The sequence below is a fragment of the Telopea speciosissima genome, chromosome 4 (genome assembly GCF_018873765.1).
Source record: "Telopea speciosissima isolate NSW1024214 ecotype Mountain lineage chromosome 4, Tspe_v1, whole genome shotgun sequence".
In the NCBI taxonomy this organism is placed as follows: domain Eukaryota; kingdom Viridiplantae; phylum Streptophyta; class Magnoliopsida; order Proteales; family Proteaceae; genus Telopea; species Telopea speciosissima.
In genome coordinates, this window is record NC_057919.1 from 1,162,589 (window position 1) to 1,376,379 (window position 213,791).

Sequence of the window (213,791 nt, forward strand, 5' to 3'; positions counted from 1 at the left end):
GGCATGTCCGGACCTACACTGCACTTGTGCTATCCAGTGAGGGTGTTGGAAAAATCACCAACACATTTCGGCACGCCCGGTAGGACCCTCATAGACTAAAGAGCCACAATGAGGCCAAAGAAAAAGACAACACGAGTCCAAAATAGGAAAGAATTTGTCGTAGAAGATGAGTTGGTAAACCCTATAGCATATGTGGATGGTCGTGAGACCGATGTGATCGATTTGTAAGACACCAACAATGGTGAGGAGTTGTCAAACCAGTTTGTGATGGCCATGCATGATGCCCTCACTCGTGTGTCTACTGACTTGAGGCATTTGGTAACTGCTATTAGGATGGTTGCTGAAGATTTATGCCACATGATCACATCAGTAAACTAGTCTACTGATAGCCAGCGAGCTCATTTTGACCAATTCCTTAGTAGCCAGCAGACCTGTTTTGAAGAGATCAGTATGGTCTTGACGGCCCAAAAGCAAATAGCCGTTATAGAGCCAGCATGGCCTGTAGGATTCATCCTCCCTGAGGCATCGACCTCTCGAACCAACACAAACAATATAGACACAAGCCATTCAAGCCATGTCAAACAGACTACCTTCCTAGAGAGCTCTAGTCAGCATTCGATCGTTGGTGACCGTCAGACTACCCACGGGAACCCTTTGTATTAGGCCACGGTTGGAGCACTCATCAATACAATGAGCAATCCTGATCAAACGACAAACCTCAAGCTTCTCTCTTGGTAAAGCTTTTGTCAACATATCGGAGCCATTGTGATCAGTTATTTTCTCAATCTCTAACAACTTGAAATTCAAGGCATCTCTTATCCAATGATATCTCACATCAATATGTTTTGATCTAGAGTGAAAAGTAGAATTCTTACTAAGATGAATAGCACTTTGACTATCACAGAACAACACATACCGCTCTTACTTGAAGCCAAGCTCCTGCACAAACTTCTTCATCCATAGCAACTCTTTACAAGCTTCTGTTGCTGCAATAAACTCTGCTTCGGTGGTAGAGAGAGCAACACATTTCTGTAATCTTGATTGCCAAGCTACAGCACCACCTGAGAAAGTGACCAAGTAGCCTGAAGTAGACTTATGAGAGTCAGCATCCCTAGCCATATCTGCATCTGTGTAACCAACAAACAAAGGTTTCTCACTTCCAAAACAAAGTCTCAAATTTGAAGTGCCACAAAGACATCTCATAATCCACTTGACTGCATTCCAATGCTCTCTTCCAGGATTTGAGAGAAAACGGCTAACTGTGCCAACTGGGTGAGCTACATCTGGCCTTGTGCAAACCATGGCATACATCAAGCTTCCCACTGTGGAGGCATATAAAACTCTTTCCATGTCTTTCTTTTCTTCAACAGTAGAAGGACTCTGCTTGGTGCTTAATCTAAAGTGAGTAGCAAGAGGAGTTTTCCATCTTGAATCTTTGAAGCACCTTTTTAATGTACTTCTCTTGTGATAACCACAACTTCTTAGCATTCCTATCCCGATTGATTCTTATGCTAAGAATCTGTTTTGCTAGCCCCAAGTCTTTCATGGCAAAAGACTTGCTCAACTGTTTCTTCAAACTGTCAATTCTTGAAGTATTCCTGCCAACAATCAACATGTCATCTACATATAATAAAAGAATAATAAAGTCATCATCAGATAATTTTTTAACAAAAACATAATGGTCGGAAGTAGTTTTCTTGTAGCCTTGCTCCCCCTTAATTGACTCAAACTTCTTATACCATTGTCTTGGTGCCTGTTTCAAGCCATAAAGACTTTTCTTCAATCTGTACACATAATCCTCTTTTCCTTTGACCTTGAAACCTTCTGGTTGCTCCATGTAAATCTCTTCCTCCAAATCACCATGAAGGAAAACAGTCTTCACATCCATCTGCTCAACCTCTAAGTCAAGGCTAGCTGTTAGACTAAGTACCACACTGATAGATGACATCTTAACAACTGGAGAGAATATCTCATCAAAATCAATGCCTTTCCTTTGATGGAATCCCTTGACAACCAATCTAGCTTGGTATCGTGGACATGAGGAGTGTTCTTCTTGCTTCACTTTGTACACCCACCTATTCTTCAAAGCTCTTTTGCCCTTAGGCAACTTCACCAACTCAAAGGTGTGATTCTCATGCAATGATTTCATCTCATCTTGCATGGCTTCAACCCACTCATTCTTGTGGTCATCTTCCATTGCTTCTTCAAAACACTCTGATTCTCCCCCATCAGTTAGTAATACATATTCATCAGTAGAATAACGTGTGGAAGGTTGTCTATCTCTGGTAGACCTTCTGATAGGAACATGTGGTGGAATTTCTGGTACTGACAACTGCTCATGAGAATCATCATTTGTCTCAACCTGTGTGGGAACCTCATCATCACCTGTATCTTGCTGATCATTATGAATTTTCTCTTCAACATGTTCTGGCACCGATGTTGGAGGAACTGGATCCAAGTCAATCAAATCATCACTATGTTGAGGCACTGCCTTCTCAACCTTATCAATATTTTGTATGGTCTGATCTTCCATAAATACAACATCTCAGCTTCTAATCATTTTCTTCCCAATCGGGTCATAGAACTTGTAGTCAAACTCATCCTGACTATACCCCACAAACACACATTATCGTGTCTTGTCATCAAGTTTAGACCTCTCATCTTTGTGAATGTGCACAAATGTTTTGCATCAAAAAACATGCAGATGATCATAAGAAACATCTTTACCTGTCCAAACTCTATTTGGCATATCAAATTATAATGGAACACAAGGTGACAAATTCAACAAATGTACAACTATACTCAATGCCTCACCCCAAAAAGATCTTGGCAGCCCTGCCTGTGAGAGTAAACATCTCACTCTCTCCACCAATGCTCTATTCATTCTCTCAGCTAAACCATTCAACTGAGAAGTCTTTAGAGGGGTCTTTTGATGTCGAATGCCCTATTCTCTACACTAATCATCAAATGGTCCTATGTACTCTCCCCCATTATTTGTGCGGATGCATTTCAACTTTTTTCCAGTTTGTCTCTCAACTAGAGCTTGAAATTACTTGAATACATCTAGTACCTGATCCTTTGTCTTCAAGGTGTAAGCCCATAACTTCATAGAGTGATTATCAATGAAGGTCACAAAATAAAGAGAACCACCAAGTGGCTTTGTCTTCATAGGACCACACACATCAGAGTGCACCAAATCAAGTACATCTGATTTCCTTTAAGAAGGTGAGCTTTTGAAGGAGACTCTGTTCTGCTTTCCTGCCAAGCAATGAACACACATTTTCAAATGTACATCTTTCATTCCAGATAGGAGTTTCTTCTTGGACAACAACATCATTCCCTTCTCACTCATGTGACCAATTCTCTTGTGCCACAACTCAGTTATACTTTCATTTTCAATTGCATTTACAATGCCCTTGGAAAGCTTTGCTTGCAACAAGTACAATGTTGAACACTTTTTGCCTCTTGCCATAACCATGACACCCTTGGTGAGCTTCCATTGGCCATTACTAAAAGTATTGCAAAAACCCTCATCATCAAGTCTACCCGTAGAAAATAAAATCAAACGAATGTCAGGAACATGCTTCACATCTTTAAGAACTAATCTTGTGCCAATATTAGTTTCCAAACAAACATCTCCAATGCCAACAACTTTAGCCAAACCATCATTGCCCATCCTTACAGCCCCAAAGTCACCAGGCGTGTAAGATGTAAAGTACTCCTTTTGAGATGTAGCATAGATGGAAGCATCACTATCAATCACCCAACTTATCTCATGACAAACAAGGTTAACAACATCACCATTATAAACAATGAGAAATCCTCATAAGTGGTGGCAACTCGATCATCTTTGCCTTCATCATCTTTCTTCTTTTCTTTACTCTTTTCCTTTTTATGTTCTCTCTTTAACTTCCTACAAAACTTCTTGGTATGTCCCTTTAGGCCATAGTGATAACACTTAACATTTGCAAACTTGTTGGACTTACCTCTACTCTTGTCTCTATTCTTCGGACCTCGGCTCTTACTCCTCCCCCTATTCTTGGTGAGCAAAGCATCTGACTATGAAGAGGAACCCTGTGACTTTCTTCTCATCTCTTCATTCAAGACACTACTCTTAGCCAAATCCATCGAGATTGTACCATCTAGGCCTGAGTTTGACAATGACATTCTATACGTCTCCCATGAGTCCAGTAATGTGCCAAGAAGCCATAACCCCTTTATTTCTTCATCAAACTTCATACCCATCGAGGACAACTGATTAACAATTCCTTGAAAGGAGTTCAAGTGATTTGTCATCGGGGTTCTATCTTGGTATCTTAGGGCCATTATCTGTTTGATCAAAAATAATTTATTATTTCCTGTATTTCGAACATACAATTGCTCAAGCTTAGTCCATAGAGTAAGTGCATGTGTCTCTCCACTAATATGGTTCAACACATTATCATCCACCCACTGTCTAATATACCCACACACTTGTCGATGAAATATATTCCACTCTTCATCAGTCATGTTTTCAGGTTTTTCACTAGCAAATACAGGTAGATAATAATCTTTCACATAAAGAAGATCCTCCATTTTTCCTTTCCAAACAAGATAGTTTGAACCATTCAAAGTAACCATTCTACTTGTATTCGTTTCCATTATTCAACCCAAGACAAATACTCCAAATAGCAACTAAGCTCTAATACTACTATAATGAAAAAAAATAATAAGGAAACCGATGTGTACCCGGTCAACAAACACAATCAATTTTTCCCTTCTTGAGTGAACCTATAATAGGAAGCAAATAAATAGAGTAATATGGAGCAATATATATTGAACACAATGAAGATAATAGTCAAGCACCCAAATCAGCAACTCAATGCATCACAAGCACACACATGAACACCATCAATTTTTAACGTGGAAAATCACCTCAATGAGAGGAGTAAAAACCACGGGACCGTAGTCCACCAAAATTTCACTATCTCCAAATAATGGGAATACACAAGAGTCTTCTCTAATAAAGATTAGAGGCATACAACCATTCCAAACATCAAGAACAATATATCCTTGACATCTATTGTTTGAGTTAAAAAATTACCACAAGCGTACGGGTCAATCATAGCTACGAGTCGAACACGAGGAGATATACGCCATTCTATTTAACTAACTTAAAAGTAAGGCAAAGTGAACTAGATTAAAGTGTTAAATTAAACTAATTAAACTAATGAAAATTAATGCATCCTAACTCATAAGCATCTAACAAAATTAAGGGATTAAATTGACGTCCTAACACATGAGCATCTAACCTATCAAACTAACACAAATTAGAACGAATTGGAAGGAATAAAAATAGAATGCAGCCACACTTCACAACCACATAAACAAAATAACCACATAAAGGAAAAAAAAATAAAAGAAATAGAGGGAGAATAAGAAGAATAGAGAGAGAGAGAGAGAGAGAGAGAGAGAGAATGAGATTGAGAGTTTAGAGAATGCAAACCTAGATGTGCTTGAACCGGATTAATTGAAGAAGCTTGAATGAATACTTGCATGAACTTACCATGGCCTCCTCTTCTAAATCTCCAAGTCTTGTCATCAACATGGGAGCTCAGACTAGGAAGCTTTAAACTAAAACTATTACAACCATATTGAAGACATTAAAGCATAAACTAATCCTATTACAACCATTAACTAATCTTATGAAAGCAAAATTAAGAACTTGAAAGAGCTAATCTTATGAAATCAAACTAAGAACTAAAGCCAAAAATAGGAGAAGAAGAGAAAATTTCACTAAGTGAATGAACTAAAAATTACAATAAAAAGTGAATTAAAATTGAACTAGAAACTAACTAAAAACTGAACTAAAAAACTAACTTGTTACAACCCAAAGGGCAAGGGGTATTTATAGGGGGAAGAGAGGAGAATAGATAAGAGGGAAGTGTAAGAGAAATATTTCCTAAGAAAAGAGAATATTCTCTTATCCTTCATCTTTTACAATGCCTTGAATCCTAAGAAAAAATAAAAAAATAGAAAGAAGAAGAAGAGAAGATTGTTTACATAGACATTCTATTTATAGAAAAGTAAACTTCCAATTCTAACAAGTGCTTCATTTTCTTTGTAGATATCTCCTCCAAGCAATAAAATTAAAGCATCTTTGACTTTTCAACTTTCCATAGGTGAGAGAATATCTTTCAAAATAAATATATCCCAAGTAGAATTCCAGAAGTGCCCTTGAGAAGTTGGAGGAGAGAGAGAGTAAGGGTGATGACTAGGATTCCTTCAAGAATAAATAAAATACTCATTCTGTCCTTCAGAAAACGTGGAGCATGGGATGCTTATATAGGCCTCATCATTGTGTTCCTTACGAAAAATCACCCAAAATAGACCCAAATTTCGTCCAATTTGGAGTTCGGGAGCCTAAGATATCTCAAGTTGAAGTTGGACTGTCCAGAGCCCTCCAAATTGAATCTTTCGGGTACAGGAAATGTAACTTTTGATTATTGTGTTAAGGCCCCTAGAATCATAACTTTTGCTTCACTTTGTCCCCGGCCGACTGTCAATAATTACAAATAAACTTCTGCAGACCATTTTCGTGCTTCGTTACGGAAACGGCCGTAACTTCTTCGTGTCAACTCGGAATCAAGTGTTGTTTGAACCGTTGCGAAACTGATTCAATGGGCTACACATCCATACTATTAACACCTCTAAAAAGCTTAAAAACATCTCCTTAGCATCATCTCCTCCATTTTCACAAGAATTCACCTAAACCCCGAAAAGCACAAGAAAACACCGAGTAACTTTGTCCAATGTGGTAAAATATATGCTTTATGCCCTAAGATTTCACACATAAATGTGCTCATCATCTATCATCAACAAGATGAACTCCAAAAGAGGAATGAAAGAAAAAAAGGAAGAGATCTCACCAAAATAGGGGCAACTATAACGTAGTTATCGGACTAAGTTAGAAGAATCAAATAAACAATCACACCGTTCAGAATAAAGATCTATGTCTTACGAATTTTTTGTCCAAACATCAGCTCAAATGGACCACGAATGACCATCCGATCGAGCTCTCAAAGTTGACTGCGCAGAGCCTCTAAAACCAGAAAAACTGTTCACCTCCCCCTTTCTTCTTCTCTTCTTTTCTCACACGACCAACCACTCTTTTCTGCCTCAATGAGACAAAAAATGAGGTAAAACCTCATTAAACAAATCACTGGACAAAAATGCCCTTCATATGGGCTTCACCAAAAAACCTTTGGGCCATCCTCTACATGGAGGGAAACCCAACCCAACAGAGGGTTTAGATAAATTGCTAATAATAAAGCCGAATTTTGTTCTTGCAACCATTTGCATAACATGTCTCCAAGAATAGTTCACAAAAAAAAAAAAAAAACATGTCTCCAAGAATAATAATTATCTTCGGTTAGAATTTGAGTGACAAGGACAATACTTAGACTATCAAGGGTAAAGATAATATGGAGGGTGGTAGCCTCCATCGTTGATTGATGAAGCAAAGGATCCACAATTGATGCCATATAAAATAAGGTAACTTGATGGATGAGTAAACTTGATTAGTGACACAGCCCTTTGTAACCATCCTAGGTGAGTATAAAAGATGAGAAGCCCATTCGATTTCGAAATTGAATTTACATTCACTCGCTCTTTAATGAGCACACGATTAATTTGATAGAAAAAAGTAGTAATTTCGTGTTAAAAATAAAACACCATCATTCTTCTTCTCCTGATGGTCTCACCACCACCACCACTGCCCCAACCCCTACTACCACCACCACCCTTTCACAAATAAATATAAAATCTATTCTCATAAATTGAACTACCAAATGGACTTCTTATCCTTAAAATATTTTAGATCTATGCAATCAAACAATTTCAATCTCTTGACCAAAAAAATCTCTTTGTTGACTATTTCATGAAAATCAATCCGAAATTGAAATAAAAATCATACCAAATCAGGCGCAAAAAAAAGAAACTCATCCTCAAGTATGATCATTGAAAAATAGACCGAGTTGAAGCAGTCCCTCTTATAGTTCCCCTCTCTAGTTTCATCGCCTACAATTCCTTTGTAGTAGTTCATCTGTATAGTTTTATTGCTTTGTGAGTGTGTGTTTCCCTTTGAGTGGTTTGTGTGTGGTATGAATGAGTGAGTGTTTTGTTTATTACCGTAATATTATTCCATCTTTTCGTGTGCATTAAGTACTAACACTCAAGAAGTATGAGGTATTTTGTATATTTATATGAAAATTGAAACCAAACCGAATCAGACTAACAACAAACTGATAAGAGCCCATTAACCCAACCTGATTCAAAACCAAAACAAAAACCGATCCTCACCTTATTAGACTAGCTTCAGTTTTGGCGACCCAAGGCTTGTTCCTCCTTCAGACCAAAATCGGACTGAACTGAGCGATTGACAGCCCTATACCATATTTAAAGTCATAATTGGTATCGGTCCTAACCAACGCTTGTCTTTCATCGTCACTTTTTTTCTTTTCAATAGTCATTTAAATCTACCTTGCAAACTATCGCTTGGTTTTGCTTAAAAAAACTAAAAAATAAAAACTATCCCTTGGTCGGTTGGTCAAGGCATTGATGAATAATTATCCCCTCCAATTCGTTGTCCGTTCCAATTCCTCTAATAGGGGGAGTGGATCCCATCTTGAATAGTGTGTTCAGGCAAGGGTTAGGATGATCATTTCCACCTCATATGTGAGGAATTGGAGGAATTGGAGTGGGCAGCGAATTAGAGGGGATAACAATTCAGCATCCTGATTTGCGTATTGTGCCCAAAAAAAAAAAAACCATACCCGTAGTTAGTCTTATTGCACAGTTAGATAGGATAGGGGAAAAAAAAATCCTAACCATTTACAAGTTTTCTTTGCACGAGTTGATCAAATCCAAAAACAATTTTTAAGTAGGGGGAATTGCCTAGATCTACTAGATTGTAAAAACAATTACAAAAACAGGAGGTACGAATTATGTTTTACCATCACAAGTTATAATATTGAAAAAATTTACCAAATCCCCATATGAGTAAAAGTTGCTAAATGAATAACCTAAAATACCCCCAACTTCTTTCTCTCTCCTTCCTTCTTCCTTCTACTCTTTCTTTTCAACCTCCTCCGAAGAACATCTATGCACTCCCTCCTCCCCCTCCCTCTTGTTGGACAAGTGTGTGTCCATCAAACCCGGTTCGGTCCGGTTCAACCCGGTTCACCTTTGTATTGAACATTTATACATTTTAGTTTAATATTGTCACATGCGATATAAACTTTTTGAGCATTATGTGTCCGTAAGTTATACTTAAAATGGTAGTCACAACTAGGGTTTGGGCTGGGCACCTTTATCATATGGTCATCGCATTGGGTATGCCTAGACATGTGATGTCAGGGTACGAATGCGAGTGCTCACATGTTTGATGTGTGCATTGGTAAAGAATCTACTTTGTCGATTCCCTCATGTATTACTGCCAGATGTAGGAAGGGATAGACATGTGTCACCGACACCCTGTACCTGAGGGAACCCTGTCACTGCAAAGTGTGATCACATTCTTTGGTTCATCAATGACTGAGACTCAAGCGAGTCAAAGTCGGTGTTCTGGGAATGCGTGAACACTTTGTGAGTGAAGGAGTTATCCAACACGGTCACCACTGTCCGATTGGGGAACACCAAGATAGAGACTGTCTGTGTATGGTAGGATCAGAATCTGGATCCAGTACCCTTTTGGAAATGGTTTTGCAAAATTTATTTTACATAAAATGATACATTATTTATAGTTATTTCAAATAAAGTGTTTTATCGAGTTTTGCGGGACCCGATCGGATGCACAGACGCTCTTATATGGACATGTACTATGGATTGGGGTTTGGCAGTACATGTGTACATGCCCTAGATTCCATAATGATGGTGTTGATTAGTGGGGGGTTGTATATGATAAATTGTTATCATATAGGGAGTTATTTGGAATTAGTTAATTTAATTGGCACTTTATTTAATTATTGGATTTGGTGCTAATTGTAATTATCCATTAATAATTAAATAAAGAATCTAATTAATACTTTCCCTATTAGATTCTGCTTCTTCACTTGTGTAGCACTTTGAGTTTAAACATAACTGCCAGACTGAGAGAGAGAGAGAGTCAGACTCTCACTAGGGCTCTATTAAATCTATCTAGGATTTAATTAAACCCTATTATTATAAATAGGGGATCAAAAAACGCAGAAGAGTAGCTCTCCACGTTTTGGAGCAGACACTCTCTCTCCCTCTTGTGATCTCTCTTCTTCTTCTTGCTTCTCTCACCTGTGTTTGAGAGTTAGGGTTTGTGAAACCCTAGATCTGTGCTGAGGAATTTGAGGGCATCTGGGATTGGCGTGTAGAACCTTGGTAGCACCATTGGAGGTTCAGATATGTTTGCTTGGAGCGCTCATTGGAGGAGGAACCACTGTCTATTGGAGGAGCAACACTTGAGGCTCACCAGGTTAGCAGTTCTTTATTAATTCATTCTGTTCATTGATTATTAATATTTATGGGATGCGAAAGAAACTTGAATCGATTAATTTCCGCTGCGCATTCGAGTATGGGATGGATCCCTCTTGCCATGTGATGGACTAGAGACGAATTTCTCCGTCCCTATTGTGATAATTAATTTTATGGAATGCAATAGGGAAGGAGTAACCCTAATAGGGATGCACCAGGGTTCCCATGGGCGACCATGGGAAACCCTAAAATTAAAATGGGGCACCCATGGGATACCATGGGCTAACCCAGGGAGTGTAAAACCCTAAAGATAAATATCTTGGTCTCCCTAGGGAACCATGGTTTGATCCCTGGACCGTTGTTTGGCCAACACCTCTCCCCGCAACACTGCCTCGCCTTCCTCCTTGCAAATCTGCCTGGAACCACCACCACCACCGCAACTGCCATCCACCCCTCTCTCCCTCTCCCTCCTCCCCTGCAAACCCGCCCCAGCATGCACCCATTCCTTAATAAACCATTCAATAAAAGAGAAAAAAAAACAAACTAGGAATAGAATAATTTAAGAAACCACAATCTCTCTCTGTCTCTCTATGGATTTAATTTCCCTCTCTAAAGAAGGTGCCTTTATTGAAATTATGGTTTCCATTTGTCAAATTTTAAAGTCCAATCCTTCTAAGACTATCTTTCCGGAGACTAAGGGATTTCTGTATTTTGAGTTCAAAATTTCGACCTTTGAAACCTACGGATCGCAGTGTTGTGATTAAGTTGTCGAAAATGATGGATTTCACAATCACAACTTCAAAGCCATCATACAAATCATCAGTAAGAGACAACCCCCATTACAGATAAAGTGGAAGACCTATGAACATCAAAATTTCATTATTATGGGCAACATGAATAGGGGAAATAGTTGATTTAAAGAATGTGCGGTTGTAGGGGAGGGATAGGGTGGGTGGCAGTGGTGGTGCAGGGCAGATTCGTAGAGAGGAAGGTGGGCGGGAGGGGGAAGAGGGAGTACAGAGATATTCCTTCGTCGGAGGAGGAAGTAAAAGAAAAAAAAGAACGAAGAAGGAGAGAGAAGGAAGTTCGGGGTATTTTTGATTATTCATTTAGCTATTTTTACTCATATGAGGATTTGGTAAATCTTTTTAACATTATCATTTATGATGGTAAAATAATTTATACCCACTATTTTTGTCTTTCTTTTTACAATCTAAGTAGATCTAGGAAATTCCCCCTTTCAAGTATTCAATCGATCGAAACTGTTGCATTAGCCTTCCAGGTCGCAAGACAGGATGGATCATCAAGGGTGAGTCCCGGATCAGCTACCCCCCTCCCAAACATCAGGCAATACTACGTTTAAGGTAAAGAGACCCATTCGATTTAAATAATAATAAAAAAACCCCTTTCACCGGTTGTCTTCGCCGGTGCCAATTTCCAAATGGTGCCGGTTTCCTTATACCTCAATCCCCGCAACGTGTCGCCTTTAAAAAGAGAGTTACCTATCGCGACTACATATGCTATTTCGGCCTAGCAGGCTAGCACCGCCGTTGGGATTCTTGGGAATTGTCTTTAAGAGTCGTGCTTTCACTATAATCTCGATTGCGATTCGCGAATTTGCATCCCGCTCAAGCCTTCCACTTCCTGGCTCCGTCTTGCGACATAGACTATTGCCCATACTACCATCCCAATGGATGACGCTCATGCGAGATCCGTCGCTGAGGTACTCTAATTGTTATTTGTTAATGATAGTCTCGCAAAATATGCTTTTAGCTGTGGAAGTTGAATAGTTTTCTCTTTACTTCCTACTACAATAGATAACTTTAAACTGCAATTCGCCTAAATCTTGATTTCTGTCTGAATGTTACCGCTTCGTTTGGTCAGGTTTTGGAATGTTTTGGAGTAGATCCTACTAAAGGTCTTACAGATTCTCAGGTATGATTTGTGACTTATTTGCATGAATTAGGTGAATGTGATTAACCTCCTAGTTTTGATATAAGATAATTCTGAGACAATGTGAGCTCTTTATTTGACTGAAAATCTGTTTTCTTCATTGCCTGCAGATTGCAGAAAATGCTAAAATTTACGGCAGAAACGGTAAGTTCGTTATTATTTCCCATTTTCGTCTTTTTTCTTGACAAATACCTTACATTTCATTTGACCTATGAATGATTTGTTTCCTAAAGTTGGAGATTGGGAAACCACATGGGACACATTAAAACTCTCTTATTCCACATGGCAAATTCAAATAAATTGAGTAGGACTGAGTTTCCCTTCCAACCACGGTGAAGGAGGAACTCCCTCACGATGGATATGGGTACTGTCGGATGGGCATGGGGAGGGGTAGTTCCGACCCTGTACAATAGGTGGTCGGAGTTAATGATTGCACAAGAGTTCAGTCACATGGTTGCATCACCTGTGGGTGAAAGAAAATTTGGTCCAGTTCAGTATACTTAGTATACTTGCTTCACAGTATTTTTAGCAAGTAGCCTAGCTTAGATTTCTGAAGTAGACTTCTCAAATCATAATCTTATATATTGTGGAGCTACTGTCCAGCCGATAACAACAACAACAAACTCGGCCTTGTCCCAACTGAATGGGGTCGGCTAAATGGATCCTTGCAAAACAAAGTAGGGAAAAATGACTGAAAGTAAGAGGAATGAAGAAATGAAGGTATAAGAGAAGAGAATTGCAAAATGAGAAATGAAAGTAAAAGATAAGAGGCACAACCCAGGAAGTCAGGAAAATCTCAGCTAGATGGGGTTGGCAACATGGATCCTTGCCCTCCAATAGGCTCTATCTGAGTTCATACTTGGTACAAGACCCAGACTACGCATGTCATTCCTCACAACCTCTCCTATGGTCATTTTAGGCCTCCCCCTAGCTCTTTTAGCTCTTTTAATTGGGATCAGATCACTCCTCTGCATTGGGACATCCTCAGACTGTCGTTGAACATGGCCCTACCACCTCAAACAACATTCTCGGAGCTTGTCATTGGTCGGGGCAACTCGCAAATCAGCTCTCATACGTTCATTCCTTACTTTATTTTTTCTAGTTTTTCCGCACATCCATCTTAACATCCTCATTTCTGCTATACATAGCTTCTCTATATGACACTTCGTAATTGCCCAACATTCCTCCCCATACATCATAGCTGGTCGGACAACAATCCTATAGAACTTTCCTTTAACCTTTAAAAGAATACATCGGTCACACAGTACTCTGGTTGCGCTTCTCCACTTCATCCATCCCACTTTAATTCCTTGTGAAACATCATCATCTATGTCACCTTCTTTATTTAGGCGAGAATTGGTATGATTTATATTTTAATTTCAGATTGATTTCATGAAATAGTCAACAAATAGATTTTTAGTCAAAAAATTGAAATTGTTTTGGTTGTACAACAACAACTCAACCTTATCCCAACTAAACGGGGTTGGCTACATGGATCCTTTCAAAACAAAGTAGGGAAAAGTAAGGTCCTTACAAAGGGAAAGGACAGTAAGAGGAATGAAGAATAGGAAAGAGGATAGCTCAGGAAAACAGGAAAATCTCAGCTACCTGGTGTCGACAACGTGGATCTTTGCCCTCTAATAGGTTTTATCTGAGGTCGTACTTGGCCCAAGACCCAGAACACACATGTCATTCTTCACAGCCTCTCCTATGGTCATTTTAGGCCTGACCCTAGCTCTTTTAGCTCCTTCAATCGGGATCAGATCACTCCTCCTTACTGGGGCGTCCCCAGGCCTCCATTGAACATGGCCATACCACCTCATACGACATTCTTGGAGCTTGTCGCTAATCGGGGCAACTCCCCCTCGGCTTTAATACATTCGTTCCTCACTTTATCCTTTCTAGTTTTGCCGCAGATCTATCTTGACATCCTTATCTCTGTAACACCCATAGTTATCAAGGCGTTGCCTAGGCGTCCAAGATCCTTGGTCGCCATGGCCGCCTTGGGGGCCTAGGCGGTCGCCTTGATTTTGGACCCTCTCCAACACCTTGGTCACCTTACCATCATAGTGTGACTAAAGTTACACCTCATATACTCCGTCTTTGATCTACTAATCTTAAAGCCTCTTGTTCCAGGGTTGATCTCCACATCTCTACCTTAGCGTTATTCCTTGCTTTTGTCTTGTCCACCAAAACTATATCATCGACAAAGAGCATACACCAGGGGACCTCGTCTTGAATGCTCTTGTTGATTCATCCATGATAAGCGCAAACAAATAAGGGGTTAGGGTTGATCCCTGATGTAACCCATTGTAATTGGGAATTCTTTGCCTTGGCCTCCCATAGATCTCACGCTAGTTACCACGCCTTCATACTTATCTTTAGCAACATCTATTTATTTACTCGACACCCCTCTCTTTACAAGAACATGTCGGATTAAGTCTCTAGGGGCTCTTGTCATAGGGTTTTTCCAGGTTAATAAAGACCAAATGGGGATCCTTCTTGCTAGTTCTACATCTTTCCATGAGCCTCCTCAGTAGGTAAATAACTTCTGTTGTGGATCTACCTAGCATAAGACCAAATTGGTTCTTTGAGATATGAGTCTCTTTTCTCAGACAGACTTCAATAACCTTCTCCTGTAGTTTTATGGTATGACTCATTAGTTTTATGCTTCTATAGTTATTGCAGCTCTGAATATCGCCTTTATTTTTGTAGATCGGAACTATAATGCTTCTCCTCCATTCATCTGGCATTTTCCTTGTGTTCATAATCTTGTTAAACAACTTGGTTAACCAATAAACCCCACATACTCCTAGGGCCTTCCACACTTCTATTGGGATCTCATCTGGGCCTGGTGTCCTACCTACTTTCATCTTTCTTAAGGCTTATTTAACTTCCGCCACACCAGCTTTTCGTACATATCTATTACGTGTGGCGTCTTGATGAATAATGCAATCATCCGGGTCTTTCTGATTTGAACTATCTCCATTTAGTAGTTCATAAATATACTTATCCCATCTCCTCACAATCTCATCATCCCTTACCAACACTCTTCCATTCTCACCTTTGATACATCTCACGAGGTCAAAATCTCTACTCTTCCTTTCTCTCATGTTAGCTATCTTATAAATAGCCTTTTCCCCTTCCTTTGTGTTTAGATTAACATAGAGGTCTTCGTATTCCTTGCCCTAGCCATCCCCACAATCTTCTTAGCCTCGTTTCTGGTCTCGTTGTACCTCTTTTTATCTTCTGTTTCTTTAGTTCATAGCCATGCCTTAAACACTCTTTCTTGGTCTTTATGGCTGCTTGAACCTCATCATCCCACCACCAAGTCTCCCAAGGGGCATGACGACTAACCTTCCCCTAGAACTTCTTTGGCAGCCTTCTTAATACAAGTCATCATCTCGTTCCACATCACATTGGTGTCTCCCTCAAAGTCCCATTTTCCTTGTTTGACCATATTATCAGTAAATGTGCCTAGGGACTCCCCTTTTAATCTCCACCACCTTATCTTAGGGTACATAGGTTCCCTCCTCCTATTCTTCTATGCACCGAGGCACATATCCAAGACCACCAGTCTATGTTGGGTGGCTAAACTTTCCCCCAGGAATAACCTTACAGTCCTTACACAACATCCAGCCGATATCTTGGTTAAATCAGCAGCTCTATAAGGAAACAATGAAGTAAGGCTGTAGGGCGAGGAAGGAGGATTAAAATGCCCATCGAGTCTACAGGTGAAAGGGAGGTGGTTTAGCTCAGGATGGGCTTGCGGGGAGATGCGAGGCGGAAGGGTAGATGGGTCAGTCCTGGAAGGTGGTTGGGTGGCTGGGTCAGGTGTAGAGGGATGGTGGGTGGGTGTGTCAGGCACTCAGGCTTAATGGAGGGCCCACAAGGAGAGACTTTCGAAGGCAGGTTTGAATCCAAAAATGGGCCAGGTGATGGGCCTCAAAAGAGAGAGTTAGAGGGGTGCGGAAAGACAGGTGTCAGTGTTGAATGGGGCGGTCGAACTAGGGGTTTAACTATCGAGAGGGATAAAAGGGGTGGGGGGGAGGGGCCAAACCTGGAGTAAAATAGGAGTTCCCCAGACGAACCTCATTTCACTTTGCATATATTGTAATACGATATGTTGGAGTTGAATAGGTTTGTCTTCTGTCATCAATGGCACTATCAGTTTTCTATGGATCTGGCAACATACACAGGGAAAGAAAATTATGATAGAAACTTGTTTTCATGAATGTTATTTTTATGAAATTGAATAGATATACTAGTTATTATATGCTTTTATTAGCTTTTGCTCAGTAGATCTTTTACCAATATATCAATAATTGAACCGAGTATTTATTTAAATTAAATTGTTTTCTGCTTAAATTGCTAACGTGGTTCTTTTCTCTCTCTTTGTTTGCGTGTTCCATTCATGATCTACAGTGCTGCCTGAAGAGGGAAGTAAGTACATGACATACATTCATATTTTTCCCCATGTCATCCATTTTTTGTTTATGCTGGGAGATGAATATTTTGCTGCTGTTCCCTATAAATTTACTTTCGAGAAATCTGGATGGAACTTCTTGTCAAATGCTTGTGTGCCACTTAGAAATGGATACTTTTATTCTATATGCATCTGGCTGGAACTCATATTGGAGGGCACATTCTTATACTCTGAAGTAATTATTTTTCTGCGTAGTTTCCAATCTCAATCTCTCTCTCTTTCGATCCATTGTATTTACCCACTCTGATGGTAAACATTGTAAAGCCGTAAAGATCTCTACTGGATAATCAAACGGCAAAAGTTAGAGAGTGGTTAACGGGAGCTTGCTTGAATGCTCATAGTGGAATATTAGGGAAGGCAATGGGCCCAGGTTAAATGGCTGGCATCCCTGTCTGTTGGGATTCTAACTAACACTGCTACAGAAATCAAATTCACATTGACAGAATCAGAGGGCTTCACAAACCAGCAGCTTGAACACTGAAATTACTCTCAAGTCCCAATATATGAGTCTGATCAGCTCCAAATTAACAGCAGTAATAGACCTCCCTAGGGCAGACCCAAGAGTTCTAGCCACTGGATGAACTTAAACTCACTGTCGAAGGGAGGCTGTGTTATGGACAGAAGAATATCAGAAGTTGGCCTTTGATTTGTGGACAGATGAGATGATATTATATCCTGAAGTTTTCTGCCGGAAAACCTCCAAACTTGGATGCCGCAGGATATGGATCAATTTTCAATCACAAGATCTCCGATGGTACTCGATAGAACAGACTTTTGCGCATCAACAGAATATCACACAGCATTCAAGGGTTGTCTTGATGTCCTCAAACAGTTGCACAGTTGCAGGATATAAAGTAAAATCTGAAGGAAGAAAGTAGAGAAAAAAAGGAAGAAGAAGAAGAAGTGGGGGAGGGAATGATCAAGGCCTCTCAACTATGGCCTTGGTCAGTCTCTCACTGAACTTGGTCTCTCACAATAGCTGAATCTCACAGCTACCAAAGCAAAAGCTTCTTTTTTCAGTACTTCAAATTGTGGTGTGTAGACAGCTCCTAATTTATTGATAACAGCAACATGGATCCCTCCTTGTATGGAAAGGAGATCTCCTTACAATATTGTAATTCTTTAATTAGAAACTAAATACAAAATAGAATCTAACTTGTAGCTAATTAACAAAGTAGAAACAGTCCTAAAATTAGCAACTACTATTACATAAAAGAAACCTATATCAAAATGGAAACTAATTAAAGTATCTAAAGTCCCCCACGCATGGACTGTCTGGCATACTAATGTGCCTCAATCTGGCCGACGAAAGTGGACAAATAGCTAGCCCGAAGGCCTTGGTTGGCTGGTTGGATAAGCCAGGCTCGATGGGCTGGTTGATGTGGCTGGGTCTTCCTCTTCAAGCTCCATTGACTTCCATCAGCTCTCCCCAGCTTAAGAAAAACTCAACCACGAGTTTCTGACGTTTGAGGGATGAGCTCGGTATGATGATTGTCTTGCTTAAGAGTTAAGACCATAACAAAACCCCAGCAGCTCTTTGAAGTTGGGAATGTAGTCTTGAAGGCAAGGAGTCCGCTTTTCGATGTACTCTGGTGGAATAACAAACTCTGAACTTCAAAATCAGATGTATAATTGAATGTAGTGCCCATAGAGTCCTCTTCAGTTGCATCCTTGCATTCTACTATATAAAAAATTCCACTGTAGTGCTGAGTTCTTTAGGTTCTTCATTTGTGTCATAGTCAGTCATCTCAGTTGACGGGACCAAGCACAAGACGTGCAATCCTTGAGCTTCCTCTTCATCATCTTCATTGGTATTAGTCGGTTGCACTTCAATTATATCCTCAGCAGGGACAATCATAATATTCCCTATCCATGTTGGGTTCAATGGTGGCTATGATGGAATTCTTTGGACGTTGAGGGCAAAATTTGGCAAAATGGCCACAGTTGTGAGTTGTGACAATGATAAGTTTATAACACTTGACCTCAATTCCTCCACTCATGGGAGCTTTCCCTTTTTCTGCGGCAGTGTGAGCTGTCTAACAGCAGTAGGACCATCCGAAACAACACTCCTAGGTGTCCTAGTATACTCCTCGGCTTGGAAATCAAGCGTCTACGCTGGTGGCTTCAACAATTCCTCAGCCCATAGAGCATCCTAAAGCAATCTGTCGGTCATAGATGTCAACCACGCCAAGCTCTTGTCGAATCTCTGGCCATAACCCTAACTTGAATCAAGACAGAAGATGTGTGTCATGTTCCTCAATCCCTGTGCGTGAAACAAGTGAGTCAAATTATTGCATGTACTCAGTGACTGAAAGTGTGCCTTGTCTCAAGGAATTTAATTGCTACAGTCGTGCCGGGAAAGTTTGTGGAAGGTACTTTGCCTTTCAATTATTCTTTCATCTCATCCAAGTAATGAGTGCTGTACCACGTATGTTTAACCTTCTTTCTTGATTATTCCACCAAATCCTTCCTGGCCTGGTAAGTTTTACACTCGCTTACTTTATCTTCATTCTGTCAGCTCATACCAGTCAAAATAGTCATCCAGAGCACAGTTGTCATGGCGTCTAGGTGACCCAAGTTCATTGGAGGAGGGCTAGATGCAAGGCGACCAGGGTGTCCAAGGCCCCTGGATGCAAAGGCGTTGCCTTGACAACTATGATCCACAGCATTCAACCAGTCATAGAAAATTTGTGGGTTGAAATTTCCACTGTATTTTTTCAAGTTTCAACTCAATTTGAAGTTTTGAACCCTTTGAGGATCATAAAAATGTCTATGTTGTCCATTGTTGCTGCCTTCAAATTTCGAAGTATGACCTCATATTTTGGTCAAAAGTAGGTTGAGGTGTGCGAATTCTCTGTGGCCCTCTACCCAAAAATTTCTGAGTGTTATTGGCTGTAGAATGAGTGGGCTGCCCCCTTACTACTCCTAGATTTTCAAAGCTGCCTTGTGTTGGGATAGGGGTACTGTTCCATGGCTGTCATCCTTTCAGAAAGTAGCTTCTGTTCTGCCGACATCTGTTGCATCATCTCCAATATCTGATTTAAAGGATCGTACTGCCATTTGCCATAGCTCTGAAACTAAATTGATGTGATTTTAACTAACACAACCACAAAAATCAGAATCCCATTGACAGAATCAGAGGGCTTCACAAATCAGCAGCTTGATCACCGAAATTACTTCTAATATATAAGTCTGATCAGCTCCAAATTCACAGCAGTAATAGATGTCCTTGGGTAGACCCAAGATATCTAGCCATTGGATGAGCTTAAACTCACTGTCAAAGGGAGGCCGTGTTATGGACAAAAGAATATCCGAAGGTGGCCTTTGATTGGTGGACAGATGAGAAGATATTGTATCCTGAAGTTTTCTGCCAGAGAACCTCCAAACTCGGATGCCGCAGGATATATATCAATCTTCAATCACCAGATCTCTGAGGGAACTCTTTGGAACGGACTTTGGAGCATCAACAGAACATCCCATCATAGCTGAAGCAAGAAAGTAGAGAAGAAAAAGGAAGAAGAAGAAAGGGGGGTATGACCAATACCTCTCACCTAAGGCCTTGGACAGTCTCCCACCATAGCTGAATCTCACAGCAACCCAGGCAAAAGCTTCTTTTGCAATATGTCAAATTGTGGGGTGTGTTTAGACAGCTCTTAATTTATTGATATCAGCATCATGAATCGCTCCTTCCATGGGAAAGGAGATCTCCTTAGAATATGGTAATTCTCTAATTAGAAATTAAATACAAAATAGAATCTAACGTGTAGCTAATTAAAAAAAATAGAAAGTGTCCTAAAATTAGCAACTACTATTACATAAAAGAATCCTATGTCAAAATAGAAACTAATTGAAGTAACTAAAGTCTGCACCACGCATGGACTGTCTAGCACACTAATGTGCTTCAATCTGGCATTCTGGCCCTCGAAAATGGACCAAAGGCCTTGGTTGGTTGGCTGGATAGGCCAGGCTCGATGGGCTGGCTGGTTCTTCGTTCTCTTCAAGCTCCATCGACTTGCATCACTGCCCCTGATAGGGTGGTTTAATAGTTAAGTTTCTGGTTGTATAATCAGGATAAATTCATCAATGGGCAAAATATCCAAAAAGAAGACAAAAATACAAATAAACTATAAAAATCAAAGACCTTAACATTGGGAAGCCACATGTCATTATGTCCTGCCCTCCCTACCCAGGTATAAGCTCTACACCATGCCACCACCCTGCTCCACCTCACCTCCTACCTGATTCAGTTTCAATGAGTTGTGGGTATCTTTCTGATTGGATTTGTTTAGCTGTAACCCATACTACTCGTGGTCCATTTCCATCCCGAAGGAAGATGTATATTCTGTTTTGTAATAACCCTAGAGCAGGATTTTAGATCCCTTCGATCTCAACCTTAAAAAAACAGATAATATAGGATTAAGTGTGCATAGGAAGATTGATGACCTTGTTTTTAAAAAACAACCAATTATGCAGTCAAATTTCCTTTACTTTTTGATAAATAATGGGTTTGTTTAGCTGTGCACAGGATTTTTTTCTTATTATTTTTGTCTTTACAAGGATCCATGTAGCCGACCCCATTTTGTTGGGATAAGGCTTAGATTTTGTTGTTGAATGGGAGAGTATTCTAAAAAGAAACAAAGAAGAGAATATTAGGATTCTTATTAAAAAAAGTATTTAGCTGAACGAGGCTCATTATTAAGAGCTTCCAAGGACGGTAAGATAGAATTCATCCGCCACAAATAAAACAAGGAGTTGAAATAACTAGGGAAATATACCTGAGACAGCACTAAGATTCTTAAAACTTGAGGATCTTGGGTTTTCACCTAGGGAACACCCAAGATAATTTTGTGACTGCTTTGCTACCCAGGATAATTTTGTCCTCAATATTGATGCCCTCCAGCTCTATGGGGTTCTAATGCAGTAGGGTGGATGGTCTTTCCTGTGGTGGCTTTGCAGGGGGTATAGTTTTATGAATGGATGCATTTCTGTGGGCTTTTTCTGTTTCAGTTATGGTGAGGTATATTTTTGTTACAAAGAGTAGGTGGTCTATGTTTCTATGGTCCTTGTTGGGAATGTGAGAGAAGGATGTTTTCGAGGAGTTAGAGAATATGAGATTCTAGAAGGCTGGTTGGTGGAATGTACGAGCGGAGCCTAATGTTGTTGAAAATCCACTGAAAAATGGGGTGGGCCTCTTGGTTGAATGGGATTTCTTACAAAAGAATTTGAAGGAATTACCAGCTGGAAGCTGTGCAAGATGGTGGAACATTCTGGTTCGAGTTTCACCGTTTCCAGATACAGTTTCCTTTGCCTTTTCATTCTGTACCCCTTTTTTCTTTCAACTTTTGTTGTATGATACTATATATGTTTTAACTCTCTGATGTTTTGTATTAATGAAACTTTTCCTTTTGCTGCTGATAAAGATAATTATCCCCCCCCCCCCCCCCAACAAAGAATTTCTTGGTAAATCACAATACAGATATCTTTTGAAAGCAATTCAAAAAATTTCTACAGTTCTGTACAATGTTAAACTTTGCTTCCCTCTTCCCTCCAAAAGAAATTGCATCATCAGCAATTTGTAGCTGCAAGACTCGAAGCTTAGGTTTCCACTGTTCATTCTGGAATAAAATAAGATTGTGCCACCCCCTTCCTCTCCCCTTCATCCCCCTCAATCGGACAAAGTTATCTGGCTTCCCTCCCGCAATGGTATCTTTACCTCCCACTCCACTTGGGATTTTGTCAGACCCCATAGCCCTACTGTTCCTTGGCTCAAGCTTGTCTGGTTCAAGGGTCACATCCTGAGACACTCCTTCACCGTTTAGGGATCCCTGACCTGCTGTCTCCCCACCCAATCCTTTCTCCTTCTCAGCCACATCCCAGCCTCCACCTCTTGTATCCTTTGCTGGAATGGAACCAAGGACGTTGACTACCTTTTCTTTTCTTGCCCCCTTACCTCTTCTATATGGAAAAAAGCTTTAGAGTCCATTTGGCCCCGTTGTAGGCGCCCCCTCCCCTTTGCTCGAGAGTGGCTTTGGGTGATCAGGTCCTTTTCTGGCAGCTCTATTTGTGATACCATTGGCAAGCTTGTGTTTGGGGCGGTTATATCTCATATTTGGATGAAGCAGAATCTTCGTAGATGGACCTCCAACTCTCGGTCCCTTGATCTGATTTGGAAAGCCATCTTCTTCGATGTCAGCTCTAGACTTCTCTCGCTCCCTCATGGCTTCCTTACAGATTCCCCAAGGAACAGGCTCATTTTTGTTACCTAGGGTTTAGAATCTTTTATCTTTCGCCCCCCTAGTTAGGCCATCTTGGCCTTGGGCTTGTATAGTTCTCCCCCCCTCTCTCTCCCTCTTCCCTTTGAATATTCCCCCCCTCCTTTCACCTCCCTTCAGGGTTTTGGTAATGAAATTTTTATTCACCAAAAAATAAAGAAAAAGATTGTGCTAAAATGTTCCTAACTTTTTTTTACCCTAATGATATAGTAGCTGAGTGACCAATTCTTAGTTTGCATAAAATTATCACTCAATATAAAAACAACAATTATTCAGTAATGGTTATTTCATGTGTGTGCATGAAATGGCATTGACATTACAAAATACCAAACTAGCTAGAGGAGTCTGGATGATAAGTCTATTACAAGAACATTTTTTTTTAAAACTCAGAGAAAGTTGGTATCATGCATCATCACTAAGTTATTTGATGTTTTAGTGAACTAACCGCTTGCAATGGAAGTCTTGTCTCCTTGTGAGGATTATTTACAGTCTAATATTTAATTTTCACTGCAGGTACTCCATTTTGGAAATTAGTTTTGAAGCAATTTGATGATTTACTTGTTAAGATATTGATTGGGGCTGCTTTAGTTTCTTTCCTTTTGGCTTTGATTAATGGAGAGACCGGCGTAACAGCATTTTTGGAACCTTCTGTAAGATGTCAAAGATGCTTTTATAGTTATTGGGTCTCATTTATTTGTGTATTTTGTGAGGTTGGTTGGGAAAAAAAGTCTTCGTATTTATGTTGTTGTTACAACAGTGAACTTGAAATGATCTTTATCAGAAATGAATTATGCTGCAATCTCATATGTTGCTTTCACACACACACACACACATGTGACAAGATCAAAGGCATGAAACCAGTACCTGAGTAGAGAAGAAGGGAAGAAAGAAAGAAAGAAAGAAAGAAAGAAAGAAAGAAAGAAAGAAAGAAGAGATGAGAAAGGCAGAGGAGATTAGAGAAGATCAGAGGCTCACAGTCTAGACTGTTTTCGAACTGTGAACATTACAAAGAAGGATAGGACTTTTGTGTAACACATAAGCCTTGATAGCAAATAAAGAATTTTTAAGACCCCCTGCAGTAACTTTATCACTCCTCAAGGTGACGCATAAATATCACTCATGCCCATCTTGGAACAACCTTGAAAAAACTTTTAAACAATTCTTTGGTGAAAAAATAACCAAGTTGTTGAGAAGAACTGACAAATGGATTCAAACATAGGAAGAGAAGATAAAGATATACAACAAAAGTGGATACTTAAGTAGACGAGCCATCAACAAGTATGACTTTAGTAGGGCGATTAATCTTCTGAAGTGAAGAGAATACATGGGACTTACCAGTCATATGAGAAGTGGCAGTAGAGACGTAGAGTCAATGACCCATGGTATGGAAGAAGAAGAGGCATGAAGTGTGCCAGTGTCTGAATGAGCAATGGTAGTAGTGGATGTATAGGGGCAGATGTCTTAATCTGTTGAATATGCTTTAGTAATTGATGGAGCTCATCATGTAACATAGAAATGGACTACCTTCAGAGTTAGAAACCTGATTGGTGTTGGAGGATGATGCCACAGTGAGTTCTGATTGGATGTAAAGGGGTGCAAGTTTGGCCCTGTGGGCCCGAACCCACCCTGGCCCGCCCTGAGCCCGAACAGGGCCTGGGCTGAGATATCTGGCCCTGAGGGTGGGTCAGGGCTGGAAATTTCTGGCCCTGAGTCAGGGTCGGGTTGGGCTAGGGTTGAGGCCTCGGGTTGAGCCCGGCCCAGCTCAGCCCGACCCTGCTTTAAGTTATAGTATAAAATATATTTATATTTTTTGGGTGAATAAGAATTTCATTACCAAAAGAGAGGAGGAAGAAGAATTACAAAGGGCCCCAAAGGGGGCAAGCCAAACCAGCCAGCCTAAACATTAGAAGGAGAGGCCGGAGCTAGTAAAGAAACATTAGAGAGACCCCAGGATTGAACAATGAATCTGTTCCTAGGGGTGTCAATACAAGAAGAGGGGGGGACACAGGATAACTTTGCTTTAATTTCAAAGGAAATGGAATCCCAAATGGCTTCATCCAAATATGATTGAGAGTAGCACAAAACGCCAGCCTCCCAACCGCATCACAAGTAGAGGAGCCAGCAAAAATCATATCAATCCAAATCCATTCTCTAGAGAAGGGAAGGATACGTCTGCGAACAGGCCAGCATTTGAGGAGAACACCCGACCAGATTGAGCTGCAGTAGGACACTCAAAGAAAAGGTGGTTCAAGTCTTCATCAGTGTTCCAACAAAGGCAGCAAGCACAGGAGACAGAGATCTGATGGCTGCGCAGAAAAGCTTGAGTTGGGAGACAGTTGTTGAAAACTCTCCAAGCTGTGAAGCAGTGCCTTGGAATGTGATGCTTGAACCAAAGAAGCCTTCGCCATGGAACCAAAGGGCCTTTCAGGCGAACAAAATTCCAAGCAGCCTTGGAAGAAAAGGAGCAAGAGTTGTTTGAAGACCAAGAAACACAATCACCCCTTGAAGCAGGCCTTCTAGTGACCGAGAGGAGCTCATTCCAGATAGGAGTGAGAGAAGGACCGGAGGGGGGACGAGCCCAGCCATTGGGATCTAAAATATCAGCCACCAAGGAAAGCCTATGAAAGCCAGAGGAGTAAATGGATCTAGGGGTAATCCGATGCAGGAGAATTCCCATAGGATGCCAGTTGTCCAGCTAGAGAAAAGTAGAGCAACCATCACCTATGCTGGAGTGAATGACCTAGAGGACCAAGGGACGGCTAGCTAGGATCTTCCTCCAAACCCAGGAGGCATCGGAAGAAGTGGTGACCGACCAAATGGAGTCTTGGCGCAGGGGTCCCGAATAAATCCAATCAACCCAAATGCTCTTTTTCTTTGAGGCAATTTTCCAAAGAAGCTTGATGGTACCAGCAGTGTTCACCTCTTTGATTCTTCTAATGCCTAATCCCCCTTCCTTCCTGGGAAGACACACAACAACCCAACTCAAAGGCTGAAGGAACCTTGAGGAGTTAGAGCCCTTCCAGAGAAAGGAAGCCATAAGAGCTTCAATGGATTTAATAGTGGCTTGAGGAAGCCCATATATACCCGACCAGTAGATATAGGAAGCTTCCAGGACTGATCTAATAAGGACCAATCTGCCAGCATAAGAAAGGAGCTTGCTTTTCCAGAGCTAAAGTCTCTTCCGGATCAGGTCCAACATGGGAGTGCAGTGGTGGGTAGAAAGCCTAGCCGGGATCAAGGGAAGCCCCAAGTATTTGACAGGCAACTAACCTTCAAGGAATCCTGAAGTGGCAAGGAAGGCTGCTTTGTCGATCTCTGAAACTCCTGCAAAGAAGATAAGGGACTTGGAGGGGTTGATGCGAAGACCCGAGAGCTCTTTGAAGAACTGGAGATAGAGCAAGATAGACTCTAAGGAGGCAACCGAAGCCTTGGAGAAGATCATCAAATCATAGGCGAAAGCCAAGTGAGTGAGCTTGAGGGCTTTACACTTGGGCATAGGAGTGATGAGCTGCTGATCAGTACAAAGCTGAAGCTGTCTGGAGAGAACTTCCATGGCTATAGTGAACAAGTATGGGGAGAGAGGGCATCCTTGCCGGATCCCCACAGTAGCTCCAAAGTACCCTGCTGGGCTGCCATTGACCAAACTGAGAACTTTGGGGAAGAGATACAAGGGCTGATCCAGTGAACAAAAGCCAAAGGAAATCCCATCTGAGTCATCACTTGAGCAATGTAATCCCACCTTAGAGAATCAAAGGCTTTGTGAATGTCGATCTTTAGAAGCAGCGACGGAGAGTGATTCTTCCTATCAAAGCCTCTGACAATATCATTGCACAGAAGAATGTTATCAGAAATGTTCCTGCCCGGGATGAAAGCCGTTTGGTTATCACTAACCAAGGAGTCCACAACATTCTTGAGCCTACGAGCAAGGATTTTAGCAATAAACTTGTAGAGCAAATTACAAAGGGCTATGGGTCTGTAATCATTCATAGTAATAGCACCTTCCTTTTTGGGGATGAGACAGAGGAAAGTGTGGTTGATCCCTTTGATTTGATTAGGGTTGAGGAAAAAGCTCACAATGGCAGCAATGAGGTCAGCTTTGATGATATCCCAAGCAGCTAAGAAGAATCCCATACTAAAGCCATCCGGACCTGGAGCTCCATTGACTTTGAGAGAGTGAATGGCTTTCACTATTTCATCTTCTGAAGGGATAGAGCTTAAGGAATCCACTAACTCTGGAGCAATAAACTTGTTTAGCAGGTGGCTAGGTATAGGATCGTGATCCTGTTGGGGACCTGAGAAAATGCCTATGAAGTGCTCGACAGCCAAGTCTTTGATATCCTTAACAGTGCTAGCAATAGAGCCATCAGTACGAGAGTGCTGAACAATAGAGTTAGCATTAACCCTAGCTTTCACAGACCGGTGGAAATAAGCTGAATTGGAATCACCCAAATCTAACCACTTGATTCTTGAATTTTGCTTGAGAAAGCTTTCTTCCCTAGCAAGCAGGGAGGAGAGCTGAGAGGAGGTCTCTTTTTCTTCGTCAGCCAAAGAAACATTGTGCATATCAGACTGCAGCCTAGCTTGGATGGAAGCAAGCTTTTCTTTGCACTCCTTCACTAGGAGAGTAATATTACCAAAGGTGTTTAGGTTCTAGTCCTTGAGGGCAGCCTTGACATTTTTGAATCTTTTGGAGAAGGCAATGAGAGGAGTGGAGAAGGTAAAGACAGGCTTGTTCCAAGCTTCAAGCACAACTGGGAGGAAAGTTGGATGCGTGGTCCACATGTCAAAGAACTTGAAGGGTTTAGGGCCAAAGGAAGTAAAGGGCTGGATGGCAAGGGAAATGGGGGAATGATCTGAGATGTCCGGGTTCTCAAAGACAGCATGGGAGGAAGGGAAAGAGGCTAACCACTCTTCATTCATAAGAACTCTGTCTAATTTGCAGGCAATGCGGCTGTTTCCAGCCCTTTTGTTGCTCCAGGTAAGGGGGAAGCCAGTCCACCTGAGGTCATTTGCAGCAATATCCTCTATACAGTCATTAAAATCATTTATAGCTTCCAAGTCACAGTGATCACCCCCCTATTTTTCATGACTGTATCTGATAATATTGAAGTCACCTCCCAAGCCTCAAGGCTTAGAACCAATTTGGTTGGCAATAGATCTGAGGTCAGTCCACAAGGGAGACCTTTGGGCAGGAGAATTATCAGCATAAACCACCGTAAAGAAAAAGGAGAAGTGCCCCAAGGAGTCCGAGAAAATTGTGTGCATGAATTGAGAGGAGGAAGCAGAGAGGGAGATGGAAATCCTGGCAGGGTCCTAAATAAGCCATATGCGACCATTGGCATGGTGGGAGTAATTGCAGAGAAGAGTCCAGCCAGGGGCAATGGAGACTAGGATTTTGGAGGAGTTGGGCTCTTTAATATGAGTTTCAAGGAGGCAGTAAAAGCTGGAGCAAGAGGCTTTAAGACGCAGGCGAACAGCAGGAGAGTTTAGCCCGCGAGTGTTCCAGATGGAGCCGTGGATCATTGGGGCAGAGAAGGGAGGGGCAACGAAGGCTCTAAAAGCTTGGATAGCACAGCCCGAGGCCTGGAATCGCTGCTTTGGCACCGACGATAAGAGCTCCTGGAAGGGGCCTTATGGGGAGAGTGCAGAACAGAGGAAGGAAGGGAGTCGGGTGGGGAAGACAATGGGCTCAGCAGGTTTGGGCCAGGTCCCAATAGGGAGGAAACACTCGCTCGATGCAAATGAATGGCAGAATTTGGGCAACCCGACCCGCCAGATGAAGTAGGTAAAATTTCAAAGGACTGGCTATTAAGTGAACCCGGTTCAAGGGGGAGAGAAGATAGGGTGGCATTCGAAGGGAAGAGGACAACAGGGAGGGGCCCCACCAGAGCCAAGTCAGCGGGGATAGGTGGCTCAGGGTTCGATAAAGCAGAGGAAGGCAAAGGGGATGATACGCCTAAAGCAAGCAAGGTCGAAGTGCAACAACCAGGAACCTGGGGAACAGTAGGGCTTCTCAGCGAAGAAGAAGGCGTCTGCGAAACCAGAGCACCTGAGTCGCCCAAGGCAGAGCAAGGAAGCGTACTCTCGTCAGCAGGCGACCTCGAAACCTGAGCAGCAGGATCGTCTGAGCCAGAGCTAAGAATGGAACCCTCGACAGCAAGATCCTCTGCCATGCGCGATCTGCTCCGAGGAAGGACCTCAAAAAGAGGTTTTTCGGGGCACGAGAGAGGCTCAGCTTCATCAGACTCTGCCAGGGGGCTGAAGCAATTTCGTCCAACTGACCAGGGCTGCAGCAGAGATTGTGACAGGGCGTTGGAGCTTTCCGGTATACTCTTCTTTTTCCGGCGCCAGAATCTGTTTCTTGAATGGCCACGAGAGACGGAGCGAGCAACCTTAGAGTGAATGTCTTGGGTTTCACCTCCACCAGTTGGCAAAAGGGCAGGCCCCTCCAGAGCAACACTAGCAGGTACGGGAGTTCCAACAACAGCCGAAGGGAGGGAGGAGCAGTAGGGGTCAGGTTTACCAGCATCCACAGGCTTGGCAAGAGGAACACAGTGCTGGGAGTCGTGACCGAAAGATTTGCATACCAAGCACTGGGGGGGAAGCCAGTCGTAGTGAATCTCTTGCTCAAAGGAGAACTCATCGCCCTTGTTGACAGAGATAAACGCAGGGAGTGGCTTCTCCGCAGTGACGTCAACAGAGATTCTCGCAAAAGCAAGACGATCCTTCTTGCGAGTGCGAACATCAGAGAACAGAGGCCTACCCAAGGCAGAGCCAATAAGACTGAGACCATCCGTGCACCAGAAATGCAAAGGCAGCCTAGGCAGAGTAATCCACAGCGGAATGGAGGAAAGGTCCAGGCGCCTGAGTTGAATTTGCCTGTTCCATTGCCGCAAGAAGATAGGCTTCTTCCCCACCAGCCAAGGGCCACCCTCGAGGGCACGAGTCTTGTCAAGGGAAGAGGAGAATTTGAAAATGAAAAAGCCATTGTCAAGCGTGAAGGTATCAAGAGTTCCTTGCGGACGCCACTGCTTGGACAGGGACATCTTGACAATAGGGAAGGGTGGTCTAGGGCCTAGGAAATTTCCTACTAAGTAGTCTTCCCAGAGTTTTGCTTCAGTGGATAGCAGATTAGCAGGTCCGTAGGGCAAAAAACCACCTTCGAGGAGCTAGCAGTAGCAGGTGGGACAAAGTGGAGAGGCAAGCCATCGGAATGAGGAGAAGAGCCAGCAGCAAGAATGGAGCTCCAAGTGGGAGGCAGGGATGAAGAGGATGGAAGAGGGGGAGCAGGAACAGGGGTGGGAGGCCATACAGGAGGAAGCAAAGGAAGGGAGGAATCAGGAGGCCTGCCGGAGGGTCCGACAGGGGGGGAAGAACCAGGGAGCCTCAGACATTTTCAACTCTTAATAAAATAAAAAATATATATATTGATATGCTATATATACTATAAACTTTAAATGTCACACATTTTTTTTATACAATATATTATATATGAAAATAGTAAGTGATACAATATTTTATTATATCTATTATTTTATGTAAAATTGATAATTTTCTTCCCGACCCAGCCTAACTCAGTCCAGTCCATGCATCTCTCCCTTCCCCCACTCCATGATCAGGGCCAATCAGGGTCAGCCTGGCCCGAACCTGAGGGCGAGTCATGGCTGGGTTTTCAAGGCCCTAAGTCATGGTCGGGTTGGGCTTGGGCCCAACTAAGGGGACTCAGGGTTGGCTAAGGTTTTAAAAAGCCCGACCCAACCCGACCCTGTTGCAGCCCTAGATGTAATAGTAGTAGCACACAGTTGTTGAGCCTACTCTGGTTTAGTTGAGAAGAGAAATCCTAGAGAATGATTTGGCTTGTCAGATATGACAGAGGCCACTCTTATTTATATGAGAACAATGATTACAAATAAGGCATGCTTAGATAGGGTTGACTCAGAGGCCTAATCCAACATGCAGATACATTGAACTTGGACATCACATATAGAACTAAACCAACTAAGAGAACCAATGAGTAAACCGGTTAAAGAACCGGACCAATCCTTCAACACTCCCCCTCAAGTTGGTGCATGGATGTCGTGCATGCCCAACTTGGAAACAATAGGATGGAAGGTCTTAACGGATAAACCCTTAGTAAAAACATCTGCCAATTGGTTCTCTGTGGTAACATAATAACAAATGGAGTGCATATCAGACCGTCTTCAATTTTCCCCTTGATGAAATGTCAGTCAATTTCAACTAGCTTGGTCTTGTCATGTTGAACTGGATTATGAGCTATACTGATTGCAGCTTTATTGTCGCAGTAGAGCCTCTCCCTAAGGGGCTACCTTTGGGTCACTGAGAAGCATTTTCAACTAATTGAGTTCACATACTCCTTGTGCCATTGCCCTGTATTCAGCCTCTGCATTGGATCTGGAAACTACGAACTGTTTTTTGCTTTGCTAGGTAACAAGATTCCCTCCAAGGAATGTACAGCCAACGGTGGAGCGGCGGTCATCAATGGAACCAGCTCAGTCAGCATCACTAAAGGATTCTAACTTTAGACTTCCATTGTTTAAGAATAGGATACCCTTTACAGGAGCTGACTTCAAATACCGAAGAATTCTATACACTGCCTCATGGTGAGCAGTCTTCGGGTCATGTAGGAAGTGACTAACAGCACCAACAGCATAGGCAATGTCCGGGCTATCCGGCCTGGTGTGAGATAGGTATATGAGCCTTCCTATGAGACGTTGATATCGCTCTTTATCCACAGAATCACTACCAGTGCTGCTGAGTTGGTGGTTAACTTCTATGGGAGATTCAACGGGTTTACAACTGAGCATCTTAGTTTCTTCAAGAAGATCTAGAATATACTTTCTTTAGGAAATGAAGATCCCTTTACTGGATCGGACTACTTAAATCTCCAAGAAGTACTTGAGATGTCCTAGGTCCTTAGTCTCAAACTTGACTGCCAGTCGAGTCTTTAGAAGAGAGATTTCTGCCTCATCATCACCTTTGATCACTATATAATCCACATAAACAATAAGTGCTGTGATCTTGTCCACCCTGTGTTTGTTAAACAAGGTATGATCGACGTTACTCTGCTTGAAACCAAACTTTTGCGTAGCCCTTTTGAAACCTACCAATCCAGGCACAAGGAGACTGTTTCAACCCGTAGAGTGATTTCTGGAGTCTGCATACTTTGCCAGCTGTAGCAGATGAGTCAAAACTAGGAGGAATGTCTGTGTAGACTTCTTCCTCAAGATCACCATTAAGAAAGGCATTCTTTACGTCCAACTGCTGAAGATTCCATCCCAAATTTGCGGCACATGATAATAGAGCTTGAATAGAATTCATGTTTGCAACTGGGCCAAAAAGTTTCCTGGTAATCGATGCTATATGTCTGAGTGAATCCCTTGGCAACTAATCTGGCCTTATACCGAGCAATGGTCCCATCTGCATTCTGTTTCATTGTGAACACTCACTTGCATCCAATAAGTTTCTTTCCTTTAGGACAAGGTACAAACTCCCAAGTATCATTTTTCTTCAAAACCTGCATTTCCTCTACTATAGCGTTCTTCCATTTTGGATCTGTGATAGCTTCTTTCCATTCTTGTGGAATAGACACTGAAGACAACAAAGAAACAATGGCACAGATAGGAGGGATATAATGATTCATAGGAGATAAAGTTAGAGATAGGATGTTTGGTGCTGGCCTTGACTCCTTTTCTAAGGGCAATTGGGCGACCATCATGATCAAGGGAAGGTTCGTTACCTGGTGCTTGGATTGGTTGAACCAGCTCATGGAGCGTAGATGGACATGGTATGTCAGGGATAGTCTTGTCCTTACGCCAAGGATGGGTGATGAGATCCGTTTGTTTTGTAGCAACATCAATCTCATCTGCTTGCTCCCCCTGAAGATGAATAGTATCTATGACGAAAGGGGATGAAGGATTCTCTTCTTCTAGAGTCTTCCCCTGAAGAGAAGACTGATAATAAAGTTCATCCCCATGAGAAGTCACGTCCATGGTAATAAAGAGCTTGCGAGAGGGAGGATGGTAGCACTTATAACCTTTCTGAGAAGTAGAATACCCAAGAAAGATACATTTGAAGGCCCGCGGGTTAAGTTTCGACCAAAAGGGGATGAGTTGTGAGCGAAATAGACACATCCAAATACATAGGGAGGAAGATGAGAGGCAATAGTGGGATCATTTAGCTGACTTACTGGTGTTTGGAAGTCAAGAACATTAGAAGGAACTTGATTGATAAGAAAGGCAGCAGTAAGTACAACATCACTAGGAGGATCAAGATGTGATCTCCGCCATGTCTGATATCCCTTCGGTGGCCCTTCCTGCTGGTTCCCCCCTCTCCCTTCCCCCCCTCCACACCTCTCCTCCATCTTCTCTGCAGACCTCCTTACCACCAGCGTTAAGACATGGAACTCCCTCTTCAGGTCTGCTCTCTCCTTGGCTAGGGAAGGACACTCTCTTCACTTTGTTCCTCCTTCCCTTGTTGGTGACCAATATGCTGGCCTCTGTCTATCAGGGCTTCTTGACTTTGAAATCTCCAAATGGTCGAACTGCTTGGTAGGTCATTTCCTTGGGAGTAGACCTTTCTTCAACATTGTCAAGTCTTCTCTTTCTAAGCAATGGTTATCCCTTGGGAGGATACCTTCCTTCTTGACAATGGTGTTTTTATTTTCAATTTCTCTGAAGAAGACGATAAACTAAAAGTCCTTGAGGGTGGCCCTTGGCATGTGGGGGAAAGATCCCATCTTCCTTCGTCAATGGGATCATCATCTGCAACTAAACAAGGTTGATTTCCACTCCATCTCTCTTTGGATCACGATGCTTGGTCTTCCTCTCCACTTTTGGTGCGAAAAGGGTCTTAGCATCATCGGGTCCGTCGTCGGCAAACCCCTTTACTCTGATAAAGAACCAAAAAGATGGATAGGTTGTTGTTCGCTTGGATTTGTGTGCTTGTCTCTGCTGATGCTCTCCCTCCATCCTCAGTCACTTTCTTAGATGATGAAGGCTTCTCTTTCCAACAGAAGATTCTCTTCGAAAGACTCCTGCCCCAGTGTGTTGTTTGCAAGGGTTTCGGTCACCCCACCAAAGCTTGCAATCCCAAGACCCTTGCTACCGCTGGGTATGATGTAGGCTCTTCTTGCAAGTATCTTGAAGCTCTTGTGTGTGAAGTCGACCGAAGAAGTTCTCTTACCGTGGTCGAAGAAGAAGTTCCCACTAGTTCCCTTGCTGCGATGAATGGCTCCTCTATCCACCGTCCGCTTCCTCCTTTTCCGGTAGCCATTACTCATCGTGATCCTAGCAGCGGTCAGAGAAGAAGCTGCTATCAAAGATCTCGGGCAAGGAGCTCCTGGCATCAGGCTCTCCGCGTCGCCATCCTCCCTTAGGTCCGTTGGTCCCCTTCCACCTACCGCTGGTCCAAACTGTTTCGCTATCCTCTAGTTTGCCGACCTTTGTGATGATGAAGCTTCTCCTTCCCCTGAGGAGCTGACCTCTAATCCTACTCTCCCTAGCCATTTGACCTATCACCATCGTCCCCTAGACTCCTCTGATCCTCTGCATGCTGTTCTGTCCCCCTCTCCCCCTGTGCCGTCCTCTCCAAAGTCTCTCCCCTCGAACCTGGGTATTACCTGTTTTCTCAAAAGGCAAACTAAATCTTTTTTATCCCCTCGTCTTTCCTCCTCTACGATTTTACTTACTGCCCCTGGGGGCCCCTCTTTGGCCTATTCTCCTTTGTCCATTCCTTCTCTGGCCCGACCCTCCACCCTTCCCTCTTTCGCTGACCCAACTGGGTCTAATGGGCTAGTTCATTCTTGCCTCTCGGCCCATTTGGATCTTAACTCGAATTGTGGGTTGAACCCCCATGCAAACCAGCCTATTGCCCCCGTTGTCTCTTCTTGTTTTTCGACGTCGTAATCCCAGCTCCCCTCCTTTCCCTAAGAAATGTCCCTACATTACCTATTCCATGCCCGGCCCGGAGGAGAATTTGCCTCTCAACTTGGATATCAAAGATCTTGCTCCTTGTAGCAAGGCTAACTCGAGATAGAAAGCCTTTGTTGAGTCTGGCTTAGTTGTATTTGGATAGCCATGTTTTTTTTCCCTTTTAGTGAGCTATTTTTGTTTGGACTCTTGCCCTTCCCTTTTGGTAGGGCTTAGTGTTGCCTCGTACTTGTTTGTTTCCTCCACCACCCCCTTTTCTTCCTTTGGTAATGAAATTATTTTTTCATCCAAGAAAATACAACATCACCACATAGTTGTTAAGGCATCGCCTAGGCGGCGCCTAGGCCTCCAGGTGCCTTGGTCGACTTGGGCGCCTTGTACGCCTAGTTGGTGTTGCCTTGGATTTTGGCCCTCTCCACCGCCTTGGGTTGCCTAACCGCCGTGACAACTATGCATCACCATAGTAGTACTTTTGGACTTGAGTGGTAAACATCAGAGACCGAGTGACCTCCAAGTTCTTATGCTTTGGGATACTGTTTTGCTCAGTTGTATGGACATGTGAGGTCTGAGAGAGAATGCCTTGTGAATCAAGATACTAAAGGAACGGGTCATCAAGGTACTCTTTCCCATTGTCGCTGCGGAGAACCTCAACTTGAGCATTGAACTGGGTTTGGATCATTTTGTGGAAAGACTGGAAACAGGAGAAAGCTTCGGATTTGGTCCAAAGAAGATATACTCATATACCTAGGTTAGTCTAGTATAGTTATCAATCAAAGTGATAAACCATTTAAACCCACCCCGTGCAATTGTACTAGAAGGACCCCCATAAGTCCGAGTGAATAACAGATAATGGAATCAAACTTTTATTTTCACTGGGAAAATACGAGGACCATGTGTGCTTAGCAAGTTCACAAATATCACAATTAAATGGTCCTAGTTACACTGTTTAACCAAAGAAAGAAAAAAACGACACAAAATATAAAGGGAAGGGTGACCGAGACGACGATGCCAATGAAGCAGCTGACGGAGAGCACTGTTTTCTCGAGTAATATGAGCAGAAACTGGCGAGGGAGTGGCAGTGAGAGCTGGATCTAAATAGTAAGGACTATCCCGTACTCTACCTTATCCAATCGTTGCCCCCGTCGCTAGGTCCTGAAAGACACAATGAGAAGAAAAGAAGTGAACAGAACAATTAAGGTCAGTGGTAAGACGATCAATAAAAAGCAAGTTGGCACAAAGACATGCAAGACAGAGGACAAAGAAATAGTGGGAGTGCATGAGATAGATCCTTTACCGGAAATGGCAAAGAGGGAACCATCAGCTATTCAGACCTTGTCCTTACCTGAACAAGGGTTATAAGATTGAAACAAGCCCGAGGAGCTGGTCATGTGATTCGAGGCTCTAGAATCAAGAAGCCACGAAGAGCCAGTATGAGAGGAATCAAGAAATATACCTGATTGGACTAGGTGGAAAGTAGGTGAAGTGGAAGATGCATGGTAGGAGCTGCAGTACCAAGCTGTGTCATCATACGCTGGAGGGCAACCAATTGTTCGGAAGACAAAGGAGCAACAGTGGTGCTATGAGTGGTCTCTGAGAGATGAGCCTGGGGCCGAGAGGAGTTCTGTTTCCATGAAGCTTCCAACATGTCTCTCTGGTATGGCAAGGATGCCATGATAGTCACACTTAACCGGGTCCTTGGTAGATGAACCAGGTTTAGTGGAGGAACCAGTAGAATCTGAAGCAAGGGGAAGCTTGAGGATTGGTAACCAGGGCAAAACGAGGAGGGGCAGCAGGCGGCATCATAAGAGAACGATGGTGGTCTTCATGCTTAACAATATTATAAGCTTGGAAACGGGAGGGAAAAGTATCTCTGCTGAACACCTGGACACGAATCTGATCATATTCAGGATTGAGACCAGTGAGGAAGTCATAAATGCGTTTCATTTCATGTTCCTTCCTGAATGTTTCAGCATCAGAAGTGTAAACCATGGGAGCAGGATGACATAAGTCCAGCTGCTGCCACAAAGTGTTAAGGGCGCCGTAATAAGTAGAGAGACAATTCCTTCTGCGTAGCTTCACGAACCTGTTGCCGAAGCTTATAAATCTGGGCATAGTTGCTAGTCTGCCTGTATGTGTGCTTAACTACATCCCACAAATCCTTTCCAGAATTCAATAGAACAAAGCTCTGACTGATATTTGGTTCCATAAAATTCAATAAAAAGGACATAATTAAGGCATCATTTGCTAGCCAATTCTTCTTGGTAGAGGTCTCAACGGGCATAGGGGTGTCACCAGTGAGGTACCCCGAAAAATGATTACCATGTATAGTAAGAAGACAAGCATGTGACCATACAAGATAGTTAAGGCCATTCAACTTGGTGGGTTCTGGCCCACTCCTAGTACCAACTACCAAGGGAAGTAACAGAGTCTTCTGTCATAGAGCCAGAAAAAGTATCACAAGAAGTCGAAGGAGATGTAACTCACAAAGTCAAACTAAAAGGCCAAGCTACGCTGTGGTAGCAGGCATAAATACCAAGCACACCGCAGCACAAGTACCAGCTGTGCAGGTAAAGGCGGAAGAGAGGAAGACTGAGCTTAGGCAGGGCGACAGTGGTGCAGATGGGTCCAGGCAGGGCCACAGATGGGCCTGCAGGGTCCAGGCAAGGTTATGACCAGCCAGGAAACCGAGATTTCCCAGATTTCGACCGAAGCCAGGTCAAAACCTGGTATTTTCTGGGCAAAACTTGATATGTCATGTGCTGTCAAAACTGGTTGAAACTAGTCGAAACTGGTTGAAACTAGGCTGGTCAAAACTGGTCAAAATTGGTTGAAACTTAGTATTTTTTGGTTGAAACTACTTAAATGTGAAAAATATGGTCGAAACCTGACTTGTACCAAGTTTTATCTCGGTCGAAACCAGTGTTCTTGAACCATGCACATACCTTGATCTGGTGGCTGACCTTTGCCTGACCACCACCACGATCTCGACCTCCCCATGAACTGCGACCTCGTCCATTAAAACCAATACCACGGCTACAACCCCTATTATTTGAAATAAGAGCTGAATTATCTTAAAAGGAGGTTGAGTCAGATTTGTTAAAGAGGGATGTGTGATACGTTGAATCCGACAAAATGTCTCATTCATGGATGGTATTTTCTTGCTTGCAAGAATTTGGCTTTTCACGGGTTGAAGTTCAGAGTCTAATCCAGATAAAAATTTACCACTAGGAATTCAACACATTGAGATTTAAGGACTTCAATATCAGTAGAGAGAGTGATGCAGATCCAAGCAAGAAGAAGAAGCCGCCCTAAGATTAGGGCCTAGTATTTGGAGCCGTAGTTTATTACTTAGTTTATTTCAGCTTTAGTTTTTCCCATACTTAGTTTATTTTTCATCCTTTGCCAGGAAATTGTTCGAGGCTTTGACCGCGAGTCCCACTCTCCTGCCGCTCTCTTAAAGATCGACATCCACAAGGCTTTTGACTCCATCCGTTGGGATTTCATCTCCCAAGTCCTCCTCAGGATGTCCTTCCCCCCCATTTTTGTCCATTGGGATCCACTCCTGCATCTCCACTCCTCGCTTCTCTGTTCTCCTGAATGGCAGTCCTGCTGGTTTTTTCCCCTCCTCAGTTGGTATTCGCCAAGGTTGCCCCCTCTCTCCTTTTCTCTTTTGCCTGTCCCTTGAGGTTCTCTCTCGAAGTATCCAGTCTAAAACTGACCTCCACCTCATCTCCCCTATCCCTAAGTGTAAGCCTACCAACTTGACCCACCTTGCCTTCGCTGATGATCTCATGATCTTCTCTAAGGCTGACCCTCTCTCCATTGCTTCCATCATGTCCTCCCTCAACCTTTTTCAGGGCCTCTCAGGTCTCCGCATTAACCTTTTAAAGTCCCAGATTTTCCTGGCCGGAGTCTCGGACACCACCAAAGCCTCCCTCTCCTCCCTCACCGGCTTTACCATTGGCACCCTCCCTGTCCGCTACCTAGGTCTCCCCCTCATCCCTGCCAGGCTTTCATCCCACCATTGCTCCCCCATCCTGGATCTTCTTCGCAAGAGGTTGCAGCTTTGGAAAGCCAAGCTTTTATCTTATGTAGGTCGCCTCGAGCTTATCAGATCGGTGCTCCAGTCTTGCTACATTTATTGGAGTGGAGTTTTTGGCCTCTCAAAGGCTACCATCAAGGTGGCTGAATCTATTATGTGTGCCTTCCTTTGGAAAGGTGTGGACTCTGCCAGATTCCTTCATCCTTTGAGCTGGGCCTCTCTTTGTGTTCCCAAATCTGAAGGAGGCCTGGGGCTAAGGAGAATAAAAGATGTCAACATTGTTGGGTCCATTAAACTTATTTGGAAGATCCTCACCAACAAAACCTCCATCTGGACTTCTTGGTTGTATGCTGGGCCCCTCCGTAGAGATTCCATCTGGACCGTTAGTCCGAGGGCTGACTCCTCTTGGGTTTGGCGCAAAATTCTGCAGATGAGACATTTAGCCAGGGACGCCATTTCGTGCTCAATAGATGATGGTACGTCCACCTTTCTTTGGCTGGACAAGTGGCACCCTTCTGGTGTACTCTCTTCTATTGTGAGCCCCAGAGATATCTACTCCTCTGGATTGGACAGATTTGCCCATGTTGCTGCTATCATCTCCAGAGGCTCTTGGTCCCCTCCCAACTCCCCTCCCCCTCTCGCTGACCTTTGGAGATCCCTTCCCCCCATCCCCCCAGGGCATCGAGGTAGAGGTGACACCATCTTATGGCTCCCCTCCCAATCGGGCAGATTCAGCTCTTACTCCGCTTGGGATTTGGTGAGACACAGAGGGACCCCTTGTCCTTGGTATAGAGTTGTTTGGTTCCGTGGTCACATACCTCGTCATAGCTTCACCGCTTGGCGCGCCCTTGCTAGCTGCCTTCCTACACAAGCCTTCCTTATTTATCGACATATTCAGGTCCCTCCCAACTGCTGTCTCTGTTGGAATGGGACTGAAGATGTCGATCACCTTTTCTTTTCTTGCCCCTTTGCTGTCTCCATTTGGACCCGTGTTCTCCGCCATTGTTGGCCCGGTCGTCACACTCCTCTTCCTCTCAGTAGGGAATGGATTTGGATTGACATGACATTCGGAGGGAAGTCGATCTGCGACTCGGTTGGCAAGATTGCCTTTTGTGCCACTATCTCTCACATTTGGATGGAGCGCAACCTTAGAAGATGGACATCCAACTCCCGCTCTTTCGACATGATTTGGAAGGCCATCTTTTTTGATGTTTCATCTAAAGCTAGATCCCTCCCCCTCCGTGATGTGAAGGATTCTCCAAGGAACAGGCTCATTGTTGTCTCCTGGGGCCTCACTACATCCATTTTGCGCCCTAACTAGCCCCTAGTTTCGGCTTGCTGCCCTTGGGCTTGTATATTCCCTCTTTTTCTTCGTAATTAAATTTTTATTGATCCAAAAAAAAAAAAAAATTGAACCGGTTCAGCCTTGGTTCAATTTAAGTGAATTAATCCTATTGGCTGTAGCTTCTTATTTCCTATTGGTAGTTAGGGAATCTTTTGTTTAAAGTGTTTTAATTCCATCCCTCCATGATTTTTAGAGGGAGAGCTTTTTAAATTTGTAATAGGATTGGGCCTTAGGCCATATTACAAATAATAAAATTGTGGGAGGCTCCCCCACAATTCAGACTTTAAAAATTTCGTTTATGCTTGCTGCCATCGTTACTGCTGCCTTGCTCCTTTGAGAGTGACCTTGTGAGTAATATCAAGGTGAAGGGGATTGGTGGATCTCCAATCGACTCCTTGCGTCTTGTAGACCGGGAGGATCTTCTTCCCAACTCCTTGCATCTTGTGGATCGGGAGACATTATCTTCTTCAAGCTGCTGCCATTGAAGTTCTTCAATTCCAGTAAGTACTTTGCCGTTTTCAGCATTAAACCTTCTTCTTCTAATCCTCTAAACCTAGTCCATCAATTCCCAATCTTATCCCCTCCATTAATCCCAATCGATCCATACAAACCCTAACCTCCATAATTCTGTCCAGCCCAATTCCACCACCCAAACTCATTTAAACTTCAACCACAACTTCCCCATATTAACCCTTGCACTCGATCCAGCTTACAATCCCATCCCACCATCAAAACCCTAATCCCCCTCCTCTCTATTAAAACCCCAAAAACCCTAAAATCTGTCTAGACCTATCCAACCATCCAAATCCCCCCAAATTACAACCGAACCACCCTTCTACTGCCTCTAACACTCGGCTAGAAGCCCATCCCTGAAATCCACCTCTAAACCCTAAAACTCATCACTCTCTCCTTTCCCAAAACCCGAAACCCTAACCCTAATTTTCTGAATTTTAATTTTTTAATTAAACATCATTCAAACCTTCACTGTTAGCTTCCCCTAGGCCTGCCTAACTTTACTAAATAAAACCCAACCGCATTACCCTAAATCTAACCCAAATTCTGACCTAATTTCCCAATTCTGCCCCAATCAGCCAGCAGATTTGAAAGATACTGATTACCTGGCTCCTAGTAGACCCTTGTCTATCTAGGACTACATTGGAGAGATTGGTACACGTTAAATCCTCCCACATGCCTTTCAATGAGCTGTAGTGGTCATCAACGGATCTTCTATTCTGCTTAAAAGAGAAGAACTTTTCATATAAGTCATATTTTTATCTTGAGAATAGCTATTTTTAAGATCATCTCGGTCCCCCCTAGCTGTGGTATGAAATATCACATTGACAGCCACAGAAGGCTCCATACTATTCTACAACCAACAAAGTGCCGGGCATTCTCAGTTATCCACTCCTTATACTCCTCCAAAGTTGTAGCAGGTGGTGGCAGAGTTAGATAATCCTTTCCTTACTTAACTAGGAAGGATAAAGTAAGGAATGACCATATTAGAGCTGACTTGGGAGTAGCTCCGATACATGATAAGCTTCGAGACAGTTGTTTGAGGTGGCATGGCCATGTTCAATGGAGGTCTTGGGATGCTCCTGTTTAGAGGATTGGATTTCATTCGGATTGAAGGAACTAAAAGAGCCAGGGGTGGGCCTAAAATAACCCTAAGTGAAGTGAGGAAAGACTTGCATACCTTAGGTCTCGTATCTTGTATGACTTCGAATGGAGCTGATTGGAGAGTAATGATGCATGTAGCCGACCCCATTTAGTTGGGATAAGGCTATGTTGTTGTTGTTGTATAAACCTAACAGCTTGTGCCCATAATAAATAATTTGAAGCACCATGAAGTTTGTCAAAAGTAATTGGACGTCAACAGAGTCCATTGGGGTTTTGAATCACCCATTATAGATGAATGGTACCAAATATATTAAACAAAATAACTAGCAGCCAATAGATAACCACAGTGATAGAGATATCGATAGCACCTGTAAGGGGCAACTCTGGGCAGCAAACGACAATAACTAAAAGTCTAGAATAACCTTTTCCTGTGTATTCTTCCTCCCCCTCTCTTTTCCCCTCTGGGTTTTGGTAATGAATTATTTATTCACCAAAATTAAAATATTCAGGAGTAATATAAAGAAGTTTTGAGACACCCTATCTACCTGGGATAAGGCTTTCTTGAGTCAGGTCTAGTCAAAGTAACATAAGTTTGTTAGATTTTGAATGTCGTCTCCCTTGACCTCCCTTCCCTGCCGGTTTCACTAGCAGGCCTGATCTTCCCTGTTCTGTCTTCTGGTGGCTGGGAAATGTCGTCTCCCCCACCCACTGCTCCACTTCCTTCCCCTCCAGCTCCCTTTGCTTCCCCCTCCCTTCTTCTCCCCCTGCTGACTCTCGGCCTGCATCCTGGAGCTCTCGGCTTGCTGCAGGTCTCTCCCCTTGCGCCGATGGTTTGCCACTACACTTCGTCCCCCCTACTACTGTCGGCTCCTCCAAATTTGCTGTTTGTCCTGCTGACCTCCTGGAATTTGAAGCAAAACTGTGGGAGGACTGCCTTGTTGGCAATTTCCTGGGGCCCAGACCTCCTTTCCACATCGTCAAGTTATCACTCTCCAAATAATGGCGTCCTCAGGGCTCTTTGGATACCTTCTTGATGGACAATGGATTCTTCATCTTTAAGTTCTCCTCCTCTCTTGATAAGACCCGTGCCCTTGAGGGTGGCCCTTGGATGGTGGGTAAGAAACCAATCTTTCTCCGGCAATGGCACACCAAGCTCCAGCTCCGACGCGTGGACCTTTCCTCGATCCCCCTGTGGATTACTTTTCCTGGCTTGCCTCTACATTACTAGTGCTCGGTTGGCCTCAGCTCCATCGGTTCTGTCCTAGGAAAGCTGTTGTTCTCTGATGTCCGCACCATGCGCAAGGATCGTCTGGCCTTCGCAAGGATTTGCGTCGAGGTTTCTGCAGAGGATACTCTTCCTTCCTTCATCACCGTCAATGAAGGCGAGGACTATTCGTTTGAGCAGGAGGGGCACTACGATTGGAAACCACCGCACTGCCTGGTTTGCAAAGTCTTTGGCCACGACTCCTACCTGTGCTCTTCGAAGACTCAGATCACCTCGTTTGAGGTGCTGTCTCCTGGCGAGATGGTGTTGACGGTCAGGCTTCTGTTGTGGCTACGGTGGGTGATGCCTTGCCTCCTTCTCGCGTTGTGATGGAGACTGCTCTTCCCTGTCCTCTTGCCGGCAGACCTGCGTCTTGTGGGAGGTCTCATACTAGACCCCGGCGTCGGAATCAGAGAGAGTGGAAGAAACCGCAGGTTTCCCCTAAGGACCTGTCACTATCGAAGCTCCCTGTTTGGACCGATGGTCAAAACCGGTTCAGTCTCCTGTCGACTGACGAAGACACTGATCCCCTCTCCTGCCCTGAAACTCTCCAGTTTGATGCTCTCCCTCGTAGCAGATCTCGCATGACAGCTTCTCCCTCGGCAGATCTTTCCATTCCCAGCTCCGGTGTTGCTCCCAATACTCTGTCGTTGAAGGATCAGAGAAGCCTGGGTGAGGTAGCAGCTTTACCTTCGGTTTCCAACGCTCTGCCCCCCCTTGCGTCTCCATCGTTGCTTTTAAGGAGTCCTGCTGGTGCTGAGTCATCCGTTGTGGCTCCCACTCCCTTACCCCTGGTGGGTCCCCCCCTTCTCCCCCTCTTCCTTTGGGCGTGATTGAAGGGCCCCTTTTGAACCTGCCCACTACTTGTCCCTGTTTGTCTGGGCCTGGCCCTGGCCCTGGCCCATTAGCTACTTTAAATGGCTGTGGTCTTGGGTCGGGTCTTCCACACCCGACAGAAACCCAAATGGACCCGTCTTCTACACCCGACAAGTCTGTTTCATCCTGCTCTCTGGCTCCCAGTAGTATTCCTCCCCCTTCGCCTGCTCCCCACGCCGGTAGCTCCTACAGGCGCCGTCACCACAGTGAAACTCGATCCCAAGTTGCTTTGACTCGATTCCTTGAGTCTTCGTTGCCCCTTCTCCCCCTACCCAAATGATCCGTGGCTTTATTTGGAACACCCGAGGGCTTAACTCTGCCTCGAAGCATTCTGCTGTGCGCTCTCGCATTCGCTCTTCCCATGCCAGTTTTTGTTGCTTGTTGGAAACCCATATCAAAGAGCCCAACTCTCAAAAAATTAGTTCTTCCATTGCCCCGGGCTGGTCTCTCCTTTCCAACTACCCCCATCACTCCAATGGCCGCATTTGGATCCTTTGGGACCTGAAAAAAATTTCTATAGCCCTCTCTTCCTCCTCCTCTCAGTTTATGCACTCTAGTTTCTCGGACAGCTTGGGGCATTTTTCTTTCCACCTCACTGTGGTCTATGCTCTGAACTGTCCCCTTCAGAGGAATTCTCTTTGGTCTGACCTCAGGTCCTTGGCCCTGCAAGTTGGATCCCATCCATTGGGGCTTGGTGGTGACTTCAACAGCATTAGATACATCTATTAGAAACAGGGAGGCGAGCAGCCTGACTTGGAAGCTTTGAATTCTTTTAATGAATGCCTGGAAGATATAGGTGCCAATGATCTCAGGTGGTCTGGTTTCCCTCTTACTTGGAGCAATAAAAGGGCAGGTTCTAACTGTATTGCTTGCAAGCTGGATAGAGTTCTTGTCAATGAAGAATGGCTAACCTCATTCCCCACCTCTCATGCTATATTTGACAATCTAGACATCTCAGATCATTCCCCCATCTCTCTTGAGATTCAGCCCTTCACCTCCTTTGGCCCCAAACCTTTCGGGTACTTTGATATGTGGTCCTCTCATGAAACCTTTTTGCCTCTTGTCCAAGAGGCTTGGAATAAGCCTGTTTTTTCTTTCTCCTCTCCTCTTTTAGCCTTCTCCAAGAAGCTTAAGAATGTCAAGGCTGCCCTCAAAGTTTGGATCACCACCACCTTTGGCAACATTTCTATTCAAGTCTCTGAGTGTAAAGAAAATCTTGCTTCAATTCAGGTTCGGCTGCAATCTGATTCTCTAAATGATCTTCTTGCTGAGGAAGAGAAAGAGGTCTCCAGGCATCTGTCCTCTTTGCTGGCTAGAGAAGAAAGCTTCCTCAAACAAAAATCTAAAATCAAGTGGCTTGATTTGGGGGACTCTAATACAGCCTATTTCCACAGGTTGGTGAAAGCTAGAGTCAATGCTAATTCCATTGTGCAGCTAACTCTTCCGGATGGCTCTACTGTCAACACTGTCAGAGATATTAAAGACCTGGCTGTTCAGCACTTCAAATCCATCTTCTCCGGATCTCAAGAGGACGCAGAGCCCATCCCTAACCACGTGATCAACAAGGTCATAGACCCGGCTTGCTATGCTTCTTTGAGCTCCATTCCTAACGAAGAGGAAATTGTCGAAGCTATTCACTCCCTCAAAGCCAATGGAGCCCCGGGGCCAGACGGCTTTAGTATGGGATTCTTCACAGCTGCCTGGGACATAATCAAGCATGACCTCATTGCAGCCATTAAAAGCTTCTTCTACAATCCAGCTCAAATCAAAGGGGCCAATCACACCTTTTTATGCCTCATCCCTAAAAAAGAAGGTGCTACTGCCATGTCCGACTTCAGGCCTATTGCTCTCTGCAACCTGCTCTACAAGTTTATTGCCAAGATCCTTGCTCGTAGGCTCAAAAATGTTGTTGACCTTCTGGTGAGTGACAACCAAACAGCCTTCATTCCTGGCAGGAACATCTCTGACAACATTCTGCTTTGTCATGACATTGTTCGAGGGTTTGATAGGAAAAATCACTCTCTAGCTCTCCTCCTGAAGATTGACATCCACAAGGCTTTCGATTCTCTAAGGTGGGACTTCATTTCTCAGGTCATGTCTAAGATGGGTTTTCCTGCGATCTTCACCAACTGGATTACTGCCTGTATCTCCTCTCCAAAATTCTCAGTTTTGGTGAATGGCAGCCCAGCCGGCTACTTTGGAGCTTCTGGGGGGATCAGACAAGGCTGCCCTCTCTCCCCCTACTTGTGCACCTTAGCCTTGGAAATCCTCTCCAGAGAGATTCAGATTAATACTGATCAGCAGCTTATTGCCCCTATGCCCAAGTGTAAAGCTCTCAAGCTTACTCATCTGGCCTTTGCTGATGATCTGATGATTTTCTCTAAGGCTTTCATCTCCTCCCTGGAGTCTATCCTCTTATGCCTGCAGCACTTTAAAGAGCTCTCAGGTCTCCGTATCAACCCCACTAAGTCTTTGATCTTTTTTGCTGGGGTTCCCGACTCTGAAAAAGCTGCCTTCCTTGGTCTTGCTGGCTTCTCTGAGGGTAGGCTGCCGGTCAAGTACTTAGGGCTCCCCCTCATTCCGGCTAGGCTCACTTTCCATCACTGCAGCCCCATGTTAGATCTGATCTGGAAAAGGCTTCAACTTTGGAAAGGCAAGCTTCTCTCCTATGTTGGAAAATTGGTTCTTATTAGATCAGTTTTGGAGGCTTCCCACATCTACTGGTCGGGTTCTTTCGCCCTTCCCCACTCCATTATCAAGTCCTTAGAAGCTCTCATGGCTTCATTTCTCTGGAAGGGTATAGATTCCTCTCGGTTCCTTCATCCTCTCAGCTGGGCTGCAGTGTGCCTTCCAAAGAAAGAAGGAGGTTTAGGCATTAGAAGAATCAAAGAAGTTAATATAGCAGGCATCATTAAGCTTCTCTGGAAGGTTGCCTCAAAGAAGAAAAGTATTTGGGTAGATTGGATCTACTCCGGGCCTCTGCGCCAGAACTCCATTTGGACTGCCTCTCTTTCTTCTGAAGCCTCGTGGGTCTGGCGCAAAATTCTCTCCTGCCGCCATCTGGTTCACTAGGCCATCCGCTTTCAGATTGGAGATGGAAGCTCTACATTCCTTTGGCTGGATAATTGGCACCCTAAGGGTATCCTCCTTCACTTGGTCACCCCGAGAACCATTTACGCCTCAGGTCTCCATAGACTCTCCTTGGTGGCAGACATCCTTGATTCTGATGGCTGGACTCCCACCCCCATCCCTGCTCCTGCTCCTTATTGGAATGATCTCTCATCTATTCCCAGAAGGCAGAGGACTAGTGGAGATTGTGTTACTTGGTCAACAGACAAGCCCTATGTGTTCTCCTCCAAAGTGGCCTGGAACTATATTCGCCTAGATGCCCGGGCGGTCCCTTGGTACAAGCTTATTTGGTTCAAACACCACATCCCCCGGCACAGCTTCACTGCTTGGAGAATTTTCAACAACTGCCTCCCTACTCAGGCCTTTCTTCGCAGCCGGCAGATTTTTGTGTCTCCTACTTGTTGCCTCTGCTGGAACAATGATGAAGATTTGAATCACCTCTTCTTCGAGTGCCCTACCACCAAATCTATCTGGAAAGGCATCCTCCTCATGTGCTGGCCTACCCAGAGACGCATCCGCCCTTTTCCCAGAGAATGGCAGTGGATTGCCAAGCACTTTGCAAGCTCCTCTCTATGTGATTGCGTGGGAAAACTGGCGTTTTGTGCAACTCTCAATCATATTTGGATGGAGCGTAATGTTAGGAAATGGACCTCCAACTCTAGATCTTACCGGCAGATTTGGGATTCTATTTCCTTTGAGATCAGCAAAGTTATCCTCTGCACCTCCTTCCCAGTGCTTAGATACCCCAAGGAACAGGCTTATTGTTGATTCCTAGGGCCTTCTTAATGTTTCTTTTGTTGTTTTGGATCACTCCAGCTAAGCTGGGGTTGGCTCTATTTTTCTTTCTTTCCCTCCCTTGGGGCCTCCTGTTCTTTCTTTCTTCTTCCTTTGGTAATGAATTTTTTATGCACCCAAAAAAAAAAAAATATAATGAAGTTTTGAAATTACAAAACCAGAATTGTGGTGATTTCAGATATCACTGTTATCGTGAATTGTATGAGCTTGGTATTAGCGTCGATAGCTAATACTAAGAGAGGGGTGAGGAGAGTAGATTAGTAATTTAGTTTATTTCTTTTATTTTATCTGTTTTCCTATTTTGCCCTTAAGTGGCTATATATTGAAGTTTAGAGGGAGGGTTACACATATTGTGTAACTCCCAAGTTGCACATCTCTTCTCCTCTTCTCCCTCTCGGTTTTTCTCTTTCTTTTTCCTCTTTTTCTTCATTAATTTACATGGTATTAGAGCTGTAAGGACTGCTTCAAATTTCGTAGATCACTACTTCTCTTATCTACAGCATCCAATTGAAGATTTAAGAAGTATTTGAAGACTTGAAGACCTTGCGGTTTCTCCTATTTTCTGTTTGAAGGCGGTGCAACACCCTATGCTGTATTTTGGGATTGTTTAGAGACTAGTTCATGATATAAATTAAGAACTAGGTCTCCTTTTTGGTTTGTGGATATATTTGAAGGAGTTTCGTGGGACACAGTTGATGCTCGAATCTTGGGACAGATGTTGAATTCCATGGAGAACCAAATGGTGGATTTAGTAACACATTGATACAGTGAAAGAGTTGTGGGAGTATCTTAATGTTTTGTATTCTGGACAAAACAACCTTTCCCGCATTTATGACTTGGGACACAGATGCAAAGTCAGCGGGAACAACTTGCTGTTATGGGATTTTTGGGAGGCCTTGGGAAAGAATTTGACTCTGTTCGTTCCCAAATTCTTGGTGGTGACAAGGTAGCCACTTTGTCTGAAACTTTTTCCAGGGTTCTTTGTGTTTCTCGAGAGCATACTACTGATAGTGATACTTCAGCTCTGGCTTCTTTCCCATCCAACCGTGGGCCCAACAGTGGTGGTGGTGGTGGTGGTAATGTCAGCTCTGGTGGTGGTTGTGGTCGTGGGGCTGGTTTTCTAGTAAGGCACCTACTTCAGGTACTCAAAGTAACTCTGATATTTCTGGTGGTTCAGTGCGAACTTGTCATCATTGTGGTCGTCCGGGACATATCCAACGTTTCCGTTGGAAACTTCATGGCAAACCAAATCAGCAACAGTTTGCCAACTCTGCTACTACTGAGTCTCCTGTATCTCCACAGCTTGAAGGTAAGACTGTGAAGATGTCTGATGATGAATGTGCCCGTTATACACAGTTCCAGATTTCTCAGTCAGCCCAGCCTCCAACTACGACCTTTGTTCAGACAGGTAATGCCACTGCATGCCTTTTGACTATCTCTTCCCGTCCCTGGATCATTGATTCAGGGGCCTCCGAACATATGACTGGCGTTTTAGGTATACTGCTTTTCACAAATCTTCTTCGAGTGTCACTTTAGCTAATGGTTCCTTGGCTAAAGTGACTGGTACTGGTATTGCCCATATTACTCCTCTTTCTTTGTCTTCTGTTCTTTATGTACCTGATTTTACTTTTAACCTTTTATCTGTTAGTCGGTTTATTAAAACCCATAATTGTTCTGTAACATTTTCTTCTGATTCTTGTGTATTTCAGGATCTTTCGTCGAAGAGGATGATTGGTAGAGGTCGTGCATCGGGGGGACTTTACATACTTGAGGACACTTCATATATGGCATGTAACAGTGTGGCGTCACCCCATCAGATTCATTGTCGTTTGGGTCATCCTTCGTTGGAGAGTTTGAAGCTTCTTGATAGTCGTTTTCGGTCACTTTCTAGTTTAAATTGTGAGTCGTGTCAGTTTGGGAAACTCCACCTTGTGAGTTATCCTCCTAGAGTCAATAAACGGTCTGACCAACCTCTTTCTTTAGTTCATTCAGATGTCTGGGGTCCATGTCCTGTCGTTTCTACTTTGGGTTTTCGTTACTTTGTAACTTTTGTTGATGATTATTCCAGGGTTACCTGGATCTACTTAATGAAACATCGTTCTGAGTTATTTTCTATCTTCTGTGCATTTGTGAATGAAATAAGTAATCAATTTTCGCATCCTTTGCGTGTTCTTCGTAGTGATAATGCTAAGGAATATTTTTCTGCTCCTTTTGCTGAATTTATGACTCAACGTGGTATTATTCATCAGTCCTCTTGTGCTTACACCCCCCCAGCAAAATGGTGTAGTTGAGAGGAAAAATAGACATTTGATGGAGGTTACTTGTTGTCTCTTGTTTGAAATGAAGGTAGTTGAATCCTTTTGGGCAGATGCTGATTTAATTTTGTGTTATCTCATTAATTGTATGCCTTCTTCCGTTTTACATGGTGGTATTCCCTTTTCTTTGTTTTTTCCTTCTGCGCCACTGTTTGTTTTGCCACCCCGTGTGTTTGGTAGTGTTTGCTTTATTCGTGATCATCGTCCTGGTGTTTCCAAGTTGGATCTCAAGGCTCTTAAGTGTCTGTTTTTGGTTATTCTCGTACTCAAAAGGGTTATCGTTGTTATTTTTTTGAGTTGCAAAAATATATTGTTACAACTGATGTCTCTTTCTTTGAGTCTACACCATTTGATAATTCTTTTAGTAATGTGTCTGACTTGGATGATGATCTTCCCGTTTCTATTGTTCAGTCTACTGTTCACCATGCTCCACAGGCTGCCTCATCACCGACACCTCAACCTAGTGTGTTTCAACGTCACCAATGGAAAGTATGTGCTTGGACCCCCGCTACATCGACTTCTACACCATCTCCTTTGCCGACAGATCCTGCAATAGGTAATGGTCCTCCTCTTTTGGAACCTTATTCTGATCTTGATGTTCCTATTGCTCGTCGTAAAGGGGTTAGGGCTTGTACCAAACACCCCATTTCTAACTTTGTTTCCTATGATGGTTTGTCTTCTACTTTTCATTATTGTTTACATACTGTTGAAAATCATCCTGTTCCTAAGTCTGTTGCAGAGGCATTGTCTAGTCCTGGTTGGAGGGCTGCTATAAATGAGGAATTGTTGGCATTGGAAGAAAATCAGACTAGGGATCTTGTTCCCTTATCTTCAGGGAAATCAGCTATTGGTTGTCGATGGGTGTATGTGGTGAAAGTGAACCTTGATGGGTCCTTGGCTTGCTTGGAAGCCCGCTTGGTTGCCAAAGGTTATGCTCAAGTATATGGTGTGGATTACTTAAATACAGTTTCTCCTGTGGCCAAGCTTACTTCTGTTCGTATTTTGATATCCCTTGCTGCCACTTACCATTGGCCCTTATATCAGCTTGATGTCAAGAATGCATTCTTTTATGGTGATTTGAATGAAGAGGTTTATATGGAGCAACCTCCTGGGTTTGTTGCTTAGGGGGAGTCTGGTTTGGTATGTAAATTGAAGAAGTCTCTGTATGGGCTGAAACAGTCCCCTAGAGCTTGGTTCGGCAGATTCACTGAAGTTGTGTTAGAGTTTGGGCTAACACGGTGTGATAGTGATCATTCTGTATTTTTCCGCTGTTCTGAAGTTGGAAAATTATTCCTTGTGGTTTATGTTGATGATATAGTCATCACAGGCGATGATGTTTTTGGTATTGAAGGTTTGAAGACACACTTGCAGCAGAAATTTCAGACCAAGGATCTGGGAATGTTGAAATATTTTTTGGGTGTGGAAGTTGCTCAGTCAAAGAAAGGAATTTCGCTCTCACAGCGAAAATATATTCTTGATCTTCTGTCAGAAATAAGAATGCTAGATTCTAAACCTCTAGATACTCCTATGGATCCTAATTTAAAGCTTGTTGCAGATGATGGGGAGGTCTTAGTTGTTCCAGAGAAGTATTGGAGGCTTGTTGGAAAATTGAATTATCTAACAGTGACTAGGCCTGATATAGCTTTTCCTGTTAGTGTGGTGAGCCAATTTTTATCTGCTCCTAGACATCTCATTGGGAGGCTGTTATACATATCTTACGCTATCTAAAATAGGCTCCTGGACATGGTCTTCTCTACAGTGATCATGGCCATGGGCGGATAGTAGGTTTTTCAGATGCTGACTTGGCAGGCTTTCCGGTTGATAGGAGATCTACTACAGGTTACTGTGTGTTTGTTGGTGGAAATTTGGTGTCCTGGAAGAGTAAGAAACAGACAGTCGTTGCTCTTTCCAGTGCAGAGTCAGAGTACAAGGCTATGACACATGTTACCTGTGAGTTGATGTGGGTGAAACAATTAATGGCTGAACTTGGCTTTGTTGATGGTTCTCCAATGAAACTGTGGTGCGACAATCAAGCTGCTGTCCATATTGCTTCAAATCCGGTGTTTCATGAAAGGACGAAACACATTGAGGCTGACTGTCAATTCGTTCGAGAAAAGTTACGACAAGGTTTAATTTCTCCTGGTCATGTCCGTACAGGAGAACAACTTGCAGATGTGTTCACAAAGTCTTTGGGAAGTGCAAGAGTGGATTATATTTGTAACAAGCTGGGCATGATTAACATCTATGCTCCAGCTTGAGGGGGAGTGTTAACGTGAATTGTGTGAGCTTGGTATTAGCATTGATAGCTAATACCGAGAGAGGGTGAGGAGGGTAGATTAGTAATTTAGTTTATTTATTTATTTATTTTTTTGGTGAATAAATAAATATATTACCAAAGCCTGAGAGGGGCGAGAGGGAGAAAGCAGGAGGTGAATGTACAAAAGAGGGGGAGAAAGGAGAGAGAGGGGGGGGAGCCCCGTGCCCCGCTAAAGGGTGGGGCTAGGGCGTAACAGAGCTCTATCTAGACCCTAAGATACAACAATGTACCTGTTCCTTGGGGTATCCCTAATGGCCTTGTGAGGCAAAAGACTAAGCTTAGAGGAGACATCCCAAGAGATGGCTTTCCAAATCAAGTCAAAAGAACGAGATTTGGAAGTCCATCTCCTAAGGTTCCTCTCCATCCAAATGTGATAAATAGTAGCGCCGAGCACAAGCTTGCCAATGGTGTCACAGGTGTTGCATCCAGGAAAAGTCAAGGCCATCCAAGGGCACTCTCGAGCGAAAGGAAGAATACTCCTGCTGAGAGGCCAGATGAACGACAGGGCTTTTTTCCAGATGGTGGAAGAAAAAGGGCAGGCGAAAAAGAGATGGTCAATGTCTTCAGAGCCATTTCAGCAGAGAATGCAAGAGGTTGGGACAGGGATTCTTCGGTGGGCGAGGAAGGCTTGGGTTGGGAGGCAGTGGTTTAGGGTTCTCCAGACAAGGAAGCTGTGGCGGGGGATGTGTCCTTTAAAGCAGACTAGCTTGGGCCAAAGGACAGAGGGAGCTTGAGGTCTAACTAGGTTCCAGGCAGATTTGAAGCTACAGAGGCCATTGTTGGGGGGAAGCCAACAGACCTTGTCCGCAAGACCAGGGGGGGAAGGGGGGAAGGGGGGGAGGGAGGCCCATATTAGGGAGAGGGGGGGTGAGGGGGGAGGGGAGGGACCCATTGCCATTAGATATGATGGAAGAAAGGGGGGCAGATTTTGGAATCCTGGAAGAGTAAATTTTCCTAGGACCAAAGAAGTTATAGAGAACTCCAAATGGATGCCAAGGGTCGAGCCATAAGGAAGTGGAGAACCCATCAGAAATGGAGGAGGGAACCCAGAGGGAAACCAGTGAGATGGAGGAGGGAATCCTTCTCAAGATCCGAGACACCAGAGAGGAAGAGTTTGGGTTTAAGGAGGTTAATACGGAGGCCAGAAAGACTCTCGAAGAGGTTAAGGGAGGCCATAATGGCAGAGATGGAGGAGGGAGAGGCTTTGGAGAAGATCATAAGATCATCCGCAAAGGCCAGGTGGGTGAGATTGAGCTGCTTGCATTTGGGGAGGGGGGAGATAAGATGGAGGTCAGTTTTGCCTTGGATGCTCCTAGAGAGGACTTCCAAGGCTAAGGAAAAGAGGAAGGTGAAGAGAGGGCATCCCTGACGAATTCCGGCTTTAGAGTGAAAGAAACCAGCGGGGGAGCCATTGACAACAGCCGAGAAGGAGGGGGTGGAGATGCAAGCAAAGATGCAACGGATGAAAGGATGGGGAAAGCCCATCTGAGAGAGCACATTGCAGATGAAGTCCCATATGAGGGAGTCAAAAGCTTTATGGAGATCAATTTTCATAAGGGCAGCGGGGGGGTAGGATTTGCGGTCAAAGCCACGTACAATTTCAAGGCATAGGATAATGTTATCCGCAATGCTCCTGCCAGAGATGAAAGCAGATTGATTGGGGCTGACTAAGGAAGGAATGACAAGCTGGATTCTGTTGGCCAGAATTTTGGCAATGAACTTGTAAAGGAGGTTGCAGAGGGAGATAGGTCTAAAATCAGAGAGAGAGGATGCTCCATCTTTTTTAGGGATGAGGCAGAGGAAAGTCTGTTTGACCTGGGTAAGCTGGCTGGGATTAAAGAAAAAGCTACGGATGGCTTTGATGAGGTCGCCCTTGATGTGATCCTAGTAGCTAAGGAAGAACCTCATGCTGAATCCGTCAGGGCCAGGGTCCTTATTGGTCTTGTGGGACAAGATAGCCTTAGTAATCTCATCATCAGAGGGGATGGTCAGAAGAAAGTTAGACATGGAAGAGGGGACAAATTTATTGATGAGGCCAGGAGAGATGGGAGAGGGAGGGGGGAGAGGGGGATTGAAGAGGGATGAGAAAAAGGAAGCCGCCTCAGCCTTAATGGCAGAGACGGTGGTCAGAGGGGAGCAGCGGTGGAAGAAAGCAGAGTTGGAGTCACCAAGCTCAAGCTACTTGATGTGGGCTTTCTGGCGAAGGAAGCTTTCTTCCAGAGAGGACAGGGAGAAGAGCTCATCGGTAAGCTTTCTTTCGTCCTCAGCCAGCGAGGGGTTGATAGGATCCAACTGGAGCCAGGATTGCACCGAGTCCAGATTTGAGCGGCAGGAGGAGACTCTGGAGGGGAGGTTGCCAAAGGTGGCAGAGCTCTAGGATTTGAGCTCAGATTTGGTGAGTCGGAGTTTACGAGCAAAAGCAATGAGGGGGAGGGAGTGGCAATGGACAGGGGAGTTCCAAGCATTAAGAATGGTAGGGAGAAAGAGAGGGTGGGAGGTCCACATGTCAAAGAATTTAAAAGGTTTCGGCCCGAGAGAGGTGTACTGCTGGATGAGGAGATGACATGGACTATGGTCAGAAAGCCCCTGGAGAAGGAAGTTGGCATTGGATTGGGGAAAAGAGGTGAGCCAGGCTTCGTTGGTGAGAACCCGGTCAAGCTTGCAAGCAATACGGTCAGAGCCCCCCCTGCGGTAGTGCCAGGTGAGGGGGAACTAGACCATCTGAGGTCATCAATACCAATGTCTTCAAGACAGTCATTGAAGGCCTGGACGGAATGTAAGTCAATAGGGCGACCACCAACTTTCTCAGATTGGGATCTGACAACATTGAAATCACCCCCCACTCCCTAGGGAAGAGGGCCAATCCTATCTTTAATATGAGACAGGTCATCCCAAAGGGAAGAGCGATCCACGACCCTGTTGGGGGCATAGACAATTATGAGGTAGAAAGAAATGGTGGAGTTGGGGAGGGAGAGAAGGTGGATAAGCTGGGTAGAGGAGTGAGAGATGGAGATGGTAATTTTGGAAGGGTCCCAAAGGATCCAAATACGACCATTTGGAGAATGGTTGTAGTTGGAGTGGAAGGACCACGAAGGGGCGATGGAAGCGGCAATGCGAGAGGCATTGTCATGAAGAACACGAGTCTCCAGGAGGGCGCAGAAGGAGGAATGGGAGGACTTAATATGATCTCTGATGTCTTGGTACTTGGCCAGGGAGTTGAGACCCCTAACATTCCAGAAGAAACCAGCAGACATGGAAACTAAAGGGAGGGGGGCAGCGAAAATCTAGGGGGTACACTTCTGTACCTCCTACGAGAGTAGGCTAAAGTGGGACGATACTTGGCAATAATGTAGTCTGCAAGAGGGTAATCAGAACCACGCAAAGGGGGGGGGGGGAGGGGGGAAGATCGTGACCAAGGGGGGGAGGGAATGGCCGAGGCCAATGCGGGGGAGGGGAGGGAGAAGTCTGCGGACAAGGGGAGAGAGAGGGGGGAAAAGGAATTATGACACGGGAGAGGGTTAGGGGTAGATTCGGTAAGAAAAGAGGAGGTGGAGGGTAGGGGGGGCTTCAAGGGTAAGGGTGTCAGTGAAGGGGGGGAAGGAATGGTTTGGAGAGGAGGGTCGGGAGGGTCGGGTTTGGTGTGATGAGGTGGAGGGACTAGGTACACAGGGGTTAGAGGTAATTAAATGAGGAGGTGGGGGTAAAATGGGTAGATTGTAAGTAAATAGGGAAGGGAAGTGGTTTAAAGAGGATGGTTTGGAAGGAGGTTGGGCCGGTTTGGATAAGAGGGGGGTACGGTTAGCGGAAGGTAAGATTTGGTTGGTGAAAAGGTTATGGTTGGGGCCAGGGGTGTTAGGTAAGAGGGGGGGAAGTATCGAGGTGGGGGGCGACAAAAGGGGAAGGGAAGACGAGGCAGGGGGAAAGCAGTCGCTCAAGAACCCTCTTCGCAACGAAGCACAACCAGCGAGAGGTCTACCTTGGATGTTCTGATCTCTGGACAGACTGTTGACAGAGCTGGCTAGAGAGTGCAGGCTGCTACGTCTTGAGGCAATCTTGGGGGGAGGAGACCCGGCGAAGTGAACAGGGGCCAAATTGGTGTAACCTTCTCTGGAAGCTCTGGACTGCTGAGAACGCAGGAGGTTTGAAGCATTGGCAGTCAACGTACAAACTTCAGAGGGACCAATGGGGAGCAATCTCGATCGATGGAGCCAGCCTGATTGGATCAGAGGTCAAAGCGTCTTCCAGGATGGCAGGCAGCAGTGAGTTGTCGGAGATAGGCACAGCAACCGAGGCGTCTTCCTTGTGAGCCGGGGAGGCGGAGGAGGGGAGAGCACGGCGGCGACGTCTTTTGCGGTGGCGAACTTTGATCCTACCTCTGCTAGGAGATCTGGAGGGGCTTGAGGGCAGAGGGGGAGGTGGGTTGCTAGCAGAGCCAGGCTTGTGGCCAGAGTAGCCGGCGGCAGGAGCCAGAAGGGCTGTGTGAGCATCAGCAAGGTCTTCAGGAGCAACAACAAGGCTTTCTGGAACTCTGAAAGGATGAACAGCCGTAGTTGTAGCGATGGCGTCATGGAGTGAAGGGGCCTGGGAGTCCACAGCAGCGACAACAGGGGCTTTACCGGAGCAGTCCTTGGAGTGGTGCCCAAAGACTTTACAGTAAGAGCAGTGAGGGGGAATCCATTCGAATTTTACAGGCTGCTCGAAGTTGAAGCCATCTTCTTCGATGATTGTGACGGAGGAAGGTAGAGGGCTATCTGCAGAGATGTTGATGCAGATCCTTGCGAAAGATAATTTGTCCATCTTGCGGGTGCGAGCGTCGGAGTAGAGTGGAGAGCCCAAAACAGAGCCAATTTTACTAAGGCTGTCTTGGCTCCAAAACTGGAAGGGGAGACCAGGCAGGGCAACCCACAAGGGAAGTGAGTTGAAGTCGACCTTGTGGAACAGAGTGTAAGGGTCCCACTGGCGGACGAAAATGGGTTGGGGTCCAACCAGCGATGGGACACCATCTAAGGCTCTAGCCTTAGCAGAAATGGAGAAGAACTTGAACACAAATACTCCACTGTCAAGCAGGAAGATGTCTAGAGAACCCTGGGCTCTCCATTGTTTGGTGAGGGAGGCCTTGGTAGTGTTGAAGGAGGGTCTCGAACCAAGGAAATGTCCTATGAGGCATGATTGCCACTTGGAGATTTCAGGGGAAAGAGAGGAGGAGGGGCAGAGGGCGAAGGAAGCACCTTCATTAGAAGCAGGTTTGATGTAGTGGAGAGAAAGACCAGAGCTCGAGGATGAGGGGGGGAGGGAAGCCTCCGAAGACCAAGAAGGTGGTGTAGGGCCTAAAATGGAGGTGGTGGAGGTGGTATGGATGATGGTTGAAGGGGGGGTGGGGATGGAGGTGGTTTTGGTGGGAGGGGTGATGGTGACAGAAGAGGGAGAAGTGGTGGAGGTTGAAGAAAGGTTGATGGAGGTGGAGGTGAGGTTGGTGGTGGGGGTGGAGGAGAAGGAGTTGGTGCCATGGGAGGTGGTGATGGTGGCGGCGGAGGTGGGCAGGGGAGAAGGGAGGTCAGGAGAGCTCTTGAGTTTATTTCTTTTATTTTATCTGTTTTCCTATTTTGCCCTTGAGTGGCTATATATTGAAGTTTAGAGGGAGGGTTACACATATTGTGTAACTCCCAAGTTGCACATCTCTTCTCCTCTTCTCCCTCTCGGTTTCCCTCCTTCTTCTTCATCTTTTTCTTAATTAATTTACAATCACAAAATCAAGATGTCAGATGGACATTAAATCATCGAGGGGGCCTTTCAGAAGGGCCAATAATGCCCTAAAATATCAGACAGATCTGATGGACAGTCTCTAGTAATTACAGAATTGATGTTGTCCAGAAAAAATAGGGTACCGCTAGCTTCAGGGAGATTTTTGATTACATCAAATCAGACGCTGGGATCAGCCTCAAACTTTGGTTAAAGGACCTATCCAGGGGGCCTTCAATGCCCTAAAATATCAGTTGGATCTAATGGACAGATCTAGATTAATTGCAGATACCAAATCTACCCAGAAAACTCCCAAAATAGGGTACCTCCAGGCATATGAAATCATTTTTTTTTGTTTTTATTTTTGCAGGAAACTCAAATCTGATTAAGGGAAAGTATCAAGGGCTTATTACTGTACATAATAATCTTCAAATTAATGGGAAAAGTGAGGTAGATCCATCTTCCGTGGTGCTCCAAGCTAGGAGGAAATAGTTGGGAGTATATGTAGGGCATTTCATTGGTAGCCGCCCCCCTTTTCCGATTGTCAAATCCTCTCTTTCCAATAAATGGAAGCTCATGGGTTCAGTAGAGACTTTTTTGGTTGGAAATGGCCTCATCTTCAAATTTTCTGACGACATGGATAAATCTCGTGTGCTTGAGGGTGGTCCTTGGAATGTTGGTAGGAAACCTATCCTCCTCAGACAATGGGATAGGCACTTGTAGCTTAACAAGCTTGACCTTAGCTCTATCTCTCTATGGGTTTCTCTGCCGGGGCTTCCGCTCCATTTTTGGTGTGAGGATGGTCTCAGTGTGGCGGGCTCTGTTCTTGGAAAAGCCTCTCTTCTCAGATGGAAGAACAAAGAAAAAAGATCGTCTTGCCTTTGCACGAATCTGTGTGGAAGTCACCGTTGTGCTCCCCTTCCGTAAATCATAGTCTCTGACAATGAAGGGTTTTCCTTCCAGCAGCCTGTGAGCTTCGACTGGACTCCCCGTTTGTGCTTCCTGTCGAGTGTTCGGTCACTCCCAGGGTAAATGCCATCTCTGGCAAAATCCATCTCCTTTTCCCACCTCTTCTAGAACCCTCCTGCATCCCCCTTGATCCCCCTGTTCTCACCGTCCCTCCTCCCATCAATCCAGTGATTTTCCCCCTATTTTACCCTCTTTCGATCCCGTCCTTTCCTCTCACTCCCTATGCCCTCCTCCTAACGCCTCCCGTCGTGGTGGTGATGGTGAACCCTCTCCTCCATCTTGTGGTCGCTGGCGGCGGCGATCTAAATCTGTTCGTGGCCTCCCCTTACCTCCTCGTCTGGTGGTCTCCGACGGTCTTCAGACTGCTGGTCCTAACCGTTTCCTCCCTTTTGAATCGCTGCCTGACTCCTTTTCTGCTACCCTTGCCACTCTTACCTCTTCTATGCCTCTGGCGATGTCCCCTTCCTCTGTTGAAGAGCCCCTTTCCTCTTCCGTTGTCGAGTCGATTGCTCCCTCTGTCGCCTTGACTTCTCCTTCTATCCCTCTCATTTCCTCCCCTTTTTGTTTCGGGATTTTTAGCTATCTCAACAGCATTAAATATCCCTTTCTGTCCTCTTCACGTGGTCCCCCTCTAGTGGGCCCCGAGGTGAACCCTTCTCCTTTTTCTTCCCATTCCATTCCTCGGCACATCTCCCCCTCCCTCCCCTCTTCCTTTGTTTCGGCTGGGCCTTTTAAACCAGCTGGGCCCAACAGTCCAATTACTCCTATTTCACCCCTTTGCTATAACCCCGGTTTGTTGGCCCACTCTTATTTGGGCCTTAGTTCTTCTGTTGCTCCCTCCTATGAGCCCTAGCCTAATGCTCCCCCGCCTCTTCGTGTTTTCCGCCGTTGTAACCCCAACTCCCCTCTTTTCCCTAAGATGCGCCCCTACATTGCCTACTCCCTTCCCTGCACTGAGAAGATCTTGCTTCCGAGTTCGGTTACTAGAGATCATGTTTTCTACCGCGAGATTGTGGACCCATGCTAGAGGTCTTGTTTCTCTGAGGCTGCCTTCGGATTGCCTTGTTGGTCCTTTATTTTGGTTTGTTTAGTGAGTAGTTTGTGTGGGATCTTGCCTTTGATTTTGCTTGCCCTTACTGTTTTGGTGGGAGTTGTATTTGGTTCGCGCTTGTTCCCTTCCCCCTCTTTCTTTCCTTTGGTAATGAAATTATTTATTCATCCAAAAAAAAAAAAAAAAAAAACTCTTAGTAGGAAACCTACTAATAGTCTAAGTCTAACTACAATAGAGGTGAATAACTAAAATGAATAACAAACTAATTACAACTCAACAACTCAACATTATCCCACGGTACTCTCCCAGGTCTGCGCCTCTCTCCCCCCTCCCCCCCATCCCTTCATCATCAGATATAGTCTCCTGGGTCCCCTCCTCTTTAGGCCTTTTTAGCTCCCGCTCGGCTTGGGACTTCGTTAGACTTCGAGCCCCCACCGTCCCTTGGCACAACCTTGTGTGGTAAGGTCATATCGCCTGCTATAGTTTTACTGTTTGGAGAGCCTTTATCCACTGCCTCCGCACCCAATCCTTGCTCTTCAACTGGCAGCTCCTTGTTTCTCTCTCCTGAATCCTCTGTTGGAACGGTCTTGAGGACATCGATCACCTTTTCTTCTATTGTTCCTTTGCCTCTTCTATTTGGAAAAAAGCCCTTGAATCCTGTTGGCCCCGTAGAAGAAGACGCTTACCCTTCTCAAGGGAGTGGCTTTGGTTGGGTATGTCCTTCTCTGGCAATATTATTTGTGATATTGCAAGCAAGCTTGTGTTTGGTGCTGTTATCTCCCACATTTGGATGGAGTGGAATCTTCGTAGATGGACCTCCAACTCCCGTTTTCTTGATATGATTTGGAAAGCCATATATTTTGATATCAGCTCCAAGCTCCACATGTTACCCCATAGTTCTCTTATTGATTCTCCAAGGAACAGGAGTATTGTTGTCTCCTGGGGCTTATCTCTCTTTTTCAGTCGCCTGTCCCTTCTCCCTAGGGCTTGCGTCTTTGTATCTTCCTCCCCTCTTTTTCCCCCTGTGTATTCCCCCCCTTCTCCCCCCGTTTTTGGGGGTTTTGGTAATGAATTATTCATTTTCCACCCCCCCAAAAACAAGGTTGTGTTTTAAGTTATGGGAGGAGAACTCGTGAGATCTCGACGAGTTTCTCGCTATTTGAAATGGTCGAGACAAGATGTCTGATGATACGAAAAAATACCCCATCTCGGGCGATCTCGTGGTTTTGGTCATCCCAATACCATTTATTACCCCATCTCGGCGAGATCTCGTGGTTTTGGTCATCTCGGTGGGAAATCTTGGTATACCGATACCTATTTATGCAAACCTTGGTATACAGACACTTATTTATGCTAGAAACCAAGACAAATACTTATTTATGCCTAATATCATTTGAGTAAATGAAATACATGTCCTTAAGATATTATTCATAAATAAGCAAAAACCCTCCTATTTGAATCCAATAAAAATAGTTAAAAAATCAAATTGCAAAAGGATAAAAAGTCAACCTCCCAGTTCAAGAACAAAAACTGGATTTTCGGCGGTAGCCAGGAGGTGCAATTTTCAACTTTTTAATGCTGGGTTTTTTCTCAAATCTAAACCATATATCTTAATATGGTAAAACATTGCTAAAAACCAAAAGTGCAGTAAAATATTCTTTTGTTTTGATGTTCAAAAAAATATTTTCATTCAAAGCATAATTATCAAGGCGAGAAAGCGACCATGGCGTTTTAGAGGGGCAAAATTCAAGGCGACACTGCCATGGCGGGAAAGTGCCCGCCATGGCGCCCAAGGCGTCCAAGGCGACCAAGGAGCCTGGATGCCATGGCGACGCCTTGATAACTATGATTCAAAGCGATTTTGACAGCATTCGAGCACACCAAATTAAGTTTGACTGGTGCATAACTCCTTCAATATAAATCAGACTGAACTTCAGTTTGATTTATATTGAAGGAGTTATGCACCGGTTAAACTGAATTTAGTGTGCGCGAATGCTGTCAAAATCGCTCTGAATGAATTTACCGCAATTTTGGTTTTTAGCAATGTTTTACCATATTAAGATATATGGAATTTTTATATTTGAGAAAAGCCTCAGCATTAAAAAATTGAAAATTGCACCTACCGCCGAAAATCCAGTTTTTGTTCTTGAACTAGGGGGTTGATTTTTTAAACTATTTTTATTGGATTCAAATAGTTTTTTTTTGGCTTATTTATGAATAATATCTTAAGTAAATGAAATACAAATACAAATACAAAAACATTTACTTAAATGATATTAGGGAAAAAAAAAGGGTGTACCTAGTGCACAAGGCTCCCGCCATTGCGGGGTCTAGGGAGGGTCATAATGTACGCAGCCTTACCCCTGCTTTCGTAGAGAGGCTGTTTCCAGACTCGAACCTGTGACCACTTGGTCACAATGGAGCAACTTTTACGTTGCCCGCATTCGCCCTCGATATTAGGGATAAATAAGTGTAATTAAGTGTCTGTCTGGGTTTCCCACTAATTGAAACTCCTATTTGAACTTTGATTTTTCAAACTTTTTTTTTTGGATGAATGAATATATTACCATACCCAAGGAGGGGGCAGGGAGAAAAAGGGGGGGTATAAACAAGAGAGAGAAGAGAGAGGGAAGGGGGGAAGGGAAGGCGACCAGCCCAGCCTACGCAGAGGAGGGGGTCCTCAAAAGAGACAAATCAAATCCCCAGGAAACAACAATATGCCTGTTCCTTGGGGAGTCCAAAGAACGACGAATGCGACCACAGTTGACTTTAGAAGAGATGTCGAAGGAGATGGCCTTCCAAATCAGATCAAAAGATCGAGAGTTGGAAGTCCATCTCCTAAGGTTTCGCTCCATCCAAATATGATAGATAGCAACTCAGAAACCAGCTTGCCAATAGTGTCACAGACAGACTTCCTTGAGAAAGCTTTCACCAACCTGTGCCATTCCTGATCAAAATCCAACGGTCTTCTATTTCGGGGCCAAATGAGGGAAAGGGCCTTTTTCCAGATGGTGGAGGAGAAGGGACAGGAAAAGAAAAGGTGGGCTATATCCTCATGACCACTCCAACAAAAGATGCAAGAAGGGGAGACAGAGATGTTACGGTGCAGCAGGAGTTAGATTTTAGGTTTAGAAGGTAAGAAGAGAGAAGGAAGAAGTTGGAGGAGGAAGAAGATAGCAAGAGAAGAGAGAAGAGAGAAGAGAATATTTGGTTGTAATCGATTGTGATGGAGAGGCTTCTCCATACACCCTATATTCATTCAATCATAACTAATAGAGAATTACATCCACCTCCCTAGGGAGGTAAAAGGGAAATAAAGAAGAAAAGATAGAATTACATAATAAGGCAACTTAGTAATATAACTAGTTCCTAAACTACCCCTATTACGTGACTTCTAACACTCCCCCTCAAGTTGGAGAATATATATCATGCATTCCCAGCTTGCTTAGAAAAGAACTAAACTGAGGAGAGCCAAGAGCTTTGGTGAAGATATCTGCCAACTGATCACCAGTCTTCACAAAAGGAGTACAAATACAGCCAGAGTCTATCTTCTCCTTGATGAAATGCCTATCAACCTCAATGTGCTTAGTCCAATCATGTTGCACCTTGGGTTGTCAGGCACATCGATGGCAGCCTTGTTGTCAAGGTACAGTCTCATGGGTCCTTCAGTGTCAAATACCAGTTCTTGAAGAAGTCTTTTCAGCCAGATGAGCTCACACACTCCGTGTGCCATAGCTGTAAATTCTGCCTCGCCACTAGATCTGGCCACAACATGCTGTTTCTCGCTCCTCCATGTGACTAAGTTACCTCCCACAAAGGTACAATAGTCGGAGGTAGATCTCCTGTCTGTAATGGAACCAGCCCAATCGGCATCTGTGAAACCTTCCACTCTTAAGTGGTTGTGCCTTGCATACAACAGTCCTTTCCCTGGAGAGGACTTCAAATACCTTAGAATGCGATACACAACATCCAAATGGCCACTCTTGGGAGCATGCATGAATTGGCTGACAACTCTCATTGCATAAGAGATATCTGGCCGAGTCATAGAGAGATAGATAAGCTTCCCCACTAGCCTTTGATACTTCCCCGCATCAACAAGAGAAGGACCACAATCCTCTCCTAGTTTGTGGTTCTGCTCAATAGGAGAGTTTGCTGGTTTACAGCCTAACATCCCTGTCTCTGTCAACATGTCAAGAATAAACCTCCTTTGACATATGTTGATTCCTCTCTTGGTCCTTGATACTTCTATTTCTAAGAAGTACTTCAAGGGACCCAGATCTTTGATCTCAAACTGTTGTGCCAAGTAGCTCTTCAATTTACCTATCTCAGCTGTATCATCTCCCGTGACCACAATATCATCAACATAGACAATGAGAGTTGTGATAGTACCATTACTCCGCTTGGTAAAGAGAGTATGATCAGCTTGGCTCTGGGAGTATCCATTCTTCAGAATAGCCTATCGGAAGCGCTCAAACTATGCCTTTGGTTACTGTTTGAGACCATATAGAGCCTTCTTAAGGAGGCACACTTTCCCTTCAGCTGAAGGCATCTTGAAGCCTGGTGGAGTTCGCATGTACACTTCCTCTTCCAAGTCACCATGAAGGAAGGCATTCTTCACATCCAGCTGATATAAATGCCAATCTTTATTGGCAGCCAAAGATAAAAGAACTCTTATTGAGTTATGCTTGGCTACAGGGGCAAATGTCTCCTGGTAGTCAATTCCATAGACTTGACTGTACCCTTTGGCCACCAACCTTGATTTGTATCTCTCAATACTGCCATCAGATTTGTACTTGATTTGTAGACCCATTTGCATCCAACTGGGACACGTCCCTTGGGAAGGTCAACAAGTTGCCAAGTACCATTCTTTTCAAGTGCCATCATCTCCTCAGATATGGCTTGTCTCCACTTTGGGTCAGACATAGCATCAATGACATTCTTGGGAATGGAAGCAGTAGAGAGAGCAGTAATAAAGGCAAGGCCTGTAGGAGAAATTGCATCATAGGAAACGGACTGGGATATAGGATTAGTACAAGTTCTTTTCCCTTTCCTAATAGCAATAGGAAGGTCCAAATCAGATGGAGGAGAAGAAATGTCACCTGATTGAGAAGGATGAATCTCAGGATGTGGATCTGGATCTGAAGAGGACTCTTGGTAGGTCTTCTTTCTTGTATTATGCAAGCCTTCACCTTTTTTGTATGTAATGTGGTAATCCTTCTCCTTATCAGAACCACTTTGAACAGCCAAATCTGTATTCCCCCCTGATCAACCTCAACCACATCTACAGTCCTGTGTTTTCCAATGTCAAGCATAAAAGGAGATGTAGGTAGAGGAGAAAGGAAGAAATCCTCAGTAGCCTGTTCACTCCCACAATTCTCCCCCTGAAGAGGATGCTGAGAAGGGACAAAGAAGGGGACTCACTCAAGAAAAGTAACATCCTTGGAAATGATACATCGGCGGGAAGAAGGATGATAACCATAGTTCGAGAACTTGCTTGCGAGATCTCGTCGAGTTTCTCGGTTTTTGGAAAAGCCGAGATGAAATTGCCTACGAGTCTCAAAAGTGCAATATCTCGGCGAGATCTCGGATCTCGGTTGGATCTTTGTTTTGACCCATTATTTTAACCCACCTACCACTTAAATACCTTACCTAATTGGACAAAACTCGACATATCTCGGCGAGATCTCGGATCTTGGGTCCAGATCTTGGGTTGACCCAAAGTTGAGGCTTCGAGTTGAAAAAAAAAAAATGCACCAACTCGGCGAGATCTCGACTCGTCTCGGTTTTTCCAAGAGTCGAGTTGATACTGAGACCCGAGTTTTAGTACCTTGATGATAACACTTGTACCCCTTGGTAGTAGAAGAGTACCTAAAGAAGAGACACTTTAGAGCTTTGGGGTCAAGTTTAGTGCGAGCAGATTTGTTAACATGCACATAACAAACACAGCCAAAGACTCGAGGAGGAAAAGAAAAAGCAGAGGCCTTGGGGAGATAAGATGTCCGAGGGAGATTTGAAATGAAGAAGCTTGGAGGGCATACGATTGATGAGAAAGGAGGCAGTGAGAAGAGCAGCGGACCAGAAGGTCTTGGGGACATGTATGCCAAACAATAGACTACGGGTGACCTCCAGAAGATGGCGATTTTTCCTCTCAGCAACCCCATTTTGTTGGGGCGTGTCAACACACGCTAGCTGATGGATAATGCCATGAGTAGTAAAGAAGGTTTGAAGACCACCAAACATGTACTCTCCCCCTTTATCAGATCGCACAATTTTGATGCGGGTCTCAAATTGAGTAAGGATCATTTGGTAAAAATTCTGAAAGGCATCGCAAACATCACTCTTATGTTTCAAAAGTACAGTCCATGTGACACGGGAAAAATCATCAACAAATGACACAAAGTAACGAAAGCCAAATAAAGAAGTAGTAGGAGAAGGACCCCAAACATCAGTATGCACAATATGAAAAGGAGCAACAGTTCTATTACCATGATAAGGATATGAAGACCGACAATGTTTGGCAAGCATACATGGTTCACATTGAAAAACATGAGAAGAGGCAATAGATGAAAATAAGTGAGGCAATTGTTTCCCCATTACTACAAAAGATGGATGGCCAAGACGGCGATGCCATAACATAATAGAATCCACATAACTACTATCATTTCGACCACACACATAGGAATGAGCTGTGGGCAAAAGCGGATCAAAAAAGTAGAGGTCTTAATCCTCAAGTCCACTACCAATAATCTTCTTCGTCACCAAATCCTGAAAAAGACAGTGAGAAGGAAAAAAAAGTAACACAACAGTTGAGAGATTTAGTCAAATGACTCACAGATAAAAGATTCAGTGTAAGGTTAGGGACATGAAGAACAGAAGAGAGGGAAATAGATGATGTCACAGGGATATTACCCTTACCAGATATGGAGGAAAGGGAGCCATCAGCTACCCTAACCTTGTCCTTACCAGAGCAAATGGTATAGGAATCATAATAATGAGACGTACCAGTCATATGGTCCATGGCACCCGAGTCAATGACCTAAGACTGGGCAGCAGTGGAAGCTGAGGTGGAGACCTGCAAAGCTGAGGATGATGAGGATCCAGCCATACTAGATGTAGAAGATGTGCTCAACTGTGACACAACCCTGCGAACCACTGCATCCATAAATGTGGAGTCATCCTGTGGGGCATCAGCATCAGTCGCCGCTGCGGAATGAGCTCGAGCTCCCCCTCTACGGCCACCACGACCACGCATACCAGGAGGACGACCATGGAGAGACCAACACTTATCCTTGGTGTGTCCAGTGCGTCCACAATGATCACATTTAAATCTGTCTCGCCCAACCCCACTGGCACCAACTGTCTCCACAGTACTGGCTTCCTCACGGTTAGGCCCTGGGCCTCTACCACCTTCATGGGTGTCTCGAACAGAACTAGAATTGAGGGCTGACCTCTCAGATGATGCTGGTGGTGGTGCCATAGTAAGTCGCCTGGTCTCTTCACTCTGTAAGTAACTACAGACTTCACTAAGAGAGGGAAGGGGAGACCGGCCTAACAGCTGGAGTCTAACTGGCTCATAGTCAGAGTTCAGACCACCAAGCAAAGAGAATACACGTTCCTTTTCAAGAGTCAGATACACCTTGGCTTCATCCTCTGGGTTGGTCAAATGAAGGTCTCTGTAGTGATCATACTCTTCCACAAGACTAAGGAACACACTGTAGTACTCAGAAATAGTGCTGTAACCCTGTTTCAATGAGTGGATTCTTTGATGGAGCTGATAGACCTTGGCAGTGTCACCTACCCTGTCAAAGGCCACAGAGACACTATCCCAAATAGCTTTGGCTGTTTCCTTCCTTATAAACCTTCTCCCAATCTCAGGCTTCATGGAGAAGATCAACCATGTCATAACTGTAGAATTTTCAGTCTCCCATTTATCAAAAGTAGGTGAACCAGCTGTGGGAGCCTTGATAGCACCTGTGATATATCCAAGTTTGCCCTTACTCCTACGAGAAAGTCTCACAGAATGTGACCAATCTAGGTAATTAGTACCATCAAGCTTCACAAAAGAAATCTGTTGGTGAGTACTCTCATAAGCCAACGGAGGGACAACAGTATGGGGCTGTGAATCAGCAGTACCAAGTATAGATGCATCTGAAGCAGCCATTCTTTACCAAAGACAATAAACAAGAACACCAAAGATAAGTGGGGAGTACACACTCAACCCAAACAAGCAAAAAATTCAATAAGCAGTCTAGGATAGCGCACTGCCGAAGCAGTCCTAGCAGCAAATCTCTAAGAGGACTTAAATCAAGCACTTCTAGTGCATAACAACAGCAGTCCAGCAGGCAGTCCCTAAGAAGAGGCCTCACAAAGGCTTGCAAGGTGTAGTAATAACTTCAAACAAGTAAAACAGCCTTACAAAGGCTATGCATACACATCCCTCAACCAAGGGAGCAGCAAACTGCTGCTCGAAGCAAGAAAAAAGAAGTAAACACTCTCGAGTTTACCTGGGCAGAACAGAGGATCCCACACAAGAACTCTATCTGCTCATATGGCTTCTACAATCAGCAAGGGAGATCATAACAACTCTCACAAGTGTCCTTGGGCGATCCAAATAAGCCAGACCAAGACACAAAAGGAATCCGAGAAGAGCAGCAGCTGCAACCTGAACTTGAACTTGGCGGAACTTGTAGCAGCCTTTGTATGAGATCCAAACTATCAAGAGAGCTTCAAAATAGCTCAGGTATATCCTTCAATCATCAAAAGAGGCTAAAATAAGCCTATTCCATACTCTTTAAGCAAAGCTGTACACAGAAATCTCCTCTTTGGAATCCTTAGACACAAAGGATTTCAAAGAGAAGAGAAAGAATGAAAACAGGGACTGAACACGACTCTCAAACCTTGAGCCTGCTCTGATACCAAGTTAGATTTTAGGTTTAGAAGGTAAGAAGAGAGAAGGAAGAAGTTGGAGGAGGAAGAAGATAGCAAGAGAAGAGAGAAGAGAGAAGAGAATATTTGGTTGTAATCGATTGTGATGGAGAGGCTTCTCCATACACCCTATATTCATTCAATCATAACTAATAGAGAATTACATCCACCTCCCTAAGGAGGTAAAAGGAAAATAAAGAAGAAAAGACCGAATTACATAATAAGGCAACTAGTAATGTAACTAGTTCCTAAACTACCCCTATTACATGACTTCTAACAGTAGGAAGGCTTGTGTAGGGAGGCAAAGTCTAAGGGATCTCTAGGCTATAAAGCTATGGCGAGGGATGTGGCCCTTGAACCAAATAAGGGTGTGCCAGGGGACGGATGGGCTGGGATCACGCACAAAGTTCTAGGCTGACCTAGAGGAGAAGGAGCCAGAGGAGGAAGGAAGCCAAATTATTCTATCAACAAGGGTGGGAGAAGGGGAGGGACTGCCAGAATAAGGACAAGGTAGATGGGGTAAGGGAGGGAGGGGGAGTCCAAGATCCAGAGACGATGAGGCTGGAAAGGGGAGAGGCTTTTGGGAGACCTGAAGAATAGATCGTCCTGGGGCCCAGAAGATTATAGAGGATACCAAGCGGGTGCCAAGGATCAAGCCAGAGAGAGATGGCGGAACCATCAGCAATAGAGGTAGAGGTGCCTCGGAGAGCTAGAGGCCTGAGGAGGAGGATTTTACGCCAAATCCAAGAGCAATCCGAGGGAGTCTTGGCAGTCCAAATGGAGTCCGATTTGAGAAGATAGGAGTAGACCCAAGTGACCTAAATGGAATCCTGACTGGAAGAGATCTTCCAAATCAGCTTGAGGATACCCGCAGTGTTGGAGTCGCAAATGCGAAGGATACCCAAGCCACCTTTGGATTTGGGAAGGCAAATGGATTTCCAGCTAGAGGGATGGAGGAATTTGGAGGAGTTGGACCCTTTCCAGAGAAAAGCGCAAAAGAGGCGCTCCATAGCCTTGATAGTGGCTTTAGGGATACTAAAGATGCCAGTCCAATAGATGTAGGAGGCTTGGAGGACAGACTTGACACATTCCAACCTGCCAGCATAGGAGAGGAGTTTGCCTTTCCAAAGTTGGAGTCTCTTGTGGATGTTGTCAAGCATGGGAGCACAATGGTGGCTGGATAGCCTAGCAGGAATGAGGGGAAGGCCGAGATACTTAACAGGGAGGGGAACCAATGGAGAACCCTGTTAGATCCAAGAGGGAGGCTTTGACTGAATCAGGGATGCCAGTGAGGAAGATTTTGGATTTGAGGAGGTTAATGCGGAGACTGGAAAGGGATTCAAAGAGGTGGAGAGAGTCCATGATGGCAGAGATAGAGGAGGTGGAGGCCTTAGAGAAGATCATCAGATCATCTGCAAAGGCCAGATGAGTGAGGTTGATGTGCTTGCATTTGGGGATAGGGGAGATGAGATGGAGATCGGTTTTGGATTGGAGGCTTCTAGAAAGGACTTCTAGAGCCAGGGAGAAAAGGAAGGGGGATAAGGGGCATCCTTGACGAATGCCCACTTTGGAATGGAAGAAACCAGCAGGGGAGCCGTTGACAAGGATAGAGAAGGAGGGGGAGGAGATGCAAGCATAGATCCAGCAGACGAAAGCAGGGGGAAGCCCATTTGGGCAAGCACATCATAGATGAAGTCCCAACAAAGGGAGTCAAACGCCTTATGAAGGTCGATTTTCATGAGGGCCGCCGGGCTGTGAGCTTTGCGGTCAAAAACCTCTCACAATCTCAGAGCAAAGAATGATGTTGTCAGCAATGCTTCTGCCCGAAATGAAGGCCATTGTGTTTAAATGACCCAAAATAGGTTGTATACCAGCTCTCATGACCAAACTAGGTCTAAAACCCATCGAAACCAGCCATCGAGTTGAAAAAAAAAAAAATACCCCAACTCGTCGAGATCTTGACCCAACTCGCTATTTTGGCTGGCATAGTTTGAAATCTCGCGATATCTCGGTATCTTGGGCTGGTCGAGATATCCAAAATATCCGAAATATACCGAAATTTCGCCGAAATGTGGTATTTTTTCTGCCATATCTCCGTACTCCATCTTGGTGGGTTTTTGGCCATATTAAGGCCTGATACTTCATGTACACCCTTATTTAAGCTAAATAAACACATTTAAATCTTCATATTGCAAAAAAACTTAAAGTGGTGTTTTGGGTTTGCATCCTTGATTGACAGTATATGGTCGGACCCTGATGTATAAAATAGTTAAATACATATTGTTTAAGTACTAAAAGACATCATAAGAAATTTAAACAAAGTAAAGAAACAAAAATAAAGTCAAATGTGGCCTTTAGTTTAAACTCATAAAGTCATAAGTGTATAAGTCATCACTCATAAACTTATTAATAGTCAATAGTTCAATACTCAATACATAAAGTATTTCTACGAAATTTACTGAAATATACCGAAATATACTGCTCAATACACAGTATTTCTACGAAATATACCAAAATTTCTACGAAATTTGAACTTTTTTTCATTTCGGAAGCCCATCTCGTCTCGGTAGTGTCGAAATTACCGAAATTTACCGAAATTTCGACAATATATCGCGAAATTTTGAATCATGTTGGCTGGTCGAAACATGTACTCAAGGCGAGTTCGTATTCTATGGTTTAGGTTGAGGCAATCTTGAGATGACCCGACACAACATGTTTTCTGCTCTAGTTAGAGCTCCATCCCTCCATCATGCATATTGTTAACTGCATCCTTATATCTATTCTGAGACTTTTTGTTGTTCTTCCCTTGCCCCCAAGAAAAAGAAAACCATCTTTTAATCCAAAAATCTTCTTTTGGATTTTATAATGAGTAGATTATTTTTTGATTAGTTGCTACCTACGTACATTGACTGGATAAGTTATCCGTTTTTTTATCTTCTGGAACCTCAGCATTGAAGTTTATATGCAACTATGAGTAATGAAATTTCTTAACTAGGTTTCTGGTTTTGTTAAGTGCTCTTAAGTATATTCTTGTACTAACTACGCTTTTTATTTTGGCTAACTATGTGGAATTATGAATCAAGGCTCATGAATGGTCTTTCATTACTAGTGTTTTATTCTTTTATTTTAATTTTGGTTCATTTACAGGTCATCCTTTTGATCCTGGCCGCAAATGCTGCTGTAGGAGTGATCACAGAAACAAATGCTGAAAAGGCTCTTGAGGTAATTTCTGCTTTTCCTTGTTTTCTGTGCAGCTTGGTTTGTACAGCTCTTCCTTCTATTGCTCCTCGTACGTTTTAGGAGGTCTACTTCCTTGCCTCTTTTGATAAAATTAGTTTTTCTTATTATCAGGGAAAGAATCTTCATGTTGTAGTGCTTGTTTCCCACATAACTTTGATGTAGTAGAACATCATAGTTCTCTGATCTTGTTCATATTTTCTCACCAAAAAAAAAAAAAAAAATCTAATCCATGTGTACACAGTTGTTAGCTTTTGCAGGTCGTCAACCCCTGATCAGTTGATGTTTTTGAAATTAGTTCTAAAACTCGACAGGGCAGTGAGCAGAAAGGGGTCATATTTCTGGTCTACCTGGTTTAACTGGCCATTCATATGAGTGGGAATCAAATGTGAAACCTGGTTTGACTTCGAAAAATTTATAAGGGGAAAGTCCTACATATCATGGACTTGACATGTAGGGTTTGGGATGGGTGGTGTCTTTCTTCTTTCTGATGTTGTCTTGTGTTGGGTGTTTACTGTGTCCTTTGTTTATTCTTCTCTTTCCTCTTAATTAATGAAATTCTCTTTCTGTTGTTTCCGTGCAAAATGAAAAAAAATTAAAAGCAGCCAATGGGTGGCTACATAGACTGGATAAGGGCAATGATGAAATTTGTCATGTGCTTGGTAGAAAATTGAATTAGGATGTGCTATGAAAACAAAACTGTGTAAGTACTACTGAGCCTTCTGCTTATTTTTACTGATTTCATTCTTTGATGTCTCCATGTAGGAGCTACGAGCATACCAAGCTGATGTTGCGACTGTGTTGCGGAATGGTATGCGATCCTTTGAAAATTTTACGATATTGTCACTTACGAGGAGAAACATTATGATCTGCTTGTTGGATCTCAGATATGTTGTTATTTGTTGGGATACTTGGCCTAGTAGCTGAAGCGTCTTCCTCTACATGTTTAAATTCTTGAATTTCAGCATGTTTACCTATTGCTAAAGTGTGATGAGACTGAACTCTGGTTAATGGTCATGTTGTTGAGTGATAGAGTGAGGCAGGTGAACTTGTTTCTGTTTGGCCCTAAGATCTAAATCATAGATGTCAAGGCGGCAAAGCAATCCAAGGCGTTGGAGGGGTGTCTAAGCGCTTAGGCGACAAGGTGCCCGGCAAGGCATCACTTACGCGACCAAGGCGCCCCAAGTGTTATTTTTTATTTTCCCTTTTTCTAACATTATTTAGTATGCTACAATATTTTAGTATGGTACAATATATACCTTATATCATCAAAAATCAACATTAAGCCTCCTCAAGTCCTCAAAAATCAACATTAAGCCACATTAAGTCACATCATGTTTATATTGGAGTGGTGTTTTTGGTCTCCCCAAGGCAACTATCAAGGCTGCCGAATCCATTATGTGTGCTTTCCTCTGGAAAGGTGTGGACTCTGCCAGGTTCCTCCACCCTAAGAGCTGGTCCTCTATTTGCCTCCCCAGAGCTGAAGGAGGTCTGGGTCTCAGAAGGATTAAAGATGTCAATCTAGCGGGCTCTATCAAGCTGGTTTGGAAGCTTCTCTCCAACAAGTCTAGTATTTGGACTTCCTGGGTGTATGCGGGGCCTCTGCGTAGAGACTCTATTTGGACTGTCAGCTCTAGCTCAGACTCTTCCTGGATTTGGGGCAGAAGTCTTCAAGTGAGGCACATTGCCACGGCTGCCATTTCTTGCAGGATTGACGATGGGTTGCAGACCTATCTTTGGCTCGATAATTGGCATCCTTCAGGTGTCCTGGCCTCTATAGTCAGCCCCCGTGCCATCTATGATTCCGGCTTGGACAGACTTGCCCCAGTGGCTTCCATCATTACCAATGGCTCATGGTCCCCTCCCACATCTCCCCCCCCTTGCCGACCTCTGGAGTTCCCTCCCCCCTATTCCTCCCGGTCATAGAGGCAGAGGGGACACCACCGTTTGGCTTCCCTCCTCCACAGGCACATTCAGCGCCCACTCCGCTTGGGACATGGTTAGACATAGAGGGACCCCTTGTCCTTGGCAAAAAGTGGTTTGGTACAAAGGCCACATCCCTAGGCAGAGTTTCACTGCTTGGCGTGCCCTAGCAAATTGCCTCCCAACTCAGGCTTTTCTCCTCCACCGCCACATGCAAGTCTCCCCCAGATGCTGTCTTTGTTGGAATGGTTATGAAGACATAGACCATCTTTTCTTCACTTGCCCATTTGCTGCCTCCATCTGGAATCGGGTTCTCCGCCATTGCTGGCCTGCTCGTAGAAGACCTCTTCCGCTTTCTCGGGAATGGGTTTGGATTCATATGACTTTTGGTGGGAACTCGCTTTGTGACACGGTTGGAAAGCTTGCCTTTTGTGCTACTATTTCCCACATTTGGATGGAGCGTAAACTTAGACGATGGACGTCCAACTCCCACTCTATGGACAAGATTTGGAAGGCCTTCTTCTTTGACGTATCATCTAAAGCTATCTCCCTCCCCTTGACTAGTGTGACTGATTCCCCAAGGAACAGACTTATTGTTGTCTCCTGGGGTCTCCCATCCACTATTTTGCGCCCTACTTAGTTTTGGGCCTCTTGGCCTTCGGGCTTGTATATCCCTTCCCCCCCTTTTCTTTGCAATTAAATTTTTATTCATCCAAAAAAAAAAAAAAGTCACATCATGTCATCAAAAATCAATATTGAGCCACATCAAGTCATAAAAAATCAACATAGAACTAGAAGACAACAGAACCGAAGAAGCAAGCTATTGGAAGTTTGAAACAATCAAACATACATTTGGTTTATCCTAGTCTCACATTTGGTTTATACTGTTCTTTAAAATATGATCTTATCTATGAGTAATTAATTGTTCTCGATTTAGAGAAATATTCTTGTTCTCTAAGAAGTTTGACTAGTCAGATGATTTTATTTTTATATGAGACTTTTAGTATTGGGTAGAGCACAAAACCAGCTTTCCAAGAAATCCAAAATTGCTTAAATCTGATTTATATTGAAGAAGTTATGTTCCGGTCAAACCTTATTTGGTATGCCGAATGCTGTCAAAATCGCTCTGAATGAATTTTTTTTTTTAGATATCAAAACAACTAAATATTTTACCGCACCAAGAATACCCAGGGAAAGATATAAGTGAATGAGCTACTACTTCCATGATATACAACTAATGTAAGACTAGATTAGGGTTAACCTAGCCGTAAGAATACCCACAACACAAAATTAGAAACAAAGTCAGAATTAGAAGATAGAAGGAGGTATGGGGATGGGCTCTCTCAGCCTTGGGTCGCTCACGCACAGCTATCCTAGCTGTTGAACCAATCTCCCGTAATCGAGTGCAACAGTTATGCCTAAAAAATTCTTTCATTAATTCTCACCAAGTCAAATATGGGGCTGTGACACTGTTCATGTGAACAGTGTTTTGGCCTCTTCTTCATGTTTTGGTCTACAGCAACTCTTCCCCTCTTAGAAAAAATTCGACCTCGAATTTTGAAGAGAGTAGGAATAAGCTTGGTGTGGTGCATGTCAAGTGTCTGTCCGAACAAATATTCTTGCAGCTCCTTGAAAATACGAAGGTAATCCAGAATGTATGGAGTTTGTTCTTCAAAAGTTCAAAGTACCTTGGTGGAATAACAAATTCCACGTGTTCAACTTCCACATCATCAATCGTGTCCGTGGGGTTGTCCACGAATGTTTCTTTGACCTTCTCTGCTTCAAACTCAAGCTCTCTAAGTTCTTCCTTGTCATTCATAGTCTCCTCAAGGGTTTCTTCTTGTTGAGGGACCATAACATAGTTGTCAAGGCGTCGCCTAGGCGGGCACCTTGGACATCTTGGTTGCCTAATTGGTGTCACCTTTATTTTGGACCCTCTCCAGTGCCTTGGGTCGCCTAGCCGCCGTGACAACTGTGGACCATAATCACCTTGCTGTCTCTTCAGTATCATAATTCAAGAGGTTATCATCATTGTCACCATCAAGGGCTGCAATGACTGCCCAATCATCATCGAACTGAAGCTTGCAAATCTGTACATCGGGGTTAGCTTCCATACCTGTAATGACTGAATTTAGCATTTCCGGTACCTTTACGGCTTCGACATAGACCTTCTTGGTAGGACCATTGAGTTGTTGGTCTAACATCTGCAAAATTTCTTCTAGTGTCATAGTAGCATTCATAGGAGGTGGACGGTAGCCAGGACAAAAATCAGCTTTAAGCTCTTGGACTTCTCTTCAAAGAAACAACTCCTTCAACCAACTACCGTATAGCTAATATGAGATCATCACTAGCATTTAACGAAGCATGGTTAGGGTTGTTAGAACCATAGTTCGAGAACTCGCGAGATCTCGCCGAGTTTCTCGGTTTTTTGAGAAACTTAGACGAGATGGGATACGATACAAAATAATACAAGATCTCGCCGAGATCTCGGGTTGACCCATGGAAATGACCCATCTACTATGTATTTACTTACCTAACTCGACAGAACTCTTATATGCTTGCTGTGGAGCACTATATGCAACTTTACAGCAACACTATGTCATGGGAAGACTATGTGACACTCGCGGGGACTGAATACTTGATTCAAAGTCATTTTAATGTGATGATAGTTGTAACAATGTTAAACAGTTTGATGTATCACTTTAACATTTCTAATTCTTATTTAAGTTGTTTAGCTATTAATTGAATGTTTTGCTTGCTTTCTATTACTAAGTTATGTGTAGAGTAGGGTATTTTAGTACGTCATCGCCTACCAACCTATGGTCCGAATTTAAACTCATATTTGGACTTTGTTTTTGCAAAATCTGATAGTGCCATTGTGTTTAAATGGCCTAAAATAGGCTGAATACCATGTTTCAGACCCAAACTAGGTCTAAAACCCACCGAGTTGAGGCTTCGAGTGGGGGAAAAAAAATGCACCAACTCGGTGAGATCTCAACTCGACTCGGTTTTTCCAAGGGCCGAGTTGGTACCGAGACCCAAGTTTTAGTACCTTGGTTAGAACTCCTCTCTTCCATGGCTCTGATACCAAATAATGTAAAACTAGATTAGGGTTAACCTAGCCCCAAGAATTCTCACGTCACAAAATTAGAAACAAAGTCAGAATTAGAAGATAGAAGAAGGTGGGGGTAGGGGGATGGGCTCTCTCAGCCCCGGGTTTCTCACCCACAGCTATCCCAGCTGTTGAACCAAGGATGTTCTCCTATAATCGAGTGCAACAGTTTGCTTCTAAAGTTCTTTCATTGATTCTCACCAAGTCAAATATGGAGCTGTGACACTGTTCACGTGAACAGTATTTTGGCTTCTTCTCCCTCATGTTTTGGTCTACATCAACAACCTGTTGCTCCAAAGAACCCGTATAGTGCGTTACAATTTCCATAATACACATAGCAGTTCAGTTCTTTAATAATAGCTTTCAGATACTTGTTGCCACTGGAAATGTTTTCCTCTTGATCAAGCTTTTGGATTGTTTATGTTGACCAGAAACTAGTATTGGCTCTTTGAAATAGTAATACAGATCACTCATATTGTCACACTAACATGTGAAACTTTCAGGTTGCTTCTCAATACTACCTGCAACAGACCTTGTTCCTGGTGATATTGTCGAAGTAGGAGGTGCGTTGGTAACTAGTAATTTAAGGAATTATGATTTTTAGTTGATTCCGAATCTGCTCTATGTTGATTACATTGCATTGGAGAGAACGTGAAATTGCCTTTCATTTTGCCTCCCCGTGGAATAGTTGGATGCAAAATTCCTGCAGATATGAGAATGATTGAGATGCTAAGTATGCAACTACGTGTTGACCAGGCAATTCTTACAGGTATAACCTCTCTTTCTCTCTGATGCCTCTTTTTTGTAGATATAATATATTTTTGGGTTGCTAACTCAACGGTAGAGTACTCGGATTTTAAGTGAGGTTAGGATCTTTTAGACTTTTACTCATTTGGATGAAGCAAGGGATTTGTCCATACAATTGGTAAAATTTGTAAGACCACGACTGATTCTGAAAGGTAATGAATGGAAAAAGCAGCATGTTGTATCAATGGAGAACTCTGAGAATACTTCATCCTTACTGGATCAGTACAAAATTTGTTTGAATTCTTGGAACGGGGCAAAATAAAATCAATTCAAAGTTGGTACGGCTTAAAATGCTAGTCAGTTGTTACTCTAAGTCATTCTTCTAAAAGAAGTTACAGGACAGGGAAACATCAAAATGGAAACATGCCAAAGGATGGTATGGCATATCTATTTCTTCAATATATGTGATTCATAAAGGGGTGGGTTTTTCTGGAGTGGTTATATGTTCAATTTATGTCACTAATAGGGGATTGCTCATCAGAGCCTTGGTGCAACGGTTAAGTTGTGTCATTGTAACCATTGGGTTGTGGGTTTGAAACATGGAAACAGCCTCTTCGTGAAGCAAGGCTAAGACTGCGTACATTTGCCCATCCCAGACCCTGCAGTAGCGGGAGCCTCATGCACTAGGACACTCTTTTAATAGGGGGCTGCTCAGCATACCCAATTGTAACGGAACATGATTGATTGTTTCGAGGATTGGATTAGTTTGAGTTTGAGTAAGCAATTGTTTAAGTCCCAGACTCATAAGTGTTACCTGGTTAAAACCATATCTCTGTGTCTCTTTCTTTCTGCTCCTTTTCTTCTTTCCTTCTTTTCCCTTAAGCTACTATGCACAGACCTCTACAGTCCACTGTCTTTTTTTCTTTGGTTCTAAACCATTCATATCCATCATTGTTACAGATATTAATCTGTAATCAGGTTTTTATCTGTTTATGAAACATGAGTTTTTTTTTGGGTGAATAAATAATGCATCACCAAAGCCCGAAAATGAGGAGGAAGAAGAAGGGGTGGGGAATACACAGGGAAAAGGAGGGGGGGACTATACAAAACCTCGATCCCTAGGAAGGGTCGGGAGGCTGAAGAAGAGATACATGTAATCCCCAGGAGACAACAATACGCCTGTTCCTTGGGGAGTCAACAATAGATCTGTGAGGTAACATGTGAAGCTTGGAGCTAACATCGAAGAAGATGGCCTTCCAAATCATGTCAAGAGAGTGGGAGTTGGAAGTCCATCTTTGAAGATTCTGCTCCATCCATATGTGAGAGATATGACACTGAACACAAGCTTCCCAGCAATATCACAAATAGAGCTACTGGAGAACGACATATCCATCTAAAACCACTCCCTAGAGAAGGGTAAAGGTCTCCTACTACAGGGCCAACAGGAGTCTTGGGCTTTTTTCCAGATTGAGCAGACGAAGGGACAGGAGAAGAAAAGGTGGTTGATGTCCTCAGTACCATTCCAACAAAGGATAGATACAAGAGGGGGACACAGAAAGGTGGCGGTGGAGTCAGAAAGATTGGATGGGGAGGCATTGGTTTAAAACTCTCCAAACGGTGAAACAGTGGCGGGGGATATGACCTTTGAACCACACAAGGTTATGCCAAGGGACAAAGGGGACACGACGTCTAACAAAATTCCAAGCGGACCGGGAGCTAAAAAAGCCATTATTGGAGGGGAGCCATAGGATCTTATCGGAAGGAGAGGCTTGGTGGGATGGCCAGGGGGGAAAGGGGGGGGGGGGAGAGACCCATACTGAGGAGAGGTTTGGGACGGAGTAGAGAGTGGAGGACCAAGAAACATGGCTGATGATGGAGGAATCCGGGGCAAATTTAGAGATACCAGATTAGTACACCGAGTAGGCTCCCACTATAGAGAAGAGGACACCTAAGGGATGCCAGTGATCAAGCTAGAGGTAGGTAGATGTCTCATCAGGGATCATAAAGATGGTAGCTCTAAGAGCTAGAGGTCGAAGGAGGAGGATTTTGTGCCAGACCCAACAGGAGTCAACAAGATAGGGAATTGTCCAAATGGGAATGTTTTTGAGGAGGTAGGAATGGACCCATTTGACCCAGATAGAGTTGTGCAGAGATTTTCCAAAGCAACTTGAGAATTCCTGCAATATTGGAATCACAGATTCTACGAAGGCTGAGACCACCCTACCTTTTAGGGAGACAAGTAGCAGCCCAACTTGAGGGGTGGAGAAATTTTGTTGTATTCTTTTCCTTTCCAGAGGAAAGCACAAAATAGGGATTCCATGGCTTTGATGGTAGATTGAGGAAGCCCATAAATGCTACACTAGTAGATGTAACAGGATTGGAGAACTAATCTAATCAACTCAACCTTCTCGGCATAGGAAAAAAGTTTTCCTTTCCAGAGTTGAAGCCTTTTACGGATAAGGTCAAGCATAGGGGTGTAGTGATGACCAGTCAGCCTAGCGGGGATCAAGGGAAGACCAAGGTACTTAACTGGAAGAGTACCAAGGTAGAAACCCATAAGGCGGAGGAGGGTAGCCTTATCAGCATCTGAGACCCCTAAGAGAAAGATGTGGGATTTCAGAAGTTTGATTCAAAGGCCCGAGAGGCATTCAAATTGGTGCAAGGAGGACATAATGGACGAGATAGAAGAGGGGGAGGCCTTGGAGAAGATCATGAGATCATCAGTAAAGGTAAGATGGTGAGATTGAGGGTTTTACATTTGGGAATGGGGGAAATAAGGAGTTGATCAGTTTTGGACTGAATACTTCTAGAAAGAACCTCAAGGGCGAGGGGGAAGAGGAAAGGGGATAGTGGGAAACCTTGACGGATACCATAGTTATCAAGGCGGGAAGGCGACCATGGCGTTTTAGAAGGTAAAAAATCAAGGCGACACCGCCATGGCGGCAAGGCGCGGCGTCGCCATGGCGACGTCTTGATAACTATGACGGATACCGACTTTAGAGGAGTAAAACCCCGCGGGGATCAATTGATAAGGACCGAGAACTGGGGGGAGGAGATACAAGCGTGTATCCAGCGGACAAAGGAGGGGGAAAAGCCATCTAAGTCTAGACATAACAATTGAAATCCCAACGGAGGGAGTCAAATGCTTTATGGATGTCAATTTTCATGAGGGCAGCCGGGGAATGGGATTTATGGTCAAAGCCCCGGACAATTTCGGAGCAGAGAAGGATGTTGTCCGAAATGAAAAGCCGATTGGTTAGGGCTAATAAGGGAGGGAACAACCAACTGTAGGCAGTTAGCAAAAATTTTGGCAATGAATTTGTAGAGGAGGTTGCAAGGGGAGATTGGTCTAAATCAGACATAGGGGAAGCCTCGTCTTTTTTAGGGATGAGGTAGAGAAAAGTATTGTTGACCCGAAAGATCTGGCTGGGATTGAAGAATAAACTGTGGATAGCTTTGATCAAGTCTTCTTTAATGATATCCATCCTAGTAGAGAAGAAACCCTTACTGAATCCATCAGGGCCAGGGACATGATTGGGTTTGTGAGAACCGCTGTGAGGATTTGATCCTCGGAGGGAATAGATTGGAGCGGTTCAAGGAGAGAATCAAACATGCATTTTAGTAGAAAAGGATTACTTTAAGTTTAAGCTGTTGAGAATGAGAGAATGGCTTGCGACATCATGATCACAGTCCCACTTATTTATAATGAGTTTAAGAATATTCTAGAATAGGTACAAGGACTGAATTACCCCTATGACAAAAATACCTTTGAACCCATATTACAATACTCCCCCTAAAGTTGGTGCATAAATATCAACCATGCCCAACTTGCTAACTATAGAACAAAAACTTTTCCTACTAATTCCCTTAGTGAGAATATCAGCTAACTGCTCACTAGACTGGATAAACGGAACATAGATGACTCCTTGTTCTAGCTTCTCCTTGATGAAGTGACGATAAATCTCAACATGCTCAGTGCGATCATGTTGAACTGGATTATGTGCAGTACTTATTGCTGATTTACTGCTACAAAGGCGCATAGGCAGATCAACCGCAACACATAAGTCTTGAAGAAGCCCTTAGAGCTAGAGGAGTTCACATCTCCCATAGGCCATAGCCCGAAACTCAGCTTCAACACTTGATCGAGCAACAACAGCTTGCTTCTTGCTTCGCCAAGTAACCAAGTTACCTCCAACAAAAGAGCAATAGCCTGATGTAGACCTTCTGTCATCCGGACACCCTGCCTAGTCAGCATTAGTGAAGGCCTCAACTTGAAGATGATTGTGAGGAGAGGAAAGTATACCCTTTCCAGGAGAAGACTTTAAATACCACAAAATCCTATATGTTGCCTCAAGATGAGTAGAATAAGGATCATGCATATATTGGCTAACTGCACTCATTGCAAAAGCTATATCTGGTCGCGTATGGGATAGGTATATCAGACGCCCAACCAATATTTGATTGCTGCCCTTATCCATTGGCTCTCCATCCTTACTCTTTAAATGACTATTTGGTTCCAATGGTGTATCAGCAGGTTTATACCCCGACATGCCAGCGTTAGATAAAAGATCAAGTATATACTTTCTCTAAGGGAGAGAGATACCTTGCGTAGAATGAGAAACTTCAATTCCTATAAAATATCGAAGCCTCCCAAGGTGTTTTACTTTAATTCGGTCCCCAAATAGGCCTTTAGTTTGCCTATTTCAACACTATCACTCCTAGTGATGACTATGTTATCCACATAAACAATCAAGACTGTAATGTGCTGGCCTATCTTCTTGATAAACAGAGTATGGTCAGCATTGCTCTGTTTATACCCAATGAACACCATAGTTTTATGAAACCGACTGAACCATGCTCTAGGGGACTGTTTCAGACCATATAGGGCTTTCTTCAAACGACATTACTTTCCTTGTGTTTTTGGGGCAGCAAAGCCAGGAGAAATTTCCATGTGGGCCTCTTCTTCTTCTAGCTCCCCGTGAAGAAATGCATTCTTTACATCAACTTGTTGAAGATCCCATCCTTGGTTAACAACATAGGAAATGATTACCCTGACAGTGTTCATCTTGGTAACTGGGGCAAACGTTTCCTAATAATCGATCCCATAGGTTTGGGTAAAGCCTCTGGCCACTAGCTGTCAAGGTTCAAGATCTCGGGTTTCGATCTGGTTTCGACATGGCTGAAACCGAGATATGGTCGAAACCTACCGAAACCAGGTCAAAACATGGTACTTTTTCCCAGCCAACTCGAGACAGTGGTTTCGAGGCCCAAAAAAGGTTTTTTAGGTCTGATTTTTTGTATGGAGCCTATTTTTGACATTTTAAACACAATGCATGAACTATCTTCACAAAAACTAAAACACTAAAAATGGTACTTGTGGTTTTTGACCCAAGTTTACTAGTGTACGGACAGTGTACTGAGAATCATAGTTGTCAAGACAGACACTTATTTATGCCAAAAATCATTTAAGTAAATGTTATTTACTTAAGATATAATTCATAAATAAGCAAATACCCCCTATTAAAAATAGTTAAAAATAAATTCCAAAAGGATAAAAAGTCAACCCTCCAGTTCAAGAACAAAAACAGGATTTTCGGTGGTAGGTGAAATTTTCAACTTTTTAATGCTGGGGTTTTTCTCAAATCTATAAATTCTATAAATCTTAATATGATAAAACATTGCTAAAAACCAAAAGTGCGGTAAAATATTCATTTGTTTTGATGTCTAAAAAATTATTTTCATTCAAAGCCATTTGACAGCATTCACGTACACCAAATTAACTTTGACCGGAACATAACTCCTTCAATATAAATCAGATTTAAGCAATCTTGGATTTTTTAGAAAGCTTTGAAGCTTTAAGTAAATGAAATACAAATACAAAAACATTTGCTTAAACGATATTTGGCATAAATAAGTGCCTGTCATGGTTTCTGGAATACATAGGTAGCTGTACTGCTTTCGAGCCAGGTTTCCCCCAGTTTCGATGGGCATAAGTGTTGAAACTTACGAAATTACCAACATCTCGGTCGAAACTAGTCGAAACTATGCATTTTTTCAAGTACCTGGCCAACTCGTCTCGGAAACCTGCAAAACCGAGATTTAGTTCTATGCTAGTTGTGCCTTGTATCTTTCCACAGATCCATCAGCCTTCTGTTTTACAACAAAGACCCATTTGCAGCCAACAGGTTTCTTTCCTGGAGGAAGAGGCACTAAATCCCAGGTGTCATTCTTTTTTAGGGCACTCATCTCTTCATTCATTGCTTCTTTCCACCTCAAGTTAGCTAATGCCTCCTGCTAGGTGTTAGGACTTAGGAATAGGAATAGAGGACAAGAAAGAAACAAAGGCATGGAAAGAAGGAGCAAGAAAATTATATGAAACAAAGTTAGAAATATGATGTTTAGTATAGGTTCTCTGTGGCTTACGGATAGCAATTGGTAAGTCAAGAGTAGGATCAGGATCAGACTTATCAGTAGGAGAACTTGGAACAGGGTTTGCCGATTGAGTGGGAGCAGTAGTGGTGGTTCTTTTATGCCATGTTCCTCGAGAAAAGGTCTTCAAGGTATTGGGCTCCCTAGACTCCCCTTGAAGTAAAGGCTGCTCCTGCTCCAGTTATACCATCGTTAAGTTCTATGAATGTGTCTTCAACTGTGGGCACAAAAGCATCCACCAATGGCTCAATGAGATGCACCTATTCACTTATAGACTCCCCCTAAAGAGATTCATGGGTCGAAAATTAGGCCTCAAATTCCTGAAAAACTACATCCATGGTTACTAGTAATTTTCGGTTAAGTGGATGATAGCACTTATACCCCTTCCGAGTAGCAAAATAACCCAAAAAATGCAGCGAAGTCCCATGGGATCTAATTTCCCACTAATATGATGATTTTGGCAAAAACAACGCATCCAAACAGCTTCGGTGGCACAAGAAAGGAAGAAGATCCCAATAATACCTCAAGAGGGAATCGAGCTGCAAGTACTCGTGAAGGCAGCCGATTAATAAGGTAAGCAGCAGAAAGAATTGCTTCACCCCAAAATCGAGGAGGAACCACCATGGTGAACATAAGCAATCTGGTTACATCCAAGAGATGCCGATTCTTTCGTTCTGCGATACCATTCTGGGCTGGTGTGTCCATACTAGATGTCTGGTGTATTATCCCATGAGTGGATAGATAATTCTGAAATGACCCCTCCACGTACTCTTTCCCATTATCTGTCCTCAAAATTTTCACTTTGGCATCAAAATGTTTCTGAACCATTTTGTGAAATAACTAAAAGCCGGATGAACCATCATTCTTCTGATGCATAAGATAAACCCACGTAGTATGACTAAAGCAATTGATAAAAGTAACAAACCACCGGAAATCAGAAGTAGAAACACAACGGGTGGGGCCCCACACATCAGAATGAATCAAACCAAATGGTATTTAATTTCTACTATCTGAAACCGGATAAATAGCTCGAGTATGTTTTGCAAATTTGCAAGCATCACACGAGAAATTATTTGGATTACAATTTTAACTAAAATGGGAAATAGTTTAGATAAAACTCCTAGAGGGGGGTGGCCTAAACGTCGATGCCACCTATGTAGTTCGGCCAAGGCTGAAGTAGATGAGTCAGAACGAGAAACCAAAGCTGATGGGACCGATGGAGGACTGTCCAGCATGTAGAAACCATAGTTGTCAAGGTGTCGGCGACACCTAGGTGTCAAGGTGTGGGTGCCTTGGATGCCTTGGTCGCCTAATTGGTGTCGCTTGATTTTGGCCCCTCTCCAACGCCTAGGGCCGCCTAGACACCGTGACAACTATGGTAGAGACCACCAACCACCTTACCACTGCCAATCGTACAACCCGTTCTCAAGTCCTGGAAAACACAATGTGTAGGAAAGAAAGTTACTTTGCAATGCAAATCTTGAGTCAGACTACTAATAGACAGTAAATTGGTAGAAAATTTGGGGACATGTAGAACAAAAGAAAGAGAAAGAGAGAGGAGTGCACTTAATAGTGCCCTTCCCAGAACCAGGGGAAGGGGAACCATCAGCCACACGGACTTTACTGTTACTGGACAATGGGAAGTATTGAAAGAATTGAGAAGGAGAACTTGTCATGTGGTCAGTGGCTCCCGAGTCAATTATCCAAGAGGTGGACATGACTGAGGCACATTGGCCACCTAAGGAGTAAGGAAATACCTGATGGGGTAAATGAAGATGGAGCTGACATCCCTAGCAAGGATATAGCAGAGGCTGCAGAAGGTGTTGATGAGGAAGTGGGTTTCCAAACGAGTCATGAGATAACGGAAATGCTGAAATTCCTCCTGGGAAAGAGGCTGATCTGATGTGGTGTCTTCAGATTAACTCTGACAAGCTTTGGCTGTAGAAGGACGACCTTGTCTACGTTCTTGGGTATTATTGGGACGCCCATGTAACTTCCAACATTTGTCTTTAGTATGTCGTTCGTTGCCACAAAAATCACACTTCACTAGTGGACGATCAAGAGTGGAACGATCAGCAGTACCATGAGAGAGACCCCCACGATGGATGCTATGGGCTGGTGAAGAGAGCGGAACACTCCTGGGTGACTGGGTGAACCATAGCAGTACGAAGGCTTTCCTATGATTGCCCCATAGCATATGCCCGTTCAAGAGTCGGGAATGGATCACGGTTTAGGATATGAGCCCAAATCTGATCATACTCAATATTCAGTCCAGCAAGAAAATAAAAAACACGAAGACATTCTTCCCACTTCTTGAAGGCAATAGCATCAACATCACAAATAGCAGTGAAGGGCCCATAAAAGTCCAATTGTTGCCACATGCTTCGCAGCTTAGAGTAATATTGGGAAAGAGACAACTCTTGTTTCTTTCTAGCATGTATTTTCTGGTGGAGCTCATAGCATTGGGCAGCGTTATCGACTTGGTAGTTAGTGTCTTTGGCTGTCTTCCATATTTTGGCAGCAGTATCAAGAAGGAGATAGCCACTAGCAATTTCAGGATCCATGGAGTTGATGAGATAGTACATCACGATAAAATTGGATGTCATCCATTTATCTTTGGTAGGACTAGCATCAATAGGCATAACAGATGTCACTGTGATGTACCCTGAACGACCACGGGAACCAGTTGCTAGAAAGCAAGACTGCGACCACATCAAATAATTGCTCCCATTTAGTTTAATGGAGCTGGCAGGGAACGGAGGGAAATCACGCTGTTTTGTTTCTTTGTGTCCAGTAGATGGGGTGGAGATCTCAGAATCAGTCATAGTTGTTGGTCTGAAAAGAACTCGATCAACAAAACCCAAAAACACTTTAAACCATTGCAGGGATAAGTTCCCTTGGTGGGAGATAACTCACCACCGAGGGTGAGAAAGAAGAGGCGGAAGGGTGAAGAGAAGAAGTCGCAAGAGAGGCGAAAGAGAGTGGTGTTGGTGCTTGGAGAAACCGAAAGAGAGAGAGAGGGTGGCGGCGGTGCTGTAGGTGCAAAAAACGAGAAAGAGTTCTAGGGAAGAAAGAGTTCTAGGGTTTCGGGATGGTTGGCATTAGGGTTAGGATCCCATGTAGATCCTAGCTCTGATACCATGTTGAGAATGAGAGAATGGCTTGTGACATTATGATCACATCTACACTTTATTTATAGTGAGTTTAGGAATATTCTAGAATAGGTACAAGGACCGAAATACCCCTATGACAAAAATACCCTTGAATCCATATTACAACAAAGCCCATGCTGCATCTGCATGAATTGTGTACTGCTTGAGTATGTTGAAGTCAAGAAGCAGAGATTTTATTGGCTTGTTTCACAATGTCGTTATGTGGTAAATTTCTTGTTTACTGGATATCATTTTTATAGATTCATCAAAATGTACTTTTCATTGTGTTCTGGATTGGAGGGTGTTTCTTGTTTGATTTGAACTTGGGTTTTTGCTTGCTTTGGAGTACTTATATGTGCATTTTTGTTTGAAGGCTGTTCTTTGGGAACATATGGTCGATTATTCATCTCCTCGTTCATGCATTATGTGGGAGCATCTCATATCATGTAAAATGGGTTGGATTTAGCCTTCTATTTTATTTAATCAAGGAGTTGAGATGGAATTTAGGGTTGAATTTACTCGTTAGTTTTAGTAACTTTGGGTTTTGCTATCTATAGTAAATCATGGATTACTAATCGTAACAAATACAGGTTTTATTATTTCTAATAAAAATGAAAGCTGATATTTATACTGATTATGATTATACATTTCTAAAATTAAATTCGGTTGTTTTTGAAACTTCTTTTTGCAGTGTATATCTCAGTCATAGTCAGATTAATTAACTAGAATATTAAAGAAAGGTAAAAGGAAAGTGCTATCCCAGCTTATTGCATTTTTAAGTCTGTTGTGGTTCGTATCTCACACTTAGGTTTAATACATATCTTGACCCTAACAAATACCTATCTACCAGATTCCCTGTAAAAATGAAGAAAAGGAAAGAAAACAATGCTGGAACTTGAAGACTGTGTCAGGGAAAACAAGAATATCTGACAATGAAGTTGGAAAAGGCCAGCCCGTATATCACAACATTGCTTGAGAAATGGGGCCAAAAAGCTGTATTCCCAATAGTGCATTGGATGTCCACATGCACTTTAACATTTTAAGACTTTGGCTTCTCAATTTTCCAATAGGTCCTCTTGGGTTGTATGTTTTCCTGGCTTTGAGTTGTGTAAGGATAAAAATCCAAAAGCATTGTGTAAGATGTAAGGTTGGTTACAAAGAAACTGCTGTCCTTGAGTTATGATGGGTAAACATCAATATTTAACCACAGCCTTTGTCCTATTTGGGTACGCATCTGGTAACTGCAGGTCTAATTGGTGTACTCTTTGACCATAAATTGAGTTCTTAACACTTAACAGTATGGGATGTCCAGTTCTAATCATAATTTCAAGGTGGCAAGGCGGTCATGGCGTTGGCAAGAGTCTAAAATCAAGGCGAAACCAACAAGGTGGCAAGGCGCTCAAGGTGTCCAAGGCGACCGGGCGCCTAGGCGAGGCCTTCATAACTATGGTTCTAATGAACCTTCCTGAAGCCTGATCTAAACGTTAGATTCTGCGTAGTTATAGAATGCCCTAAGACCTTTTCAATGATGGAATTTGAACTGGTTGTGCATCTGGAAATGGAGATAAGCTTGAATGAGAGGCTCTTTTCTGCAAATCCTTCTTGTGTGAACCGTATTGCTCCTTTGTTTTATTTGAACCCGTTGATTGTGTTCTGGAGTATTAGACCTACTCTTAAGAAATTTAATGTGCTTCTGTATGCTTGTGTGTATGTTTATTTTCTTGTTTGCATCTGGCACCTTGATTAAGTGTTTATTATTTAATTTCCTGAAATATTCGACCTTCATTGTTCTTATCATTGATTGCCCTTTTCCAGTTCTACATTTCTGACAATTAAGCTTGTTAGCTGGTTTCTGCTCTTCTGGTTGATGAGGCTGTAATTTCTAGAAATTTTGTCATGATTTAGTTAGTGACAGAAGTTTTGTTTGATGATGACAAGGTGAGAGCTGCTCCGTCGAGAAAGAGCTTGAATCCACTGTAGCAGCAAATGCTGTGTATCAAGACAAGACAAACATTCTTTTCTCGGTAAATATTTAACATTTGTCTTTAGAATATAATTGATAAACCATGGGTTGTCAGGTACTTCTTATATTCTATAAAGATCTCAAATGTGGATGCTGTTGATCATGTTACGATTGTGTGTTGCGGACATCTTACCCATTTGAATTATCCTTTCTGAATTCTTGTTTCTTGTCTGTAAGTTCTTTTTTTCTTTACTCTGGGATTTCTCAACCGGTGGCTGAGGTTTTCCCTTCCTTATCCTCCTCTTTTTTTGTTAGATTCCTATTTTTTTATTCTAAAAAGGGTTCTGTTGGAAAAAGTAATTTTCATCATGTGTATTTGCCAATATCTTGATAATTTTTGTTGAAAACCTCAACACTGACTATTTCTGAGTGTAAACATGTATTCTTCTATAGGTATGATCAGCAATTTCATTTTTGTTTTAACAAATAAACAGGAAATATATTTTACAAAAACTGAGGGGGGTGAATGATGCAGTAGTGCTACCTTGGGCTGTTACGAACCCGTTTGGAGGCCAATATCAAGATGAATCGGGTCCTACTATGGTTGGTTGGTTCAGTAGGATATTTAGGAAATTTTATTTATTTGGGAAAGATATTATATAATCTTTTACTTAGATTATAGTTCTATTCCAATGTTGGTTTTAGAGTTTGATTTCTAGTTCTGTTACCATTTTAGAGTCCAGTTAGGAGTCTTAGTCTTACAACTTTAAATATGGGTATGCTTGTAACTGGTGGACAGATTAGAAGAATTAATTGAGTTTTTCACTGAAGCCTGTGTGGCTGGTTGTGTGTTTCCCCCCCCCCCCCCTTTCTTCTTGCGATCTCTTTCTCTTCTTCTTCCTATCTGTCGTTTGTTTAGTGTTCCTTCTCTGTTTCAGGCAGTAACCGCAGGCCCTCTCATTGGGCCTTCGTTGTCTCACTTCCTCTCTTTTCTCCCTGAGATAGGGTCGAAGGAACCCCTTCCCTGGTTGATTCAAACAGGAGATTCCCCTTTCCATTTTACCTTCTTGCTGTGAGTTTCATAGCAATACTACTTACAAGCATTGTTCGAGAACTCGTTTCGTTTCGGTATTTCGAGCTGACCGAAATATTCGAAATTTCGGATATTTCGGTCGAAATATTGTATTTTTCCTGGTATATTTCGGTAGGTCATTTCGGTGGGTTTTAGGTCAAGTTAAGGCCTGAAACTTCATGGAAACCCTATTTTAGGCTATATAAACACATTTAAATGTTCAAATTGCAAAAATAGTCACCCAAAATGGTGTTTTGGATGTGCACCATTGATTGGCAACGTACGGTCGAATCCTAATGTATAAGTATAACTTAGAGTCTTAGACTACTTAGTTAATCGCACATTTACACATACACAATGTACATTAAACAAGTAAATTGACTTGGAACTAAGTTGGAAACATAATGACTCATAAGTTAAGTCATAACTCATAAATCATAATATTAAGTACATATTACATAAGACATCAAGTCAATAACAAGTTAACAAATAACAACTTAAGAGTTAAGATTTAAGAAGATGATATCAAACATTCCAAATCACAATATCCCCAATTGTCCCCTACAAGTCAAGTAGTCATCATTCATCTCAAATGTTTACAAATTTGCTAATAATAACTACTCCGCCGTCCAGGATCAACCCCACTCATGGTCCGCTGGAGCCGACGTGTATTGCTCTCCGACTGTAGGACAAATGCATGCCATGTCATAGTCTAGGAGAAGAAGCGAGTGTAGTCATCCACAGTGGCCAAGTAAACTGCATCATCAACATGCTGAAGGTAACCTATTTTAGGATATAGGTCACCAAACTGTGAAGAAGTACTACCCACTGATCCACTATGATATGAGTCATATGACGGTTCTGGGAGCATGTACGGGTACGGGTTGTACGGCTGCGGCTGGTGGGTTGGGTAGGAAAAGAAGTCATCCACAAAAGACGATCCACTATATCTCTGTGAGTGGGAGTCATACTCAAAACTGGGAATGGATGGAGAAGATATAGGCTGCTGCCTCCAAGGGTACTGCCCAGACTGCCCTCCGCCATATGGATGTGAATGAGATGAACTATGCTCTGATTATGCTGGAGATGGACTGCTGTCTACATGAAAAGATGGGGCACGGAAATGCCCACTTGATCTACTGTCTCTATCGCCAATACTCAGTCCACCAACAGAGCCAGATAGGGCATCAATCTCCATAAGCTCAGCCTGCCTACTAGTACCACTACCACGACCACCAGGATTGGACTGGCCACGCTGCTTTCTCGAGTAGGTCGAGGTGGACGATGTGGGCCGTGTGGCCGGTGTGGGGGCACGGATTACCTCTTGCTGCTCTTGTACCACAAACGGGACTTGAGTTCCCTCATATGCTTGACCACCGTCACCATCATCATCATGCCCATCATTACTTCTACCACCACCACCACCATCTCCACCATCACCGCCACCAGAGGACATAGACCAATCTTCATCCTCCTCATCAACACCACCAGTAGGCTGGAACGGTATGGGTGACGCGTCCCGTGCGTGTACCTCACCCTCTGTAGCCATGAAGTCATCCGCATCAGCTTCTATGTGTTCGGCTATCATGGGGTCAGGCCTACCTCCAGGCTGATATAACACTGGCTCACCTCTATCCCTCACCCAATCAACAATAGGATCTTCATCATCTGACTCCACCTGAAAAATGTCGGCGAGATCGATATTTTCCCTGATACCCTCTTATCCCATGCGTATGTGTTGCATTTTCAACCTCAAATTATAATGCACATACACTAAGTCAGAGAGACGTTCAGAACCCAATCTATTTCTCCTCTTGGAGTGGATGAGAGAAAATGTACTCCAATTCCGTTCACAGCCAGATGCTGAACATGTCTAGGAGAGAACCTTGATTGCTATTTTTCTTAAATTGTCTGCCGAACCTCCATACAACACCCACCATTCAGCTGCATTACAACAAAAGAGACATGTCACCTTCATTTCAAAAGAATAAGATATTGAATTGAGTAATGACTAATGAAGTAATGAGTACTGGCATTACCGCGTGTCCGGCCTTGCTCTGCAGCATCGGTTCCAAAACTTCCCAATGCATCCCTAAAAGTCTTCAACTATAATCATTTGGAAAATATTTAAAATTAGTAATGACTCATTACTATTTAGTATTGAATTGAGTAATTCCAAATGAATTATAACTTATAAGACTCACCTCATTGTTGCATATCGCCTGTAATTTACTATTCGGCTCCAACTTGGCAACTACTTCTTTGACTGTGTCAATAAGACTACTATTCAACCCAAGCCTATGACTGTATGGGTACTTGGGGTTCAAATAATATGCTGAAATTGACATTACATATTAACTAGTTAGTAATATATCCTTCAAATTAACTTTAAAAGATGTAATTCCATAAAAAACAAAGAGTGTACACTCACCAGCCTTATGCAGTGGATGTATAAGTTGATTTTCTCAGCGCTCCTTGATAATTTTGAGAAAGTGTTTGCTACCTCGTGGATTTGCATTGTAAATACCTTCATTCATCAAGTCTATGGCAGCATATAGATGTGGCATGGTTGGTCCTTGAGAGCAGAATCAACTATATGCAAAACCTTGACCACTGGGTCCGAAGTTGTACCACTTTATGCAACTTTGACCAAAAGTCATCTCGATGAAATGGTAGCTTGTGCTTCCCTACCACCATGGGTATTGGACCCATTCCGGTTGAACCAGTCTTGAAGCAAACATTGATCTCAGACTCACATTTGGTCTCTATACTCTTGAGTGCAATGTAGTTGGTGGCGAATCTAGTTATGCCTGGCCTCACTAAGTCACCCCCACACTTCTCCCTCAAGAGGTTTTGTGCAAACCCATGGTTGTAGACAAAGTTGGTCATTTGCCTTGCCTTTTCCACAACATGTTGTACCAATTTGATCTTTCCCATGTCCTTCAACATGAGGTCTATATAATGGGCAGCACATGGAGTCCAAAACAACTGGTACTTACTGTTTTGCATCAACCTCTCACCGGCACTCTTGTAGTTGCTTCCGTTGTCCGTTACAATTTGGACAACGTTCCCCACTCCTACATCTTCTACCACTTCCTTTAGCAATTTGTAGATATACTTTGCATCCTTTTTCTCCTTGGATGCATCAACAGACTTCAGAAAGATTGTTCTCCCATCATAATACACCATAAAGTTGATGATGGACTTTCTTGTAGGACCAGTCCAACCATCACACATTATGGTCACCCCATAGTTCTCCCACAGCCCCCTCATTTCATTGATGTAGTCTTCAAGCTCTTTCTTTTGCTGGGGCAAGTACACATTCATAATCTCATATGGGGTGGGCCCCTTATACCCTGGGCCAGCCTCAGCAATGGAATCTATCATAGTCTGATAAAAGGGGCCTTGTGCTGTGTTTGCTGGGATGGTATTGTATAAGTATAACATCCACTTAGCTATAGATTCCTTCACTATCCCCTTCAGATTTTTCCATACTCCCTTGATTTTTGGTTGTTTGTTGCCTTTCTTTCTATAAACACCAGGTGCTTGGTGAAGTGCTGGGTCATCTCGTGGTGGTGGAGGCGGAGGCGGAGGCGGAGCTGCCCTCGTACTCTGTGATTTCCTAAAGGGATATTAGGCAACCCACCTCCTCCACTACCACTAGCACCAGCTCTAGAGGTACCAGCTCCTCCACTACCACCAACTCTCTGTCTCTCCTGATCCTCATGATAACTGGCTCTGCTCATCATCTGTGCTCGTCTCCAATCCCTAGCCTCTCGCTCAGTCTCTATATCATCATCATGAACATAGACATCATCATCATCACGATGGCTTGATTGGCCTCCCGTTGTACACCTTACTGCTTCCTCAAGTTCTACTCTTGCCTTCTCCCTCTGAGCCTTCCTCTTACTCGCTTCCTTCATGTAATTAATGACAGCCTTAGATACCTCCACAGGGACCATATGACATGCGACCACTTCAGGAGAATTCCCAGCTAGATGTTGTTCGAGTTTAGTGGCACCACCTCCCAAAAATTGCCTGTGACAATAGTTGCATTGGGATGTTCTTTTATCCCCATCAATTGGAGTGCCATGCAACCATGCAATGTTACCCCTAGTGCGCCCGGGTGTGCTCCCCTCCCCCTGGGTCCGGGCCGGCTGCCTCTGCCCCTCTTGCCTCTGGCTCTGTCGTTTACCACGATCTGCCATAATCGGACTAGTTTACTGTTGCATGAATAAAAGGCAATTCATTAATCAATAATCACTGAAGCACATCAATTCTTTTAGTTTAAATGTTTAAGAATTAAGATTTAAGAGCACTAACACAAGTATATAAATATATAACTATTTAGTATTTTTCCCCTAACCCTCATATTTTTCTCATATTTAAAACAATTTTTAAAAATATTTTTCAAATAAATATTGGCCTAGCACAACAAAACCAAAATTTTATGCAAATGGGCAGCAATAAAACAACATGTAGAATTTACTTATAGCTATTTTGTATTTTTCCCCTAACCCTCATATTTTTCTCATATTTAAAAATAATTTTTTTAAATATTTTTCAAATAATTATTGGCCTAGCACAACAAAATCGAAAAGATATGTAAATGGGCAGCAATTAAGAAGTATGTACAATTTACTTTTATATTTTTCAGTAATTTTAAAACAAAAACCTCATATTTTTTCTTATTTTTTGCTATTTTTTTGAATTTTTAAAATATTTTTATAATTTTCGAAAATTAAAATAATTAATTATTGGCATAAAAATATTTTTGACACCGTGAGGCCGTAGATCGGCCAATGGTGCCTAACATATATTTAATTCAGCACCATACAATATACATAACCCCTATTATTTTTTTATTTTTGTTGTAAATAAGTCCAATTTTTGAAGCAGAAAAATAAAAAAATAATATATATACCAAAAAAAAATTTCGACACCGTGAAGTCGTAGATCGGCTTCCCTAAAAAAAATCAATTTTGAGAATATGGTTTTACGTGGAATAGTGGAAAGGCTTCACAGATGTGCTAAGAAGTTTGAATCTTGTGTTCTCCAAGTGGTTCCGGCGTAGATGCGGCAAGGATTCAAATGGGAAGTGGAAGAATGGAGAAGAAATGAGCAAAAACCAAGCAAATATAAAAAACCAAGCGAAACCAGAGCTGTTTCGACCGAGACTGACGAAATATGCTCTTTTATATAAAGCAGTTTGTCGAGAAATTCGAAATCTCGCGATATTTTGGAAATATCTCAAGATATCACGAAATGTCAAGAATTTCACTCGAGTTTTTGTACTTTTTCGATTCGAAGTGGCATTTCGTTTCGAGCAGCTCGAAATATCCGAAATTTCCGAAATCTCGATCGAGATTTCGCGGGATTTTGAACAATGCTTACAAGTTATAGGACCCTGACCTACAAGGTGTGTAAGGGGGGGGGGGAGGAGGCCCCAAGCATCAATAATCAACCTATTTCTAAGGGTGTCCGCACAACGAACAGGGGGAGTAGCAAACTTAGCTCTAACATCAAAGATAATGGAGTCCTAGATCTGCTGAAAGGACCTAGACTTGGTGGACCATCTCCGGAGATTATGCTCAAACCAGATGTGATGAATGGCAGCTCCAAAAGTTAGCTTCCCCACCATGTCACAGCAGGATTTGCCCACGATGGTCATATCCACCCAAATCCATTCTCTTTCAAAGGTCAAGATCTGTCTTCTACGAGGCAGCATTTGGCCAGAAAACCAGACTAAACTTTGGAAAAGAATAGGCAATCAAAGAATAGGTGAGATCCACATCTTCAGAGGCATTCCAACAAAGGCAGCAGTGGGGGGGGGGGGGGAATAGTAATCTGGTGCTGGAGGAGGCAAGCCTGAGTAGGGAGGCAGCGAGAGAACACCCTCCAAACATAAATTGAACAGAAGTAAACAATACATAAATTGAACAGTAACCGTAGAAAAAATAAAGGAAAAAGTTCATACATGATGGGCCATATGGTTATGATAGTTACAAACTTAATAGGGGCCTATCAGGGGGTCCCAAGTCTATCCAACTTTTTGCTTGCCAAATCGCCAATCTATGTAGCTAAAAGTGGTAGGGGTGATGGAAAGAGTTACAGAATGGGTGTGGAGGAAACATTTTCTCAAAAACTAAAATATGAAAACCTTTGAAAAGAATTTTATTGTTGTCATGGGCCTCATGGCACCAATGCGAACCTAGCCAGTGGGCAAGCATCTTGTCAGCTTGGCTCCTAGGAGAGTAGGGTGTGCATATTCCAAGGGGATTTTAGATGTAAAATATGTTATTTCTTTCTTTAAGATGTAATTTGAGGGGGTTTGTATCTAAAATGAATATTTTATTTCTTCTACCTGTGAATATGATGGGGCAATGTGTAATATAAAAAATATCATCTTTAGAACTATAGTTTAACAGATGAAACCAATTTGGTCTTCTTCTCTTCTTTGATGTTGATGGCGGAAGAGATGGTGGTTGCAGCATGAGTACCGGTATTATCTTCTTCGTCTTCTTTGTGGATGCCTGATGGTGGCGGCAGTGGCTGCTACTGCAACCTTTCCGGAGGTAGTGGCAACTGCTACTACTTCTTCTTCCCATTTTTTCTTCTTATTTTTCCTTTCTATCTGGTTTTTCTCCCCAGTTCCTCTCTTTTCGTTCTTGTTAACCCTATTTCATTCCCCCCCATTTTCCGTCTAGGTGCCTTGAACAATATGGCAACCGGTAGCTGTTGGGACTCCATCAAAGGAGACCTCCTCAAAGCCATCCGCAGCTTCTGTCCAACCAGACAAGAGGAACCATTTGGAGAGCTCCTCGGCCTCTCCAAGAAATTTGGGATTCCATTTCTTTTGAAATTAAAGCCAAACTCTCGGATACTGTGGATGACTGACAGAGCATGCTGGAGCTGCCATGATTCCCTCCCCTTCTCCCTCCATCCCTTCGCCGCCACCCCCCTCTGCTATTCCCGACATCCCCCCCGGCGACCCCTGCCCTCCTCCACTTGCTTCTTCCCCAACCTTGCCGCCACCCCCCTCCCCCTCTGCCCCTCCATCCAACAATCACCCCGTACCTGTTTCTGCCCCCGATCCAAAAACCTAGTCTTCCCTGCTTCAGCAATCACCCCCCCTCTCTCGACACCTCACTTCACTATTCCAAACCTTTCACCGAGAATGGAGTGCCTTTTGCCCTCTGCCCCAAATCCATTCTCTCTCCCGTGCTCTCCAAATGGTCCTCTTGTTTAGTTGGACATTTCTTAGGCACCCAACCTTCCTTTAACATTGTCCGAGCTTCTCTCACCAAGCAATGGAAAGTTGCTGGATTGCTTGAAATCCATCTCCTCGATTCTGGTGTGTTTCTCTTTAAGTTCTTCTCTGATGATGCTAAGTCTCTTGCATTGGACGGAGCCCCTTGGATGGTTGGTTCCAAGCCGATTTTCCTTAGACATTGGCAGCCCCACCTCCTGCTCCACAAGCTCGACCTCAACACCATTCCCTTGTGGGTTAACCTCCTTGGGCTTCCCCTGCAATACTGGACCCAAGAGAGCCTCAGTCGCATAGGCTCCGTTATTGGCACTTCCCTTTGCACTGACCTGCGCACCCTTAAGCAGAATCGACTCTCGTTCGCCAGGATTTGTGTGGACATCTTAGCAAATTCTCCTCCTCCTTCGTCCATCAGTATTAAGGAAGAGGATGGATTTTGGTTCGAACAGCCTATGAAGTATGATTGGATCCCCCTCCATTGCCAGCTCTGCAAAATCTGTAGTCACTCCAACTCGGCTTGCCCTGCTTTGATGCCTCTGGCCTCAGCGGGTCTTGCTCCTAAAGCTTCGCAGCGTCGTTCTGACTCGACTACGCCGGAGAATATTACTTCTGTTATACCCACTGAGGACCCAGCCCTTCCTGGCGGGAACAATTTTGAAGCCTCTTCCTCTCAGGCTCTTCCTGCTCCGACTCCATCGGAGAAAACAGCATCAACGTCGGGCCCTCTTATCTCGGAGACTAGAGGTCGCAAATCTCTCAGACTCCATCGCTGCCATCGCCGCCCCAGCAATCGCAATCGCGGCTCTTTCGCTATTGAGGCCACCGTTAACGACGTCAACTCCGTCGAAGGTCCTCCGCCTTTGTCACCTCTGCCATCGTCGGCCGTCGCCCATGGCCCTGCTACCGAGGTCGCTCAAGCCTTGTCTTTGTCCCATCTGCTTGAGCCTGCTGCCTCGACCTTTGAGCAAGCTACTTTCTCAGAAGATTAGGCGGCAGAGAGCTCTGATCTTGGAGAACCGCTTGAAAAGGTCATCGAGATTTCTCTAAGGCAGTCCTTGCACCTTTGCGCTGAGCTTGGAAGGGAAACTGGCTCACCTACCACATTTGGGCTGTCTTGCAGTCCCTAAAACGAGCTAACCCCTCCTGCAGGTGTTCCTGTCGCTGCCCTGACGAAGACCACCAACCTTTGCCATTTTCGCGATGAAGTTTCCCCCTTTGCATCCTCGTCTGATTCTTTTTCTTTTTTGAACCCCCACCCCCTTTTGTCCCCTTCCACTCCCCCTGCTTTTCCACTTTTACCCCCCCTTCTTCCACTTTCACCACACCCCCTTCTTCGACCACCCCTTTTACCATTTTACCCCCTACTCCCTAGTGCCTACCCCCCTTGGCCCATCCCGTCCAATTGTTTTAACGACCCTTTTGGGCCTTCTTCTTCGGCCCATGCTCCCTCCTCTTGTCTTGGGCCCTGTCTGTTAGAACCCCCCTTGACCCATCCACCTGTTTGGCCCAGCTGCCAGGCCCGTACCTCTTCCCCTAGCCCATCACAGCCCCTCCTAACCTCTCCCCCCCTTTTAGCCCTCCCATCCCCTATCCAGCCCTTTTCTGCTCAGCCCATCTCTACCCAGCCCCCCTCAACCGTACCCCCCTCAACCCAAGCCCAGTCTTTCTTCACCTACAACCTGCCCATTTATCAACCTCCAGCCCACCTTTATCATAAACTTTTCCCTAACCCTCCCTCTCAATCCCTCACTCGGTCCATCTCCTCCCCCTCCCTTCTGGATCCCCCTCCCCTTGATCCCCCCACCCTTCACCCCCTCGCAGGCCTCTCATCCGAGACCCGGCTTTAGTCTTCTTTCGGCGTCGCTATTGCAGCACTCCTCCGGTGCTCTCTTTGCCATTCCCCTCCTAGTGTCCATGTCTGTTGGCCTCATTTGGAACGTCCGGGGTCTTAACTCCCTGGCCAAGCATAAAAAAATCCGTTCTCTCATCAATTCCACCCACTCCTCCTTTTGTGCCCTCCTTGAGACCCGTGTCCTGCAAGATAATGCAGCCCGCATTGCTGCCTCTATTGCTCCCTCTTGGTCCCTTCTCTCTAACTATAATCACTCTTCTCTCGGTCGGATTTGGTTCCTCTGGGACCCTTCCAAAGTCACCATCTCTCTTTCCCATTCTTCCTCCCAATTCCTCCATCTCAGTCTCTCCCTCCCCAATTCCCACACCACCTTCTTCCTGACAATTGTCTATGCCTGCAACCATGCTGCTGACCGTTCCTCTCTCTGGTTGGACCTCTCCCTCCTTAACTCCTCTATGGACTCCACCCCCTGGGGTTTAGGCGGAGACTTCAATGTGGTGCGAACCCAAGAAGAAAAATTGGGAGGTAGACCCATCGATCCTTCCTCTGTCCTTGCTTTCAATGATTGTCTAAAAGAGCTAGGCATTGAGGACCTTCGTTGGGCCGGTTCCCCCCTTACTTGGACCAACCGGCGTGTTGGTCCTGATCGCATCGCCTGCAAGCTGGATCGTTTTCTCTCTAATGAGGCTTGGCTCTCCTCCTTTCCCCACTCCCTTGCCAACTTCCTCCTTTAGGGCCTTTCTGACCACTGCCCCTGCCCCTGCCATATCCTTATCCACCCCTATTCCTCCTTTGGTCCTAAGCCTTTCAAATTCTTCGACATGTGGACCTCCCACCATCTTTTCCTTCCCACCGTCCTCAAGGCCTGGCGCACCCTGGTCTCCTCTCCCTCCCTCCCCCTCATTGCTCTGTCTAGGAAGCTCTGCAATACCAAAGCTGCCCTCAAAAGCTGGAATATCTCCTCCTTCGGCAATATTAATTCCAGGCTCTCTTGCTGCAAATCCAATCTCTCTTCCGTCCAAGCTAGACTTCAATCTGACCCCCTCAATCCCCTCCTTGCCTTTGAGGAGAAACTCCTTTCTGAGGAGCTGTTCTCTCTCTCCTCCTTGGAGGAAAGTTTCCTGCGTCAAAAATCCCGCATCAAGTGGTTGGAGTTGGGTGACTCAAACTCTGCTTATTTCCATAGGTCTCTGAAACCAAGGCTCAACTCTAATTCCATCACCCTCCTCCATTCCGTTGATGGATCCACCCTTACCTTGGTAAGTGACATCAAAACTGCAACTATCTCCTTCTTCTCTGACTTGTTCAATCCCCCCCCCCTCTTCTTTCCACCCCCATTCCCCCTGCCCTCATTAATAAATTCCTCCCTCCCCTTGTTGCGGATTACCTCATCAGCATCCCCTCTGATGAGGAGATAATCAAGGCCATGCACTCCTATAAATCCAATAAAGCTCCTGGCCCTGATGGTTTCAGCATGGGTTTCTTTCTTAGCTGCTGGGACTCCATCAAAGGAGACCTCCTCAAAGCCATCCGCAGCTTCTTCTATAAGCCTAGCCAGCTGGCTCAGGTCAACCAAACCTTCATTTGCCTCATTCACAAAAAAGAGGGAGCATCCTCTCTTTCGGACTTCAGACCCATCTCCCTCTGCAACCTCATCTACAAATTCATAGCCAAAATCCTTGCCAACAGAATCAAGGCGATTATCCCTTCTTTGGTCAGCCCCAACCAATCCGCTTTCATTGCTGGGAGAAGCATTGCGGATAACATTATCCTTTGCTCTGAGATCGTGCGGGGATTTGACCGTTAATCTCACTCTCCATCTGCCCTAATGAAAATTGACCTCCATAAAGATTTTGAATCCCTCAGGTGGGATTTCATTTGCGGAGTGCTCTCTCAAATGGGCTTTCCCCCTGCCTTTGTTCGCTGGATCCATGCTTGCATCTCTACCCCCTCCTTCTCAGTTCTTGTCAATGGTTCTCCGGCTGGCTTCTTCCATTCCAAGGTGGGTATCCGCCAAGGATGCCCACTCTCTCCTTTCCTCTTCTCCATCGCCCTGGAAGTTCTCTCCCGCAGCATCCAATCCAAGACCGATCTTCACCTCATCTCCCCCTTGCCGAAATGCAAGCACATCAACCTTACTCATCTCGCCTTTGCAAATGATCTGATGATCTTCTCTAAGGCCTCTCACTCCTCCATCTTTGCTATAATGGACTCTCTCCACCTCTTTGAGTCCCTCTCAGGCCTTCGTATTAACCTCCTTAAATCCAAAAATTTTCTCTCTGGCATCTCCGATCTGGACCGGGACTCCCTTCTTACCCTCACCGGCTTCTCCATCGGCTCCCTCCCTGTCAAATACCTTGGGCTTCCTCTCATTCCGGCCAGGCTCTCTAATCACCATTGTGCTCCCATGCTGGACAACATCCGCAAGCGTCTCCAGCTTTGGAAGAGCAAACTCCTCTCCTACGCGGGTCGCCTTGTTTGCGTTCACTCTGTCCTGCAAGCTTCATTTATCTATTGGAGTGGGATCTTCAACCTTCCCAAAGCCACTATCCAGGCGATGGAACGTCTCTTCTGTGCTTTCCTCTGGAAAGGGTCAGACACTTCTAGATTCCTCCATCCTGTCAGCTGGAAGTCTATTTGCCTCCCAAAATCCGAAGGTGGTCTTGGGATTCGGAGAATAAAAGACTCCAACACTGCTGGTAGTCTCAAGCTTATCTGGAAAATCTCCTCCCATCAGGATTCCATCTGGGTCACCTGGGTCTATTCTCATCTCCTCAAGTCCAACTCCATTTGGACTGTCCCCATCCCCTCTGATGCCTCCTGGATTTGGAGAAAGATCCTTGCTCTTCGCCCCCTGGCCCTTCGAGGTATCTCTTCTTCCATTGCCAGAGGATCCTCCATTTCCCTCTGGCTTGACCCTTGGCACCCCCTTGGTGTCCTTTTCAGTGTGCTTGGCCCCAGGTAAATTTACTCTTCTGGTCTTCCCAAAAATGCCCCCCTTTCTTGCCTCATTTCCTCTGGTTGTTGGTCTCCCCCCCCCCTTTCTCAATCCCTCCATTGCTTCTCGGATTTGGCCTGCTCTCCCCCCCTCTTGGTGATAGATTCATTTGGTCGCCCTCCCCCAATGGCCTCTTCAGCACCAGATCAGCCTGGAACTTTATTAGACCCACCGGCCCCATCGTGCCTTGGCATAGCCTAGTCTGCTTCAAAGGCCATATCCCTCACCATAGCCTTACTACCTGGAGAACCCTTCGCCTTTGCCTCCCCACCCAAGCATTCCTTATCCACCATCATATCCCTGTCTCCCCTGCCTACTCCCTTTGCTGGAATGGCCTTGAAGACATCCCTCACCTATTCTTTGACTGCCCCTTCACCTCTACTATCTGGAAAAAAGCCCTGTCCTCCATCTGACGTCGCAACAGGAGACCCTTAAATTTTGAGCGAGAATGGCTTTGGTTGGTTAATTCTTTCTCAGGTTCCTCGATTTGTGACACCATTGGAAAGCTGGTTTTTGGAGCTGCTATTCACCACATCTGGATGGAGCGCAATCTTAGGAGATGGACTTCCAACTCTCGTTCTTTTGACCTGATTTGGAAAGCCATCTCCTTTGACGTGTCTTCCAAGCTCTGCCGTGCTCATCTTCGCGCTGTCAGGGACAACCCTAGGAATAGGCATATTGCTGGTTTTTGGGGCTTTGATCTGCCCTCCCTTTTCCCTTCAACCTCTGCGTAGGTTGGCTATTTCCCCCCCCCCCCCCCTTCTCCTTTGTGTATTCTTTCTTTGTCCTGCCCCCTCCTGGGGTAAGGTAATACATATTATTCACCCAAAAAATATGGCAACCAGTCAACTAGGCGATCAAGAACCGCCTTGATGACTCCCCCTGTACTTACAAAGTCTCTTTCTACATCAGCGTCATCAAAAGGTTTCATTTTAGATGCAATTTTGAGGATTTCTGGATTTGGCTGCTTGAAAACTGCAAAGCATTGGAAGTGTTCCCTGCAAAAAATTTCGGCTACTTGAGAATTGCAAAAAATTTGAGGTCATTGCACTTGTAATAACCAAGGTTCATATAATGCTTGGTTGAGGGTCACTTTTTTTTTTATGGAATTCTAAGTTGGAGTGGATGAAAAAATGATTTTCATCTTGGTCGAGGAAGTATCTTTCGATTAGAAGAATGCTTGCTTTGATAAAGTGCACTTTTCAGTAGTGTTCCCTTTTAATCTTGTGCATTATTATGGCTCTGGCCTATGGCTTCAGTGTCCAAAAAAGATGGAGAAATAACCTTATGAAAGGTGTAGATGGAACAGGTGAGGAGAGACCCCATTTCAACCTTTTGAGCTGGTAGGTAATATGGGGGCCGAAGAAGTATGAGGGTTGGGAATTAGATCAGTGAAAAATATTACTAAGATGCTTTTGCTTAGATTTAGCAATAACTTAGGATTTTGGAGAGTTCTCCCGTTGAATATGCTAAGGGTGTGTATTGAAGGAGGTTCTTATGTGATTAATCTGGATTTTGGAAAGAGGGAAGTAAAATAATATTCGAAGAAAAAGAGAGATCCAGCCGGTAGTTACATATTTACATGCTTATGATGGTTCTCTATTGCTCGATTAGGCTTGCTGTCTTCAAGAGTTTCTAGGGTTGAAGAAAACAGGTTTCTGGTGATCAATGGGGATTAATCATTAACAGCTGAGAAGTGGCATGGTTGTGATTATGATTATTATTATTTTTTCGATGGTGCCCTTCTGTCTTGATTTTTTGGATTTTATTTGTAGGGGGAGGGTTAGGGCTTGATATGTGATTCTGCTATGGATTAGATTGAATTCCCTTATGATTTATGTTTTATGGTGCATATGCTGTTTACACATGGGCGAAGCTTGGCACAACAGTTAAGTTGTGCTATTGCAACCTGTTGGTTCAAAACTTGGAAACAGCCTCTCTCACGAAGCAGGGGGTAAGGCTACGTACATTTGCCCCTCCCAGACCCTGCAGTAGAGGGAGCCTCGTGCACTATAGGTTGCTCTTTTTTTTTTTTTTTTTTTTTTTTTTTTTTCTGTTTACAAATGCTTTTTACAATTTGTGGAACTCTTTTGTAATGCTGATTTCCCACTTTGCTTATGATGAAAGAAAGAAAAAAGAAAATAGAAAACCTGGATCTAGGCTGAGAATTGTGAGATCAGGCTGGGCCTTGTGCTTTGGGACGTTTAAGTTCTTCCCTTTGATTTACACATTTAATGGACGAGCCAAGCGAGTTTTTTCTAATTAGGCAATAATCACACCCTTTAGTGATTATCAAACCAAGGATTAGGTTGCTTAGGGTTTCCAACCTGTCAAGGATGGTTCGCTAATTTCACATTACTCACACAGTCACATTTTAGTGATTAGGGAAAAGAGAGGGTTGTTGAACATGAAAAGAGAAAATTATTCAGAACTAAATGAAACTCGCTAGGGTGGTAACAAAGGGAAGATTATAGGGAGTTACTTATGGAGTTTTTATCTCTTCAGCATTCAATGAGTGCAGTAGGGCATTAGAATGGGAGACAACAACCGTTTGGGAGAAATTAATAAAACATTGAGGTGTAAATGTGTAATTGACGTTGCAGATGTAGAAAGCACCAGTAGATCTCTAAACAATGAAGCTGCTGTTAGCTATGACTGGAGTGGACATCAATGGATTGAGCTATGTTAGGTTAGGTTGTGATGATTTAGGGAGATGTACAGCTGCCAGAGTTGGAAGTGAATAGGATGTAGAACACCCATTGAAGGGTGCGTCATTTTTGTGACATTTGATTAGTTTACATGTGGATGTACGTGTTTCTTTTTTGGGATATTTAGTTGATAAAATGCAGTTACTAGGAGAGATTGAGTATTTCTTACATCCATCTAACTTAGATGGTTATTGTACAGTATACTGTTTCCGTCAGAAATTGTATCTCCAATGGATAGATGTCTTTCAAAATAAGAAAGAAACAAAGAACTTAATTGAAATTCATTGTCTATGTGCATTTTGTATTTTCTGAGTTTCTGTTTAAAACAGTCCTGGTTTGCTCATCGATTCATCAGTATGAATATGGATGAAATCTGACTTCTGCTGATTGACAGGGTACAGTAGTAGTTGCTGGTAGAGCAAGAGCGGTTGTTATTGGAGTTGGCTCTAACACTGCCATGGGGAGTATACGTGATGCAATGCTAAGAGCAGAAGATGTAAGAAAACCATAATTTCAGTTTTCCATTAGAAAGCTATACATTTATTTTTTGCTGAAGTTTACCTGCCGTTACATATATTTCTTTTCATTTTTTTTTCATATTATATTTCATAGTGTTGTAATGTGGGTTCAAGGGTAGTTTTGTCCTAGGGCTATTTCTGTCCTTGTACCTATTCTGGAATGTTCTTCATCTTATTATAAATAAAGAGGGGCTGTGACCATATAGTCATAAATCACCACATGGTATCAGAGCAGGGATCCACATCGGGATCTGAACCCTAATGGTTCCCTTTGTGAAGCGCTAGCCCTGTCTACCGTTCTCTCTCTCTCTCTCTCTCTTTCCCTTTCTTGTTTCTTGCGCCGCAAGCACCGCCGCCCTCGTCCTCCGTCTCCTCTCTTCTTCTCGGTACCAGCCACAACCACCGCCGCCTTCTACACCAACCACCACTTCCGCCATCCACTTCCACCGCTTCTGCCTCCTTCTAGCGGAGCTTCTGCTCCCGTCTCTCGCTCTCGGTTCACCCTTGGTGGTGAGTTTTTCTCCCACCAAGGGGTTTTTTGACCAATCCTTGGACTGAATCATCTCTGTTGGTTATGGGTGTTAAATGTTTCTTTCGGGATCCCTTTGTTATTGATGAGTTTGTGATTCTGACCTGATCAGCAACTATGGGCGACTCTGCGATCTCCACTGCATCTACTGGACAAGGAGTTAATCAATGTGATTTCCTTCTGTTCCCTACCAGCTCCATTGAATTAAATGGGAACAATTACTTGATGTGGTCGCGATCTTGCTTCCTTGCCATTAGTTCTCGTGGTCTTTTAGGCTACATTACAGGGACATCTGTTAAGCCTATTGATACTGGTCTTTCTCAAGACAAGTGGGTGACATCCAATTTTCTTGTCATGTCCTATCTCATCAACTCCTTGGATCCTGAAATAGCCGGTGGTTGTCTTCTTCTCGATACTGCTGCCAATATTTGGAGGACTGCAAATTCATGCTACCAAACAACAGGAGTTATCTCTTTCCCAGTATTATTCCAAGCTCCGCAGCATGTGGCAACAGTTGGATTTTTATGGGTCCTTTACCGCTACCTGTGATGTTGACGCTATTGCCTTTAAAAAATCGGAAGATGGTCTCCGTGTCTTTGATTTCCTTGCTGGCCTCAGTATTGAATTTGATCAGGTTCGGGCTCATGTCCTGAATTGTGATCCATTTCCTACAGAGCAGGCTTATGCCATGGTGCATTCAGGGGACAGCCGTTGCAATGATATGGTTCATCCAGTTACAAAGGAACTATCAGTCCTCTTTTCTATCCCACAGAGTTCATCTCGAGGTCGGCTCTCTCGTGGTATTGGTGATCGTTCCACTCCTGATCGAGTTCTGGTGAAGTATGATTTTTGTGAGAAGGAGCGACATACCAAGGATAGATGCTGGAAATTACATGGGTGTCCCAATCATACTCGGGGACGTGGGCAGAGTCGTTCTTCCTCTTCAGCCAGAGCAAATCAAACTTCATCTGAGGACGCTATTTCTAATCAGTTACTTTCTCAGGAGGAACTCCGACACCTACGTCGTCTGATGACCAGACTAGAGTAATCTTCTTCATGAACATCATCTGCAGCTTCGGCCACCTCCCTGCCAGGGCTCTCTAACCTGCCCTCTTCGTCTTCCTCTTCCCATCCAAGTATTCCTTTTTGTGGCCATAGTACCTCCGGCATATTCACTTCCTAGATAATTTTCTCGGGTGCAATTGACCATGTGACTAGTTCTGCTACTCACTGTCATTATCCTTTGTTAGGTAATAGTAAAGTTCGTGTGGCTGATGGTTCCCTTTCTCCTGTTTCTGAGAAGTGCGTCATTAAGTGCACTTCTTCCATATCTCTTTCATCTGTCTTTCATGTTCCCAATTTTCTACTAATTACTCTCCATTAGTAGTATTATACGGTTTTTAAACTGTAAAGTAATATTTTTTCGTACTCATTGTCTATTCCAGGCAAGGTTCTCAAGGCGTCGCCTAGGCATCTAGGCGGTTTGTTTTGGGGCGCCTTGGTTGGTGTTGCCTTGTCGCCTTGCCACCTTGGTTGGTGTTGCATTAAGTTTTTTCACTCCTTGACCACCTTGATTTACCTATCGCCTTGACAACTATGGTTCTAGGACTTGGTGACGGATCGTACGATTGGTAGTGGTAAAGTGGTTGGTGGTCTACACTTGCTTGACAGTTCTCCATCCGCTTTGGCCTCTACTTTTGTCTCTTCGGCGTCTACTTTGGTTAATCTACATAGATGGCATCGTCGTTTGGGCTACCCTCCTCTGGGTGTTTTATCTACTTTATTTCCTAGTTTAGTAAAGTGTTGTAATCCGAACAAGTTTCATTGTGATGATTGCTTTTTTACAAAGCAAACTAGAGCTGTTTACTCTATTTCGGATAATAGAAGTTTAATTCCCTTTGGTTTAATTCATTCTGATGTATGGGGCCCTACTCATTGTGTTTCTACATTTGCTTATCACTGGTTTGTCACATACTCACATTCATTGAGTGTTTCATCTATACCACTTGATTGTATCTTGGCAGAAGAACAATGTATTCTCCTGTTTTCAGCTGTTCCACAAAATGATCCAGACGCAATTTGATGCCAAAGTGAAGATCCTTCGGACTGATAACGGAAAAGAATACACTGATGGTTCTCTTCAGGCCTATTTGTCTGCTCATGGGATTATACATCAAACCTCCTGTGTCGACACCCCTGCCCAAAATGGTGTGGCTGAACAGAAGAATCGTCACCTCTTGGAAGTTGCCCGATCATTGATGTTTGCCATGAATGTTCCTCATTGTTTTTGGGGTGATGCAGTTCTCTTGGCTGCCAACCTTATCAATCGGCTCCTTTCCTGTGTGTTGGCCTTTCGTTGCCCTCTTGATGTGTTATTGGGTTGCTCTTCCTTTTTGGTGCCTCCTAAAGTTTTTGGTTGTGTAGTTATTGCTCGCAATCATCATGGCAGTGGCAAGTTTGATCCAAAGGGTTTGTGCCGCATTTTTTTGGGATATTCTGCTACTCAAAAGGGGTATAAGTGTTACCATCCTTATACACCTCTTCAGGGGGAGCCTACGAGTGAAGAGATACCTTTAATTGCTTCATTGGAGGTGGATGTGCCTACTATAAAAGATCCATCTATTGAGCTTGAGGATGGGATAACCGGACAAGAGCGGGATCAGCCTTTAATCCAGGGGGAGCAGGAATGGCCTTTAATTCAAGGGAGCATGGTGAGCCACTTTAAAGACATTCAGTACGTGGCATAAAAGAAAGCAAGTTGACAATACCACCACCACTACTCTTAACCAATCGGCATTACCAGTCTCATGTCCTTTTGGTCCTCCGATTCCTTCTGGCGAGTCTCCTTTAGATCCTAGTCTTGACTTACCCATTGCTAACCGTAAGCCACGTAGAAGTTGTACTCAACATTCCATTTCTAATGTTGTTTCATATAACTCTCTTTCTCCATCATTCTATACTTTTGTTTCTTTCTTGTCCTCTGTTTCCATCCCTAACACCTGGCAGGAAGCAATAACGAACTCAAGGTGGAAAGAAGTAATGAATGAAAAAATGAGTGCCCTGGGGAAAAAATGACACTTGGGACTTGGTGCCTCTTCTTCCAGGAAAGAGACCCGTAGGCTGCAAGTGGGTTTTTGCATTTAAACAGAAGGCTGATGGATCGATAGAAAGATACAAGGCAAGGTTGGTTGCCAGAGGTTTTACCCAAACTCATTGGATCGACTATTAAGAGACATTCACCCAGTTGCTAAGATGAATACTATCAAGGTAATTATCTCCTGTGCTGTTAACCAAGGATGGGATCTCCAAAAACTTGATGTGATGAATGCCTTTCTCCACCGGGAGCTTGAAGAAGAGGTGTATATGGATAGCCCTCCTAGATTTGCTGCCCCAGAAACTCAAGGCAAGGTGTGTCGTTTGAAGAGAGCTTTATATGGTCTAAAACAATCCCCAAGAGCTTGGTTTGGTCGTTTCCATAGAGCCATGCTGTTCATTGGGTATAAACAAAGTAATGCTGATCATACGTTGTTTATGAAGAAGACTGATCAACATATCAAAGTTTTGATTGTCTATGTAGATGACATAGTTGTTATTGGATGTGATGCTGATGAAATAACCAAGCTGAAGACCTACTTGGGGACAAAGTTTGAAGTTAAGGACCTGGGAAAGCTGCGGTTTTTTCTTGGGATCGAGGTTGCCTATTCTGCTCAAGGTATCTTCCTTTCTCAACGGAAGTATATGCTTGATCTTCTGTCAGACACAGGAATGCTGGGGTGTAAGCCTGTTGATTCCCCATTGGAACCTAACACTCATCTAAAGAATAAGGGTGGCAAGCTAGTGGATAAGGGTAGCTACCAAAGGTTGGTGGGATGCCTGATATATCTTTTACACACTCGGCCAGATATAGCCTTTGCAGTGAGTGTAGTTAGCCAATATATTCATGATCCTCATTCAACCCATCTAGAGGCAGCAAATAGAATCTTGTCTAGGAAAAGGTGTTCTCTTCTCTCTGCATGATGACTTGCGAGTTGAGGCTTTTACCGATGCAGATTTGGCAGGATGTCCAGATGACATGAGATCCACCTTAGATTATTGCACCTTTGTTGGAGGCAACTTGGTAATTTGGCAAAGCAACAAGCAAGAAGCAGACTATAGTTGCTCGATCCAGTGCAAAACCAGAGTTCAGGGCTATGACCCATGGTATATGTGAACTCCTTTGGCTTAAGGGACTCCTTCAGGGTTTATGTGTTATTGTTGAGCTGCCCATGTGTCTCTATGGCGACAGCAAATCAGCAATAAGCATACCACATAATACAGTTCAACACGATCGAACCAAGCATGTCGAGATTGATCGTCACTTCATCAAGGAGAAGCTGGAACAACGAGTTGTTTGTGTCCCTTTTGTTCAATCTAGTGAGCAATTAGCTGATATTCTCACTAAAAGAATTAATAAAAGTTTTAATTCTATAGTCAGCAAGTTGAGCATGTTTGATACTTATGCACCAACTTGAGGGGGAGTGTTGTAATGTAGGTTCAAGGGTAGTTTTGTCCTAGGGCTATTTCTGTCCTTGTACCTATTCTGAAATGTTCTCCATCTTATTATAAATAAAGAGGGGCTGTGACTGCATAGTCTTAAGCCATATTTCTCAAATCACCACACATAGTTTTGAGAAATTAATTCGTGCCTCAAATTAATTCCTATTTTCCCATTTTCTTAATTATTCCTGTATTGGATAGGTACTGGTAGGTCTGGTTTGTCAGTGGCTTTTCCTTTGTCCATTCACTTCCTGATCGCTATCTTTTATGTTGCGTTTAGATTTCATTCCCATGTGCTGTGGCTGGTGGGAAGGGAAAAGGAAGGAAAATAATATTGTCATTTGGTTTCTTTATAAGAGGGGGAAAAAAAGAACTTTTGGGAAACACATTCTCTCCAATATTGTCACACCCATCTCATGTCAAAAAGTGGGTACCGAAAATTGATGGAAGGGGCAATGGAATTCTGAAAACAAATCCTCCATAACCCGGCTCTTTCTTCCTGTGGTCTGTATAATAGGGCTCCAACCAAATTCACCCCAACTTACCCTATTCCTTTCTCTCACTCGCCCCAAAATAAAAATCCTCTTTTCTTTATAGCTCCCATGTCAATAACTGTAACTAGGGTTCTGCAGCCTGACACTCCCTGCTCTCTTAAGCAGTGCATCCTGAATGTTATGCCCAACTCAATAGCTGTTTCTGGTAATCAACTCTGTTTTCTTATTGCATATTGATTTGTTCCCTTCCTAGACCCTGCAGTGGCAGGAGCCTCGTGCACTGGGTATGCATTTTTTTATATTGATTTGTTCTGCGCCCCAAAAAATGGAAAATGAAAATCCAGCACAAAAAAAGATTTCTCTTTGCTCCATAAAATAACCAAACAAAGCCTTCAATTCTCAGATTCTGCTCTCTCATTGGTTTAGATTGGTTTTCCTCAATTATGGTCATGGATTTCTGTCTTAGACATCTTCCTAAACCAGTTTTCTTGATGTTCATTCAGTTCAGGGTTGATTTTCCATTGTTTCTGTTGGGTAATCTGTAGTAATTAAACTTAAAATTTGGGTTGCTTTTTCTGGGTGTTGTATAAGTTCAGTTTCATAAACATTAGAATCACATTAAGCTAATCAGTTGGTTTTGATATTTTTAGAGTTTGAAAGTACTATCAGTTGCAATTCTAAAGGTACTGGACTTGCATCGATTGGATAAGTTTGGTTGGATAATTTGAAGGTTCTCTGCTTTTTTACTGTACAATAATAATATCTGAAAACAACTGTCGAAGTTGCTGTTTGTTGATTTTGAGAGGCCTTTGGTTTAGGAGCTTAGTCTTTGTTTCTCAATTGATTTGAATCCATATTAAGTTCTCTGAAACAGATTAAACAAGTGTCGGTACTGTTCACCATGGGATGGTTTCATGGTGAACCTTTAACTCTCTTCTTTGCTTTGAATGGGCTCATTTGAGTGCTAATTAGGGATTCATGTCCCATGTCTTGCATCATGAACATTTACTGATTGATAATATTATTTGTTGCAGGAAGTTACACCATTGAAAAAGAAACTTGATGAATTTGGTACTTTCTTGGCCAAGGTGATCATTTACTATCTCCCTTCACCAATATAAATCTCCTCAGTATTGATTATTGTTAACGTCTTGAAAAGTGAATACCGCCAAAAGAAATTGTTGGTATGTTATGCACCTGTGTTTCATGTTCTGAGTTGGTCTTAAATAATTTAGGAAATTTGGACAGCACTTCTATAGTGAATCCCAAGTAGTTGCGAGAAGGTTGAAAGAGACAAACCGTGAAGGATTCAGGCTTGTCAAGCAATTAGAAAATTCTGGCAGAAAGAAGCACCAAAGACTTGGTGTCTACCATATTTGGATACACACTGTGTGACACAATACGTGATACTGTCGGAAAGCTTGTTTTTGGCTCTGCTATCTACCACATTTAAATGGAAAGGAATCTTGGGAGATGGACTTCCAACTCAAGATATTTTGATATGATTTGGAAAGCCATCTCCTTCGATGTCTCCTCCAAGCTCAGTTTTATCCCTCATAGATCCATTCTTGATACCCCAAGGAACAGGAATATAGTTGTATCCTGGGGTCTTGATACTTCTCTTTTGCAGGCTCCCACCTCTGTGTACCTCCTAGGGTTTGGTAATAGATTATAGTCACCAAAAAAAAGAAGCACCGAAGACTTGGTAACAATAGAAGAGCATTCATGGGAGGACCATGAAAATCTGATACGATTTCTTTTCAGCCTCTCCTAATTGGAGCGAAAGAACTCCTCCCCGTCACTAGCAGTTGCGGTTCAGCCACCATTACCAGTGTGGGAGACGGGGAAAAATAAAATGGGATTTCGTTTTTCAGTGTTTCTGCCAATGAATGAGGGCCATTTCTCCCTCGGTTAGATTGCGGACTTTGATCTTTATTGGCCCAAAAGGTGTTCATAGGATCAAAAGCGAACCTAATGTGGGGAGGCCACAACAAGCCAGGAGAGAAGTGATCTTGTCGAGCTAGGGAACCCTAGGAGAGCCGCCGACTCCAACTACCGTCCATCATAGTTGTCACGTCGTCACGGCGATCCAAGTCAGTGGAGGGATGTCATGTCGATATATCGACATGTCGCCCGCCATGGCGATCATATCGACCATGTTTTATTTTTTATTTTCTGTATTTTTATTGTCATTTAGTATGCTATAATATATACCCTATAACATAAAAAATTAACATGAAAGTGTAATACTAGTCTACTATGGTTTAATTCATGAAAGTGTAATATCCATTAGTGTATATGAAATCATGGATTATCAAATAATTGATAGCAATAGTCTTGCTGATAATAAAGTTGAAAAATCATGAGAGTTGAGATATGATTCATATGAAAGTGACTACAAAAGTAACAAAACAAAAAAAAAACAATTACAAGAACGTAATTTATATTGAGTGAATAAAGCTAATAAACAACCCATCTAAATAAAAAAAAAAAAAAATTGCTGATGTGAATATGTGATTGTGTATTAGTGTTTTTTGTTTGATTTTTTTTAATTTTTTTTATGTTAAGGGAAAAGCATTAAAATAAAAAATGGTTAAAAAAAAATTATTGTTAAAAAATTAAGTTTTATAATTTGAAACAACCATGTCGCCCGATATGGCCATATGTCATGGTATGGCGTCCATGGCGGCGCCATGGTGACGACATGGAGGCCATGTTGGTCGATATTCTTACATCATCCATATCGGTGGTCAATATGCCCACTTCTCTAGCGATATGACGCCATGGCGATGCCATGACAACTATGCTGTCCATGTACGATCCATACTAGATCTGACCAACTGCCCATCCTACCTCCTCTACGTTCTTGACAGCCCATCTTTGTCTCAGTAGAGTCTTTGAGTGACATGTTTCGGTCCTTTCCCATTACTTAGAAAAAGTGAGCCAGCGGTTCAGGTACAAGATACTATCATTACCGCCTGTGCCAATAAAAAAAAATTTAGTGCCCTGAAGATCCTACCACAGTACAACCAATCCGGATCATTCAGGAGATCCCAAAGACTTCAATGATGCATACACCAAAAGCACAAAATAGATAAAACCATGAGAAAAAGTAAAAAATACCCTTTCATGGAAATAGTCTTTGTCCTGGTAACGCACTACACCTTCGTCTAGGTTTCTTTGCCCTCTCATCTAGACAAATTCTATTAGGTTGAGCCTGAAGTTCTGATGCTTCTCAGGCTACATCAGTGTTTTCTTCTCTAACAGGACATCTCCTGATTATGCCACAGGGCTTTTGAGAAGTTGAGATACAAATTGTGATCCAACTCAAATTATATAAGCACAATGCGACAGTAGTCTAAACCCCCCATCCCAAAAAAAAAAAAAAAAAAAAAAAAAAAAAAAACATAAAAGAAGGGGAGAAAAGCAGTTACCCTATATTGTGAAGCACTAGAAAAGAAAAAATCTAATATGGTAATGCCTTTTTTCCCCCTTGAAAGGTAATATTGGTTTTTTTCTTCAGTGATCCCTGTGAACTGTGACAGAAAACCTGATTGCTTTGGATGTTGCAGCCATTATTATATTAGCTAATCAATTAGTTACTTGGTTGCAGTCCTTTTATGGATGAATAAACTTGGTACCATATTCAACCACATCTACTAACCAGGGTTCAAAATTTTGGTTTTGGTCGACACCTGATCGAAACCCTGCACATTTCGGCTGTTGGATTCGTTTCACCTTTTTGGTAGTCGAATGGCCATATTTTGGCTCGAAACTTCAAGGAAACCCTAGTTAAGCATCTCTAAATATATTCGAACCTTTAGTTGTAAAAGTGCACACCCAAAATGGTAGTTTGGTTTTGGACCCTTGGTTGTTAGTTTACGCCGTACTTTGCTGTATACTTTCTCTATTAGCCTATTTTACATATAATTTAATTTAGTATTAGAACGCACAAAATTCTACTAAAACAACTCAAATATGTATTAAGGGTGAAGAAAAACCATTTAATATTACACTTACAAGTAGTCAAGGACAAGTGGACAATTGTTCCTCCGAATCTATGTCAGTACCACAGAGTTCCGGGGAGCCTCAAAACCACTAGAAGATTGCTGCTGCCGACGAAACCTTTCTTCTGAATCTATCACAAAAGATGGCCATGTCATAAAGCATAGTATGCTCGAAGAAATATTCGAAGTCCAACACAGCAGCCTGATATGTGTCATCATCAAGGTAACCCAATCTAGGATATAGATCACTGGGCTGGGAAGACAATACAAATGTGGACACACTGTAGCTGCTTGGTTGATCAGGCTGATATGGTTGCTGGGGGCTGGGTATGAGAAGATGCTGTCCACAAAAGAAGACCCACTCACCCACCCTGTGACTGACCCACATATGTAGTAGGGAATGAAGAATAAGACATATACTAATCATAACCACCATATCCACCATGCACGACAGTGGAGCCTTCTGTGGAAAATGAGGTTGCATGCCACTGTCCTGGCTGTCTATACTCACCATAGCCACTACTCTGCTCCAGGCTGAAGCCTTTAAGTGTGTCAAACATGCTCATAACATCTATCTCCATTCTATCCTCCTCCACATCTAGTCAGAATTGGCAGTGCTAAACTTTCGAGTAGCTTGAACGTGTGGGGGCACGTGCACCGTGGTCAACATCCTGTGTAGCATGATCGAACTGAGTCTCTCCTGTGAATCGGATGGGCTCCGACTCAGGCTCCACCTCAGCCTGGTCGTACTCCTCTTGGAGGGATGCAAATGTATCACCCCCCACACCATGTAAGTCCTGCAACAGAGGATCAAGGAATACTCTAAGAGTAGGCCAATACTAAAGGCTGCAACAGCCTATTCTCAGGTCTGAACAGAGGCTACTAGAGGCACTCAATCACAGAAAACCATAGCAGATTGGAAGCCACTGTTGGTTGAACAGAGAAGTCAGAGGTCTCCAAAACTCAGAACAATACTAGGTTACCAAAGTACTAAGTAGCTGACTTAAATGTTTTGCCAGATCCTTCCTGTCGAAGGTAGGGAACGTTGGGTTGATTAGCTCTTCAAAATTCCTGCCAATATTAATGGTTGGATCATGCGATAAACCAGAAGTTCCAAAATGGTAAGTAAGAATCAGAATTAGTAACTGTACACCTCAGGGAGATCCAGCCACTGAAAGACCATGAAATTATAATCAAAGGTGGTCTACAACAAGGAGAAGTGTCATATTCAGAAGCTATGTGTAGCAGAGATGAGGATGTTAAGATGGATGTGTGGAAAAACTAGGAAGGATAAAGTAAGAAATGAGCGGATTAGAGCTGACTTGGGAGTTGCCCCGAGCAATGACAAGCTCTGAGAGAGTTGTTTGAGGTGGTATGTTCATGTTCAGCAGAGGCCTAGGGACGTCCCAGTAAGGAGGAGTTATATGATCCCGATTGAAGGAGTTAAAAGATCTAGGGGCAGGCCTAAAATGACCACAAGAGAAGTTGTGAGGAAGGTCATGAATAGTTTAGGTCTTGTACCGAGTATGACCTCGGATAGAGCCTATTGGAGGGTAAGGATCCATGTAGTAGACATTAGCTGAGATTTTCCTGACTTGTTGGGCTGTGCCTCTTTCCTGTTACTTTCATCTTTCATTCGTCATTTTTTTTCTCATGTCACGCCCCCATCCCTCTTTTCCCATCTCTTCATTCCCCTTTTTTGTTTAGACCTCGGTTTTGCCTACTTTGTTTTGTTTGGATCCATGTATCCGATCCCATTAAGTTGGGATAAGGCTGAGTTTGTTGTTGTTGGTCGTCTACAACAAGGGGAATATCATGTCAAAATCTGAACTCAATTGACTGGCTGGATGAGAAGAAAACCACCAAGGAAGTTTGGTGTCCTGGAAACCAGATTGGAAGGTGCCTCAAGGAATATTTTTGTCTTCCAAGTTATGCAGATTTATCACCAAATTGGGCTTCTTTTATTAGGAATAAGTCTTGGGTTGGGTTACATACATGTTGGGCCTTTGATCCCATGGGTTTCTAATGTAATAGGCCCTTTTTATGGGCCTAAAATATGGGTAAATAGGTTGCATACTGGATTAGCTCCCATACTTAGTTTTATTTCCATACTTAGCTTTTTATTTGGTGTTTTAAATTGAACCGGTTCAACCAGTGTTTCAATTTAAGTGATTTTATTACCTTTTCTTTTAGTTGTTTAGTGGGGCTGGATTGGCTTCAGTGCATCACAAGGATTGATGGAGCATGCAACAGTACAGTAAACACTCTCACAGTAACTCTCAGTAAACCTCAATTGCAATGGAAATAAAATAGAAACAAAAAGAGAAAATGGTAGAGAAGTAGAGGAATAAGAAGGATATTCAGGCATCTGACTAACCGTAGGGAAGGTATCCCACCTATCTTTACAAGGGCCTCTCACCCAAACTGTCTCTCACAGCAGCTGCATCTCACGCAAGGGATGCTCTAAGGAACAAATAATGGGCTGAAAGGCCCATTAAGTGGACCAAAGGCATGATGGTTGGACTGGCTTGATAGGCTGGTCTGAATGACTGCTGGTCCTTTTCTTCTTCATGCTTTGATGTACATCAACCCTGTGCAGAAGAACCACAAGCACCAGCCTCGGTGCAGTTGCTCCAGAGGAACCAGCTCCTTTCCTTCTCTCTCTTAACCTTCCCCGCTCCTGCATTTGTGTAACTCGGCTTGCTGTCCTAGCAAGCCGATTCTGTCTTGCTGCCCTAGCAAGCCGATTCTGTCTTGCTGCGGCTTCTCTCTCCATATCATCAGGCATAGAGTCCCCATCACTATCAGAATCAAAGTCATCCCCTATTGCTGGATGTCTCTCCAGCACTGCCTCTTTGAACTCTTCCCTTGCCTTCTACTTATCAATGTCTTACGTATTCCTCCCTTCATGAGGGCATCCAGGGCCTTCTACACATCTCACTAGGGACCCTAGGGCACTTGTCACATCTCTGTATCCAACAGTCAGATGCCACTCCAGTCCAGTGGCCCACCTCCCATGATCTTCCCACAATTTTTACATTGTGAATTTTTTTTTTTCCATTTCCAATGGGTACGCCATGCCTCCATGCTATGTCTCCTCCCCGATCTCCTACTTGAGCAGCCATTATGCAATCTTCTTACAGTGTTGCAACAAAAATGCCATGTTATTAACTTTTCCACGCCAATTAAAACTCTTAAGCCAACAACAAAGCTATTTCCTAATTTTTACCCAACTCATATATTTTTCCTAATTAGAACTAATTTATATATTTTTTATTATGAAAGTATAATACCTTAATTAACCAAAATTAAGTATTGAGCAGCACATTAATCATCACTTTCAGTTGAAAAGTCAAAAACAATACTTCAGAAATTTTCATGATTTTTTCAAGCTAAAACATATGGTCTCTATTTTTTTCTTATTTTTCTGTAATTGTTTAATTTTCAAAAAATTTTTTTTTGGCAGAAAATAATATTGACAGTGTAGTTGTAAATTGGCCAACGGTGTCTTACATATATAAATCTGAGCCCCAAACAATGAATGTTAACCCAGTTTTTTCAAAAATTTATCAAGTAAAACATTTTTAATCAGAAAATAATAAAATAATTTGAAATCAGAAAATTAGATTCGACTCCGTGAAATCGTAGATCAGCTTATGGTGTCTAACATATAAAAAATTGAAGGCCAGCTACCAAATATTTACCCTATTGTTTGAGGTTTTCTCCTTGTCAGAGTCTAAATGCACGAAACTGTGAAATTGGGTCGAATTGCTCGAAATTATGTTTTTATACTGCCTGAAACGATATCGAAACTGTGAACCAAAACCCCAAATTTTTGGTGGTTTTGACCGAGATATCGAACTATGTTACTAACTACTAAATTCCTCCAGTAATAGCAAATGCACAAGTGTGATTTTGTCCCGATTCTGCTCACTAATGTTTTCTTCCTTGTACTTGTTGATTCCCCTTTGTCTGAAACTTCTAAAAAAAACTCAGCATGTTTTCTGCCGCAATTGACAATCCAATATATTTAGGGCATCCTCCTATTGCTGTGCCTTTGGTATAATTTAGAAGCATGTGTAATTCTGACTAGTCTTCACTAGAGTGCCAAATCTGTATGCTTGAGACTTGGGAGATCCTGGATGACTGGATCGCTTTCTTCTTCATCATCTTTTTGCTGAAGCTTTTGCACAATTTTGGGGTTGGCTACTGTCTCATAGATGGGAAGATCTTTCTATGGTATGCCATGTTATTGCTTGGGAGAAAGGTGGTCGTGTCCTATGGGAACTCCTGCCAGTGGCAATTTGCTGGTCAATTTAAGCAGGGAGGACCATATATTATTTCAAAATTAAATTAGCCTGCTTGCAGAACTACCAGCTTTTATAATATTGTTGGGAAAATTTTCAGTGGCATTATGCACTCAGGTCAAGGACAGATGGCCTTTATTTTTATGGTGGCTGCTCTGTTTTATGAACTGTTGCAAGTTTTCTGTAGCTTCTCTATATAGCTTGGGTGTCTTTTGTCAGCCTTGTGCAGTACAGTGAAGCTGTTCTCAGGGACTCTCTTGTTCCATCCACCATATTGTCTTATAAAATTCTTAATGAAGAAGGGGTTGAATGTGGTGGTGATATGTGGTTATACTGTTTTTGTAGTTGAAAGGTACGCACAACATTAGTTCTTCACAAACTGATTTGAGGGAAATGTCAGTTAAAATGTCCCAAAGTTGGGGTGGAATAGAGGCAAAATACTGTTGTCAAGAGTAGTATTATTTTGTTCACTTGATTCAAGATGACCTTTCGATGGATTTGAATTGTTTTTGGTGACTTCAGGTGGTCAAAAGAAAGGCCTTTCCAGGAAGAATTGGAGAGAGCACCTCATTCTCCTATTTCACCGTAGGGTTTGAAATTTAAGATTGATTGAGTGCATAGACATGTGCTAACTTGATGAAGGCTCTTGAGGAAGTGCTATACAGTTTCGTATGTAGAGGAATCTAGTTTCCAAGTCATCATTACCAATATTATTACACTACTTGCAAAAGTAAAATTCCTCTAGGTCATTAACAAAAAATCCCTTGCATAAAAAAACTCTCAATTGTGTCCTTACATATGTAACGCTATGAATAAATTATTACATCTTTTGAATTTGTTCATATTCAATCTATTTGACTGTATCATACTTAGTTTCTTCTTAAATTTCATTTTCATGTCTTGTATATAGATTGCAGTTAGTTGAATTTTGAACTTTCCACTTTGGTTTTAGGTTATTGCAGGGATTTGTTTCTTGGTGTGGGTTGTAAACATTGGACACTTCCGTGATCCTTCTCATGGTGGCTTTCTGCGAGGAGCAATTCATTACTTTAAGGTACTGCTTGAGAGAAATGGTTCTTTATCTTTTCTTATCTTGCTATGCTGATGAACTTTGAAAGATAGGTTGTTTTTAAATTTATTTGATGTTCGCATCTGCAGTGTTCTGATAAATGTTGTATTTTCTGTTAATTTGGTAGTGTGTGGCATTAGTCTTGTTTAGTATTTCATAGATTACATATATGTAAACTGAGCAAGGAAGCTGCAGCCGTTTTCAGAAGAACCAATAATATAAAGAACGGTGTTGGACCCTGACCATCCTGAATCCGAATCACTTTGTTCAATCAATTGGTATACAGATTAGGAAACAAAAAGCAGGACTGGCTGATTCTTAAAACCCTGTGAAGAACTGTACTGAAGGACTGGTGGAATTTTATGGCAATATTGTTAACAGAAGTTAGTTTATAAAAACTTAACATATTCAAATATGTATATCTTTAAGAGTGAACACTTAATAAGGACTAGTCATAGACTAAAGGTTCCTCCGGTAAATGTCATATTTTCTGTGTCTTGCCATTTGTGTGCAGTATCAGCCGTGAAGCATGTTTTTTTTGGATGAATAAATAATTCATTACCAAAGAGAGAAAAAACAAGGCCCCGATCAACGGGGAAGGAGAAAAAAATACAAAATACAAGCCAAAGAAAAACCCCATCCTCAAGAGGAGGGGGGCGGGTGTGCAAAAAGGGGGAGGAGAGTCCCAAGGAAACAACAATATGCCTGTTCCTTGGGGTGTCCTGGCAAGAAGATGTGACTGAAGCTAGCTTGCTTTTGATGTCAAATGAGATGGAGTCACAAATAAGCTGAAGAGGTCTCAATCTGGAGGACCATTTGCACTCCATCCAAATCTGATTGATGGTGGCAGCAAAGGTGAACTTTCCCACAAAGTCGCAAATAGATGACCTGGAAAATGTCATGTCCATCCAGATCTATTTTCTTTGAAACGGAAAAATCCATCTAGGTTGGGGCCAACATCTAGCTAGCACCCCTTTCCAAATGGACGAGGAAAGGGGGCAAGCAAAAAAGAGATGGTCAATTGTTTCCATGGCGTTCGAGCAGAGGCAGCAAGACGGAGAGATAGCAATTTGCGGTGGATGAGGAATGTCTCATTGGAAGGCAGTCCTCGCCAAACTGTTGCCGAGAGATGTGGTGTTTGAACCATACAAGTTTATGCCAGGGTGTTACAGTGCCATGCAACCGAATATGGTTCCAAGCTGCTTTGATGCTGAAGAGCCCTGAAGAGGAGGGGGTCCAGATAGTCTTGTCTCCCCTACCAGAAGATCGACCTCGAAATTAGAATGGGGGGCAGGACATTCCAGACTGATGTAAGCATGTTGCTGCTTCAAGCTCTGACCTTGTACCCTTTTTTTTCATATCCATCTTTTGTGAATAAATTATGTTTCCTTATGCTCATCATTTCCCCTTTGGTATCTCAATTCTGTTCCCTTTCCTGTCTGAATAAATTTATTCATTTATGGAAAGGGCTGCTAGCCAAATGTTGGCCTCAGAGAAGAAGAATCCTTCCCTTCGATAGAGAATGGAATTGGTTGAGATGACCTTTGCTGGTAAATCCAACTGTGACTCAGTAGGTAAACTTGCTTTTGGTGTCGCCATATAACACATTTGGATGGAGCATAACATACTAACATCAAGTGGGTCCTAACATCAGGCGATGGACTCATAAATCCAGATCAATCCAACAGATTTGGGACACTATCTCCTTCAACATTTTTTTGGGTGAACAAATAATTCATTACCAAGAGATGGAAAACAAGGAGAATACAATATACAAGGCCATGCCTTTACAAAGGGGAGGCAAGGGCCTGAAGAATGGAAGGGGAGAGAACCCAAGAGTCAACAATAAGCCTATTTCTAGGGGTGTCCGCACATGAAGAGGGGGCAACATCAATCTTGGCTTTAACTTCAAAGAGAATGGAGTCCCGTATCTGCTAAAGGACCTGGATTTAGAGGTCCATCGATGAAGGTTACGCTCGAACCAGAAGTGGTGGATAGCAAATAGCCAGCTTACCAACTGCGTCACAACAAGAACTCCCTGCAAAGGACATATCCACCCAATCCATTCTCTATCAAAAGGCAGAATTCTTCTTCTACTGGGCCAGCACATGGAGAGGAGCCCTATCCAGACAGAGGAAGAGAAAGGGCAATCAAAGAAAAGGTGATCCACATCCTCACAAGCATTCCAGCAGAGGCAGCGGCTAGGAGGGACAGAAACTGCTGCTCAATGAAAAAGGATTGCATAGGGAGATAGTGGGTGAGAGCTCTCCAGACTGTAAAGCTGTGACAGGGAATCCACCTTTTGAACCAAACTGCCCTACTCCAAACAGTAGGGGAATAGGAGATCCCCAAACCCAATAAGATCCCATTTAGAATTGGTAATAAACAACCCTGAAGAAGAAGCCCACCACGAAACCAAATCACCACTACCTGAGGGCCTTTGGCGGATACTGGGAAGAGCACCCCAAATGGCTGACAGGGTGGAGGAAGGGAGAGGGGGGTGGGGGGCCATTCTTCAAACCGAATGATGTCCGAGACTAGATTTGACCTGTAAATAGTATTGTCACCGACCAAATGAAGGACTTCGAGAGGGTGCCAATTGTCTAACCAGAATGGAGTTGAGGACATAGTTGTAACGGCGGTTAGGCGACCCAAGTTGACCAAGGCGCCTGGACGCCTAGGCGTCGCCTTGACAACTCTTGAGGAACTATCATCAATCAGGGAAGAGATAGCTCCTATCACAAGAGGCCTGAGTTGAAGAATCTCTCTCCAGGCCCAGCATGGATCTGAGGGAGGAGAAATTCTCCAAATAGAATCATTGAGGAGGAGGCGGTAATTGACCCAGTCGACCCAAATGCACTTCCTCCTAGCCGTAATCTTCCAAATGAGATTGAGAATGCCGTCATAACTCATAAGTGATGTCTTTGATCCTTCTCAAACCAAGGGTCCCTGTCCAAAGGAATGCACGCATTAGGGACTCCAACTTCGAGATGATGGACTGAGGGAGACCAAAAATGCCGGACAAATGAATGTAAGATGACTGTAGTACATATCTGATTAACTCAAGATGGCCGACATAGGAAAGCAGCTTGCCCTTCCAGAGCTGGAGCCTCTTACGCAAGAGGGCCAGAATAGGGGAGTTATGGTGAGCAGTCAACCTGGAAGGAATCAAAGATAAGCCCAAATACTTAACCGGGAGAGAGCCCAAAGAGAACCCAGATCAGGCGGTCACTTCAGTCTCAGTCTTCAAGATCGCCTTACCGGCGCCTTTCCTTTCCTCTTTCTCCTGTTCTCGATTCCACGGGGGATAATAGATCTGATAGGTGTCATTCAAGGGGATTCGATTGAACTGATTCTGATCCGAGCACCGATTAGAAGGCCTTCATCGCTCCTGTCACTGGTAACTGATACCTCTGGAAGGGGAATCTGATCTCTTGTCCGCGGGAGAGTTAGAGCAGCAGAGAATTCCTCCTATCTTCAGTACTCGTTTTCAGGTCAGCCTTAACTACCCCAGGGACTCCAACTAGAAAAAGGAGAGAATACAAGAGCCTTAAGAGGCAGGGGGAAAGAAAAAGAAACAAAAACAAGAGCAAGATACCCCAAGGAACTTGCTTATTGTTGATTCATGGGGCCTTCCATTCTATTTGTACCTTGCCCCGAGTGCCTCCTAGCTGAGGGCCGTGCATTTCTTTTTGTATCTTTTTCTTTCCCCCTACCTCTTAGGGCTATTGTATTCTTTCCTCTTTTCTCAATATATTTCTTGCTCACACAAAAAAAAAATTTGTTCCCTTGGCAGAAAATGGAACTCCCTTAGCAATATTGCAACAAAGGATGCAAGATAAGTCACCTAAGATATCAAGGTTAATAAACTTAAGTTGATGAAGTGGAACAATCTATTCCCTTCACTTTTAAGCTTGCAATTGAAGCTTCTACACTTATATTATTTTGATAGCTAAAGGAATATTAGATTTGTCTTGTTTTTCTTTTGCTTTGTACCATATGCTTAGATACTACCTACCCACACACCCCCTCCCAAAAAAAAAAAAAAGGAAAAAAGAAGAAAGAAACAACATATTGGACCAAAGGGCTTCAAGATGGGTTTTGTAAGCAGGCCTTCTTCCTGGAGAGAGTGGGAAGATATAGGGTGGGAGGGCACGCTTTTGAAAAAACTTTAGTTTACTTAGTCTAATGTTTTCAAATGGATTGTAACAATTTTCTTATTCTTGGTTAATAGTTTATAATTGATTGAGTTTATACATTGCCTTATCCATGTGACATTCTTTATTTCTGTTCTTTAGCCAACCATACAATATGATCCAATAATATGGTTATTTATTCTGACATTAAGTTGTTTCTTTTCTCTGTTAAGAATCTTCTTCGTATTGATGCTGACCACTTTGTCCTCATTACACAGATTGCAGTTGCTCTTGCAGTTGCAGCAATTCCTGAAGGGTTACCTGCTGTCGTTACAACGTGAGTGTTTGGAATGAGGTGTTATCTGCCTTAATTTTTATTTGTTGAAGCAGTAAAAACTAGTTCTCATTGTCTCATTGAAAAGAAGGCGAAGGAAGTCAAACACACATATTGAGATTGATTTATTTATAAAAACAAATTTCGATTTCACCACTCAAAAGAAAGAAAAAAGAGTCTCTGCTGGGTTGGGGGAGGCTGCAACTCCTGTAAAGTTGTCCTTGCAACACCCTCCCTTTTCTTTATTGGTCACTGGGATCATATGGAGGTTCTTCCTTTCATTCTTTGGAATGGCTTGTTTAAGCCATGGAATCTCTTTTCTGTGCTTTCCTCTGGAAAGGAAAAGAATCATCCAAATTCATCCACCCAATCAGTTGGGCATCCATCCGTCTCCCCAAATCTAAAGGTGGTCTTGGCCTTCGGAGGATCCAAGATTACAACTTAGCAGGGATTCTCAAATTAATTTGGAAAATCTCGTCTAAGCAGGATTTCATCTGGGTCAATTGGGTTTATTCCTACCTTTTAAAAAAGGATTCTTTTTGGACAGCCCCCCAACCTGCTGATCCTTCTTGGGTCTGGCGTAAAATCCTTCTCCTTCGTCCCCTAGCCCTTAGAGCTATTTCTTCTGTGATCGTTGATGGGACCTCTACCTCCCTCTGGCTTGATCCTTGGCACCCCTTAGGAGTACTATACACTACATTAGGAGCCTGCTCAGTATACTCTTCTGGCATTCCTAATCTGCACCCCTCTCTTGCTAGATTTTAGGTTGAAGAAGGAGAAGAGAAGAAAGAGAAGAGAGCAGCCACGGTTTTGGTGTTCAAGTGCTATGTCTCTAACCTAGGGACTAACATGCTTATATTGAAAAGAATAGTAAATTACACCTAGGCCCTTGGCCTTATACAAATTACAAAAAATAAGAAAATAATACAAGGGGATATTTACACATATACCCCTGATACAATACAGCCATTCTTAACACTCCCCCTCAAGCTGGGTGGTATATGTCATACATACCCAGCTTGTCTAACATAAAACTAAAGTGATTGGAGCCAAGTCCTTTGGTGAAGATATCAGCCACTTGTTCATTCGTCTTCACAAAGGGAGTACAAATAGCCTTAGAGTCTATTTTCTCCTTAATAAAGTGTCTGTCAACCTCAACATGCTTTGTCCTGTCATGTTGAACTGGGTTGTGAGCAATACTGATGGCTGCCTTGTTGTCGCAATATAGACTCATAGGTTCAGTTGTCTCAAACCCCAATTCTTGGACAAGCTTCTTCAACCACAAGACTTCACACACACCATGAGCCATGGCTCTAAACTCTACTTCAGCACTTGACCTGGCTACCACTGGTTGTTTTTTACTCCTCCAGGTGACCAAATTGCCTCCAACAAAGGTACAGTATCCAGATGTGGATCTCCTATCAGAGATAGGCCCAGCCCAATCAGCATCTGTATATACTTCAATTCTCAAGTGACCATTCCTAGAGAAGAGAAGACCTTTTCCAGGGCCTGACTTCAAATACCTGAGGATCCTATAAACTGCATCAAGATGTCCCATCTTGGGTGCATGCATAAACTGACTCACTACTCCAACAGCATAGGTGATGTCAGGTCGGGTGAGTGAGAGGTAGATAAGTTTACCTATTAGCCTCTGATACTTTTCAGCATCCACCAAAGGTTCACCACAATCTTCCCCTAGTTTGTGGTTTTGCTCAATAGGGGAGGAGATTGGTTTGCATCCTAAGTAGCCTATCTCCTTAAGTAGATCAAGAACAAACTTCCTTTGGCAAACATTGATCCCTTGCTTAGATCTTGAAATCCCCAGAAAATACTTCAATGGACCAAGATCTTTGATCTCAAACTGCCGAGCCAAATAAAGCTTAAGCTTTGAGATTTCAGCTTCACTGTTTCCCGTGACCACAATGTCATCAACATAAACAATGAGAGCTGTAATAGTGCTGCCCTTCCTCTGTATAAACAATGTGTGGTCAGCTTGACTTTGAGTGTAGCCATTCTGTAGGAGGGCTTGTCTGAACCTCTCAAACCAAGCCTTAGGAGACTGTTTGAGTCCATAGAGAGCCTTCCTAAGTCGATACACTTTCCCATTATCACCAGGATGCTTGAACCCAGGAGGAGAGTACATATATACTTCTTCTTCTAGGTCACCATGTAAGAATGCATTCTTCACATCAAGTTGGTATAATGGCCAATCAGGATTTGCAGCCATTGAGAGAAGTACACGGATGGAGTTATGCTTGGCCACTGGAGCAAAGGTTTCCTGATAGTCAATGCCATACACCTGTGTATACCCCTTGGCGACAAGTCTTGCCTTATACCTTTCCACAGTACCATCAGACTTGAACTTGACTGTGAATACCCATCTGCACCCAACCGGGATTCTCCCTTTTAGGGAGTTCAACAAGATCCCAAGTGTGATTCTTCTCAAGAGCCAACATCTCTGTGTTCATTGCTTCTCTCCATTTTGGATCTGCCATAGCCTCTGTTACATTCTTGGGAATAGAGATGGATGAGATAGCCACAGTAAAGGCTTTACCTGTAAGGGAGATAGAATCATAGGAAATAAACTTGGCAATAGGATTAGTGCATGCCCGAGTTCCCTTTCGGTGAGCAATAGGAAGATCTAAGTCTGAGAATGGAGAATTAGAGGAAGGTATACCTGTCTCAACTGATGAAGGCTCAGGATGAGGAGACGAAGAAGGATTTTGGCAGGTCTTCTTTATAGGAAGCCATGAAGGAGGATTTCTCCTATCCTTTGTATATACCAATAACTCCCCCTGTTCTCTGTTTTCCTGTGCACTAGGAGGCTCCCCCTCAACAACAATATCCACAGAATTTTTCTTCCCTTTGTCAAGCTGGAAAGGAGAAATAGGAACAAGAGAGGAGAAAGGAAATAACACAAACTTGGGAACCTCTTCACCTTCAACACCACCACCATACTCCCCCTGAAGAGGGGACTGAAAATACGGAATGTTTTCAAAGAAATGAACATCCTTGGAGAGGAGCCACCGACGGGTAGGAGGATGATAGCATTTATACCCCTTTGAGGTGGAGGAATACCCAAGAAAGATGCACTTCAGGGCCTTAGGATCCAATTTAGTGCGGGCAGATTTGCTAATATGGACATAGCAAATACACCCAAACACCCTTGGAGGGAGAGAAAAAGAAGAGGACCTTGAAGGCAAGAGATCAAGAGGAACCTGGAAGGTCAAGACACTAGAAGGCATGTGATTAATAAGAAAGACAGCAGTGAGTAAAGCATCAGACCAAAAAGTTTTTGGAACATGCATGGTAAACCAAAGTGATCTAGCCACTTCAAGGAGATGGCGATTTTTTCTTTCAGCCACCCCATTTTGTTGAGGGGTATCAACACAAGCCACCTGATGAATAATGCCATGGTCAGAAAAAAAGGTTTCCAAACCACTATACATATACTCCCCACCTTTGTTTGAGCGGACAATTTGGACCTGAGTTTGAAATTGGGTATACACTAACTCATAAAAGTTTGTAAATGCAACATGGACATCACTCTTATGTTTCAAAAGAAAAACCCAAGTAACCCGAGAAAAGTCATCAATAAAAGAAACAAAGTAGCGGAAGCCACGCAAAGAAGTAACAGGGGAAGGCCCCCAAACATCAATATGGATAAGATGAAAAGGTGAAGTAGATCTATTACCATTAGATGCATAAACTGTTTTACAACTTTTGGCAAATAGACAAGGTTCACAATGAAAAACATGCGAGACAGGAAAAGAAGTAAACAAATGTGGCAACTATTTCCTCATAACAAAAAAGGAGGGGTGCCCCAAGCGACGGTGCCATAGCAGAATATCCTCCTGAGTACGTCCACCTTCTTGCCCACAAACATAGGACTGAGCTTGCAGAATAGGGGAAGTACCAGTCTCCAAAACATACAAGCCATTAGCTTCACGACCACGGCCAATCACCCTCTTCGTCACCAAATCCTGAAAAAGACAATGGGTAGGAAAGAAGGTGACAAAGCAGTTCAAAGATCTAGTCAATTGACTAACAGAAAGAAGGTTAGTGGCAAAGTTGGGAACATGAAAAACTGACTTCAAGGGTAAAAAAGGTGCAACTTGGATATCTCCCTTACCAGAAATAGAAAAGAAGGTACCATCATCAATTTTTACCTTATCTTTCCCAGAACAAATAGAATAGGAATTATATAGCTGTGACCTACCAGTCATATGATCTGTGGCACCTGAGTCAATGACCCAAGAGGTGAGGCCGGAGGAGGAAGCCTGCAGTGCAGTGGAAGAACCGGTGGCAGAGGAACCTGAGGAAGTGGCGGAGGAACCATCCAAATGAGCCACAATCCGGCAAAATGCAGCAATGTCCTCCTTGGAAAGAGAGGATTCATCAGATTCAACAACTCCAACATAAGCCTTAGGCCCTTTCTTCCGCTGTCCTCGCCCTCAAGATGAACCAGCAGGGGGCTTCCCATGGAGATCCCAGCAAAAATCCTTAGTATGCCCATTCTTGCCACAATGGTCACATAGGAATCGACCCTTCACAGCTCCCTTAGCAACCCCCTTATCGGCCCCCTTGGTGGAGTTCTGAGCATAGTACTAATACTCGTGAAATTTCGGTCGAGATATCGAATATTTCGAGTATCTCGACCTGTCCGAAACAAAACGTAAGTTCGATATGAAAAAATGCAATATTTCGAATATTTCGGAAATTTTGATGATATTTCGGAAATTTCGGTCATCTCGTTTCAGAAATCTCGGTAATTTCGGTCATTTCGTTTCGAAAATTTCAGAAATCTCGGTCATTTTTGGCATTTTACACCCACAGAAAAATACCATATTTCGACGAAATTTCGGTATCTCGGAAATTTCGGTCAGACCGAAACACCGAAACGAAACGTGATTTAGTACCATGGTCCTGAGGGGGAGTGGAAGAAACAAGTATAGAGTGCTCAACAGTGGGGGCAGTCCCCATAGCACCCCTACGGGTCTCCTCACTCTGTAGATATCCACACACCTCCTCCAGTGAGGGAAGACTTGGACGGACAAGGATTTGCACCCTAAGAGGCTCAAAATCAGCATTAAGACCTCCAAGAAGAAATAAGACCCTCTCTCTCTCAAACAACCGATGCACCTTGACCTCATCAGCAGGGCATAACTGGAGATCTCTATAATGGTCATACTCTTCCCACAGGCCCACAACAAGGCTATAGTATTCAGAGATACTTCTCTCACCCTGGCGCAAGCTGACAATCTGTTAGAGAAGTTGGTACACCTTAGTAGAGTCCCCAACCCGATCAAAAATACAGGCTACACTATCCCAAATGTCCTTGGCAGTCTCCTTGCCCATAAATCTTCTTCCAATCTCAGGCTTCATGGAGAAAAGAAGCCAAGCCATCACCAGGGAATTCTCAGAGTCCCACTTGGGATACCCTTGCTCAGTCGGAAGAGGGGCCTGTATACTACCATTGATGTCACCCATCTTTCCCCTACACCGGAGAATCAATTTCATGGACCGGGACCAATCCAAATAGTTGTGGTTCTCAAGTTTGGCAATAGGGAGTTGGATATTGGGACTCTCAAAGGAGGAAGGGAGAAATGGGGCTGTTTGGGCTGTGTCTACAAGAGGCAGGGGTGTTGCAGCATCTTTGTCACCCATTTTGACCTTTAATCAAACACTTGATAGGCCCAAATAACAAATATCTCAATCACAACAACAGTCCCACAAATACAGCAATAGAAAACCAGGAAAAACAGAGATAAATAGCCTGAAAATAGGCCTTTAAATCCCTAAAAACTGATCAAACAACCACGGAGTAAGGATGAGTATTGTTCCTTACCAAAAAACGATTCAAATAGACCAAAGAAACTGGTCAAACAAGAACCTAATGAAGCAACAAGAGCAAAAAACCACTGTAGCTGGCGAAAAACAGAGGCAGAACAGCCTGGCCGAGATTCCCTTCTACTCCTTGGGTGCTTCCAAGAGATGTGAGAGTACACCATGAGAAGAAACAAGACCTCCACACGAAACTAGAGCACTTGGTTGCTCAGTATTTGGACTGCAGACAAGAGAGAAACAGGTCTGAGAAGGTATGCTATTTTCCTTCACAGAGATTGTTTTTCACCTTCCAAACAATCTTCGATCACCTTCAAACTCCAGGAGCAAACCGCTCTGATACCATGTTAGATTTTAGGTTGAAGAAGGAGAAGAGAAGAAAGAGAAGAAAGCAGCCACGGTTTTGGTGTTCAAGTGTTATGTCTCTAACCTAGAGACTAACATGCTTATATTGAAAAGAATAGTAAATTACACCTAGGCCCTTGGCCTTATACAAATGACAAAAAATAAGAAAATAATACAAGGGGATATTTACACATATACCCCTGATACAATACAGCCATTCTTAACATCTCTACCATCATATCCCATGGCTCGTGGTCCCCCCTATCCCTTTTTCGCTCGTGCCTAACCCAAGTTTGGGTCTCCATCCCCCCACCCCTCCCATTTGGACAAGGTCATCTGGATCCCCTCCCCCAACGGCCTCTTCCGTACCAGTTCCGCTTGAGACTTTGTCAGACATCATCACCCCCTGTCCCCTGGCATAGGTTAGTTTGGTTCAAAGGTCACATCCCCCGTCATAACTTCAATGTCTAGAGATCTCTTAACCGTTGCCTCCTCACCCAATCATTTCTCCTACATCACCACATCCCAGTTTCCTCCCTCCTGTATCCTTTGCTGGAATGATATAGGGGACTTTGATCACCTTTTCTATTCTTGCCCCTTTACCTCCACCATTTGGAAAAAAGCCCTTGATTCCATCTAGCCCCGCAGTAGGAGACGTTTACCCTTCGCTCGGGAGTGGTTTTGGTTGGATATGACTTTTTTAGGTAATTCTATCTATGACACTGCTGGTAAGTTGGTTTTCGGGGCTGCTATCTTGAACATCTGGATGGAGCGAAACCTTCGAAGATGGACCTTCAACTCCCATTCCATTGATAAGATTTGGAAAACCATATTCTTTGACGTCGGCTACAGACTTCATATGTTTCCCCATGGTTTCCTTATTGATACCCCAAGGAACAGACATATTGTTGTTACCTGGGGTCTAGTTGGTTCTTCTTTGCATTCTTCTGCCTCTTCTAGGTCTTGAGGTTTTGTACATTCCCACCCTCTATTTTCCCTTTGTATTCTTCCCCCCCCCTCTTTCTCTCTCTTTCCCCTCGGGGTTATGGTAATGAATTATTTATTCACCAAAAAAAAAGCCCAATAAGGGTGCAGGAGGTTTGCTATTCTTCATCAGGGTGTATTATGGCGCTACTGGGCAAATGGGAGATCCATCTTTGATATTTTTGACGAATGTGAAGGAATGCAATAGGGCTTCCTAGAGTTGATATCCATCCCAAAAATTCGGTGGCCATGGGGTGTTTTTCATTTTGAGTGGTCTAACATATAGGAGTTAAGTGGGGGCCAAAGTGAAGAATTTTGAAGAGGGGGTGGGTTTTCTTATTAGCTAAATATGTACTTGTAATGTCTTTTTAGTCAGTTATTACACTCTTGAATCTCACTACAGATACAAAGTTAAAAGAAAAAGTTGGCATAAGCAGGCAATGTGGAGGCATTGTAATTAACTACTTGTTATGGTCGCAGTTAAAAAGTATTGTTTCCAGAACCTCTTATTCTTCTTGTTTCCTTCATCTGATTAGGTGCTTGGCTCTTGGGACGAAAAGAATGGCGCGGATGAATGCTATTGTAAGGTCTTTGCCATCAGTGGAGACCTTAGGCTGTACAACAGTAATTTGCAGTGACAAGACTGGAACGCTTACAACCAACATGATGTCTGTGTCAAAGGTGATTATTAGGGAACTTGATTGCATTGGTTATATCCTGTGAAATACTTACATTTTTGTTAGTTTTCTATTCGGATATATCAATGGCAGTGCTAATCAGAAACCCAGAGGAGTTGCCTCTTTTATGATGACTATGTGGAAGTTCTAACTTGTAAGGACTAAGGAAAACCTTGTGGGATGACATGACATTTTAATGGAATTTCAAATGATTTACCTTGTGGAGTCATACTGGAGGGGGATGGCAAAGATCTACCATTGGAAAGGCTCATATCATCCATCCTGCAACAAGATTTTGTTTTCACTGACTAACTTGGGCATCACCTAAATGTCTGTTATGACCCAAACATCTGAAGAATGGCATCCCAAATGTCATTTTGACATTCCTTAAAACCACATATACTGAATAGCACAAACTGCCCCTTCCTTTGCTGCTGTCCTATAAAGTAGGGTTGTCAAAACTTAATTTTTCTTATATTGTGGTGCTCTCTTATACAATTGTACTTCATTGACCCCTTTTTTTCCACATTGCAGTTAACAGACATTCTATTTGTAAATCAGTATAGGAGATACAATGAATAGGCTGAACTCTGATGGTTGCTTTTTCAGTTTCTAAACTTGCCTGAATATTTCTGAAAATGCTAGAGGACATTTTGTTTACCCATGCTTATAGAAGATTTAGAAGAAGTAGACGTAATGTTATACTCTCTTTCGAAGTCTTGTTTTTGTTAGTTGGTGGTTGATAGTCGGAAACACCTTTGCTTGGGCCTTGGCTTAATAGAAAATGCAGGGCCAAAATCAATGAACCCCCCCCCCCCTATTTGATGCATCGTAACCCTACCCCCTCTTATGTGGCTGTACATGAAAACCCTCCCCATATATATATATATATATGGGAAAATCTTCTTGTAATCTTGTGGTAACCATTAACCAAGGTTAGTTCCATTGTAACCCTTCTTCCTCCATCTTCTTCTCCCACCCCTCTCCGGGCTTATCACCATTGGCACTGTAGTACCCCTACAATGTTTCGCCCTTCCTCGGCTTGCTCCTCCTCTAGTAGTACCCTTCCCCTGCCATCCAATGAACCATGGTTTTTTTTCAGTGAATAAAAATGCATTACCAAAAACGGGAAAGAAAAGAAGGGGGGGGGGGGGGAAGAGAGAAGTCTTAACAACCCCTCCAAACAGGCTGAGGTGCATTCTCTCATTAAGTTACAGTGTTCGTTATTCTATTCCCTTATTGAATCTCGAGTTAAGGAGGCTAATGCTTCCATATTGCCTCCTTAATTGCCCCTCCTGGTCCCTTCTTACCAATTACTCTCACCATTCTAATGGTTGTCTTTGGTTCCTTTGGGACTCCTCCAAATTTCATATTTTGTTTCTCTCCTCTTCCTCTCAGTTTCTTCACCTTAAAATTTTCGACTGTTTTGGGAACTCCAGCTTCTTAAGTTCTTATTCACTGCTGTCTATGCCTCTAATTGCTTCGCTGAGAGAGTTTCCCTTTGGGGAGACCTTCATCATATAGCCTTGCAGTTGGGTCCCTTCCTTGGGGATTGGGTGGTGATTTCAATGTTATCCGGTCTATTCATGAGGAGCAAGGTGGTGACCGGTTAGGTGGGTCTTCTATTGATTCTTTGAATGAGTGCATTGGAGATATAGATGTGAATGGCTTGAGGTGGTCTGGCCTTAAATTCACTTGGCGCTATAGAAGAAGTGGTGACTCTCAGATTGTTTGTAAGCTTGACAGGATCCTAGTCAATGAAGCTTGGCTGTCCACCTTCCCCTCTCCCTGTGGTTCCTTTGACACCCCTGGTGTTTCTGACCGTAGCCCTATCCTCTTGCTTGTCACCAGAATAGAAGAAGTGGTGACTCTCGAATTGCTTATAAGCTTGACAGGATCCTAGTCAATGAAGCCTGACTCTCAAGCTTCCCCTCTTCCCATTCTTCCTTTGACCCCCTGGTATTTCTGATCATAGCCCCATCCTCTTGCTTGTCCGGCCTTGTATTGTCTTTGGCCCCAAACCTTTCAAATTCTTTGACATGTGGTCTTCACACCTCAATTTTCTCTCCATTGTTAAACAGGCTCGGGATCAGCCTGTCCAAGCCTTTTTTACCCCTTTATTGCCTTTGCCAGGAAGCTTTGCAATGTTAAAAAAGCCCTTAAAGTTTGGAACTCCACCAAGTTTGGGAATATCTCTTTGATGGTTTCGAACTATAGGAGTAAGCTTTGTGATATTTAGTTGAGGCTCAAGAGGAGAGTTTCTTAAGACAAAAGTCAAGGATAAAATGGTTAAAGCTTGGTGATTCTAATACTTCTTACTTTCGCAGGTCCATGAAAGCCGGATCAAATACCAACTCCATTCCCATGCTACTAACTAGTGATGGATCCTCTCTCCTCCGTGTTGAAGATATAAAAGAAGAGGCGGTCGACTGCTTCAAAGAGATTTTCAGGTCATCCTCTTCGGTATCCACTGGGCCCATCCCTTAGAATCTGTTCAATAAGTTCATTCCTAGTCTCATCATGAGCACTCTCCAGGCCATCCCCTCAAAGGAAGAAATTTCAGCAGCGGTTCTCTCTCACAAGGCTAATAGAGCCCAAGGTTGTCAAGGCATCACCTAGGAGTCCAGGCGGTTTGTTTTGGGGAGCCTTGGTTGCTGTCGCCTTGTCGCCTTGTCGCCTTGAGCTTTTTCACCCCTCAGCGTCCTTGATTCGCCTATCGCCTTGACAACTATGATAGAGCCCCCTGGCACGATGGTTTTAGCATGGGTTTCTTCTCCTCTTCCTGGGCCATTATTAAAGATGACCTTATCAAGGCCCTTAAGAGTTCTTTTTCAATCACACTTTCCTTTGCCTCATCCCCAAGAAGGAAGGCACATCTGTTATTTCAGACTTCAGCCCCATTTCTCTTTGCAACCTCCTTTATAAGTTCATTGTCAAAGTCCTTGCCAACATGCTGAAGTTTGTGGTTGACTCTCTTGTCAACTACGACCAATCAGCTTTCATTGTCGGCAGGAGCATTTCTGATAATATCCTACTTTGCAATGAGATATTAAAGGGTTTGACAGAAAATCCCATTCCCCATCGGCTCTCATGAAGATTGACAACATCCACAAAGCCTTTGACTCTTTGTGGTGGGATTATATTTCTAAGGTTCTGTACAAGATGGCTTTCCCCCCAGTGTTTGTTAATTGAATCCATCATTGCATTACTGCATCTCTTCTTCGTGCTTCTCAGTGCTTGTAAATGGTAGTCCAACTGGGTACATTGCTTCCACTGTGGGTATCTGTTAGGACTGCCCTCTTTCTTTGCTCATCTTCACCCTTGCTCTTGAAGCTCTCTCCAGTAGCATCCAGTGTTGTGAGGATCAGTTGCTTATCTCTCCCATCCCAAAGTGCAAGGCTCTTAAGGTCACTCACCTAGCCTTCGCAGATGATCTCATGATCTTCTCCAAAGCGAAAATTATTTCTCTTGAGAGTACTTTGCCTTGTTTGCAAGAATATGAGGGGTTGTCGGGCCTTCGTATTAGTCCTTCCATATCTCTCTTGTTCTTAGCAGGGTCTTTGATGTGACAAGGTTTGTTTGGTTGAGAAGACGGGCTTCTCCATCGGTCATCTTCCGGTCAAATATTTAGGCCTGCCTTTGATTCTTGCCAGGTTGACAACCCACCACTATTCTCTTATACTGGATCTTGTTTGTAAGAAAGCTTCTCTCCGATGCAGGTCACCTGGTGTTGATTAGACCAGAGTTGGAAGTTAAAGAGTGTACAAGAACAAGGAGAAGGCTGAAAGTAGAAAGTTTGTTAGCAGAACCGAGAATGAGAGAATTAGAGAATTACAAAGGGAACAGAAATACCCCTAACTAGCTGACTCTATAAGAGCAACAGTCTATACCTAATGAATAACAATTAAACTATCCCAAAAGGACCAGAATACCCCCACAGTATTTTGGATTACATATTCCAATACTCCCCCTCAAGCTGGATTATACATAAACTAAAAGAAGCTTCAGCTTGAGCTAATAAGAAAAAATAAAAAATGCTAACACTCCAACATTCTAACACTCCCCCTCAAGCTGGCGCATATAGGGCACTAATGCCCAACTTGAACAAAATGGGAAGAAACAGAGTTGCAATAGAGTCCAGCTTGACAGATGAATGAAGCTCCCAAATAAACCTTTAAGAACTTGAAATAATTGATCTTCAAAACCTGAACAAACATGATTAGCAAACTGGGACTGGAATTTCTTCCAAAAAAGGCAGCTTTCAATGATCTTCAATAGCTATCCAGTGATGAATCTAAGATTGTCATAGTGACATAAAATCTTTAAGTTAAATAACTAGGGCAGCAAGCAGCGGAAACAAACTAAATCAGGCAGCGGAAAAAAACTGTATCAACCTAATTGAAAGTCCTCAAATAGGCAACAACCAAATATCTTCAATATTCTTCAATACTTCAAAATCCCCCTTACTGCAAGTTCAACCCAATAACTAAAAGTACCCAATGACAATGATGGTGGAAAAAAACTGATCTATGTTTTGCCACAAAAGTTCCTGCAAGTTCTGCTTCTGCAATGTCTGCAAGTGTATTGTACATAATCTCCCCCTCACGTGTAGTAGTACATGTGGACATAACGGAGATGACGTAAGAGATAATGGCAAAAGTATATGTTCCAGAATTTTCCAAAGGTGCTATGGGTAATGAAAAAAAGGAGGAATGGAAAATTAGAGTATACCATAAACTTCCAAAGTGGTTATGGGTAATTTCCAAAGGTATAGTATGGGATATGGGTAATTGAAGAAGCAGTGGGATAGAGAATCATGGAGGAAAATAACAATGCACCATATCAATTTTCAACCTTCTTCAATCGGTCAAACAAACTTCTTAGATGGAAACTCCTGCAGGGGAGAAACGCCAAACTCCAATTTGCAGATCTGATCTAAAGAAGAAAACAGATCTGATTTGAAGCAAGGAAAGGCTCCAATCTTCAAGGCTTGATCAATCGTCAAACAAGGAAGAACCAGTGTGCAAAACTCCAATCTATAAACTCCCATATGCTGAATAGAACTGATGAAGATATCTGTAGAAAAGCTTCACACAACTGAATAGATTCACATTTGCAACCAATAACCATGGAACAACTGTTGTAATCCCAAAAAGAAACTGATCTCCAAGGTAGTAGATTCGATTCTTCAATACGGTGAAAGAACTTCGATCTCCAATATTAGGCGCAGACAGTCTCAAGACTAGGGCAGCAGTAGTCCTCATGAAGACAGCATTAACATGTTAATCAGTCATGCTTACAGAAGCCAATCAACAGAACCAGCAAGGGATGAATTAAGGCTCAATAGAACTAGCAAGTAGTAGACAATAACTCAGCAGATCCAATAGGAATTGACACAGCCAGCCACATAGGAACCAGAAAAAAAATATAGGTTGATAGTTGGATTGATGAAACTTGAATTTTTCAAAAAATACTGCAAGAATGAAGCTGATATTTGGGTCAAATACTCCTCTGATGTTGATAAAACTCCCCTAAAAAAATCAGCAAGAGAGGATATCCCTAACCCTAAGATCGATTTAGTCAGGGTTTTTACAAAACCCTGAAAGGTGAGATCGATTGTAGGGAAGGGGGCTTCAAAAAATTGATGGTGACTTGTCAAAGATTGATGATGTCTTGGAATAGATGCTATCCTCAGCTGCTTGAATGGATCTCCAATACGAATAACCAATCTCTTTTTGTGATTGAGACTTGATCTTCAACAGGGAGAGACACCAAAAAAGTGCGGAAAAAAATAGGGCAGCAGCTATCACATGAAATAGAACTTCTTCAAACCATGTATTGATGAAGTAAATTGTCCTTCTTAATGGTAGAAACACCTCCAAAAAACTCCAGCAGTAGCAAGTAATCCTAACCCAAAAATCGATTTGTGTCAGGGTTTTTGTAAAACCCTGAAAATAAGGATCGATTGGGGTAGGGGTCTTCAAACACTTGGAAAGAGGCTAATATTGAGATCGAGTGGTCCTTATAGTAGTGGAGAATCATCCCTAAAAAATCAGCAGCAGCTCAAAAGAGGAACCCTAAAATCGATTGGAGTCAGGGTTTTGAAAAACCCTAAAAGGTGAGATCGATTGGATGAATCAAGGCTGGAAAAGAAAGGAGAGGGGAGTAGATGGAAGAAGGTAGATAGGTGCTGGGAATCGTTGCATAGGAAGCTCCAACAATGGAGGATTAGCCTTCATGAGAGAGGAATCTGATCTTCAAAAATTTATGGAAAGCTCCAATATCGCAGGTATGGTTCCAGCTATCGATTAGAATTTAGGTTATAAAAAAAGGTAGATTGGGAGGAGGGCAGCAACTAAATCATTGGATTACCTCATTAGTATTGCCCTCTTAGAAGAATGAGAACCAAAAAAACCAGAAGAAGGAGAAGCTGAGAGAGAGAGACAGAAAGGAGGGAGAAAGTGAAACGATGGTGAGGAGGGTATTCTATAACCCTAGATCAGATTAGGAGGCTCTGATACCATGTTAACGGAACCGAGAATGAGAGAATTAGAGAATGGCTAGAATAATTTCTTTGATAGGTAAGCCCTTTATTTATAATAGAGGAAAAATTACAAAGGGGATAAAAATACCCCTAACTAGCTGATTCTAAAAGAGCAGCAGTCTATACCTAATGAATAACAATTAAACTATCCTAAAAAGACCAGAATACCCCCACGGTATTCTAGATTACATATTCCAACATGAAGAAGAGAGAAGATGGAATGTTGTGTGTTAGAGATATGTCTCTAGCACCCCTCTATTACTTCACTAATAAGATAAAAAGAATTACATACACCTCCCAAGGGAGGTAAAGGTAAAAACAAGAAATTACAATATAAGGTAACTAGTCAACAAACTAGTTCCTAAAGTACCCTTACTACGTAAATTCTAACACTCCCCCTCAAGCTGGAGAATAAATGTCATGCATTCCCAGCTTGCATAATAGGGTACCAAATTGAAGAGAAGTAAGCCTTTTGGTGAAGATATCCGCTAATTGATCACCAGTCTTTACAAAAGGGGTGCAAATGCAGCCATTGTCTATCTTCTCCTTGATGAAGTGCCAGTCCACTTCGATGTGCTTTGTTCTGTTGTGTTGCATAATAGTACGATTACCTCGCCTGGTAAATAAGGTGTGGTCAGCTTGACTATGGGAATATTCATTCTTAAGAATAGCCTGTCTGAACTTCTCAAACCAAGCTTTTGGTGACTGTTTGAGACCATATAAAGCCTTTTTGAGGACACACACCTTCCCTTCAGCCGAAGGGAACTTGAAGCCAGGAGGGTGCTGCATGTACACTTCCTCCTCTAAGTCACCATGGAGGAAAGTATTCTTCGCATCCAATTGATACAGTGGCCAATCTCTATTTGCTGCCAATGATAAGGGGACCTTATAGAATTATGCTTCGCTACAGGAGCAAATGTCTCCTGATAGTCAATCTCGTACACTTGACTGTATCCTTTGGCCACCAACATTGCCTTGTACCTCTCAATAACACCATTTGACCAATACTTGATCGTGTAGACCCACCTGCATTCAACTGGAACTTTCCCCCTGGGAAGATCAACTAGTTTCCAAGTGCCATCATTTCTCAAACACGGCTTGCTTCCACTTTAGGTCATACATGGCCTCAGTGACATTCTTGGGAATGGAAATAGTGTAAAGAGCAATAGTTAAAGCAATACATATGAGAGAGAGAGAGAGGGTTAGTGCAAGCTCTATTTCACTTTCGAATAGCAATGAGAAGGTCTAATTCGGAAGGAAGAAAGGGAGTGTTACCTAACTGAGGAAGCCTGACTGAGGAAGGTGGAGCTCAGGATGTGGATCCAAAGAGGACTCTTGGAAGGTCTTCTTCCATCTCTTTCTTTTGAATACAATTGGCTCCTTATTACCAGAACCAATACCCGATTGATCATCAATATCAACAACAGCCCCTTTTTTGTGTTTCCCAATATCAAACAGAAATGGAGAAGTAGGCAAAGGTGGGAGGAAAGGAATATGAACAGCCTTTTCATTCCCACTATTCTCCCCTTGAAGAGGATGCCGATGAGGAGTGAAGAAAGGTATAATAGACTCAAAGAAGGTGACATCTTTGGAGAGAAGTTGCCTTTGGGAAGAGGGATGGTAGCACTTATACCCCATGGTAGAGGAGGAATATCCAAGGAAACTACGTTTGAGTGCCTTGGGGTCAAGCTTAGTCCTAGTAGATTTATTGACATGGACATAGCAGACACATCCAAATACCTTGGGAGGAAGAGAGAAAGCAGAAGTCTGAGGAGACAATGTTTCCAAAGGGGATTTGGAGCCAAGGAATTTTGTGGGCATGCGGTTGATTTAAAAAGCAGCTGTAAGAAGAGCATTAGATCAAAAAGTTTTAGGTACATGCATGCCAAATAAAAGACTCCTAGTGACCTTCAATAAATGTCGATATTTCCTCTCACCTAACCCATTTTGTTGGGGTGTGTCATCACAAGCGAGCTGATGGATAATGCCATTATCAGTGAAAGTTTTAGAGGCCACCATACATGTACTCCCCTCCCTTATCAGTATGAAAATTTTGATTTTAGTTTCAAACTGAGTAAGAACCATCTAATAAAAATTTTTAAGGCATCATAGACATCACTTTAATGCTTCATCAAATAGGTCTAAGTGGACCGAGAATGATCATCAACAAATGAAACGATTGATAACCGAATAAAAATGTAGTAGGAGAAGATCCCCAAACATCAGTATGCACAATATGGAAGGGAACGATGGATCATTGCCATTGTAAGTTTAAGAAGAACGGCAATGTTTAGCAAACAGACATGGTTCACACTGAAATAAATGAGAAGATGGAATGGAAGAAAACAAATGTGGAAATTTTTTGTCTAATAACACTGAAAGAAGGGTGGCCCAAACGTTGATGCCACAACATCACAGAGTCAATGGTATTATTGTCACTACGTCCACATGCATAGGATTGAGCAGTTGGTAGGGGGTGTTCCTGAATCAAGAAGGTAGAGTCCCTTTTCCTCATGTCCACTGCCAATAACCCTTTTTGTCACTAAATCCTGAAAAATATAGTGAGATAGAAAAAAGTGACACAACAATTCAAGGATTTGGTCAGGTGATTCAAAGATAAGAGGTTAGTGTTAAACAGAGGAACATGAAAAACAGAGTAAAGGGAAATAGAAGAAGTAGCATGGACACTACCCTTACCAAAAATAGAAGGAAAGGAACCATCAACGACCCTAACCTTTTCCTTAGCAGAACAGATAAAGCAAGTGTCATAACATTGAGATATGCTGGTCAAATGGTCAGTGGGTCTAGAGTCAATGACCATGTAGAGGCAGTAGAAGGAGTAGATGTAGAGACCTGTAGAGTGGAAACAGGTGTAGAATCTGGCACTGTAGGTGTAGAAGCTGAGTGATCCAGATATGATAAAACCTTGCGAAAAGCTGCAATATCATCCTGAGTGAGAGATCTGGTGTCTGTTTGTAGTCTATATGGATATCCCATAGGTTCAACCTCAATCATCATAGTGTATGTTCTGGCTCCCCCTCTCTTGCTGTCATGCATACCAGGGGGATGGCCATAAAGTATCCAACATCTCTCTCGAGTGTGTTAAGATTTCCCATAGTGGTCACAGCTGAATCTATCCCTGTCATTCCCTTGGGTTGGAACTTAGACTCTTCCTCCAACAATTGACATAATGTAGGACTGCACGTAAAAAAGGGAAATTATACCTAAACAAAATGGGGAGTACATACTCTACCCAAACAGAGAATTCTTCCCAGGTAGGAGTAGAACTTCTCCAAACAACCTCTGTTGGTTCACGGATCCCAGATAGGCTGAAGAAACACACTTACAAGATAGGGGTAACACCCAAAGTCAAATGAGGAGTATACTCTCAACCCAAAAAAAGCTTTCAAGCACTGGTGAACACAGTCCAGCAACCAAACAAGGAAAACATCTCAAAGAAATTCAACACCACCACATGCTTTAAAGTATAGCTTCATCACACAACCACTAGATAAGCTCAGCCAACATACCTCACCAACACCAAGCAGCTGGAAGTATCATATATGCATAATACATGCAAAATAGGGAAAGGTTGGGGCTGGCGGTAGCTTAAAAATAAGGGAAACATTGAGTTGTGGAGCCTCAACTCATAAAAGCATGGGACAAGGCCATGGAGAGTTTGACCGGATAAGAGAGAGAAAAAAGACCAAAAAAGGCTTGTGGTAACTTCCTCTAGAGCTGGTTTGATTCGATTTGATCGCCAAGTATCTAGTTCTTCAAATGAGGTCTTCGCTTGATGTTTCCATGGTTCTTATTCATGTTCCTTGCAAGGTTCCTTCAAATATCTCACATAGTATAGGCTGCACACAATGCAGTCCACAAGGCAGCAAAGCAACAAGGAAAAACAGGGGAGGCGGTAGCTAGAATGAGTTCTTCTCAGAGTTGTGGCTCAACAGCCCTTCTTTTCATGAGCCGAGGGCAAGAAGGAATGAAAGGAGGGCCTAGGGAAATCCAAATGGACCCTACCCCAGATTCAATGGCAGCTGGATGAGATAGATATGCCCATTCCAAGAAAAAACTGGCGGTAAGGGTGGAGATGATGTCCCACTTTGGTTTGAGCTACAAAAGCTCTATTTCTACATGTGAGACCTCTTCTTGATGTTGTAATGATCTTCAAACAAGTTCTTCTCACGATTTCTTCGAATCTTTCACATAGTATTTTTTTCCTTGGAACCCCTTTGTAACCTAGGGTTCCAAAGAGAGGAGGAAAGAACAAGAAAGTAACTCGACTCTCAAACCAACATAGTGTGCTCTAATACCAAGTTGGAAGTTAAAGAGTGTACAAGAACAAGGAGAAGGCTGAAAGTAGAAGGTTGAAGAAGAAGAGAGAAGATAGTGGAAAGTTGTGTGTTAGAGAGATGTCTCTACCACACCTATATTACTTCACTAATAAGATAAAAAGAATTAAATACACCTCCCTAGGGAGGTAAAAGGTAAAAAAAAGAAATTACAATATAAGGCAACTAGTAAACAAACTAGTTTCTAAAGTACCCTTACTACATGAACTCTGACAATCAATCCTCTAGTTATGTTACATTTATTGGTTTAGTATCTTTGGGTAGCCTTAGTCTACTATCAAGGAGTTGGAGTCCCTTATGTCCTCAATCCTGTGGAAAGGTTTTGATTCCTCTAGATTCCTTTACCCTACTAGTTGGGTTGCTACCTGTCTTCCCAAGGAAGAGGGTGGTCTTGGCTTGAGAAGACTCAAAGAGGTTAATTCAATTGGAATTCCCAAGCTGATCTGGAAGCTTGTGGCTAAGAAGAAAAGTATTTGGGTTGACTGGGTCTTCTTTAGTCCTCTTTGCAATGATTCTATTTCGACGGCTACTTCCAATTCTGATGCTTCCTGGGTCTTGCACAAAATTCTGAAGCTTAGGCTGATCACTCTCAAGGCCATTACTTTCCATATTGATGATGGGGCCTCCATCTTCCTCTGGCTTGATCATTGACACCCTATGTATGTTCTCTTTCACACAATAGGTGCTAAAGCCATTTACAGTTCAGGTCTTTCTATGTAGTCCGTGGTTGCAGATATCATTAGCTATAAGATTGGAGCCTCCAAATTCCTACATCCTATCAGCTGGAAATCCATGTGCCTTCCCAAGGCTGAAGGGGGTTTGGGCATTCGCCGCATACACGATTCTAATATCGCGGGTATCCTAAAGCTCATTTGGAAAATCTCCTCTCGACATGACTCCATCTGGGTCAACTGGGTTTACGCCGCACCCACTCTGTCTCTTTTTGGGTCTGGCGTAAGATTCTCCTCCTTCGCCTTCTTGCCCTTAGAGCTACCTCCTCGACTATTGTTGATGGATCTTCCACCTCCCTTTGGCTCGATCCCTGGCACCCCCTTAGGGTTCTTTACAATGTCTTTGGCGCCAGAGCGATCTACTCCACTGGCATCCCCAAATCAGCCCCTCTCTCCTCCATCATCTCCCTTTGCTCTTGGTCTCCCCCCCACCCTTCATATCCCTATCCTCAATCAAATCTGGCCGTCCCTCCCGCCCCTCCTCCCCTCGTCCCCAGCTCTTGCGGATAAGGTCATTTGGCTCCCCTCCCCCAACGGCCTTTTTAGCTTTAGATCGGCTTGGAATTTTGTTCGTACCACTAGCTCCTCTGTCCCTTGGCACAAACTTGTCTGGTTCAAAGGCCTCATTCCCCGGCAAGCCTTCCTTCACAGTCCGGAGAACCCTTAACCTTTGCCTCCCCACCCAAGTTCTTCACCGTAACATCCCTGCCTCCCCCTCTTGCATTTTCTATTGAAATGGTTCTGAGGACACTGCCCATCTTTTCTTTGCTTGCCCCTTTACATCCACCATCTGGAAAACAGCCCTATCGTCCATTTGGCCTCGCAGCAGGAGATCTTTGCCCTTTGATCGAGAATGGCTCTAGATGGACATGACCTTCTATGGCTGCACTCTCTGTGACACTATTGGAAAGCTTTTGTTTATCTCTGTCGTTTATCACATTTGGATGGAGAGGAACCTTAGGAGATGGACTTCCAATTCTCGCTCCTTCGACTTGATTTGGAAAGCCATCTCTTTCGATGTCTCCTCGAAGCTCAGCTCCATCCCCCATAGGTCCATTATTGACACCCCATGGAACAGGCATATTGTTGTTACCTGGGGTTTAGATAGATCCTCTTTTGTGGCCTCCTCCTTCTATTACGATGGCCTGAGGTTTATTTTGTTTCTGTTTTTCTGTTCTCCCCCCCCCCCCCCCTTTTCTTTCCCCCTTCTTCTTGTATGTTCCCCTCCCCCCCTTTTTCCCCCTAACCCCTCCTGGGGTATGGTAATGCATTTACTCACCCAAAAAAAAAAGGTTTGGGCCCCCTCGCCATCCTCCTCTCCCCTATTAGATGACATTTGGAATGCCTTATCTTCCATTCCTAGAAGGCCACATGATAGGAGAGGTAATGTTGTTTGGTTTGCTTCTTCTTCGGACCTCTTCAGCTCCAAAGTGGCTTGGGACTTCATCAGATCTCAAGGGCTCTTCTCTCCTTGGCACAAGTTAGTGTGGTTTAATGACCATATCCCTCGCCGCAGCTTCACTGTTTGGCGGGCCCTCTCAAGCTGCTTCCCAACACAGTCTTTTCTCATTCACCGTCAGATTCTACTCTCTCCTTCTTGCTGCCTCTGTTTTTTTGCTCAGGACAATGTGGATCATCTTTTCTTTGCTGGCCCTTTTTCTACTTCCATTTGGAAAGGGCTCTTAGCAAAATGTTGGCCTTGTAACTGAAGGATTCTTCCACTCCCGAGGGAATGGATCTGGGTAGATATATGTCCTTTACCAGTAAATCTCCCTGCGATGTTGTTGGCAAGCTAGCATTTGGTGCCGCTATCAACCACATCTGGATGGATCGCAATCTCAGAAAATGGTCCTCCAATTCCAGATCCTTTTAGCAAATTTGAGACTCCATCTCTTTTGATATCAAGAGCAAGCTTGCAATGGTATCCTCTAGTTGTGTTGATTCCCCAAGGAACAAGTATATTATTGTGTCCTGGGGTCTGTCCCTCTCCCTTCTGCAGGTCTCTTCCTTCTTTCCCTGAGGACTGGGCTTAGTCTGTATGTAATTTATTTCTTCTCTGTTTTTCTTCTTCCTCTTTTTGGAGCCCCTTGTATCTCAATTTCCCTCTTTTGGTAATAATTTTTTATTCACCTCCCTCCCCCCCCCACCCCCCCCCCCCCCCAAAAAAAAAAAAGGTTTGAATGTGTTGTTATAGACATATAAAGTTCAACAGCTCTATATTGGAGTAAAAAGGATACTGAAATATGCATGACCCAAACACACCCTAAACCTGGTTTTTCCAAACCCTGACATGAAATTTATATGCATTTTGGCTAAACTTTTCTGCCCTCTGAATCAGTTGATACGTTACTTCCTTTCTTTAGAGACAAATTGACCTATTTGGGGATGTTTTAATTCACTAGGTGGTAACATTTGGCCTGTTTTATTATGTAATGCTGGCTTTCAGTTTGGTTTTTTTGATATTCCACCTCTTTGAAACTTGAATTTGGGTTAGGTTCATTTGTGCTGCAGTAAATTTTTTTTTTCGTTTCTTGAGTTTATTTCTGATTGTAGTAATGTTGTCCTTTCATATGTTGCATGTGTGCATAATTATATTGATAATACTTAGGAAAATCTGGCACAATGCGTTTCATTAGATCAATTTTTCTTTTCTCTTCCTTGCTTCATGGTTATGTAATTTGTTGATCCAATCCTGATAGGTGCTTCAGATATGAATGTTACCATGTCCTACCATCAAAATTTTATTTTACGCTGCCTTGATCTTTATTTGTGCTACTGGTTCTGTCCAGATATGCGTGGTACGTTCAGGACGCCATGACCCTACGACTGATGAATATATTGTTAACGGGACCACATATGCACCAGAAGGGGTAATTTTTGACACTGCTGGTATGAAGGTAAAGTTTTTATCTGCTCTGGACATTATTTTTTCCGTGTCTTTTTTTTTTAAGGGCAAGGTGAATGAGCAATTTATTTTTAGCAATATCATAGGACTTGTTTATGGAGGTATATGAAATGAACATCTGTATTTATCGTACATTAACTTCTTTTATGTTGTGTCAGTAGCACTTGTCGTTGGATCATTAACTCTTATTTTCTGAGTCTGGAATTTATTCATTCCATTCTTCTTTGGGTATAGCTCGCTTTATAACGAAAAATTTACGTGTTTTAGTGACTAATCGGCAATTATACCTTGGGTTGGTTGTAATGCTTAATGTTTCTTGCATCTTTGCATGTGCTGTGTGTGTAGGTCATTATTATCAGTTACAGTAAATTATAGAGTTTGTCAGTTGATTAGTACTAGTAAACATGAAGGAGAACTTCTAATGTATGTGTTGGAATATGCAATCCAGAATACCGTGGGGGTATTCTGGTCCTTTTGGGGTTAGTTTATTTATTATGTTATTAGGCACAGTCGGCTATGTGGGTTTTAGTCCCACATCGCCTAGTTTAGTCTCTTTGTAATTTCCCCTATAATAGAGGGGCTTACCTACCAATTAAATAATTCAAGCATTACAATCAATTCTTCTTCCATCTTCTCTTCTCTCTCAAGTTACTGGTTACAGGTCCAAAGTTTTCTACATGGTATCAGAGCTGTTGTAACCAGTGATTGATTCTCTCCAAGATTTGCAGTTTTGAGAGTCGTTTCAAGGTTCTCCGATTTATGGAGAAACCCTAGTTCATAGAAAGAAAAGAAGAACTAGGGTTTCCTGCTTGTTTCATCCTTTTAATTTTATTTATTTGGAAATCGTGTGGTTATACATTGAAGGCTTGCGGTTTCCAGTTCTGAAAAATTTTCTGCAGTTATGTTTCTGTTTTTTTTCATTCAATGACGGTTGGAGATAGAGAGTTGCTACTTTAAGGGTTTCTCTGATTTGATGTCGCTAGTAGCATGGGTTCCACCTGATTTCCACCTGCATGTTGAAGTATTTCCGCTGTACGACTGCCGGAGGAAGAAGACTATATACTGCTTCACCATGCCTTTTTTGTCTTCCCGTCTCTCTATTATGAGAAGAGGGTTTCTGCTGGCTCTGCTGGTTTTCTTCCACTGAATCGAAGGTCTCACTTAATCGAATGGGGATTATGTGTGCTATCTAGTTGTCGAGAGGGAGTCGATGGCCATTGCCGAAAACTTCCTTCCCTCCTGCAACTTTGTGTGGTTGTTCTCTCCCAAAGGGCGACTGAAACTCTAGAATCTTGGCTCCTGTTGATGCTCCTACAGTGAGAATCGAAACCAAATCAGGTCTGGTTCTCAGATTATCGCCCCAACTTGTTTCAGCCACACTTTGTCGGCATAATACCTAAAATCAAGGACTGTCCTTGGGTGATCTTGAGAGGCCTACGTGTTGCAAAGCCTTGCCTGAAATTTAGGATCGAACAGATCAAAGGTGAGGAAATTTTCTTCTTAGAAGTCAAGTCTGGTTTCGTTTCTGGTTTCGGATGTGGCCAAAGGTTGAAGGTGACTATGCTTCCTTCTCTCACAGTAGAAGAGGCCTGAAGATTACGAAGTATTACCCAATATTTCAGGTTGAAAAAGCCCTATTTGTTGCGATATTCCCTTCGAACCAGGTCTGGTTCCGTGACTTTCTCCACCTTTGTTTGTGTCGTGAGGTTGAAGAAGACCTTCTGCCCACGATATCTCTTCATCTTGGTTAGCTTTATTTTGGATTTTCATTCATACCCCTTTGTTTCACGTGAAGACAACTACTCCAATAGTACCCTATGTCATCATTACTTTATCTAGTTTCATATATTACCCCTCCTTTCTCTGTTTATTCCACTTAAGCCATTCTCCAAATTTTCATGTCATCATGTGCCATCATTACCTTATTTGAGTTTGCCCTTACTTTGTGAACTTATTTGCTCCTTGACCCTATGGCCTTCTTTGTTTCTTTCAAAGGAATCCTATACTGTTCCCCATATTTACCAGAATGCCATCCCTTTTTCAACTTTGTGTTATTTACAGTTCTACCATTCCCTTATTTGACTACCCAATTGACCATTGAAAATTCTGTTTTATTACCAGTTTGCCCTTTGGCTTGGATTGTATTTAAAAGTGGATTTCCACCAAATTACAGCCATGCCATCCTTTTTTACCAACACCGTTCCCTTTCAATAATTCTAATTCCCTACATATCCCATACCTTTGGCATATACCCATAACCCCTTTGGAAGTAACTGGTATTCTCTAATTTGCCAATTCTTTTTTTTTTTTTTTCCATTACCCTTAGCACCTCTTGGAAAAATCTGGAATATTATGCTTTTGCCCCATCTCTTACATCATCTCTTTTATGTCCACGTGTACTACACGTGAGGGAGGGATTATGTACAGTACACCTGCAGACATTGCAGAACGCAGAACTTGCAGAAACATTGGTACAAAACATAGAACATCAGTTTTCTCCACCATTGCCATTGGGTATCCTTCGTTATTGGGTTGAGTTTGCCGTGAGGGGGAGATTGAAGTATTGAAGAGTATTGAAGATATTTGGTTGTTGCCTATTTGAGGACTTTCAGTTGGGTTGATACAGTTTTTTTTCCGTTGCCTGATTCAGTTTGTTTCCGCTACTTGTTGCTCTAGTTATTTTACTTCAAGATTTTGTGTCAGTATGACAATCTGAGATTCATCACTGGATAGTTATTGAAGATCGTTGAAAGCTGCCTTTTTTAGAAGACATTCCAGTCCCGGTTTGCTGATCATGCATGTCCAAGTTTTGAAGATCTATTTTTTCAAGTTCTTGAAGGTTTATTTGGGAGCTGCATTCATATGTCAAGCTGGATTCTGCTGCACCTTGGTTTTTTTCCATTTTGTTCAAGTTGGGCATTAGTACCTTGTATACACCAACTTGAGGGGGAGTGTTAGTATTATTAGGAGTTCTTTTTTTCTTTAGTTCAAGATGGATCTTCTTTCTTTACTTATTTGTATAATCCAGCTTGAGGGGGAGTGTTGAAATATGCAATCCAGAATACCGTGGGGGTATTCTAGTCCTTTGGGGGTTAGTTTATTTATTATGTTATTAGGTACAGTCGGCTATGTGGGTTTTAGTCCCACATCGCCTAGTTTAGCCTCTTTGTAATTTCCCCTCTATTATAAATAGAGGGGCTTACCTATCAATTAAATAATTCAAGCATTACAATCAATTCTTCTTCCATCTTCTCTTCTCTCTCAAGTTACTGGTTACAGGTCCTAGGTTTTCTACAGTATGCTTTTCCCCCATGATGCATGTACTAGAAAGAGCTGTAAAAACATTTCTAAAAAATTGTGGCTGCTCTTGATTATGGGATTTATGTGATGCTGGTTATTGCTGCTATCTAATGGTGGATTATTCTTTATTGCATCCTTTTCATTATTTGTCCACATGTATTGTTACACATAAGGGGGAGATTGGAGATTAGTGTTATCTGTAGACTATTATCTACTTGTGTCATCTGCTCGTTAGCATGATGTGATCTACTTATTTGAAGATTATTATTATCTGTTCATGTCCTCAGCAACAATTTTATCTTGTGAAGATAGTTATTTTTGGTTTGTGGTTTTTAGCAACTAGATTCCTACTTTTGGTCCCCAACATCCTTATGCTACTAGTTGGTCTCAAACAACCTTATGCTGCTACTTGGTCCCCAACAACCTTATGCTTTTTCCTGGTACACAGTAATCTATACTTCAATTTCACCTGGTTCGCAACAACCTGTGCTGCAATTTTACCTATGACCTCTATTGGGTCTCATAAGTGCATCGATATTTGTACTTTTATCTATCTACTTTGTGAATCTTACTACCTACCTTCCTTGAGAAGGGCTTATGATGTTGTTGCTGCTTAGATATTTTTTATTGCGGTTGGTGTTCTCTGCTGCTTATTTTTTGGGATTAGTTGACATGAAGATTTTTTATCTACTATCGCTGCTGATGATTGGTGTGCTTTAGTTGATTTTCTACCAGAATGAAGTTATCTTTATGTTCATTGGCATCTATGACTGCTATATATGTTCACGACTGGTGCTGCTTTTATTATCTATTCTTGTTGTCCCAAACTGGAGCCTTTGATATACGTACTCCAGCTTGAGGGGGAGTGTTAAGATGTGTATTTTGCTTAGTTCGATAGAGATGTGTCCTTATCATGCTGTGAGTTAAGTCTTAGAGTTAGAGTTGTTTTTGTTTTTATTTCTTTCCTTATTTTATTGTAATTAGCCTAGTACTCTTAGTAGGAGTCCCACTAAGAGTCTATTGCTATTAGCTAGCATTATAAATAAATGTACACTATCCATGATGCTAAAAGAGCTAGGGGCAGGCCTAAAATGACCATAGGAGAAGGTGTGGGGAAGGACATGCATAGTCTAGGTATTGTACCAAGTATGACCTCGGATAGAGCCTGTTGGAGGGCACAAATCCATGTAGCAGATCCCATTTAGTTAAGATTCGCCTGACTTGCTGGGCTGTGCCTCTTTCTTCTTACTTTCATCTTTCATTTTTCTTTCTATTTTCCTTCTTCATTGTCATTTTCCGTTTTTCATTTCCCATCTCCCTTTTCCCATCTCTTCATTCCCCTTTTTTGTTTAGACCTTAGTTTTGCCTGCTTTGTTATGTTTGGATCCATGTAGCCGACCCCATTAAGTTGGGATAAGGCTGAGTTTGTTGTTGTTATTGACTGTCCATGATAGAAGTACAATTCTCTTCTCTATCATTGTTCAATTTCTCCCATTGTTCTCTCGCTTTTTCTCTATTCTCTCCTCTCCTGCTTTGCAGATGCTGGTTTTGTTACATTAACAAAAGGGTGATGTATAACTTTTGAAAGGAGTCTGTAAGTGGGATCATATGGGGAGCCGTCACTGGCTTCGTTGCACCATGACAATGTGAAGGGGTGTTGAAAATTAGAGTGGTAGACCTTCATTTAATTAATTTATTTTTCTTATTTTTTTGTTTTCATTTTTGAATTTATTTGGGTCCAGAGTAGTGGTAGTTTAATTATGGTCTTCTTTTTTTTGGTTTTTTGGGGGGGGGGGGGGTTGGGGTTGGGTTTAGGCTAATTTGGTTTTGTTTTTCTGGGTTCAGATTTCTTGTTTTAAATTTAACAAGAGGCTTTTTTTTTGGAGTATTATTTATTCCTGGCACCATTCTTTATCCTTTTTTTTAGTGTCATTAAGGTTTCTTAGGTAAGAGGGCGGGCCTTGGTGCAATGGTAAGGTTGCTCCATTGTTACCAAGTGGTCGCAGGTTAAAGTCTGGAAACAGCCTCTCAGTGAAAGCAGGGGTAAGGCTGTGTACTGGGTACGCCCCCCCTTTTTTTTTTTAAGGTTTCTTAGTTACCTATCTGAAGAGCCCTAGATATTTGTATCCAATGTGATTTCAGAGAGTTATGGACTAAGTACTGTATGGTAAGCAAAATGAAAAAAAGGACAACTGGCTGATACTGGTGGCAAGCAGGTTCCATAAGATGCTGTAAGCATTGGAGTTCTACTATTTTGAGCGAGAACTGTCTTTCCAAGTTTGAATTTTTCTTTGTTTCTTCTGGCTTGGAAATCGGGTTGATCCATTGTCGCGATAGTTGACTACCGAAAATCCCTGCCTTGATCGTTTTCGGAAAGCACCTCCTTTTTGGTTCCATGATAAGTTCTTATCTTGAGTGATGGTTACATTAAAATTCAAGAGTCTGCAATTGTCCATAATTCAATTAAAGTGTTTTTTTGGTGAATAAAAATTCAATACTAAAACCCCAAAGGCAGGGGAGGGGAAAGAAGGGGGGGTAATACACAGGGGAAAAAGAGGAGAGGGGAGCTATACAAAACAAAGCCACAGGTCTAGGGGGCCTGGCTAGGAGAGCAAAGGAGAGAAGAATCTAAACCCCAGGTAACAACAATGAGCCTGTTCCTTGCGGAGTCTAAAAGAGATCTATGGGGAAGCATATGAAGCCTAGAGCTGACATCAAAAAAGATGGCTTTCCAAATCTTATCAATAGATCGGGATTGGAAGTCCCATCTACGCAGATTCCGCTCCATCCAATTAAAGTTTGATGTATGAACATCTATGAATTTTGAGCCATTATCTGGCTATTTTGTACTTAAAATTGTTTTCCTCAATTTTAATCTGTGAGTGTTTAAAGACTCTAGGTTTGAGTGCTTAAGCCCTATTCTTCTCTCTGTCTTATGTTGTTCCTAATATATATCAATTCTTCAATAATTTGGTGTTATCAGGGCATGGAAGTTGGAACTAGGGAAGGGCACAACGAAATTCAAATTTCTGACCAATTCTCCAGATCCAAGGCCTTCACCTTAAAAAAATTAAACGAAACATAAGACTGCAGCTAACTAACTTGATTAAAAATCTACTTATCCCAACTGGACCTTCTATTTAATTTTTACAGTCCATTCAAGCTGTCGATCAAATTTCTCTTGAATAGGAGTTTGCTCCTTTTCATATCCAATCTATTTCAGTTTGTCCCTTTATCCGTATCTTGGCTGTTGTACATGATAATGATACAGTTTCAAATTCTAATTGTTCATTTGTTTTATATCTTTTCATGGATGTTATACATGATAATAACAGAGTTTCAACTTCTAATTGTTCATTTGTTTCTCTCTCTCTCTCTCTTGTCTATCATCATTGTTTATTTTTTCCCCAAATTATTTTGACGTTCAAAAGACCATCTTCACCTCTTGTTCTTGTAAAATGAACCAGAGCTCATGCGCTGGATGTTGCAGAAGTGACGGTGTGAGACATCACCCATTGACACTGCCACTAGAGTGGGCACTTGCAATAATAGATCTTTCTCTCAGCTGAGCAATTGCTGACAAGATGGACTGCTACCGTTACGAACTGTCCTTGGCTATTCTGATGCTGCTTCAACAAGGAACTCGGGTGCTGATATAAAAAACCGTGGCCTACAGATCAGACAAAGCAATGGAAAAGAAAATAGTAAACAGAAAAGTTTATAATTTGAAAGCCAGCAAGTGGCAATGAGGAAATAAGAACCCAGAAGAAGGGAGAATTCACAGGTTCAAAAATTCATCTGTCCTGAGCAGATGAGGAGGCTTAGATGCTATATCTTATATATTAGAAAACAGGCAAGGGCTGTGTTACCCTACAACGAATGTCTTAGGAAAGTTCACAAGAAAGTAAATGTCTAAAATTCTAAGCGAAGCAGGATTCCACTAAGCAATTATAGACTTATAGTCCTATTATTAGAAACTTGCTGCAGCAACGCAGCGTAGAAGTAAAGTCTTGACCATCGAAACCAACCAATGACAGCTGGCTTACTCTGCCACTGTTTTCTTCTGTGAGAAACCAATCCAAGTTGAAACTTTATCATAATCTTTGTCCTATATTGCAGTTGAGCTACATTTCTTATGACTACTTGTAGCAAGGTTTCAAACTTGTTGGTTCTTCGTTTGCCAACCAGTTATTCCAACTTATGAAAGTTAGTTGGAACTCAAATCTTACTCGTCTCATTATATTACCATTTTCAAATTAATTTACCCAGACACATCAAAATGGATATAATACCTAAATTTTGTGAACTTTTAAGTTTAATTGCATCTCAATGCTGTTCCAGTGCTTCATCTTTTATGCATTATCACTGTATGTGGTGAACAATTAATATGTTCTATCCCGTTAGTGTAATGGAGCTAGCTAGCCATTTATGCAGAAGGATGAAAATTATTAATCATGATGTGCTTTTTTCTGCAGCCTAAAAGTAACGAAGTAATATTATATTTGGCTTACTAATGCATGCCAACTTTTTGTTAGGTTTTTCTAACATGAGATGAGTCTTTTTAGTTGTGTGAACTGTTGATCTGGGCATTTAGCATGTTTTGTGGCATTACTTTGTGGAGCCTATGGGCTTCTCTGATCTCCCATGTTTATTTCCCCATTGGACTATGTAAGTCGAGCATTTAAGTTCTACTGATTGATGTGCAGCTTGAGTTTCCAGCTCAATTGTCTTGTCTTCTTCACATAGCAATGTGTTCTGCGCTTTGCAATGAATCTACATTACAATACAATCCAGACAAGGGAACCTATGAGAAAATTGGGGAGTCAACTGAAGTAGCACTTCGTGTACTCGCAGAGAAGGTTGACTTGATATGAAGTACTCAATATAATTCCTGCCGCTGTATTTTTCTATTATAAGGGACCACTTCTGAATTGTTTGTCAAAAACATTTTTTTTCCCCATTCACAGGTTGGCCTTCCTGGTTTTGATTCTATGCCTTCAGCTCTGAATATGCTCAGCAAGCATGAACGTGCATCTTATTGTAATCGTTACTGGGAGAACCAGTTTAAGAAGGTTTGCTTTAACTTTTCTAAGATATGATTTTTTTACTCCTTATGATGTTAACATTTTAAAAAGATGGAGCGAGATTTCAGATCAGGATAGATTTTACACTCGATACTTGTATTTGACTTTGACAGGTACCTTGATAAATTTTTTGAATTTTGGGTGACTGCAGAATGTGATTCAAATATAGCCTTTTAGCATTCCACTCTGTACAGGCCTCTAGGGCTATGTTCCTTTCGCTTTTAAGCAGGGGTTGGAAGTTATATTTTTTGGTATAAAAATTCATTACCAAAGGGGGGGGGGGGGGGAGGAGAAGATACAAGAAGCTCCAGAAAAGAGGGGAGAAGAATAAACAAAGAAGAACTAACAATACATACAAAGAAAACCCAAGCCTCCAGAGGGCTGCGGAAGGTAGAGAGGTGGACCCCAAGAGCTAACGATATGCTTGTTCCTTGGGGAATCAACACAATGAGAGGTGACCATAGATAACTTCCTTTTGACTTCAGAATAGATAGTCCCATATTTGTTGGAAGGATCTAGAATTACTAGAGGACCATTTTCTGAGATTGCATTCCATCCATATACCATCAAAAGTCGAGCTTTCTCACCATGTCATATCCACAAAAATCCATTCCCTTGCAAAAGAAAAAAACTCTTCGTCTTCTTGGCCAACATTTTTCCAGGAGCCCTTTCCAAATAGAAGAGGAAAAAGGGGCAAACAAAAAAGAGATGGTCCACATCTTCTAAAGCATTCTAGCAGAGATAGCAGGAAGGAGAGACTGGGATTTGACAATGAGAGAGAAAAGACTGCGTTGGGAGCCAAACATTGAAATTATGACGAGGGATGTGGCTCTTGAACCAAACTAGCTAGCGCCAATGGGACAAGGGGCCACGAGATCTGATAAAGTCCCAAGCCGCTTTGGAGTTGAAAAGGCCTGAAGATGTTGCAGACCAAACAACATTGTCTCCCCTACCTTGAGGCCTCCTAGCAATGGAAGGCAAGGGAAGCCACACAGCTGATAAAAGGGAAGATGAGGAAGGCAGGAGGGTGGAATCTCCATGACTAATGATGTCGGCAACCATAGATAGCTTAGCGAGGCCTGAACTGTAAATGGCCCTAGCACCAAGCCACCAACTGCGTGAAGGAGAACACCCTTAGGGTGCCAGTGACCAGACAAAGGAAGGTGGAGGCACCATCATCAATTTTGCAGGTAATGGCCCCAAGAGCCATAGGCCTAAGCTTCAATATCTTATGCCAGACCCAGGAAGCAAGAGAGATGGATGGAGCAAACCAAATAGAATTATTGTGAAGAAGACTGGAGAAGACCCAATCAACCCAAAAGCTTTTCTTCTTAGCCATAAACTTCTACTTCAGCTTGAGAATACCAGCTGAATTGACCTCTTTGATTCTTCTCAAGCCCAGACCTCCCTCATCATTGGGAAGACAGACATCAGCCCAACATTTTTTCTTATTTATTTATTCATTCATTCATTTTTTTCTTTTGGGATTGACATCAGGGGAAAAAGACTATTTTTTAGGTGAAGGTAAGAAAGAAGAAGAAAAGAAAAAATCCCTGACTAAACAGAAATAGCCTGAAAGACCCCCCGCCTAGTACCTGGTCTGGTTAAAAGCTATTTTCTGTAATGCTGTACACTTGTAAGAAATATCCTTATTTGCAATAGACATATAATAGGGCATCATTCTAGGGAAGTATTCAAAAATAGGATAAGGGGGAATAAGTTAAGAAGAAAATGAACACATTTATTATATTCGCACTGGTGAAAGAATTTCAATGGCAACAATAGTGCTTTCCTTGCAATTATATAGAAATGTGTAGTCTTTAATACATTTGAGTTTTTAATAAACTGATTTAATTGTATCTATCCGCAAATAATTTTTTTTTTTTTGATAATTTACAAGTTTTATTAAACAGGTTGCGGTTGCGCTATTGCAACCTGTTGGTTGCGGCTTCAAAACTTGGAAACAGCCTCTCCTGCAAAGCAGGGGGTAAGGCTTCTTACATTTGCCTCTCCCAGACCCTGCAGTAGCAGGACCCTTGTGCACTGGATTTCTCTTCTTTAATCCCAACCAGCTCCCTAGAATCAACCAGACTTTTCTGTACCTCATCCCCAAAAAGGAAGGGGCCTCTTCCTTGACTGACTTCAGGCCTATCTCCCTATGCAATCTCCTCTACAAATTCATAGCCAAAATTCTGGCTAATAGGCTTCAGCGTGTAGTTCCTTAGTTAGCCCCAATCAATTGGCCTTCATTTCCGGCAGAAGCATTGCTGATAACATTCTCCTCTGTTCAGAAATTGTTTGGGTTTTCGATCGTAAATCACATTCCCCTGCTGCCTTCATGAAAATTGACATCCATAAAGCATGACTCCCTGCGGTGCGATTTCATATGTGATGTCTTAACTCGGATGTCTTTTCCCCCTGTTTTTGTCTGTTGGATCCACTACTGTATATCTTCCCCTTTCTTGGGAACTTTCACTCCTCTATATTCGAAATATGCCTTTCTAGGAGCATTACGATCTGCAGCTCAAATGGTCCCTTATGAAGTCTCTATTGGTCTTCTTCTTATTGTGTGCCTTGTGAGTGTGTTTGGATCCGCGAAGGCAATCGCTCGCAGGAGGGCGTTTAGGCAGATTGCTGTTCAAGTTAGTGAAGTTATTTCATTGTAATTCGACCTAACAAGAACGGAATCACGCTCTGTAGGATTCGAACCTACGACATTGGGTTTTGGAGACCCACGTTCTACCAAACTGAACTAAGAGTGCTTTCTTATCACAATAGATAAGCTGTGAATACTTGTATCTACTTTTTGTTCAAATTCAATACCACTTTTTGTCTTCTTTTTTGTATCATTTTTCATCTACTTTTTTCAAAAAGATAGATTTCCAATCAATTACTTTCGTCAAACAGGATAGATAGAAAGCCTTTGGCTCCAAGAAACGAACATCTCTAGATATGTAGTCTAGCCACAGGATCAAAACACAACTATCCTTTTTCTTTTTTACCAATTTTTAAAATACACGGAACAGGACGAGAAGATAGTTTGTCTCTTTCTGAAGAGGGAAGAAGAACATAGCATTTACAACAAAAAAGTAGATAGTGATAGGGAGATCGCATAAGCGGGAACTCCCTTTTACAACATAGAGCCTGGGGCCCCTCTTTCATTAACAATAGAGTCTATAAGTCAGGCTTGATTGACAGTGTTGTCTTTCCGGTGTTATAGTGAACCGCTAGATACTGACTTTCAAGCTGAGGATTTGCAACCAATGAAGCTATTTTCAGACTGGCCTGGGACTCCGGCAGCGAAACGAAAGAGAACAAAGGGCGGTGATGGGGCCTATCGTGCTTGCTATAACTTTTTAGCTCAGGTAGATAGGTGAAAAACCAGAATCAAGAGACCCTTATCCTTTCTCCTATTGGGAAGGTTTGGTACCCAACAACTCTACGTCACGCAATTCAGTTTTTTTTTTGACTTAGTATATGGGGAAAGAAATTTGTGGAAGTTAGTATCTCTCATGATTGCTCTTGGAGCTGGAGGAAAATACTTGGTATTATAGAAAGTATAAGACCTAGGTTGAACCATAACATAGGTAATGGCTGCAGTACTTTCTTGTGGCATGGTAATTTGGACCACCGACGTTGTAGAAAGAAGCATTGTGCTAACGGACAGGGCTATATAAGGGCATAACCAATATAGCACTGAAGCGACCAAGAAAGCAAGGCAAAGCTCTACCACGAAGAGCTCTTGGTCCTAACCTAAGGGTGAAAGAGGTCGGTGGGTGGTTTAAGCTAAGTAGCCCAGATCGAGTTATGTTCAAACAGATGGAGAAAAAACAGACTTCACGCCAGCTAAATCTTCATTCTAATCTAGAAAGATCACCAGATTAAGCTCAACATTGATGGTTCCTGCATTGATAAGATGGCCATTGGAGGGGGAATTATCAGAAAGAGCTTGGGGGATATTATTGTAGCCTTATCTGCCAATTTTCGAGTTGGCTCTAATATGGTTGCTGACGGCAAAGCTCTCCTTCTTGGGTTTTGTTCAGATCATAACATCTCTCCTAATTTCATTGAAAGTGATTCTAAGATGTTGTTCAAGTTATGCTCTCTCATATCTTTGGAAGAGGAATTCTTGGCATCGAAAGCTATTCTGTAGCTCTACCCCGAACTCGTAAACCACTTCCCCTTCATCTAGCATTATTCTTTCTATTGATCTTTTTTGGTAGGATCTCTTGAGTGGGCTTGGTTAGTCTTTTTCTTTCTTCTCTTTGTATTCAGACTAGGAGCAAGTATAAATCTCTGTGTATTCAGATGAGTTTTGGTTCTTATCGGTGACCCTTTTGCCCGAAAGAAGGTCACCTTCACAAACCCTGTTACGGCGGAGAAGGGTTTCGCCGAAGCAAGCCAAGCGCGCTTATAGTTCTTTTTTCTTTCATTTTTTTTTTTTTTAATAATTCGTCGCCGTTGGGATGGTCTTATTAGAAGCCCTCTTCTCTCCTTATTTGATTAGTTCCACGGGAGCCCGTCAATCTATCTCATGAAGCTCCGAGACTGGTTTCCTTTAGGGAGCAATGACTTGGACGACTCTTCCTAAGAAACGAGACGGTGGGATTAGACAATGACGCCTACTACTCGGATTTTCACCTAGGCTCTGAAAGACTGATATAGCATCACTTGTGGTTGCCAGAGGATCATACATCATTCAGGTCAGAGATCATAGATGCGTTATCTTGCTTGGGGCAAAGGAGTACTCATAATTAATAATTTGAATTGCTTGGAAATGGTATGGAATTACTTTGCTTCACTTTAACAACTTCTCCGCCCTACCGACTTCGGATTAACGACTAGTCTTGATTGGAGCCAATGTACCAGCGCAACAAAGGCCATGGATCTTTCCTCGCTTGCTTCGCTCGGTTATAGTTAATGGCTCCCCTGCTGGATTCATTCCTTCCAAAGTTGAAATCCAGCAAGGCTGCCCCCTTTCTCCTTTCCTCTCCTCCCTTCCCTTCGAGGTTCTCTCCAATAGTATCCAATCAAAAATCGACCAACATCTCATCTCCCCTTTCCCCAAGTGCAAGAATTTTAACCTTACCAATCTTGCCTTCACTGATGATCTCATGATCTTCTCTAAGGGTTCCCCCTCTTCCATCTCTTCCATTATGTCCTCCTTGTAGCTCTTCGAAAGACTCTCGGGTCTTCATATTAACCTCTTGAAATCTCAAATCTTCCTCTCTGGTCTCTCAAATTTTGATAGGGACACTCTCCTTCGCCTGACGGGGTTTTCCCTAAGATCCCTTCCAGTGAATTACCTTGGTCTGCGTCTTATCCCTGCTAGGCTGACCGGTGATATCTGCGCCCCTATGATTGACCTTATCCGTAAAAGGCTTAAGCTCTAGAAGGGCAAACTCCTCTTCTATGCGGGGAGGATTGAGTTGATTAGATCAATTCTTCAATCCTCATACATTTACTGGTGTGGCATCTATGGTTGCCAAAATCCACTATCAAAGTCATGGAATCTCTATTCTGCGCTCTTTTATGGAAAGGAAAAGCATCCTCCAAATTCCTCCACTCGATCAGTTGGGCAACCACTTTCCTCCCCAAATCAGAAGGTCTTGGTCTCCACAGAATTCATGATTTTAATATTGTGCGAATTCTCAAAGCTAATTTGGAAACTCTCCACAAAGCATGATTCAATTTGGGTGAATTGGGTCTACTTCTTCCTCTTAAAAAATGACTCCATTTGGCGTAAAATCCTTCTTCTCCGCCTTCTAGCCCTTAGTGCCACCTCCCCTATGATCCCCGATGGGGCCTCCACTTCCCTCTGGCTTAATCCCTGGCATCTCTTAGGAGTCCTATACATTTTCATAGGTGCCCGATCGGTTCACTCTTCTGGGATTCCTAATTCTGCCCCACTCTCCTCAATCATCTCCCATGGCTCCTGGTCTCCCCCCCCCCTTGGTGCAAACCCGAAATGGTTAGCACGCCAAGATCGAAACTGGTAGGGGATAGGGTCTGAACTCAAATGGTTTTAATTAGGCTAAGGTTGATTAGGATGGTTGGCTGCAGGTTTTGATGGAGGGTTTTGATGGAGGTAATGAAAAGGACATGGCTAGAGGGTTGTAGAAGGAAGGTTATGTATAGAGTTTAACGGCAACAAAAGGGGTGCAATGGAAGAAGGGTGCAGGGACAGAATATAAGATGCCTTAATAGCTTACTTGAAGATGATTTGCTGTAATGGATGATGGATGCTTGAAGATAAAAATGATAAATAAAAGATAACTTAGACAACTAGAGTCCCACTAGTGTCCCAGCCGTAGGAGTCCCACCTAGACCACCAAGGGAGATCCACCCAAGGCCACTTGCTAACAAGTAAAAGACTCACAAGGAGATTGATTTGTTGGTTGTAATTCATCCTTCCATGACCAGCCATGGTCTCTTTATATAGTATAAGGAGAGAGACATAAATGCCCATAGGTTATAACCACCAATGACTTACAAACATGACTTTAGTAACCTACTATTAATGACCAAGACTTTAGTAACTTACCACTAATGACTTTAGGTTACAACCAAGACTTTAATAACCTACCACCAAAGACTTTAAGTTACAACCAAGACTTTAGTAACCTACGACTAATGACTTTAAGTTACAAACATGACTTTAGGGAAACTAAAAGACAAGAATAAAGAGGGCCAGTCAAGGTGGTCTGATCTGGTCCTAGGCCCAAGAGGATTAGCCATGGGTTAGGCCTACTACTGTTGGCTAGACTTGGGCCTATGCACATGAATCCTTAGTTGGGCTGGGCCTTTGTCTGCTGCTGGGCTGTGGGCTTGGACTGGGCCTTTAGCCTAGCATACTTCTTAACAGAGTAGTGATCAGGCCTTCTTGATCGTGGGTTGTTGGTTGGACCAGCTGGATGCTCTGCATCAACTCCTCCCATGTTGAAATCATTCATCCCCGATGAATGCTGGATAGTCATGTACTCTTCATAGAGATCCGGATCAAGGCGTTTGAAATCATCGGCATGGATCCAAGTAAGCCCAGTTCTCGAGTGTCCTTTCCATTTGACGAGAAACTTGTGATACCCCCCATTACGAGTTGCAACATAATGGTCATCAAGCACGTCTTCAATGGTATCCTTTAGGGCAGCCTTGAATTGGGGAAGACGAAGGGAATGCTCGGTATCGCCATCATCGGAATGATGACCAGTGTAAAGAGTGAGATCAGACACATTGAATACATTGGTAATGTTCATGTCGGGTGGCAACTCTAAAAGATAAGGATTAGGACCAATTTGCTTGAGCACTTTGTAGGGACCCATCTTTCGCGGGTGTAACTTGTGGTTGGTTCCAGACATAATCCTCTCAGCAGGAATACGAACCATAACCATGTCACCGGGTGAAAAAGTGACTAAACACCGGTGCCGATTAGCATTTGCAGCATAAGAATCATTGCTAAGGGCAATACGTCGACGCACATCTACATGTACCTCAGTGATGTGCCTAATAAATTCATCCACCTCAATGTTGACCCGGGCATTAGGAGGGAGTGGGACCAAGTCTATTGGACATCGGGGTTGGACTCCAAGCACTATCTCAAAAGGGGTGCGACCCGTGGTGCGGTTAACCGAGCTATTATAGGCAAACTCGGCTATGTCAAGAATAGATGGCCAAGTCTTCTCGTAATCCCTTACCAAACAACGAAGGAGAGTACCTAAGCTCCGGTTGACAACTTTTGTTTGCCCATCGGTCTGAGGATGGAATGCCGTAGAGAACTCCAACTGGGTATTGGTTTTCAGCCATAGAGTTTTCCAGAAGTAGCTCATGAACTTGACATCACGATCCGAAACAATAGACTCAAGGAGTCCATGAAGGCGAACAACTTCTTTGAAGAAGAGTATAGCAATGTGCCGTGCATCAGATGTCTTACGGCATGGGATAAAATGGGCCATTTTGGAGAAACGATCAACAACCACAAATATAGAATCATGCTTGTCTCGAGTTGGAGGAAAACCAAGCACAAAATCCATACTTATGTGAACCCATGGCGAATGTGGAACGGGCAACGGGGAGTACAAACCAGTATTTTGCTTAGTTCCTTTCGCCAATTGACACGTACAACATTGTTTGATCTCATGCTCAACATCCTTGAGAAGGTGAGGCCAATAGTAACGATCAGCAACTTGTAGGAGAGTCTTATCACGCCCAAAGTGTCCACCTAACCCTCCTCCATGTAGTTCTCGAATAAGGTGCTGCCTTAGGGAAGATGCGGGAATACATAAACGAGTGCCCAAAAACAAATAGCCATCGTGTAGTGAGTATTTGAAATCTGTCCCACCTTGCTGCAAGGTGTTATAGACCTCGGAAAAATCCTTGTCTGTGGGATACTCAGTCTTTACATGATCAATGTTCATGGCATGGGCTGAAAAAGTATTGAGCACCAATATTTTTCGGCTGAGGGCATCGGCCACCACGTTCTCCTTGCCTGCCTTGTATTTTAGAGCAAAGACAAACTCTTGCAAATAGGCTACCCATTTGGCATGTTTTTGGCTAATCGACTTTTGTGAATTCAAATGCTTGAGGGCCTCATGGTCAGTAAATAAGATAAATTCTTTTCCAATCAAATAATGGCGCCAATGCTTCAAGACTTGGACCACAGCATACAACTCCATGTCATAAGTGGAGTAACGCCGTTTTGCATCATTGAGCTTCTCACTATAGAATGCGATTGGGTGTCCAACTTGCATAAGAACGCTACCAATACCAACATGGGAAGCATCAGTAGACACCTCAAAGATGATGTCAAAGTTGGGAAGTCGTAGGACAGGCGCCTCTGTCATACACTTCTTAATTTGAGTGAGGGCTTTAGTAGCAGCAGGTGTCCATTCAAATTTTCCTTTGCCTTTGAGACACTCTGTTATAGGTGCCATGATGGTGCTGAATCCTTTGATGAAGCGTCGATAGAAAGAGGCCAAGCCATGGAAACTCCGGACTTCGGTGATGGTCTTTGGAATTGGCCAATCGACGATGCTTTGAACCTTCTCTGGATCAGCTTCAATGCCTTTGGAAGAGACAATGAATCCAAGGAAAAGAACCTTGGGCAGCATGAAAGAACATTTCTTCAAGTTGATATATAGCTTCGCCGAACGGAGAACTCGCATCACACGGCGTAAATGCTCCAAGTGATCAGTTGTGTCCTTGCTATAAATCAAGATGTTGTCAAAATACACAACCAGAAATTTACCAATAAATGGGCACAATACCTGAGTCATCACCCTCATGAAAGTACTAGGGGCATTGGTAAGTCCAAAAGGCATGACTTTCCATTCATACAGTCCCTCTTTAGTTTTGAAAACCGTTTTCCATTCATCTCCGGGCCGGATGCGGATTTGGTGATACCCGCTCCTTAAATCTATCTTTGAAAAGATATTGGAGTTGGAAAACATGTCCAACATGTCATCGAGCCGAGGGATTGGAAATCTGTACTTCACGGTGATCTTGTTGATAGTGCGGCTATCGATACACATTCGCCACGAACCATCTTTCTTTGGGGTGAGAAGGGCTGGTACAACACAAGGACTCATGATTTCTTGGAGAAAGCCTTTCTTCAACAATTCTTCAACTTGCCTCCTTAACTCCGCATGCTCCGTTGGACTCAAGCGGTACACGGGCAGATTTGGTAAGATAAACCCTGGCACAAGGTCGATAGCATGCTGAATGCCCCTCATTGGGGGCAACTCATCTGGAAGTTCCTCTGGGATAAGATCTGCAAAATCATTCAAAAGAGCCTGGATAGGCTTGGGATAAGTAACTTTGGGGATGGGGATATTTGCCTTTGTGACCAAGGCCACGACAAGGCCTATTTCAGCACTTGTTTTAACAAACTCCCGGCGTGGTACAGCTAGAAGCTTAACACCACCGGAGGTACCTTTTTCCAGCTTCTTGTTGAACTTTTGAGTTGGTGTATTGCTGGCTGGTTGGTTTTGCGGCTTTGAATTTTTGCAGGTTCATTGGATTGAAGATGATCTTCTTTCCTTTGAAAACGAAAGAACAAAGGTTCTTCTTACCGCCAAGTGCTACATCATTGTCGTAAATCCATGGTCTACCAAGTAGAATATCGGTCATACTCATAGGAATGACATCACACCAGATTTCTTCTTCATAGGAACCCAACTTAAGGGGAACCGAACATCTTTGATTAACCACTATAGAGTTCCCATTGAGGAGGGATACCTTATATGGTCGAGGATGTTTCTCGGCTTGGAGGTTGACCTTTGCAATAAAACTTTGTGAGACAACATTAACACAGCTACCGTTGTCCACAATAACTTGTGCTACTTTGGGTCCACAGGCCATTCTATTATAGAATATGCATTGCCTTCGCCAGTCCTCACCTTGTGTTTCAGCCACTAGAATTCGATGTACAACATATACATTATGAGATTCCAGCTCCTCTTCTTGGTTTTCAAAAACCTGTTCATCCTCCTCATCAAGGGGTAAACCATCATTGATTTCAACATCATCATCATCAGGTTCAAGTTCAGCTATAGCAAGATTAGCACGTCGTACTTTCTGTGGATAGTACTTAGCGAAATGGCCAGTTTTGTTGCAATGATAACAAATTTGGCTTTTGTCACTCTCTTGCATAGGGGACTTTCCTTTGTCAACAGTTTAAGGGGTAGCACTTGAGTGAAAAGGGGGCCTATTGTTGGTTGATTGGTTGAATATAGTCCTCCTAGCATCTCTAGTGGAAGTGTTAAAAGACCCAGACGGTAATTTTAACAAATCCTCAGCTTCCAAGGCTTTTTGATAAAAATCCCTAATATCATAGATACTAGTAGTTCCCATTGCTCTACGAACCTCAAGTTTCAAGCCAAGCTTGAATTTGGACATGAGTTGAGCATCACTGGCCTCAATACCAATTCGAGAAAGTAAGGAAGTGAATTGTTCCGTGTATTCAGCCACGGACGAGGTTCCTTGACGGAGGGTGTTAAACTGATCATGAAGTCGATCAATGAAAGAAAGGGGAAGATAGTTATCTTTTAAATCATCTTTCATTTCCTCCCAAGATGTGATGGGAGTACCCTTGGCAGCCATTCTATTTTCATGCATTTTCCACCATTCCCGAGCAGGACCAATTAATTTGGTCTTGACGAGTTTGATTTTTCGAAACTCGGGCATCTCATACCAATTAAAGTAATCATCAACAACATTTAACCAATCAAGAAATACCTGTGAATCGAGCTTTCCATTGTACTCTTTCAGCTCCATTTTGACCTTGTGAGAATCGTCTTGCTTTCGGGGATGTTGGCCCGCATTTTGCTCAAAATAGGTTCGCATGTAATTCTCAAAGGTTGGTGGCTGATGTGGTGGTGGTGGTAGTGCATGTATGTTGGTCCTTAAAGGAACCCTGCTGGCTGCAAACGATCCGGCTGGTGGATGATACTCACTTCCAGCCTCCATGTTGTTGATTGGAGGGTGAGAAATAGAGGGCTGTCGCTGCTCTATTGCTAATATGCGAGCTAACATCTCTTGCATGGAGTTAAGCATCTGCCTCATAGTAGCAGAAATTTCTTCGAGAGAGTGGGGGTTATCCTCTTCACCAGACATAGCTCTGATACCAATTTGGTGCAAACCCGAAATGGTTAGCACACCAAGATCGAAACTGGTAGGGGATAGGGTCTGAACTGAAATGGTTTTAATTAGGCTAAGGTTGATTAGGATGGTTGGCTGCAGGTTTTGATGGAGGTAATGAAAAGGCCATGGCTAGAGGGTTATAGAAGGAAGGTTATGTATAGAGTTTAAAGGCAACAAAACGGGTGCAATGGAAGCAGGGTGCAGGGATAGAATATAAGATGCCTTAATAGCTTACTTGAAGATGATTTGCTGTAATGGATGATGGATGCTTGAAGATAAAGATGATAAATAAAAGATAACTTAGACAACTAGAGTCCCACTAGTATCCCAGCCATAAGAGTCCCACCTAGACCACCAAGGGAGATCCACCCAAGGCCACTTGCTAACAAGTAAAAGACTCACAAGGAGATTGATTTGTTGGTTGTAATTCATCCTTCCATGAGCAGCCATGGTCTCTTTATATAGTATGAGGAGAGAGACATAAATGCCTATAGGTTACAACCACCAATGACTTACAAACATGACTTTAGTAACCTACTATTAATGACCAAGACTTTAGTAACTTACCACCAATGACTTTAGGTTACAACTAAGACTTTAGTAACCTACCACCAAAGACTTTAAGTTACAACCAAGACTTTAGTAACCTACCACCAAAGACTTTAAGTTACAACCAAGACTTTAGTAACCTACCACTAATGACTTTAAGTTACAAACATGACTTTAGGGAAACTAAAAGACAAGAATAAAGAGGGTCAGTCAAGGTGGTCTGATCTGGTCCTCGTCTGATCTGGTCCTAGGCCCAAGAGGATTAGCCATGGGTTAGGCCTACTACTGTTGGCCAGACTTGGGCCTATGCACATGAATCCTTAGTTGGGCTAGGCCTTTGGCTGCTGCTGGGCTGTGGGCTTGGACTGGGCCTTTAGCCTAGCATACTTCTTAACAAAGTAGTGATCAGGCCTTCTTGATGGTGGGCTGTTGGTTGGACCAGATGGATGCTCTGCATCACCCCCTCCCCCTTTCCACTATGTCTCACCCAGATCTAGGCCTTCCTCGCCCCCTTTTCCCTCCCTAACCCCTCTCATTCGAACAAGGTCATTTGGCTCCCCTCCACTAATGGGCTTTTTATTTCCAGCTCTGCTTGGGATTTTGTCAGGCCCCATGCCTCCACAGTTCCTTGGCACAAACTAGTTTGGTTCAAAGGCCACATCCCTTGCCATAGCTTCAACGTTTGGAGAACCCTTAAACTATGCCTCCTCACTCAATCATTTTTCCTTCACCACCACATTACCGTCACCAGCTCCTGTATTCTTTGCTGGAATGGTATTGAGGACACCGATCGCCTTTTCTTTTACTGCCCCTTGGCCTCTACTATTTGGAGGAAAGCCCTCGATTTCATTTGACCCCATAGTAGGAGACCCCTTCCCTTCGCTTGGGAGTGGCTTTGAGTGGATATGACTTTGTCTGGCAGTTCTATCTGTGACGCCTCCGACAAGCTTGTTTTTGGGGCCGCTATCTCTCACATTTGGATGGAGCAGAATCTTGGAAGATATCCTCCCAAGTCCCGTTCCATTGACTTGATTTGGGAAGCCATCTTCCTTGATGTCAACTCTAGGCTACATATGCTTCCCCATGGTCCGCTTTCTGATACCCCAAGGAATAGACATATTAATGTATCCCGGGGTTTAGATGTATCTCTTCTCCGGTCTCCTGGCCTGCCTTCCTAGGGCTTGAGGATTGTATAACTCCCCCCTCTTTTTACCTCTGTATTCCCCCACCCCTCTTTTTTCTCTTTCCCTTTGGGGTTTTGGTAATGAATTTTTATTCACCCAAAAAAAAATTGGAGAAAAAGAAAGTAAAGAGTAGCGTACTACAACAACAACACAGGTCACTAGGAACACAGACTCAACAGATCAGCTACATAACTGGGTAAGATCTTAAGTACAAGCTCTATCTATTAACACCAGTTCTATCCAACTCATCAGCTAGACCATTTGTTGATCTCATCCTCTATGTGAAAGACATTGCTGGTGATGCTAAATCTTCTCTCTTTTCTTTGCTTTTGCCCTTAATAATCAATTGCATGCCAACTGAAATAAGCATATATCTCAAGGCCTTTAATGATAGCTTTAAACCCTGCGGTGATGGAGTTGGCCAAGCCAATAAACTGAAGTATACCACGATAATGTTACCTCAATGATCTCTAAAATCTCCACCAACACTTGCTGGTCTGGATTTTCCATTGAGCTACCATCATAGATCAACTTGACTCCGTGTAGGGAGGGGCACAGGGCACTTTGTTCAGAATCTGAAGATAGGGACAATATTGACAGACAAATCTGGTCTTATTTGAGAATGAGGGTGTATAGGATCTAGATGGCTATTTTCCTCAAAAATTTGAGTGTCTGTTCTCCTTTCCTTGCGGAAGTTTGAGGCTGTAGGAAAGCAGTGTTAGAAATTCTGTCTTCACAATCTTTTCTCCAATGCTTCTCGGTTCCGTGGGGCTTTTAATGGCCTATATCTGTTTACGCAATTTTATGTCCATAAATAACATAGAGAGCCATATAGAAATGTTATGATATGTTTCTTATGCTTATAAGATGATATGTTTTCACAGGTCTATCAATTGGATTTTTCTCGTGGCCGCAAAATGATGAGTGTCCTTTGTAGTCAAAAGCAAGTGCAGATTATGTTTTCAAAAGGTGCCCCTGAAAGTATAATTTCTAGATGCACAAGTGTTTTGTGCAATGATGATGGTTCTACTGTTCCACTTAATATTGACGTTCAAGCTGAGCTAGATGCCAAATTCCACAGGTCTTTCTTTCATCAGTCATTCCTGCTCAACTCTTGTGTCTTATTTTGCCAGAATGAGTAGACATGCCTTGTTGCATATGCAATCATGCTAATATGTTCATTTATACATGTCCTGATGTCCTGCTGATCTTAGACCAAATCAGTACTGTGTAAAATGAGCTTGGTAGATAGCAATGCTATGAAGAACCACACAGATGATCTTACTTCAAGAACTTAGAACTATTTTGAGCCTTTGAATATTCGGCTCTTCCATTAGCTGTATTTTTTTTGGTGAATAAATAATCAGATAGGATAGAGGCTATTAAAGTTATGTCAAGAAGTGAATGTAATGGCCTCCAATATCCCCAAGACTTGAATCCCCAGTTGAATGACCAGCTAAAATGAGCTCGATATGTTTCCATATTTGGACCTCTGAATTCTCGATTGGCCTTTTATGCTCTAATATATTCTTTTTTCATTCAATTTTGATGTTTTTGATTGATCAGTTTTGCAGGAAAAGAAACACTAAGATGTTTGGCACTGGCCTTTAAACGAATGCCCTTGGGTCAACAGGCACTTTCATTTGATGATGAGAAGGATCTTACATTTATTGGATTGGTGCGTGTGATCTTTAGATTCATAGTGAACCTGTTGATTCTGGTAAACATGTTAATATGCACACCGTTGACTATGCCTGACAATATTCTCTTTTACTTTCTTTTCTTGCATTTTTTATAATAATTTTCAGAGGTACCTTTTTCTTTTTCGTATCAATTTCATGGATCTTGCTTTAAAATCCTCATAAAGATCCCACTAAAGGAAAATCAGTCATTTTTTCTCTGGTGTTGAAAACTGCATCATATGTTTAATTATTGGGCATGTGGGGAATATTAATTTGAAAAAGGTTATGTTGTATGTCTCTGACAAATTCTACCAAGGTGCATCTGAAATTGCTTGGTTATATGATTTATATTTAATTTGAGCCTGGCTGAGCTCTCAAATGCTTGATTCCTTAGGCTTAACATATGCAAGTTATGTTTTTCATAGTCTATGCTTGACATGTTTTAAGGTTGGGATGCTTGATCCACCAAGAGAGGAAGTAAGAAATGCTATGATTTCATGCATGTCAGCTGGCATACGGGTTATAGTTGTCACAGGGGATAACAAGGTCAGGCACAGTCAATATTCTTATATGAGTTATAAGTTTTACTATTGCATTCTTCTTTCTAACCTCATACATACCATCAGTCCACAGCAGAATCTCTATGCCGTAAAATAGGTGCTTTTGATCACTTGAGAGATTTTTCTGGATGCTCTTACACTGCTTCTGAGTTTGAAGAACTTCCTGCCTTGCAGCAAACAATAGCATTACAACGTATGGTACTCTTCACCAGGTATTTGAGATTTCATTTGTCTCAATGTTACTATCTGTATCCAGTTGTTTTAGAAGATACTATGTCATGGTTGTATCACTTGTATGGATGTCTCTTTGTTCTGTGACTTTTTTTTTTCTTTGGGAAAATGTAAGTATAATCTTTATTTTCTGAAGGGTAGTTAAGTTTTTCTCTTTGAGAATATGTGCAATTCATTCAGTATTTTTTCTAATTTTCTAGGGTTGAACCATCTCACAAAAGAATGCTGGTCGAAGCCTTGCAGCACCAAAATGAAGTGGTAGGTCTATATATAAGGTTTTAACATGCTTCCCTGATCATAATATTCATGATTTATGTGAGTGAAGAAAGTTATGTATTCTGTTGTTACATGGTTAATTGCAATTGAGGGATATGACATGGCCACATATTGAAGCTATCCATACTTTAATTTGGGACTGGTTTCTAAAGAAAATTTATTGCTCCTGTGTGAATGTATTTTCTCATATGTATGTTATAGTATTCTCCAAAGCACTGATGTCTTTATCCAGATCTTTTTTTTCCTGGCTGAATAAGAAATTATCGGCCTGCATGATAACACTTCTATTTCTCTATTGCTCTGTTTTTTAGTTCCTGGGAACTTAAAAAAAAAAAAAGAAATCCGTTTGTTAACACCAATTCATTTTTTTGTTCCTGGGAATGAACTGGGACAAAAAACTTGCTGAGAAATAGAAAAAAAGCAGCTCCAATTTGAAGCTTCTTTGTCACAGAAATAAAAGGGAGAAATAAGGGGGGGTTGCTCTTTAATGAGCACATGGTTTTTTTTTTGGGTGAATAAATATGTATTACCATACCCCAGGAGGGGCAGGAAAGAGGAAAGAATATACAAGGGAGAGAGGGGGGGAGAAACAACAAGTGAACAAACCAACCTACGCAGAGGTGGAAGAAAAAAGAGAGGGCAGGTCAAGGCCCCAATAAACGGCAATGGGCCTATTCCTAGGGGTGTCCCTGACAGCACGGAGATGGGCACGGCTGAGCTTGGAAGAGACTTCAAAGGAGATGGCTTTCCAAATCAGATCGCAGGATCGAGAGTTGGAAGTTCATCTCCCAAGGTTTCGATCCATCCAAATGTGATGAATAGCAGCTCCAAAAACCAGCTTTCTAGTGGTGTCACAAATCGAGGACCCAGAGAAGGAATTAGCCACCCAAAGCCATTCTCGGTCGAAGTGAAGGGGTCTCCTATTGCGGTGCCGGATGGAGGAAAGGGCTTTTTTCCAAATGGTAGAGGTAAAGGGGCAGTCAAAGAAGAGGTGGGGGATGTCCTCAAGACCATTCCAGCAAAGGGAGCAAGCAGGAGAAACAGGGATGTGACGGTGAATGAGGAAGGCTTGGGTGGGAAGGCAAAGGCGAAGGGATCTCCAGGTAGTGATACTGTGGCGGGGTATGTGGCCTTTGAACCAGACTAGGTTGTGCCAGGGTACAATGGGGGCAGTGGTTCGGACAAAGTTCCAGGCTGAACTGGTGCTGAAGAGGCCATTGGGGGAGGGCAACCACAGGATTCTGTCCTCATGGGGAGGGAAGGGGGGAGGGGGGGAGCATGCCAAATCTGGGAGACAATGGAGGGATTGAGATAAGGGGAGGACCAGGATCCAGAGGAAATGAGACAGGAGAGGGGGGCATTTTTTGGAAGACCAGAAGAGTAGATCGACCTGGGGCCAAGGACACAGAAAAGGATTCCAAGGGGGTGCCAAGGGTCGAGCCAGAGGGAGGTGGGGGAGCCACGAGCAATGGAGGAAGAGATTCCATGGAGGGCAAAGATCTTTCTCCAGATCCAGGAGGCATCAGAGGGGGTGGAGACAGTCCAGATGGAGTCGGACTTGAGAAGGTGAGAGTTGACCCAGTTAACCCAGATGGAATCATGACGGGAGGAGATTTTCCAGATCAGCTTAAGAATACCAGCAGTATTGGAGTTCTTAATACGCCGGATCCCAAGGCCACCCTCGGATTTTGGAAGGCAGATAGACTTCTAGCTAACAGGATGGAGGAATCTAGAAGCGTCAGTCCCTTTCCAAAGGAAAGCACAGTAGAGGCGCTCCATAGCCTGGATGGTGGCTTTGGGTAATCCGAAGATCCCACTCCAGTAGATGTAAGAAGCTTGGAGGACAAAGCGGATGTAAACAAGGCAGCCAGCATGGGAAAGGAGTTTGCTTTTCCAGAGCTGGAGGCGCTTGCGGATGTTATCCAACATAGGAGCGCAATGGTGATTGGAGAGTCTGGCCGGAATGAGAGGAAGGCCAAGGTATTTAACTGGGAGGGAGTCAATGGAGAAGCCAGTCAGGTGCAGAAGGGAGTCTCTATCTTGATCGAAAATACCAGAGAGGAAGATTTTGGATTTGAGGAGATTAATGCAACGGCCCGAGAGGGTCTCAAAGAGGTGGAGGGAATCCATAATAGCAGAGATGGAGGAGTGAGAGGCCTTGGAGAAGATCATCAGATCGTCTGCAAAAGCGAGATGGGTAAGGTTGATATGCTTACATTTAGGAATGGGAGAGATGAGATGGAGATCAGTCTTGGATAGGAGGCTATGGGAGAGGACTTCCAGAGCGATGGAGAAAAGGAAGGGGGAGAGGGGGCAGCCTTGGCGGATGCCTACTTTAGAATGGAAGAATCCTGCCGGAGAACCATTGACAAGAACGGAGAAGGATGGAGAGGAAATGCAAGCATGAATCCAGCGAACAAAGGCAAGGGGAAGCCCATTTAAGAGAACACTCCGCAGAAGAAGTCCCAACGAAGGGAGTCAAAAGCTTTATGAAGGTCAATTTTCATAAGGGCAGCCGGAGAGTGGGATTTGCGGTCAAAACCCCACACAATTTCAGAACAAAGGATAATGTTATCCACAATGCTTCGCCCTGAAATGAAGGCGGATTGGTTGGGACTGACCAGAGAGGGGATCACAACCTTGATTCTGTTGGCTAGGATTTTGGCAATGGATTTGTAGATGAGGTTGCAGAGGGAGATAGGCCTAAAGTCCGAGAGAGAAGTGGCTCCCTCTTTTTTAGGGATGAAGCAGATGAAGGTCTGATTGACCTGAGCCAGCTGACTAGGCTTGTAAAAGAAGCTGCGGATGGCTTTGAAGAGGTCTCCTTTGATGATATCCCAGCAGCTCAGGAAGAATCCCATACTGAACCCATCTGGACCGGGAGCTTTGTTGGATTTATGGGAGTGAATTGCCTTGGAGATCTCATCATCAGAGGGAATACTAATGAGGGATTCCGCAACAAGGGGAAGGAGGAACTTGTTGATGAGATCAGGGGGGGATTGAACAAGTCGGAGAAGAAAGAGATGGAAGCAGATTTGATGTCATGGATCGAGGTAAGGGGGGAGCCATCAGAGGAGTGCAGGAGGGTGATGGAATTAGAGTTGAGTCTAGCTTTCAGAGACCTGTGAAAGTGAGCTGAATTTGAGTCTCCCATCTCTAACCACTTGATGCAGGATTTTTGGCATAGGAAGCTTTCCTCCAGGGAGGAGAGAGAATGCAATTCCTCAGAGAGGAGTTTTTCCTCAGAAGCAAGAATAGAATTGAGGGGGTCAGATTGAAGTCTGGACTGAACGGAGGAGAGGTTGGATTTGCAGGAGGAGAGCCTGGAATTGATGTTACCAAAGGTGGAGAGATTCCAGCTCTTTAGGGCAGCTTTGGTGTTGCGGAGCTTCCTGGTTAGGGCAATAAGGGGGAGAGAGGGGGAGGAGACCGGGGTCCGCCAGGCCTTAAGGACGATGGGGAGGAATAGATGGTGGGAGGTCCACATGTCGAAGAATTTGAAAGGCTTAGGGCCAAAGGAGGAATAGGGTTGGATAAGGATGTAACAGGGGCAATGATCAGAGAGACTCTGGAGGAGGAAGTTGGCAAGAGAGTGGGGGAAGGAGGAGAGCCAAGCCTCGTTAGAGAGAAAACGATCAAGCTTGCAGGCGATGCGATCAGGGCCAACGCGACGGTTGTTCCAAGTAAGGGGGGAACCAGTCCAGCGAAGGTCTTCAATGCCTAGATCTTCTAAGCACTCGTTAAAAGCAAGGACGGAGGATGAGTCAATAGGTTTGCCACCCAATTTCTCATCTTGGGATCGCACCACATTGAAGTCAGCGCCTAAACCCCAAGGAATGGAGTCCATGGAGGTTTTGAGGAGGGTGAGATCATGCCAAAGAGAAGTACGGTCAGCAGCATGGTTGCAGGCATAGACAACCGACAGAAAGAAAGTGGAATGGGAGTTGGGAATGGAAAGGCTGAGATGGAGGAACTAGGAAGAGGAATGGGAAAGAGAGATGTTGATTTTGGATGGGTCCTAGAGGAACCAAATCCGACTGTGAGGGGAGTAATTGTAATTAGAGAGAAGGGACCAGGAGGGGGCAATAGAGGCAGCAATGTGGGAGGCATTATCTTGCAGAACTCGGGTTTCAAGAAGGGCACAAAAAGAAGAATGGGTGGATTTGATGAGGGATCTAATGTCCTGATGTTTGGCCAAGGAGTTGAGACCCCTAACATTCCAAATGAAGCCTGCAGACATGACCACTAGAGAGGGAATAGCAGTGTGCGCACCGGAGGGGTGCTACGGTAGCGACGACGAAAGAAGACAATAGCCGGGTTGCGGACTAGAGGCCTGCGGGGGGGGGAGGGGAGTGCAGGTGAAACCAGGGGGGGTCAAGGGGGGGAAAGTCCGAGAGGGAAGGGGAGGAGATGGATCTGGTGAGGGATTGGGAAGGGGGGTTGGGGAATAGTTTGTGGTATAGATGGGCTGGGGGTTGAATGATGGGCAGGTTATAGGTGAAGTAGGGCTGGGGGGGAGAAGGTTAAGAGGGGCTGGGTAGAGGTGGCTGGGTTAAGAGGGGGGCAGTGGTTAAGAGGGGCTGGGTAGAGGTGGGCTGGGTTGAGAGGGGGCAGTGGTTAAGAGGGGCTGGGAAGAGCAGTAACTACCACTGCCACCACTAATTTGATGGGCAAAGCAGTAACTTCATGTTCAAAATAAAACACCACCTCCAATGCAACTTCAACCACGACGACCACCACCACCTCCACTACCACTGCCACCACTACCACAGTACCACCACCACCACTTCCACCAAATTTTTGGGCATTCAATGGCATTTTTGAAAATTTATAGATGTTCCAGAAACAGAAATTATTGTGCATAACAAACGCTTTTCTGTTTCTTTTCTGGCCCAGAAATAGAAATTACTATGCATTACCAAACCTGTTTTTTTGTCAAGAAATTTTGCCCAGTAACAGAAATACAAAAAGTCATTTCTGGACTAGAAAACATGGCCCAGAAACAGAAGTGTTATCATGCAAGCCCTATATTGCGAAAAGAGGAAAGAATACAAGAGCTCCCCCTAAGAGGCAGGGGAGGAAGAAAAAAAAACAATACAAAGTCCAGCCCTTGGCTAGGAAGGGCTTGGGGCATGGAACAAAGAAGGCCCTAGGAATCAACAATACGCCTACTTCAAGGGGAACCAGGAGGAGAGCCCGAACAGATTGCTTCTAATGTCAAGGAGATAGTGTCCCAAATCTTCTGGAAGGGTTTGGAATTGGAATTCCATCACCTGAGGTTACGCTCTATCCAGATGTGGTAAATGGCAGTGCCAAAGGCAAGCTTACTCACTGCATCACAGCTGGATTTACCGGGAGAGGTCGTATACAGCCAATTCCATTCTCTATCAAAGGGAAAGATTCTTCTCCTTTGAGGCCAACATTTGGCGAGCAGCCCTTTCCAAACAGAGGAGGAAGGGGCAAGAGAAAGAGGTGGTCCATATATTCTAGGGAATTCCAGTGAAGGAAGCAGGTGGGAGAGGCTAGAATCTGTCTTTGAATGAGGAAAGACTGTTGGGAAGGAGCAGGTAAGGGCCCGTAAGACGGTGAAACTGTGACGGCGAATGTGCCTCTTGAACAGAACAATTTTGCACCAAGGAATCATGAAGGTCCGTGCCTGAATAAGGCTTCAAGCGAACTTGGAGCAAAACTGACCAGAGGAGGAAGCAGTCCATACGACAAGATCACCACTCCCTTTGGGTCTTCTATTGATGGCTGGCAGAGCATCCCAAATGGCGAGCAAGGACGGGGAGGAGGAAGGCCTAGGGGCTCAACCATTGATGTGAAGGTGATGTAGGAGCACTACCTTGGACCGGGCTGAACCCATTTGACAACCTGATTGAGAACCGGGGCCAAATTTGGGTCTTTGTTCTAGTAGGATATTAGTAGTCTATTTATTTATTTGGATTTATCTTTTTGTCTTTTGTTTTACTTTGAATAGGCTAGGTAGTGGTAGACTTTTATTCTATTTCAGTTTTAGAGTTTAGTTATGAATCTTTATTTCCCTCATTAAGTACAAGGTTGTAACCAACGAAAGCTTCTGATTGAAAGTATGAATTGAGTTGATTTATTTGAGTGCCTGCGTGGCCTGTGTGGAAAACTTGCCACCCGCTTTCTTTCTTGCGATCTCTCTCTCATCTCTTCTCTTCCCTCCCGTAAGGTACGTTGCCTCTACTTCTTCCCAGCAGTTCCTTATGTGAATCCCAGGTGCCACTGAGAGGGGGGGTGAATCAGTGGATCTCAATAATTTTTCTTCCAATCTCAAGCAAACAACTTACTGGCGACACTTCACCTATTGCAATTCAAGATTGGCTGGGGCGGTCCCGTAATTACCAATCACACACAGACACGTCCACCACACACCACAATGTGGTTGGGTCTACTAGACAGTTTCCCACCACTCTGCACAACAATCACTTCTAGTATATGTTGAAAATAAAAGCAATGCAACGATACCAGATATACGTGGTTCGGCCAAAGTGCCTACATCCACGGAGGAATACCCGTAAAGGGTTTCGTATTTCCCCAATACACTACTCAAATTATGATCGCCACAACGATCAAGGTGCAACAACACCTGCTTCTGACTATGAACCTACACAGTCTAGGGCTACAACCCCAGAGCCAATCAAGCCCCAACTTGATTGGTACTACAATGTTAAATTGAAAATCAATTACAAGCCCTTCCCCAATAGATGAATAAAACTAAGGTTGTTTTCAATACATAAGCAAACCCAAAATCTTGGCACCATCACATACAATTGATTTTCCTTGGTCCAAGTTAACTGTTCCCCTGCCTTCAATCTTGGCACCATCATTGTTCCCAAACCTAACTGAGCCACCTTCAATCTTGTCAAGATTAGAGAATCTGCCCTTGTCACCAGTCATATGTGTAGAACACCCGCTATCAAGAATCCAAGGAGATGGTTTGTTATTTGCCTTGAAAGTTGTTTGAACAATCAATGAGCTATTGTTGTCCTTTCTCTTTTTCTTCTCAACCCAAACTGCTTTTTCAGTAACAGTGATGGGTTTTCTTGCCTTCTCTTAGGGTTTGCTTTTGACTTCTCATGGCTTGTCTTTGAGATGGAAGTAAGGTTTTGCAGTTCCTTACTAGATGGCCAATCTTTCTACACCTGTAGCACTCAATGCTATCATCTGCAAGAGCTGCAAATTTATTCTTGCTTAAAAAATTTGTGGGTTTTTCATTCCTTCTACACTCTGCCACACGGTGCCCAAACATGTTGCAAGTTGCAACCATAGCAATACCCATTGAACCTCTGAATCTGCCATGAGTTCCTGTTGTAGCCATTTAACCTATGATGATTGATTGCAGTGAATCCATCCTTATCAACCTTCCTTTTATCTGAGTTTTCAGAATTAGAGCCATTTTTTCTTTCTTTTCTCCCCAACAAACCGAACTAGATTTTGTGTCGTGCCTTGTCCTTTGGTTTTCACACCACTAGAAACCATAGTTCAAAAACTCATTTCGTTTCGGTGTTTCGGGCTAATTTCAGATATTTTGGTCGAAATTTTGCATTTTTCTGTTAAGTTTCGGTAGGTCATTTCGATGGGTTTTAGGCCAAGTTAAGGCCTGAAACTTCATGGAAACCCTATTTTAGGCTATATAAACACATTTAAATGTTCAAATTGCAAAAATAGTTTTGGATTTGCACCATTGATTGGCAATGTACGGTCGAATCCTAATGTATAACTTATTTAATTACACATAAACATTGTTTAAGACTTTAAGTACTAGAGGACATAATAAATTAATGATTAATAAGCAATTTAAACAAGTAAATTGACTTGGAAGTTGGAAACATAAAGTGAATGACTCATAAGTCATAACTTAAGTTATAATATTAAGTACAATAAGTAAATAACAACTTAAGAAGATGATATCAATATGACAATATCCCCAATAGTCCAATACAAGTCAAATATTGTAATGGTGTGTTCTCCGGCGTAGATGCGGCGAAGATCTGAAGGCCGGTGCAAGAATCAGCAAGGAGAAGTGAAAGGATGAAGAACAGGGAGAAAAAAACCCAAAAAACCAGAGCTTGTTAAGTCTCGGTCGAAATTTCGACCGAGACTAACGAGTTTTGGTATTTATAAAGCTACTTTTGAAAAAGGAATATCGATATCTCGCGAAATTTTGATTTTGTTTCGAGATATCGCGAGATGGTCGAAATTTCGACCGAGTTTTTACATTTTTTTTATTCGACCTACTGTTTCGTTTCGGTCAGGTCGAGATACTCGAAATATTCAAGATCTCGACCGAGATTTCACGAGATTTAGTACTATGCTAGAAACTCCTCCTTTCTCATACCCAATACCAGATTTGTCATTATTGGGTCTTTAGACACTAAGTATCTCATCCAAGATAGTACTCTCATGAACTTCATGATGATCTTCCTCAGGTGTTTGTACATTCACTTCTTTACCTTTTGAGCTTGACACTGTAACTGTTGGAGTTGAGGTAACAGTTGCTCGATAGTCAGTCTTTTTCAACAATTCACATTCAGCTCTCAAAGTGATAATTTCTTCTTCAAGTTGAGTGCATTCGTCAATCTTTGAGGATAAGCTAAAGCTTACATCTTCATTGATCTTCTTGGTTTCTTCTATGATAAGTGATAACTAACTGATCTTCTCACTTTCTTCTGCAAGTTGAGTCTCAAGAGTTTTTATCTTCTTTCTTTCTACCTTGAGTTTCTTCAAGGCGGTGTATAGTTCTGCTTGAAGATCATACTCATCCTCTGATTGCTCTTCTTCCTTATCTGATTTTTCACCTTCTTCATGTATATCATTGGTGGAGGTATCCATGAACAAAGTCTCGTAGTTTTCATCATCAGACTCCTCATCCTCAGATGACTCATCTGTGGTAGTGCTATCCTTGTGTGTAATCAAACTCTTCTTCTTGTAGTTGTTTTTCTTCTTAGGAAAGGACTTCTTTTTCTTGAAACTTGATTTCTTCACTTGTGGGTCTTCATCATCTGATTCATCAGTTTTTCCCTTCTTTGGATACTTAAGAGGCGAAGTGCCCTATACCACCACAGTTGAAGCACTTCAAGGGAAGTTTTCCCTTGTATTTTCCTTTTCCACTCTTGAGCTTCCTTGCTAGTTATGCAATTAATTCATCTTCAGAGTTTTCATCACCACTTTCCTGCTTTATCTTGAGTTTCTTCATAGCTTTAAAAGTAGCCTCTTTCTCTATGGGCTTGGTTTTCACCATTCTCATCTCGTAGGCAGTTAAAGAACCGTGTAACTCATCCAGACTCAACTCATTCAAGTCCTTGGACTCTTCTATGGCCGACACCTTTGGATTGTACATATCAGGTAAGGATCGGAGGATCTTCTTAACTACCACTGCATCTTTGAGAGTTTCACCAAGTCCTTTGATTACATTTATAACCTCACTCACCTTGCTCATGTAATGATCAATTGAATCTCCATCTGACATCTTCAAGCTTTCGAACTATGCCCTAAAGTGTTGCAGCTTGGCCTCTTTGATTTTCTCATCACCTTCATGAATGTTTTGCAGTTTGTCCCAAACTTCCTTTGCAGTCTCACAACCCATAACTCTAGCAAACTCTGTATTGATTAATGCACTTAGTAGAGCGTTTTTGGCCTTTGAATCATTGTCATACTTCCTCAGTTCAGTTGCATCTGCGATATCTGTTGTGGGGATTATGTAACCATTCTTCATTGACATCCAAACTCCATAACCAGGGGACTTCAGATACGTTTCCATCTTGATGCGCCAGAAAGAGTAGTTTGACCCGTCAAACTATGGAACCTTGTTGTTGCTGTGACCGTTGTTGCCTTCGCCTGAAGCCATTGCACTGTCCCGTAGTAATTTTCCGAACTTAAACTCTGTAACCAGGTAACCTGGTGTGCTCTGATACCACTTGTGAATCCTAATTGCCACTGAGAGGGGGGTTGAATCAGTGGATCTCAATAATTTTTCTTCCAATCTCAAGCAAACAACTTACTGGCTACACTTCACCTATTGCAATTCAAGATTGGCCAGGGCGGTCCCGTAATTACCAATCACACACAAATACATCCACCATATACCACAATGTGGTTGGGTCTACCAGACAGTATCCCACCACTCTGCACAACAATCACTTCAAGTATATGTTGAAAATAAAAGCAATGCAACAACACCAGATATACGTGGTTCGGCCAAATTGCCTACGTCCACGGAGGAATACCCGTAAAGGGTTTCGTATTTCCCCAATACACTACTCAAATTATGATTGCCACAACGATCAAGGTGCAACAACACCTGCTTCTGACTATGAACCTACACAGTCTAGGGCTACAACCCCAAAGCCAATCAAGCCCCAACTTGATTGGTATTACAATGTTAAATTGAAAATCAATTACAAGCCCTTCCCCAATAGATGAACAAAACTAGGGTTGTTTTCAACATAAGCAAACCCAAAAATAAAAAGACTTGTAAAATAAAAGAATACCTCTCTCCTGTGTATTCCAGAGATCAATCTACTGTAGTACCTCTTCGAGAGTCGATGCACACATCCGAATGTTCATTGCAGCTTCACTGATCAATCCATTAAAGTATTCCGTGCATAAAACTTTTTTTCTCAGCGTTTTGTGCCTCTGAAAATGGCTCCAATGGATTCCTCTCGAAAAAATACCCAAGCACACTTTTTTAGTGTTTCTGTGCTTTTCATCCTTTCTGCCCTGCTCTTCTCTCGCTCTCTCTGATTTTTCTCAAAACCCCCCTTTTTTCTACAGAGCTTTCTAAAACCCCTTTCTAAAATGACGATTCCTCCCACCCTATCAAATGGATTGTGTTTTGTGTTTCTCGTGTTTGTGATATGTGATCTGATTGCTTGACTGCTATTATCCGTTGACCACAAATGGAGATTGCAATAATGAAAGATCTGAGTGCTTGACTTCTGGATCACCAATTGATGTGGTGCTTTTTCATTATAAGCTTCAAGGTATTTTAGATCCCTATAGGATTTTTATGCTGTTGAATCCTGAAATAGCCAAAGGAAATTGTATTGTGACTCTATTTTTACTATTCTGCCGGTGCTAGTGTGATCATCTACCATCATTCTTATTTTCTTGCCACTTATTTTACACTGTATTTGTTAATGCATTTCCAAGTTGTAATAACTTGTTTAAACTCATGGTTGTACACTTGTACTGCCTAAACAATTTAAGTAGTTTTTAATTGTGATGTTTGCTTTTTTTTTTTAGCTTAAAAAAACCATGAGTATAAAAGCCATGGTGTAGGTGGCAATTATGTAATTTTTGATAAACAACAGAAACGGTTCTGTTAAGTGCGATCCATACAGATTTCTGTTTCTTCTTAGTTTTAGAAACGCTTTTTTTTCAGGGTTACCATACAGCATTTCAGGAGCCAGAAACGCTCAAAAAACACAGATACACAAAAAAGTGCGCCGGACCCAAAAACACTAAATAAAGACAGAAGCGTTAGCATACAGAGCCTTAGTGATTGGGTGGGTCCATAGCGAACCCAATAGGGTATTTTGTGGAAACAGCCTCTCTGTGAAAGCAGGGTAAGGCTGCATACATTATGACCCTCCCCAGACCCCGCAGTGGCAGGAGCCGTGTGCACTTGGTACGCCCTTTTTTTGATGCAGTGAAAAATTACTAATGCTGGAACAACCTTTTAACTCTGCTAATTAAGCTCAGGTGACAGGTACAAATTTGAAAACTTTGGAAGAATATTGAAGGTTCAATATGGTTTGTAGTGCCAGGCTGCCAGCATGGAGGGTGCAAAGAAACACTTCTAAATGTTTTCCTATTATCTCAAACCTAAATACAAGCCTTAGGAGGGGAAATACACCATGCTGCTGGGGTGGGAGAGCTTTGTCTGAACTGAGAAATAGATTGTAGGACTTCAATTGGAGAGAGAGTTTTGTCTGAACCGAGAAATGGTATGTAGGACTTCAATTGATCTGTTAGAGCGGGAGAGAGAGAGAGGTTTCCTGCATGTTGGTTGCTTTTGTCAGGGAATTTATGCAAGTACTGATGTTAAGCTTCAAGTATGGCTACAGCTTCATCAGGTTTCTTTTTGGCCCATCAAATGTCAAATCTGTCCTTCAAAAAACGTGGAGCATGGGATGCTTATATGGACCTCACTGTTGTATTCCTTACAAAAAATCACCCAAAATAGACCCAAATTTCGTTCAATTTGGAGTTCGGGAGCCCAAGATATCTCAAGTTGAAGTTGGACTGCTCCAGAGCCTTCCAAATGGAATCTTTCTGCTGACAGAAAGATAACTTCTGATACTTGCGCTAAGGCCCCTGGAATCCGAACTTCCGCTTTACTTTGTCCCCGGCCGACTGTCAATAATTACAAATAAACCCCTGTCCATGGAAACGGCCGTAACTTCTTCGTTTCAACTCGGAATCAAGTGCCATTTGAACCGTTGCGAAGTTGACTCGATGGGCTACGCATCCATACTATTAACACCTCAAAATTATGCTAAGGGGCCCACTGTAATCACATTCAAATTTGATTGATTGGCGTGATTCTTTCAGTGCTCAATCCAAACTTGATTTTCTCGACTCCTGGGCGCTTCCGGCTATTCTTAGCATTTTTTGCTCCATTTTCACAAGAATTCACCTAAAACCTGAAAAGCACAAGAAAGCACCGAAGCAACTCTGTCCAATGTGGTAAAATGTATGCTTTATGCCCTAAGATTTCACACATAAATTTGCTCATCAGCATGCATTTTCTTGAGGTTTCCTGCATCTTGGTTGCTTTTGTTTGCTTCAAATGCCAAATTTTTTTGGCCCATCACAAAGCATGCATTTTCTTGAGGTTTCCTGCATCTTGGTTGCTTCTGTTTGCTTCAAATGCCAATTCTTTTCATGCATACCTTTTTCGTTTGGATTTTGTGAGCCACGATGTTAATTCTTATTAATTTTCAGCAATTTTTAATAACCATGGGTGAATTGTAAACTGGAGGTATTGAATTATGGTCTTTATGCTCAAGGTTGCAATGACTGGTGATGGTGTCAATGATGCTCCTGCACTAAAGAAAGCAGATATAGGAATTGCCATGGGATCAGGGACAGCTGTTGCTAAGGTATGCCTGGTGCCTCATTCTTGTAGAGTACTTTATCAGTGATTTTCTTGACACTGTCTTCAGCATTACCTTTTAGGCTGACAGTGAAGATGAGCTGTTGCTAAGGTATTCCTGGTGCCTCATTCTTGTTTTTTTTTTTTTTTTTTTTGGGTTGTATAATGTAGTGAAAACAGAAGAAAAAAAACAAGATTCAAACAGTATAGAAAACCTTTGATTTCTGCTTCTGAAATAAAAGAAAAGCCAAGGAAACATGATAGACAAAGGATAAGACTCCTGCAAAGAGCTGCTTCTGTTCTTTTTCTCTTTTGGGGATAAATAACACAATTTTATTGAAAGAAAAGGGGGAACAACATTCTTTGCAAGACAGATCTGGGCCATCCATTTTCATGGTTTCCTATCTAAATCGTCCATTCCAGCTCAAAGTTGGGACTTGGGAGAGTCAGAGTTCACAGTTATGTCTAGAGTAATGGTATACATGCATGGACATTCATAGGATGCATGCCAATACAAGGCGGCTATTTGATTGACTTAGACTCTGAAATTTGACACATGACTAATCTAGACCATATCCTCTCTATCCAACGGTCAGAAGGACACATCGTCTTTCCACATGGCAGAATAGATGCCTTGTGAGGTTTGGGAAAGTAACAGACCCTTGTGACAATAATATCTGACCTTCTATTTAATTGGAAATATTTATGGCCCAATCCTAGGTACAGCTCAAATGACCAATAAACCCTTAGTAGAACATAAGCAGCCAGGGACATTTCCATATGCAAAAACCCCATCACAGACTTGCACCATACCACTTCAGTATTTCTTTTTTTGGTGAGTAAAAAAATAAATTACCAAAGCCCGAGAAGGGCAGGGGAGAAAGGGGGGGAGGGGGAATATACAGAGGGAAGAGGGGGGGGAAGAAAAACAACCCCAGACCAACTAAGTGGGGGGGTGTAAAATAGAAACATCTAATCCCCAGGAGATAACAATATGCCTATTCCTTGGGGAGTCAAAAATGGGCTTGTGAGGAAGAAAGCTGAGCTTCGTAGAGACATCAAAGGAGATGGCTTTCCAAATCAAGTCGAAAGACCTAGAGTTGGAAGTCCATCTCCTATGGTTCCTCTCCATCCAAATGTGATAAAGAGCAGCGCCAAACACTAAATTTCCAATCGTATCACAAATAGAGCAGTCAGGGTAAGTCATGAGCATCCAAAGCCAGTCTCTAGCAAAGGGGAGGGTTCTCCTGCTATAACTTGTTGTCACAGTATAACATCATAGGAACACGGACAGGAAGATCCAAATCACAAAGGAGACCCTGAAGCCATAACAACTCACAAACACTATGTGCCATAGCACGAAATTCAGCTTCTGTACTGGACTGAGCTACCACAGTCTGCTTTTTACTACGCCAGGTAACAAGGTTGCCGCCAACAAGAGTGCAATATCTAGACGTGGATCTCTTATCATCTAGTGAACCGGCCCAATCTGCATCAGTAAAGGCCTCTACACATATGTGATCACGAGGTGAAAAAAGAATACCTTTCCCTAGGTCCAGCTTTAGGTACCGAAGAATCCAAGTTACTACCTCCATATGAGAAACATAAGGGTCGTGCATATACTAACTCACCAAACTCACAACATAGGCTATGTCCAGCCAGGTATGGGACAAATAAATGAGACGCTCCACCAGACGTTGGTATCTTCCCTTATCAACCGGCTCACCATCCTTGGCTTTCAAATGGGAATTAGCCTCGAGAGAAGTATATGCAAGCTTGCAGCCGAGCATACCTGTTTCTGAAAGAAGATCTAGAGTGTATTCTGTTGAGAGAGAAATATACCTTTAGTAGATCAAACCACCTCAATACCAAGAAAACATCTTAACTTCCCTAGGTCTTTGCTTTCAAATTCCTTACCTAGGTAGGCCTTTAGAGTAACTATCTCAGTAGGTTCATTCCCAGTAACAACTATGTCGTCAACATATACAATTAAAATGGTAAGGTGATCACCAACCCGCTTAACAAATAGTGTGTAATCAGCTCTGCTTGTATCCCACTGACACCATAGCTTTATGGAATTGACCAAACCAAGCCAGTGGAGATTGCTTTAACCCATATAATGCCTACTTTACACACCTTCCCTTGAGTCTGCAGAGAAGAGAACCCAAGAAGAACATCCATATACACCTCGTCTTGCAGCTCACCATGGAGGAAGGCATTCTTGACATCAAGCTACTGCATCTCCCATCCAAAATTCGCTTAACATGAAATAATAACTTGGATGGTGTTCATCTTGGCTACAGGGTCGAAGGTCTCCTGGTAGTCAATGCCATACGTTTGAGTAAAGCCTTTGGCAACCAATCTAGACTTATACTGATCTGCCGTCCCATCGACATGCTATTTAACAGTAAACACCCACTTGTAGCCTACAGGTCTTTAAGTGGGAGGAAGAGGAACCAGATCCCATGCATCATTTTTCCCGAAAGCTCACTTTTCTTCAAGCATAGCATCCTTCTATCTAGAGTCTGCGAAAGCCTCTTACCAATTCGAAGGGATAGAGACAGAGGACAAGGAAGAGATAAAAATCTGATATGAAGGAGACATGGATTCATATGACACTACATGGGAAATAGGATGTTGTGCAGGTCCTAGTTCCCTTACGAACAACAATCGGCAAATCAAGAGATGCATCATGAGTATTAGGAGAGATTTTCACCATGAGTACTAGGAGGAAAGAGATTACTAGGCAAAGATGTGGATGCTGGATCAGAGGGCAATTGGAGTGGAGCAGTGGCGGTGGTATTGACTTGAGTGGTGACGGTGGTGTTGACTTGAGTGGCTGGAGTGGTCTTTTTCAAGTTCTTTCTTGTGAAAACTTGTAACAATCTGGGCTCCCCCTGAATGGGAGGCTCAGTATTAGGCACACTATCTATCATCCCCATCTTAACCAAGCGCCACCCTGCCTCAAGAGTAATAACCAATGGCACATCTTCACGTAAAGAAGCAAACTCCCCCTAAAAAGAGGTGCCGACACAGAATAATAAGCCTCTGCCTCATGAAACACAACATCCATTGTCCCAGCATTCAACGGGAAGTAGGGTGGTAGCACTTGTACCCCTTTTGGGTGGCAAAATATCCAAGAAATATACACCGGAGACCACGAGGATCAAGCTTCCCATGACTATGATGGTTACGGGCAAAGCAAATGCAGCTAAAAACCTTGGGAGGCACAATAAAAGAAGAAGATCCAGTAAGAACCTCAAGAGGGCAACGGGAAGCCAAAATGCGAGACGACATCCAATTTTTCAAGTAAGCAGCAAAGAGAACGACCTCACTCCAATATTGGGTTGGTACATGCATCTCGAACATAAGAGAACCTGCCACCTCCAGGAGATGACGATTCTTGCGCTCAGCAATCCCATTCTGGGCTGGGGTATCAACACAACTGGTCTGATAGGGTTTTGCCCAAGTTCGCAAGATAAGATTGAAAGGAACCTTCCATATATTCCTTACCATTATCAGTACGGGGTATTTGAATCCGAGCATCATATTGCGTTTTCACCAATTCATGGAAACGCTTAAAACAGTTAAAAACCTCACTCTTCTGACGCATCAAGTATACCATGGTAAGGAGAGAAAGACAATCAATAAAAGAAACAAACCAGCGGTAACCAGAGACAAAGACACAATGGGCAAGGCCCCATACATCGGAATGAATTAAAGAGAAAGGAACTAAACTTTTATTGCCTAAATTGGGGTAACTGGTTCTAGTTTGCTTTGCAAAAACGCAAGTATCACAAAAAAACTGGTTCGGGTTACATCTAGAAAATAAAGTGGGAAATACAGTAGACAAAGTACCCAACACAGGATGTCCCAAGCGTTGGTGCCATAAACGTAACTTGCTCACAGCAGTAGTAGAGGAGTCCATGTGATGAGCCTAAGTAGAAAGAACAGGAGAAGAAACATTGTCCAGAAAGTAGAGACCACCATGCACCTTACCATTGCCAATTGTTGCCCCCGTCACCATGTCTTGAAAAATGCAGTCAAAGGGAAAAAAATGTTACTGTGCAATTCAAAGCTTGGGTAATACTACTAATGGAAAGGAGATTAGTAGGAAAAGATGGAATGTGTAATACAGAAAGATGAAAGATAAATTAGAGACTTGAACAATCCCCTTCATAGAAATAGGAGAAAAGGAACCATCCGCAATGCGAACTTTTTCCTTACTTGAAAAATGGCTAGGAAAACTAGTCATATGATCAGTAGCACCCGAATCAGTTATCCAAGGAACAGAGACCATCGAGGCACTAGGATTATCAAAATAAATACCTGAATGGGCAGAATTAAACTCAAAGCGAACTAGCAGAGAGGCAACTGGTGGCTGGTGCAGCATACGGAGTGGAAAGCTGGGTCATCATGTGGCACAACGTAGAAAGCTGCTCCTGGAAAAAGGTGATTCTGTAGGATCTATAGAACCCTCCGTAGTAGTCTCAATATGGTGGGCAAGAGGTGGAGTACCACGGCCACGGCCACTAGTAGAACCACCATGGCCACGGCCAGAACCAGTCTCAGCACACCCATGAAGCTTCCAACAATGATCTTTGGTATGGCACTCCTTACCACAATAGTCATATTTCAGAACCTCTTTCATAGTCTAGTTACGATCTCCTGATCGGTTGAAAGAACTCCCTCCACAAGATTGAGAACCATTAAATAAGGGCGAACCTCTCTTGGGAAATCGACTCTAACATGGCAACATGCCAACTATCCTCAGACTGGACCAAAGAATAGGCTTGGGCCAAAGTTGGAAAGGGTTCACGATTCAGGAGAATGTTATCTGATATACTTCTTCCAGGAATGAAAGCCAACTGGTTCTCATTGACTAAAAGATCCACAACAGCCTTAAGTCTTATGACAAGGATTTTAGCAATGAACTTGTAAAGCAAGTTGCGATAATGGTAGAACTGCATTTGTGGTTCATGCTACGAACGAGCAAGGTGAGGATGCAGGGGGTGAAGTTCTTTTCACAAAAGTGTCGCGTCACCGGCAGGTTCGGCCTAGGAATGTGGAGCAGGTGAACATTACCCTTGGACCACGCCGTCGACGACACGAGACTGAAGTTGGATTGGTCGTGGAAACCTTTAAAAATTCTCATAGGGAGGTTAGGAGTGGGGTTGCAAAAAATTTCATCTCCCTTTTCTCCAAAGGAGGAGGCTCTTTTGGCCCGTGTGGCTCTTGATCGGCCTGGTGTTTATGTTGTGATCCCCCGACGATCGAATAGGACAAGGACCCCCTCGGCGTGGCTCACAGATCCCCCATAGACTTATTATTTCTCTTGGGTGAGCGAGTGGCTTGTTGACCTCGCCAATATGTTTTTAGGACTGAGTCCCCTTTTTAGGCTTTAGCTTTCGTTGCTTTTAATCCGTCTCTAGGCTTGTTTGCCTCCTCTTAAATCTTTAATAAAATTTTTGTCCTGGTCAAAAAAAAAAAAAAAAACTTTTAAAGCAAGTTGCACAGAGCAATGGGCCTGATGTTCAACATAACTGAGGCACCTTCCTTCTTAGGAATGAGACAGAGAAATGTATGATTGATTCCCTTGATCTGACTTGGGTTCAGGAAAAAACTTTTGATAGCCTTGATAAGATCTTCCTTAATGATATCCCAAGCAGATAGAAAGAACCCCATACTAAAGCCATCCGGACCAGGGGCATGATTGGTCTTGAGAGAGCAAATGGCAGCAACAATTTCAGCCTCAGTCGGGAATTCGGGATGGCCCGAAGGGAAGAGTTAAGCTCACTGGGGATGAATTTATTAAGCAAATTATTAGGGATATGACCAGTGTCAACCAAAGAACCATTGAACAGATCCTTGAAGTAACCCACAGCCATATCCTTAATATCCTTGCCTCTGGTAACAGGAGAACCATCTGGGGCCATAGGCTGTAAGATTGGTACTATTTTAGTTCTGGATTTCATGGTTCGATGAAAATAGGCTGTATTTGAGTCCCCTAATTCCAGCCACTTAATCCTAGATTTCTGCCTTAGGAAGCTTTCCTCTTGAGAGAGCAAAGAGGAGAACTCTAAGGAAACAGATTTTTCTTCTTCCACCAAGCGCCCTTTAAGGTTTTCAGTTTGGAGTTGCAGCTGAATGGTTGATAACTTGTCCTTACAATCCAAGACCTGCTGGGAGATGTTTCCAAAGGATCTAATATTTCAATCTTTAAGAGCAGCCTTCACATTCCAAAGCTTCCTGGCAAAAGCTATAAGAGGGAGTTCAGCACTAAATAAAAGTTAAGACATGATGGCAGTGCTGTAATTAAATAGAACTTCAAAACAGAAACAAAGGGATTGTAACGTGCTAGTAGAAGGGGTAAACTAGGAAGAAAAAGTAAAATAAAGACAAAAAAAGGGTAATAAGAATAGGGAGGGGGAAATCCTGGAGTTCAAACAAATATTAGAAGCTAAAGACAACCAAGAGGTTGTCTTCAACCTCGCGATCAACGGAAAGGCTGAAAGAAGTTTGTGTTGTGGATGAGATTCCTCTTACACCATTGGTTGATTCCCTAAGAAATTTCAGGCGAAAGTAAGAGATTCCGAAACCCCACCAGATACAAACCCTAGCAGTCCCGATGAGCATCAACCAAGAGAGATTTAATTCTCTGAAAATCTGATATGGCGATAGAAGCTGAATGGGGTGAATCAGCAATAGCAGCAGTAGAACACAATGGACTGAACCAAAAACACATAAATCTTCAGCAATAGATTTTGTCCAGAAAATCAGAGAAACAAGGTATCGCAGTTGCAGGTCGTCTTCTTCTTCGATCAGCATCAATCAATAGCAGCAAACCCTAGTAGCCAATGATAGCAAGAACAATTAGCAGCAATCATTACAGCAGCGGAGCCCGATGGGGGTGAATCAACAGATGGTTCCATGTAAATCAGCAAATAACACTGGTTCTGTAGCCCCGGCAGAAATGAGAATCCAAAAAAATAAATCAACAGATATGATCTTCAGCAGGATAGCAATCGATACCATCTTTAGGTATGATCTTCATACAATACTTCAATCTTCATCAGTATACAAAACCCTAGTTCTTCTTCTATCAACTAGGGTTTCACAAAGTGGAAATGGATAGCATAGGTGGCTGGCTCTACACCACAAACCAGAAAACCTTAGTATGACTCTCACAACAGATATCAAGTAGACAGCAAGTACTGGTTACAGCTATGATACCGGATGGTAAAAGAGGATATGAAACAGTACTTGCGAAGTAGGAGAGAGAGAGAGAGAGAGAGAGAGAGAGATGAACCACAATAGATTCAGTGTGTACTTCTATCGTGGTCTACCCCTTTATTTATAATAGCAAATAATACTCTTAGTAGGAGTCCTACTAAGAATGCACAAGCCTAGTGTCCAAGCATAAGACTAATTACAAAGTAACAATGCAACTCAAAGAGACAAAAGCATATCACGATAAGGACACTCCCCCTATTCTGATCGCTCAACTAAACCCAATAGCAATAGAGTACTGCAGGGGGTTTGACAACCATACCCCTGCAGTGTATGGATATAACTTAACAGCTAGAAAATGGGATCTATTGATTTTATGGATTTATGTTTGGCATTTCTACTGGTACTTTATTGTTCTGTCTTCTTCCATGTGGAATTCTACTTTTGGCAAATAACTCATCCTTGAAGTGGTATAACAGAATATACTGGTGTGGTCTTATTTTTTCTCATTTTAGGTAACTAGTAGTGGTTGCAGCGTATAAGAATTGTATACATAATGGAAAAGATGTTTCCTTGATTTGTGCCTTCATTCTTTGAGGTAATCTCAGTTATATATATTTTTTTGGAATTTTCAGAGTGCTTCGGACATGGTGTTGGCTGATGACAACTTTGCGTCAATTGTTGCGGTGTGAACTTTTGCCAGTCTTTCTTAGTTGGGGGGAATGAAAGGGCATCTTTTAATTTAGATATTGTTATGTTGAGCATTTTTCTAATCAGTTGTGGTTCTTACCAGGCCGTTGCAGAGGGAAGGGCAATATACAATAACACAAGACAGTTCATCAGATACATGATCTCTTCAAACATTGGCGAAGTAGTTTGTATTTTTGTGGCAGCTGTGCTTGGAATACCTGAGACCCTTGTTCCTGTAAGTCCATTTGATTTATAAGATAATCTTTTGCGTAAGCAACTGGTTATGGCATGTCCTTATTACATAACTCAATGGGACGTTTCTTAAATCATCAGCATCTTATAGGTTTCCCATATCTTAAAGCCTTTTCTATAGCATTTACCATTTTCATTGCACCCAAAATAATTTTAGATACTGGGGCGTTCCCTTTGAATAGATATTCATAATAAAAAAAAACTAATTAATAGTTGTTACTTTTAAAATTATATGGAACAACTTGACAAGTCCACTTAAATATTAAAAAAAAAGATTAAAAGGTAGAAAAACGATACTACATTAAGGATTCTATGCTCTCTCTCTCTCTCTCTCTCTCACACACACACACACATAACACCCGTGGCACACAGTAGCACTAGTGAGCAGCCTCTCGACCCTTTTCAAAGCACAACAGTTGGTGTCCTCTGTCATCTCAAATGTTTCATCAGGCAAATAGTAGTGCTCATCGATCACTTTCTTTTTTGTAATACCTTCTCTCCTTTCCTTGATATGCTAGTGCTATAGTATTTCTTTTCCCCCTCTTGGATTTTCTTAGGGCCAGGCCTGGGTTGGATGACGATAAATGACTTTGTGCTGGACCTCAGTTTTCAAGAACCTGACCAACCCACCTAAGTTTCACCCATGGGCATATTCATGCAAAACACAAATTATCAGGAGCTTTTTCTGGAGAGTATGAAAATTTATAGGTAACATAGTTGTCATGTCGCTTCTCTCTGGTGAGAGAAGGGAGTGGATGCTAATTTTGAATGCCACCTTTGCTGTTAACCTGGAATGAACTATTCTCTTGTAGGATGCTTTGCACTAGTCATTGAAGCCTAGGAATCAAGGGTTTTATTATTCTTTAGTGTCTGATCTACTTACTTTTCAGGTGCAACTACTTTGGGTCAATCTGGTTACTGATGGATTGCCTGCCACTGCCATTGGTTTCAATAAGCAAGATTCGGATGTGATGAAGGCCAAACCTCGTAAGGTATGTACTCATGATATCTTGCATTCTCTCTTTCTATCTTCCCCCTTTTTTCCTGACTAAGTTGTACGAGTTGTTTCTACTACTAGTGCTTTCTTTCATCTTGTAAAATGTTAAATTTCTCAAGTTTGGTATCAGAAAATAGCTAAATTTAAATGAAGATTATAGTCATGGTGGCTAAAGAGGTCCTAGAGGAATCGAAAGGAATACGTCATTCCCCTAGGGAGACTTGGTGGTGGGACGATGAGGTCCAAGCAGCCATCAAGACTAAGAAAGCTTGTTTCAAGTTTTGGCAAAAGACAATGGATGTCGAAGACCTTAAAAGGTATAAATCTGCTAGAAATGAAGCTAAGAAGATTGTGGGGAATGCAAGGGCAAAGAAATATGAAGATTTCTATAATAACCTGCACACCAAGGAAGGGGAAAAAGCTATCTATAAGATAGCAAGAATGAGAGAACGGATGAGTAGAGATTTCAACCATGTTAGATGCATTAAAAGCGATGATGGTAGAGTCCTAGTATGGGATGAGGACATCAAGGACCGATGGAATGGCTATTTCTACAGCCTACTTAATGAAACCAATCCGAGATATAGTGGACTGGAAGAAGGTACCCCACATCATGACACCTGTTGGAGGTATATACGTAAAATTAGGGCTTTTGAAGTAAAAGAAGCACTAAGAAAGATGAAAATAGCCAAGGCTTCAGGCCCAGATGGGATCCCGATAGAAGTATGGAAGAGCTTAGGGATCTGTGGCTTATCTTGTTTAACTAAACTATTTATTAAAATTATGCGCACCAAGAGAATGCCAGATGAATGGAGGAGAAGCTTTGTGGTCCCGATTTACAAAAATAAAGGTGATATCCAAAGTTGCAACAACTATAAAGGCATAAAACTAATGAGTCATACTATGAAATTATGGGGGAGTTATTGAAACACGCCTAAGAAAAGAGACCACTATTTCAGTGAACCAATTTGGTTTTATGCCAAGAAGATCCACTACAGAAGCTATCTATTTACTAAAGAGACTCATAGAAAGATTTAGAGAGAGTAAGAAGGACCTCCATATGGCTTTTATTGACCTTGAAAAAGCTTATGACAGAGTTCCTAGAGATTTAATTTGGCAAGTGCTAGGGAGGAGAAATGTTTCTAGTATGCAGACATAATTAAAGATATGTATGATGGGGTGCTGACTAGTGGAAGAACCGTGGGGAGTCAAAGTAGTGAATTCCCAATTACAGTTGGGTTACATCAAGGGTCAGCTTTAAGCCCTTAACTGTTTGTGCTTATCATGGATGAGTTAACCAAAGACATCCAAAATGAGGTACCTTGGTGTATGGTTTTCGCTGATGATATTGTGTTAGTGGATGAGACAAAGGCTGGGATTAATGCCAAACTGGAGGTATGGAGATCAACCTTGGAAGGAAAAGGTCTAAAAATAAGTAGAACGAAGACAACATATATGGTATGTAACTTAACCAACACTGGGACGGAGAATGAGGGGGTGAAAGTTGATGGGACGGAGATTCCGCAAAGTAGCCATTTTAGGTATCTAGGATCAATTATTAGTATGGAAGGTGATATAGAAGATGATGTCTCACAGAGGATTAAAGTAGGGTGGATGAAGTGGATAGGGGCAACCGGAATGTTAAGTGGTCGACGGATCCCTTTAAAACTTAAAGGACAGTTTTACAGGACAATCATGAGACCGGCCATGATGTATGGTGTGGACTGTTGGACAGTTAAGAAATGTCATATAGATAAGCTAAGCGTAGCGGAGATGAGGATGTTGAGATGGATGAGTGGCAAAACTAGGAAGGATAAAGTTAGGAATGACCATATTAGAGAAGGTTTGGGAGTAGCCCCAATTCAAGATAAGCTTCGAGAAAATCGTTTGAGGTGGTATGGCCATGTCCATCGTAGGCCTTCGGATGCCCCAATTCGGAGTGACTTGATTCAGATTGAATGTAGTAAAAGAACTAGGGGCAGACCTAAAAGGACCCTAAGAGAAGTGGTGAGGAAAGACATGCATAGTTTAGATCTTGTCTCTAGTATGACGTCAAATAGAGCTGATTGGAGGGCAAGGATCCGTGTAGCCGACCCAAGCTAGTTTGTGTTTTTGACTTTTGTTACGATGTTGTGTTTCTTTTCTTCTACTTTTTTTTAGCATTGTGTCAAAGGATCCGTGTAGCCGACCCCATTTAGTTGGGATGAGGCCAGGTTGTTGTTCTTCTTGTTGTTGTTGCTGTATTTACTTTACCTCTATTACTGTTCTGATGTTCTGCTCATTTGAGCTGGGGAAACTTTGGACTTCATGACCTAGTCCTTGAAATTGATGGATCGGCTCCCAAACTATTTTTTAGCAGGATTCCATAGGCCTTGACTTAGTGGGTTTTCAATGACCAGGACAAATTTATTGACTGGACAAGCGGGGATCAGTCCCCAAAATAGGATGACAGCTGGCCTTGGTTTCAGAACATTGTTTAATATCTTAAATTTTGAATGTTATCTTTCTTAGTTGATTTAAACTTAGATGAATGAACTCTTCCATTTTCCACTGTATTTTGTTTTTTTGTTTCCTGCCCCACTCCCTTTAGATTATTGAGACAGTATGACTAACAATTCTGGATTACAATATCTCTTCTCTGACCGTCCCCTTGCCTTAGTACCGGCCTCCATGGCAGAGCTCCCTGGTATGGTGCCACCACCATCCAGCCCCCCCCCCCCTCTCCCTATCACTATTCCCTGTCTTTCCTCCCTCCCTCCCCCCCCCCCGCCCTTCTGCCGAGTGGTTCAGCATGGAGTGCACTGTTCAGCCATGCTCCTCCTCCATCGAGAGATGGCCTGCCCCTCCATTTTATTGCTCCATCCATTGTTGGGAACTCAAAAATTGCACACTGCCCTTGTGGTTTGCTTGATGATGAGGCCAGTCTTTGGGAGAACTCCTTAGTTGGCCAAGGAAATGGTGCCCATCCACCGTTCCATATAGTAAAGCTGTACCTTACAAAACAATGGAGATTACAAGGAAATGTGGAATTTTTTTATTTTTTTTTTGGGATGAATAAAAATTTAATTTCGAAGAAAAAAGGAGGAATATACAAGCCCGAGGGGTAATGAACCACAGCCTAGAAAGAGCTAGGCAGCAAAATAGAGAGGAAGGCCCCAGGAAACAACAATGAGCCTGTTCTTTGGGGTATCCTTTACATCAGCGAGGGGAAGAGAGCTAATTTTAGAAAAAACATCAAAGATGGCCTTCCAAATCTTGTCAAGGAGCGAGAGTTGGACGCCCATTTTCTAAGATTGTGTTCCATCCAAATGTGGAAGATGGCGGCACAAAAGGTAAGCTTGCCAACAGAGTCACATATCGATTTCCCTCTGAAAGTCATATCAATCCAAACCCATTCCCGGTGAAGAGGGAGGGGACTTCTTCGACCTGGCTAGCAATGACGAAGGACACGAGCCCAAATGGAAGAAGCAAAGGGACAAGAGAAAAACAGGTGATCTGTGTCTTCTTGCCCATTCCAGCATAGGCAGCAACTGGGGGAGACCTGGATGTGACGGTGAATGAGGAAGGCCTAAGTTGGAAGGCAGTTGTAGAGAACGCGCCAAGATGTGAGACTGTGGCAAGGAATATGCCCTTTGAACCAGACGACTTTGTGCCTAACCATATCCCAAGCAGAGCGAGAGCTGAATCTGCCGGAGGGGGAAGGGAGCCAAATAATAGTGTTGCCTCTACCACGATGACCGGGGGGGATAGGGGGGAGGGAGCTCCAAAGATCTGCAAGGGGAGGGGGAGATAATTGGGGGGGGGGGGGACCAAGAGCCTCTGCTAATGATGGAAGCTACCAAGGAGGTTCTGTCCTGCCCGGAGGAGTAGATGTCACGGGAACTCACAACTAAAGAGAGAACATCTGAGGGGTGCCATTTGTCCAGCCATAGAGAGGTAGAAAGGACGTCTTCGATCCTGCTTGAGATGGCTTCAATGGCTATGTGTCTCACTTGCAAAATTCTGCGCCAAACCCAAGATTGGCGCTGTGGTGACAGACCAGATGGAGTCCCTACGGAGGGGCCCAGCATAAACCCAAGAAGACCAAATGCTGCCTTTGTTGGTGAGAAGCTTCCAAATAAGCTTGAGAGAACCAGCAGTATTGACATCTTTAATCCTTCTAAGACCAAGGCCTCCTTCAGATTTTGACCTCGTCTGGAGAAGGAACAAAGTCAGGAATGCCGGTTCTGCTTTCGCCAGCGGGAGAGTGAGAGAAACTGAGAGGGGTTAGAGGGGAAGAGGAGAGAGTTGCAGAGCCGGAGAGGGAGAAAAAGGTTGGTTGCTGAGGTGGGAGAGGAGACTCAGACACATGGGGTATAAGTGTCATTTCATGTGCAAATTATATTCCACGTCATCACTTAATAGTCAGTTCCTAACTGTCTGTTAATTTTGTGTTTTTTTATAAATCGAGGGGGTGTACAAGGTGGTTATTGGAAACCTCGGGCTTATTAATGCTTTAGGCTAAGTACAGGGGGTGTATACGTAATTTTTCCTATATTTCATTTCAGTTGCCTAGACACCTATTTGACACCTAGATTATAGCGTTTAGAAAGCCAAATCTCTAGACTTTGTTTGACCTTTTACCAATTGGGCCTTAGGGTGGATGGTGCAACAGGACATGTTTGAGACAGTTAGACCGTATTGTGGTTGATTAAAATTGAGATTAGCATACAGAATTTAATTCTACAAAACTGAAATTCACATTATTCGGTTTCATGTAATTGCAGACTTTTGTTTACTTTTGTTTGGATGCACCACTAAAATCAATGGAATGGCAAATGTGGGAACCTATTAGATTTCAAAAAATATTTGGTTATCTTATAACTTAAATTTTGACTATCTGTTCTATTAAAAAACCATGCAGGTTAGTGAAGCTGTTGTCACTGGATGGTTATTTTTCCGATATTCGGTTATTGGAGGTACGCTTCACATACTAATACACATTGTTTACATTGCTTTTTCTACAATGGGTTACTTTTTCTCTAAACAAGTTTCCCATGCTATTCTTTTTGTTGCTTGTGACCCTGCAATGTTGTTAACCAATTGCTATCTTATGTTGCTTTTAGCAAGAAACTGGAAGTCCAGTGGAAGTTTCATACTGAAGCACTAATGAAAACGATATCATCATATATATTTTTGTATATTATGGTGTTATTTATTAATGGTCAAAGTGTATGATCACTTTACTTTATTGTTGCAGCTTATGTTGGTCTTGCAACTATTGCTGGCTTCGTATGGTGGTTTATTTACTCTGAAAACGGTCCTAAACTGCCATATAGTGAACTGGTAAGATACCATATTTATGAGGAATTATCTTTGCAATAAGAAAAGAAAATGTCTACCAAACTGATAAACCATCAGCGAGACCTCACTTCTGTTTGATCTTATCGTGAGATATTGGTGCTGGAAAATCAGTTTGGTTGCATAAACACAGCAGGTGTTGATAATTAGTCTTTGTTGTTTAAATACTTAAGTCAGGCCTATCCCGACTATTTATGAGCAATATAAATCCTTTTTCACAATTACACTTTCTTTAGGGCCAGGTCTGCTATTGATCCACCACTACTTATATGTGTTTGCTCACAATTTCAGTCCAGGGCATCCTTGGTCTTCCTTTTGTCACCTTTGGAGTAGCACTTGCCACTCGTAGGTGACAAGTTTGGAGAAAGTTGTTTGAAATGGTTTGATTTATCCCTCCTTCTAAAAGGAACACCATATTATGCTATTTCTTATTCCATATCTTGTTATTGTAGTTGATTACAGTCTCATCTTTCCTCGATGGCTACCTTGTATAACCTGTTTGAGTTAAATCCTTCCATCTTTGGGCAATCCCTGGCTTTCTTTTTAGTCATCCATGTAATCAAGTTTTTTCAATTAGTGAACTCGCACATTTATAAATTTCATTTTATTTCATGTTTCCAGAGCAGATGATCTACCTGTGACTGATTTGGCTTCTTTACTGTACGTAGCTGTTTCACTAGCAGGCCGCTTGCTTGCCAAACTGTCTTTCAGACTTTGCTTACATTTTTTTTACTTTAGTTTGTTAATTGCAATGAAATTCTGGGATAGGAACAGAGGTTGTCGAGGACAACTTGTCTTCTACAAATGCTGACCACTCATTCCTGAGTGTTTGCCATTCATCCACTGCTCTAGAAGCCTCCACTTCTCCAATCCATCTAGCAACGATTGCATCTCTCTCTGGCAAAACTACTGAGTCAGGCATCAGACACCACCCATCACCAACAACCACTGCACTCTTTCCTCCCTGTTATTTGGTCCCCCCCCCTCCCGATGTAGTCCAGAAGAACAAGAAAGCCAGCAGCAAACCAGACCATCAAACTGGACCAAGAATGGACTGTGTAATTTTGAGTGTTCAATGGGTTGTATGGGCCATGGGCTTTATATTTGGGTTTACTGTTGTAGCAGTCCAATTCTATAAGCCCAAACCTTTACGAAATTAAGTAAGTTTCTATTTCTTTTTCTTTTTTTTTTTTGGGTGAATAAAAAAATTCATTACCAAAGAGAGAGAACTACAGCAGCCCCCTTAGGAGGCGAAAGAGGAAAACAGAAAAAAACAACCATAGCCTCAAACAAGGGAGGCTTGGAAGGAGATGGAGGAGAGACCCCAGGATACAACAATAAATCTGTTCCTTAGGGTGTCATTACAAAAAGAGGGAGCAGGTGTAGAGAGCCTAGCTTTGATTTCAAAGGAAATGGAGTCCCAAATCTGCTGATGAGACCGAGATTTGGAGGTCCATTTTCTTTTTCTTAGTCATTAAGAATATTAGGTTTCTATATTTTGGAGTTTCTATTTCCTTGTGAGCATTATTTTAAGTTGCTATTTTAAAGATCTCTCCATTAACCAAGGAGAGGAAATTTATAAATAAAGGGGGAGGTACTTCCTAGCCTTCAACGATTTTGACAGAAAACTTTGATTGCTATGCCCATGTGTGTGAGTGTGAGAGACACCCATGCTGTGAGAGACAGCAAACCTTGGTGAGATTCCAAGTTGGAGATCGGTGAGAGGCCAATGGGCCATCTCGTAGTTGGTTGAGAGATCAACATATCCTTCTTCTACTCTTCTTCTTCTTTTCATTTTCTTTCATTACTTTTTCTCTCACGTTGTTTCTACCGAAATTCTTCTGACCCTTCTTTTCTGTTATTTGAATCACATACTTCCATTCCATTGACCTGTGCATGGTGGTACAGGGTTAGAGGTGCTTACTTGCTGTTATTCCAGCCATTGTTCCCAATTTAGAAACTTTATTTTCTTACTTTCTGTTTTGGTTTGCAGGAGTTCTGTTATTCAAGTGCTGTTAATGTCCAAGTTATTACTCACTGTTTATATTCTGTTACTTGACTTTCTAATTCTGGTTTTGGCAACTTTCGACTTCTGTAGCAGTCCCACATCTAACCATCAGATTTTGATCAAATTTTGAGGTGGTGTTCTCCATCCAATTAACACTTGACCAGAGTTCTACTTTAATCAGACTGACCTGCTGTGAGTTACAGAAGTTCTCTTATTTCTGGTATAATATCATGCCCTGCAATTCTGGTTATTTTGATTCCCTGGTCATTAGTGGTTTGGGTGATCAGGATACCATCACCCCTCCCCTTCTATTTTTCAATTTTTGGTTTGGGGGTCTTCATAAGGCCTGGCAAACCTTGGGCACAGAAATTTCTCTCTTCCATTTACAACGAAACACTGATTTTCTCTCCAATCACTTATTTCTGTGTTTCTTCTCAACAGTGACAATGTTTCTCATTTCCTTTCTTATTCTACTTTCTTTCTCTTCCATACATACTCATCTTCTGAAAATAATAGGCTAGGGAGCGCTTTGTTATGCTGGCTACAATACGTTGCCCCTGTCACTTCCATACAGGTGCTGGACAAGGCAACTTAACTCACTTATCAACCATGAGCTCCTTCCTTTGCAGCCCCCCCCAGATCCCACATTCTCTCCTTGGCCGGGTATTATCTCGTTGAATCGTTCCCTCCTTTTACTCATCTGTGTATGAGCTAGTACACAACTTGTAGTCAGTACTGTTGATATATACAATTCCTGCCTCCCTTACAAGTTCAAGCTTTCAGGTGAAGCGGTAGCAGACATGGTATCAGAGCAGGGAGGTCAAGTGTTTGACTCCTGGGAAGTGCCAGAAAGGGAGTTTTTCCCTACTTTTCCCTCAGTGTCAAGTGTGGGCACACATATGTGTCACGTGCAGGGGAGTGTTGATATATACAATTCCTGCCTCCCTTCATTACAAGTTCGAGCTTTTAGGTGAAGCGGTAGTGAACAAGTACTTGTTCCTCTTCTGACCTGGATAACCATGTTTGCTCCATAGTTGTCATGGCGCCGCCATGGCGTCCTGGCGCTGGGGGAAAGGGCATATCGAGGTCCACCATGATATATGTATAAATATCGAGCGATATGGCTTCCATGGCGTCGCCATGGATGCCATACCACAATATATGGGTATGTCGACCGATATTTGAACATTTAATGTATAAAAGTCAGGTTTATATATATATTTTTTTTTAAAACGATTTAATAACTTAGATACTTTTTCAAGTTACACCTGCAATACACATTATCATAAAACTTAAAAATATTAAACATAATAACTTATACCCTAATGGGGGGAAATAGAAATCGCAAAAGGGAAAATCGAGAGGAGAGGGATCGTGACTTTGGCAACGGTAACTTCCTCGCTTCCTGCAACTCTCGAGTCTCGGCAGCCTCCAGGACTCCAACTCTCCAAGTAAGTAAATTTTTATTTTTTTTTTTAATTTCGTTCTTCTTCCTCCTCCCAGGCGGACCTCTTCTTCTTCTTCTTAACTTCTTCTTCTTCAGTTCTTCTCCTCCCAGCCTCCGGTAGTGATTACAGCCAGTAGTATCGCTTTTTGTGTTTTTTTTCTTCTCTTGCCTTGCACAGCCACATTTACACACACAGAGACAGGGAGAGAGTCGAGAGACAGAGGGGGGGGATTTATTTCAGTTAGTAGTCCTCGACTCCTCTCGGTTTTTTTTTTTTTTTTTTTTCTTTTTTCTTCTTTGCTTGTACAGTCACAGAGACAGGGACATAGTCGAGAGACAGAGGGGGGAGGGATTTATTCCAGTCAGTGCTGTAACCATAGTCCTCTTGGTTTTTTTTTCTTTTTTCTTTTTTCTTCTTCTTGCCTTGCAACTAGCTTGCTTACAGTCGCAGACCTTGGGACTTCTTGCCTTGCAGTTGCAGGCTTCCACATAGACAGAGAATGTTTTTTTTTTTTGTTCTTCTTGCCCTGCACAGTGCACACATACACACAGTGTCACACACAGAGACAGGGAGAGAGTCGAGAGACAGAAGGGGGGAGGGATTTATTACAGCCGAACTATCTCTGTTTTTTGTTTTTTTTTTTCCTTCTTCTTGCCCTGCAGTTGCAGGGTTGCACAGTCACAGAGAAGGTGCTTGTTTTTTATTTTTTCTTCTTCTTACCTTGCACACAGGCACACAGCCACAGGCCCACACATACACAGTTACACTTACACACACAGAGACAGGGAGAGAGTCGAGAGACAAGGGGGGAGGGATTTAATAGTTATTACAGCCAGTAGTCCATCACTATTCACTATTCACTATTCACTGATTTAATAGTTATTACACTTTCATGAATTAAACCATAGTATATTAGTAGTACACTTTCATGTTGATTTTTTGATGTTATAGGACATATATTATAGCATATTAAATGACATTAAAAATAGAGAAAATAAAAAATAAAACATGGTCGACATGCTCGCCATGGCAACGACATGCTCGCCATGGCGGGCGACATGTCGATATATCGACGTGACACCCCTCCACCGACTTGGATCGCCGTGACAACTATGGTTTGCTCTCCTCCACCTATATATATATAGGCCTGGTGTGTTGGGTTTGAAGAATGGTTCACCTATGTTAGATTGATCTGTTCATGTCCTATAGGTAGATTTCCTTGGTTTGGGAGACTCTAGGATCTTGGCATGCTTTTGTATTTACCAATTCCTTAGTGGCACCATCTCTTTTTCCACGCTTATGTGCTGCTGCCGCTCCTGTCATGTTCCTTGAGATTGAGGATCAATATTTAAGTGAAAGACAGAGATAAGAGAGAGAAAATAAATAAGAAAAAAAAACTATTTTCAAAGTCACATGACCACTGAGAACTTATAAGAAACCAATGGTACAGAGGAAATCACTAATAATAATACTTTTAAAGGAATAGGGTGTCAGAAGTTTTAATATTGAGATAAATGTTGGTAGGGAAAGCTCTAGAGGTGGATAGTATTTTGATTGAAATTTCGAAAATTCATGGTTGTGGTCAAATTGACTATTTTTAGAATTTTTGTTCAATCATGAGTAAGGCACAATGAGTTGAAGAGAATGTTGCTCAAAGAATTAAGAGTGTTAAGAATAGTTGTATCAGGGGTATATATGTACATAACCCCTATTTTTATGTACTTTATGTGTCATTTGTATAAGGCCAAGGGCCTGAGTGTAATTATATATTCTTTTCAATATAAGCATGTTAGTCTCTTGTTTTGAGACATAACACACCAAACCAAAACCGTGGCTGCTCTCTTCAGTTTTCTTCTCTTCTCCTTCTTGCACTCTAAAAGATAACAAAGAGTGCAGCTCAAATGAGATTGATGAGATAAATGATGAATGGCAAGGCTAGGAGTGAAATAAACTGAATTTATATATATATATAATAATTGAAGAAATTGATTCCTTGGGTGATTAGATGGAAGGGTTAACCAAAATAGGTAATACAAGACAAGATAACCATCTAGGAAAGATAAGATTGTAACTGACTGAGATAACAAGATATGATATGCGATTCGTCATGATATGGTGTTCCTTTTTCACTCCTCAAACACATGGGGAATGTAGTTACATGTGTTTGATCCAATAGAAAACGCAAGTTGTACTCAAGTTGGTGAGGACATCATGGCAGGAGCGGCAGTCCAAATGGGTGGATTCCTACTCACTTGTCTATCTATTCTTTAATTTCTTATTCTGAATTATGCACTTCAACTTTGCTCAAACTAATTTTCTGTTTTAAACTACTGACTTCATTCTTGGTGCAGAGCCCAATTTTGGTTTATGTGATAGAATTGTATAAAAAAATACTCTGTTTTCTTTGGATCACTGATAAATACAAGCATACTGTGATTACAAATATTGATCTTTAGACTTATTTGCTAAATCACTATATAGCAAGTAGAAACCTCTGAGATTCATACTATTGATAAATAAGTCTGAAGATCAATATTTGTAATCACAGTCCTGTAACTACCCCGAACCTGGACAGGGTAAAAAGTCTGCCCTCACGGGCATAGATCGAAAATCACCTTTCACATTTGTATAAATAATCCAACTCCCATAGAATTCATACATACACAGCGGAAGACTTAACACTAATGGAGTTGGGATTAAGACTAATACATGACATATGTATTACACTAGTGGCAATTGAACAAGTATTACAAAGCTCTGTGAATGTAAATCTTACTACAAAACATGTTCTTTGTCTTTCTCATTTCATAACTCCTATTGTTCACAAACACTTCTCTCAATCCTACTCCCCAGGTTGGTGTACCATGTACACTCACAATCAAAAGAGTCTGAAGCTGTACACACACTCCTCTGAACTCATCATCTGAGAAGAATATTTATAATAGGGATCGCCCTGATCAATAAGACGGTTGAGAACTGCTGGTTCTTTGTTGTTCTTGGAGGCAGACAATCAGGTTTTTTCAAGTCTTCCAGAGGTGTGCGACAAGGGGACCCGCTATCGCCGGCTCTGTTTCTACTGGCAGAGGAGGTGTTAAGTAGAGGTCTGAAGGTGTTGTTCACTGAGAGGCATGCTTCTTATTTTAGACTCCCCAGAGGATGTCCTGGGATTTCTCATAGCCTCTTTGCAGATGACACGATAATCTTTACCAGGGGGTTGAAAAACTCGTTAAAGCAGATTATGGGATTTCTTGGCAGATATAAAGGGTCAGCTGGTCAATAAACAGAAGAGCTGTTTCGTGGTGGGAGCCAGAGCTACGCAGACTCAAACCAGAATGGTGGCTTCGATCTCGGGATTCCCGCAGAAGACGTTGCCTATCACCTATCTAGGGGCTCCTCTCTACTGTGGAAGGCTGAAGATTAATTTCTTTGATAAGCTGGTTGACAAGATCGGCAGCAAGGTGGAAGGGGAAGCTGCTATCAGCCGGGGGTCGGCTCACCCTCTTGAAGCATGTCCTCTCCTCTATTCCTATCCATGTTTTGGCCACGATGGAACCCCCCAAGGTTGTGTTGCGGAAAATTTATGGCATCTTTGCAGACTTCCTTTGGGGTAGCACGGAGTGGGGAAGGCGGAAGCACTGGGTCAGCTGGCAGAAGGTGTGTAGGCCAGCGGTTGAGGGAGGCCTTGGAGTGAGGATGCTGGAGGATGTGGGGATGGTGCTGAAGCTCAAGGGTCTTTGGAGGGTCCTGACAGACCACTCTATTTGGAGTGAGTTTTTTAGGGCCAAGTTCTTTAAAGGCCTCCATATCTCTCTGGTTGATCCGAAGGGGGTTAGTTCAAGATCTTAGAGGAATGCCTTGGCCTACAAAGGGTTGTTGATGGACAGATCTCGTTGGCTTCTTGGGTCGGGGGAAGTCTTTTTCTGGCTGGACAACTGGTCTGGGGCTGGTCCATTGATTGATTCAGTGGATAATGGCCTGCAGGTTGATGTGGAACTGCGCCTTAAAGATGCTTTGGAGGAGGATGGCTCATGGAAGCAGGACTTACTAAACCAGATCGATGAGGTGACCATCAGGAATGACATTTCTTCAGGAGATTTTCGCCTTTCAGCTAGGGAGGATGTTTTGGTGTGGACTCCCGCTAGTGATGGTGTCTTTTCGGTTAAATCAGCCTAGAATGAAATAAGGAGTGTATCACCTACAGTCCCATATGCTAGATGGATCTGGAACCAATCCCTTCCGGTGAAAGTGGCTTTCTTCACTTGGCAACTGTTGAATGGGAAAATCCCAACTGATGACGCCTTAATGTCGATAGGGATTCCGATGGCTTCCAAGTGTCTCTGCTGTGGTGAGCCTAGGATGGAGACATCAGATCACTGTTTGATTTCAGGTGGAATTGCCATAAAGGTTTGGGCCTTCTTCTCTCGGCTGCTTGACATTGAGGTGCTACCTGCTCAAGATGTTAGAAGTCGGATATCCCAGTGGCATGCCTTGGCAAGCAGACGCTGCCTCAGTGCATTTATTACAGGTTTACTCCCTTCCTTGATTGTTTGGGAGCTGTGGAGGGAAAGAAATAACAGGAGGCATGATGAACACAGGCGCATGGCGGTCACGATTATAGAACGCATTAAAGCCTGGGTGAAAGAGCTCCCGATGCCGGTGAAGGTGAGGAAGGGGGAGTCTGCTAGAGACAGGTTAATCTTGCAATGTTTTGGGCTTGAGGCTGTTCCAGCTAAATTTCCACGCCCTCTCTCGGTTTACTGGTGTCCCCCTTTTCATTCAGTTAAGCTGAATGTGGATGGGGCATGTCAGGGCAACCCTGGAGAGGGGGGGGAGGAGTGATCAAAAACACGGGTGGAACTGTCCTGGCAGCGTTCTCTAACCACTACGGACTATGCACAAACTCTCAAGCTGAGCTTCAAGCTTTGAGAGATGGTCTTAGATTGTGCCAGGAGTTGGGGTTCAAGGAGGTAGTGGTGAATTCAGATTCAGCCAACACAGTGAGAATGGTGATCCTGCGGAAGTGCAGCCTTTGGAGAGGATGGTATTTGTTTAATGAGATTTTAGCGCTGATTCAGGTTACTCAGGCGACAGTGGATTTTGTGTTTAGAGAAAGCAACAGGGCTGCTGATTGGTTGGCCAAGCAGGCCTGTGAGACAGGGTCTTCGGTCACTTTCCTGCAGGAGAATTTGCCCTCAGGAACCTTCCAAGCGATCATCAGGGAGGATAGGGAGGGCCGGCCGGTCCTTAGAGTCTAATGTTTGGTTTCGTGGGTTTGGGGTAAGGTGGAATGTCCCCCCCCCCCTGTATTCTTTATTTGGTGATGATTCAATAAAATTTTGGGGCTGGCCCGGGTCCCAGGTAAGTTCAGGTTAAAAACAACTCAGTGAGGAAATCATGTTACAATACATTCAAGTGCTCATGTGCTTCATTAACAGTGGACAAATAACCATACAATGTTTTACTGTTGAGTTAAGTCTTTAGTCATTATTGTCAAATACCAACTGTGCACATAACAGTTAAGGTTAGCCTCCCTCGTATCATCTATTCAACTCTTTATCTCAGTACTACAACCCAGGAGAGGAATGACATGGCTTGTACGCGTACTCATGTTCTCATAGTCCCGAAGGATAGCTCGTATTCTCGTAGTCCCGAAGGACAGCTTGTAAGAAACCTCATCCAGTACCTAACCCCCTACTTGAAAGGGACGGTATTCACAAGGTCATATTCTCTTAATACTATGCTTACCAATTCTCATACTAATTCACATAACTCGTACTTTTGTTCACATAACTCAATACACATTTGCATTTCTCTTTCTCGTGCTCATTTCACTTGTATACAAACACATACTCATACAACTTGTCATGTAACATTCAAAAAGAAACTTAACACCAAGTCATCCTTACAAACATATCATTTAAATTAAATCATGATAAAGCAACACATCTCATATAGCAATATATTATAATCAATAATACAAATCAGCCATTCATTTATACAGCCATACTAGTATGGTTCCCTCACCTTTTCTCAATAAAGTGTGCGTCCGTGTTCAATAGCGCAAGTACGGAAGCTCTTCTCAAAGATTCAGCCCAAATCAGAATTTCCAGCAATGTAACTCTTTAACTCTTCCTTCAATTTCTGTAGTTTCAGCAACCTAATTCCATTCAAATCTAACCCTTCTTATACCTAATCCAATAATCAAAACCAATTCTAGTAATAATTGGATGAAGCGCAACCTCAGATGATGGACTTCCAAAGCCAGATCCTTTCATCAAATATAGGACACCATTTCCTTTGACAGTAGGAGCCAATTATCAGTGGTCTCCTCTCAATGTATTGACACCCCAAGGAACAGGCTCATTGTTGATTTCTTGGGGCTTTCTTTTTCTTTGTAGCTGCCTAGTGCTCCTCCTAGTTGAAGGGCCAGGCCCTGCTGTGTTTTTATTTTTTCTAGGGCCGGGCCCTGCTGTGTAATTTTTTTTTCCTTTCTCCCCTGCCTTTTTTGGGGTTCTCATGTATTTTTCTCCTTTATAATATATTTCTTATTCACCCCAAAAAAAATGTGATGAGCAGTGAATTTTTTCTGCTTGCATTGACAATTATTAATCTTCCTTATGTTGTAACTACAGCGTGGTTGCTCATGTTTTAATCACTATCCCTATGGTTTCAGGTGAATTTCGACACTTGTCAAACTAGGGAGACTGCATATCCATGCAGCATATTTGATGATCGACATCCATCCACCGTATCAATGACGGTGCTTGTCGTTGTTGAAATGTTCAATGCCCTGAATAACCTCAGTGAAAACCAATCTCTTTTGTAAGTATATATTTTCAGAGGGAGTTTTCTGTATGTTTAATTTGCACAAGGATTAGTTCCAACGTTGTTGCTCTATATTCTTTTTCACAGATAAATTGTTTATTATTGGAATGGTGTTTATATACAATTCTTCATGGTGCCAGCTGCCATAGTCCTGCCATATCAAATCCCCCATTAGTTACTTACCTATTGATATCGTGTTCTAATTCCAGCGTAATTCCTCCCTGGAGTAATTTATGGCTTGTTGCATCAATTTTCCTGACTATGATTCTTCACATGCTAATCTTGTATGTGAAGCCTCTGTCAATTCTTTTCTCTGTAAGTCATCTTTTTGCCATCCATATTTATCTGGTTAGGTATTTTTATCATTGTTTTTTCCTTTTCTCCCTTATTTTCATTCCCACCCACACACCCCACCCCCCCCCCCCCCCAAAAAAAAGGAAGTTCATTTAAACCTACACTCTAATGTGTTGCAGGTGACACCATTATCTTGGGCTGATTGGACCATTGTTCTCTACCTTTCTTTTCCTGTTAGTAATTTGTTTTTTTACCTAACTTCTATTGAGATGTTGAAATTGAAGATTCACTGAACATTTGGATTTGACTATGTTTTGTATTATATAATTCTGCATTTGATATCTTCTGTAGGTAATAATAATTGACGAGGTGCTGAAGTTTTTTTCAAGAAATCCCAAAGGTATATTTTATTCTATTGCATCGTGAATGCCATTGTGTCAAGGATTAACCAATACAAATTGTATTGCAATGTGGACTGGATCAAGATTGACTGGGGGATTTGTCCAACCTCTGATACTTATCCCTTTAAGGCTTTGACCATAATACGTCTGTGGGATTTGTCCAACCTCTGATACTGATCCCTTTAAGGCTTTGACCATAATACGTCTGTGTGTGTGTGTGTGATGGTGCTTGCAAAATGATTCGCTATTTGGTGTACGATTGGCATGTCTTTAATCCTTTTACTTTTGGGTTCATTTTGTTCAAGTTCTAATTTGGGTCAAAATCATCTTGGCTTAAAAAATTATGTTGGGGTAGTTACCATAAATTCAGCTGCATTCACATATGCATTGGGTAGCAAGTCTTTCTATTACAAGGGATTCTGTTACAGAAGTAAACTTAAAAAACAAGTCGTCTTATATGATTGTGATTGTAGCAATTACTTATTTATGAAATAAAATTAGCATATCAGTATTCCCTGTATGTCAGGGTTCTGTTTTGAGGTAGAGAAATAACATATCATGTTTCTTCTATGGCCTTCGAGTGAAGAAAAATGTTTCTGATTCGGGATGAATTGAAAAAACCACAACCAACAAGTGATGGACCCCCTCAAAGGTCAATCCCTATTATTGTAGGATAGTTCTTTTGATGTTGAGAGCCTTGTAAGAAAGGTAAAGATGTGAAAGAATGAGTAGATACTACAGGGGTTAAGGAGTTTATTTGTCTTAAAAATCAAGCATCCCATATAATGCAGTGATCCTCATTGGAACAGTGCTTCCCTGATCCTATAATGGTCCAGCATTCAAAAAGAAGTTGATCATTTTTCTTCAATTTTTTGAAAATCAATGTGTCGTTTTCAATAAACTTTCCTAGTCAGGATTCAGAATTTATACTTTGAATAGTAGGCAGTTTTATTATTTTAGTATTAATTTTGATGAGTTCGACTATTTCCTATGTACAAATTATATTTTGAACGAGAGAAGACTGTTTTCTCAATATTTAAATATTATTGAATGTTTGTTACCCTTATTGTAGGCTTCAAGTTCAATTTCAGATACAGGAGACTGGATTTACTCCCCAAAAGGGAATCACGTGACAAATGATGGTTGGAGCCTCCAGTGAACCAAATTACGTGCATGAGTGGACTGGGCAAGACTCAATTAGATCATGTGACACATTGCATATAGGTCTCATCTAATCTTCATGCGTTTGCCATTATGGAGTCAGATAGATGGTGATGCTCAGATGCTCAAGTATACCGATCCTACTGGAACATTTAAGTGACTGGAAATGGTTGACCATGTCCTGTTGTTGTAACAAAAATACAGAGGAAACCTCATTGATTTTGGGTTGTCTGATGTACCATAATTTGGTGACGCAGTACTACAAGACTTTACACTGGCTACTTTTTTGCTGCCCCATTTTTCATTAAAGGGGCGTAAACTTTTAGTTTTATAACTTTTTTGTCCTGTAAATTTATGTACTCCCCAAAAATTGAATTCTTGATCAATGGAGGTACAATACACCATTTTTGTTCAATAAAATACTAAAGTGGATGATTGACTCATTATATCACGTGATAGCGAAACTTTTTCCCATTAATTTTTGAAAGGATAGTATCACCCTTGAAAGGTTCAAATGCAAGTTCACACAGCTGAAGGCTTCACTATTGACTCCTCCTGTTTGCAAGAGAAATGAAGGAAAGGAAAGTGAAATCAAATCAAAATTTTGTGTAACTGGCTTCAAAATATTCCAAATCTGTAATATTAGTACATTTAGAATCAAATTTTTTGGTTTTAAGGACGACAAAAATTTCATTTGAAAAACATGATTACCAAATTTAATAGGAGTATGAGTTTAAGTTTGTTAGATAATCATTGATTATAGTAGTTTTTCATTTGAAGGTAGTTTACAAGATCATCATGATTTCAAAAGTTACCATTTTCATGTGAAGAACTGGTTTCACTTCTGAAACAAAATCATAAAAGGTAAACCTGTTCTAACAACCCAGAAGAAGAGAGGAGGATTGAGGAAGAAGAGAAGAGACAGAGAGCCAAAGGTTATTAGTTTTAATAAATTTTTTTTTTTAATGGCTATATGCCTATATAGCTAAATATTATACCCAAAAAAAAAAAAAAAAAAAAAAAAAAAAGGGAAAGGGGGGTACTTTAGCTAAGGGCATGTGATAATGGAATAGATGCATGCCTTTCAAGAACTCTTTCCCTCGACTATCGAATTAATTAAGGCTTCCTGCATTTAATTAATTAATCATTCCTGATCGAAATGCTCTGATGTCTAACCAATTCAAAGATCAAACATGCAATAATTAAGTTTAAT

The 213,791-nt window shown here is 42.7% G+C and overlaps 1 protein-coding gene and 1 non-coding gene across 2 annotated transcripts; one reads left to right on the top strand and one right to left on the bottom strand.

Annotated features, from left to right (window-relative positions):
- Positions 1 to 12,112: 12,112 nt before the first annotated feature.
- LOC122657962 (calcium-transporting ATPase 3, endoplasmic reticulum-type) lies at positions 12,113 to 212,766 on the top strand. The gene is made up of 34 exons (XM_043852775.1): positions 12,113 to 12,205; positions 12,367 to 12,417; positions 12,546 to 12,579; positions 16,861 to 16,878; positions 23,707 to 23,843; positions 72,673 to 72,747; positions 73,528 to 73,573; positions 78,301 to 78,360; positions 78,486 to 78,566; positions 90,064 to 90,149; positions 106,380 to 106,481; positions 113,097 to 113,150; positions 121,329 to 121,430; positions 125,860 to 125,918; positions 133,625 to 133,769; positions 148,188 to 148,295; positions 156,310 to 156,462; positions 156,571 to 156,675; positions 170,939 to 171,135; positions 171,621 to 171,732; positions 172,184 to 172,282; positions 172,363 to 172,508; positions 172,728 to 172,785; positions 185,847 to 185,939; positions 193,798 to 193,848; positions 193,956 to 194,087; positions 194,995 to 195,096; positions 200,005 to 200,059; positions 200,341 to 200,426; positions 210,571 to 210,719; positions 210,932 to 211,037; positions 211,196 to 211,249; positions 211,368 to 211,416; positions 212,490 to 212,766. Exons 1-34 carry the CDS (start codon positions 12,173 to 12,175, stop codon positions 212,555 to 212,557), a joined length of 3,006 nt encoding a protein of 1,001 aa, XP_043708710.1. The 5' UTR covers positions 12,113 to 12,172; the 3' UTR covers positions 212,558 to 212,766.
- TRNAW-CCA lies at positions 159,376 to 159,449 on the bottom strand. Its single transcript has one exon. It is a non-coding gene; the product is annotated as a tRNA-Trp (tRNA).
- Positions 212,767 to 213,791: the final 1,025 nt, after the last annotated feature.

Coding starts and splice junctions, on each gene's coding strand:
- LOC122657962 (XM_043852775.1), top strand. CDS start 12,173: ATGGATGACGCTCATGCGAGATCCGTCGCTGAG. Junction 78,567..90,063: donor TGACCAGGCAATTCTTACAG/GTATAACCTCTC, acceptor GATGATGACAAG/GTGAGAGCTGCTCCGTCGAG. Junction 200,427..210,570: donor AACTGCCATATAGTGAACTG/GTAAGATACCAT, acceptor CTATGGTTTCAG/GTGAATTTCGACACTTGTCA.